This window comes from Lithobates pipiens, unplaced genomic scaffold, assembly GCF_037356315.1.
Source record: "Lithobates pipiens isolate NorthernLeopardFrog02 unplaced genomic scaffold, aLitPip1_a1.2 Scaffold_3, whole genome shotgun sequence".
NCBI lineage: Eukaryota > Metazoa > Chordata > Amphibia > Anura > Ranidae > Lithobates > Lithobates pipiens.
In genome coordinates, this window is record NW_027507790.1 from 119,932,843 (window position 1) to 120,221,200 (window position 288,358).

Genomic DNA, 288,358 nt, shown 5'->3' on the forward strand with positions numbered 1-288,358 from the left:
AGCGCATCTTTCCCATGTTTAGAACAGTACCACAGCAAAATTACATTTCTAAAGGAAAAAAAAATAATTTAAAACTGCTCGTAGCTGTAATGTATTTTCAGATCCTGGCAATATAGATAAAAATATTTGAAAAAAATGACCTGAGTTCTCCCCCCAGTCCATATCAGGCCCTTCAGGTCTAATATGGATATTAAGGGGAACCCTGTGGCAAAATAAAAAAAAATGGTGTGGGGATCCCCCCCAAAATCCATACCAGCAGGGGTCAAGTCCTGGGGAAAAAAGTGTGGGAACTCCCAACCAACATCCACAACCTCACCAAAAAAAAAATGATACGCTCATGTGCAGATATATTTCACAGAAAATACAGTGCAACATTTATTGTAAAGTGCCAGTTTACAAAAACAAGATAAGTTAACTTGTCAAACAAACAGAATAATCACCACAATGGGTGATGATCTTTCCCTTGCAGGGAATTTCTAACACAAATACACCCTGTTACATACATATACATATACAAATACATAAAAAAGTCCTGCAAGCCGCATCTTTGCAGCACTATAGGAGTGGTGTATTCACCACTCCTAAAGCGCCCCTTCCCATTGGAATCAATAGGGCAGCACCGCTAAAGTGCCAGTAAAGCGCCACTGCAGTGGCACTTTGCCGACGATTTTAACCCTTTTTACAGCTGCTAGCAGGGATTAAAAGTGTTCTGCTAACTCCCAAAAAGTGCTGAAAAAATTACGGTAAAGTGTAGCTAAAAATACCTCTGACACCAGGGCGCTGCAGGTGTGAAAGGGCTCTTAGTGTGTATAATAATTATCTAAAAATATTTTTAGATCAATAACATTTTATCAAAATATATAAAATTGCACCTATATGAGGCTGTGACCAACACACAAAATAAAACGCAAAAAGGATTTTTATTTTATGAAAAGCAAAACAAATACTCAAAAGTGATAAAATAAAATTAAAAACACAGTCCACTTTGCTGCAAAGATAGTCACTGGCTGCCTGCAGGAAGAGAAATGATATATCATTAATCAGTGTACTCTGTACAGCTCTGCACAGAACAGGAAAATGTATTGTTCCAAAAGGTTTCAAGGTAAAACTGTGGTATTCCTCAGTAATGAAGAGTAAAATAAAAGGTTGGAAACATGCAAAGAGAAGGAAGGGGAGATTGTCCCTGAATAGTGATGGACGAACTTCCGATGGGACGTTTCGCGAACGCGGACCGCGGACGCGGCCGATAGTTCGCAAACCGGAACGTTCGCAGCGGGCCCCATTGACTTCAATGGGAGGCGAACTTCGCAAACCTACAGGTCAAATTTGCAGCCAGCCACAAAATAATTAATAGCTGTGCAAACATAGTCCCACCACATGGCCAATGACATAACACACATATGAGGTGGATCTGGGATCGACAACTACAAGCATTCTTTTTTATATGGGAAATTGTTGTGACAATTCAGGACTGTGGAGCGCATGAAGGAAATGGAGGAGAGGGAAGGTCAGGGTAGGCAAAGAGGGTGCAGGAGATGATCACCAGCAGCGTGACATACAGCAATGACACCTGCACCGTGATAGAGTCATCTGACAACAGCACTGTGATAGAGAGCACTGACATCAGCAGCATGACATAAAGCACTAACACCAGCACCATGATATACAGCACTGACAGCAGCACCGTGATAGAGAGTACTGACATCAGCACCGTGATATACAGCACTGACACCTGCACCGTAAGCAGCCCCAGGAGGATGTCAGCATAGCACAGGGATGGTGGGAGCCCCTCATAATGAGCATAGCACAGGGATGGTGGGAGCCCCTCATAATGCGCATAGCACAGGGATGGTGGGAGCCCCTCATGATAAGCAGCCCCAGGAGGATGTCAGCATAGCACAGTGATGGTGGGAGCCCCTCATAATAAGCAGCCCCAGGAGGATGTCAGCATAGCACAGGGATGGTGGGAGCCCCTCATAATAAGCAGCCCCAGGAGGAAGTCAGCACAGCACAGGGATGGTGGGAGCCCCTCATAATAAGCAGCCCCAGGAGGAAGTCAGCATAGCACAGGGATGGTGGGAGCACCTCAAAATATGCACAGCAGAGGTACAGCCCCAGGAGGAAGTCAGCACAGCACAGGGATGGTGGGAGCCCCTCATAATATGCACAGCAGAGGTACAGCCCCAGGAGGATGTCAGAGGTCAGCAGTAGTGCACCTCAACCCTATGTATTGTGGACCTATACCAGTCCTTATAGAATAGCAGACTGTACCTCACTCAACCAGGCATGTACTGGCTATCGGGACTACCAGGAGTTTCCCGGTGGGCCGATGGCTCAGTGGGCCACTCTGATGTAAGGAGGTGCTGATGGGACACTCTGATGTTAGGGGGTGCTGATGGGACACTCTGATGTAAGGGGGTGCTGATGGGACACTCTGATGTAAGGGGGTGCTGATAGGACACTCTGATGTAAGGGGGTGCTGATGGGACACTCTGATGTAAGGGGGTGCTGATGGGACATTCTGATGTAAGGGGTGCTGACGGGACACTCTGTTGTAAGGGGGCTGGTGATGGTACACTCTGTTGTAAGGGGGCTGGTTATGGGGCACTCTGATGTAAGGGAGTGCTGATGGGACACTCAAACTGTAAGTGGGCCAGTCTGGATGAAGTCCAGGGCCAAATTTCTGTCCCAGTCCAGCCCTGCACTCAACCCTATGTACTGTAGTACCCTATACCTTACCAGTCCTTATAAGGACCTTTGTGGAACAAGTAGGTTGTGTGTGAGTGATTAGCAGACTTTACGTCAGTCCCTATACCGATGAAGGACTGCTGCAGTATAGGGCAGCGGTCAGCAGTAGTGCACCTCAACCCTATGTATTGTGGACCTATACCAGTCCTTATAGAATGGCAGACTGTACCTCACTCAACCCTATGTACTATAGCACCCTACACAAGGTTATTACCAGTCCTTATAAGCAGCTTTGTGGAACAAGTAGGTTGTGAATGATTAGCAGACTGCAGCAGAAGGGCAGCAGTCAAGTATAATATTCTTTCTATATTTAAGAAAGAATGATACCAGTCCTGAAAAGAACCTTTGTGGACCTAATATAGTAACAGCTACTGATTAAACTGACCCTCACTGCCTCACACACTGCTTCCTGCCTGTCCCTATATAAACTGACAAAACAGAGGCTACTGGAACAATAACTGGAATAGCACTTTTGTGGACCTGATAGTAACAGCTAATGACTAAACTGACTGTCCCTACAGCAGACACACCGTCCTGTCCCTTTCTCTAAACTGACAAAAGACACTCAGGCTGCTGCAACAATCAGTAGCACAGCAAACCTATATCCTGAACTGTGAACTACACCTAACACCTATACCAGTCCTGAAAAGAACTTTTGTGTACCAAATAGCTAGCGATTTGGGTCACTGCAATCTCTCCCTGCTCCACACAGCAACCTCTCCCTATAGTGACAGAAGAAAGAATGTAAAATGGCCGCCGGATCGGGTCTATTTATAAGTTAGGGGGAATGTCCAAGTGTCCATGTGCTGTAATGTCTCAATTGGCGGTCCTGTACCCCATGATGGATGTGTCATCATAGGTCAAAGTTCTTTTACACAGTAAACACGGAAGTCCGCCGGGCGAACGGCGCCAATAGTCCGCCGAACGGGCGGACCGTGAACAGCCGAAATTAGCCGCAAAACGACCGCCGGGCGAACCGTTCGGCCATCACTATCCCTGAATATGAGCTCCTGGAAATGAGAGCCATTCTCCCTGCAAAGTATAGTTTTCTAGAAGATGTTCTGTATGCTGAGCTGGGGTTAGGAAGAGAGAGAGAGAGAAAAGTCAGAGGGAGTCAGTGGAAGTGCACACTCACTTGGAAGGCTCCTGGGGGCTCTCTGGTTTATTCAGCAGTACAGTATCAGTGTGTCTGTCGGCTGCTTCTTTTTAATCTTCCCGCCCACCCCTCCTTCACAGACTGAACATGCGAGCAGGAAGGGAGGGGCGAGAGAAGCGATGTGTGTGAAGCTGCTCGGGACAGGCTGCATCCAGGCATGCTGGAGGTGGAGTTGGATGGAGGAATGGATCCCCTCCACCTAGGACAGCTACACTTCCTGAGCCATCACCTCACTGTCGCACACAGGGACAGACAGAGAACAAAGGACGGTGCGGCCATCGGAGGAGGGAGGGGGAGGAGAGGAGAAGGTGGTTGGGTTTTCCATGGACGGGAAATAATTCCTACATCTCTCACTTACTTCTCCCACCGGCTTTTCGCTTTTACCAGATCCTTCCCCCCTCCTCCCGCACTGGGGTTGTGGCAGCACCCTAGGTGGCAGTTTGGCCTAGGTGACTCCCGGTGCCTAGTCCACCCAGCGGTAGCGCTGGCCCTGGGAGGAGGACCGAGGGAGGGGAGGACGCCATCCTTCACTATGCGGCAATGCTGGGCATCGCCGCTTAGTAAGGGGTCAGCTCAGGTGGCTCTAGTCCTGCAAAGGGAACGGCATTCCTGTTGTGAAAAAAGTGCAGGGAGGGCATTCCCACATGTTCCCACAGGACTCGAGTCCTGCATAATAGACCCTTATCCGAGCATGCAATCTAACAGGTCTCCTCCTGAACAGTGCCAGGCCACATGCCCTCAACATGGGGAGGGTGCTTTGGGGCCCCCCAAAAAAACTTGTCCCCATGTTTATGGGGACAAGGACCTCATCCCTACAATCCTTGCCCAGTGGTTGTGGGGGTCTGTGGGCGGGGGGCTTATCGGAATCTAGAAGCCCCCTTTAATAAGGGGACCCCCAGATTCTGGCCATATCCCATGTGGGTATCAGGTACATTGTATACATTCAACAAAAAGCAGTAAAATGTGACAAAAGACAATAGCCAGTTTTTGACAATTCCTTTGTTGTACAATAGTTCTTCTTCCTCTGGCTTTACAATGGTGGTGGAACCCTCCTACACACAAATACTACATTTAGATATAGTTTTAGCACCTGGGAGATGAGACAGCTTCTCTACATGAAGCAGCATGATTGGGATTCAAACCCAGATGTTCAGGAATACTAAGCAGAAGTTCTAACCTCTAAGCCACAGAGCTTCCACATGTGAAAACCTCCTACACATAAATGCACTTAAATACTGCATTTCTTTGGACAGGTGATAGAATTATATTACTCTTTTATTATATATAGTTATTCTTCTTGATTTATTCTGTGATATTTGTTGGGTCTTTGTGGGTGAGCGTATAGTGATATTAGTAGTGAATAGTGATATTATCCTCAAATTTTTGGGAATTACATTTTGATTTCTAAAGTTGGTACACATATCACATTTTTTGGGCTCAAATTATGATTATTTGAAAGTAATAAAAAAGCACAAAAAAGTGACTAAATTTGCATCAGCAATGGTATTGTTTGTGTTTTGTAAAGACACCTGTGTGAGTTTGGTAAAGATTGTTGTGAGATGGAGAGTAATAAGTGAAAGTGACAGAGAAAAAAAAATATATATTTTTTTTTTTCAAAAATATTTTATTGTAATAAACAGGGTAGTATACATACAGGATCATGTATATTGCAAACATTGCAGATAAACCAACGGTACATTCTAGTGTACATCGATGCAACAGTGTCCATATTAAGAACATTTTGTGTTTAAACAGCGTAAGCTTGAACAAGTACAGGTACAGTAAGTAACATTATGTAAGAGAAACAAATAAAAAAAACATGTCGGTGGCCAGGGATCAGTATGAGTGGGGAACTGAGGCTGAGGAACACGATCAAGGCCTATCACTTGGGGTGGGTTATTATCATATCAGGGATGTAGAAAGCATATTGTCTTATATAAGAAACCTTACTGAGGAGAAGGGTAGGAGATAAGTAAACAGGCCAATTTCGTCATAAGGTTACTAGAAACTTCGAAAAACGTACAAACCTTATACTATGAGGGTCTAGGCAAGCTTACGAACATCCCTTTTAGGGCCTAATCTTACTGTATCTATTCAGCGCGTTGGTTATAATCACGAATAATGTCGTAACAGGTTGCTTTATGAAGTACCCTTGTGTCTAAGTCGGGTGTGAGGAGAGGGGGGAAGGGGAATAGAATTAGGTAAATAGTTGGAGTGAAATAAAGAAGGGAAGGGAGGGAGGGGTAGGGGGGCTGGGGGAGGGCGAGGGGAACAGGGAGGGGATCCAAATATGCTCCTTTAAATTTCGCTTGAATATTGCATCGAAACTCTCCTAAAACAACCAATAAAAAAAAAAAAAAAAAAAGAGAAAAAAAGTGTGATGTGTGGGCAAAGAAGGATCTAGACAAAAACATCATGAGCGATCCAATGTTGATCTTACAATAATAAGGTTTGCTGCAGTTGGTTTCAGTAAATTCATTCTGAACATAGGACTGTATAAGTAAATGGCAATGTATTTTCATCACCTTCAGGTTAAGGGGAACTGTCGGCAGCGGTCAGTCAGGGAGAAAAATATATTTTACCAAAACATCAAAACATTCAACATTCTAGATGTGAAAATAGATGCGAAAAAAAAAATAGAAGCAGCAACATTGTTGCAAGGAACAGTTATTTCAGAGAAAGATACATTTCATGTCAACAATAAAGTATTTATTTACTGTACCATTAGAATCAAATGGCTGAAACTTGCATTGGACTATAATAGCGCAGATTTTCATTCTCAAAAACGCACTTCAGCCAAGCGCTAATTTTTGTATTTACTATAGTGCCTGGTAAAAAAGACACTTTGAGCTAAAATGAGAGCTATTTGCAGGTCTGAGCATTCTCGGTTGTGTTGGCACCTAGTTGTACAAAAACGGGGAATTTATCTCTTCTCAGACTTTTAAAGATATTTGACTGTAGAAATCACCTTTTCACACAGTTTAAAAGCAGATTATCTTAAATAATATACTGCATATTTCAGTACCATTTAGGCAATTATGTCATGTTATAAAGAATATTTCCTTGTGCAATTCTCCAGCTTTTAGCAGAGTAAGGATTTGGGCGCTATTTCGTTTGAGGGAACTATAGTAAATTAGATTTTGGGAGTATTTTCTCACCAGCGCTATAGTGAATACCGTTTTAGCACTAATTCACGCTAATTGCCACAAATTATCGATAATTTGCGGCAATTATCGTGAATTAGTGCTGCGGCACTATAATAAATGACCCCCTATGCAGTCCACTAGAAAGAAGATACCACTACAGTGTATTGTCTAAATAAGCAGTCTTTTGTAACTGCCCTTTATATCAGATCTAGTATATTATTTAGAAAAATTTAAGCAATTGAGTCACCAGTCAGAGATGGCATTTTCAGGATTATGACTCAAGCTTTCTGTCACTGCTAAGGTTGATTATTACACAGTCCTAAATGTTTATAATGAGATATGCTTCTAATCTATGTGTCTACATGGACATATGGTATGATAGCTCTTTTCCTTATTTCTGCCAAAAGATAATGATTCATTTACATAGTCATTACAATTTAAAAATATTTTACCTTTAAAAAATTGTACATGTTATTTGGTTTTCCCAGCCTTAATAAATGAAGACAGAAATAAATTGCTGTATTTACTTTAAAAGATGCCATGTAAATTAGTATGCAGATGTTGCTAAAGTAGCCATCTGTTATAAGCATTCCATTTGTGAAAGAACTGTATGTGTGTTTAACAAATATCTATCTATCTATCTATCTATCTATCTATCTATCTATCTATCTATCTATCTATCTATCTATCTATCTATCTATCTATCTATCTGTCTATCTATAGAGGTTTCTTCCTTCTTAAATATAAATCCTCCATCCTTTTGTAAACTATGTGATATGGGCTTGGGTTTTTGGGTGGCTTAGGCTATACAGTAAGGCTATACAGTTTGTAATGTTAATATAGGGCTAGTGGCACTACCTGTGCCAGACTACTTATTCTATCTATGAAATGACCAAATTTTGTTTAACAATACTTATTGTAGACAATGGGGTCAGTTAGTATGCACACCACATTGTCAGCCGTGTGTGTACTTATTATTATGAGTAGGATAATAGCACGGAAAGGAGAGGGAAAGAAGGGTAAATAAAATTGGAAAAAGTAAAACTATACGTGTACATGATGTACCCACCTATAAATTAAAGCGGGGTTCCACCCTAAAGTGGAACCTCTGCTGATCAGATCCCTCCCCCCCTCCGGTGTCACAATTGGCACCTTTCAGGGGGGAGGGGGGTGGAGATACCTGTCAAAGACAGGTATTTACACCCACTTCCGGGCATAGACTCCCGTGGGAGTCTACGCCATTTCCTGTCCTGCCGCGCTGTCTGCTGGGACACACACGGGTCCCAGTGACAGCGCGGTGAATTCCTATTGCGCTGCGCGACTCGCGCATGCGCAGTAGGGAACCGGGAAGTGAAGCTGATTCGCTTCACTTCCTGATTCCCTCACCTAGAATGGTGGCGGCAGCAGCCGAGGGCCGAGCGATCGATCGGCCTCGGCTGCCGGCATCGCTGGAACCCGGGACAGGTGAGTGTACTGTAGTATTTATAGCTGCTGGCTTTTAATTTTTGTTTTTTTGGTGGAATCCCTCTTTAAGAAACCTGAATGTATTTCCTCATACACAGTTCTATTCTACTGTATATGCAAGGAGACTTCAGGACTTAATCTTAGTACTACTACTGTAACTTCCAGCAAATATATGAAAAATATGTACTATAAACTCATAAGGTGCACAAGTGCAAAAAAGTGCTATAAAGTGCAAAGCAGTGCAAAAAGGTTTGTACAGGTAAAACTATACAAGCAGCAATCCAAAACCTCATACATAAATAAAGTGTACAGTGCAAAAAACACAAAATATATAAAGATATGTTTAGACTGTGCAGATGGCCGCGATAAGTTATATGTACAGTGGTGTGAAAAAGTGTTTGCCCCCTTCCTCATTTCCTGTTCCTTTGCATGTTTGTCACACTTAAGTGTTTCGGAACATCAAACCAATTTAAACAATAGTCAAGGACAACACAAGTAAACACAAAATGCAATTTGTAAATGAAGGTGTTTATTATTAAAGGTGAAAAAAAATCCAAAACATCATGGCCCTGTGTGAAAAAGTGATTGCCCCCTAAACCTAATAACTGGTTGGGCCACCCTTAGCAGCAACAACTGCAACCAAGCGTTTGCGATAACGTGCAATGAGGCTTTTACAGCGTCCTGGAGGAATTTTGGCCCACTCATCTTTGCAGAATTGTCCTAATTCAGTTACATTAGAGGGTTTTCGAGCATGAACGGCCTTTTTAAGGTCATACCACAACATCTCAATAGGATTCAGGTCAGGACTTTGGCTAGGCCACTCCAAAGTCTTCATTTTGTTTTTCTTCAGCCATTCGGTGGTGGACTTGCTGGTGTGTTTAGGATCATTGTCCTGCTGCAGAACCCAAGTTCGTTTCAGCTTGAGTACACGAACAGATGGTCGGACATTCTCCTTCAGGATCTCTTGGTAGACAGCAGAATTCATAGTTCCTTTTATCACGGCAAGTCTTCCAGGTCCTGAAGCAGCAAAACAGCCCCAGACCATCACACTACCACCACCATATTTTACTGTTGGTATAATGTTCTTTTTATGAAATGCAGTGTTCCTTCTACGCCAGAAATACTTGGACACACACCTTCCAAAGAGTTCCACTTTTGTCTCATCGGTCCACAGAATGTTGTCCCAAAAGTCTTGGGGATCATCAAGATGTGTTGTGGAGAAATTGAGACGAGCTTTGATGTTCTTTTTGCTCAGCAGTGGTTTTCTCCTTGGAACTCTGCCATGCAGGCCATTTTTGCCCAGTCTTTTCCTGATGGTGGAGGCATGAACGCTGACCTTAACTGAGGCAAGTGAAGCCTGCAGTTCCTTGGACGTTGTTGTGGGGTCTTTTGTGACCTCTTGGATGAGTCGTCGCTGCGCTCTTGGTGTAATTTTGGGCGGCCGGCCACTCCTGGGAAGGTTCACCACTGTTCCATGTCTTCGCCATTTGTGGATAATGGCTCTCACTGTGGTTCGCTGGATTCCCAAAGCTTTGGAAATGGCTTTATAACCCTTTCCAGACTGATAGATCTCAATTACTTTCTTTCTCAATTGTTCCTGAATTTCTTTGGGTCTCGGCATGATGTGTAGCTTTTAAGGATCTTCTGGTGGACCTTACTGTGTCAAGCAGCTCCTATTTAAGTGATGCCTTGATTGTGAACAGGTGTGGCAATAATCAGGCCTGGGTGTGGCTATAGAAATTTAACTCAGGTGTGGACAACCACAGTTATAGTATGTTTTAACAAGGGGGGCAATCACTTTTTCACACAGGGCCATGATGGTTTGGATTTTTTTTCACCTTTAATAATAAACACCTTCATTTACAAATTGCATTTTGTGTTTACTTGTGTTGTCCTTGACTATTGTTTAAATTGGTTTGATGTTCCGAAACACTTAAGTGTGACAAACATGCAAAGGAACAGGAAATGAGGAAGGGGGCAAACACTTTTTCACACCACTGTATAATAAGCAGTCCACAGCCATCAAAGTTGTAGACGTTGTGGAAAATACAACACAAACAATATAAGTGTAATATTCCAAATACAAGTGCTCAGTGCAACTTATAAAGTTCAATTGATGTCTTATAAAGTTCCAAACGGCTCAAAAAATGACTTAAAAAAGGAAGAAGAAAAAAGTGACTTTCGTGATCACATGAATCCAGTGACTTCTGTGCTCGTGCCCCTTTGGGTCCCCACTCACCAGATTCCTATCCCCCTAGGGGGTTATGGGCATGTAGACTCTCCGCCTCTGTGCACCTTACATCGGGTACTTCCACCTCCCGGCTGTGTGAATACTACTCTGATGGTACTCCTTTTTCAGATGATGTTCAGCAGGCATGTCGTTCCTCAGGGGGGAGAAAGATCAATTCTCATAGTGAAGTATGTTTGTCACCACGGAGTATGTTTTAGTAGAAAAAACTTTGGCATACACTCCCAAAAAACTTTTTTTAGATAACTTGTTGTAAGATTATATATATAGTGATGGACGAACTTCCGACGGGACGTTTTGCGAACGCAGACCGCGAACGCGGCCGATAGTTCGCGAACCGGAACATTCGCGGCGGGCCCCATTGACTTCAATGGGAGGCGAACTTCGCAAACCTACAGGTCAAATTTGCAGCCACAAAATAATTAATAGCTGTGCAAACATAGTCCCACCACATGGCCAATGACATAACACATGTATGAGGTGAATCTGGGATCGACAACTACAAGCATTCTTTTTTTATATGGGAAATTGTTGTGACAATTCAGGACTGTGGAGCACATGAAGGCAATGGAGGAGAGGGAAGGTCAGGGTAGGCAAAGAGGGTGCAGGAGATGATCACCAGCATAGTGACATACAGCAATGACACCTGCACCGTGATAGAGTCATCTGACAACAGCACCGTGATAGAGAGCACTGACATCAGCAGCGTGACATAAAGCACTAACACCAGCACCGTGATATACAGCACTGACCGCAGCACCGTGATAGGGAGTACTGACATCAGCACCGTGATATACAGCACTGACACCTGCACCGTAAGCAGCCCCAGGAGGAAGTCAGCATAGCACAGGGATGGTGGGAGCCCCTCATAATGAGCATAGCACAGGGATGGTGGGAGCCCCTCATAATGAGCATAGCACAGGGATGGTGGGAGCCCCTCATAATGAGCATAGCACAGGGATGGTGGGAGTCCCTCATAATAAGCAGCCCCAGGAGGATGTCAGCATAGCACAGAGATGGTGGGAGCCCCTCATGATAAGCAGCCCCAGAAGGATGTCAGCATAGCACAGGGATGGTGGGAGCCCCTCATAATAAGCAGCCCCAGGAGGAAGTCAGCACAGCACAGGGATGGTGGGAGCCCTCATAATGAGCATAGCACAGGGATGGTGGGAGCACCTCAAAATATGCACAGCAGAGGTACAGCCCCAGGAGGAAGTCAGCACAGCACAGGGATGGTGGGAGCCCCTCATAATATGCACAGCAGAGGTACAGCCCCAGGAGGAAGTCAGCACAGCACAGGGATGGTGGGAGCCCCTCATAATAAGCAGCCCCAGTAGAAATATGACACCGCTCAACCTCTTCAAAGAGGAGGGTACGGGCATATAGTATGGTGTGCTTTTTTTAGATAAGGAAGTGAGCCAAATGAAGAAAGAAGGTCTCTGTGCTCGATTAAAAAAATTGTTTATAGACATATACATGGTCTACTGGTCACATGTGTTGAATTCCTCTGAGATCCATGCCTCATTCATTTTTAGAAATGTGAGGTAGTTAACACTGTCGTGAGCTAGGCGAGTACGCTTATCGGTCACGATCCCCCCTGATGCGCTGAACGTTCTTTTGGACAGGACACTGGATGAGGGGCAAGCCAACAGTTCGATTGCAAATTGGGCAAGCTCTGGCCAGATGTCAAGCCTGCCCACCCAGTAGTCCAGGGGTTCATCACTCCTCAGAGCATCCACATCGGCCGTTAACCCGATGCAGTCGGACACCTGGCGGTCTAGGCGTTCCCTGATGCTGGATCCGGATGACACCTGTCGATGGGTCGGCTGAAAGAATGACCTCATATCCGAAGTCACCAACACATCTTCAAACCGGCATCTTCTTGCAGGCGCTGTTGGATTGGTACCCGCAACTCCTTCTCTGGGAGTGGGAATTGCTCCTCTGCCAGCACACGCAAAGGCAGAATGCAGCATTTCTCGAAGCAAGGCCTGGAAGTGCTCCATTCTGCCAGCCCTCTGTGACGGCGGTAACATTTCCGCCATTTTGTGTTTGTACCGGGGGTCAAAGTACGTTGCCACCCAGTACTGATCCTTGACCCTTATGCTTTTTATACAGGGGTCCCTATTAAAACACTGGAGCATGAAGGCCCCCATTTGCACTAAAGTGGAAGCGGTGTGGTGGCCTGGCTCCTGCTCATCATCCAGGATAATGTCGTCCTCTTAATTCTCCTCTCCCCATCCACGCACAACAGGGATCCCAGAAAGGTTTAAAGCATGCTCTTCTTGCTCCTCCTCATCCGCCCCGGCACCATCCTCCTCTGACTCCTCTTCAGACTCCTGTTGTTGACTTGTCTGAGATAGAGTAGCCCCCCGGGAATTCATCCAGCATTGCGACTTCCTCATCTTCCCGCTCCTGCTCCTCCACAGCTTGATCAATGACACGACGCAATGCACGCTCCATAAAGAAGGCATAAGGTACCATGTCACTGATGGCACCACGGCTGCGACTGACCAGTTTCGTGATCTCCTCAAATGGGCGCAGAAGTCTGCATGCGCCACGCATGAGCAGCCACTGGCGCGGTGAAAAAAACCCCAGCTCCCCAGAACCTGTTCTGCCGCAGAGTTCATACAGGTAGACGTTAACTACACGTTTCTGCTGGAGCAGCCTATCAAGCATATAGAAGGTTGAGTTCCGTCACGTCGGGCAATCGCAAATAAGACGTCTGACCGGCAGATTGTGTCGCCGCTGAATGTCAGCAAGGCGAGCCATGGCCGTGTAAGATCTTCTGAAATGGGCCGAGATTTTCCTTGCCTGCCGCAAGATGTCCTGGACCCCAGGGTATTTGACAAGGAATCGCTACACGACCAAGTTTAAGACGTGTGCCATGCATGACACGTGCGTTATTTTGCCCTGTTTCAATGCGCTAAGCAGATTGGCACCATTGTCACACACCACTTTACCAACTGTCAAATTGAGCGGTGTTAGCCACTGATCTGCCTGTGAACGCAAAGCTGAAAGGAGTGCCGGGCCAGTGTGGCTCTTGGCTTCCAGGCACAACAGACGCAGCACGGCATGGCAACGTCTCACCTGGCATGTCGAATAGGTTCTGGGGAGCTTGGGCGGCGCAGCGGAAGAGACACTAGCAGCGGAAAAGGAGGAGTCAGCCGAGGAGGAGAGGGAGGAGGATGGAGTAGGAGGAGGAGGAGAAGAAGAGTCAGGCCTGCATGCAATCCGTGGCGGTAAAACCAAATCTACACGGGTGCCACGGGTTACATGCATGACGGCCGTCAGAAGGTTCACCCAGTGGGCAGTAAAACTGATATACCTTCCCTGCCCGTGTTTGCTAGACCACGTGTCTGTGGTCAGATGTATCTTGGCACCGACACTGTGTGCCAGAGATACATTCACTTGCCGCTGAACATGGCCATATAGCTCTGGGATGCCCTTCTCTGAGAAATACTTCCTTCCTGGGACCTTCCATTGTGGTGTTCCAATGGCCACAAATTTGCGAAAGGCCTCCGAGTCCACCAGTTTCTATGGCAGTAGTTGGCGGGCTATCAGTTCTGACAAACCAGCCGTCAACTGTTGGGCAAGAGGGTTATCCGTCGTCATCATTTTTTTACGCTCGAACATTAGGCCCACGGAAGCCTGCCTTTTTGCAGAAAAACGTGAGCTTGGCGTGATGGAAGGTGGTGTGGAGGACAATTGTGAGGAGAGAGGAGAAGGAGAAGTAGAAGACAAGGCTGGACGGTGAGAGCCTGGAGTGTGGCTTTGTGTGTTCCATTGCTCCCACTCGGCTCGGTGATGGCTGCTCATGTGCCTTCTTAAGGCAGTCGTCCCTAGGTGAGTGTTGGGCTTACCGCGACTAATGCGTTGACTGAAAAGATTGCAGATGGCAACGCTATTGTCAGCAGCGGACACGTTAAAAAAAGCCTACACTGCGGAGCCATGTGCCGGTGTCCTGGGAGCGCCAGATGTGACTTTACATGGTCGATGACTCACTCCTGATACATTTGCAGTCTGCTTTGTCCCTCCTGTGCAATGTAAGTTATTCCTGCTTCTCCTCCCTATCTGCTGGTCCATATCTCCCTCTGAACTCCCCTCCTCTTCCTCTCTTGTGGGCACCCACGTGACATCACTAGACACGTCATCGTCGACGTCACCTTCTCCACCGCTATAAGTAGAGATCTCGGAGTAGGCAGCAACACCGGGGACCAACCTCCTCCTTGGGCTGATCTGGGTACTGTCGTCAGACTGCTGAGTAGCGGTTGTTGCTACCTCCTCTTTCTGATCCAATGCCAAGAGTGGCTGCGCATCAGAAATGTCTTGATATGGATCGGAAAATAATTCCTGTGACTCAAGCGGAAGGTATGTGGCGGTGGTGGTGGTGGTGTTGTTGGTGGTAGTGTCTTTGGGGGTGCACATAGCAGAGAGTGAAGAAGAGGGTGCAGATCGAGAGGATGAGGAGGGTGCAGAAGAGTAAGGCTGAGTGAGCCACTCAACCAAGTCTGGTGCGTCCTTTAAAGTAATTGAACGCACCTTCTGCAACTTCCCACTTTGGCTCAAGCCTGTTGCTCCTGCCCTACTCCTACCACCCCTGCGGAAGGGCCTGCCGCTTCCTCTGCCTGTCATTTTTTAAATGACCCTGTGACAAAACTCTCAGTCCCTATACCGATGAAGGACTGCTGCAGTATAGGGCAGCGGTCAGCAGTAGTGCACCTCAACCCTATGTATTGTGGACCTATACCAGTCCTTATAGAATAGCAGACTGTACCTCACTCAACCCTATGTACTGTAGCACCCTATACCTTACCAGTCCTTATAAGGACCTTTGTGGAACAAGTAGGTTGTGTGTAAGTGATTAGCAGACTGTACGTCAGTCCCTATACCGATGAAGGACTGCTGCAGTATAGGGCAGCGGTCAGCAGTAGTGCACCTCAACCCTATGTATTGTGGACCTATACCAGTCCTTATAGAATAGCAGACTGTACCTCACTCAACCCTATGTACTGTAGTACCCTATACCTTACCAGTCCTTATAAGGACCTTTGTGGAACAAGTAGGTTGTGTGTGAGTGATTAGCAGACTGTACGTCAGCCCCTATACCAATGAAGGACTGCTGCAGTATAGGGCAGCGGTCAGCAGTAGTGCACCTCAACCCTATGTATTGTGGACCTATACCAGTCCTTATAGAATGGCAGACTGTACCTCACTCAACCCTATGTACTATAGCACCCTACACCAGGTTATTACCAGTTCTTATAAGGAGCTTTGTGGAACAAGTAGGTTGTGAATGATTAGCAGACTGCAGCAGAAGGGCAGCAGTCAAGTATAATATTCTTTCTATATTTGGAAGAAAGAATATTATACGTGTACAAGCCTATTACCATACCAGTCCTGAAAAGAACCTTTGTGGACCTAATAGTAACAGCTACTGATTAAACTGACTGTCCCTCACTGCCTCACACACAGCTTCCTGCCTGTCCCTATGTAAACTGGCAAAACAGAGGCTGCTGGAACAATAACTTGAATAGCACTTTTGTGGACCTAATAGTAACAGCTAATGATTAAACTGACTGTCCCTGCAGCACACAGCGTCCTGTCCCTTTCTCTACACTGACAAAAGACACTCAGGCTGCTGCAACAATCACTAGCACAGCAGTGCCTCAAACCTATATCCTGAACTACACCTAACACCTATACCAGTCCTGAAAAGAACTTTTGTGTACCAAATAGCTAGCGATTTGGGTCACTGCAATCTCTCCCTGCTCCACACAGCAACCTCTCCCTATAGTGACAGAAGAAAGAATGTAAAATGGCCGCCGGATCGGGTCTATTTATAAGTTAGGGGGAATGTCCAAGTGTCCATGTGCTGTAATGTCTCAATTGGCTGTCCTGTACCCCATGATGGATGTGTCGTCATAGGTCAAAGTTCTTTTACACAGTAAACACGGAAGTCCGCCGGGCGAGCGGCATCAATAGTCCGCCGAACGGGCGGACCGCGAACAGCCGAAATTCGCTGCAAAACGACCGCCGGGGGGGTTAGTCCTTAGGTTAAGACAATATTTTATTAAAAAGATAGCAATACAGCAGAAAAATTATAAATTAAAAAACTTAATGAAACACAAAAAATTACAAAAAATTACATATGCCCCACAGGCTACCTTACAGTAACAAACCTGCTGGGCAGACCGAAAAAGGACCACTATATATGGTCAAAGTGGAGTAGACCTCTCCTATAGGAGCCAGATGGTTAATACCACATTTTGACAGACAACTTTGAAACAGCTTTGAAAATAGTAGTCCTTATTTCTATAATTAAAAGACAAAAAATCAAAAGATAAAAGTAAAAATAAGAGTTCAGCTAGAAGAATTTCCTGCTGTAGCACTATATAAAATGTTCCCGGCTCTGTCAGAGAGATCACGGGTGAGCGGCGTGCGTTCCAGCTGCACTCCACAAACTCAACAGACCGGAAGTGACGTAGAGTGTGTGGCTCCGTTGTACACGTTTTGTCATAGACATTCTCAGCAACGGTGCCACACCACCACACACTATCGTCTATGAGGACAAACGAGCCCCCTCCTCCCAAGATTTCAGCCTATCATTTGGAGGGTATGTCCAACGTCACTCCTCTTAACCTCCCTGGCGGTGATCCTGAGTCTGGCTCGGGTTAGGATTTTACTATCATAAGCGGTAACCCCGAGCCAGACTCGGGGTCGCATTGCTGGATACAGGGAGAGGTTACTTACCTTGTCCCCTGGATCCAGCGATGTCCTCCGCACTGTGTGATCGAGCTGTCCTCCGTTCAATTCACATAGTGCCCGAGTGCCGCCGAGCTCCGTTCCCTGCGACGTTACCACGCACGGGAGCGGAGATCGGCGCCAAATTCCAAAAAGTTAAAATACACAAAACACACACAGTACTGTAATCTTACAGATTACAGTACTGTATAAAAAAAATACACACCCCTTTGTCCCTAGTGGTCTCTCCAGTGCCTGCATGCACTTTTATATTATAAATACTGTTTTTTCTGCCTGGAATTTGGAGATTGTCCATAGCAACCAAAAACTGTCCCTTTATGTCAAAAGTGATTTTAGACCAACTAGAAAACAGTGATAATAAATTAGAATCACTTGCAGAATTGAGTGACAGTGATTTGTGGGGAAATTCGCCATCAAACACTAAATCTAATGACAGCGACAATTCTGCAAATGAGCAAATTTCAGTGTTTTTGGATTTGATTACATTATTGAATAATTTGTATTATTATTTATTATATTATAAACTTTATCATATCCGGGATGTCTGCTAGACTCTGGTTTATACAGATTTAAGAGAGTTATTCCTAAGAATTACAGGACTACAATATAAAACGCCAAATTTCCAGGCAAAATAATTGTACCACTTTCAGCACCTAAAACCAGAATGAATCATACCGCCAGGGAGGTTAATAGGGTCCTGTGTGTTACAGGGAGGATACAGTAAGGCTATACAGTACCCAGTGACACCACAAATTGCAGGTAAGCTTTCAATACATCAATGTCAGCTCTTTACGGCATGTTCTATAGTCTACTTTCTGCAACCAAGTGTCATCTGCCAATACTATAAAAGACAATGTAGACTTTTTTCACGAAAAGCTAAGTTTGTGGGAAGAAACCCTGCCCTTAGATTAGTAGAGATATAAATTTGTATATCTACATCCTGTATATAAAAAGATGGTGCCCTTTGCAAGCTATTAAAAGATTACTGAGCATGTCTATATGGCAAGGTAAGAAACCTCATTGTTCTTATGCCACTATTGTAAAACACAAAATTGCAGGAGGTATGAGCTTCCCAGACATAAAAGATTACTACATGGCTGTAATACTGGATCAAATCAGACATTGGTTTACTCCTCTGTTCACAAACAATGGCAATTTATCGAACAGTCATTTGTACCTGAAGGCTATTTAAGCTCATAAAACTCACAAAAAAAAGAAAAAAAAAACAGATCACCGAACGATAGCGGCCAAAACACATCCCTAACAGAACACACCCAATCAATACATCCCCCTGTGGAGGTATTCAACTTCTTACTCCCTGATATGTCTCTTAAGCACTGGTTAAACATTAAAATCCTCCCACTAACACCTCGCTCACACCAGGGCGTTTTGCAGGCGCTACAGCGTTAGAAATAGCGCCTGCAATCCGCCCTAAAGAAGCTGCACCATTGTGTGTAGTGTGAAAGCCCCGAGGGCTTTCACACTACAACGGTGCGCTGGCAGGACGTCAGAAAAAAGTCCTGCCAGCAGCTTCTTTGGAGCGGTGAAGGAGCGGTGTGTTTACCGCTCCTCCACCGCTGCTCCCCATTGAAATCAATGGGGCAGCGCTGTAATACCGCCGGCAGAACGCCGCTATTGCGGCGTATTGCCGGCGGCTTTAACCCTTTGGCGGCCGCTAGCGGGGGTAAAAGCGCCCCGCTAGCGGCCGAAATGCACCGCAAATCTGGCGGTAAAACGCCGCTAAAAATAGCGGCATTTTACCGCCGACGCAATGGGCGGTGTGGTGTGAAAGGGGTCTAAAAGGACCAATACATAATGACCAACTCCTTCCATTCCAAACCCTTAAAACTAGATACCTAATACCATTACAAGGTGCATACACATATAAACATATAGGGGGTCATTTACTATGGTGCCACGGCGCTAATTAGCGCTAAAACTGTATTCACTATAGTGCTGGTGAGAAAATACTCCCAAAATCAAATTTACTATAGTTCCCTAAGACCAAATAGCGCCCAAACCCTTACTCTGCTAAAACCTGGAGAATTGCACATGGAAATAATGTTTAGAACATTATGTAATTGCCTAAATGGTACTGAAATATGTGGTATATTATTTAAAGATAATCTGCTTTTAAACTGTGTGAAAAAGTGATTTCTACACTGAAATATCTTTAAAAGCCTGAGAAGTGAAAAATTCCCCGTTTTGGACAACTAGGTGCCAACACAACTGAGTATGCTCAGACCTGCAAATAGCTCTCATTTTAGCTCCAGTGTTTTTTTACACGGCGCTATAGTAAATACCAGAATGAGAGATAATTAGAGAGCATTTTTTGGAAGTGAAAATCTGCTCTATTATAGTCCAATGCATGTTTTAATCATTGAATGGAACAATTGTAACTTTTAGAAAAGTTGTTGCTACTACATAAAATATTTTGTTTTTAAAGTGGTGTTGCACAGAAAAAAAAAATCATTAAAATTCCTAACAAAAAAAAAAATTGGAAAAATAATTTTTAACTCACCTCTAAATGCCGGTTGCTAGGGGGTCACTCGTAGTCTGCCTCCTTCAGTGCCTGGGCTGGTGACATCACTTACCCTCAACGCAGGAAGGGCTCAGCTCTGCCCCCTCCCTCCTGTCAGTCATCTGGGACACGTGACAGGTCCCAGATGACTGTGCGGCCAATCACAGCACACAGCAGCGCTCGCGTATGCGCAGTGGGTGCTTCACAGACGGGTGCCTACAGTTGCAATGCTGGCGCCGCTGAGCAGAGGGGGGGACAAGCGGGGCTTCTATCCCCTGCATCGCTGGACCCTGGAACAGGTAAGTGTCCGATTATTAAAAGTCAGCAGCTGCAGTATTTGTAGCTGCTGACTTTTAATTTTTTTTTTTTTTTTTATGGAAACTCCTCTGTAAGAATGCTAGAATGTGGAATGTTTTGATGTTTTGGTAAAATATTTTTTTCTCTGTCACTTTCACTTATTACTCTCCATCTCACAACAATCTTTACCCAAACTGACTCAGGTGTCTTTACAAACAATACCATTGCTGATGCAAATTTAAAATGAATCACAGTTTTTTTTTTTGCTTTTTATTATTTCTAAATAATCATAATTTGAGCCCAAAAAATGTGATATGCGTACCAACATCAGAAATCAAAATGAAATTCACAAAAATGTGAGGGTAATATTCTACTCTCACCCAAAAAAAAAACACCAAATATCACAGAATAAATCAAGAAGAATAACTCTTAGACCCCTTTCACACCACACCGCCCTTTGCGTTGGCGTTTTACCGCCGGATTTGCGGCGCATTTCGGCCGCTAGCGGGGCGCTTTTACCCCCCGCTAGCGGCCACGAAAGGGTTAAAACCGCCGGCAATACACCACAATAGCGGCGTTTTGCCGGCGGCATTACAGCGCTGCCCCATTGATATCAATGGGGAGCAGCGGTGGAGGAGCGGTAAACACACTGCTCCTTCACTGCTCCAAAGAAGCTGCTGGCAGGACTTTTTTCTGACGTCCTGCCAGCGCACCGCTGTAGTGTGAAAGCCCTCTGGGCTTTCACACTACACACAATGGTGCAGCTTCTTTAGGGCGGATTGCAGGCGCTATTTCTAACGCTATAGCGCCTGCAAAATGCCCTGGTGTGAAAGGGGTGTTAAGTAATGAAATTCCATCACCTGTATGTCCAAAGAAATTCAGTATTTATGTGTAGATGGACCTTGCTTTGTGCACTGGCGTGAAGCCATGTTGGAACAGGAATGGGCTATCCTCAAACTGTTCCCACAAAGTTGGGAGCATGAAATTTTACAAAAAGTCTCGGTATGCTGATGCCATAAGAGTTCCCTTCACTGGAACTAAGGGGCCAACTCCAACCCCTGAAAAACAACCCCGCATCATAATCCCCCCTCCACCAAATTATTTGGACCAGTGCACAAATCAAGGTCTATAAACACATGGATGAGTGATTTTGGGGTGGAGGAACTTGATTGGCTTGGACAGAGTCCTGACCTCAACACAACAGAACACCTTGGGGATAAATTAGAGTGGAAGAATGGTCAAACATTCCCATAGACACACTCCTAAACCTTGTGGACAGCCTTCCCAGAAGAGTTAAAGTTGTTATAGCTGCAAAGGGTGGGCCAACTCAATATTGAACCCTATGAACTAAGACTGGGATGCCATTAAAGTTCACGTGTGTTTAAAGGCAGACGTTCCAATACTTAGGCCAATATATTGTATATTGCTTGTGACACTGAGCATTGCTATGGACTTAGGGCTGGTTCACACCTCAGAGATGCAGAGCATATGTGTGAGGCTGCCTGCTGGCTAAATGGGTAGCAGTTCTGTCAAGCAGCACTGTGGTTTCTGGTTCAATTCCCCGACATACTAATGCTTGTGTTGAAGTTTATATGTTCTCCCTGTGTGGGTTTCTCACCTCAATCCAAAGACATGCTGGCATTTTATTTGTCTCCTGTCGAAATAGGCTCTAATGTAAGAAAGTTCGTTTTGGAGAGGAGCATGCATGGAGCTGTCTAAGCTAGACATGTCAGCTTAGAGCTCCATACCGACCGGGACCCGACAGCCTCTTTCACGGAGTCAAACCGGACTGAAAAGACACAGGATAGTATATAATCTATCCCCAGAGTAAGTGGGCATATTTTGGAACTATGTGCAGCGGGCGAAAAGCTAAAGTAAAGTCACAGGACTCGCTGGCTAAAAACACTGTTAGAATGGCGGCAGCATCCTCTTACAGCTCCTCACAGCCTGCCTCACAGCCTTCCTCACAGAAACACTATGGGTCTCCCTCCTCAGCACAGCTCAGTGAGCCTGATTTTACCTCAGGAATGACCCCTCTTATTCCACAAAACTCCACTATTGGCTCTGACCTACTGGCTCAATTTGAAAGGGTCTTACACAGGGCATTACAGAACACCTCAGATGCCATTACAGACAAATTGACATGTGAAATTCATGAAGTGAGCCGCACTTCATTCCTAGAACAAAGGGTGGATGAATTTGATATCCCTACCTCAGTTCACACAGAAGAATTGGAGTCTCTTAAAAAAGATTACACTAATCTCCAAACCTGCCTTGAAGACTTTGAGAACAGAGCTAGAAGATCTAACCTACGAATACGTGGTATCCCTGAGGAAATTGAAGATTTACAATCGACTGTAACAGCACTCTTCCAAGAACTTGTCCCATCAATACCGATCGAATGTCTAGAAATGGACAGAATACAAAGAGCCCTACCTTCACGCAAAGCAGATGGACCACCTAGAGATGTTATACTGAAAATGCATTATTTTCGTACCAAAGAGCAACTTATGGAGGCAGCAAAAAAACAAAGACACCTTTATTTTTCAAGGACACAGATATCAAATCTTCCAAGATCTGTCTCAAATTACACTTCTCAAGCGTAAGGAAATGAAACCACACCTGCAAGTTCTTCAATACCACCACACATCATATCGCCGGGGCTTTCCTTTTTCTCTTCGTTTTTCATACAAAGGTTCTCTATACACATGCAAATCAACTGAAGATCTTATCAATGTAATTAAAGAGCTCCGCCTGTCCACTTCAACTGCAACTACAGATGGATCCAAACGTCGACTGTCATCTTTACCTCCCCCACAGCTCCAAGATCTTCAGGACCCTCAAGCAACTCAGGCTCCACTCAGCCCCCATATTTACTTTGTCTCCTCCTGCTGAAGAAGATATTACAGACAGCTGAACTCTAAATGGGTGATACCTATTTATTCACTTCTTTTTTCTTACTATCGATACAGTACTCTCTCTCAACCATACCACATGTTATACCTTTGTAGTAATACAATGTAGTATTCAATGTTACCTGTTAAACCAATAGGATACTTCTCTAATACAAATTATTTTTTAATTGTTATATCTGTCATGATATTGCTAGGATAGGTTGCTTTCATTAGATCTACTCTCATGGATCTATCTTTAGTTGATCTCTAACCAGTTGCCTAAGGGATATACCCTGCAGCTGCATCCTAAACGTCCTAATGTTTTAAATCATATAGTTTGCATACATCCTTAGAGGTTAGCTGTTAAATAGGTCTATTAGCTGACCTCTTTAAATTTTCTCTTTCTCTTCTGAATAGTTTATTTACATAATTTGCAAGGTTTATTTAGCCGAATTGTGTTTGGAATTATTTTAAACTAAAATATCCTATAGATATCAACAATTTTTTTTTTCTTCTCAAGTTTAACTTACATCATTTGACTCATCAGTTCAATGATATCTAATACAATATCACACGGCTGTCATAGTCCCGGAAACAGTTCACTGCACCTCCTTTTTTTTTCCTCGAGTGCCCAATATTGATTGGACACTCTTTTGAACATTTATATCGGTTGGTGATTTACCACCACCCCTTAGATATTAGCTCCACTTCGGAGTGCCCTTTTTTCTTTTTTCTAAATGTATACATTTTTTCCCTCTTTTGTTGTGTCTCTTTAACACATTTTATACTAGTGTATATCAATACTGCACAACCCTTACTGAACTTCTCTTTCATATTTATGTTCCATATTTAGTAAATCTACATTGCCTAACACTTCTGCACCAGACAAATAACCATTTTCAATAATGTCTTCCCTGAATATATTAACGCTTAATGTACAAGGTCTCAACTCTCCTCCAAAGTGCACTAAAGCCTTTCTATTTTTCTCCAAACAATTGGCACATGTGGTGTGCCTACAAGAGACACATTTTATCCCACAGTCCACACCGAAATATTTCAGTCGTAAATACCCACAAGTTTATACAGCACCAGCCAATACTAAACAAAGGGGAGTTCTAATAGCATTCAACTGCACAACACCATTTATCCTCACCAAAGAGCTCAAAGACCCTGAAGGGAGATACCTAATTTTATCTGGATTGATATTAGATAATGAAGTTACTATAGTCTCCTATTACACTCCTAATAAAAATCTTCTACTATTCCTCTCTCACCTTTTTTCAGGGATTGGTTTGCATAAACAAGGTACTCTTATTATTGGAGGAGACTCAAATCAAACAATATACCCATTCCTTGACAAATCCCCAACCCCTCATACCACACCTAAACTTTCCTATCAGAGATTACTGAACCAACACTCACTACTTGATACCTGGCGAGAACATAATCCTGTAAGAAGACAGTATACACACTACTGTCATCCTCATAAACAATTTTCCCGTATAGATCATCTTTTTGTTCCAGTTAGCACCTCCGCATTCATTCTGAACTCCAATATTATACCTTGTACTTGGTCAGACCATAACCCAGTCATAACTCTCCTCATTGGTTCCGAAACCCAATCATAAAACATGGTGCATAAATGACAGGCTCTTAGCGAATTCTACATTTAGATTAAATTTGGAGGAAGCCATAAAAGACTATCTTACTCACAACAAGGCCTCTGATACGGATCCTTTAACTCGGTGGGAAGCTCTCAAACCTTATGTTAGAGGGGTCTGTATTAGTCAAGCATCTCATATACATAAGCAGAAACAACTTCATAAACGCCTAGAGGAAGCATTTTACAAAGCTTCTGAAACTTTTCAAGCTTCACCATCCCCACATAATAAACAAAAATAAACAAAAATTATGATAAATCACGCAATAAATCACGTTATGGACAGCGTGTGAGTTTCTAAGTTGAATATTTATTGAAACTATCAAAATGCATAAAACATGCCATTTGCACAACCACATAGTGGAAGAACATTGCAGTAAATGCACTTCCCTAAATGCATATGTCACATAAATATGTGCACCCGCACAGGACATCAAAGGTACACAATTTAAATGTCAACCCGATGCCACATAGTGGTCACAGACAATAAAATAAATAATTTAATATATATACACAACATAGCAGCATAATAAAAAAAGGTAATATATGTAGAACAAAATCGGGACTAAATGAGGCTATGTGGCATCGGGTTGACATTGAAATTATGTACCTTTGATGTCCTGTGCGGATGCAAATATTTATGTCATGTATGCATTTAGGGAAGAGCATTTACTATGTTCTTCCACTATGTGGTTGTGCAAATTGCATGTTTTATGCATTTTGATAGTTTCAATAAATATTCAACTTAGAAACTCACACGCTGTCCATGACCTCATTTAAAGTCCCGATTTTCCTGCTCTTTATACAATGAATTAGGGATGGAGACACATATCCCCTGTGCCTCACTCAAAGTCCCAAACACTTTTTTACTTTTTTCTACGATAGGGATGGAGGTCTGTGGACTTGGTTAGCGGTGTCCCCCTGCTGGCCAGGTGTGGGTTCCTGTGACCCGCATGATTAATATCATGCCTGGGTCCTGTCATGTTGGGACACAGTTTTCCGTGCCCAGAATGTGACTCAGCATTGCAGGATGCATATCGCCATTCAGGGGGCTATATGGGATTTTGTGGTTGCTGGGTCTGCTCTACTGTCCTATGTCCGGGAGCTGCGATGCACTCTGTGTGTCCCCCCAACTCCTCCCTGTCCCCTGCCCTAGTGGGTGGGTTTGGGGGGGTGTGCCTGATGGAGGGGATGGGCAGGTACCCACAGCGCATCTGCGCCACGTACCCGGCTCCACTTGTGACGTAATTTCTTGGCGTTGCGATGTACAGCATGAGTCATTCATCTAGCCAGCTGGCAGGGTATATGGTTTTTTTTTTCATGGGCAGTGCCTATCACCTAGGTTGGAGCCCCTCCCCGTTTGGTCCTGCTGTGCTCACGTGATGCTGGTGGTGTTTGGTGTGCACGTGAGCTGGGCGGGTATTTAGGGTTTCTTCCCTCACACAGTTGGCGTGCCGTACAACCGGGACACTAACTACTACGCTAGCCAGTCCTCTCCTTTTTCATCATTGGGGTTGGTAACTGTTTTTTTCTCCTCAACTTTTTTAAATTTTTCTCTTCAATATACCTTATGCTTAGATGTGACATGCTCCTGTTCTCCTTGTGTCATTCCACTGGCTGCCTAGTATATATATATCTTTTCATCTACCTAGCAACATATTGGGATACACTGATTATGTATCTTTTTACTTTAGATCCTCCTCGGCAACCAATTCTGACACAGTACCTTCTCTACCAGGCAATTTGGCAAATTGTGCTTTATGTGTGTGGGGGGGGCTCCTGTGGATGTCCCCCACCACGGCACGCCTCCATTACCTCAGCTCCCAGCATGGACTACCACTGCGGCCCTAGCTCCACAGGTCTCATGTTTCCATGTACTGGTTGTATGTAAGTATAGCGGGTGGGTTTACCTGCCCCTCCCCTTGTTCATATTTGGATATATGTAGATTAATACTATCCTATTATACTTTATAGATATCCCTCAGCATCTGCCCCTGATGAGTGGTTTACACGAAACGCATCGGACAATTATGATGCAGACATATGGTTATATCGCACCATTGAATTTGGAATAATTTCTTACAATCATGGTCCATCAATTCTTCGTTCTACATATATTACCTTTTGTTATTATGCTGTTATGTTGTGTATATATATATGCAAGTATTGTGTGTATTTATTTTATTGTCTGTGACCACTATGTGGCATCGGGTTGACATTTAAATTATGTACCTTTGATGTCCTGTGCGGGTGCACATATTTATGTGACGTATGCATTTAGGGAAGTGCATTTACTACAATGTTCTTCTACTATGTGGTTGTGCAAATGGCATGTTTTATGCATTTTGATAGTTTCAATAAATATTCAACTTAGAAACTCACACGCTGTCCATGACCTCATTTAAAGTCCCAATTTTCCTGCTCTTTATGCCATTAAATCACTTAAACTATGCAAACGCCCTGGTGTTGATGGTTTATCAGCCACTTACTACAAACGATTTACTTCACTATTGTCACCCTTCATGGTTAATGCCTTTAACCTTCTTCTTAATGATCACTATTTCCGTACGGAATCACTCACCGCCTCCATCTCCATGATCCCTAAGCCCAATACGGACGACACTTCTTGGACTAATTACAGACCAATATTTATCCTTAACATTGATATCAAAATTTTAGCCAAGATTCTCTCTTCCAGACTCAATCCTATAATTGGTTCTTTGATTTTTAAGGATCAAACTGGCTTTATTCCCTCAAGACAAGCAGGTGACAATATACGCCGAGCCACGATTCTAGCTCATATAGCACGTTCCCGTCGTATTCCTACATGTTTCCTTTCATTAGACATATGAATGGCATTTGAATCCCTATCATGGCCTTATCTACATTCTATTCTTAACCGCACTTCCTCAGATGGATCACTATCTTATACCATAATCCTAAAGCACATATTGCATACTCAGGATTTAAATCTGATTCTTTTAATATAGAAAGAGGAACTAAGCAAGGTTCCCCCCTTTCCCCTCTTCTTTTTGCTTTAGCAATAGAACCCCTAGCCCAACTTATCAGAACTAACCCAAACGTTAAAGGTCTAGAACTTGGCGGCTACCATCATAAATTATGCATGTTTGCAGACGATGTCCTAATATTTTTAACATCCCCTATAATATCAGCACCAACCCTTCTTGATATCCTCTCAAAATTTGAATGAATATCAGGCCTCTTAGTTAATCAACACAAATCAAAAGCCCTAAATATTTCACTACCTCCTGATCTTAACACCCAATTAATTAATTCCTTACCATTTGCATGGTCACCAATTTCTATATCCTACTTGGGAGTCAACTTTTCTTCTAACCCAATGGATGTATATGCTACAAACTACCCGCTAATGCTATCACAATTCTCTAAACTCCTCTCCAACTGGTCAAATTTACCTCTGTCATGGATGGGTAGGATTGCAGCGGAAAAAATGTTGATCCTTCCAAAAATGTTATATCTATTTAGGGTTCTTCATATTGCTATCCCATCACATTTCTTTCGTATCTTACAACCAGGGCCGTCTTTAATATTGATTGGACCCAGGGCAAAAATTTTCTCAGGGCCCCCCTCCCCCATGCAATTTTGCTCTTCACCTTCTCTGAGACATACAATAAATAGCAGTTAGACTTAAAATCAGTTTACTGTATCAGATCAGGCAGCGATTGTTTGCCAGAGGTTACAGCATATCATTACCGCTTACTGACTTGTTGCTAGAGGTTACAGCACACATTAAGGCTCACTGATTAGTTGCTAGAGGTTACAGCACACAATTTCGGCTTGTTGATTGGTTGCTAGAGATTACTGTACAGTAATACTGCTCACTGTTTGCTATAGGTTACAGCTACATCTTCTCCCCATTGCAGGGGGGCATGATATACATGTGAATGCCACCTTTATTTACATATCAATGCCAGTGGCCTGAGCTATTTACATATGATTTGTGCTTCTATTTACATATGAATGATGGTTATTTCCATGTAAACACAGAGTCTGCAGGTGAGTCATCTGTACACAACAATAGGGCAGAGCTGGGCAGCATTACTAGAAGCACTTCACACTGAGATATCAGGACATAGCATGGGACTAAAACTTCAAGGGACAAGGGAATTAAAACTGGAATAGTTGGCAAGTATGAGGCAGCTGCTTTGGGCCCCACAACAATGACAGGGCCCAGGGCAGCTTCCCCTTTTGCCTTGCCTTAAAGACGGCCCTGCTTACAACAGAAAAATTTACAATACATTTGGGGCAATTCCAAACCTCGATTTCCTAAACCTACCCTGTATTCCCTCAGAATCCGAGGGGGTCTGGGTGTACCAAATACTATTATACAGCACAACTGTCACAATTAACTAAATACCATGCTACATCTGAAATTCCACTATGGGTGGCATTGGAATCGGTTGACTGTGATCCTCTTTCTACAGAAAATCTTTTATGGCTTTCTCCATCACAACGTCGGAAGCTTACTAATCCAATTATCAAACACAGCCTTTCAATCTGTGATAGACTGAAAACTCGATTTGGCCTCCAATCTTCACACAATCCTCTCCTCTCGTTCTTACATAACCCATCATTCTACCCGGCCTGGTCTTCCCCAACATCTTTCCTAGCTTGGTCAAAAGCAGGATTAACGAGGGCATATCATTTCTATAAAACCCGGGTTATCACACCCTTTCCAACTCTCTGGGAAACATGTAATATCCCGCCCTCAGAAATGTTTAGGTACCTACAAATCAAAAATTTCCTGTCTACTAATACACCTTTAGACTCGACGTCTCCTAATATCACAATTTGAAAAAGCTTGCAACAATGATCCTCAAAGAAGAGGACTCATCTCAGATATATATACTCAACTACTCTCACACAACTCTTCATCCCCACTGACTTATACCAAAAAATGGGAAACAGCCCTTGAATTACAACCAGAACAAATAAACTGGTCCCAAATATGGCAGAATACCAAATCAGCATCACCTTATATTGTTGCTCTTGAAACAAATTACAAAGTTCTCACTTGATGGTACCTAGTCCCTGCCAGAATCTCCAAGTTTTCTCCACAATACCCGTCCCAATGCTTCTGAGGATGTTCAGCATTGGGAATACACATGCACATATGGTGGGAATGTAAAATAGTTCAATCCTTTTGGTTGGAGGTGTTTAAGATGCTTTCCACTATGTTTAATATACCTTTGCTTCCTGATCCAGCCACAGCACTCCTAAATGATAAACCAAATATTTTATCGCACCGCCAGTTTAAACTTATGCTCTTCATAACCACAGCAGCCAAACAGACCATAGCGAAAGCATGGAAATCTGACTCACTCTGTATTTTCTCATTTAAGAACAGAATAACTCAGTTCATGATCCACACAAAGACCGAAGCATTCTTACTTGACAATTTATCGAAGTATGAAGCCTTATGGAGACCATGGTTTGAGCATTTCCTACCTCCAGGATTCGATAATTCATTATTTCTTCTTTGAAGACATTATATGGACAACCTATAATGCTACTATAAACTATACCTATTACCTTTAATTAGTGGTTCTCTCTGGAAATTCCCCCATGTCCCACCTCCTTATCTCCTTACCCCAACACTGTGCAGTTACTATCCCCTTCACTTACTACTTGATTTTCTTGAAGTGTGAATAACTAAAAATAGTTGGAAATACTTATTTAATCTCCAGATGAAGCCATGCCATATTGCAGGAACTTGGCCCTGGAACTATCTTCTGATTCTCCCCCAACTATGTTACTTCCTTTTCTCTATTATACTTACTTTCCCGCACCTTACTTTTCCCCACACTTTTTAATAAACTTATTCCATCCTCATACCTCCTATACTTTATCTTTAATTTGTATAATTCTTGTTTTCTGTATTCACATTATATGATATAAACATTTAAGACATATTGTGTGTTACTTTTCATAACATAATCGCCTATGTGATGCATTACAATTGTCTGTTACCTTATATATACACGAATGTTATTATCTTTCTTTGTAAACCTGAACTATATTTAACTCAAAACAATAAAACATTTTAAAATAAAGTTAGTTTTGAACTTTAGAGTGGAAGCTCATTGCAGCCAGGGACTGATGTTAATGTTTGTTAGCACTAATCATGCCCAGGGACTTGGTCATTTAAATTTTTAGGGTTTACACTGCACAGGTACATATGCTTAGAAAACTGTTGCTCTATATATGTGCATACAAATGGACTTCGACCTTTGGCCTGTAGTTGGAGATTTGATGCACATAGCCAAGGACTAACACATTTGCAAATAGTATTATGTGTCCCTGCCCATCAGGTCCAATCACTTTAGACATACATGAAGAGACAGATTGAAAGATACTGGTGGGCGTGTACTTCTATTGGGCCTGTGTCAGTGTGCTAAAAATACAACCTCTCTTATATAAAGGGCTGCAGTAGGGGGGTTTGTTTGGCCTGAGAAGGCCAGTTTTTTTGCTGTGATTTGTGGGGGAGAAGGAATGATCTTGTGCCTATTTCCAAATGTCCAACTAAGGATATTTGCTGAAATTCTTGCACATTTTTTCAATCAAAAGTGGGTTTCTGTGGCCATGCTGTCAATGTTGTATGTGTATTGTTCCCGTCTGACCATGCAAACATCATTTGGAAGCATCTGCTGACCTTCTACTCTTTTTGATCTCATTGCTTAATCGTGTACACAGAAATGCAACTTCCAGCAGAACATGGTTACCAATGTATGTGTGTGGATTGTGGGCTGGTGGTGGGTGTTTTGAATAAGTGCCTTTTTTAATATTATGTTGGAATGCTTTGTAAGAATGACTGTTTAGTATGTTTCTATAATCTTGCAGACAAAAATGTGATGTGTTGCCCGTTATACACTGAAAGTCAAGCTTTTGTCCGTCGGATTTAGTCCGACGGATTGTGTCCGAAACTGTTGCATACACATGGTCGGGCCAAGTTGTCTGATTTAGCGGTTGCCAAGAACGCAGTGACGTAAGCCGTGTACGGCGGGACTAGAAAAAGGAAGTTCAGCACCACGTCCGGCACCCTTTGGGCTCCTTCTGCTGATCTCGTGTTTTAGTAGAAGTTTGGTGAGAGACGATTCACGCTTTTCAGATTAGTGATTCAGATCGCTACCGCTCTTCAGTTTGTGCTTGTCTTTGCGTATCTGATAATCAGTGCGTGCAGTCATTAAGTATTTGCTTCTCATTGTGGACTATATCTTGGTATAGTACGCTTTGAAAGGCATTTTTTATTGTCTGCTTGCTTCTGCTATTCAGGCCTTGCTGTTTATCGGTGCTTTCTGGTGTCCATTCTGACCAGCCGACCGTTTTCCAAACATGTTTCGTCTACGTACTCATCGTACAGTTTGTGCTGTGCAGGGGTTCTTACTTTGACTTTGACACAAGCCCAGTCCATGAACAGGTAGGGGAGGCGTTTGTGGACCAAGAATTGGTTGCGCCAGCATCACCAGTTCTCCCACATGCCTTTGCTCCGTGAGATCCGCGAGAATAATCCTGATCATTTCTGGATTTTTCTCAGGATGACGGACCCCGTTTTTCACTGTCTGCTGGCTTTGCTCACCCCTTATATCACCAGGCAGGATACCTGCATGCGGCAAGCCATCACTCCGGAGCAGAGGCTCATTGCCACGTTGCGCTACTTGGCGACAGGGAGAAGCCTTCAGGACCTCAAGTTCTCTACAGGCATCTCCCCCCAGGCTCTGGGTATCATTATTCCAGAGACCTGTTCTGCCATCATTCAGCTCCTGCAGAAGGACTATATTATGCAAATTTTTAGCCTTAAACATCACATTCTATGTATTTCATGATTGCTAATGTCTCTAATTCATATGCTCTGCCCCTTTGTCCTCATGCAGATTTGCCTCACTAACTTCCCCACCATGCTCTTCCGGGCCCCTAAAACTATAGTCTAGTCACTTAACAATGTCTTTTGGCAGCTCCATAGTATTGCTTTACCCTAAACACTCCCTAAAATCTCTACAAATGTGATGTGTGTGCTTCAATTCATGCAAAGTGACCTTTTTTTGTTTTTTTGGAGTTGTGCCAAACTCATTAGGAACCCCCCTCTCCCCAACTGTTAGCTCAACTGATAGCAATCTTCTATCTGATGACTTGACCCAACCCAATACACACTCTAAATACCTTTATCATGATCACATTAATGGACAAATTCACCAAAGCATGTAGTGTAAGGGCCTGCCTCAATACTTTCAAATGCTATTTTTATTTTTTAAACACATTAATTTTCTTGCTATGTAATAGCAGAATGTCAAAATGTCCTTCCATTTTGTTATTATGACACTTCTTACCTGTCCGGTGGGCTGCCAATAGTGTAACTAAGGAGGGGCTTCACAAAGTATTACACATTATTTAGGCATTCAGCTCTCAATCAAGTGGAGAGCGTTACCTGTCCTAAACATCCCCCCTCATTTTTTAGCAAGGGCCCATCAGTTGGGGGGGGAGGGGGATATGACTCTCATAAGGGGACCTTATACTTTAGGCTTTAAATACTAATTTCAAAAAATGTTATACTAATTTTGCCAAAAAATGTGGGTGTCTAATCTGCATGCAATGTTGATTTGTCAAATTACTAGTTTTTTTTCTTGTGTCACTACACAGTGTCCTTCAACGCCACAGGAATGGCAGACTGTGGCCTCCCACTTTGCCATTTTTATTATAGTTGTGCCTTTTTCACCAACAGTGCAAACCCAAGTTCAGAGCGAGATGAGGGGACAGTCTCTTCTTCAGATAATCTTATTATGTTGTGGGTCTGCTACACACACACCTTCTTTTTGTAATTAATATATGTAGTGAATTACTGACCAAAATCATGCTCACTTTCAGCACCATGGCAGGAAAATGGCATGATTGTCCAAATTTACACATCACTGTGGGCGTTTTTTACTAAAGGCACATCCACTATGCACTACAAGTGCACTGCAAAAGTACACCTGAAACTGCACTTGGAGTGCAAAGTGGAGTTGCCTTTATTAAATCGCACTCTTTCTCAGCACAAACTCAAATTTGACTACAAATACATTTTAAGCCCAATGAAAAAGGAAGCCACACATTGTTGAGAATTCAACTTTTTAATACAAGCACATTCATATGTGCGTTTATTAAAGGTTTTTACAACAAACCAAGAGATTTTGGGTATCCAAAACAGAGTTTAATCATATTTTTTTTTTACTTGTTTTTTTTGTGTAAACAGGCATGTATCAAACCGTAAAATACAGAACACAGGAACTTACAAAGTTCAACTTGGAAAAGTGAAGACAATATCAGACATGAGTATGTACAAACTGGGCTGATATTGCCTTCATCACATGGGGTGTGACCCCTGAAAAATCCAAATTTGGAAGATGCACACAGTGTGTCAACATGTGCAAACTCCCATCATGGGAGATCAATGTACATGCTTTGGGGCTGCAACCCCTTCATCTCAGACACTTTCCACAAAACATGTACATTGATCCCCCATGATGGGAGATAGCGCATGTTTACACACTCTTTTTAATTATGCAAAATACAAAATTTTTATGTTAAAAAGCAAAAATAAAACCCTATCTAGTTTTTTATTTTTCACACTCTCCCCAAAACATCAATGATGTTCTTCATTTTATTTTTAACATCATTGATGTTTTGTTGTACAATTTCCAAATCCCTATTGCACCCCATTATCTCCCCGATCAAGATCTGGGCACTTTCACTGGTAAAACGGGAATCTTCCTCCACATCACCTAGAAAACAAAGCAAACAAACACACCATGTAATCCAAATATGGTGATATACATTGATGTTCTCCGACACTCACCTGTTGTAGTGACAATTTGTCCAACCTCCACGATCTCTCCTTCCTCCTCCTCCTCCTGCTCCTCTGTTTCTTCTTTTGGAAGTTGCCCTTCTTTGGGAGGGGTGTGGTCCCTGGTGTCCTCATGGTCCCTGGTGTCCTCATATTTGCCGAGTCTTCTCTCCCCTATGAGAATGTAAACAAAGATTAATTAGCACACAGAGGGCAGAAATAGGAATCTGAAACATTGCTTGGAAGTGTTGTACAATTGTGTTTTTGGGCCGAGTTACAAGGTGAGAACATTATTGGAGACACTTTGTTAAGCTGGAATACTTCCCTGCAGAACGATGTTTTATACGAACGAACAAAACTATGACCTTGAAAGTGGCCATTTTAAAATGCACAACATGAAATCAAAGCACATGGAGCATGTATGCAAGCAAGAATAATCATATGAACACACGACAACTACTTACTTTTTTTAAGAACACGCTTGATCCTTAGGTACTGCTCGTGCTCCCTCAGTTTCAGGTCTGACCAGCATTTTCTCAGTTGATCCTTGGATCGGTGTACCCCAAAATTCTTCAGAAGACTCTTCACAACTTTATTCATGATCTTGGCCTTTCTGATATTTGGGTTTGGGTAAGGTCCATACTTCCTATCATAGTCGGTCCTGTTCAATATGTCGACCATCTCCAACATCTCTCCAAAAGATATATTTGAGGCCTTAAATCTTGTCTTCCTGGATCGGGACGTTTCAGGCTCCGGGCTTTCTTCACCCTCCTCCTCGTTAGTGGAACTATTAGTGCGCACCTGCGTTCTCTCCGCCATCTGCTCTCCCCACTGCGCGGGAAGCGAAGGGGCGGGGAATAGTCTGGAAAGAACGTCAGGGGCGGGCGGAGTTTCACGCATGCGCACTGAACGCAACACATGTGTATCGTCCGTACGATCTGGGAGGAGAGTGTGAGTCACGGACGCGGCGAACGTGGAAACGAAGGTAACATTTTTAACCTGATGCTTCACTAGACTAGACTGCTTGTATCTAGGCCGATGTTGGGACAAGATTAGGAGGGATTTTAATTGCATTATTAGTATTTGAGGGTTTATCTTGTGTTGTGTCTTGCAGACAAAATGGATCCATTCAACAATGCCAACTTTATGGGGCTATTCATAGAACTGTACATGGAGATGCCCTGCCTGTGGCAGTTCCACAACAAGTTTTATAATGACAGATCAAAGAGGAAGGCAGCACTGGAGAAACTGCTTGCTTTGTTGCAGATCAGGGTCCCCACGGCAGACATGACCTATCTGAACCGCAAAATTGGGGCCAGAAAGCTTACATATTTCAGGGAGAGAAAGAAGCACCTGGAGTCCTTGAGAGCAGGAGATCCAGATGCTGTTTATTACCCCAGGATGGTGCACTTTGACAGGCTGCATTTTCTGGTAGACCAAGGGGTACCCAGGCCACCACTCAGGCCACCACTCTCCAGGCTTCCTCCAAGGCATCCTTCACCCCCAGCTGCGGCTTCAGATGTCCAACCTGGGCCTTCCAGGCAGCAACATGTGGTGGGGCCCAGCTTGAGACAAGTATTGCATTGTTGAACATATTTCTTGTGTTACATTTAATGATGTTAACTAGATGCTCTTATTGATCAGTAAGTTGAGATTTCTCCAAGTGGTTTACATCTCAATAGACAGTAGTGACCATAAATGATTGGGACGGGAAAGAAAAATGCTGGTGTCAGAATGATAGTTTGTTCTATTTGGTAACATTCAATTAGCAAAAGCCAGGAGCACAAAATGGTGTGATTGATGATCAAAAAACTAAAACTATGTCCCCTTTTCATACACAGGATGACCTCAGTCGGGGGGAGGCTGTGGCAAGTGGCAGCCAGGAGGTCCACCAACGCCCTCCTTCTGCTGCCCCAGCTACAGGAGCCCAGCCACAGCCTGGAAGGATGCCTGGTGGGAAGTCCCAAAGGAAGACCAGAGAGTGATGGCCTGGGTTGAGTCTGGTGTGCCAGAAGATGCAGCCTCTTGAAAATCCACATCCTGGGGACAGAAATGGCATCTGAATTTCCTGCTCTCTAGGACTTCGGGACCAGACTTCTCTCCCTGAGATATCTACTCCTCAGGCCACCAATTTTGTTATATCTCATTTAGTCATGTCTGCCCTGGGGGCCAAAGGCTGCACCAAAGTTAAGAAGTTTCTCCAGTGCTGCGTTCCTAGTTTTATTTTCTAGCAAACAAAATACTTTTTTTTTTTCTTTGATGAAATACTTGTGTAATGTGTTTTCCTTCAAAAAGTACAGTTTATTTGTGAGCAGGCAGGTACATTTCCAAAATACAAAGTGAACTAAATAACAAGGGGTACCAACACTAAACAACCTCCTGTAGATTAAAAAAGAAAAAGAAAATATAAAAAATACAATAATGTTGTTGCAAGTTTACACACAAAAAAAATAAAAAAAATAATGAGAAATGAGCAAAGTGTCTTTAAAGGAGATTTTTAGGGAATTCCCCCCCCCCCCCAAAACATCCAAAAAATAAAAAACAAAATCAAACATTGTGTAGATGTGACGCAAACTAAAATTGTATTGCTGAAATGGTTAAAAAAGAGTAATGAAATCCGTTTGGGAGAAGTGTGTGTGACTATGAGCATCAAAAGAAGTTCGTTCTTGCAGCATTGTTAAAGAACAAGAGAATGCGCTTGATGAATGAATTTTTAACATTGCAGCATGACGAATGTGCTATATCGCTTACGAGCAGTAGTTTTACCTGAACGAGCGCTTCCGTGTCGGAATTTGAATGTGAGCATGCATGGCACTTGGTCCGATGAAAATGCTCTACACATGATCGGATTAGGTCCGACCGGCCCAGTTGGTCGGGAAATATTTCCAACATGTTGGAAAATTGGGTCGGACGGAGATTCGGACGGAATCAGTCCGATGCATACCACACACAGTCGGATTATCTGACGGCACGGTCCGATAAGACGCATTCCAACGGATTCTCCGACCGTGTGTACGTGGCATAAGGTTTTGTCAAATTTTATATTGTAAGCTCCTATGAGCAGGGTCCTTAAAATAGAATTGCTAAACGTAGCACCATATATCCTGTCCAAATTTTTTTGTAGCTAGTAAATGAATGCACTTTTTTTTTTTTTCTGCTGGTAAAAGAAAAGTACATTATTGAGCTTTTGTTGTGATGGTTTTTTTTTTTCTTCCTTTTAGTTTTTGGGTGGTGGTTTTGGGAAAGTGCAGTATCTTTTATATTTTATTTCTATATGTATTTATGCACCAAAAAACTGATATCTTCGCCCTGGTTCACATGCTACTTTGAAATTGCGCTACTTCACTTTAAATTTCGATTAATTTATTTAATTTTGAATGCGATTTCAAAGTAGCAAGGTCAGCACGATTTAAAGTTCTACTTGATAGACATCTGCGTGGCTTCATACACAGATGTCTATTGAAGTTGCACCTGAAATCCGCTTAAGTAGTGTAGGAACTACTTTAGCAAATCGGTGCAGCACCACAAAATTGGTGTCACACCGATTGAAACAGTGCCATTGCTGCCAATAGTCATGTGATTTGAGCACACCTGCATGTAAGTGATAAAGGTGGTATCTTTATATATAACAGCTGTGGAGAGTTGCAGGTAATGAATTCAGCTGGTGGCTAGGGAGTGTTGTGTCAGCTTTGGATCACATTGGTGTGATTGGACATATCAAATCGGTGGCAAATGCACCGTTTTAATTGGTGCGACTTTGCTGTGCAATTTGTATTTATCAGTGCAGAAACATGCACAGATGTCTCTGAAATTCCCCCTACAGTCGGGACTGGCATGCGGGAATGAAATTGTGAGTTCAGCTGAAAGATTTCCTCCCTCTTTCAATGTGATCCCAGGCTCAAACTGGGCCTTTTGTTTTTGTCATTCATGTGCTGCTATCCCAGGGACACCATTTCTTATCAAACGCCTTTAAATATCATAAGTAGAAATACAAATTAGCATATCTGCAAATAAACAAAAATAATAAAATTCTAATCGTGGTTGAGATCAAATATTCGTAGCTGTGATCAAAAGAGCGTGGTTTTGCCTTCTGACCCAGAAATAAGTCATTCTAATCACCCGGAATTTCCTGGTCAGGATTTCCATCTAGGTGGACATGGCGAGGTCCCTCTTTAGCAAAGAGGAGGTGCCGCTCATTTTCCGGGTAAGGGTAGGATATGTACTTGTGCTTAATCAATGTGGGGGTGGATGTGGTAGTTAGATTTGGTGCGGGTGGGGTTCATTGATTTGTTTGGCATCCCCACACATTTGCTTCTGGCCCATGTGCACACATCACTTCCTGCATTTGTTCTGCTGATGTAAATGCAAGTATAAATGAGAGCTCCTTTCTATTAAAATATATATGACTTGTTTCACAGTTGGGCAATTTTGGACCTCCGAGTTGCTTGACAAGTTGTACCCCATGATTCTCAATGATAACCATTCATATCTGTGCTACTTCAAGTTGCAACAACTTTAAAGTAGTCCCTGTACTACTTTGGTGTGACTTGAGGTACATAGGGCCCAATATTACATAGGCATTCCCGGAAGTTGGGGCCAAGTTGCAGTAGCAAAGTGGCAGCAAAATAATGTGACTTTCAGGTCGCAGCAGTGTGAATGAGATTAATGGATAATTGGGCACTATTGTCGCTTTTGCATCCTGCAAATGGGTAGAATTTGTCCCTGCACTATAAGGCCCCTTTCATACTTGTGCGATCTAAAAGACCAGCGATTTTGCATCACTTTTTGCCTCAAATTTAATGCGATTTGAAGCAATGCCGGTGTAATCCTGAGGTCTATGGATGCAGGAGTCACAGGAAAAGTCGCACAAGTGGGAAAGGGGCCTTAGGGCTGATTCACACTGCTGTGCTGTCCGACATCGGATATGATTTGCCCCGCACTGCAAATAACATGCAATGTCTGTGTGATGCAAACTCAGCCATACAGATTGTAAGGTTGATTTTGCATCACATTTTGGACCAAACTCGCACAGGACCTTTTTTTTGTTCCACAGCAGAATTGGATCGCAGGTGTTGTCTGAATTTGCAGTTCGATCTGAAAACTGATTTGGGGGTGTCATTAGCTTTCTACTGACACTCCTAGCAGTTCACATATGGCAGAACTGCCATGAGAGTTGTATGCGATGCGGGAACCCACACTGGATTCGCAAGGTTCCAGCATCGCTACAGTGTGAACTCGCCCTGACCCTAGGTTCACACCTAGGCATTTTTTATTGCGTTTTGCAGTTTGCAGAACCACTCTACAGTCCATTTAACCACTTGCCGACCGCCGCAAGAACTTTTATGTTAGCAGAATGGCACGGCTGCGCAAAGGGATGTACCTGCCGCGAGCTCCGTGACCGTGCCCACAGGACCTGCAGACTTGATGTCCACCGGTGTCCCGCGATCGTGTCACGGAGCTGCAGAACGGGGAGATGCCTTTGTAAACAAGGCATTTCCCTGTTCTGCCTTGTGACAGGACACTGATCTACTGCTCCCTGTTAGGGATGGGCTTTATGTCCGGGTCGAACATGAGTTTGACTCGAACATTGGCTGTTTGCCGAATAGAGAACAATTTGGGGTGTTCGCTGCAAATTCGAAAGCCGCGGAACACCCTTTAAAAACCTATTGGAGAAATCAAAAGTGCTAATTTTAAAGGTTAATAAGTTATTGTCATAAAAAGTGTTTTTGGGACCTGGGTCCTGCCCCAGGGGACATGTATCAATGAAAAAAAAGTTTTAAAAACTGCATTTTTTTCGGGAGCAGTGATTTTAATAATGCTTAAAGTAAAACAATAAAAGTGTAATATTTTTTAAAATATCATACCTGGGGGGTGTCTATAGTATGCCTGTAAAGTGGCGCGTGTTTGCTGTGTTTAGAACAGTCTGACAGCAAAATTACATTTTGTAAAGGAAAAAAAGTAATTTAAAACTACTCGCGGCTATAATGAATTGTCGGTCTGGCAAAACACATAAAAAATAATTGATAAAAACGGCATGGGATTCCCCCACAGGGGAACCCCGAACCAAAAAAAAATGCATGGATTATGGATTTTAAGGGGAACCCCTTGTCAAAAGTAAAAAAATAAATGGCATGGGGTCCCCCCAAAAATCCATACCAGACCCTTATCCGAGCATGCAACCTGGCAGGCCACAGAAAAAGAGGTAGGGATGAGAGAGCATCCCACCCCTCACCCTTACCAGGCTACATGCCCTCAACATTGGGAGGGGAGAAGGGCCTCATTCCCACAACCCTTGCCTGGTGGTTGTGGGGGTCTGCGGATGGGGGGCTTATCGGAATCTGGAAGCCCCCTTTAACAAAGGGACCCTCAAACACAAATCCCACCCATTATCAAAGAAAGGGTTTTGGGTACTATTCAGTATTTAAACATAACAAATTGTGTTAATCATTATGTTACATTATTTGATAGGGAGCAAAGAAAAACAGTGTTGTCAGTTCTACAAGTCATCCAATTATACAATGTTATGGTTCACTGTTTAAGGATTAAACAGGATTAGGAGGGAATGAAATAATAAGGATAGGGAAGAAGTAGATAGGATAGAGAGAGGGAATATGAAGAAAACACTCAATTAACTAAAGGGCACACACTTCATTATACGTTGCATATGGTAATCTGAGGGAGATACGATGGAAAAAATACAAAAATGGCTTTAAGGAGGAAAGTAAACTTTACTAATACAGGTGCTGCCATAGAACTGGGTTCTGCTATCTAGATACAGTAGCTATGGGTTAGGAGTGACATATTTGTTTGCCCCATGAAACCAGGTAGCCTCATAATAATAGATGGAGCATGTATTAAAGTATTTAAAGTAAAGTATTAAATCTAGCTGAGGAGGGGAGAACTGGAGGTAACTATTCCAAAAGTTCTTTGGTGTGGGCCTTTTTTGAGACGAGTGCATCAGATCGCACCACTGCTATTTGCAACATATGTCTCAAGCGTATCTCGCGTGGCCAAAACATCAGCTGCTTGGGCACCACATGCTTGACCAGACATATGTTGGCCTGCCATGCAGCTCGTTGGCAAGTGTATCTCAAAAACCCACACCAAAGAACAAAGCGGACCTCTCCTTGCTCCTCATCAGCTGGGATGTCCAACCCCACTATACCTTTAGTCCTCTCTGAAACCTGCACTGAGAGGAATGAAGGTGTAGAATTAGGTGTGTCACAGCCAAGTACTTGTGGGCACTCTGCTAGCAGTACACCAACGTCCGATTGTAGCAGGCAAATTTTCCTGCCCCAGCTGCTGGACCATCAAAAGAAGTTCACTCCCAGCCATTCACATGCCAAGCGGTTGAATGCTAGCTTGGCTAAATTGCTAGCACTTCAACTGCTACCTTTTCAGTTGGTAGACTCTGTCCCCTTCCATGAGTTTGTGCAATGTGCGGCTCCTCAGTGGCAGGTTCCCAAATGCCACTTTTTCTCACGGAAGGTGATTCCGGCTCTCTACCGGCATATGGAAGGCAATGTCCATGCCTCGCTGCATATTACCGCTGACTCATGGTCCAGCAGGCATGGACAAGGACGTTACCTATCTTTCACGGCCCATTGGGTCACTCTTCTGGCAGCTGGGAAGGATGCAGGACAAGGTGCAGTAGTGTTGGAGGTTGTTCCGCCACCACGCCTCCAAAATGCTACTACTGGTTGTGACACATCTCTCCTCCACCCCCTCCTCTTCTTCTTCCTCCATGGCCTCTTCCAGTGCTCCAGTGCTTTGTCCTCAGAATCAGCGGTGCTCCGTAGGGGTTCAAGGGGCTACGCAAGTATGCAGGCAAAAAGATGCCATGCCGTGCTTGCGCTGATTTGTTTGGGGGACATGAGCCACACTGGGGCAGATATTTTGTCACACCAGCTTAAGCCAGGAATGGTGGTTTGCAACAATGGCACCAACTTCCTCTCCACCCTCCAACAGGGACAACTGACCCATGTGCCCTGTGTGGCTCACGTCCTTAACCTGGTGGTGCAGCGGTTCTTGGGCAGGTACCCGGGCTTACAGGATGTCCTGAGGCAGGCCAGGAAAGTCTGTGTGCATTTCTGCGGGTCATATAATCCCAGTGCTCGGCTGGCTGAGCTCCAAAAGGAATAGAACCAGCCCAAGAACCCGCCTTATATGTGACATGCCCATCAGGTGGAACTCAATGTTGGCCATGCTGCAGCATCTGCACATGCAGCAGAGGGCCATTAATGAGTACCTGTATGACTACGGCACCAGGACAGGGTCAGGGGAGCTTGTTTTTTTTCACCACGCCAGTGGGGCATGATCAGGGATGCATGCACTGTCCTGTCACCATTTGAGGAGTCCACGAGGATGGTGAGCAGTGACAGTGCATGCATCAGTGACACTGTACCTCTTGTCCACCTGTTGGAGCATAAGCTGCGTGGAATAATGGACAGGGCACTTAAGGCAGAACAGAGGCAGGAAGAGGAGGACTTCCCTGCCTCTCAAGGCCCCCTTTATTGGGACAGTGTTCCTGCTCTCCCACCCATCACACAGGATGAGGAGGAGGAGGAGAAGGATTGTGTCAGCATGGAGGTGGAACTTGGCACTCAGCATCAGCAGCAGCAGCAGCAGCAGTCCTTTAGGGATGATTTACAGTCCCAAGAAACCCGTGGACTTGTACGTGGCTGGGAGGAGGTGGCTGCAGATAATGTTGTCCTTAGTGACCCAGAGGACTCCGGACCGAATGCCTCAGCTAACCTACGCTGCATGGCCTTCCTTATTCTGCAAAGCCTGCGGAAGGATCCGCATATTCTTTGGATTAAGGAGAGGGACCATTACTGGCTGGCCACTCTCCTTGAACCACGGTACAAGGGTAAGGTTGCGGACTTTATCTTGCCATCGCAGAGGGAGCAGAGGATGAGACATCTCCAGGAGGCCTTGCAGGAAGGTCTGTGCAACGTATTCCCAGAGACTGGGAGGTTACAAACTCCTGGTCCTGGACAACGTGTTGCGCAGGCTTCGGTCAGTCACAGAAGGAGTGGTGGAGAAGGTGGCCGTCTGACTGATGCATTCAGACAATTTTTTAGTCCGCAGCCCCAAGGTATGATCCGTTCCAGCACCCATCGCCAGCGTCTGATTTACATGGTGCAGGAATACCTAGGGGCAAGGTCAGACTTGGACACCTTTCCCACCGAAAATCCTCTGGGTTACTGGGTCTTGAGGATGGATCACTGGCCAGAGCTTGCACAGTATGCAATTGAGCTACTGGCCTGTCCTGCATCCAGTGTTCTTTTGGAATGCACCTTCAGTGCTGCTGGAGGCTTTGTAACCGATCACAGGGTGCTCCTGTCCACCAACTCGGTTGATCGTCTGACCTTCATAAAGATAAATCAGTCTTGGATCACCACCAGCTACCAAGCACCTGAAGCTGATGTAACCGAATATTTTTTTTTTAAATGTCGCATCCCTTCAAGACTGCCTATGCTGATGCTGAGTGACTGTCCTGTTATGTTAAAATATAGCTGAAAAACAGCAGCTAGTAAACTCCGCGCCACTTATTAAAATGTGAAAAAAAGAATAAACAAATAGTCAGTGAATCAAATAAACTAAGTGAAACACTAATAGCTGCTCCCTAGAAACAAGAGAAAAAAACTTGTCGTGCTGAAAATAAAGTAATAGTCGGGGCGCTAAAAAATTGTAAATATAAACATCAATTACAAATGTGAAAATTATTAATCATGGAACGCCTCAAGTAATAGACAACCTATCACCATGAATTGAAAAACAAATATTTGCAAAAAAATAAATAATATAGATAATATAATAAAAAATAAAGTCCCACTTAGATACTAGAATAACAAAAATATCCACAGTCCAAGACAGTGATTTATTCAGTGAAAAACTCTGTCTATATCCATATGCCAGAAGGCGGCTGAAATCTTCTACAAGGTTGTGACACGTCCCTTCACCAAAGTTTTGGACACAGAAAACACCCCAACTGTGAAGATAAAGTTATCTTCTTACCAGATGCTGTTGACTACTTTACTTAAAAAGATAGTCAAATAGGCTTATGCAGGTGAATTCCCTGCTCACATGGAATAAGGTGGACCTCTTATGGAAAAAACCTTCTCCTCATAGATTCAGACAGGTCATAAAAAAAGGAGAGCAAACAGAATCCATAGTGTGACACAGTTTAATACTAAAAATGTATTAAAAAACATAAGGCCAAATGGCTGCTTACATATGCCGGTGCCCGACCTGGCACTGGGGCTGCTTGCTTAAAACAATCGTTTCGTAATAGATGCGTAGTTCCTCGTTGTGTAAGGCGCGCGTTCCACCAATAAACAGTCGACAACCAAAAACGTCCTGAACTGTACGTGTACGAACGTGACTAGGTACCACCTCGACGTACGTTTCGTTTGACACCTCATCAGGAAGCGTACCTAGTCACAGAGTCAACGTTCTTTATGGTGTCAAACACTTAATTTACTACGCAGCCTCAGTCCCACTCAAGGCTTAATAGATAATCCATTGTTTGTAAAACATGACTGGCTTCCATACTAACAAATAAAACAAATAAAAAATAAACATAGTTCACCCTAGATCACAAGGAAAAAAACTATACAAATTTGTAAAAAAGAAAAAAGAAAAATAATAATAATCCTGTCAATTAATTCCTATTAAAAGAAAGGAGAGGGAATTACTTTCTTGTAATTTACAAGATTAACCTCTAGATGTCAGTCTATAGGTAAAAGTATCTAATACCACTCATTAAACAGAGAATGGTTTTTAAACCTGAATAATTAGTTACACTTTTTATAAGATATATTAGTGCTATTCCTAAAAAATATATGGCAATATTCATATCTATATATGTAAGGAAAAAACAAACAAAACCCCACATCATAAGATAAAAAATTCAAATTAAAAAAGGAAAAGAGAAACTCTATAGCAAAAAAGGATTTCAATCATTGGACAAAAAACAATTTAAATCAAGCTCTATGTTCATTCCTAAAGGCTGCATTGTCTTTAATTTATATATCCATTTTGTTTCATTCTTTGATATTTCCCTTTTCATGTGTGTTCCTCTCCAATGTTTTGAAATCTTGTCGATTCCATAAAATTTGCAAAGTGAAGGATCGCTATCATGATGGGATTTAAAGTGTCTTGACACACTATGATTGGGAAAACCTTTCTTAATATTTGTGAGATGTTCATTGATTCTAATTTTTAACTGTCTAGTAGTTCGGCCTACATACTGAATAGAACATGGGCATTCTAGCACATAAGTTACATGATCCGAGTTGCATGTGATTAATGGTTTAATTTTATACTCCATCTTAGTGACTTGGGATTGAAACTGAATAACCTTTTTTGATGAGCCAGGTCTTCTGGTTAGCTTGCAGGCTTTACATCTAGTACAATAATGAAAACCGGATCCATCCAGAAAGGTTGAAAGCTTTTTTGGGGGGTCTGGAACATTACGGGCTAATTGATTTCTCAAACCCGGTGCCCTTCTATAAATGAATTTAGGGTTCTGTGGAATTATAGATACCAGATCTTTATCTTGCTGTAAAATGGGCCAATACTTTTTAAAAATGGTTTCTACTTGTCTATACTGCCTATTGAACCCTGTCACAAATGCTGTAGCTCCTTGGTGCTCTGGTTTAGCTTTTGATACCAATAAAGTTTGTCTATCCATCTGGGACACGTGTGTTACAACTTTCTCTAGAGTTTTTTGGGAGTAGCCTTTTTCTAGGAACCTATTAGTTAGAACCTGGGCTTGTAGGTGGAAATCAGACTCATCCTCGCAGTTCCGTTTTAATCGCATATATTGTCCTTTCGGAACTGCTCATATCCACTGTGGGTGGTGACAACTATGTGTAGGCACATACCCATTTCTATCTGTAGCTTTAAAATAGGTTTTGGTGACAAACTTATTATGCTTTTTAGTAATAGTGAGGTCCAAATAGTTCACTTCCACCTTGCTGTATTCGGCTGTGAACTTCAAGCAGTATTGATTACCGTTCATTTTATTCAAAAATCCCTTAAAACTATCCAAAGTACCTTTCCAAAAAAGAATTACATCATCAATATATCTTTTATAGAAAATAAGGGATTTGTTCATGTTTTTATAGATGGTTTCTGATTCCCATCTATTCAGAACAATATTGGCTACACTGGGAGCATAACGTGCTCCCATGGCCACTCCTGCTATTTGATTATAATACTCATTATTGGCCCAGAAAAAATTATTAATCATAGCGAGATCAAGGCCTCTAATCAAATAATTTATCTGAACCTTCTTGAGTTTGGATTCTTTTGTTAGTGCCCACTTTATTGCTGTGAGTGCATCCTTATATTGGATATTAGTATACAGTGACTCAATATCCACCGTAATCATGATGGTGTCTTCTGATGCTACTAAATCCTGTAGAAGCACTAGCAGATCTCTGCTGTCTTTCAAATACGAAGGACTTTTGGTCACTAGTGGTTTAAAAAAGCCATCTAGATATTCTCCCAATCTTGCAAACAGGGACTCTATCCCGCCTACTATAGGTCGACCCGGTGGGCGCTCATTGTTTTTGTGTATTTTTGGCAAAATATTCATTACTGGAATTTTTGGAGCATGTGGTATAAGGTAATCAGCTTCCTTTTGATTTAAGATTTAAGATATCTTTATATAGGCCCTCTGTAAATTCCAGTAATGTATATTTTGCCAAAAATACACAAAAACAATGAGTCTATCACAGTCTATCTAGTCTATCACATAAAATCCCAATAAAATACATTTATGCTTTTGGTTGTAACATGATAAAATGTGGAAAATTTCCAGGGGAATTAATACTTTTTATAGGCACTGTACCATATCTATTGTAGATGAATAGGTTATTTAGTAAAAAACAGCAAGGCATTACAGCCAATTCTACATAGTGTGCTGCAAAAAGAGGGAATTTCATAAATAATATGATATAACATATATTTAATAGGGGACTATGTAACATCATTAATGTATACTATAATATTATGTGTATTAATAAAGTCAATTGGTAGATCTAAGTGTAGCACTAACGCCCGAAGGAGCTGTTGGTTTTATTGGGCTTACCGTTACCTGCTGGTCTGCTTCTCTGTCTAGGGATTCCCATGGTAGATGGCCCAAAGAAATGTGGAAACTGACACTGAATCTTCTTTTGGGTTATTTAGAGTTATTTAGAGTCTCGCAATGAAGGGTAGAGGGTTAGGAGTAAGTTCAGGTACTTTACACTGCAAAAATGGAAAGTCTCTTATAGGAAAATCCAGAGAATAGCAACCGTTTCACAACTGGATTTTACAACCCCCGGATAGACTTTCTCTCACTAGGCCTAGCAGCCGGTAGGGTGTTCGGTAAAGTCTCTGCCACAGACTTGTGATTTACACTTGAGCATAGGATGTTTGACAAAGTCTCTGCCACAGACTTGAGCGTAGGATATTTGACAAAGTCTCTGCCACAGACTTGTGCGGTACACTGAGGGACGTAGACAAATTTAAAAAGCTATCATACAATATCAGTATCTATCAGCCGATCCGGCGATACCGTATGAGTGTTGATCCAGGTTGCGGCCTTCAACTAAGCCTCCAGGCTCCTTCAGAGAAGCCAGCCTTGCGCACAGCCTTCTCCTGAAGAGTCCTCCCCGGGGGTTCTTCAGTTGCTGGGCCTCTCCCTTCAATGAGATTCCACTGGAACACCCTTGGATCAATAGGCCCCGAAATCCACTTGGGCCTGTCCCTGCAGTTGCGTTGCCTCGGGCCAGCCAGCCCCGAGACTCGAAATGCATGGTTCCGCACCCCAGGCCAGGAGGGCCATGAGGCTGGGTCAGGAGGACCACCAGAACCGAACAGACAGAAATTTATCTCCGGAAACCGGAATCCCAAAGCTCGTGATGTCAGTACCTTAAATACCACCTCCCAGAATGCACAGCAAGAGAACACTCCCACTGGGTGGGTTCCGAGAGAACAGTGGCATTCAATACACCCAGCTAAACTGCATTCTCACACTTTCCAGCGGTGACAGTGACACTTGCAGTCAAGGAGAACTCAGTGCAACCCAGCTGGACTGGTACTGAAACCAGAAATTTAGAAAATTAACCCCAGAACCCAACTGTGGTTTCAGGAAAATTAACTTTGAAAAAAAAAAACATAGCGCCTGCTAGTCAGGAGCCAGCACTACATAAGGACCCCATTATTTCCCACTACACCCCTACCTCCCAAGTATAAAATATTGATAAGGTGGTCCTAGAGGGATGTAATATTTTTTAATTTTGTTTATATGGCTACATAAATAGATACGTGTATAATAGATCTATGTATAATGGGGGGGGGGACAAAAGGCATTTTAAACTATATTACAATCCCCCCTAAGAGGAAAGTAAATCCCCCAATAAAAATGTATTATATCAATTTTTTATGGGTAAATCATAGGAAGGGAAGGATGCTCCAAGTTACATCTCCTGCTAACAAAGTAGTATCCCCCAAACATATTATACCAAATTACCATAAGTGACATAAAACAATCCCCAGTTAGCATTTGATGGTATACCTTTATACATGCAGTAAGATTTGTAGGTTAAGATGATTCCACCTAGATCAGTATTTCTTGAAAAATTACCACCATACATGATAGTTTGGAATGAGGGTAGTTGCCAGGGAGTGCTATTGCAATAACCATATATAAAGGGAATTTGGTGCCAAAATATTAGCGTTCAAAGGTTTCTGCGCATGCTCACATCATGCCGTCTTCTACTTCTATTATGGATGATGGGAAGGAATATTAATTAAACAACATATGCATTTTAACTTTTGTAAAATAAAATAGGTAAATCCATGAGTATTTTCCAAGTGAAAAAGGAAGGACATTTTCATCTTCTCAGAGGGACATAACTAGCAAGATTTTAGATTTTGTGTAGTTCATTTTAATCTTAGACAAAACATGAAAGAAGTAGAGTTCTGCCATGATTTTAGGAATGGTAATTTTAAGGTTTGAAAATGATCTACTACACAGTTTAAGAAGTTAAATGTATATTTAGTTTGTCTGAGTACCTTGAATTTTAACACTGGAAGTGCTGGAATTTTAAAAACGCCAATGTCAAAGGAAGTATGTAAGAACCTAAGGCGTCTAGAGTATCGGCCAGGAACATCCAGTCCATCTTGTCAAGGGCCTGCTCCGTCAAAATAAAGAAGGAGGCAAATCTGAGCATCACATGATCCAGTGAATGATAATAAATGCTCAAATAGATTTATCTCCAGTGTCAAAGCGCAAATATAAAATATGATAGTACTTTGATTAGGGTGGGCTAAGGCTAGGAGGAAAGGGTTTAGTCTTGGAGCAAGAGTTTTTGAGAATATTTTCATGCCTTGATTCAATAAAGAATTGGGTCCATAATTCTGGCAATTAACATGGTCCTTGACTTCCTTAGGAAGAAATATGATGTATGTGTAGCACTGACCCCCAAAGGAGCTGCTGATTTTATTTGGGCCTGCACTTTGCTAAGGAAACCCCTTAACTTGACTCAATCCCCTTGACACAGCTGTGGTGCAATACAAATGAGTAGTGAAATGGTGAGAGATGACCCCACAATATGCAATACAATATACCTGTATTATTACCGTGATACCCGATGGCTCCACCTGCTGAGAGAAAAACAGTACTCCACACAATTGAGGTACTTAACCATAAATGCACTTTACTATAAATTGTGATAGGCAGGTGGTTACAATAATTGTACTGTCACCCTAAAATGAAATGACAGAACAATGAATTCAACAAAACAATTATATAAAGATAAACTACAAGGGAGCTCCTCCTACTTTAAGAGCTAGTTGCAAGATCTTGTTAATAGTACACAGTCTTTAATCTTCGTTTCTTCTGCTAGCTATGACGGTCTTTATAATTTGTAATCCAAAAGGCAAAAAGGTTAGGCTGAACTTAAGAGTGGTCCTGCTACTATCTCTTTAAGCACTCCAGTGAGAGTTCCCTCTGATATAGTGCAATGCTCAAGATGCAACAAGGATTAGGCCTTGAGCCTGCCTAAAGTCAGTTTCTGTAAGCTTCTTCCGTGAGACTACAAATCCCAGCAAACACTGTATGTGATTCTATCTGAATGCAAGTGCGTAACAAGATGTGGGCTGCAGCCTGCTCACCAATTGGATCTGAAGTCCCGTTCAACAGCTCTGGTCCGGTGCACCGTAGCTTGCTGCAATTCCGGCTGGCTCCGTCACTCCATTCCGCTGGGTGAGCCGGGTCCTGTGACGCTCCGAGAAGTGTCTCTGGATCTCTCCCGATCCAGTCACCGTGTCTCTCATGTTGTTAGATGACTGTCAATGTCTGTCGCAGCAGCACTCCATAATGGCTGTAAGCCGCTCCTCCTGGAGGCCTCAGCACGGGTCCTCACAGGCTAGACCATGCGTCTGGAAAAGAGCTAAAATGGCCGCGCTAGGCCCTGGTGGATCAGGGTTGTTTGCTGTTTGGGGATGTGCAGCCATTAATTCACATATGTACAGAGCTGGCCCTGCCCAGTATGCCTTTTCTCCACCTTTTAACATTAATCAAGTTGTGTCCCTGGTATGGCTTTTGGAGGGTGATCCCAAATACTTTTGTGAACACTATTCAGTCTGCTCAAAACAAATGATAACAGAGTACATTGAGTCTGTTTCGGTCCTTGGTCAGACAGGCAGAATGTAAATTACCGTTTGTGCAACCAATACTTTTAGCATGGTCTGATATGCTACAATCAGCCCCAGCCAACCCACAACTAACCACCTCTGCCATCAGACACCTGCCAGCCCAAATCTCTTTTTCCCCATCACCCATGGCAGCTCAGTGCACCCTGCTTCCCACCAAATATCAATACCCAGTTTCTACTCCCTGCACCTACCCTGCCTTATTCCAATCCTCCTCTCCAATCTGCTTCATTCCCTACCTACAGTCCCGCAGTTACCTATAGGACTCCGGTAGCTAAACCTAAAAAGGGATGGAAGTTCTTTCCTACTGATTTGATCCTGCCAGTAACTCAATCTGCCTCCGCACCAGCTAATCCACTACAACCTGACGTCCCAGTGCCTGCTGCCCAGCCTGGCATCCCGGTGTCTGCTGCCCAGCCTGACGTCCTGGTGCCTGCTGCCCAGCCTGACGTGCCGGTCCCTGCTGCCCACCCTGGCGTCCCTGTGTCTACTGCCCAGCTTGATGTGCCTGCTGCCCAGCCTAATGTGCCCATGCCTGCTGCCCAGCTTGATGTGCCTGCTGCCCTGCTTGATGTGCCTGCTGCTCCACTTGATGTGCCTGTGCCTGCTGCCCAGCTTGATGCGCCTGCTGCCCAGCTTGATGAGCCTGCTGCCCAGCTTGATGACCCGGAGCCTGCTGCCCAGCTTGATGACCCGAAGCCTGCTGCCCAGCTTGATGACCCGGAGCCTGCTGCCCAGCTTGATGACCCGGAGCCTGTTGCCCAGCCCGATGACCCAGAGCCTGCTGCCCAGCTTTATGACCCAGAGCCGGCTGCTCAGCTTGATGAGCCAGAGCCTGCTGCCCCGCCCGATGACCCAGAGCCTGCTGCCCAGCCTGATGACCCGGAGCCTGCTGTCCAGCCCCATGACCCGGAGCCTGCTGCCCAGCCGGATGACCTGGAGCCTGCCGATCAGCCCAATGACCCGGAGCCTGCCAATCAGTCTGATGACCCAGAGCCTGCTGCCCAGCTTGATGACCCGGAGCCTGCTGCCCAGCCTGATGACCCTCTGTCTGCTGCCCAGCCTGATGTGTTCCTGTCTGCTGCCCAGCCTGATGATCCTCTGTCTGCTGCCCAGCCTGATGGTCCTCTGTCTGCTGCCCAGCCTGATGGTCCTCTGTCTGCTGCCCAGCCTGATGGTCCTCTGTCTGCTGCCCAGCCTGATGTGTTCCTGTCTGCTGCCCAGCCTGATGATCCTCTGTCTGCTGCCCAGCCTGATGGTCCTCTGTCTGCTGCCCAGCCTGATGTATTCCTGTCTGCTGCCCGGCCTGATGTGTTCCTGTCTGCTGCCCAGCCTGATGAGCTCCTGTCTGCTGCCCAGCCTGATGAGCCTCTGCCTGCTGCCCAGCCTGACATGCCACTGCCTGCTGCCCAGCCTGATGTGTTCCTGTCTGCTGCCCAGCCTGATGTGTTACTGTTTGCTGCCCAGCCTGATTAGCTCCTGTCTGCTGCCCAGCCTGATGAGCCTCTGCCTGCTGCCCAGCCTGACATGCCACTGCCTGCTGCCTAGCCTGATGTGCCACTGCCTGCTGCCCAGCCTGACGTGTAACTGCCTGCTGCCCAGCCTGACATGCCACTGTCTTCTGCCCATCTTGATGTACCCATGCTTGATGCCCAGCTCGATGACCCAGAGCCTGCTTCCCAGCTCCAGGACCCTATCTGTCTTGATGTGTCCGCTGTCTGTCTTGATGTGCCCGCTGCCCGGCTTGATGTACCTTCATCCATTGTCCGGCTTGATATCATGAACTTTTCTCAGCACCGGCTAGTTGGAGCGTCCGGCGACCACTCCTTTGAGAGGGGGTACTGTCAGGAAAGGTTCCACCCGCTGATAATACTGTCTGACATTTGGCATGCAGTACTGTGGTTCACCAGCAGGTGGTTCCTGGCAGTCTGGAACTGCCTGGGGAGCCTTCCCCTGTTAATAGTATTATATGATCCTTGGGCCGCAGTACTGGCGTCCACCAGCGGGTGGTTCCTGGCAGTGTGGGGCCGACATCATCTCCTGCAATTAGGCGTCATCTGTGTAATTGCAGGAGGCATGTATAAGTACCCGGCAGACACACTGATGCCAAGCCTTGGTATCTTCCTTGCGCCCTGACCCTGAGAAGCCCCGAACCTGAACCTTACCCTTAACCTGAACCTGAACCTGTTCCTGTCTATTTCCTGAACCCTGGACCCTAAGCCTTGTACCTGATCCGTCCCTCCTGTTACCCATCCATCCTCTCCTTGTCCTGTTTGTCTTCCTTCCCCAGCTGCTGACCCTCCGTTGTTGACCCTGGCCTGGCCCTGTTTTATGATTCTGGTATTCCCCTTTACTTATATATATTTATATACACGTATATACGTATATATTTGTCTGTTACTATTTGTGGGTTTCTGTTGGTGGTTGTTTGGTTGCACATTATAGTATATTGGAGGCGGTTGTATTTATTCACTTATCTTAATAAATTATATATTTTCACCTTATTTGCGTTTGTTCCTCTGTTGCTGTCCATAAAGCTCTGGTCACACAAGATACCTGACACTTGCCCAATAAATGTCATGTATACCAATAAAACGTATTTCCCTACGCTGGTATTTTTTCCCCCTTTTTGGCATACAGACCAGCTGACCAGGGCACATCTCAGGTCTATGTTATGTTGTGAGTCTTGTGGCATCTTTATATGGTTTTATGGCTCTCGGTTGGAGGGCTGCGACCATAAATTAGAGTATGGTGGCCTAAATTTATGGGAGGAATCTGAGGGGTATTCAAGCAGCCCACTCACCTGTGTTCCTTGTTGGTTCCAGTGCATGATACTCTCCCTCCCACGCCCTTTACAGGGCACTTCCTTCACATCCTTCTTCTACAATCAACCATTACTTATCTTAGGTATGCATCCTCTTGTGGCGTCTTTATATAGACTTCGACCATAAAGGAAAAAAAAAAAAAAAAAATATATATATATATATATATATATATATATATATATATATATATATATATATATTTATATATATATATATATATATAGCGAGAGAGAGAGAGAGAGCAGGATAATCTTTAAAAATATTGCAATATTTAAAAAGAATCATCAGCGGTTTAAAAGATAAACAAATACCAAACAGTAGTAAAAAAATAAAACAGTCAGAACAGTCAGATCATGTGCTAAACATATATATGTGGCCGAAAATCCATAAGGATTCACTAAGCCCAAAAACCTTCTGAACCCCTCAACTATATTCATTGCAGTCATTAGGGACAAATCAGTATCTCCCCAAAAAAGCAGAACATCGTCTGCACACAGTGCAATCCTTTCCTCCCCTGTCTTCCTTTGGAATCTCTGGATACCTGAGGACGATCTAATCACTATTTCCAATGGCTCCATCAAAAGAGCGAAAAGCAGGGGCAATAAAGGGAACCCCTGCCCTGTCCCCCTCTCAAGATGGATCCTTCCCGAGTATTTGTTGTTAATTCTAATGCCGCATTACAACCGGACTTTCCATCAGAAAAGGTCCAACGGAATAATTTCATCAGATATTCCGAACGTGTGTGGGCTTCATCTGACTTTTTTTTTCAAAAATTCTGACGGACCTAGAAATAAAACATGTTTTAAATCTTTCCGATGGAATCAATTCCTATCGGGAAAAACTTTAGTCTGTATGCTATTCCAATGGACCAAAAAAGACGCAAGGGCAGCTATTGGCTACTAGCTATTGAACTTCCTTTTTCTAGTCCCAACATACGTCATCACATTCTAAACGATTGGGCTTTGGTGTGAGAGTTTATTTTGACACTTGGGGCATTGTAAAGTGTTTTTATCCATCCAATAAAGGAAGATCCAAACCCGAATTCCTCCAAGACCCACCAGAGATAGCCCTACTCCAGGCTATCAAAAACCTTGACTGCATCAAGGGACAAGATAGCCCTTGAGCCCACATCCTCTGTCGGTGTCTGCAGGTTCACGTATACCCTTCTAATATTCGTGCTAGTGGATCTATTATGAATAAACCCATATTGATCGGATTGTATACGGTTTTGAATGCTTCTATTCAGCCTAGTTGCCAACACCTTTGCCAATATTTTAACATCGGAGCGTAAAAGGGATATCGGCCTATACGAAAATGTATCCAACAGGTCCTTCCACCCTTTATGCAGCACAATTATGGTAGCCTTCGTCATTGAGAAAGGCAATTGGAATTGGAAGGATATTGTTTAGTTGAGGTCAGTGGTGTAACTAGAACCCTCAGAGCCCCGATGCAAGAAACCATGGAGGGCCCCCCATGGAGGGCCTCCGCACACCTGATTGGTGGAGAGGCGATTCAGTGTTAGGAAAGTGAATATTAATTCACTTTTCTAACACACCTGGGTGAACTGTGAGCATCAAGCATGGCGCTCGCAGTTCACCTATTTTGAAGCCTATTAGAGCCTATGGCTCTAATCAGGTGCTTCAAAAACACCCCAGCCGCTGTAATTAAGGTGCCCCAAAAGGGACCAGACACCTAAATACGGGGGTGGCAGCGGTGGCCATGGATAGATTCATGCTATGCTATGCATGAATCAATCCATTGGTCATAGAGGGGGTGGCTGGAGAGAGAGGGTGGCACCCGTGTGCCCTTTTGGATGCACCACCACTGATAAACACATGCACATTCACATACATATATATGCATACATGCACACTCACATGCATGCACACACATACATATATGAACACACACATACATGCACGCACACACACATACACATGCATGCCCACCCACACACACATGCACACCCACACACACATGCATGCACACACACATGCACACCCACACACACACATGCATGAACACCCACACATACAGTATGCACACCCGCATGCATGCACACACACACATATGCACACCCACATGCATTCACACCCACACATATGCACACCCACATGAATGCACACACACAAATATGCACACCCACATGCATGCACACACATATGCACACCCACATGCATGCACACACACACACACATATGCACACCCACACGTATGCACACCCATATGCATGCACACACACACACACATCCATCTACACCCACACACACATGCACCCACACACATACATACATGCATACCCACACACACATGCATGCACACACACATAAACACAAATATAGGAGTAGATAGTCATAAAAAAATGGCAGTGCTTTACCTTGGCTCTTCCTGCCGGGTACTGCACTGTAGGGGGAGACAAAGAGCACAGCACTGTGCTTTCACTTTAGCCTAATGTGAGGAGCTCCCCGCACAGTGCCGATTTCAGTTCGGCTGATGATCAGGGAGCTCCTCTCAGCCTCCCCTCCTTTTGAAGAGTACAGGGCCCCCTCAAGGGCCCCCTGCAGCAAGGGGCCCAGTCACCATGGCAATCTCAGCAACCCCGATAATTCCGCCACTAGTTGAGGTGTATAATTTAGAAAAAGTATTAAAGGCAGTACATCTCTGCAATACATTCACATTTCTATGTTTTATTTACTTAGAGACCCTGCAAGTACAGAAAAACACCTGTACATCTGCCAGAAATTAAAATAAATTCTAAATCCTCTTGCGCGCACACAAGACACGCTGAATTTTTGTGGACTTATTGGTGTTATCCTTGGCAAGTTGTCTTTTGCTAAAACACTGATTCCTACCAATTGCCTCACCTCCACAACAAAAACAAATTACTCTGTATTCCATTATAAGAACTGGAAGGCATAAATAAACTCTCTCTGAGATAGCACTAAGAGGACAGCTCTGAATGTCTAAAGGGCTGTACACATGGACGAATATCACGTGGCATCAGCCAGTTTAATGGAAACTGGCTGACATTCAGCCCTTGTGTTCAGTAGCCAGTCTGACGAAAGCCGGCCATTCGGCCTGTCAGAGGCATGAGTGAAAAAAGTCTGAAGATCACCATCTGATCAGGGCTCTCAGGCATTGGATGACTGGTGTGTTCTGAGGGGTGGGGGGAGTCTCCCTGTCAGAACATTATAGCTCAGCGGGGAAGATTGCTGTACTAACATCGCATAGTTAGCACAGAGGCTCCTACCAAGCTCTTTTTTTTTTTTGCTTAGCCTACTGGGTTGAATAAAAGAGAACTAATAGTGTGTACCAGGGTTTACATGTCAACAGGTAATTGTTTGTAATTATTGAACATATATGATAAAATACCTTCAATGATACTATATTCAACAGATTAAAAAGAAGCAAATGAGAGATGATCACTGTTAAGGTTTACATACATTTTACGTTTCAAAGATGTAGTTTCAGCTTTAGTGCATTCTGTGAAAATATTGAAAGCCTTGTTCTGTAAAATGATGGGACTGTTGTCACGTCTTGCTCTAGACCCGTGCCAACACTGTAAATTGACAATCAGAATTGCCTGCAAAATGCAGCTGCTCTTGTTTGTCTATTAGTACATAAACTCTTTTCGACTAGCCATCACAATTATCAGCAGATGTAATGAAGATTAGTGCTATCTCACTCAAAATCCTTGTGAGTATAATAGATATAATATTTTTCTGATTACCTGGATCCACTTCAAGCCTCTGTCTATTTAGATAAGCAAATTCAGGAGAGCAATTTAAACTGTAGAAAGAAATTATTGCATAAACCGAATTATGAGCTCTGCTGAAATGCCTGAGGTTGTTATACTAACTTCTCATACCAACTATTAATAACGTATTGATTGTATTTAGTTATCAGTTCTTTTTCTTTCTTGATAAAGTAAATATATTCAAAACACTTGCACTCCTTCAATACACAAAATGGCCTACTATAATGGTATATTCATCCACAGATAAAGGAGGAGAAGATAGCAGTGCTCTACAAACAACCAACAATTATAGAGAACAGACACTCTGTATAAAAAAAAGTCTATAGAATATTCCTTCTACAATTTCCGTAAGCTAGAAACATAATTATAACAATTAAATTAATGGAGGGATTTAATAACTCACTGAAAAAAAAAGATCTTGTTATCAGAAAGTCTGATAAAGGTGGTGGGGTTGTACTACCTAATAAAGTGGATTACCTTATAGATATAAAAGAAATATTATCAGATAGATAACATATAAAATCTTAGATGGGAATCCCACAATCAATTTAAAAAAACAAATGAGGTGTCTATGAATAAAGGAAATAAAGAGTGCATCATAAATAATAATAAGAAAAAATGTTTACCTTCAGTTCACTGCATACCTATTATATACCACCTGCAAAGATGAATGAAGACCCAGTGAAATCTGTTTAAAAGAAAAAAAAACACACCCTTTGCAGCTATAACAGCTTGAACTCCTCTGGGAAGGCTGTCCACAAGGTTTAGTAGTGTGTCTATGGGAATGTTTGACCATTCTTCCAGAAGCACATTTGTGAGGTCAGGCACTGATGTTGGACAAGAAGGCCTGGCTTGCAGTCTCTGCTTTAATTCATGCCAGAGTTGTTCTATTGGGTTGAGGTCAGGACTCTGTGCAGGCCAGTCAAGTTCCTCCACCCCAAACTTGCACTCCACACTATATTGCCAAATGTATTGGGCCACCAATACGAAGCAAGAGCCATAAAGACATGGATGAGCGGGTTTGGTGTGGAGGAACTTGACTGGCTCGGTCCTGATCTCAACCTGATAGAACACCTTTGGGATGAATTAGAGTGGAGACTGAGAGCCAAGCCTTCTCATCCAACATCAGTGCTTGAGCTCACAAATGTGCTTCTGGAAGAATGGTCAAACATTCCCATAGACACATAGGTATGTATGTATGTATGTATGTGTGTATACAGTAAAAGTAAGTAAGCCCCTCACATTTTTGTAAATATTGTATTATATCTTTTCATGTGACAACACTGAAGAAATGTTTATAGCTTGTATAACAGCTTGTATAACAGTGTAAATTTGCTGTCCCCTCAAAATAACTCAACACACAGCCATTAATGTCTAAACAGCTGGCAACAAAAGTGAATACACCCTTAACCACTTTCAGACCGGACCATTTTGCTGGTAAATGACCAGAGGTCTTTTTACACTTTGGCACTGCGCTGCTTTAACTGGTAATTGCGCGGTCATGCAATGTTGTACCCAAACAAAATTTGCGTCCTTTTCTTCCCACAAATAGAGCTTTCTTTTGATGGTATTTGATTGCCTCTGCGATTTTTATTTTTTGCGATATAAACGTAAAAAGACCGCAAATTTTGAAAAAAAATGATATTTTCTACTTTTTGTTATTAGAAAAATCCAATAAACTCAATTTTAGTCATACATTTAGGCCAAAATGTATTCAGCCACATGTCTTTGGTAAAAAAAAAGTCAATAATTGTATATTTATTGGTTTGCGCAAAAGTTGTCACATCTACAAACTAAGGTACGTTTTCTGGAATTTACGCAGCTTTTAGTTTACGACTGCCTATCTCATTTCTTGAGGTGCTAAAATGGCAGGGCAGTACAAAACCCCCCCAAATGACCCCATTTTGGAAAGTAGACCCCCTAAGGAAATTGATAAGAGGCATGTTGAGCCCATTGAATATTTTATTTTTTTGCCTCAAGCGATTGAATAATGACAAAAAAAAAATTTTTTTTTTTTTTTACACAAAGTTGTCACTAAATGATATATTGCTCACACATGCTATGGGCGTATGTGAAATGACACCCCAAAATAAATTCTGCTGCTTCTCCTGAGTACGGGGATACCACATATGTGGGACTTTTTGGGAGCCTAGCCGCGTACGGGGCCCCGAAAACCAAGCACCGCCTTCAGGCTTTCTAAGGGCGTAAATTTTTGAGTTCACTTCTCACTACCTATTACAGTTTTGAAGGCCATAAAATGCCAAGATGGCACAAAACCCCCACAAATGACCCCATTTTAGAAAGTAGACACCCCAAGCTATTTGCTGAGAGGCATGTTGAGTTCATGGAATATTTTATATTTTGCCACAAGTTGCGGGAAAATTACAAACTTTTTTTTTTTTTTTTTTTTTTTCACAAAGTTGTCACTAAATGATATATTGCTCACACATGCCATGGGCATATGTGAAATGACACCCCAAAATAAATTCTGCTGCTTCTCCTGAGTACGGGGATACCACATATGTGGGACTTTTTGGGAGCCTAGCCGCGTACGGGGCCCCGAAAACCAAGCACCGCCTTCAGGCTTTCTAAGGGCGTAAATATTTGACTTCACTCCTCACTACCTATTACAGTTTTGAAGGCCATAAAATGCCAAGATGGCACAAAACCCCCACAAATGACCCCATTTTAGAAAGTAGACACCCCAAGCTATTTGCTGAGAGGCATGTTGAGTCCATGGAATATTTTATATTTTGCCACAAGTTGCGGGAAAATTACAAACTTTTTTTTTTTTTTTTTTTTTTTCACAAAGTTGTCACTAAATGATATATTGCTCACGCATGCCATGGGCATATGTGAAATGACACCCCAAAATAAATTCTGCTGCTTCTCCTGAGTACGGGGATACCACATATGTGGGACTTTTTGGGAGCCTAGCCGCGTACGGGGCCCCGAAAACCAAGCACCGCCTTCAGGCTTTCTAAGGGCGTTACAGTTTTGAAGGCCATAAAATGCCAAGATGGCACAAACCCCCCCCAAATGACCCCATTTTGGAAAGTAGACACCCCTAAATTTAGGGGTACACTAGTGAGACTAGGTAATAAATGGCGGGTGCCCTGAAACTATAAAAAAATAACTAACCAACCAGCGTCACCTGTAACAGTTATATGGTGATCACTGGTGAAAGGGTTAACTAGGGGGCAATCAGGGGGCTTTATGCGGTAGTATATGGGGGTCCCTGGCGCTATAAAAAGCTGCGGCGAACCTAAATACCTACTTGCCTAACTAGCGTCACCTGTGACACTAATACAGCGATCAGAAAAACGATCGCTTATTAGGCTGGGTTCACACTGGAGCGATGCGGGAACGCCACGAATGCGCGGCGGGTTCCCGCATCGCATGCCTCCCGGCGGCAGTTCACACTGCCCTATGCGAACTGCTGGGAGTGTCAGTGAAATGTTACTGACACCCCCAGATCAGTTCGCATATCGCAGTGCGATCTGCAAACTCGGATCGCATGGTGTGAACACCCATGCGATCCGATTCTGCTGCGGGCCAAAAAAAGGGTCCCGTGCGAATTTGCGGCGGGTGCGGCGGGTGTGGCGGGTGCGGCGAATGGCTGAACTCGAATCGCACAGAGATCGGATGTGATTTGCACTGCAGTGCGAATCACATCCGTTCTCAAACCGCTGCAATCTGAACCCAGCCTTAGTGACACTGGCGACGGGGGGTGATCACGGGGTTAAACCTTTATTGGGGGGGTTAGGGGGGTACCTTAGAACTAAAGGGGGCTAACCCTAACTGCCCTAACAGTTATTAGTCACAAATGACACCCGCCGGGTGATCAGGGGGTTAAACCTTTATTAGGTAATAAATGGCGGGTGCCCTGAAACTATAAAAAAATAACTAACCAACCAGCGTCACCTGTAACAGTTATATGGTGATCACTGGTGAAAGGGTTAACTAGGGGGCAATCAGGGGGCTTTATGCGGTAGTATATGGGGGTCCCTGGCGCTATAAAAAGCTGCGGCGAACCTAAATACCTACCTGCCTAACTAGCGTCACCTGGGACACTAATACGGCGATCAGAAAAATGATCGCTTATTAGGCTGGGTTCACACTGGAGCGATGCGGAAACGCCGCGAATCCGCGGCGGGTTCCCGCATCGCATGCCTCCCGGCGGCAGTTCACACTGCCCTATGCGAACTGCTGGGAGTGTCAGTGAAATGTTACTGACACCCCCAGATCAGTTCGCATATCGCAGTGCGATCTGCAAACTCGGATCGCATGGTGTGAACACCCATGCGATCCGATTCTGCTGCGGGCCAAAAAAAGGGTCCCGTGCGAATTTGCGGCGGGTGCGGCGGGTGTGGCGGGTGCGGCGGGTGCGGCGAATGGCTGAACTCGAATCGCACAGAGATCGGATGTGATTTGCACTGCAGTGCGGTGCGAATCACATTCGTTCTCATAAACCGCTGCAATGTGAACCCAGCCTTAGTGACACTGGCGACGGGGGGTGATCACGGGGTTAAACCTTTATTGGGGGGGTTAGGGGGGTACATTAGAACTAAAGGGGGCTAACTCTAACTGCCCTAACAGTTATTACAGTCACAAATGACACCAATGCAAAAAAAAAAAAAAAAAAAAAAAAAATGACATTGGTGTCACTGTGACTGGGGGGCAGGGGTAATTGGGGGGGTGATCGGGGGGTAAAGGGGGGGTGTGAGTGTGCCTGGCATGTTCTACTGTGTGTGGGATGTGTTGGTGCAACTCACTGATCCGCTCTCCTCCGTTTTCGGAACGAAAAATACCGACACGGAGGAGAGAATACATCACTTCCTCTCCTGTGTTTACATTACAGGAGAGGAAGTGATGTCACCGGGGATTTCTATTCGTCGGGAGCGATCGCGAGGGGGTGGCCATGAATGAATGGCCGTCCCCTCGTCCGGGATCGCTCCCGAACGAAAACCGACCGCCGCAGGCACCGGGCGGGGGCCCGATAGGGCCCCCGACCCGCGGGAGGCAAATCACGTACATGTACGTGCTTATGCCTGCCCGTGCCATTCTGCCGACGTACATCGGCGTTAGGCGGTCGGCAAGTGGTTAAGTGAAATGTCCAAATTGGGCCTAAAGTGTCAATATTTTGTGTGGCCACCATTATTTTCCAGCACTGCCTTAACCCTTAACCCTTTTGGGCATAGAGTTCAGTAGAGCTTCACAAGTTGCCACTGGAGTTCTCTATCACTCCTTCATGACAACATCACGAAGCTGGTGGATGTTAGAGACCTTGCACTCCTCCACCTTCTGTTTGAGGGTGCCCCACAGATGATCAATAGGGTTTAGGTCTGGAGACATGCTTGGCCAGTCCATCAAATTTACCCTCTGCTTCTTTAGCAAGGCAGTGGTCATCTTGGAGGTGTGTTTAGGGTCGTTATCATGTTGGAATACTGTCCTGTGGCCAGTCTCTGAAGGGAAGGGGATGTGGTTAATGCTCTCTTTCAGTATGTCACAGTTCATGTTCGATTTCATGGTTCCATCAATGAACTGTAGCTCCCAAGTGACGGCAGCACTCATGCAGCCCCAAACCATGACACTCCCACCACCTTGCTTGACTATAGGCAAGACACACTTGTCTTTGTACTCCTCACCTGGTTGTTGCCACACATGCTTGACACCATCTAAACCAAATAAGTTTATCTAGGTCTCAACAGACCACAGGAAATGGTTCCAGTAATCCATGTCCTTACTCTGCTTGTCTTCAGCAAACTGTTTGCGGTCTTTCTTGTGCATCATCTTTAAAAGAGACTTCCTTCTGGGATGATAGCCACGCAGACCAATTTGATACAGTGTGATGTGTATGGTCTGAGCACTGACAGGCTGACTATCCCCACCCTTTCAACATCTACAGCAATGCTGGCAGTGCTCATACATCTATTTTCCAAACCTCTGGATATAACACTGAGCACATGCATTCAACTTCTTTGGTCGACCATAGCGAGGCCTGTTCTGAGTGGAACCTGTCCTGTTAAACTGCTGTATGGATTTGGCCACCATGCTGCAGCTAAGTATCAGGGTCCTAGCAATCTTCTTTTAGCCTAGGTCAACTTTATGTAGATCAACAATTATTTTGTTCAGATCCTCAGAGAGTTCTTTGCCATGAGGTGCCATGTTGAACTTCCAGTGACCAGTATGAGAGAGTAAGAGCGATAACACCAAATCTAACATACCTTCTCCCCATTCATACCTGAGACCTTGTAACTCTAACGAGTCACATGACACCAGGGAGGAGAAATGGCTAATCAGAGTCAATTTGGACATTTTCACTTAGGAGTATACTCACATTTGTTGCTTTATTTTGAGGGGACAGAAAATTTACACTGTTATACACGATATACACTCACTACTTTACATTGTAGCAAAGTGTAATTTCTTCAGTGCTGTCACATAAAAATATATATAATAAAATATTTACAAAAATATGAGGGGTGTACTCACTATTGTGAGATACTGTGTGCGTGTACATATATATATATATATATATATATATATATATATATATATATATATATATATATATACATTTCTATAGCCCATTGTAGTTACTACTCCTTTGTACATTAAGAATACCAAGCATATTATCAACATAATTGATAGATTATACGCGACAGCTGATTTCACTTGTCTGAAGTCATATGGGAGCAAAACAACATTTTCTCCCAAGACATATCATTGCTAAAAGTTTGAAACAGATAAATAGATGTTATTATAATTATTTGGGCTGGAGACAAAACTGAGTTGGAATGAAATAATAGGCACATGATCAAATTTTCCTTTGATGTCAGCCATCAGTGTTAACCTCCTTGGTTTAAAGTGTAAAGTGATAGTAAAGTCTGTTTTTTTATGCTTTAAAAATAACAAACATGCCCGACTTGCCTACCCTGTGCAGCATGTCTTTAGAGTGTGAGAGGAAACCCACACAGGCACAGGAAAAACATGCACACTCCAGGCAGGTAGTGCTGTGGTTGGGATTCGAACCAGTGATCCTTGTTACAGCTAGGAGAGAGTGCTACCAACTACATCGCTGTGCTGCCCATTGTAATAGCTTGACAGATTATAAAGTACATTCAAAAACTTTAAAAGAGAGTATTTGAAAAAAGTTATAATGAAGACTCCATTGATGAAGAAATTGAAAATTTGGATAAGTTGAGAAGAGAAGACTAGTATGGATGAAAAGATGGATCCAAAGCCTTAATGTAATTTTGCTTCACTTCACAGAATAAAGATATTAGGGAAATGATTAACATTGAATGTGTAGAGCTGATTTCTACACATCTCAAAACTGTGAACAAAAATCTACCTTGAAAGAATAGGAAGATATTTTAATCCTAACATCAGCTCAATTACACTAATTTATAGGGAAATTTGGCACTGTCTCTACTTTCTGAAAAGTCCTCAATCCAAATCCCTTAGGCTCATATTGTATATGGATTGATAGAATAAGAAGTATTTGGTGCAGTTCAAATAAAAGGAGCGAAATCTCAAAGATGGAGGCAAGGTGCATTTATCAACCTGCCACTTTAGTATGTTTCTTGCTTAATAACATATACTATTTACACGTGTAGCGGCCATAACCCTTGTCCAAAGTGTCATCGCTACATACTATTCAGAGTGCTTCACTTTTTTCCTTATCCTATGGTATGATTGAGAAAGAATAATGTATAACTGGAGTGGTTTAAATAAAATAAGAGAGGTCTCAAAGTTGGAGACAAGGTTTAACAAATTTGCACTTAAATGTTATTTATTTAGCTTAATAAACATGCATGTTTTGCACTATTCAGAGTGCTTACCTTTGTCCTTATCCCATGGTGTGAATGGCTCGAAGCAACTATACCTCCAGATGGTGTGGAAATGTATCTTGCAGGGTCCTACTGTCCAATAAGCTGCATGGTGTGGTCTTATGTGGAGGTGGAGATAATTGTAATTACTGATAACTGCAGTAAGGTTGGAGGTATGCACACCTTACTTGAAGAAGCTACTCTGCTATAATCAGATTATGCTGCAATTAAATGTGCCTTGAATCACAATTTTTTTGTTGGACTTTTATATATATATATATATATATTTATGGTGTGGAGCCCTCTGACCGATACGGATAAGGATGACAAACAAGGTTAACATACACTCGCTTACTTGAAATGGACCTGAAAGTGTGCCCTGGTCTGACGTACGGTATACCAAAATAAGGGGGCATACCTTAGATAGAAAGTGGGTGATAAATGAAATGAATATGAATGGAGTGAAATGAGTACTCTCATGAGGAGTATGATGCTTGAGAAATGCCCTGAAAAAGGGGATGGGTGGGTGGGTATCGCGCACCGGAACCGACGAGGAAGATAGGCGAACGGGCTGGTTATATACTCCACCGGGCTCCTCCCATAATTTCAGGCCACCATACTGGCCTTTCTATTTATGGTGTGGAGCCCTCTGACCGATACGGATAAGGATGACAAACAAGGTTAACATACACTCGCTTACTTGAAATGGACCTGAAAGTGTGCCCTGGTCTGACGTACGGTATACCAAAATAAGGGGGCAAAAACATTCAGGTAGGGGTTGCATTTTATTGATCCAAGTTTGTTACTGGGTGAGCTCGACAAAGGCCTGGGTCATCTCCGCTTGCGGATTGGGTATGTAGCGGGCGAAACAGGTGGACCTCCATCTGCCCAACTTCTTGATAATGTGAGTAGGACAGAGGTGAAGGATACCCGGGAGTATCCTGACACGTTCCACCGGGCAGCGTTCAGAGGTTTAGTGAGAAATGGCAGAAGAGGACTAATTCCTGGTTGATCAGCCAAAAGGGTCAACAGGCGCGTGAGAATGGCGACCGGGTACCAGCGGTTGTTGGACTTATAGAAGTGTATGTCCGAACCCGAGCCAAGCTGCTGCGTCTTGGAGACTGCTAAGTGTAAGACGAAATGGTCTTCGTATCGGACCAGGTAGTGCTCGCACAGCATGCGTGCTGTGAGGCTACAACAAGTAAACTCGCTTGGCCGTAAGAAGCCGTAAAAGGCCAGGTGTATGGCTGCTTGTAAATGACACTAATGTGGAGACCGAAAAGGTGAAGTGGCCAGGATATCTGACATATTTCTAAACGTCCCCTGTGATAGGCAGTCGTTTTGGCGCCGGCCATCGGCTGGCGCTTCTGGATACCGCGCATAACAGCCCGAACGGCGTGGTAAGAAAATAGGAAGGGTACGGTAGGGTCCTGGAGGGACGTGAAATGTTGTACACCGGTCAGGTATAGCCGGATCGTATTAAAGGATAACGCCAACTGCGAGTGGCAGCAGGAAATGAAGGCTATGACTTGCTTGACACGGGACGTCTCTGTACCGTGATACGTGATGAAGTTGGTTAAAGGCCCTCCAGGCTGATTGATAGGCCTTGAGGGTATTGCGGGAAAGGGAGTGATCAAATGAGTTGGGTAGCCGCTAGGAGGTGAGGGGCTAATCCAGGGTCAGTTGAGACCAGTCCGGGATAGCTGCTGATGTTGGTCCGGCTCCGGGTACCTGAACGAAAACGAGACAAGGTTAAAAAGCGGGAGAGGGCGTCCGCTGCCTGATTGAATTTACCGGGGATAAAGGAAGAATGGATGTTGAACTGAAACAACAACAAGAGCTGGACCAGTCGACGTAGGAAGGACATAACCAACAGAGAGGACGCCTTGGCGCAGCCAGGAATTGCCAGTAACTGGGGAGGCCAGGGAGCTGCGAGCCAGAGGTGGCCAAAAAAACAGCCGCAAGCCCGTGGAGGCCGCTGCGTTGGTCATCACCTGGGGAGAAAGGGAAGACACGGAGGGAATGAACAGGAAGACGTCATTCCCAGACGATAGGAATTCCTCCCGCATAGCCAGGACTGCTATTGCCGCGGGAACCCGGCTGAGGACTTGCTCTGGATCCTGTGAGAGGGACAGTAAAACCAATAAGTGTGACACAAAGGCGCGACCCTGAGGGATGATGCGCATAGCGAACTCAACATGCCGTGTAGGGACTGTAGGTGTCTTTTGGACGACTAGACTGGAGAATATGCGAGGATATAATATGCCCCTAAAGATGGCAGTTGTGATGGCGAGCGTCTGCCGTTGGCTATGGGCTGATGCCTCTGGATGCCCCGAGGTGGGGATCTTGCTGTATGGGCCGTAACGACAGATGGCTCTCCGTGCACTGTAAGGATAAGAAATGTTGAACGCTGGCTAGAAATAGCCTGGGCGTGCTACAGGAAGAAGTCAGTTGCGTGTGACTACATGATCCTGGTGCGGGACGGAAGCTGAACTCAACTGTCCTAAGGAAGAGACGGATAGACAGACAACAGTGAATGGTTTGTAAGAAAGCCACGGGAGACGAGAGGCCAATTAAGTGCTGCTGAAAATGACGTGTAGCCAGTTTGTGTGCCACTGAGAACGTGCTTGCCAATGAATGATTGCAAGAAGTTATGCTAAGTCATGAGCCTTGGCGTGACTAAAGTTGTGTTTAAACATGTGCTTGCGACAATTGCCCGGGAGTTTGTCACTGGAGATGTATACGTAGTGACTGTGAGCCATTCGTGTTACCGCATGTGCACTGCGAAGACTACAGGAGTTGTGCTTGAATGCATGTTTGGATGCGTGCTTGCGATGATTGCAAGATGTTACCCAGGATGCGTGCTTGCCATGACTGCAAGATGTTATGCTAGGATGCGTGCCTGCAACTAATGCAAGGAGTTGTGCCAGGACTCGTGCCTGCAACGACTGCAAGGAATTATGGTAGGCTTCATGGGTAGCCAGGCCGGAAAAGACAGAAGTCCATCCGGTCCAACCAAATCAAAATAAATAAGGTATCACACAACCCGACACCCAATTCTACGCCCGCAGCTGATCCAGAGGAAGGCAAAAAACCCCCAACAGAGCATAGGCCAATTTGCTACAGCTGGGGAAAATTCCTTCCTGACCCCTCGAGAGGCAATCGGATTTTTCCCTGGATCAACTACACCTATAAATATAAGTACCCCGTAATACAACGTACATTTAGGAAGGTATCCAGGTCTTCCCTAAAGCAATCTATTGAGCAAGCCAGAAGTGCCTGCCAGCAATGATTGCAACAAGTTGTGCCTGGACACCTGCTTGCAACGATTGCAAGAGGTCTATGCTCAAATGCGTGCTTGCCATGATTGCAAGAGAACTATGCTCGAATGCGTGCTTGTAATGAGTGCAAGAGGTCTATGCTCGAATGCGTGCTTGCAATGATCGCCAGAGGTCTATGCTCGAATGCCTGCATGCAACGATTGCAAGAGGTCTATGCTTGAATGCATGCTTGTAATGAGTGTAAGAGGTCTAAGCTCGAATGCGTAATTGTAATGACCGCGAGAGGTCTATGCTCGAATGCGTGCTTGCAGCGATTGCAAGAGGTCTATGCCCGAATGCGTGCTTGTAATGAATGCAAAAAGGTTTATGCTCGAATGCGTGCTTGCAACGATTGCAAGAGGTCTATGCTCGAATGCGTGCTTGTAATGACCGCGAGAGGTCTATGCTCGAATGCGTGCTTGCAGCGATTGCAAGAGGTCTATGCTCGAATGCGTGCTTGTAATGAATGCAAAAGGTCTATGCTCGACTGCGTGCTTGCAACGATTGCAAGAGGTCTATGCTCGAATGCGTGCTTGTAATGACCGCGAGAGGTCTATGCTCGAATGCGTGCTTGCAGCGATTGCAAGAGGTCTATGCTCGAATGCGTGCTTGTAATGACCGCGAAAGGTCTATGCTCGAATGCGTACTTGCAGCGATTGCAAGAGGTCTATGCCCGAATGCGTGCTTGCAACGATTGCAAGAGGTCTATGCTCGAATGCGTGCTAGTAATAAGTGCAAGAGATCTATGCTCGAATGCGTGCTTGTAATGATTGCGAGAAGTCTATGTCTGGATGCGTGCTTGCAACGATTGCAAGAAGTCTACGCTTGGATGTGTGTTTGCAACGATTGCAAGAAGTCTGCGCTTGTATGTGGAGAAAACAGCGAGACACGCCTAAACGAAGCTGTGTTTCCCTTTTGAAGGCAATCTATAATGAAATGAGGCCGAGGAGCAAGGCCCCCCGACAGGCATCCAAACATTGAAGAATCAACTGGACCCAAGCCGGGAAGCGGTATGTGACAGTGAAATGAGAGAACCTGCCATGACAGAGATCCGGATCGCCATGCCACAACTTGCGACCGAGCACGAAACGGATTCTGGAGCATGTACTGAAATGAGGCCATTCCTGGGGCACGCCGAGACGAATTTGGTACACCGATGTGACTATTCGTACCGGAACGTGATAGGTGAAATGAAATGAAAAACCCATGACAAAGACAAGAATCAGGGGACGAGCCCTTGAACCAAACAGATGAATCCTGTCTTTGGAGCATGTACTGAAATGAGGCGTAGCAGCTGGGCACACCAGAACGAATCGGTGCATAAGGAATGCGACAGGATTCGAATTGGTGCGTAATAAGTGACAGAAATGATATGCCATGACAGAGACAAGATTCAACGACTGGACTGATGGTTACAACAAAGAATCCGTCTCTGGAGCATGTACTGAAATGAGGCGTAGCAGCTGGGCACACCGGGACGAATCGGAGCATAAATAAACGCAACAGGATTCGAATCGGAGCGTAATAAGTGACAGAAATGATATCCCATGACAGAGACAAGATTCAACGACTGGACTGATGGTAGCAATAAAGAACCCGTCTCTGCAGCATGTACTGAAATGAGGCGTAGCAGCTGGGCACACCAGAACGAATCGGTGCATAAAAAATGCGACAGGATTTGAATTGGAGTGTAATAAGTGACAGAAATGATGTCCCATGACAGAGACAGGATTCAACGACTGGACTGTAGGTTACAAAGAATCCATCTCTGGAGCATGTACCGAAATGAGGCGTAGCCGCTGGGCACACCAGGACGAATCGGTGCATAGAGGAATGCAACAGGATTCGAATTGGAGCGTAATAAGTGACAGAAATGGTATGCCATGACAGAGACGAGAATCAGGGACCGTGCGTGAACCTGCGAGTGATTCAGTCTCTGGAGCATGTACAGAAATGAGGCCGAACCCTGGGGCACTTCAAAGCGAATCGGTGCACCGGAGGTGCGACAAGATTCGCGCCGGAGCGCGACTAGTGACAGAAATGATTTGAAACGGTAGAAATGACTGGGAGTGAAATGATTTGACATGAGATAAAATAAGACACATAACATAACTGCATGAATGAAGAGACATATATTCGAACTGGAGCAGACAAAGCGAAACGTGTGGACTGCTTGCCTTGTCGTAACAAGCAGTCGGCTGTGAGTCGAATGATTCGACCGATACTAATAGAAATGCTCGGGCAGACGAATGGTTTCGAATGCCGTACCTGCGAATGAATCGCCTGACGTGGCGTAATCGAACGTGTCGAAAAGTGACATCGAAAATAGAAAATAGTGACATGCGTACGAGGGTCACAGTAAAACATTTGATTTAAAAGAAGCGAGCGGGTCGAGAGTACAGGGAATGTTGATGGTACATCGAAAAACATAATTGAAAAGGGGATGCCGAAGCCAAACCTGCGACAGCCGTCCCAACGTGAAACGACAAATTCGATGGGTACGACAACACTCCGACGGCGAAACCCACGGACGCTGATGTACGGGAAGACGAGTTGTCAAGACGGGAACGAATAACGCGGGAACTCACGAACAGGCTCACTGCATCTGGTCTGGATAGTCGGCCCTTGATGTCTGACGTATCAGATATCGCGCACCGGAACCGACGAGGAAGATAGGCGAACGGGCTGGTTATATACTCCACCGGGCTCCTCCCATAATTTCAGGCCACCATACTGGCCTTTCTATATATATATATATATATATATATATATATATATATATATATATATATATATATATATATATATATATATATATATATTATATACAATAGTTTCATGTCCAGCTTTTTTCATACAGAGTGTCTTTTCTATATTTTTGGTTTTTTATAGAGCACCACAATCTTTAATTTATACTTTTCTAGAGAAAGTATTACTTTTTTATAGATACCTTATTTTTTGTTCTTTATATCCTCTAAACTAAGTCAGTATATTTATCCTGCTGCAATGACATAGTAAAAAGTAAATTAAGTTTTTTTTTTTAAAATGACTCTTCCATTTAAATTAAAATGTATAATTGGCACAGCTTGCAGTTATGATGTACTCTTTTTTTTCTTTAATTTGGTAACTGTCAACATACTTAAATCACTTGCAATAGTCTGCCTTGGGGCCCGCTTTCAAATGTTTTTAATCTGAGCTTGTGTGTGCCAATGTGCCATGCAGAGCAAGTTAAAATTTTTCTTAAATTGTTCAAATAACCACATAAATTATATTTTACTTTTCCATATCTGCGAGAGGAAAGATATCATTTTATAGAGCTTAATTTTCACATATAAAAGAATCTAAAAGCAAACTCATTTAAAAAGTTTGCGCTGTGATTCTCCTCTGTAATTGTTGGGAGACAAACATTTTAGACTTATTTTTATATAAGATAGTTACATATGCACATCAAATAGATTCCAAATGCTACTCATGGTTACAGGTCATGTTGTGATAAACAGATCTAGCAGAACAAATACATTCCTCTATTACTTATTATAGCAATATGAAGTGTAAGGGCCTGGAGGAATATCTCACTGTTGCACATGTTATAAAGAATGTGGTTCTGAATTCAAATTGACTTGTGCTGAATATTTCTTGCTGCCCAATAAAAATATACAAATTGACTGAAATGTATTTGACTACACAACAAAAAAATTAGCACTATTCAGCTTTCGAAAACTCCACTCCACACATTACTATGTATATCTGATATGATAGCAAAGTGTATCTTTTTCAGTGAAAAAGCTGGAAATTCGTTCTATAAAATAAAGTAAAATTTTATGGAGTCCCAAAGCTAACCCCCTGAGGACCAGCTATTTAACTTAACTTAATTGTCAACTGAATCATAAGAGCAAGACATACAGAGGCAAGCAAAGCAACTTTTAAACAACATACATTTATCAGAGACTACCTTTACTAGAAATTCATTATTTTGCTCCGCTGGTTTCTGTGAACCCAGTCTACAAATATAAAACTCTGGAGGCTTGTATCTTTTCAAAGTACTCATATGCTCTTTCAAACATAACTGTATTCTCCTAGAAGTACAACTGGCACACACTAGAGAGCATGGATATTTGATCAGATAAATTGCTACTTTCACCATATTTCAGCTTGGCAAAAATATTAGTAAGAGAACCTATTTTTCTGATAAGGAGCATCATTCAAGTGACATGTCCTGCTATAGTATACAGTATGTTAGCCTTTAGAAATTCTGTTAATCAGTTGATAGTTTATAGACTACTGATCTTTCTACTGATTTGGCACTTTACTACAGTTGTTGATGTAGGTATTTTATGCAGGAAAGTCATAGCTCATTGTGTTCAAGACCAGACACTCACCTACCACTGAGAGCAAGAATATCCATGCAAACACATAACAGATCAATTCTCTAATTTATTGCCAGGACCCTTTTAAAAATATAGAGAGCAGGGATAAATGTACATTTTTCTTTTTAACTGTCAAGAAAGGCACAGAACTCTGCCTGTGGACAAATTATGGGTGTGTGCACACAAATGCACACAAATGCACACTTTGCACATGCTCATGCATGAGTTTGAGTGCATATTTGCACCAGGCAGGCTATTTAACCACTTAAGCCCTGGACAAATTTGCAGCCAAAGGACCAGGCCCCCTTTTACGATTCGGCACTGCGTCGCTTTAACTGACAATTGCGCGGTCATGCGACGTGGCTCCCAAACAAAACTGTTGTCCTTTTTTTCCCACAAATAGAGCTTTCCTTATTTTTTCTTCTTGGTGGTATTTGATCACCTCTGCAGTTTTTATTTTTTGCGCTATAAACAAAAATAGAGCAACAATTTTGAAAAAAATTCAATATTTTTTACTTTTTGCTTTAATAAATATCCCCAAAAAATATATAATTTTTTTTTTCCTCAGTTTAGGCTGATACGCATTCTTCTACATATTTTTGGTAAAAAAAAGTTATAGCGTTTACAAAATAGGGGATAGTTTTATAGCATTTTTATTAATATATTTTTTTTTACTAGTAATGGCAGCGATCAGCGATTTTTATTGTGACTGCAACATTATGGCGGACACATCCGACATTTTTGACACATTTTTGGGACCATTGTCATTTATACAGCAATCAGTGCTATTTAAATGCACTGATTCCTGTGTAAATGACACTGGCAGTGAAGGAGTTAACCACTAGGGGGCAGTGTAGGGATTATGTATGACGTTATGTGTTTTTTTATTGTAGGGGGCATGGCCTGGCATATGACATCACTGATCGTCCTTCCCTGTAAAAGGGAACAGACGATCGGTGACAGCCACACTAGGACGCACAGGGAGAGGTTTGTTTACACAGACCTCTCCTCGTTCTTCAACTCTGTGACCCGATTGCAGGACACCAGCGGCGTTTGGGTCCGCTGGTCCTGTGGCCATGGTCATGGAGCTCTGGACGGATCGGGAGCGCGTCACCGGCGGCTCGCTCCCGACCCACAGCTGGGCACTTAAAGAGCCACGTGCAGGTACGTGATTGTGCCCAGCCATGCCATTCTGCCGACATATATCAGCGTGAGGCGGCCCTTAAGTGGTTAAGCTGCACTAGTCCACCATGTCATTGTCTTTTGGTTTACGAAGATCAAAAGGTCAAAACATGGCAACAAACTCTCTGAGGATCTGAAAAAAGCGTTTTTAAATAATGATGTAAGAGCATTAACTTTTTTCATTAAAATTGTTACCTAAGAGAGTGCACATGCGTGGCGCCCTGTGATGGATGCCTGAACACAGGGCTCCGCTCCGCTCCAACACTTCCGTGCACCCTGCAGCAGAGCACCGATCCCCTCAGCCCTCAGACTGGGATCGGATGAGACTACCAACCTTGGGGCAATCATGAGCTAAAGACATTTTAATCATATCAGCCAAACGAGAGCCAATAAACCAAACTGATCATGTTATATAGTGAAATTTGGCTGCAGGTTTAGCAGTAGTCATTAAGATGACACCTTTAGTTGTGTTCACACGACCAATATTTTTTATTATTAACTTGTGGTTTAGTTTAGGCTAAACCCTTATGCAAGGGTTTCAATTAAACCTTTTCTTAGAATTCATATATAAAGCAAAAAATAAAGGGATTGCAGAAACACACCCACATTGGGACTCCATAATGGATGATGGTATTAATGATTGTATTAATGGTAGTTCAGCATAGGCATTAACCTTGTGATAGTCCAGTTACTTTATTTGAAAAAAAACACGTATGAATAATGAACTTGTGTAATCAAATAACCACGGCTTACAGTGCCTTGAAAAAGTATTCATGGAGGTGCATGCGCGGCACTGAGCAAGAGGGAAGCCTAGAGCTTTAGCTCCGTTCCACCCGGGACTCTATCAGCGCCATGAGGGCCTCAGCGCTCGCTTTCCACAACGACTTCAACACCCCTCAGGTCCCCTAAACGCGGTGCATGCCGGCGAAGAAAAGAAAATCCTGTAGCGCGAGCCACAACACGCTCACGCACTCATCTCCTCCGTTCACGGGAAAGCTGCGGCATGGCTCAAGATGGCGTCAATCGGAGCTGTATCACCCCTACTCTGGCACCTGCCTCACACGCATCGCCAGACCCCTCACCAGTGAAAACTCTGACTAGTGAGTACACTGCTCTCTCTGAGGCGGACTTGGATACAAGCCTTGAAGCCATGTATACTAAGCTGGCTGCTAAATTTCAAACGGAGTTACATAAGACATTGCATACTTTGTTTCAGGAGATTACTTCCTTGGGCTCCAGAATGGAGAGATTGGAAAGTAAACATGATGAACTGGCAGTAGCACACAATGATCTCAGCAGAGAGCATGAAGCCCTAGCATCTGCATTTACAGCAATACAAATGCAAGTCGAAGATCTCGACAACAGAAACAGGCACAATAATCTGCGCCGCCGCTGTATTCCTGAAACAGAACTCATCCCCACTGTTATCCATTTATTTAAATCTCTCCTCCCTGAATATGATTCTGCAGCCTTCAAATGTGACCGCATTCATAGGGCGCTTCATCCAAAACCAGTGGAGGATAAACCGCCAAGGGACGTGGTTTTGTGCAGGAAGGACTTCTTAATTAAAAAAGAGATCCTGAGGGCAGCCCTAAATAAGCTGCGGATCTCCCTGGACGACAACCTAATCCAGATTTATCTGGATATTTCCCCTGCAACCCTGGAGAGAAGAAAAGGCCTCAAGGAGATCACCACAACACTTCAATCGGTCCACATTAGCTACAGATGGGGTTTCCCATTTAAACTGCTGGTCCCCCACAACGGCAGCACTTACTCAGCGTCAAATATGCAAGAGGGCCAGGAGATCCTGGTGAAACTGGGCCTCCTTGAAGCAGCAGAAGCACGCAGACTTCCTCCCACACCTAGACTAGCCCCGATCTGGCAAACCCCACCATCAAGAAGAGATAGGAGAAGAATTCGCTACAAGATTGGCGAGCGCAATGAGGACCATCCTCGCTGACTCTCTGGCCCTTGGAAAACTATCTTTTGTCTTTTTTTGTTTCCCTCTCTGCATATGACCTTGCGGCCGGTGTGCGCCCCAATTTGGCATGTTTACCCTTTGCCTTTCAGCTTAGGGCTTTTGTCCCTTGGAGCCGCAGCACGCCTTCCCCACCCGGCAAGAAACTATACCGCAGTACTTTAAATTTACCTCTTTGAGGTACATAGTGAGGAGCTGGGTACGAGACCCAGTCGTCTCGTTATATGGTTTTTAGATTTTTTCAGGTAGACCGATTGTTTTGTTTTTTTTTCTTATTTACCTAACCCATTGGAAGGAAGAGACAAAAGGAAAAGTCATTGTGCCTGGTCTGATGTTTCTAGCTATTTTTTTTGTGTGTTTTTTTTTTGATACTTTTAAGCAGTTTTTTTGAATATGATCAGTTGGTTAACAGTCTACTAGTTTTGACCACTCAACATCATTTTTACATAAGTCTGCATCAGTATCTTTGTATTGTATTATGCTTTAGGATCATGACGGGTTCGTGCATAACTTTAGTTGAGAGAATGGACCCCTGGACAGCTTACATTGTGTTTATTCCTCCTCCAACATAATCTTCATTCAAGGCCCTCACAATGGGACCCTTCAGTTGATCTATTACTATATGAGTCCTTATGACGATCACCTGTTTGTCACATAATGTAAAGAGGTTTAACTCCCCAGGTAAAAGGCGTAAGGCATTTGAGTTTTATAAACAGATAAATGCCCAAATTCTTCTTATCCAGGAAACCCACTTTGCTCATGATTCACACCCCAATTATTTTCACAGAAACTCCCCCTGAGCATTCTATTCCCTCTATACTTCTAAGTGTAGGGGTGCCGCCATTCCCCTACATTCCTCCTTTCCAATGGAGGTGAAATAAGTTTGTAAAGATAGGGAAAGCAGGTACGTCCTTATCAAGGGAATCGTACATAATAGGGAACTGACTATTGTGAGTATTTATGCACTAAATGACGCCCCAGCCACCTTCTTTAGCACCTTTTTTGAAAAATTATCAACATATCACTGCCCACATATGATTGTGGGTGGTGATTTTAATATGGTAGCGAACGCCACACTTGACCGCTATTCGCATACTACTATTTCTAGAGCCTTTCCCAAATCCCTTATACATGGTCTAATAGATCATCAACTCCACGGAGGCGATTATTCACCCCTGTGTCTGGTCTGACCACCAAGCCACTTCCTTCACTACTACATTCATCAAACTGGCCCCCACCCCACACACTTGGAGACTAAATGAATCAATCTTGACAGATGTAGCAATAGCACCTAAAATAGCGGAAGCAATAGAAGACTACTTTTCAATAAACGCCCAACCCGATATATAGCCTTCTACACTTTGGGTAGCTCACAAAGCAGTCCTGAGGGGAAAACTGATTAGTGAATCTTCAATCCGCAACAAAATAAATAATAAAAAAATCCTTGACCGTACACAGGAAATTGATCGACTATATAAAGACACAACATCTTTACATTTAGAATCTACCAGGTTGGAAATAAATCGCAAACACCTTGAATTGGATTCTTTGTTAACTAACAAAGTAGAAAAAGCTCTTAGGTGGGCCAAAGCCAAACACTTACTTTATAACAACACTTCATCGACCCTTTTTGCAAGAAAATGTAATCACTCTTCCCGCCCACCTCAAGTCTATAAATTAAGCACCAAGGAAGGTCTAATAACTTCCCACCCAAAAGAAGTCCTTAGGATCTTTGAACAATTTTACTCTACCCTGTTGGCATCCGGCTTAAACGAAAACACCCCAGAAATCAAATCCTGGTTAGATACAATCTCCCTACCTACTTTATCCCCACCACAAATTGAATCACTTAATTCTCCTATCACCACTTCTGAAGTCCTTAATGTGATCAAATCCCTTAAACTAGGTTCAGCCCCAGGCCCAGATGGGTTCTCTGCAATTTATTATAAAAAAATCTCTACACCTCTGGCCCCAAGGCTCCCCTATCTCTTTAACTGGGTGATGCCAGTAGGGAGCTTCCCTGATGAGATGTTATTGGCAAACATGTCCTTAATCCCAAAACCCAACAAAAAACATATCCTCCCACAAAATTATAGACCCATCTCAGTCATTAATAATGACCTGAAAATATTTAGTAGAATCCTCGCAGACAGGTTAGCTAAGATAATCCCCTCCCTTATTTCCCCCTTTCAATCTGGCTTTATACCACATAGATTGATAAGGGACAATGTACGTTTGGCGGTGGACATTATCCAAGATGCAAATTTGAATTCCCGGAAACTCCTTTTACTTAGCCTGGGCATACAAAAGGCGTTTGATAGTGTTTCATGTACCTATCTTACGACCCTTCTACAACATTTGCGGTTTCAGGGCGAGTTCCTGCATTCCTTTCAAACCCTTTACCAAAAGCCCTATGACGAGAATTAAAATTCCAGGTTGCAGCTCAGAATTTTTTCGATTAGGCAGAGGGACTAGACAAGGGTGTCCCCTATCACCATTGATTTTTGCCTTAGCACTTGAACCCCTGGCTATAGCGATTTTAAACAACCTTGATATTTCCGGATATATTAAAGCCCCCTCATCCTACAAATTTTGTATGTATGCAGATGACGTATTGATGTTCATAACAAACCGTTACTCTCACTGCCCAACTTATTTGATCACCTATCAAAATTTGCCAAAGTCTCAGGATTATCTATTAATGTATCCAAATCCACTGCCATCCCTGTGGGTATCCCTCCTGCAGAACTTTCCCATCTTAAGCAATCCTATTCTTTTCATTGTTCTGACTCCCACCTTTCCTATTTAGGAATAGATCTCCCAGGGAATTTTAACAAATTATTTGAGGTAATTACCCTCCACTTATTACAAGGCTGAAGAAAACATTGAAACTTTGGTCAAACCTCCATATTTCCTTTAATGGGAGAATAGTAGCCCTTAAAATGATCATTCTTCCCCGTCTCCTATACATTTTCCGCTCCCTCCGAATTAAAATTTCAAAATCTTATCTGTGCGGCTTCCAGACCCATCTCAATAGGTTTATCTGGCGAGATAACCCTCCCAGATTTGCTAAGGAAGTCCTATATCGCTCCTCAAAGAGGGGAGCCCGGGGTCCCGCAGATTTGGCTCTACTACTTGGCCAGTAGATTTACGCAGCAAGCCCAATGAAACATTAGAAATTCCAAGGTTCCCTGGGTTAAATTTGAACAGAAATCTATAAACCCTCTGTACCTCCCAGGCATTATGTGGTCCTCCAATCAAGCTAACCAAATTCAAGCACAAAAAAAAAAAAATTGTAACTGAAGGGTTAAAACTCTGGAACCAATACGAAAATAAATACAGCCTTGTCTCACAACCCCCCATAGGTTCCTCCTATTTGGGAGACCACAGATTTCCTCTAGCTTATGATCACCCAGCCTCTTTCCAACTCTGGATTGACTGTGGACTCATTTCACTGGGGGACTTTCTGACGGGTTTGAAATTTACCACTTTTCAAGATTTACAATCCCGATACCCGATCCCAGATAATGAATACCTCCGCTATTTATCACTTTTTCCAGCAGCACTACCCTAGCCCCTACTCCGTCGCTTCCACATACTTTGAGGATGTTTGTCATACTACACCTCGTCAAAAAGGACTCATCTCAGGTGTATACAGCAGAGGAAAATCAGCAGAGGAAAAGGGTATGTTAAAATATAGATCCCAATGGGAACAAGAATTAGAAATAGATGGAAACGCAATAGCTTGGGAAAAGGGCTGGAGAAATTTGTGCAAATGTTCAAAGTCCTTAACAATTAGAGAGACGGCCATCAAACTAATCATTCGATGGTATTATACACCAGTACATTTAAAAAATGTTTTTCCTCAAGCTTACCAAAGATGTTTCAGGGGCTGCCCTTGCCCAGGATCTTTTTAGACATATGTTCTGGGAGTGTGAGGAAATTCAACCGATTTGGCAACAAATATTTAGTCTGATCAATAAATTCAATCTCAATTCAATTCAATCTGATCAAAAAAATTAAATCTCCTCCTGATACCCCTAAGCCTCTAGTGCGGCTAATTAATTCCATCTGCATAGCTATGCACTGGTCTATAGCACTAAATTGAAAATCACCGTTGATCCCACTTGCCCAGATTATGTCGCGTATAGACCAAATGATGCGTGAAGTGGAGGGAGGGACTTTGACTGGGCAATTCTAACACATGAATATGCTTTCTTCTAAACCATTCCATTGTAGCTCTGGCTGTATGTTTAAGGTTGTTGTCCTGCTGGAAAGTGAACCTCTGCCCCAGTCTCAAGTCTTTAGCAGAGTCTAACAGGTTTTCTTTTAAGATTGCCCTGTATTTGGCTTCAGCCATCTTCCCATCAACTCTGACCAACTTTCCTGTCCCTGCTAAAGAAAAGTATGTTTCAAGGTGGGGGTGGTGTGTTCAGGCTAATGTGCAGTGTTAGGTTTCTGTCACACTTTGCGTTTTGCTTTTAGGCTAAAAAGTTAAATATTGGGCTCATCTGACCAGAGCCCCTTCTTCCACATGTTTGCTGCAACCCCCGCATGGTTTCTTGCAAACTGCAAATGGAACTTCATATGGCTTTCTTTCTACAATGGCTTTCTTCTTGCCAGTCTTCCATAAGGCCAGATTTGTGGAGTGCACGACTAATAGTTGGCCTGTGGGCAAATTCTCCCACCTGAGTTATGGATCTCTGCAGCTCCTCAAGAGTTGCCATGAGCCACTTTACTGCTTCTCTGATTAATGCTCTCCTTGCCCGGCCTGTCAGTTTAGGTGGAGGGCCATGTCTTGGTAGGTTTGCAGTTGTGACATACTCTATTTTTGGATGATTGATTGAACAGTGTTTTATGAGATGTTCAAAGCTTGGGATATCTTGTTATGACCTATTCCTGCTTTAAAATTATCCACAACTTTATCCCTGACCTGTCTGGTGTGTTCCTTGGTCTTTATGATGCTGTTTGTTTACTAAGGTTCTCTAACAAACCTCTGAGGGCTTCACAGAACAGCTGTATTTATACTGAGCTTAAACTGAGCTTAAATTACCCACAGGTGGACTCTATTTACAAATTAGGTGAATTCTGAAGGTAATTGGTTACACTAAATTTTAGTCAGGAGTATCAGAGTAAAGGGGGCTGAATACAAATGCGCACTACACTTTTCACATATTAATTTGCAAAACAATTTGAAAACCATTTATCATTTTGCTTCCACTTCACAATTATGTGCCACTTTGTGTTGGTCTATCACATAAAATCCCAATAAAAGACATTTATGTTTTTGGTTGTAACATGACAAAACGTGGCAAATTTCAAGGCACTGTATAAGGCACTCTGGCTCCTGAATATCCAGTGGCAATGTGGAAAAGACTTGAACAGCTCAGTTCCCAGTTCTGGTGGAAAAGGGACAATGTGCACTGGTGTTCCTCAGCAAAGGATGGCTTGATGGAAGTTCTGGCTGACGCCGGCCCACCATAAGTGATGCGGTACAGTAACCCGAAGTGACGTGGCACACGCCCTGAAATTAGAGGAAAGCTGCCGCTGGAGGCTCCACATAGATGGATGCCAGAAGGATGTTCACAGGAGGGAGAAGTAGTTGCCATGACAATGTGTTTCAGGGCATGCCTCTTCATCAGGACGTGTGATAGGTGTTGGCAGTGAGGTTTAACCAGTTACTGCTGGAGGTATGTGCGTCTCTTGGTGGATGGGTTTAACGCTGAGAGGTTGCATATATGTACCGTAAACATATTTCTGTGCTGAGATCAGCACATTTACCATCGGGTACCAGAAATCTCATGATGCATACTTGTGATCAGGTGCTTTCCAATCATGTGACCACCGTGACTGGCAATAACAGCGGTCACATAAATTAAAATGGACACCTCGGCCTCCCAGCATTAAGAGAATCTTAAAGGGCCAGAAGGAAACAGTGGGAAAAGGTTAAATAGACTGGAGCCATAAATTCTTATGCCGCGTACACATGATTCCGCCAACAAAACTGTGGATTTTTGTTCGGTTGTTGGCTCAAACGTGTCTTGCATACACACGGTTGCACAAAGGTTATCCAACAATTCTGAACAGATAAAAGCTGATAAAAACGAAGTTCAATAGCCTGTGTGCCACCCTTTGGGCTCCTTCTGCTAATCTTGTGTTTATCTCGTGTTGGTAGAAGTTCGGTGAGAGACGATTCGTACTTTTCAGCCTTGTGTTTTTCAGTTCGTTTCTGCTTTTCAGTTTGTGCTTTTCAGTTCGTATCTGTTCTTCAGTGCCTGTTGTCAGTTCGTTCCTGTCTTTCAGTGTGTTCTATTTATAGTTTGCTTCTGATTTTCAGTGAATTCTTGACCGCACGTTTCTGATTTTCAGCTCATTCTTCTCAGGTCCTTTCTGATTTTCAATGCGTTCTATCAGTTCGTTCTGAGCAGCCGACAGTTTTCTAGCCATGTTACGGTTACATACTCGTCGTTCGTGCTGTTGTTGGGCTTGGTGTTGGAGTTTTTGCTTTGACCCAAGTCCAGTCCATGAAAAGGGGGGGGGGGGAGTTCTTGGATCAAGAATTTGTTACATATTAGTGAACAAATTCTCTCATATGCCTTTGTTGCGGGAGCTCCAGGAGAATAATCATGATGATTTCGGGAATTATCTCTGGATGACGGAGCCTTCTTTCACTGTCTGTTGGCTTTGCTGTCCACTATATAACCAAGCAGGCCACCTGCATGCAACAAGCTATCACTCCCAAGCAAAGGCTCGTTGCCACCTTGTGGTAGTTGGTGACAGGGAGAAGTCTGCAGGATATCAAGATCATGACTGTGATCTCCCCCCAGGCTCTGGGAATCATTATTCCAGAGACCTGTTCTGCCATCATTCAGGTCATGCAGAAGGACTATATTAAGGTACGTTTTATCCTTTAACATCACATTCTATGTATTTTATGTTTGCTAATGTATTGTATTTATTTTATCATTTCATAGTTACTATGATTGTAAAATGCTGTGAATGTCGTCTTTGTCCTCATGCATGCTGTAAGCTTTTAATGTACGCATTTTGTGGGTGCAACCCCTTCCTCAAAACTAAAGCAGGTGAGAGGAAGGGGTTGCACCCCTGAAACACATCCATTGATCCCCCGTGATGTGAGCTAGCATATGTTGACACACTGGGCCTTATTTCAGTGGTTTTGCTTTTTTTAAATAAGCCACAGTGTATCAATATGTGCTAGCTCCCACCATGGGGGATCAATGGATGTGTTTCGGGGGTAAAACCCCTTCTTCTCACCTACTTTAGTTTTGAGAAAGGGGTTGCACCCACAAAACGCATACATTGATATCCCATGATGGCAGATAGCACATTTTGACACACTGTGTGCATCTTAAAAATTTGGCTTTGCAATTACTTTCAAACTTTTAAAAAATGTACAACAATAATGACAAAAATGAAAATTTTTTGGGGGTTTAGATTTTGCATAAAACATCAATGATGTTGCTCAGTCTTTTTTAAACATCATTGATATTTTGCTTCAGCTTTTCTAAATCCCAATTGTACGCCAAGATCTCACTGATGAGGACTTGTGCACTTGCACTGCTGAAGTGAGTTTCCTATTCAACAACATCCACATCACCTAAAAATAAAAATAAACACACCATGTATTATAAATATGCAGGCATCCATCTATTACCTGAAGCTGTGGTCAAAGACACTGACCTGTTGTGGACAGAATTTCAACCACTTCCTGAACCTCAGGTTCTGCATCCATATCCTCAGGTTCTGCATCTACATCCTTAGGTTGTGTGCTGAAGTTCCCCTTCTTCAGGAAGTGTGGGGTTCCTGGTGTCCTCAGATGTCCTGCTTCTTTTCTCCCCTGTGTGAATACAAAAAATGTAAACTTAGCTGACAGATATTTTAGGCTAGAAATAGTAATATGAAACATTGCTTGGAAGTGTCGTAGGATTGTCTGTTTTGACAGATTTCCAAGCTGAAGACATGATTTTTTCCCTTTCCTAAGCTGCAATACTTACCTGTTTTGTGCAAGTTTCACACATGGAGAGACCCTTATTATCCACTGGAGCACCTGCGTGGTACACCATAAAAAGGTCATTATGGTGTCCCACACTAGTGCTCCTGCATCCAGATGTGTAAACAGCTGCTGAGTGTCCTCTCCTTACACTGAATCAAGTTGGCATTTCATTATAGTTTTAAACACATTTAGACAACAATGTAATACATTTATTTGAATCTAAATAGGCATGAACAAATGTAGTTAACCTGAATCTGCTAAAAACGTTGTATTAGTGGTCGAATGAACAATGTTTAATACAAACGATTACTGTGCTCACGGACCTCAAACTTGGCATTTTAAACTATACAGCACTTGTACCAGCACAAACGTAATAATAATAATAATAATAATAATAATAATAATAGGAACACATGACAAATACTTACTTTTTTTGCAGCAATTTCCGGCTCCTTCTATACTGATCCTGCTCCCTCAATTTCAGGTCTGACCAGCGTTTCCTCAATTGCTACAGGGATCTTCATACCCCAAAGGTCCTGTGCAGACTTCTCACAACTTTAGTCATGATCTTGGCCTTTTTCACATATGGATTTCTGTAGGGTCCATACTTCCCATCACAGTCTGCCCTCGTCAAGATGTCCACAATCTCCACCATCTCTTCAAAGGACATATTTGAGGCCTTATATCTCCTCATGGACCTGGAACTGCACTGCTCTGGGCTTTCCTCGTCATTGCTGATAACAGCACTCACCTGCTGTGTCTCCGTCATGTGCTCTCCCTCTGCCCCGAAAGATAAGAGGCAGGGAATACACTAGAAAGAAGGACAGGGGTGGAGTTTTACACATGTGTATATAAAACATAACACGCGGGCATCGTATGTTCGATCTGTGAGTGGGTGACTAAGGATTGTAAGTGCTGATCATGCAAATGAAGGTACAATTGTAAGTTAGGACATCAGTGGTTAGTGGCCTATACTGCTTATAGGCCTATATTGGGACAAAATTAGGAGAGTTTAGCCTGACATTTAGGGTTTGTCTTATGTGGTGTCTTGCAGCTAAACTGGGGGATAAATTCACAGACCTAGACTTCCTGCCCAAATTCCTAGACATGTACAGGGAGCTGCCATGTCTCTGGCAAGTCCAAAGCAGGGACTACTCGAACAAGCAAAAGAGGAAGGCAGCGCTGGATAAAATGTTGGAATTGGTGAAGCCTGTTTATCCCATCAACTATTTGAAGGCCAAAATTGGTAGCCTGAGGAGCACATATAATAGGGAGCTCAAGAAGGTTCAGGATTCCATGATTTCCGGAGTAGCAGCAGATGACGTATATTTACCCAGGCTGTGGTACTATGACAGACTGTGTTTTTTTTCAGACCAGACTGAACCCAGGCCATCACTATCTACACTTCCTTCAACACTTCCTTCCACATCAGCTGAGGCTCCTGAAGTCCAACCTGGGCCTTCCACCCAGGAAGATGTGGAGGAGCCCAGCTTGACCCATGTATAGCATTTTTGAAGATATTTCTTGTCAAAAATTTAATGATGTTAACTAGATGTTATTGATCACTAATTTCTGATTTAACAACATGGTTTACATATCAATAGACAGTAGTGGCCAAAAATGATTGGGACAAGAATGAAAAATGCTGGGATCAGAAGGATAGTCTTTTCTATTTGGTAACATTCAATTTGCAGCAGTTATGAGCTCAAAATTGTGTGTGATTGATGACCAAAAAACTAAAACTATTTACCATTTTCATACACAGGAAAGTCTCAGCCAGGAGGAGGCCGTGGCAAGCAGCCTAACAGAATCCCAGGTTCTTCCCCTCCACCCTCCAACCAAAAGGACCAGGGTGGTGAGGAAGCTGGAAGAGTCTTTTTTCACCAGGCTACTGTGGCACTTGACACGACCCCTGGTGGCCAGGAGGCATTTGGCTGTGTCACAGCAAGCAAGCTCCAACACATGGAGGAGGGCCAATGCACAATCTGTGAGGAAATAACTCTGCAGGCCCTTAATAAGGGGACCAGGGGTGAACTAACAACTCAAACCCAACGGTTCTAGTTGGACCATACTCCTCCACCACCTCCAGCAACACCATCAACACCACAGCCACCAAACACACCACGGCAACATGGAAGGAAGCATGGAAGGAAGTGTTGAAAGTGATGGCCTGTGTTTGGTGTGGTCTGGCAAAAAACGCAGGCTGTTGTAAGACCACAGCCTTGAGACATATGTGTCATTTGCTGCTGCTCCCGATCTCTCAGAGTCCTGGACTGTATTGTGCTCCCTATTAAATGTCTCCTCAGATTACCAATTTTGACAGTCATATAATTGATGTCTGCCCTGGGGTACAAAGGTTTCACCAATTCAAACTGTTTCTCCAGCATTGTCTTCCTCTTTATTTGGTTATGACCCCTGTTAAATTTCTAATTTTTTAGACAAATACTTGGCTATGTGTTTTACTTCAAAAAGGACAGTTTGTGAGTAGGCAGGTACATTTCAAAAATACAATGTCAAATTAACATGGGACGCCAACATAGTTGTATCTTTGATGTTCGAAAATACAAGACAATAATGGTGTTGTGGTAAATTGACACACAAAACAAAAAATAAATAATGGAGATCACTAGAAAAAAAAAGATTATTCTGGAGATCACGAGATAAAAAAACAACAAAAACAACAAAAACAAATATTATTCAGGAGATTACGAGAAATAACAAAAAATCCGTTTGTCAGAGCTCTGTGTATATCAGCAGCAAAGCAACTTCATTATTATAGCAATATAAAGAAGAAGCGAATGCTCTACATTGAGAGATTTTATAATTTGCCACGTGACGAATGTGACATCTCCATTACGAACGCTAGTTTTACAAGACCGAGAGCTTCTGGCTCATACTTGATTCCGAGCATGCGTGAACTTTTGTGCACAGACTTGTGTACACACGATCGTACTTTCCAACAACAAAGTTTTGTTGGCGGAAAATTTGAGAACCTGCCAGCAAAATTTTGTTGGCGGAAAGTCCGACAGCAAATGTTCGATGGAGCATATACACAGTGTGTGTGTATATTTCAGTATATAAATGTTGTTATGCACTTCACATATAAAAATATAAATAGTAATTGGTGATACAGGTGATAAAAATTTATTAAGACCAGAAATATTAATATCAAATGGATCAAATAATAGAGTGGATTTTTAATTAGTTATTCAAATTATTCAGGGGAATGGTCTCTAATTTATAACTCCAGAGGGTCTCATGTTTGCATAGTATTGTAAATCTCTCGTTATACGTCAGAGACCCTTTCGGTATACTTTCAATTGCCAAAACTGTCACTTCTGGTTACTGACCTGTATCACTTCATGTGGCTTGGTTGTTGTCGAACCTCACATTCAGCCATCCTGTGCTGGGGGACACCAGTGGACACTGTCCCACTTTCACCATGACCAGGAGCTGAACTGTTTTGATTCCCTTTCCACATTGCCATTGGATATTCAGAAGACAGACTACTATGTAAGCCTTGTCTATTTGATGACACAAGTTGATTGTTCATACATGTCTTTTAATAAAGTGACTTGGACTTAAATGCTTCTTGTCTGTCACAAGGTTAATACCTATGCTAAAACTACTATTAATACCATCATCCATTATGGAGTCCCAATGTGGTTGTGTGCTTCTGCAATCATTTTATTTTATCATTATCCTATCCAGTTCAGATTGTCCTGGAGCAGCCACCACTACGCTTGAATTTGATGTAACATCTATGGTTCATATAATAAGGCCTACCCAAACGCCTAATTTATATATATGATGCACGGTGTATGTTAAATCTTATACTACCCTGAATAAACAGGATGGAAAATAATTAAATATGCCAGATAATGAGCTGGTTGTGACTGCAGAATGGTTATCTCATCTATCAATATTTAATCCATACAAGAAAAAATATATAAATCATTCAAGTGATCAAACTCTGGTCTGAATCTGATTTTGAAACAAAAGCATTTCAAACACCTTTTTGAATTGATAAAATCAATGCAGACTTCTGGGGCAGCTGCCGTCTTAAGAATGCTTCTATTCGTTACAGTGTGGCTGCAGAGGTTGGTTTGAGTGTTAAACTATCCATTTATTTATTTTCATGAACACTGTGAAACCATTATTAAAAAGTCTGTATATTGTATAAAACTGGCAAATATCATGATTCTTGCTGTTTGTCTACCTTACAACTCTTATCCTTCTTACAAAAATGTAGCAATATAAATTTAAAAAACAATGGAGTCTCTTGCTTGGTGCCACTTTTTTCTTGAAAAATACTTTACTCTCTAATGTGGCAAATCCATTTGATTGAAACTATTTTAAAATGTTCCTGTGTCATCAATAAAACCTGCCAATAACTTACAGGGGGCATATTCCTATTCCCAGCAAATTTCAAAGACATGGATTTGTCATACTGTGACTCGTCCTAGATTCTTTTTTGAATGAATGTTATACAAGAAGGCATGAAAATGAACATCATAATAAGTATTTTGGAAACATTTCAATCTAACTTTATTTTCTGATCCAGAAGATGCAACTCACTTTGAATAACAATTACTCAGTCATGCTACACTGTGCCCAAATGAAATTTTTATCATTTTGTGCACACAAATAGAGCTTTCTTTTGGTGGTATTTATTCACCACTGCATTTAATATTTTTTGTGCTATAAGCGAAAAAAGTGAATATTTTGAAAAGAAAATGTTTTAATTCTTTTTGGAAAATAATTTTTTTTCATTCTTTTTGGAAAGAAGACAGTCCGAGGTATTTAGTAAGAAGCATAGTGAATTTTTTGAAGTTGCAATTTTTCCCCCACAATGCTTTGGAAAATTAAGAAATATATATATATTTTTTTTATTCAATAAATTGTCATATTTACAAGTTATTTCTCACACATGGTGCAGGCATAATTGCAATTACACCCCAAAATACATTCTGCTATTCATCCTGAATATGGAGATACCCCATGTGTGAGACTTTTCCACAGCCTGGCCACAACATCCATGTAGCACCATCAGGTGTTCTAAAGGCATAAATTACACATTTCATTTCCTGAGTTCCTATCACATTTTTGACACAATAGAATTACCCACAAAGTGACCCCATTTTGGAAAGAAAACGACCCAATATATATTCTATGAGGCATAATGAGTCTTTTGAACATGTAATTTCTTTCCACACGTTTTTGGAAAATGTGGAAAGAAAATGAAAACCTATTTTTATCTCACAAAGTTGTCAAGATCAAGATCTTTATAACACATAGCATGTACATAGCCAAAATGACACTCCAAAATACATTATGCTACTCGTCCTGAGTATGGCGATACCCCATGTATGAGACTTTTCCACTACCTGGCCACATACAGAGGCCCAACATGAAAGTAGCACCTTCAGGCTTCTAACACATAGCATGTACACACCAAGAATTACACCCCAAAATACATTCTGCTGAGCAAAGGGTAAAAAAAAGGCTCATCTGAGGTTTTAAGGCAGGAATACCGTTCCAGAGCAGTCAAAGAATTTGTCTAGATAGCCAAAGGAAATGTCTAGGAATTGTCCAGGCAGCAGACAGATATGGAAAAGTATGAACATGGTTCAGTACAGTCCAAGGTTTAGCAGGCAATTCAGGTAACAAGCATAGGCATGGCCAGTTCAGGTAACAGGCATAGGCATGGCCAGTTCAGGTGGCAGGCAAAGGCATGGCCAGTTCAGGTGGCAGGCAGAGGCATGACCAGTTCAGATGGCAGCAGGTGGCACTTTGTACATTGGGCCTTGGTCAGGTAAGACCTGAGGACAGGGGTAGAGGCTTCTTCCCACCCAAATCTCTACGAAGCCTCAGAGTCTCCAGACCCTAATCCGAGAAAATGAAAAACCCAGAGAAAAATGTTTTCGCCACTCAGGAAACCTTTTCTGGAGCCCCTCACATGTGAGACCCCTGTGTTGTACAGTGGCAGGACAAATGATCAGTTCAGGAGGCAGGCAAAAAACATGGTCATTTAACAGGCCGAGGTCAATTCACGTTAAAGGCAGAAACATGTTTGACAGAGGCATAGTCGTTAACAGTCCGGGTCATACACAGATATGGCAGAAAGTGGAAACTGTAAAAAAATCATCTTCACTTTACTAATAGTGTAGTGAAGTATGATAGCTTCAATAGCACGTTCCAGTACAGAGGCCTGGCTGGGAAGGACAGTCTGGACCAGCCTTTCTCAACCTTTTCAACACAGAGGAACTCTTGAAATAGTTCTCCGGTCTCGGGGAACCCCTGCTAAAAATTTGAAATCTACAACTCATGATACAATAGTGTGATGATCAGTTGGAAGAATGGTCCTTACACTTGTGGTCATTGGGAAGAATTGCCTGTTTACAGATAGCTAAAAAGATCAATGGTGTCAGTGGGAACTTATCTGAGAGGCAGAAATTGCCCAATGCTGAAGGAACCCACAGCAACCTTTGGAGGAACCCTAGGGTTCCATGGAACCCTGGTTGAGAATCACTGGTCTGGACAGTAGTATCGGGTGTCACGGCAAATTCCTCTACTTGAACACACACAACTTTTTTTGGGGGGTTTGCGACCTGTTTGGGTAGGAGGGAGGATTTCTGGAAAGTGCCTTTCATGGAGTCTGGCTACTGCATCAGAGCGAATTAGTTGAGGGGGTTGGCCATTGGGATAGACGAGGGCTGTGAGGACGTCTTCTTGGAATATTAGATAGGTCAGGGAACTTTGGGTGCACTTAGAAAAAATGAATGAATTGAACATGGCTAGTTGCATCAAATAAATGGTGACTTTCTTGTACCAAAACAGTGATCTCCTGGTGGCCAAGTAGGGCTGCATCATCTGGTCAATCATATCTACCTCCCCACATGTATAGATTATACTCTTGCATACATTTAGGCTTCTAGATGTGGCCTTTTCTTCTCTGCAGTTCCACCAAGGTGTCATTGTGTATTGTGGAAAGGATGTAGACATCTCTTTTTTATCTCTCCACTTCAGCGCTAGTACCTCTTCAGTCCTCATACTGGCCATTTTACCCTGCTTCAATTTCTTGGCGACCAATGCCTGTGAGAAGCCTTTGCAGTTGGTCTGTGCTGTCCCACAGGCCACAGTCTGCTTTAGGTACAGATGGCGGAAAAGTGGTAGACTTGTGTAGAAATTGTCTACATATAGGTGATAACCTTTCCCAAGCAATGGTTGGATCAACTGCCAGACAATTTTGCCACTTGTTCCCATGTAGGTAGGGTATCCAGGGGGGTTTAGCTGTCTGTCTTTTCCCTCATAAATTCTAAAGTCATATGTGTAACCCATGGCCCTGTCACACGCCTTATAAAAATTTTACCCCACGTCTGGCTCTTTTACTGGGGATGTATTGCTGTATTCCAAGTCTTCCAGTGATGTGTAACAGGGATTCATCTACATAAATATTTCTATCAGGGGTAAACATCTTCTTGAAGCTGACGCAAAAAAAATTGATTAGGGGCCGAATTTTGAATAATTTATCATAGCTAAGATGATTTTGATGGAGGTATTGGGCATTGTTATTGAAATGTAAAAATCTCATGATCATATTATAACGGGTTCTGGGCATCATTGATGAATAGACCGGCATGTGGTGGATAGGTTGGGTAGACCAGTAGGAATGGACTTAAATTTTTTTGTCAGCCCCATGTTGAGGGTTAGGCCAAGGAAAATGTTTAAATCTTCCACGGTGAGGGGTTTCCAAACAAAAGGACGGGCATATGAAGAACTTGGATTGTTGGCTATATGCTGGCTGTGGTATATATTACATTGCTCCACAATGTAGGTTAGGAGATCATTGGTAAAAAATAAGTGAAAATAATAAAATGGGGTTACATTTTCCCTCTGTATCTGAGGGCATGGCTGGGCTGTAAAAAGGGGAATTACAGGTTCTACTGATGTATCGGGCAGCCATGTTGGATACCGTAGAACATCTGGAAGGCTAGTATGGGCACTGCCTCGTTGATGGGATGCTCCGTTGCTAGCATCTGGCCTATCTTCTAGGAAGGTTGCAGAACTGCTGGTGGATGCCTGCCTATCCCGGAGTGCTGAGCTGCCGGTGGATGCCTGCATATCATCCTGGAGTGCTGCGCTGCTGGTGAATGTCTGCACCTGCTCATTTCTCTCACTTCTCCTTGTTAGGATTCTATCTTCCTCGGTTTCCATCTCAGAGCCACTGCTTTCCCCTGGCTCATAGTCGCTATCTGAGTCTGACATACTCAGAGAGTTCCGCGCTACTCTCGTACTCTGGAGTATCTGGAAAGCCTCCTCTGTGCTGTACGATCTTTTAGTCATGTTGACGGGAAGATGTGTCAGATGGCGGGCAGATGTGTCAGATGGCGGGCGGCAGATGTCAGGTGGCGGGCAGCAGATTTTTTAGATGGCGGGCAGCAAATTTGCCTGATGGCAGGCGTCAGATGTGCCTGATGACGGGTGTCAGATGTGCCTGATGGCAGGCGACAGATGTGCCAGATGTTGGGCAGCTGTGCCTGATGTTGCCGGGTGGCAAATGTGTCAGATGGCAGGGGCCAGATGTGCCTGATGGCAGGCGACAGATGTGCCAGATGTTGGGCAGCTGTGTCTGATGTTGCCGGGTGGCAAATGTGTCAGATGGCAGGGGCCAGATGTGCCTTATGATAGCGGACAGATGTGCCTTATGATGGCGGGCAGATGTGCCTTATGATGGTGGGCAGATGTGCCTGATGGTGGTGGGCAGATGTGCCTGATGGTGGCGGGTGGCTGAGCCTGATGGTGGTGGGCAGATGTGCCTGATGATGGCAGAAAGATGTGCCTGATGATGGCGGGCAGATGTGCCTGATGATGGCAGGTGGCTGATGTGTCAGATGGCGGGCGGCTGATGTGCCAGCTGTTGACGGGCTGATGTGTCGGCTGTTGACGGGCTGATGTGCCGGCTGTTGACGGGCTGATGTGCCCACTGTTGGCGGACAGATGTGCCAGGTGTTGGTGGACAGATGTGCCTGTTGTTGATGGGCAGATGTTCACTATTCAGTGTAAGACAGGTGTTTTCACTGTTTTGGGGGCACTGTGTTTTGGGGACACTGTGTTTTGGGGGACACTAGCTGGGTGATCAGTGGGTAAACAGTAGACAAACAGCTATAAACTCACTGATCTCCTGGCTGCAGCACAGATCTCTCTTCCTCTCCTCACTGAAAGGCTCTGTGTGAGGTGAGGAAGAGATGAGAGCAGTTGCAACTGCTCTCTATTGACATTACATAACGACTGTGATTGGACACAGTCGCTATGTGATCAGGAGGGCCAATCACATGGCCCTCCAGTCTCTGGGGGGCACAGGCAGATTGGGATTGCGCAGCTGCGTGGGAACGTGGTGGCGCGATCACCTGTCATCTACCACCCATCCCCCTTTGTTTACATTACGATGGCTGTGATTAGACACAGCCATCGTGCGAATCAGGAGGGCAAATTACATTGCCCACCTGCCGCGCCGAGATGCGGCGTGTGCGGGGGACACACGCGCATCGGGATCGCGCGGCTATGCGGAAGCGCGCCCATGTGATCCCGCTACTTCTGACAGGACATTTAGGAACGTCCAGTCAGAAGTAGAGAGCTCCCACCGGCTGTATATATGCAGTGTGGCCAGGTGGGAAGTGGTTAAGAAACAATGGGCAGATGAGGCAACTTTGGATTTTCATGGTACGGTAAAAAACTCACACAAAAAAATAAAAATAAAATATACATATACATTTTTTTTTTTTAATCAACAAAGAGGTTTTTATTGATGAGAACACAAGGCACTACAATGTATAATTGCACAGTTATACAATCAATGCACAACAGAATTTTGTATAGTCTAAACAATCTATAGGTATTTGAAGATGTATAACCATCTTGTTAATTCCCTATCATAGAAATGAATGCATGATACCCAGTATTTTCTTGGCACCCGTAACCAAAGGGGGTGCAACAAACAAAAAGAACAGTAAAAAAGAAAAAATACATAGAAAAAAGAAAAAAAAAGTGTAAAATAAAATAACTCTCTTCAGCCCCACCGGCAATTTGTGCAACAGTAATAATAACATTAAGTTACTGGTAGACCTCCTCTGATATGCCACCCGTTCTGCCACATGTCTCCCATGAATCCCTATACCAAAGCTGCTATCCCAGTAGCAATCTATCTAATGCCAGTTGTGGTGGTGCCACATCTGGCGAGTTCAGCCAGCTCTGCCATATACCGTTAACTTTTTTTTTTTTTTTCAAATATTTTTATTGAGTTTATACAATCAGACATTCAATCATGAAACAAAAAAATTAAGAAAAATTATATAATCATTGCAAAATGATCTTGATAAAAGAAAAAGTCCAATATATAGGTTATATTTAACCACTTGGGATCCGCGCTATTGCCAAATGACGGCATTAGCGCGGATCTACTTTTCCGGGACTACGTCTATTGACGTCGTCCCGGGTACGAGCGGCCTGCGCGCGCCCTGAGGGGCGCGCGCGGCGCGCTCTGTGATCGGCGAGTCCGTGAGACTCGCCTGATCACCGATCCGTGCAAGGGGTCGATCCCGACCCCTTATCACATGATCAGCTGTCAGCCAATGACAGCTGATCATGTGATAGAACGGATCCGGTAATCGGCTATTATTCCTCCTCGCGCTGACAGCACGAGGAGAGAAAAAAAAAGCCGATCACGGCCAGCAATACAGCTGACCACCTGCCCCCTGCCAGTGCCCACCTGCCCACCGCAGTGCCATCCTGAATAAAAGTAAGTGCCCCCCATCAGTGCCACCCAGCAGTGCCCATAGTGCCCACAGTGCCACCCACAGTGCCACCCACAGTGCCACCCACAGTGCCATCCAGCAGTGCCACCCACAGTGCCCACAATGTGCCTCAAAGGTGCTGCACCCCAGTGCCGCCCATCAGTGCCCAGCAGTGCCGCCCATCAGTGCCCAGCAGTGCCACCTATCAGAGCCACCTATCAGTGCCACCTATCAGTGCCCATCAGTCCCATCTATCAGTGGTACCTATCAGTGCCCATCCGTGCCACCCATCCGTGCCACTTATCCGTGCCACCCATCCATGCCATCTTATCTGTGCCCATCTTTGCCCATCAGTGCCGCCTTATCTGTGCCCATCGGTGCCGCCTTATCTGTGCCTATTAGTGCCGCCTTAACTATGCCTATCAGTGCCCACCAGTGCAGCCTATCAGTGCCCACCAATGCAGCCTATCAGTGCCCACCAATGCAGCCTATCAGTGCCCACCAATGCAGCCATCAGTGCCGCCTAATCAGCGCACTTCAATGAAGGAGAAAAATGACCCGTTTGCAAAATTTTATAACAAACTATTAAAACATGATTTTTTTTTTTGCATCTTTTTTTGTTTGTTTAGCAAAAAATAAAACTCCAAGCTGTAACTAAATACCACCAAAAGAAAGCTCTATTTGTGGGAAAAAAATGATAAAAATTTCATTTGGGTACAGTGTTGTATGCCCGCGCAATTGTCATTCAAAGTGCATCAGCGCTGAAAGCTGAAAATTGGTCTGGGACTGAGGGGGGTTTAAGTGCCCAGTAAGCAAGTGGTTAATGTCTAAGAACCGTATGCTATCACCATAATGTGACCATAAGAGTCACCATAAAGGGGGAAAATATTGGGATAGGGGGATAGGAAGGAAAGAGAGAAAAAAAAAAAAAAAAAAAAGGAAAGAAAATCCCCTAACTCTTATTGAAGAAAGATATAATCTGTAATTTCAAGAAAAACTACCATCAAAGTCATCTAGTCTGTCACTCATTAGTTAAATTACAAGCAAAAATTGTAAGCACAGGAGAAAAATATTTTTGCTACCTTTAGGTAAATATTAGATATTTTCTTGAGTGAATCAAGAATTTATAATATACATTTATATTAAGTTTGTAATAACGGAAGCCAGCTTCCTGAATGTCCCAGAATAATAAGGTCTAATGTCAATCTGAAGTGTATATAATGGTTACTTGATCAGATCTTTAAAAGTGTCAGTTGACGAGAAACATATCCAGCTTGACCATGTTTTAGTGTATTTGGAAGGAGTATCTTTGGATTGGTGAATGAGATTCTCCATTTCTGTGATTTTTTGGATTCGAGGAAACCAATCTTTTATGGTAGGTGGTTCAGGAGAGCGCCATTTACATGGTATGCACATGTTTGCTGCTGAAATTAAGTACATGGGCAAAGATCTCATATAATTGCTGGAATGCTTAGTGGAGTGATGTAGCATAAATTGAGCAGGTGTGTACTCCAGTTTGAATGTAGTGATACGATAGATAAATTTATGTACATCATTTCAGAAAGGTTGTATTTTGTGACAAGACCACCAAATATGAAGGAGAGAACCAGGTTCTGTACCACATCTCCAGCATAATGGGGAGACTGTTGGAAATATACGATTTAATTTTACTGGTGTATTATACCATCTCGATATAATTTTATAAGCATTTTCCTGTGCCGATACATTCAGAGAGCCCTTGTGTGCGATTTTATGAATCGTTTCCCAGTCTTTGCTTGTGATATTTTGGGATAAATCTCTACTCCATTGGGCAGCTCTACCATCTATCATGGACTCCAAGTCGGAGAAAAGTAACGTATATGAAAAAGAGATTAGATGTCTTTGTGGTTCTTTTTTAAGACACATCTTTTCGAAAGGTGTAAGAACTCTGGCCCAATCGGGACGTTTAGATGCTATATCTAGGAATTGTTTAACTTGTAAATATGTCTCCTGAGGAAAAAACTGAGGATGTATAGAAGCTTGTAATTTGGAATAGGTGATGATTTTATCTCCTTCAAAGAAAAGCATGGATCTGACCGTTGACTGTGGCCAGATATCGTTTAAAAATGTAGAACACATTCCAGGTAAAAATGCTGGATTCATTTTTAGTGGTATCATAAGCCCCGTATTTGATGAGAGACGGTATTTGGAACATGTTTGTTTGAAAGCGGTAAGTGACGGACCAATTAAAGGATGGAGTTTATATACTTTAGGAATATGCTTAACTGGTAACCATGGAGTTTGAGCAATTGGAATGGAATCTAAAGAATTTTCCAACTGGACCCATTCTTTATTAGGAGAGTGTATATTCCATTCAATGATTCTCGTCAACTGACATGCTTGTTGATATTTTTTAATATCAGGTAAACCTATACCTCCTTTTATTTTCGGACAAGTGAGTTTCATAAAGTTTATTCGTGGGCGTATAGACCCCCAAATAAATTTTGTGCATGCTGTGCGAAATGATGTGAAAAATGTGTTGGGGATTTGAATTGGAGCCGTTTGAAAGAGATATAGCAATCTAGGTAAAATATTCATTTTGACTATGGCCGCTCTACCAAACCAGGAAAATAAATTATTTGACCATTTTTTGAAGTCAGAAATTATGGAGTGAAGTATGGGTATATAATTTGCCATATATAAATCTGAGATTTTGGAGGTTAAGTTGATACCCAGATATGTAATAGAGTGTGTATTCCATTTAAACAGGATTTTTTTTTGGCAGTGTTTGCATTGTGTTGATGTAAGAGAAATATTCAGAGCAGTAGACTTTGCAAAGTTGATTTGGAGGTTGGATAGTTGTTGGAAATGTGTGAGTGATTTAAGGAGATTTGGTAGTGTTATACGAGGTGCAGAAAGGAATAAAAGGATGTCATCGGCGAAAGCCGCTAATTTGTATGAACGACCTTTTATATTTATTCCTTTAATGTCCGGGTTTTCCCTAATACATCTCAACATAGGTTCTAATGTAAGAATATAGATCAAGGGGGATAGAGGGCAACCTTGCCTCGTTCCATTTGAAATAGAGAAGGCGCTCGATAGGTGGCCATTTATCCTTACCGCTGCAGTGGGATTAGAATAAAGCATGTGTATAAAGTTAAGCATTCGCTGCGGGAGATCAATTGCTTATAAAGCTTGCGTCATATAATCCCAGGCCACTCTATCGAACGCCTTCTCCGCGTCCAATGATAAGAGGAATCCCCTCTCCTTAGAAGTGGATAAGGGTATTATCCCTGGCCTCCCTACCAGGTACAAAACCCACCTGATCTAGGTGTATTAGTTGGGGAATTAATGGGAGAAGCCTATTAGCTAGAATTTTTGCATACCACTTGAGATCTACATTCAATAGAGATATGGGTCTGTAGCTAGAAGTGAGCAGAGTATCTTTCCCAGGTTTCGGGATAACCGTTATATGGGCAGATGTTAAGTCTCTGGGAGGAGTGATGAGTGTGTCATAAGTATTAAAAGTTTTGAGAAAGATAGGTGTGAGAAGGTCACTAAATGCTCTATAATAACCAACATTCAATCCATCTGGACCTGGGCTTTTACCAGGTTTCATCATGGATAGTGCATATTTTGCTTCTTCCATATCTAGTGGTCTATCTAATTCTAGATTTTGGGTAGCTGTGATGGGAGTGGGTCCAAATTTTGAAAGAAAATCCGCAATCATTTGTGATCTCGGCGTAGCTTTCGAAGGCGAATTCGGGGTAGAAAGATTGTACAGTTGAGAATAGTAATTTTTGAACTGATCAGCTATTGCATTAGTATTAAGTAATTTACGACCTTGGGTATCTGAAAGGGCATGAACTGTCGTTTTGGCTTTTTTTGATTGTAAAGCCCTTGCCAGAGTTTTGCTAGCTTTATTACCAAATTCGTAGTATGTTTTTTGTGTCAATATAAATTTTCGCTTAGTTTGTTTATTTAATAAGGTAAGAAGTTGCTTTTTAGTCTCAATTAATGAATTCATTACTGTTAAAGCTTGCGAATGTTTATGGGCTTTCTCTAGTTGATGAATCCGGCTAGAAAACTCTTGGAAATGTTTTAATTTTTATTTTTTCCGTTTAGCCGCTGCTGCAATGAATATACCCCTTATGACACATTTATGTGCCTCCCATATTATAGGGGGTGAGGTATCTTCTACCTCATTTTCCTTGAAGTATTGTTGCAATCTAAGTTTTACATGTTTGATAGTATCGGTGTCAGTCAAAAGCGATTGATCAAGTCTCCAAATGGGAGAGTGCGGATGGATTTCAGGGAAGGATAATTCAATAATTATTGGATGGTGATCTGAAAGATACATGGGACCAATAGATGCTTTTTGAAGGAAAGTTAGATCATTCTGAGATAGGAAAAAGTAATCTATCCTGGAATATTTATCATGTGGTTTAGAATAAAACGTATAATCTTTACAATCAGGGTATAAGGATCTCCAGGTATCATGTAATAATAGGGATTGAATTTCATTTTTAATGCTTTTCAGAGCAGAATATGTGAGGGACGAAGTCCCATTTGAGGTATCCAAAAGGGGGTGTAGGGGAACATTAAAATCACCACCCAGAATTAGGGTTCCCTCTTGGAAAGAAGTGAGATCTTGAATGAGAGTCTTAAAGAAGGGTACTTGCTTATTATTTGGTGCATAAATATTTGCTATCGTAATTTTTCGCCCATTGCATGTTCCTTTCAGAAAAATAAATCTGCCATTTTCATCAATCAGTTTATCTATTATTTGTAGAGGACAATTTTTGGCCAATAAGATCGATACACCTTTGGTTTTAGATTCAGGTGTCGTGGAATGATAAACCTCTGGATAATTTAGGTTTTCAAGTTTAGGTATCGATCCTGTACGGAAGTGAGTTTCTTGTAATAGGATGATATTCGCTTTGTCATGTTTCATAGTGTAGAGCAATTGGCTCCTTTTTTCCGGTAAATTTAAACCTTTTGCATTTAAAGAAATTAATTTAAGGCAAGTGGGGGTAGACGTAGAATAGGTAGGTATCATTGCTGCTTCCTTTGTAATAGAGTGTAGCAGAGAAAAATCAGACACAGTTTAGAAAATTGTAGTTTTGAATGAGAAAAATTCTACTGAAGGTGATATGTTAATTATGACAATGAATGAGTATATAGACCTGAGTAGATCTTGTACTTGAGTGACAGAAATCTATTATTATACAACTATTGTTACAAGTTATATTGAGATTAGATTAGAGTGTAGGGGATTGTATGGAAAACTGGCTATAGGTGAGATCCCGCTCACCTATTTACAAGAGGGATAGCTATTTGCCGGGGAAAGGTAGTGGATATTCACAGTTGGAATTGAAATAATAAAGTATGTAAAACTAATCCACTTTGTGGGGTACGTGATTACCTTTCGAGATTAATGAATCAGGGGGTACCATCAAACCATGAGCCTCAAAATGGCAAATTATATTGTGTGTTGGGGGTATATAATCCGTATTAGGGGATATATATCTAAATTAATCATGAGAAGAGAGAGGTATAAGACCATAACCATTATATATCTGTCTACCATTATATAATAAAGACGCATATTGGTTAACCATGAAAAACTGATTGTCTATGACAATAGATAAAAGTGAATATCTAAGTAAGTTGTCAATAAATGAGAGTCTGAGAAGAAAAAACTAAAAGAAAAAAGAAAAGAAAAATACTATCAGCTAAAATAAGACTATGTAAATCATATAGATTAATTAGGAGTCTCTATAGGTTTAGAGTTTACCTATATATAAGAGAGCAAAAATACCCAAAAATAATATCTACTGTATTCATTTCCGATTGTATTCATCGGAGTATGTTCAAAGAAAATCTGTTCAATAACTAATAAAGAGTTAATTAGTTAAACAATGGTTAATACAACTATATATGTTATATATCATGCCTAACAATACACCTGAAAAAAATAAATAAAAATAATAAATAAATAAATATCAGGGCATCATAAACAAGTAAGGTAATATATTCTCAACTACTCAGGTGTGTGGTATAGCATTGGGGGTAAGGTCTTGAGAACAAAAGTATCTTATGGGGGACTTTGTTGCTAGAAACCTTCTACAGTTTGCTGAAGTATCTTGTCACCAGAAGGCCGTGTTTAATAAAATGTATATGTAATGTGTATTGTGAAAGTCAAAAATCTTCAATAATAAGTTCCCATATTCTGTTGAAGACCTGTAATCCATAGGATTTTTTCATCTGCAAAATCCTGTATTTGCACATTACAGTAAATCGGCTGTTCTAGCAGATACTCATAGTTGATTTTCCTAATGGCAATTTAGATAGGTTAGTCATTTTGAGAAGGATGTAAAAGCAAAAAAATACTTGGGGAATATGAAGAGTAGTTGAGGTTTGTGAAATATTATTCGGATATATATACTGGGATATCTAGATATAAGAGAAGATAACTTATATGGTTTTTCCTTTAAATCAGACAATACTATGGGTATTTAAATATATCAATTGAGTTCCGGGTAAATCTCTATTTGACATTTCAGAATATTAGGTAAAGATATAACAACGAAATCTGATGATCTATAGTAGTTATCCATTATAGTTTCACTGGCGATCTCTGCGTGCTCTCCGTGGCAGAGGGGCAGATGTTGGACTATAGGAATTATGTTGTTGAGTCGGATTTGTTCCCATTCGAACTATGGATGGTGATCTTTGGCGTCTAAAGTGCGTCGGTTGGGTCTCCATATGATCTTCCATATATGGCTGTCCCTGTATGTATTGTCTATTAAATTCAGCATACCAGTTAGGAACTTCAGTATATGGGATATCAAGGATTCTACAAAATGAATCTAAATCTTCTGGTACCCGTAGCAACGCAGTGTGTCCATGGTTAGTTGCTGAAAGTGCAAATGGAAACTTCCAGCGATAAGGTATATTCCTGGCTTGTAATATCCCTAATAAAGGGCGCAGGTCTCTTCTGTTCTTAAGTGTTAGGCCGCGTACACACGGGCGGACTGTTCGCCCAACTTTGTCCGCTGAACAGTGTTTGGGCGGACAGTCCGCTCGTGTGTGGGCTTTCAGCGGACAGTTTCAGCGGACAGTTTGACGAACAAGGTTTTTCGGAAATTCCGTAAAACTGTCCGCTGAAACCTTGTTTGAGCGAACAGTCCGCCCGTGTGTAGGCTTGTTCGACAAACTAAGTTCCGCGCATGCTCAGAAAGGCTTAACACGCCGAAAGTTATAATGCAGTGTATAGGACGTCGTATTTTTCGTCCCGTCGTACGTGCCGTTCACGTCATCGCGCACGGTTTCAGCAAACTGTTCGTTCGTCGTGTGTGGGCATGTCCGTCCATGCTAATTTTGAGCGGACTGTTTGCCGAAACTGTTTGACGGACAAAGTTGGGAGAACAGTCCCCGCGTGTGTACGCGGCCTAATTGCCGATAAATCTTGATATATTGAAATTGGCTTTTTCAAAATCTACTTTACCTTTAAGTCTGGCTTGCTTAAGAATGGACTCCTTTATTTGGTAATCATTGACATAGCAAATGATATCTCTGGGTAGTTCAGAATCCCTTCCTTTAGGTTTAAGTGCCCTATGAATTCTATCCATTATGATAAGTTCAGTTTCAGGCCTGTCTAGTAATTTGTTAAATAAAGAGGACACCGTAACAGTAAGCTGTGCATTTTCTACACTCTCTGGAATTCCTCTCACCCGAAGATTATGTCTTCTGCCACGGTTATCTAAATCTTCAACGTGTCTTTGAGTCTCCCTCAGCTGAGCAGTATGAGTATCAACCGTGCGGGATATCCGAACGACCGAATCGTGCTGTCTGTGGGATTGCTGTTCTATCTTCAGCACTCTGTTCGTAATTGCCTGTAATTCTTGTCTGAGATCCGTTATGGCCGCGGTAAGTGTATCCTTAATGTTCGTTGCAACCGCTCGGAGATCCTGTATAGTTGGTTGTTGTGTCGCTGACTGACTAGTTGCCATATTGACTTCAGTGGGCGCGAGAACGATGTCGTGAGGAGAATGTGAGGAGGCCGCGGTGGAAGCGGTCGTATTAGGCCTGAGAGACCTCGATAATTCCGGTAATTGTCGACTATTTTGACCTCTGCTACCCCTCGGTGATCTGGAACGTGATGCCGAAGTATTCCGGGAGGCAGTCCCCATAATCGAAGATACTTTGCGTTCGGTTAAAACCCCCTATAAGGTAAAATGAGGCGACGGTCTGACGGAGTGAAAGATTTAGGCGGCCATCTCCTCTCAAGGCAAGCCACGCCCCATATCGTTAACTTTTTGATGATTTCCTGTGATAATATGTATTTTTTTCCTGGATAAGGGTGGTATTAACCTGTTGGATTCATTGTGTTATTTTGAGTGCATTTGCTGATAGCCAAATACGGGCAATCAGCTTTCTGGCTATATATAGGAGCCTCATGAGGGCAATGCCCACCAAAGGGGTGTACAGTTCCTCATTAAGGCTCCCCAATAGGCATGTCAGTGGGTCTACTTCCAGCTGGAAAATGCTATTTATTTGGGCTAAAATGGAGCTCCAGTACCTCACTAATTTAGGGCATCTCCAGAGCATATGGATAAGATCTCCTCATTGGGCTTGACACTTCGGACAAATATGGGTGTCCCTCCAGCCCCATTTGTGCAACTGCACCGGTGTACAATACACACAATGTAATATGAACAGATGGGATAGTCTTTGTTCTGCAGATACTGACACCAGTGGCCCAACTTCCAAAATCTGCTCCCATTGTCCCCCATCAATAGGGCCAACATCTCTTTCCCACTTCTCCCTACATGGTAAAAGGTCAGGGGCTTGTATATGTGATAATAGGTGAGTATATATTCTAGAGATAGTCTCTTTCTCCTCAGGTTCAGAGAATATGGAATCCAGGAAGACGTAGTCATCTAGTTTCATATTAAAATGTTTACCTTGGCATCTCAGAGCATAATGTAACTGAACATATTGATAGTGGTGGCCTCTGAGTATGGGAAATTCCCTTAGCAATTGAGGGTATGGTTTCAGTGTGGAGCCATCCAGAATTTGATATAGGAATTTAATCCCCGCTCTCTCTCAGATTGGATGTTTGGGGACCTTAGCAAGATCCATGTAGAGGCGATTGCGCAAAATGTGGGTGTGATGCGTATAGCCTGTCACAGAACAGTTTTATGTATACTGAGATTAAATTACACACAGGTGGACTCTATTTACTAATTAGGTGACTTCTAAATGCAACTGGTTTCACTTGATTTTAGTTAGGGTTATCAGAGTAAAGGGGGCTGAATACAAATGCATGCCACACTTTTCAGATATTTATTTGTAAAACGTTTTGAAAACCATTTATCAATTTCCTCCCACTTCACAATTATGTGCCACTTTGTGTTGGTCTATCACATTGCACTGCACATACAGTGCAAAATAATATTATACCACACAGCACAGTTTATTGATATACCTGGAAAATGGAAAAGTGAACACATATAACAAAGCTAAAATTCTGCCTTTACTCAAGTGACAAAGTAAAAGAGAGTCCACAACTTCTGTGAAAGTGTTAGTCAAAGTTGAGATCATTCCAAATGATGAAAGTCCTCAATTGGAAAAACACTTACCAAAACGCCATGACCCCCGATTACAGAGTGCTCATCACAGGCATGTTTTTGTATTAATCATCCAGCGCAAAGCCTCCAAGGCACATCAGTGGTTAAATCTCCAACTCACATTTGCACCAACCATGTATTAATAAAGTAAAATACGTCCACCTTAATGTGAATCTACAAAAACACTTTATTAATTAATAATAAGTAAAATCACTCACTTTGGATATGCATTCCCAAGTGAATAATGAAAGTGAAAGCCAACCACAGTTCCAATCAGCATAACATGTGTGATGACATGTATGATGATGAACTGTGTCATGGCCCCTATGCATTTCATTGCAATGCAAAGGGGATTTCCTTGAGGATGTCAACTTCTGATGAAACATGTAGAGTGGGGCCAGTACACAATGGCATCATCACGGAGTAGCCTTACACTCCACTCTCGTTAGCCGCATAAACTGCAATTCACTTGAAAGTAGTATCACTGAAAAGTGTTGAAGACGGTGCTATTGTTACCACTGTGTAGAAGTAGTAGCACACTACACAATATTTTCTGCTGCCCCTCACACTAAACTCCCATACATTGACAACTGTGAGCTCAGGTGCAATACTTTGGACAATGACAGCCTTTGCATTGCATTATGGGATGTTTGGTGGAGCAATTCCTGACAAATGTCCCTGAGTTTAAATTTAATGTGAGCATCCAAACAGCTAAAGCTCGGACTTAACTCTCAGCTCATCCCTACTCATTAACCTTTTACTAACATCTGAATCCAAAGGCCACTTTCTGCTGCCTTAAATACAGTTGACCACCCAATTCTTAACTCCACTTCATTAGCTTTCAAGATTATGTTCTTTCCTTGTTCTCCTCCTACATATCTAAACACTTCTTCAGTGTCACCCACAACTCTACTTCCTCCACTTCTCTTCAAATTTCTGTAGGGCTCTCGAATGTTTATTGTCTAAAAAAATCGAATACTGGGCTCATAATATTTTCTTCCACCCTGTGCTCCTCGATAAATTTTTCACCAAGATCAATAGCAAAACTATTATTCCTTCTCTACACGCCAAGGTGACAGGTGTAATCCTGAACTCTGACCTCTCCTTTCATCCCCACATCCAGTTCCTTTAAAATCTTTACTTTTTTGCATTAACTACTGCAACTCATACCTCATAGACCTACCTCTAAACAGGTTATCCCCCTTTCAGTCTATCATGAGTGCTGCTTTCATCCTCTTACACCTTACCAACCACTCAATATGCACTGCCCCTCTCTACAATTCCCTCCTCGTCCCATGCTTGCCTCCAAGGCTTCTACAAATCCTTTCTCATCCTCTGATACTCCCTTCCCCAACCTGTATGGCTGTTTCCTTTTTTGTCTGCCTTTAGGTGATCCCTGAAAACTCATCTCTTACTGCAGATTATAACAACCAACAGCTGTATTTTAATTGTCCATACTAGGGATGAGCTTCGAGTTCGAGTCAAACTCATGTTTGACTCGAACATTGCCTGTTCGCCTGTTCAGCGAACAAGGAACAATTTGGGGTGTTCGTGGCAAATTCGAAAAGCCGCGGAACACCCTGTACAAGTCTATGGGAGAAATCTAAAGTGCTAATTTTAAAGGCTAATATGTAAGTTACTGTCCTACAAAGTGTTTGGGGACCTGGGTCCTGCCCCAGGGGACATGGATCAATGCAAAAAAAAGTTTTAAAAACAGCCGTTTTTTCGGGAGCAGTGATTTTAATAACAATTAAAGTGAAACAATAAAAGTGTAATATTCCTTTAAATTTCGTACCTGGGGGTGTCTATAGTATGCCTGTGAAGGGGCACATGTTTCCCGTGCTTAGAACTGTCCCTGCACAAAGTGTCATTTCTGCAGAAAAAAAAATCATTTAAAATCACTCGCGGCTATAATGAATTGTCGGCTCCCGTAATACAGAGCACACTCATTGAAAGTCATTGATAAAAAAAAAGCGTGGGGTTCCCCCAAATTCAATTACCAGGCCCTTCAGGTCTGATATGGATATTAAGTGGAACCCCGCATCAAATTTAAAAAAAAATTGACGTGGGGTTCCCCCTAAAAATCCATCCATCCAGACCCTTTATCCGAGCACGCAACCTGGCAGGCCGCAGGAAAAGAGGGGAGACAAGAGAGCGCCCCCCCTCCTGAACCGTACCAGGCCACATGCCCTCAACATTGGGAGGATGCTTTGGGGGTCTGTGACCCCTCAAAGCACCATGTCCCCATGTTGATGGGGACAAGGGCCTCATCCCCACAACCCTGGCTGGTGGTTGTGGGGGTCTGCGGGTGGGGGGCTTATCAGAATCTGGAAGCCCCCTTTAACAAGGGGACCCCCAGATCCCAGCCCCCCATGTTTGAAATGGTAAGGGGGTATTTCACAAAGAAAGTGTAAAAAATAGTTAAATAAGACAAACACACTTTTGAAGAATTCCTTTATTAAAAAAAAAAAAAAAAAAGATTCCAGCGGTGGTAATCCACTCTTGCTATCCAGCGACGGATGATCATCTCTCCGAGGGTCCAGCGATGGCTGATCTGATCCAGAGCAGCGCATCCATCTATCTTCTGTCTCCATGGAGGAGACACTGCGGGGATCCCGGAGGCCTGACTTTTTTTATATGCGGAGGGTGGGGCCACACGTCACCTGACCCTGCCCCCTCTGACGCGATTGGGGAAACCGAGCTTCCCCAATAACGTGTGGGTGACCCCGCCCCCTCTGATGTAACGGAAACCCGCGTTACATCAGAGGGGGATGGGGGTCACCCATACGTCATTGGGGAACCCCATGGCTTCCCTCACCAGCATCAGAGGGGGTGGGGTCAGGTGACGGGTGGCCCCAGCCTCCTAATATAAGAAACGTCAGCGCTGGGATCCCCGCAGTGTCTCCGCAGTGGAGACAGAAGACAGATGCATGTATGGACAGCGCTGGACTGAAAATCACCCGTCGCTGGACCAGATCAGCCATCGCTGGATCCTGGAGAGATGATCATCCGTCGCTGGATAGCAAGAGTGGATTACCACCGCTGGAATCTTTTTTTTTTTTTTTTAATAAAGGAATTTTTCAAAAGTATGTTTGTCTTATTTAACAATTTTTTACACTTTCTTTGTGAAATGGTAGGGGTACTTTTGTACCCCCTTACCATTTCATACAGGGGGGCAGGATCTGGGGGTCCCCTTGTTAAAGGGGGCTTCCAGATTCTGATAAGCCCCCTGCCCGCAGACCCCCACAACCACCGGCTAGGTTTGTGGGGATGAGGCCCTTGTCCCCATAAACATGGGGACATGGTGCTTTGAGGGGTCACAGACCCCCAAAGCATCCTCTCAATGTTGAGGGCATGTGGCCTGGTACGGTTCAGGAGGGGGGGCGCTTTCTCGCCCCCCCTCTTTTCCTGCGGCCTGCCAGGTTGCGTGCTCGGATAAAGGGTCTGGATGGATGGATTTTTAGGGGGAACCCCACGTCAATTTTTTTTTTAATTTGATGCGGGGTTCCCCTTAATATCCATACCAGACCTGAAGGGCCTGGTAATTGAATTTGGGGGAACCCCACGCTTTTTTTTTTATCAATGACTTTCAATGAGTGTTCTCTGTATTACGGGAGCCGACAATTCATTATAGCCACGGGTGATTTTAAATGAATTTTTTTTCTGCAGAAATTACACTTTGTGCAGGGACAGTTCTAAGCACGGGAAACATGCGCCCCTTCACAGGCATACTATAGACACCCCCCCAGGTATTAAATTTAAAGGAATATTACACTTTTATTGTTTCACTTTAATCATTATTAAAATCAGTGCTCCTGAAAAAAATTCAATTTTTAAAGCTTTTTTTTGCATTGATACGTGTCCCCTGGGGCAGAACCCAGGTCCCCAAACACTTTTTAGGACAGTAACTTGCATATTAGCCTTTAAAATTAGCACTTTAGATTTTGAACATTCGAGTCTCATAGACTTTATAGGGTTCTAAAGTTCACACGAAGTTTAGGTCTGTTCGCAGGTTCTGGTGCGAACCGAACCGGGGTGTTCGGCTCATTCTTAGTCCATACAATTCACTCTGTTACAGTTATTACCTTTGTTATTACTTTTTCTTCCTTTTAGATTGTAATCTGTCATAAACAGGCCCCTTCTAACTCTCTTAAATTGTATTGTAAGTGCACTGTCTCCTTTTATTTTGTAAAGTGCTGTGCAAAAAACGTAATATTAAGATATTAATTGATACATTCAGCAGTACAGTGGGATTAAGTTGTCTTTTTTTAAATTATAGAAATAAAACTCTACAAAAGTATCAACCCATCCCATCATATCCTAAATCAAAAATAAAACTTTAAAACATGAAACAAATGGTACCATAAAAAGATGAAAGAAAAACAGTCTTTTTGTGGGCATATTGTGAACTGACTTTAAAACTAAGCTTGAGTTAAGTGCTCAAAAGTTGCAAATAGATGTGAAAAAATTGATTATTATATGAGACTTTAGGAGATTTTAAATACAAATATCCAGATATCATGCATACATAATACACTAGAAAGATCAATAGCACATATTGTAATAGATGAAGCTATTGTTTAATTTGCCTAAAGACATTCTTAATGCTGGCATCTTTGTAACCTTATCAAATGAATCTGCTTTTCTGTTATTATTTTCAAAATTTTATAAAGTAAGCATGCTATATAAAGCAGAAATACAGGATTTTTTTCACAGTCAAGTTACATCTAATGATGATTACCTAAATCCGCATTGTTTCTGCTTACTGTAAAAAAAAAAATCTTAACCTCATTGATACTACAGACAGCTCTCTTCTTCCAGCATTGCAGTTGAGGTTTTTTTTTCAAATTTTAAGTTTATTAAACACCAAGTGAGGGAGAGATCCAGGGGCGTAACTATAGGGGGTGCAGCAGCCGCGACCGCAACTGGGCCCTGTGCTGCAGGGGGCCCATGCAGCCCCCTCTACATATGACCGGAAGCAGCATAGGCAGCTAGGGGTACCAGTGCACCATGCACACGGGTGGCTGGAGGTGGAGGGTGACTACCCAGCTCCTCAGAGTACCCCTCTCCTAATCCATGCATTGCCGCTCAGTCCGATGTCTGTTCTCCCCAGCCAGAGAAAAAAATAAAATAATAAAAAAAAACTACTGATGCCAGTGGTGGAACTACAGGGCTCACAAAGGTCATACCTGTGACCACGCCCTGGAGTTCCACCGCCGGACTTGGAGGGAAGGGCCCTGGCTGGGGTTCAGGGGGGCCCTTCATGGTTTCTTGCATCGGGGCCCTGAAGGTTCTAGTTACGCCACTGGAGAGATCCCAACAATACAATCAAACTGGATAAACAATACACTTATACAGACACTGTATTCATTCGAAAAGGTTACAAATACCATCAGTGGACCCAACATTGTCTGAAAAAGGTGCAACTATCTTACAAAAGGTAGTGCAGTGCGGTTCCTTAATATAATACAGAAACCACCCGTGTCTGCTAAAGACAGGATCTCACCACCACTTTTTCACCATTTTTTCCTTATGAGCGGAGCAGTTGAGGTTTTTGGCTCTCATACCATGACTTCATTCTGTACACAGTATTTGTGTGGAAATATTATGATCTGACTTCAGAACCAATGTTGCATTAAGTGCTCAAAAGATGCAAATAATATAAAAAAGAGATTGTCCTAGGATATTTTCATTTTAGTATTGATGAAAACATTAAAATTACTATACATTAATATCACACAAGAAAGGTCAATAGCAGATATGGTAATATATATGCTTTTTGTTGATTTGCTTAAAAAAGATGCTTGCATTCTTGTAACTTTATCACATTCATCTGCTATTCATATACTATGTATTATATTAATCCATGCTAAATAAATATAAATCTATAAGGAAACAAATAAGTGTCCTAGCTGCTGTATAGATATCCCTAGGAGATACATTGGTATGAATAGGTTAATATAATACAGCGCAAAAAACAAAACAAGAGAAACTGAGTACAAAATATAAACATGTGATAAATAAATCTGTGCTAACAATACCCAAAAAGTACATGGATATTAACCACTTAAGGACCGCTGTATTGCCAATGTACGTCATTACAATGGCACCGGCAGGCACAAGCACGTACATGTACGTGCCTGCCTTCCAGCGGGTGGGGGGTCTGATCGGACCCCCTCCCGCTGGATACGGCGGTCCGGTTTGCTTCAGGAGCGATCCGAGATGAGGGGATGGCCATTGGTTTCTGGCCATCCCCTCTCGATCGCTCCTGGCGAATGAGAAGCTTCCTCCCACTGTGTATTGTATACACAGGCAGGGAGGAAGTGATGTCATTCTCCTCGGGGTGGTCTTTTTGACCGGACTACGAGGAGAAGACAAAGTAAGTGTGCACCAACACTACACTGACATGTACGCACACACAGGCACAAAAACCCCCCCGGATCACCCCCCCGACCCCCCCCCCGATCCCCCCCCGATTGCCCCTAGTTAACCCTTTCACCCCCTTTTACCAGTGTCACTAAGTGATCATTTTTCTGATCGCTGCATTAGTGTCGCTAGGTAGCTAGTTTTTTTTTAGGTTCACCGCCAGGTTTTTATAGCGCTAGGTACCCCGATATACTACCCAATAATGGTTTTAACCCCCTGATTGCCCCTAGTTAACCCTTTCACCCCCTTTTGCCAGTGTCACTAAGCGATCGTTTTTCTGATCGGTGCATTAGTGTCACTAGTGCCGCTAGGTAGCTAGTTATTTTTTTAGGTTCACCGGCAGGTTTTTATAGCGCTAGGTACCCCGATATACTACCCAATAATGGTTTTAACCCCCTGATTGCCCCTAGTTAACCCTTTCACCCCCTTTTGCCAGTGTCACTAAGCGATAATTTTTCTGATCGCTGCATTAGTGTCACTAGTGCCGCTAGGTAGCTAGTTATTTTTTTAGGTTCACCGCCAGGTTTTTATAGCGCTAGGTACCCCGATATTCTACCCAATAATGGTTTTAACCCCCTGATTGCCCCTAGTTAACCCTTTCACCCCCTTTTGCCAGTGTCACTAAGCAATCGTTTTTCTGATCGCTGCATTAGTGTCACTAGTGTCGTTAGGTAGCTAGTTATTTTTTTAGGTTCACCGCCAGGTTTTTATAGCGTTAGGTACCCCCATATACTACCCAATAATGGTTTTAACCCCCTGATTGCCCCTAGTTAACCCTTTCACCAGCGATCACAGTATAAGTGTCACCGGTGACGCTGGTTAGCCAGTTAGTTATTTAGGTCCCCTGTCAGGTTTTTATATAGCGCCAGGGACCCCCATATACTACCTAATAAAAATTTGAACCCCCTGATTGCCCCTAGTTAACCCTTTCACCAGTGATCACCGTATAAGTGTTATGGGTGACTCTGGTTAGTTTGCTTTTTATAGCATCAGGGCACCCACCATTTATTACCATATAAAGGTTTAACCCCCTGATCACCCGGCGGGTGATATCAATTAGGTTTTAGGGTCAGGGTCTGCATCGCCCCAGGCAGCGCTAGGTTAGTGCCAGTACCGCTAACACCCACACACAAAGCATAAACCTTCCGTAGTGGTATAGAATCTGAACAGATCAATATCTGATCTGATCAGATCTATACTAGCATCCCCAGCAGTTTAGGGTTCCAAAAAAACGCATTGTTAGCGGGATCAGCCCAGATACCTGCTAGCACCTGCATTTTGCCCCTCTGCCCAGCCCACCCAAGTGCAATATCGATCGATCACTGTCACTTACAAAACACTAAACACATAACTGCAGCGATCGCAGAGTCAGGCCTGATCCCTGCCATTGCTAACAGTTTTTTTGGTAGCATTTTATATTTAAATCCGGAAGGCAGTGCTTGGTTTTCGGGGTCCCATACGTGGCTAGGCTCCCAAAAAGTCCCCCACATGTGGTATCCCCATACTCGGGAGAAGCAGCAGAATTTATTTTGGGGTGTAATTTGACTTATGCCCATAGCATGTGTAAGCAATATATCATTTAGTGACAACTTTGTGCAAAAAAAAAAAATTGTAAAATTCCTGCAACTTGTGGCAAAATATAAAATATTTTATGGACTCAACATGCTTCTCAGTAAATAGCTTGGGGTGTCTACTTTCCAAAATGGGGTCATTTGGAGGGGTTTTGTGTTATTTTGGCATTTTATGGCCTTCGAAACTGTGATAGGTAGTGAGGAGTGAAATCAAAAATTTGCACCCTTAGAAACCCTAAAGGCAGTGATTGGTTTTCGGGGTGCCGTACGCAGCTAGACTCCCAAAAAGTCCCACATATGTGGTATCCTCGTACTCAGGAGAAGCAGCAGAATATATTTTGGGGTGCAATTCCACATATAACTATGGCATGTGTGAGCAATATATCATTTAGTGACAACTTTTTGTAAACTTTTTTTTGTGTCATTATTCAATCACTTGGGACAAAAAAAATATTCAATGGGCTCAACATGCCTCTCCACAACTTCCTTGGGGTGTCTACTTTCCAAAATGGGGTCATTTGGGGGGGTTTTGTGTTATTTTGGCATTTTATGGCCTTCGAAACTGTGATAGGTAGTGAGGAGTGAAATCAAAAATTTGCACCCTTAGAAATCCTGAAGGCAGTGATTGGTTTTTGGGGTGCCGTACGCAGCTAGACTCCAAAAAAGTCCCACATATGTGGTATCCCCGTACTCAGGAGAAGCAGCAGAATATATTTTGGGGTGCAATTCCACATATAACTATGGCATGTGTGAGCAATATATCATTTAGTTATGTAGATACCATTAATTAAGTTGCTCAATAGATCAATGATAGAACAACAAGGATGGAGTAAATAGAATAAAAGAAGGAAGGGAATTCCACCTTAACCACTTGCAGACCGGACCATTTTGCTGGTCAAAGACCAGACCACTTTTTGCGATTCGGCACTGCGTCGCTTTAACTGACAATTGCGCGGTTGTGCGATGTGGCTCCCAAACAAAATTGACGTCCTTTTTTTCCCACAAATAGAGCTTTCTTTTGGTGGTATTTGATCACCTCTGTGATTTTTATTTTTTGCGCTATAAACAAAAATAGAGCGACAATTTTGAAAAAAACGCATTATTTTTTACTTTTTGTTATAATAAATATCCCCAAAAATATATAAAAAAATTTTTTTTCCCTCAGTTTAGGTCGATACATATTCTTCTACATATTTTTGGTAAAAAAAATCGCAATAAGCGATTATTGATTGGTTTGCGCAAAAGTTATAGCGTTTACAAAATAGGGATAGTTTTATAGCATTTTTATTAATAATTTTTTATTATTTTTTTTTTTACTAGTAATGGCGGCGATCAGCGATTTTTATTGTGACTGCGACATTGTGGGGGACCCATCGGACATTTTTGACACATTTTTGGGACCATTGTCATTTATACAGTAATCACTGCTATATAAATGCAGTGATTCCTGTGTAAATGACACTGGCAGTGAAAGGGTTAACCAGTGGGTGGCAGTGTAGGGGTTAAGTGTTCCTAGGGGTGTGTTACTAACTGTGGGGGGGTTGGGCTTTCATTTAGTGTACACTGATCTCTGCTCCAATCACATGGAGCAGAGATCAGCGTCCCTAGTTGCTAGGCAGAATGGAGAAATGTTGTTTATACAGCATTTCCTCCATTCGGCCGCTCCGTGAGACGATCGCGGGGATGCCCGCGGCGATCGAGTCCGCGGGTCCCGCGACCGGACTCACGGGGGTCCCGACCAGCGCGGGAGCGCGCCGAATATATTAATACAGGCATCGAATATTGGACGTACCTGTACGCCAATATGCCTGCCCGTGCCATTCTGTCGACGTACATCGTCGTGCGCTGGTCGGGAAGTGGTTAAAGTTTGTAACCATGCTAACCTGTCACATACACTGAGCAAAATTATAAACGTAACACTTTTGTGTTTGACTTTTTTCTATCTACACAAAGGGCCTATTTCTCACAAATTGTTCACAAATCTGTCTAATTCTGTGGTAGTGATCACTTCTCCTTTACCGAGATAATCCATCCACCTGTGTGGCATAGCAAGATGCTGATTAGACAGCATGATTCTTGCACAGGTGTGCCTTAGGCTGGTCACAAAAATGTTTTGACCTCAGGAATCCTCTGGATTATTTGGCAGCACATGCAAGCTCTGAACCCAATCTTCTACTTGAAGTTGAGGGTCATGGGATTCTGGTGAGTTTAGCTCATGTTTGAACATAATTGTGAATGAAGATTTACTTTTGGGAGGAAATTATAACAGTGCAATGAATGAAACGTGCATTCTTATTACTTTGCAATATGTATTTTTTTTTACGCCCAGCTTTTCTTTTAAGCTGTGCATGCTGTGAATATTGTTCACTGCAGACTTCTGCCTGTACAAAATGTGAAATGTGTGTTTCCTCTGCTATTATAATCTCATATAAGTCTGCAATACAAAGTAGCCAAACAAACTAAAAGGGTGAACTGCACCATACAATGCAATGTCACTGCAGCTTGACCCACAACCTGCACAATCTATGTTCACCTCGCTGAAAAAGGAAAAAGTGTCAAGGACCTAAGGGTATCCGCAGCTACCTTAACTGATACAATACTCTACACTCTACGCTACATGTAGTTGTTCTGTGCATATAAGCAGGCCATGCATTGGTTGAATTTCGAATGAATGTTCTTTTCAAAATCAGAAAGTTTTTTTCTGTGATCCGATGATGTCACCATTGATTTTCGAAATTCGGCCGACCAAGCCTTCAATTTCACCTCATGTTGCTACAGAAAAGAATTTTGGTGTCAGGGAATCTTCTTTTCTTGCACATGCACATTTTTTTCTTATTACATTTCTCGCACGATTCTCCCATCATTGATTAGAAAATCGTTTGTTTTTCAAACAATTTCCAACATGTCGGATTCCTCAAATTTGATTGGCACACAAAAATCGGTCGTTGCTGCAGCCCAATAATGGAGCAAAATTCGTACGAAAATTCTTAAATATTATTTTCAAAAGAAAATTCTTTTGAAATTTGAACCGTGTATGGCCGGCATTAAGGGATGTAGGCCCAACAGATTTCATCATTAGTGCACTGCAGATGCACATCTGACAGTTAATTATGAAACTACTCCCATTAGACCCACTCAGTACAGAGGTACAGACAAACACCCATGGATTACTTCAGAATAACAAAAGTTAGGCATCTGCAACAAAGGTTGTTATAATCCTTGCAATGTATATTGATCACCCAGAGGGGAATGTTTTTTTTTTTCTCAACAAAAGTAGAGTTACGCTTTAATTGAAAGAAATTAATCCTCAGATCGTGATGACTTGGTATTTTCATTTTGAAATGTTTGTTTATTTACAATTCCCTTTTTAAGTCTTATCACAGTCTTACGAGTTACTGATAAGAACAAGATTAATTTGCATTACACTTTTCGAAATCCTCATAATATAAAGTTGCTGTTAAGTTTTTTTGAAGTTAATCAGACTATAATAAATATATATGAATACATATGTATGTATATGTATATATATATATATATATATATATATATATATATATATATATATGTCTCTTCTTTTTACTTCATCTACTAAACAGTGCAGAATGACAGATACTTTAATAGTGTAACATTTATTGCTGTCATGTAAATGTTGTGAAAGCAATCAAATGGAAACTCGAGATGCCTTTTACAGTGTAATATGATGTATTCAAGATCTATAAAATAGCAAAGGGAAACTACATTGAAATATCAAAGTCACAATGTTAATGAACTTATCTAAGTGTTTCCTTGTTTGCTGCTGCTTTCAAATTAATCATAAACCAATCCATAAATCAGGGTCCTTTTTCCTGTTAACAATCTAGGCTATTAAAGGACCTGTTAAGGCATTTGTCTAGAATGAATATGATTTTTATTGTGTGTATTATATGGTGTGGAATAAATGAGCAATGCCTCTTTTTTTATGTATAGCAGGCATTTCAATCTAAGCGTATTTTGTGGCGTTGGGTGTTTGATCCCCCAGAAGAAACAAAGTGTTAACCTTGCTGATGTGTCTGTATTTAAAACTAGATACTGGTTAGTTGAATGTTCAGAAGATAGATATTCATTGGTTATAGAAGCAATCAGGGATGAGCTTTATGTTTGAGTCAAACTCATGTTTCGCCGAACAGTGAACAATTTTGGATGTTCATCACAAATTTGAAAGCCGCAGAACCCCCTTTAGCCCTTGTACACACGGTCGGACATTCCGACCACAAAATCCATTGCTAAATTCCAAAAGATTTAGTCCGGAAGTGGTGTTGCATACACATTTCTGGTCGACAAGAATGCGGTGACGTAAACCACATACGGCTGAACTAGAAAAGGGAAGTTCAGCATCATGTGCGGCACCCTTTGGGCTCCTTCTGCTGATCTTATGTTTAACGCATGCTAGTAGAAGTTTGGTAAGAGACGATTCACGCTTTTCAGATTTGTGCTTCAAATAGTTACTGCTCTTCAGTTTGTGCTTGTCGGTGCGTATCTGATTATCAGTGCGTGTAGTCAGTTCACATTTGTTGGTCATTGCGGACTGTATCTTGGTATATAGTACGCTTTGATTTACAGTGCTTATTGTCTGCTCGTTTCTGGTTTTCAGTTCGTTCTTTCAGGCCTTGCTGTTTATCGGTGCTTTCTGTTGTCCATTCTGACCAGCTGACCGTTTTAAGCCATATTTCATGTACGTACTCGTTGTAGAGTTTGTGCTGTGCAGGGGCTTGGTGTTGGGCTTTTAGCTTTGACACAAGCCCAGTCCATGAACAGGGCGAGGAGGAGTTCGTGGACCAAGAATTGGTTGCTCCAGCGTGACCAGTTCTCGCACATGCCTTTGCTTCGTGAGATCCGGGAGAATAATCCTGATGATTTCAGGAATTATCTCCAGATGACGGACCCAGTTTTTCACCATCTGCTGGCTTTGCTGTCCCCTTATATCAGCAGGCAGGATACCTGCATGCGGCAAGCCATCACTCCGGAGCAGAGGCTCATCGCCACGTTGCGGTACTTGGTGACAGGGAGAAGTCTTCAGGACCTCAAGTTCTCGACAGGCATCTCCCCCCAGGCTCTGGGAATCATTATTCCAGAGACCTGTTCTGCCATCATACAGGTCCTGCAGAAGGACTATATTACGGTAAGTTTTCTCCTTTAACATCACATTCTATGTATTTAATGTTTGCTAATGTATTGGATTTCTTTCCTCATTCCCTAATTACCATGATTGCAATATGTTGTAATTGATCTGCTGACTTTGCCAACCCCAATACACACTATACCTACCCTTTTTCTGGTCAGATTTATGGATGAATTCACCAAAGCATGTAGTGCAACGGCCTGCCTCAATACTTTCAAATGCTACAATTTAAAGTTTTGTTTTTTTCTCCTATTATTATCTTGATAGGTAATAGCAGAATGTCAAAATGTGCTTCAATTTGTTCCTTCTATTTTTGTATTATGACACTTCTTACCTGTCCGGTGGGCTGCCAATAGTGTAAGCAAGGAGGGGCTTGCAAAAGTATCACACATTATTTAGGCATTCAGCTCTCAATGAAGTGAAGAGGGTTACCTGCCCAAAACATCCCCCCCTAATTTTTTGCAATGGGCAATCAGATGGGAGTGAGGATTCTGATAAGGGGACCTTATACTTTTGGCTTTAAATACTAATTTCCCAAAATGTTATACTGATCTTGGCCAAAAATGTTTGTGTCTAATCTGCTTGCAATGTTGACGTGCAAAATGACAATTTTTTTTTTTTGTTTGACTTCACAGTTTCCTTCAACGCCACAGGAATGGCAGACTGTGGCATCCCACCTTGCCAGCCGTTGGGACTTTCCCAATCGTGGAGGTGCAATTGATGGGAAACACATCCGTATCATCCCACCCCCAACTCGTGGTCCTACTATTATAATTACAAGGAGTATAATAGTATCGGGATGTTGGCGGTGGTGTCAGCGACATATGACTTCCTGTATGTGGACGTGGGGAAAAATGGCTGTATGTCGGAGGGTGGAGTGTTCACGCAGACGGAGTTCTACTGGCATCTCCATAGTGGCAGTCTGGGCTTGCCACCTCCAGAGGAGAATGTCGAAGGACTCCCCTTTGTTTTCGTTGCAGATGAGGCGTTTGCTCTGGCAAACCATCTGATGCGGCCTTTCCCGATGAGGACCCTCACCCCGGATCAGAGGATCTTTAATTTGTGGCTGGCCAGAGCCAGAAGAGTAGTGGAGAACACTGTTGGGTTAATGGCCAGCCGGTTTCCGCCTATTTTTGACTCCAATTCAATCCACATGGCGGAATATAAACTAAATAATATTGTGCTTTTGTGCTGCGTTCTGCAAAATTTTTGGAAAAAACACCCAGCAAACTATGTGGCCTCAGTTGGGCCTGATACAGACTTGCTGGAAGATGTCAATCTGACGGCCCTTGAAGCTGGTCGTCCTGGCTTGCCCCCCCTCCCCAAAGCGCCTGCAAGGTCAGATCAACATATGTGGAGTACTTTGTGGGTAGGGGGCCATTGATATGCCAGACAATGTCTGAGAGGCATTTTTTTTAATACATTTTTCTTTGAAACTCCAATAATCTTTGTTTTCATTTACTGCTTGGCTTTGTTTTAGGTGTCTCCTAGGTTTTATTTGTGTTTTTTTGGGGCCTTTTTCTACAACAGTGCAAATCCAATTTCAGAGCGAGATGAGGTGGCAGTCTCTTCTTCAGATAATCTTATTATGTTGTGGGTCTGCTACACACACACACACACCTTGTTTTTGTTGTTAATGTATGTAGTGCATTACTGACAAAAATATTGCTCATTTTCAGCATCGTGGCAGAAATATGTGAGATCATGAAAATAGCGTGATTGGGGAAATTTAAACATCACTGTGGGTGTTATTTACTAAAGGCAAATCCACTATGCACTACAACTGCACTGCAAACGTGCACCTGAAACTGCACTTGGAGTGCAAAGTGGATTTGCTTTTAGTAAATACCACCCATTGCCACAGAAAACAACAACTTTACTACAAATCCTGCTTTTGCGCATTGAAAAAGGAAGCCACACATTGTTGATAATTTAACTTTTTACTCAAAGCACATTCACCTGTGCGTTTAGAAAAGGGTTTTACAACAAACCAACATATTTGGTGTATATAAAACATTATTTTGGGTAACATTTATAGAACTTGCCGTTTTTGTGTAAACAGGCATGTATCAAAGCATAACATACAGAACGCAGGACTTACAAAGTTCAACTTTGAAAAATGAAGACAATATCAGAGTATGTACCAACTGTGCTGATATTACCTTCATCAGATGGGGTGTCACCCCTGGAAAAGCCAAATTTGGAAGATGCACACAAATTGAGAATCAAAGGGGCCAGTTTCATCCTGTTCCCATGCCTAATGTCAACATGTGCTATCTCTCATCATGGGGTATCAATGTACGTGTTTTGGGGGAGCAACCCCTTCATCTCAGCCACTTTAGTAGCAAAGAAGGGGCTGCACCCACAAAATGCGTACATTGATCCCCCATGATGTTGACACACTGTGTGCATCTTCCAAATTTGGCTTTTGTAAAAATATAAAAGTGTTTTTGAAAAATTAAAATGGATGCTAGCTAGTTTTGGGTGTTTCAGACTCTCCCTAAAACATCAATGATGTTCTTAAATTTTTGCTGAACATCATTGATGTTTTTCTGGATATTCTTTAACCAGTTCCCGACCAGCGCACGCCGATGTATGTCGACAGAATGGCACGGGCAGGCATATTGGCGTACAGGTACGCCCAATCTTCAATGCTGCCATCGGGAGCGTGCCGCCGGCGGCGCGCTCCCGCGATGGTCGGGACCCCTGTGAGTCCGGTCGCGGAACCCGCGGACTCGATCGCCGCGGGCATACCCGCGATCGTCTCACGGGACGGCTGAATGGAGGAAATGCCGTGTAAATAGCATTTCTCCATTCTGCCTAGCAACTAGTGATGCTGATCTCTGCTCCATGTGATTGGAGCAGAGATCAGTGTTCACTAAATGAAAGCCCAACCCCCCCACAGTTAGTAACACACCCCTAGGAACACTTAACCCCTACACTGCCACCCACTGGTTAACCCCTTCACCGCCAGTGTCATTTACACAGGAATCACTGCATTTATATAGCAGTGATTACTGTATAAATGACAATGGTCCCAAAAATGTGTCAAAAATGTCCGATGGGTCCCCCACAATGTCGCAGTCACAATAAAACTCGCTGATCGCCACCATTACTAGTAAAAAAAATAATAATAAAAAATTATTAATAAAAATGCTATAAAACTATCCCTATTTTGTAAATGCTATAACTTTTGCGCAAACCAATCAATAATCGCTTATTGCGATTTTTTTTACCAAAAATATGTAGAAGAATATGTATCGACCTAAACTGAGGGAAAAAAAAAATTTTATATATATTTTTGGGGGATATTTATTATAACAAAAAGTAAAAAATAATGCGTTTTTTTCAAAATTGTCACTCTATTTTTGTTTATAGCGCAAAAAATAAAAACCGCAGGGGTGATCAAATACCACCAAAAGAAAGCTCTATTTGTGGGAAAAAAAGGACGTCAATTTTGTTTGGGAGTCACGTCGCACGACCGTGCAATTGTCAGTTAAAGCGACGCAGTGCCGAATCGCAAAAAGTGGTCTGGTCTTTGACCAGGAAAATGGTCCGGTCTGTAAGTGGTTAAATCGCGATTGCACCCCATTATCTCCCCAGTGAGGATCTGTGCACTTTCACTGGTAAAATGTGATTCTTCTTCCACATCCACATTACCTAAAAAGAAACCAAAAAAAACACACCATGTATTATAAATATGCAGGCATACATTGATTAGCTTACCTGAAGCTGTGGTCTCCGGCACTCATCTGTTGTGGTGACAATTTCGCCAATTATGTCAATCTCTCCTTCCTCCTCCTCCTCTGCTTCTGGTGTATATATATATATATATATAACATTGTGACTTTGATATTTCAATGTAGTTTCCCTTTGCTATTTTATAGATCTTGAATACATCATATTACACTGTAAAAGGCATCTCGAGTTTCCATTTGATTGCTTTCACAACATTTACATGACAGCAATAAATGTTACACTATTAAAGTATCTGTCATTCTGCACTGTTTAGTAGATGAAGTAAAAAGAAGAGACATATAATTTATTAGGAGTTTTTATTGAAAAACTATATATATATATATCTGAGGGAGCGCAAGAAGGTGCTGAAGTCCATGCAAACTGGAGCAGCGACAGATGGAGTTTATGTCCCCAAGTTGTGGTACTATGAGATTATGCATTTTCTGTCAGACCACGCTGATGTCAGGGAATCCCTCTCTACTCTTCCTTCCATGCTTCCTTATACGCTTCATTCCACCCTGCTGAGTCTTCCGACGCCCAACCTGGGCCTTCCAGACAGGAAGAACTGGAGGAGCCCAGCTTGAGCCAGGTATAGTATTGTTCTACATATTTTTGGAGTAAAAATGAATGATGTTAACTTGATTTTTGTTCCCTAATTGCTGATTTTAGAAAGTGTTTCACATGTCAATAGACAGTAGTGGCCAAAACATTTGGGCCAAGAATGAAAAATACTGGGCTCAGAATGATAGTCTTTTCTATTTGTTAACAATTTGCAACAGTCAGGAGCTGAAAATTGTGTGTGTTTGATGAACCAAAAACTAAAACTATGTCCCTTTTTCATACACAGGAAGACCTCAGCCAGGGGGAGGGTGTGGAATGCAGCAGCCAGGAGGTGGCTGTGGAGCGTGGCAGCCAGGAGGAGGCAGGGGTAAGTGACAGCCAAGAGGTGGGCAGGCCTAGGAGCCTGACTCAATCACAGGTCCCTCCCCTCCGCCTTCCACCCAAGGGGGCCAGCAAGGGGGAGAATGTGGAGGGGTCGGCTCTGAAGCTAATTGGCAAGGCTTCAGCGGCCCTCAAAGCCACCCCCACATATCAAGAGGCCTTTGTCACCTTGGCTGCCTGCAAACTCCAGCAAATGGAGGAGGGGCAACACCTCTTGTGTGAGGAGCTCATTATCCACACACTCAACAAGGGGTTGTTGGGCCAAATCACACAAACAACACACTTGTGTGATTTGGACCATGCTCCTCCTCCTCCTTCTGCCACACCTCCAGCACCACAGCCACAGCCTGGAAGGAAGCGTGGAAGGAAGACCAGAGAGTGATGGCCTGAGTTCAGTCTGGTCTGACAGAAGATGAATGCTCTTGTAGGACCACAGCCTGGGGACATGGATGTCATCTGCTGCTGTTCCGTATTTTTTGGACTTCAGGACCAGACTGTTCTCCCTCAGATATGTACTCCTCTGCCCACCAATTTTTGCATTTAAATAGTTGATGTGTGCCCTGGGGGCCAAAGGCTTCGCTAATCTCTCCAGTTTCTCCAGCGCTGCCTCCCTCTTTATTTGTTTCTGACACCTAAATAAAGTTTTTTTTGGGTTCAAGAAATACTTGCCTATGTGTTTTACATCAAAAGGGACAGTTTATTTGTGAGTAGGCAGGTACATTTCAAAAATACAAAGTCAAATTAATAACAAGGGGAACCAACACCAAACAACCTCCTAGAGATTAAAAAAAGAAAACAATAAAATAAAAAGATAATAATGGTGTTGTGGTAAATTGACACACAAAACACACCAAAAAAATTCCTGAAGATGAGCAAACTGTCAAAAAAGGAGATCTTGATTAAAAAAATCAACCACAAAATTTAAAACAAAAAAAAATGATTGGGGAGATGTGACGTATTAAAATATTGTATTCATGAAATGAGGAAAAAGAATAAAGAAATACATTTTGGAGAAGTGTATGTGAATATGAGCAGCAAAACAACTTCATTCTTGTAGCATTATAAAGAAAAAGAGAATGCGCTACATTAAAGAATTTTTAACATTGCAGCGTGACGAATGTGCTATATCGATTATGAATGGTAGTTTTACCTGACCGAGCGCTTCCATCTCAGAATTTATTCTGAGCATGCGTGGCACCTTGTCCGTCAGACTAGGCTACACATGATCGGAACTGACGCGCATCGGATCATGTTGTCGGAAAATTTTATAGCCAGCTCTCAAACTTGGTCGATCGGATATTCCGACTGAAACAGTCCTATGGAGCCCACACACGGTCGGATTATCTGACAACATGGTCTGATCGGATATTTTCCATCTGAATATCCGACCGTGTGTACAAGGGCTTAAAAGTCTATGGGAGACATCAGAAGTGCTATTTTTAAAGGCTTATATGCATGGTATTGTCATAAAAAGTGTTTGGGGACCTGGGTCCTGCCCCAGGGGACATGTATCAATGCAAAAAACGTTTTAAAAACAGCTGTTTTTTCGGGAGCAGTAATTTTAATAATGCATAAAGTGAAACAATAAAAGTGTAATATTCCTTTAAATTTTGTACCTGGTGGGTGTCTATAGTATGCCTGTAAAGGGGCGCATGTTTCCGTGTTTATAACAGTCTGACAGCAAAATGACATTTCTAGAGGAAAAAAGTCATTTAAAACTACTCGCGGCTACAATGAATTGTCGGTCCGCAATACACATTAAAGGTCATTGATAAAAACGGCATGGGGTTTTCCCCACAGGGGAACCCCAAACCAAAATTTTAAAAAAATGGCGTGGGGATCCCCCTCAAAATCCATACCAGACCCTTCAGGTCTGGTATGGATTTTAAAGGGAACCCCACACCAGTTTAAAAAAAAAAAAATGATGTGGGGTCTCCCCAAAAACCCATGCCAGACCCTTATCCGAACACGCAACCTGGCAGGCCACAGGAAAAGAGGGGGGGCGAGAGAGCACCTCCCCTCCTGAACCGTACCAGGTCACATGCTCTCAACATTGGGAGGGTGCTTTGAGGTAGCCCCTTAAAGCACATTGTCTCCATGTTGATGGGGAGAAGGGCCTCATCCCCACAACCCTTGCCCGGTGGTTGTGGGGGTCTGCGGGCAGGGGGCTTATCGGAATCTGGAAGCCCCCTTTAACAAGGGGACCCCCAGATTCCGGCCCCCCTTAAATGTACCCCTACCATTTCACAAAAAAAGTGACAAAAAGGTTAAAAAGTCAAGAGGCGGGTTTTGACAAGTCCTTTATTAAATTCTTCTTCTTTCATCTTCTTTCTTCTGGTCTTCCTTCCGTGTTCTTCGTGTTCCTCCAACTTCTTCTTCTCCATCTTCTTCTTCATCTTCTTCTTCCTCCGCTCTTCTCGTCCCGCATCTTGCTCTGGCTTCTTCTCCGCACTGTTCACACGATCCAAATCTGTGGGAGTCTTCAGACGTGTGACATTTTGATTCTTCTGACACTAATTAAATTATGGAGGATGGGGCCACCCGGTGACCCCGCCCTCCTCTGATGCACGGGGACTTCCCTATGGCTTTCCCCGTGATGTCAGAGGGGGCGGTGTCACCCGTTATTTAAGAAGTGTCAGAAGAATCGAAGCACCACACGGCTTAAGACTCCCACAGAGGCGGATCATGCAGATGGCGCGGAAAAGAAACCGGAGCAAGATTCGGGACGAGAAGAGCAGAGGAAGAAGAAGATGAAGAAGAAGATGAAGAAACAGATGGAGAAGAAGAAGTTAGAGGAACAAGAAGATGAAAGGAAGACCAGAAGAAAGAAGATGAAAGAAGAAGAATTGAATAAAGGACTTGTCGAAAACGGTCTCTTGTCTTTTTTAACCTTTTTGTAACTTCTTTGTGAAATGGTAGGGGTACATTTGTACCCCATTACAAATTCACACGGGGCGGGATCTGGGGGTCCCCTTGTTAAAGGGGGCTTCCAGATTCCGATAACCCCCCGCCCGCAGACCCCATAACCACTGGACAAGGGTTGTGGGGATGAGGCCCTTTTCCTCATCAACATGGGGAGAAGTTGCTTTGAGGGGCTACCACAAAGCACCCTCCCAATGTTGAGGGCATGGGGCCTGATATGGTTCAGGAGGGGGGGCGCTCTCTTGTCCCCCCTCTTTTCCTGTGGACTGCCAGGTTGCGTGCTTGGATAAGGGTCTGGTATGGATTTTTGGGGAGACCCCATGCCATTTAAAAAAATTAAATTGGTGCACGGTTCCCCTTAAAATCCATACCAGACCTGAAGGGTCTGGTAAGGAGTTTGAGGGGGACCACCACGGCATTTTTTCAAAAATGTTGGTGCGGGGTTCTACCTGATTTCCATTCCAGACCTGAAGGGCCTGTTATGGAATTTAGGGGGACCCCATGCATTTTTTTACATTTTGTTTCAGGGCTCCTCTGTGGGGAAATCCCCATGCTGTTTTTATGCTGTTTTTTTTTTTTTTTAAACTGGTGTGGGGTTCCCCTTAAAATCCATACCAGACCTGAAGGGTCTGGTATGGATTTTGAGGGGGATCCCCACGCCATTTTTTTTTAAATTTTGGTTTGGGGTTCCCCTGTGGGGAAAACCCCATGTCGTTTTTATCAATGACCTTTAATGTGTATTGCGGACCGACAATTTATTGTAGCCGCGAGTAGTTTTAAATGACTTTGTTTCCTTTAGAAATGTAATTTTGCTGTCAGACTGTTCTAAACACGGGAAACATGTGCCCCTTTACAGGCATACTATAGACACCCCCCCCCCCCCCCCCCGGTACAAAATGTAAGGGAATATTAGCATTATTAAAATCACTGCTCCCGAAAAAACTTCAATTTTTAAAACTTATTTTTGCATTGATGCATGTACCCTGGGGCAGGACCCAGGTCTCCAAACACTTTTTATGACAATACCATGCACATAAGCCTTTAAAATGAGCACTTTTGATTATTCATGTTCGTGTCCCATAGACTTTTACGGTGTTTGCGTGTTCGAACAAATTTGTTGCCTGTTCGCATGTTCTGGTGCGAACTGAACGGGTCATCCCTAGAGGCAACCTAAAGGACATCATCAATGCAATTCTGGTAGCGTGTTAAATTCACCATTCATTCTTGTCAGGGGACAAAACAATCCACCATATCCAATCACTGCAGAAATCTCTAGACCACCACATAAGGCATTGAGTGTGACCACATTTTGTACAGTGAAAAGCTTCATTTGCAGGTTTTTTAATCCCCTCTTGGACCTTGTGCAACCTGACAAATACACATTATTACACATTTTATTGACCCCTCTACTTTTTATATGGTTTCGCAACTTCTATTACATCCAGTCGAATCTCTCCCAAGGCATCTATTCTTTTTCTCTACTCTACCCTCAGCTGTTTTGGAGAACCTCCACATGTAGTGTTTTGTGGGCTACATGTGGCCCTCTCTCTTCTTTTTGTGGCCACAGTGGTTTAAATATAAAGAAAAATTATTGAACCCCAAATGTTTTCCAGTTGATAAATTACACTTCTTTATTTTTGCAGCAAAATACTTTAAAAAAAATATTGGCCACCTTTTCTGGGAATAAATATCATAAGTTAAATTTTTTCTATAATGTTAATTTCTAATGTTTTTAGAATTCAATGGGTGCAGCCCTCATCAGGCATATCGGTGACGTGCCTGATGCACAGTGTTGCATATTTTATGAGTTGATCGATTTAAATAAATCAGTAAATTGAGGTAATTGAGGTGAACAAAATTATCTCAGATGAGTTTTGTAGGCCTAAACAAAATACACATATGAACTAATTGAGTACATAAAAGTTCAAAAATAAACCTATTATAATGCTCAAAGGCTCAAAGTGTGACCCCCCTATAATAACCAGATAACCAAATACATTTTAAAGATATTCACCATCTCTATTTGTCCTGATGACTATTGACTTCGGGAAAGAAACTGATGGGAAATCAAGAATCATGAAGACACTTATTGCAGTGACAACTGTCTAAGCCCCTGTACACACGGTCGGATATTTCCACAACCAAATCCGTCGGATTTTGTCCATCAGATTTAGTCTGATGGATTGTGTCCGAAACTGTTGCATATACACGGTCGGATTAAAAGTTGTCGAAAAATCCGATCTTTCAGAACGTGATGACGTAATTTCGTTACGATGGGACTAGATTCAGGCTAGTAGCCAATAGCTTTGATGTAGGAATTTGATCTGAGCATGCGTGGCACTTGGTCCGATCAAAATTCTCTACACATAATTGGATTGCGTCCGACCGGCCCAGTTGGTCGGGAAATATTTCCAACATGTTGGAAAATTGGGTCCGACGGAGATTCGGACAGAATCAGTCCGATGCATACCACACACAGTCGGATTATCTGACGACACGGTCCGATAAGACGCATTCCGACGGATTCTCCGACCGTGTGTACGCGGCATAAAGAGATTTTCCCTCACATTTAAAGATTTACTGTCACTTCCTGTTGAATTTACAGAAAACCCCCTCAGTGGGACACAAACAGCAAAAATGAAAAGTCTAACCTTTCCGTACTCTATCCAAACTTAAGGATAGAAATGTATTGGTTTCAGCCCAGGTTCACACTGGTCAAATCGCATGTCAAATCGGCAGCAATTGCCGTTAATGGCACCGGCCTAATCTGCGCGACACTGCATCTACGACGCTGCACCGATTTCAAAAAGTAGTTTCTGTACTACTTTTTGCGATTTTGGGCTGCGATTTACATTGACATCTGTACAGGAACCTGCACAGATGTCTCTGAAATTGTGGCTGAAATCGGGACTGACATGTGGGAGTGAAATCATGCAAGTTCAGCTGAACTCACACAGCTTCATTCCCACAGCTCAGTGTGAACCTGGGCTTAGACATACTTTAAGGGGTCAATGCTATAATAAATTGCTTCACTAACCCCCCTGGCGGTATTGCCGAGTCTGGCTCGGGGTGAAATTCCAGTACCATTAGCGGTAACCCCGAGCCAGACTCTGGGCTGCATCGCAGGATATAGGGAAAGTTACTTACCTTGTCTCCTGGATCCTGCGATGTCTCCCCGCTGTGTGTGCTAGCTGTCTCCTCACTCAATTCACACAGTGCCGAGTTCCGCCGGGCTCCGTTCCCTGCGAGTGTTGTGAAGCACGGGGACGGAGAACGGAGAACCAAATTCAAAAAAGTAAAAACACAGTACATATACAGTACACTGTAATCTTACAGATTACAGTACTGTATAAAAAAATTGCACATCCCATTTGTCCCTAGTGGTCTGTCCAGTACCCTGCATGCACTTCTATATTATAAATACAGTTTTTTTGGCTGTAATTTGGAGATTGTCCATAGCAAATACACCAAATAGTGTCCATTTATGTCAAAAGTGGTTTTAGACCAGCTAGAAAACAGTGATGATAAATTAGAATCACTTTCAGAATTGATCGATAAGGATTTGTGGGGAAATTCGTCATCAAACACTAAATCTAATGACAGCGACAATTCTTCAACTGAGCAAATGTCAGTGTTTTTGATTTGATTACATTATTGAATATTTTTTATTATTATTACATTATTATTTGTTATAATTACTTATAGTTATTTATTATATTATAATTTATGATTCATTTTTCAAACATTATTATGCCTGGGATGTCTACTAGACTCTGGTTTCAACAGATTTAAGTGAGTTATTTCTAAGAATTACAGGCCTACGATATAAAATGCCAAATTTCCATGCAAAATAATTGTACCACTTTCAGCACCAAAAATCAGAAATAATCATACCGCCAGGGAGGTTAACATCTTAGTATTCATGCAAAAGATATGAATATTAACCATAATGTTTTCAGTTACTATTTGTTGCCTTTGACAGTGTGAATGTAACATTCCCTACCATTCTTTCCTAAGATAAAATAAGCCTTAAGAACATTTGACCAGAAAAGTTATGAATATTTGCCCAATAGAGAAAAACTCTGCACAATAGATTAAACAGCATTGGACCAAAGGAGGAAATAATTAGGGAGATCTCTGTCTCCAAATGTCTCCAAATGTATGGAGATGTGTAGAGATTCTTGTGCATACCACTGAGAATGTAATGGATTAGCTACTACAAAGCCTGTATTCACATAATGTTGCAGATATGGATCTTCATTGTTTACCTTAGGTGATATGTTGCTCATCTGCAAAGCGGCTCAGTCTGGTAAATTTGGCAAATAACAGAGTTCCATTTCTGCATCATTGTATCAATTCTATATAGTGGTTCTCCTGCAGTAGCTGATTCCTTACACTTTTGGTGGTAAGTACAGGAATCTCCATACACTTTGTACACAGTGCAGAGGTCTCCCTTATAGTATTTCCAATTGTAGTTGATTTTTTTATGCCCTGTAAACACAAGCGGAATGTCCAACAGAAAAAGTCTGACGGGAGCTTTTCATCATATATTCACATCGTATGTATGACCCATTGGACTTTTTACGTCAAATTCTGATGGACCTAGAAATAGAACATGTTATAAATATTTCAGACGGAACCAATTCCTATCGGGAAAACCGCTTGTCTGTATGCTGTTCTGACGGACCAAAAACTATGCATGCTCTGAAGCAAGTACGAAAGGTTAGCTATTGGCTACTGGCTATTGAACTTCCTTTTTCTTTTTTTTTTGTTGTATGTCACCGCGTTCTTGAGCATCAGACTTTGGTGTGATCGTGTGTACACAAGACAGTTTCAGCGGAATTCTGTTGGAACTCCATCGAAAAAACCTTCAGAGTTTATTCCGACGAAAAAACAGGTTGTGTGTACAGGGCATAAGGCTATATTAGTGGTGGCGTACCTTGGCACCCCAGATGTTTTAGAACTACATTTCCCATGATGCTCAACTACACTGAAGAGTGCATGAGCATCATAGGAAATGTAGTTCCAAAACATCTGGGGTGCCAAGGTTCGCCATCACTGAGCTTTAATCTCTCGTGGTCAGATGTTCATTACCTATGCTGGTTGAATGTTTTTAAGGCCCCTTTTTTTAGGGTCAAATGTTATGAATTTTTTTCTTTCTTCCTGTAAAAATCAACAAATATAAAACTGACATTCCACACATATTACAAACATTATGGAATTATCTGTGACTTTTGCTTGAATGATGAGTCATACCCAAAGTTTTTATTATTTTTTTTATCCTCACTCAGTAACTAGTGTTGAAATATTTATTTCAGTTATCTAATCATGAAAAAAAGCACATTCCTGCTCATCTTAAATACCCTGTCATCTGCAAATAAAATAAGTAAATAAGGTTTTATTTTTAACATGATGTGCTAGTTACAATAGACACTCACACATTTGATGATCATCTACTTTGAAAATAACAAATGTATTCATCAGTTTAGGCCAATATGTATTCTTCTAAATATTTCCGGTAAAAGAAAAAAATCGCAGTAAGCATATATTGATTGGTTTGTGCAAAAGTTATAACACCCACAATAAAGGGATAGATTTATGTTTTTTTTTTTTTAATGATTTTACTGGTAATGATGGTGATCTGCAACACTTTTTGGGGACCAGTGAAATTATTACAGTAAACAGTGCTTAAAAAATGCACTGATCAATGTATAAATTACACTGGCTGGGAAGGGGTTAATACTAGGGGGCGATCAAGGGGCTAACTGTGTTCCCAGGGTGTGTTCTAACTGTGTGAGGGATGGGCTCACTGGGGCAACACAGAGATCACTGTTCTTGATTACTAGGAACAGCAGATCTCCATGTTGCCCCCTGTCAGAATGGGGATCCGCTTTGTTTGATCCCTGTTCTGCCTCTCTGTGGAGTGATTGCAGGTGGCCAGCAGACATCGAGTCCGCCAGACCCGCGTGCCCCCACAGTATCTATTGCATGAAGCGACGTACAGGTATTGTGCAATAGAGCCAACCTCCTGCAGTATGTGTAGTGTGGCTGGTCAGCAAGTAGCTAACTGGCATCTGTTAGAGGGACATCGATCCCACACAGTGCAAATCAGTGCCGCTTTTCAGTGCCCTCCAGTGCTCTGCAGTGCTGCTAATCAGTGCTGCCAGTGTGGCGGCCTTGTGTAGTGTTCCGGCATCTGCAGGAGTTAGTGGATGTTGTGTGTGTGCCTTCACCGCACAATACATCTGTATCTACCCTTCATTGCTGTTCTGAGTGTTCTCTAATTGAGCCGCCTGCCATCTGCAGGAGTTAGTGGGCGACTGGGTGTTGTCTGTGTGCCTGCACCGCAGAATACACCTGTATCTACCCTTTGTTGCAGTTCTCTAATTGAGCCACCTGCCATCTGCAGGAGTTAGTGGGTGACTGGGTGTTGTCTGTGTGCCTGCACCGCAGAATACACCTGTATCTACCCTTCATTGTTGTTCTCTAATTGAGCCATCTGCCATCTGCAGGAGTTAGTTTGTGTTGTGTGCCTCCAGCGCAGTATACACCTGTAGCTACCTATATTGCTCTTCTCTAATTGAGCCATCTGCAGGAGTTAGTTGGTGTTATGTGCCTCCAGCACAGCACAATATACACCTATATCTACCCTTTATTGCTGGTGTTCTATAATAAAGGCATCTGCAGGAGTTAGTGGGTGTTGTGTGCCTCCAGCACAGCACAGTATACACCTATATCTACCCTTTATTGCTGGTGTTCTATAATAAAGGCATCTGCAGGAGTTAGTGGGTGTTGTGTGCCTCCAGCACAATATACACTGCTCAATTGCTGGTTTTCCCATCTCCCTGCAGGCCATTGCCATGTCTGGAAGGCCAACAAGGAGAGGCAGACAGGCACAAGCCAATAAAAGAGGGCAAGCAGGCTCTGTGTCTAGAGACAACAGTGCTGGCCATGGATGCGGTGCATTGTCATCAGTACGTGGCCTTATTTTCGGCAGCTGGAGGCGTTGAGCCGCATCATGCCGAAGACTTGGTAGAGTGGATGACCAAGCCCTCTTCTTCCTCCTCATCCTCTCTCACCCAGGCTCAGAGTACTAGCAAAGCAGCTGCCAACACATCCTGTTCCCTCGGCTCAATGTCATCATCAGTCACTCCTTCCCTAGACCCACCATGTCCTCCTGAGGAGTCCCCCAAACTGTTTGAGCACAGTGTTGGGTACATGTTCCAGGAGGATTCCCAGCGTTTTCAAGGCTCTGATGATGATACCCAACTAGAGGAAGGCAGTAATGTGAGCGCAGAGAGAGGGGATGCTCAAGAAGGACAGCAATCTATCAGTCATATTCCACAAGAGAGGAGGAGGAGGAGGAGGAGGCCCATCTCCAACGAGGCAGGATGCCCTCCGGGGGCCAGCTTAGGGGCAGCACACCGTCTGAATCACACCGCAGAGCTCTTGGTGTGGGCCTTTTTTGATACGAGTGCATCAGATCGCACCACTGCTATTTGCAACATTTGTCTCAAGCATATCTCGCGTGGCCAAAACATCAGCTGCTTGGGCACCACATACTTGACCAGACATATGTTGACCTGCCATGCAGCTTGTTGGCAAGCTTACCTCAAAGACCCACACCAAAGAACAAAGCAGACCTCTCCTTGCTCCTCATCAGCTGGGATCTCCAACCCCACTAGACCTTCAGTCCTCTCTGAAACCTGTGCTGAGAGGAATGAAGGTGTAGAATTAGGTGTGTCACAGCCAAGTGCTTGCGGGCACTCTGCTAGCAGTACACCCACGTCCGATTGTAGCAGGCAAATTTCCCTGCCCCAGCTGCTGGACTGTAGAAAGAAGTTCACTCCAAGCCATCCACAAGCCCAGCGGTTGAATGCTAGCTTGGCTAAATTACTAGCACTTCAACTGCCACCTTTTCAGTTGGTAGACTTGGCCCCCTTCCATGAGTTTGTGCAATGTGCGGTTCCTCAGTGGCAGGTCCCCAAACGCCACTTTTTCTCAAGGAAGGTGATTTCAGCTCTCTACCGGCATGTGGAAGGCAATGTCCTTGCCTCGCTGGACAGGGCGGTCAGTGGTAAGGTGCATATTACTGCTGACTCATGGTCCAGCAGGCATGGACAGGGACGTTAACTGTCTTTCACGGCTAGGGATGAGCCGAACACCCCCCGGTTCGGTTCGCACCAGAACTTTCGAACGGACCCCAAATTCGAACTAATGTTAGAACCCCATTGAAGTCTATGGGACTCGAACGTTCGAAATGAAAAGTGCTAATTTTAACGGCTAATATGCAAGATACTGTCCTAAAAAGGGTTTGGGGACCTGGCTCCTGCCCCAGGGGACATGGGTCAATGCCTAAAATGTTTTTTAAAATGGCCGTTTTGGCGGGAGCACTGATTTTAATGACGATTAAAATGAAAAAAAAGTGAAATATTCCTTTAAATATGGTGCCTGGGGGGTGTCTGTAGTATGCCTGTGAAGTGCCACGTCTTTCCCGTGTTTAGAACAGTCCCTGCACAAAATGACATTAAACGGAAATAACACCATTTAAAACTGCTTGCGGTTTTAATGTTATATCTGGTTCCTGCAATATGGTTAAAAATCATTGAGAAAAATGGCATGGGTAGCCCTCCCTGCCCATTACCAGCCTATTTGGGTCTTGTACGCATATTAAGGGGAACCCTGTACGCATATTAAAAAAAGGAAATGCGTGTGGCCCCCAGGCCCTATATACTCAGAACAGCAGTATACAGGCGGTGCAAACAAGACAGGGACTGTGTAGGTTTGTTGTGTTAAGTTGAATCTGTTTGTAATTTTCAACTGGTACATTCCAGCTCCAGTCAAAAAAACTATTTTTAAGCTTTTTGGAAAACATAGGGAAGGGTTATCACCCCTGTATAATTTGTTTTGTCGTCCATCTTTTTTCATCTCACTTGCTGTTGTCTCCTTCCGTTTGCAAGTAGGAGATGTTTGTAAGTTGGATGTTTGAAAGTAGGGGCCTGCCCTATATGCTCTGCAGAAATGGCGGAACAAGGTGTTGGTTTTGCCACAACATTGTAAGCCCTCAAAGTGACTCTTGGTGGGCGCTGGAGCGCCCTGCTGTGAACGATTATATCAAGAATTGTAATTACATGCCATTGTTGAACAGTGGTAGAAAAATTGACCTTTGGTGGTTGTGGTGCTGGTGCCACAACACTATAAGTCCTCACCGTTACTCTGGGTGGGCACAGGAAGGGGCCCTCCTGTGAAATATTATATCAAGAATTGTAATTACATGTCCCTGTTAAACAGGGGCAGAAAAATTTGGCCTTAGGCACTGCTGCTGGTGCCACCACACTGCAACCTCTTCCATATACTCTAGTTTTATTGCAGGAATTAGCCCTGCTGCAAAGCATTGCATCAAAAATTGTACTTAAACGCCCCTGTTAAACAGGGGCAGAAAAAATGGGCCTTAGGCACTGGTGCTGGTGCCACCACACTGCAACCTATGCCATATACTCTAGTTTTAATGCAGGAATTAGCCCTGCTGCAAAGCATTGCATCAAAAATTGTAATTAAACGCCCCTGTTAAACAGGGGCAGAAAAATTGGGCCTTAGGCACTGGTGCTGGTGCCACCACACTGCAACCTCTCCCATATACTCTTGTTTGATTGCAGGAACTAGCCCTGCTGCAAAGCATTGCATCAAAAATTGTAATTAAACGCCCCTGTTAAACAGGGGCAGAAAAATTGGGCTGATGGCATCAACCAGAACCAGAAATGTTCTTCCAACATATCAGCGGAGGAGGAAGAGGATAGACAATCAACATAACAGGACAGTCACTCAGCATCAGCATAGGCAGTCTTGAAGGGATGTGGTATTTAAAAAAAAATTATTCGGTTACATCAGCTTCAGGTGCTTGGTAGCTGTGGGTGATCCAAGACTGATTCATCTTGATGAAGGTCAGTCGATCAACTGATTCGGTGGGCAGGCGCACCCTGTGATCGGTAACAAAGCCACCAGCAGCACTGAAGGTGCGTTCCGAAAGAACGCTGGATGCAGGACAGGCCAGTAGCTCAATTGCATACTGTGCAAGCTCTGGCCAGTGATCCATCCTCAAGACCCAGTAAGCCAGAGGATTTTCGGTGGGAAAGGTGTCCAAGTCTGACCTTGCCCCTAGGTATTCCTGCACCATGTAAATCAGACGCTGGCGATGGTTGCTGGAACCGATCATACCTTGGGGCTGCGAACTAAAAAATTGTCTGAAAGCATCAGTCAGACGGCCACCTTCTCCACCGCTCCTTCTGACCGATGCCTCAGCAACACGTTGTCCAGGACCAGGAGTTTGTAACCTCCCAGTCTCTGGGAACGCGTTGCACAGACCTTTCTGCAAGGCCTCCCGGAGATGTCTCATCCTCTGCTCCCTCTGCGATGGCAAGATAAGGTCGGCAACCTTACCCTTGTACCGTGGATCAAGGAGAGTGGCCAGCCAGTAATGGTCCCTCTCCTTGATCCGAAGAATACGAGGATCCTTCCGCAGGCTTTGCAGGATCAGGGAGGCCATGCAGCGTAGGTTAGCTGAGGCATTCGGTCCGGAGTCCTCTGGGTCACTAAGGACAACATGATCCGCAGCTACCTCCTCCCAGCCACGTACAAGTCCACGTGTTTCTTGGGACTGTAAATCATCCCTACAAGACTGCTGCTGCTGCTGCTGATGCTGATGCTGAGTGTCAGCCTCCACCTCCATGCTGATACAATCATCCTCCTCCTCCTCTTCCTCCTCCTCATCCTCTTCCTGTGTGATGGGTGGCACAGCAGGAACACTGTCTGGATAAAGGGGGCCTTGAGAGGCAAGGAAGTCCTCCTCTTCCTGCCTCTGTTCTGCCTCAAGTGCCCTGTCCATTATTCCACGCAGCGTATGCTCCAAGAGGTGGACAAGAGGTACAGTGTCACTGATGCATGCACTGTCACTGCTCACCATCCTTGTGGCCTCCTCAAACGGTGACAGGACAGTGCATGCATCCCTGATCATGCCCCACTGGCGTGGTGAGAAAAAACCGAGCTCCCCTGACCCTGTCCTGGTGCCGTAGTCGCACAGGCACTCATTGATGGCCCTCTGCTGCGTGTGCAGCCGCTGCAGCATGGCCAATGTTGAGTTCCATCTGGTGGGCATGTCACATATAAGGCGGTTCTTGGGCAGGTTCAACTCCTTTTGGAGCTCAGCCAGCCGAGCACAGGCATTAAATGATCGGCGGAAATGCACACAGACTTTCCTGGCCTGCTTCAGGACATCCTGTAAGCCGGGGTACCTGCCCAAGAACCGCTGCACCACCAGGTTAAGGACGTGAGCTACACAGGGCACATGGGTCAGTTGTCCCTGTCGGAGGGCGGAGAGGAGGTTGGTGCCATTGTCGCAAACCACCATTCCTGGCTTAAGCTGGCGTGGCGTCAACCACCTCTCGGCCTGCCCCTGCAGAGCTGACAAAACATCCGCCCCAGTGTGGCTCCTGTCCCCCAAACAAACCAGCGCAAGCACGGCATGGCATCGTTTTGCCTGTGTACTTGCGTAGCCCCTGGAACGCCTACGGAGCACCGCTGGTTCTGAGGACAGAGCACTGGAAGAGGCCATGGAGGAAGAAGAAGAGGAGGGGGTGGAGGAGAGAGGTGTGTCACAACCAATAGTAGCATTTTGGAGGCGTGGTGGCGGAACAACCTCCAACACTACTGCACCTTGTCCTGCATCCTTCCCAGCTGCCAGAAGAGTGACCCAATGGACCGTGAAAGACAGGTAACGTCCCTGTCCATGCCTGCTGGACCATGAGTCAGCGGTAATATGCACCTTACCGCTGACCGCCCTGTCCAGCGAGGCAAGGACATTGCCTTCCACATGCTGGTAGAGAGCCGGAATCGCCTTCTGTGAGAAAAAGTGGCGTTTGGGGACCTGCCACTGAGGAACCGCACATTGTACAAACTCACGGAAGGGGGCCGAGTCTACCAACTGAAAAGGCAGCAGTTGAAGTGCTAGCAATTTAGCCAAGCTAGCATTCAACCGCTGGGCATGTGGATGGCTGGGAGTGAACTTCTTCCGCCGGTCCAGCAGCTGGGGCAGGGACATTTGCCTGCTATAATCAGACGTGGGTGTACCGCTAGCAGAGTTCCCGGAAGCACTTGGCTGTGACACACCTAATTCTACACCTTCATTCCTCTCAGAGCAGGTTTCAGAGAGGACTGAAGGTCTAGTGGGGTTGGAGATGCCAGCTGATGAGGAGCAAGGAGAGGTCCGCTTTGTTCTTTGGTGTGGGTCTTTGAGGTACGCTTGCCAACGAGCTGCATGGCAGGTCAACATATGTCTGGTCAAGCATGTGGTGCCCAAGCGGCTGAAGTTTTGGCCACGTGAGATACGCTTGAGACATATGTTGCAAATAGCAGCGGTGCGATCTGATGCACTCGTCTCAAAAAAGGCCCACACCAAAGAACTTTTAGAATAACGCGCAGAGGCAGCGCTCTGCACAGGCGGAGCTCTGCGGTGTGATTCAGTCGGTGTGCTGCCCCTAAGCTGGCCCCCGGAGGGCATCCTGCCTCGTTGGACATGTGCCTCCTCCTCCTCCTCCTCCTCCCTCCTTCCAGGCACCCACGTGGAGTCAGTGCCCTCATAATCCCCTCCCTCTTCATCGCTGTAGCAAACCTGGCAGTATGCTGCAGCTTGTGGAACATGACTGCCAGATTGCTGTCCTTCTTGAGCATCCCCTCTCTCTGCGCTCACGCTACTGCCTTCCTCTAGCTGAGTGTCATCATCAGAGCCCACAAAACACTGGGCATCCTCCTGGAGCATGTACCCAACACTGTGCTCAAAGAGTTCAGGAGACTCCTCAGGAGGACGTGGTGGGTCTAGGGAAGGAGTCACTGATGATGACATTGAGAGGAGGGAAGACGATGCGTTGGCAGCTGCTTTGCTACTACCCTGAGACTGGGTGAGAGAGGATGAGGAGGATGAAGAGGGCTTGGTCATCCACTCTACCAAGTCGTTGGCATGTTGCGGTTCAACATGTCCAGCTGCTGAAAAGAAGGACAAGCATGTCCCATGGCCACGTGCTGATGACAATGCACCGCGTCCACGACCAGCACTGTTGTCTCTAGACACAGAGCCTGCTTGCCCTCTTTTATCGGCTCGCGCCTGTCTACCTCTCCTTGCTGGCCTTCCAGACATGGTAATGGCCTGAAGGGAGTTGGGTAAAACAGCAGTTGGGTAGTGTATATTGTGCTGGAGGCACACAACACCCACTAACTCCTGCAGATGCCTTTATTATTGAACACCAGAGATAAAGGGGTATATACAGATGTATACTGTGCTGTGCTGGAGGCACACACAACTTCCAATAACTCCTGCAGATGGCAAGTGGGCTCAAATAGAGAACAGCTATGTAGGTGGATATAGCGGTATGTACTGGGTACAGAGCACGCAGACAGCACACACTATCTCCTAACACTACTGACTGCAAGCTCTATTATTAAAGATAGATCACTAGCTATATAGGTGAGGTGAATATAGCGGTGTATACTGCGGTCAGGGCAAGCAGATAATAACCAGAGAACACCAGAGATAAAGGGGTATATACAGATGTATACTGTGCTGTGCTGGAGGCACACACAACTTCCAATAACTCCTGCAGATGGCAAGTGGGCTCAAATAGAGAACAGCTATGTAGGTGGATATAGCGGTATGTACTGGGTACAGAGCACGCAGACAGCACGCACTATCTCCTAACACTACTGACTGCAAGCTCTATTATAAAAGATAGATCACTAGCTATATAGGTGAGGTGAATATAGCGGTGTATACTGCGGTCAGGGCACACAGACAATAACCACTACACAACAGCAAGATAGAAAATCGGCCGAAAACGATCGGCGTGTACTGTGTTGAAGGTACACAGAACACCCACTGCTTCAGACGCCAACACACTACACGAGGCCTCCGCGATGGCGGCCTTATATAGTGTGGGGCGTGCACTACACAGCCTGAGCTATGATTGGCCACAGGCATCCTGCCTGTGGCCAATCATGGCTCTCTTTGCTGCTGGCGCTGCGATTGGCCAAGTATGCGGGGTCACAGTGCATGCTTGGCCAATCATGAGCCAGGAATGCACTGCGCCATCACAGTGCATTGTGGGCCGTGAGCGCCACACGATTTTGACGCGAACGGACCAAAATGTTCGGATTTCGCCGAACGGACGAACAGCCAATGTTCGAGTCGAACGTACGTTCGACTCGAACACGAAGCTCACCCCTATTCACGGCCCATTGGGTCACTCTTCTGGCAACTGGGAAGGATGCAGGACAAGGTGCAGTAGTGTTGGAGGTTGTTCCGCCAGCACGCCTCCAAAATGCTACTACTGATTAGGACACACCTCTCTCCTCTACCCCCTCCTCTTCTTCTTCCTCCATGGCCTCTTCCAGTGCTCTGTACTCAGAACCAGCGGTGCTCCGTAGGCATTCAAGGGGGCTACGCAAGTACGCAGGCAAAACTATGCCATGCCGTGCTTGCGCTGGTTTGTTTGGGGAGCCACACTGGGGCAGATATTTTGTCAGCTCTGCAGGGGCAGGCTGAGAGGTGGTAGACGCCACGCCAGATTAAGCCAGGATTGGTGGTTTGCGACAATGGCACCAACCCTCCGACAGGGACAACTGACCCATGTGCTCTGTGTGGCTCACGTCCTTAACTTGGTGGTGCAGCGGTTCTTGGGCAGGTACAGGGGCTTACAGGATGTCCTGAAGCCGGCCAGGAAAGTCTGTGTGTATTTCCGCAGATCATTTAATGCCTGTGCTCAGCTGGCTGAGCTCCAAAAGGAGTTGAACCTGCCCAAGAACCACCTTATATGTGACATGCCCACCAGGTGGAACTCAACGTTGGCCATGCTGCAGCGGCTGCACACACAGCAGAGGGCCATCAATGAGTACCTGTGCGACTACGGCACCAGGACAGGGTCAGGGGAGCTTGGTTTTTTCTCACCACACCAGTGGGGCATGATCAGGGATGCACGCACTGTCCTGTCAGCGTTTGAGGAGGCCACAAGGATGGTGAGCAGTGACAGTGCATGCATCAGTGACACTGTACCTCTTGTCCACCTGTTGGAGTATACGCTGCGTGGAATAATGGACAGGGCACTTGAGACAGAACAGAGGCAGGAAGAGGAGGACTTCCTTGCCTCTCAAGGCCCCCTTTATCCAGACAGTGTTCCTGCTGGCCCACCCATCACACAGGAAGAGGACGAGGAGGAGGAGGAGGAGGCTTGTGTCAGCATGGAGGTGGAGCCTGGCACTCAGCATCAGCAGCAGCAGTCTTGTAGGGATGATTTACAGTCTCAAGAAACACTCGGACTTGTACGTGGCTGGGAGGAAGTAGCTGCGGATCATGTTGTCCTTAGTAACCCAGAGGACTCCAGACCGAATGCCTCAGCTAACCTACGCTGCAGGGCCTAATTGATCCTGCAAAGCCTGCGGAAGGATCCTCATATACTTTGGATCAAGGAGAGGGACCATTACTGGCTGGCCATTCTCCTTGATCCACGGTACAAGGGTAAGGTTGTGGACCTTATCTTGCCATCGCAGAAGGAGCAGAGGATGAGACATCTCCGGGAGGCCTTGCAGAAAGGTCTGTGCAAAGCGTTCCCAGAGACTGGGAGGTTACAAACTCCTGGTCCTGGACAACGTGTTTCTGAGGCATCGGTCAGATGGAGCGGTGGAGAAAGTGGCCGTCTGACCGATGCGTTCAGACAATTTTTTAGTCCGCAGCCCCAAGGTATGATCAACCATTGCCAGCAACCATCGCCAACTTTATTTAAAATTAAAAACCCGGAAGTGACGCCTACACCCGAGTGGTCCGCTCGTAGTCTGTTTAATTGTGTGACTCACCTTTGCTGCTTTGTGAGTAGTTTTAATTTTTAAATAAAATCGCCAATTTTCAAGTTTACTACACTATGGCTCGCTTTATATCTATTCTTTGAGCACCTGCTGACCTCATCTATGGATTAGTTACATGGGCGGTGGTGAAGCTATAGAAGTTTGAAGTCCCCTTCCTGATTTCTAGTGTTTTCCTTAAAGGGCTACATATATGCTGTATACCTTACAGCAGTGAGGTAATTGCCTGGTGTGCCTAGCAAACACGCGGATATCACTGAAGTGGAGAAAGAGTTTTGCACTGTGAATGCACCATGTCACTTTATTATTGCATTTGATATTTTCACTGCAATATCCACCATGGGATTATTTTGTTTTTTTTGGATTAATTTTGTTTGCTATATGCACCTTAGTACTTTAATTTGTTTGATCACTGGCTCTAGATCACACCAGGAGTGATATTTTGTTGTTTGTATATCAATTGTTTTTTAGTGATTTATTTATATTTATATCATATTTATTTGATTTTAGATATATGCACTTGAGCACCTTATTCTGGGATTAGTCCCCCCTGTGTTTGGTTACACCAATTGCAACAAGGTTATATTTTTTTGCGGATATTTCTTGTTTCCCCATTGTTTAATTTTATTTTTGGGAGCGCAGCACTAATTTTATTACCTATTTAATTTATATGAGAGTGAAACTCATAAAAGTGTTCACAGCATCCAGCTAGTTAGATTAATTATTATTCCATTTCTATATACAGCGCAGGAGCCCTTACATATACCTTGTCCACCGACTCGATTGATCAACTGACCTTCATAAAGATGAATCAGTCTTGGATCACCACCAGCTACCAAGCACCTGAAGCTGATGTAACCAAATAATTCTTTTTGAAATATCACATCCCTTCAAGCCTATGCTGATGCTGAGTGACTGTCCTGTTATGTTGACTGTCTATCCTCTTCCTCCTCCGCTGATATCTTGGAAGAAGATTTTTGGTTCTGGGTGATGCCACCAGCCCAATTTTTTTAGCCCCTGTTTAACAGGGGCGTGTAATTACAATTTTTGATGCAATGCTTTGCAGCAGGGCTCATTCCTGCACTACAAATAGAGAATATGGGAGAGGTTGCAGTGTCGTGGCACCAGCACCAGTGCCTAAGGCCCAATTTTTCAGCCCCTGTTTAACAGGGGAGTGTAATTACAATTTTTGATGCAATGCTTTGCAGCAAGGCTCATTCCTGCACTACAAATAGAGTATATGGGAAAGGTTGCAGTGTATAGGCCCAATTTTTGCCCCTGTTTAACAGGGGCATGAAATACAATTTTTGATGCAATGCTTTACAGCAGGGCTCATTCCTGCACTCCAACTAGAGTATCTGGGAGAGGTTGCAGTGTTGTGGCACCAGCAAGCAGTGCCTAAGGCCCAATTTTTCATCCCCTGTTTAACAGGGGCATGTAATTACAATTTTTGATATAATATTTCACAGCAGGGCCCGTTCCTGCGCCCACCAAGAGTAACTGTGAGGACTTACAGTGTTGTGGCACCAGCACCACTACCACCACTACCACCACCACAACCACCAAAGGCCCAATTTTTCTACCACTGTTCAACAATGGCATGTAATTACAATTCTTGATATAATTGTTCACAGCAGGGCTCTCCAGCGCCTACCAAGAGTCACTTTCATGGCTTACAGTGTTGTGGCAACACCAACACCTTAGGCACAAATTTCTGCAGAGCATATAGGGCAGGCCCCTACTTTCAAACATCCAACTTACAAACGTCTCCTACTTGCAAATGGAAGGAGACAACAGGAAGTGAGATGAAAAAGACGGACGGCAAAACAAATTATACAGGGGTGATAACCCTTCCCTATGATTTCCAAAAAGCTTAAAAATTGTTTTTTTTTAATGGAGCTACACTTTAAAAATGTACCAGTTCAAAATTACAAACAGATTATACTTAACTCAACAAACCTACACAGTCCCTGTCTTGTTTGCACCGCCTGTATACTCCTGTTTTGAGTATATAGGGCCTTGGGGCCCCACACCTTTTCTTTTTTTAATATGGGTATGGGGTTCCCCTTAATAAACCGTACAAGACCCAAAGGGGCTGGTAATGGGCAGGGGGGGCTACCTATGCCATTTTTCTCAATGATTTTCATCCATGTTGCCGGAACCAGATATTACATTAAAACCGCAAGCAGTTTTAAATGACTTTTTTTTCATTAAATGTCATTTTGTGCAGGGATTGTTCTAAACACGGGAAACATGTGGCACTTCACAGGCATGCTATAGACACCCCCCAGGCACGATATTTAAAGGAATATTTCACTTTTTTCACTTTAATCATTTTTAAAAACATTTTAGGCATTGACCCATGTCCCCTGGGGCAGGAGCCAGGTCCCCAAACCCTTTTTAGGACAATATCTTGCATATTAGCCATTAAAATTAGCACTTTTTATTTTGAACATTTGAGTCCCGTAGACTTCAATGAGGTTCTAAAGTTTGCACAAATTTTCGGTCCGTTCGAAAGTTCTGGTGCGAACCGAACCGGGGGGGGGTGTTCGGCTCATCCCTAAGTACTGCTAAACAGTGCCCACCAGTGCCACCTATCAGTGCCCATCAATGCTGCTAATCAGTGCCCATCAGTGCCTTACATCAATGTCCCCTATCAGTGCGGCCTACCAGTGCCTATCAGTGCCCCCTATAACTGCCGCCTATCAGTGCCATCTCTCTTTGCTGCCTATCAGTGCCCATCAGTGCCACAAATCAGTTCCTATCAGTGCCACCCATCAGTGCAGAATCATCAGTGCCTCCTGATTATTGCCCACTAGTGCCGCCTCATCAGTGCCCATGGGTGCCACCAATCAGTGCCATCTCATCAGTGCAGCTTAGCAGTGCCCATCAGTGCTGTCTTATCAGTGCCCATCATTGTAGGAGAAAAATTACCTGTTTGTAATATTTTATAGCAAAATACGGAAAAAAAATGTTTTTGTTTGTTTACTAAAAAAATAAAAACACCAGTGGTGATTAAATACTCCCAAAAGAAAGCTCTATTTGTGTGAAAAAAATTATAAAAATGTCCACGCAATAGTCATTCAAAGTGTGATAACGCAGAAAGCTGAAAATTGGCCAGGGCAGGAAGGGGGGTATAAGTGCCCAGTAAGCAAGTGGTTAATCAGTGCATTGGATGTTTCAACCATGGCTACACGGGATAAGTGAAATTCTGTTAGTTGCCTCACTTTTATTTAAAATTGCATAAACAAATTGCTTAAAGATACACTTTTTTGAAAACTGATGATCGATAATTAACCTCAGCTGTCTCACTTTTGCAGGTACATACAGTATATAATAACTGAATTACTTTAAGGTTCAAATTCCCTTTTTCTGTACTGATTCTGTTATCTTGCCCAACCATGTGTATGTAAAACACAGAAATAATATTTAAGTACTTTGCAAAGTTATGTTTATATTTGCACAGATTTAATTTGTTGCAGACATCTGAAAACTAATGCATATTTATTATCAGATGTTATACAAAATAAAATGTACAGAAATTTATCTAAAAATCACAGAGTAGTTGTCAGTCTGTTATTCTAACATCTGTGGGGACCATAATGTTTAAATATATAATGCAATTAGTGTCCTGTAGCTTTTTACCAATTCACTGCACAATTAATTTCAATTATGTATTTAACCACTTCAGCCCCGGAAGATTTGGCTGCTCAATGACCAGGCCATTTTATGTAATACGGCACTGTGGCGCTTTAACTGTACCCAAACAAATTTGATGTCCTTTTTTTCCCACAAATAGAGCTTTCTTTTTGTGGTATTTGATTATCTCTGTGGTTTTTATTTTTTGCTGTATAAACAAAAAAAGAGTGACAATTTTGAAAAACACAATATTTTGTACTTTTTGCTATAATAAATAGCACATTTTTTCCTCAGTTAAAGCCGATATGTATCCTTCTACATATTTTTGGTAATAAAAATTGCAATAAGCGTATATTGATTGGTTTGCGCAAAGGTTATAGCGTCTACAAAATAGGGGATAGATTTATGGGATTTTTATTATTATTTTTTTTTTTACTAGTAATGGTGGCGATCTGCAATTTTTGTCGGGACTGCGATATTACGGTAGACAAATTGGACACTTTTGACACATTTTTTGGACCATTGACAATTATACAGCGATCAGTGCTATAAGAATGCACTGATTACTGTATAAATGTCACTGGCAGGGAAGGGGTTAACACCAGGGGGGCAATCAAGGGGTTAACTGTGTTCCCTATGTTTTTTCTAACTGTAGGGGGGATGTAACTGTCTAGGAGGAGAGAGAGATCGGTGTTCATACTTAGTATGAACACACTGTCTCTACTCCCCTGAAAGAACCGGGATTTTTGTTTTTACACACACAGATCCCGTTTCTCGCTCTGTTACAAGCGATGCCCGGTGGTCATCGCGCCTGCCAGGCACTTGCATCGGCTCAGGTCCCTTTAATGTGCAATTAGCAGCATGGTGCTTTTGCTCTTTAACCGCTTCCTGACCGGCGCATGATGATGTATGTTGGCAGAATGGCACGGGCAGGCAAATTGGCGTACAGGTACGTCCATTTGAAATTGCCGCCGTGTCATCACTGGGCAGTCGGGACCCCCGTGAGTCTGGTCAAGGGTTCCATGCACTCGATCACCGTGGGGATACCCACGATTGTCTCATGGGGAAGCTGAACGGGGAGATGCGGAAGTAAACAGCATCTCCCCATTCTGCCTAGCAACAAGTGACACTGATCTCTGCTCCCTGTGATTGGAGCAGAGATCAATGTTCACCAACAAACAGCCACGCCCCCCACAGTTAATAACACGCCCCTAGGACGCACTTAACCCCTACACTGCCACCCCTGGTTAATCCCTTCACTGCCAGTGTCATTTACACAGGAATCAGTGCATTTGTATAGCACTGATTGTTGTATAAATGACAATGGTCCCAAAAATGTGTCAAAAATGTCCGATGTGTCCGCCATAATGTTGAAGTCACAATAAAATTGCTGATCGCTGCCATTACTAGTAAAAAAAAAAAATATTAATAAAAATGCCATAAAACTATCCCCTATTTTGTAAATGCTATAAATTTTGCATAAACTAATCAATACTCGCTTGTTGCTTTTTTTTTTACCAAAAATATGTAGAAGAATACGTAAACTGAGAAAAAAAATCTTTATTTTATATATTTTTAGACACCAGTCTATACAATTCCTCCCTGGTGGTTAGACACATGTTATTTTTGGTCAGCGTTATCTTGATCCTGGTGGGTACTAATCCCCCCCCCCATTTGTCACTACATATTTACTTTTTTTACCTGTTTTGACATTGCACTACTGGGGTACTCCCATGCACTTGTGTCACTGCCTCGCCAAGCTGCAGTTTATACTATATAACACATATACTTAGTTTCACATGTGGACTCTCATTCAATGCAGCTCTGCAGGTCACCTTTACCATTCCCAATTGTACCATGTGGTTGCTCTTGGCCATTTAATCATTATTCTTTTCTCACCAATTTTTTATTTTTTCATCCTTTTTCATTTTTTGCTAATTTATTAGTGCACGTCATCACCCATATACACTCTTTTTTCTAGCCACCATCCTGGCAGGCCATGTTGGATGGTTCTGTTTGCCCATTTTCCATCTGTTTTGTTTTGCGTTGCTGGCCCATTTTGGATCCTTTACCCACAGTTTCAAGGTCAGATGTCTCTGGTGGCTACTGGTGGGACTTTGGCATGTGGCATCCTGCATCTCTGTGAGTATGAATCCCTTATGCCCCATACACACGATCAGAAATTGCATCAGTAAAAACTTGGTTTTGATGGTTTTTCATCAAGAACGCAGTGATGTACAACACTATGACGAGTCGAGAAAATAAAGTTCAATGCTTTCAAGCATGCATCGAATTGTTTCCGAGCATGCGTGATTTTTTGCGTGTGTCTGAATTGCATACAGATGAATACATTTTCGGATAAGAATTTTTTCTGACCGAAAAATAGAGAACCTGCTCCCAATCTTTTGCTGGCTGGAATTCTGCCAGCAAAAGTCAGATGGAGTATATATACACAGTTGGAATTTCTGACCAAAAGCTCACATCCAACTTTTGCTGGCAGAATTTCTGATCGTGTGTATGGGGCAGGGCCGTCTTTAATATTGATTGGACCCTGGGCAAAATTTTTCTTAGTGCCTCCCTCCCCCATGCAATTTCACTCTCCACCTTCTCTGAGACATACAATAAATAGCAGCTAGACATAAAATCAGTTTACTGTATCATATCAGGCAGCGATTGTGGTTGGTTTCCAGAGGTTACAGCATATCATTACTGCTTACTGACTGGTTGCTAGAGGTTACAGTACTCCTTAAGGCTCACTGATTAGTTGCTAGAGGGTACAGCACATTTCTGCTTGTTGATTGGCTGCTAGAGATTGCTGTACAGTAATACTGCTCACTGGTTGCTATAGGTTACAGCACAACTTGTCCTCACTGCAGGGGGGCATGATATACCTATGAATGCTGCCTTTATTTACATATCAATGCAGTTGGCCTCAGCTATTTACATATGCATGTCACTGCTATTTACATATGAATGCCAGTATTTACATGTAAACACAGGGTCTGCAGGTGAGTCATCTGTACACAACAATAGGGCAGAGCTGGGCAGCATTAGTAGCAGCACAGGACCAAAACTCAAGGAACAAGGGAATGTAAACTGGGATAGTTGGCAAGTATGAGGCAGCTGCTTTGGGCACCACAACGATGACAGGGCCCAGGGCAGCTGTCCCTTTTGCCCTGCCGTAAAGACGGCCCTGGTATGGGGCATTAGTCTGATTCTCACATTTCAATCTACCTGATACATTTTCATGTTCATTACTATGTTATGTCTTTTAACCATTTTACTTTATAGATTATGTCTATGCATCAACCCCTGAATAGTGAGACTGAACTCACAAAACGCATTGGGTCACCATAGATGTGTATGACACACTTACCACGGACTATTTGATTACTGTTTGTAACCATGTAATGCGTCTGTATATTTGGGCCAACTGTTTGGCATTATGACACCTTTTTTCCAGTGTTATTACTGGCATATATTTAACAAACCTGTACTATCCTTTTTTACTGACTGTGTGGCGCTTCAAGTCCCAATGGGCAAAACTCTGCATTTGTATGTACAATGGGGATGGAGGCACATCGCAGGGTACTACCAACCATATTTTGTTTTTTTTTAACATACAGTTTAATCAAGACTCAAACAATAAAAAAGTAAAAAATGTGAATAAAACAAGATCTCAAAATAATAAAAATATACAGGACTATATAACTGCATATTCCTGAGAGGGGACCAACAAAAGAGCTACAAATGATAATTCTAATAGAAAGGCTGGAGAAGACAGAAGAAAATAAACTCAGTGTAACTGTAAATCTAAATCCCATTTCAAGTTTAACTCTTGAGGGGCCCTTTTGTTTAGTCTAAAGATCCATCATTCCTCTCTTCCTAAAAGCCTTCTAGCCCTATCTCCAGACCCCTTGGCAAGTGTGACAGCCTATCTATGGCAGATATCTAAAGGAAGAGAGATCACCACAATGACAATTCCTAAAATGGCAAGATACGTTTGAAATCTGTTTAACATTTAAATTATTTGTGTTGCAGTTGTGCTCTCCAATCTTCTTAGTTCTTAAGTTCTTAGACTTCATGTAGTGCAACCAACCTACTTCAGTTAACACAAGATACATGTAATCAAATAGATTACAAAACTAGTGCAACAATTGACTGACTTATAATGAATTTCCCACCAGATTATGAAGAGAGAAAAGATTTACTTGGCATAATGAGATGGCAATATCTGCATGTCTTATTATTACAAGGATAGCTACTTGAATATGATAGCCAGGTGGACTGGCATTTTCTTGAAGATGAGAAAAAAAGACTCAGAGATAAATGAGGCGCTAGAGTGGGTGCTTGGCAACTAGAAAAATGTCAGCCTGTTTTTAACACTGTATGTAAATCTTTGTCAGTATAAAGTATAGGTAAAAAATTTTTTTATTACTTTAGTGATCTGATGATTTTCTTTTAAATATGTAGTGACAAAGGTAACAGGTGTGTTATCACTGGACTGATTCTTAGGTCTGAGAGTATCAGCCAACAGACCCTCATTGTCCCTGAACCTGGCTCTTGATAAACTTTGTTGTATAATAGAACTGCTATAGCCTCAGTGGAGCAGTTTCGTCTAGCACAAATACATTTACAGTAAGGGATGGCATTGATGGTGTGGGATGGGTGGCAACTGGTGGCATAAAGGGTGATATTGCCTGAACATGTCTTTCCGAATGCAGTTGTGGAGACCAAACCAGTACTAGGGACACCCAAAAGGGTAATATACAGAAAATCAATACCTAAATTGCTAGACTGAACTGAAAACTGTAAATTAATATTGATGTATTCCACAAAGTCACTCAGAGGAGACGTGTTTCCATCCCACACCATCATCAGGCCTATAAAATGACCATACCAATTAATGTAGGCAGTAAAATGGTTATCAGCTGAAAATAAAAACAGGATTCACAGAAGTAAGCAGATGATCCCAGGCGTGTGTAGATAATGCAGGATACCCCAGGGCAAGGATCAGCTGATATTTACCAGAGTTACTGTAGATAGATTTTTGTACATTGCGACCCCAGGTCTAGATCCCCAGGTTCACCCTACTCAGACTCAGAGACAAGAAGGTAGCAGGAAGAACATTTTAAGTAGAAAGGTACACTGTGGTAACAGTCCAGGGGGTGGAGCTGGTTCCAGACACAGTAAGGAAGCACTCACCGTTTGGACAGCCCCTGGCTCTTTTACTTCACTAGGAAATGACTTTCTATTCTCTGTAGTTTGAGATCTGCACTGTGCTGTGCCCAGATCCATGCACTCATTACTGCATACCTGTGAAAATCAGAGCTGTGGCAAGTATGTACACCTGCCCTGTTACCACTGCCAAAAGCAGGCTGCTTGGGAGCAATGGATAAACAAATGGCTCTTCAAGCAGTATGGACCAATGCACCCATGTGAATGAGACCAACTGGTTGTTTTACTCTACTTAGACATATGCAATGCTCTAGGTTTGTCACTATTGGGCCAAAAATATCAGTGGAAACAGGCTTTTGCTGCTGAATTGTTGTGTAAGCTAAATGCCTTGTACACACGGTTGGACATTCCGACGACAAAATCCGTCTGATTTTTTCTCATTATCCTATTGAGCATTATCACTCTTACCTGGAACACAGCAACCTATCATGAAACAGAAAAAAGTCCATATGCTGTGCTTGTCTCTGGAGAAGTCTTGAAGGCGGGCATGGGAGGAGGTAACAAGGGCGCTAGAGAGCAGGAAGGCCCGGTAGGAGCGGAGGGGATGAATTGAGTGATATCTACAGATGAGGTTGGTGATGTAGAGGGGGCGATGTTGTGAATAGCCTTGTATGTTATGGTTGTCATTTTGAATTTTACACGGTGGGGTGGAGGGAGCCAGTGAAGGGATTATCAGAGAGGGGCAGCAGTTGCGGATCGGTTAGTGAGGTGTATTAGTCTAGCAGCAGAATTGATAATAGACTGAAGAGGGATAGTATGCTTAAGGGTAGGCCATTAAGGAGAGAGTTGCAGTAGTCAAGGAAGGAAATAATCAAGGAGTGAATAAGTTGCTTTGTGGTGTCACTAGTCAGGAAGGGTCGAATCCTGGAGATATTGCGGAGGGTAAGGCGGCAGGATTTAGCCAGTGATTGGATATGGGGGCTGAAGGAGAGGTCAGAGTCAAGGATTACACCCAGGACCCTGGTATGTGTGGAGGGACCAATTATATAATATATAATTATATTATGATATTAATGGTGAAGTCACGGGGGGGGGGGGGGGATGTGAAGGAGGAAATATAACAAGCTCAGTTTTAGAAAGAATGAGTTTGAGGAAGTGGTATGACATCCATATCAATATGTCATTCAGTAAGTTGGAGATCAGTGAGGAGATCGAGGGGGTGAGTTTAGGAGTGGAGAAATAGATCTGGGTGTCGTCTGCATAGAGGTGGTATTGCAGGGGTGCCCAACCTTTTGAAGAGCGAGGGCCACTTAAGCGAATTGGTAACTGGTCGCGGGTCCCAATGAGTGGACCGGGAGGATGACAGGTCCGTGTCCACTGACACAGCCCACTCTACTCTGGGCCCTCTGATCCAATCCGATTCGCCCAGATGGAAGGGGCAGATCCCTTTCTATTTTTTTTAGGTAGGCGAGTGTAAACAGACACAAGTCGGTGTGTACCAATCACACTGATGCGATGCGATTTGTCCAAACCGCGGGTGCAATGCAGTGAACCTGTGGATTTTCTGCAGGTTATCTGCACTTTGCCGTAAACTTCTATTATATCCTGTAGGTTTGGCGCACTTTCTGAAGGCGCAACAAACCCGCAGGTAATAACAGAAGTCTATGGCTCAATGCAGGTAACCCGCAGCTTCACTGCACCTGTGGATCAGTTTGAAAGCAGCCCAGTAACCACTGAAAAACAGATATATCCATATATACTGTGAACTTAGTAGTAAACTTACCTTTAATAACCGTCTTCCATTCTTGTATCGCTGGCTGTTGCTGTCCTAGGTTGAGTGCATTTGGTATCACTCCGCCTGTGACAGGTGCAGGCACTATACAGAAAGCATTGGTTTATGTGGCTCTGCTCCGCAGCCTCTTGCTTGCACTACCAGCGGCTTCTTTCACAAAACTGCTGCTCTGGGATGGCGGGTCAGAAACCCATGATCTGGGCTTGCCAACCTGCCATCTTAGAGAAGGAGGTTGAGGGCCACATTAGAGGGCCCGCGGCCCACATGTGGCCCCAAGGCCACTGGTTGGGCACCCCTGTGGTTTTGGAAGACATGGGAGGTTATCAGCTAACCTAGGCAAGAGGTATAGAGTGAGAATAGGGGAGGCCCAGGACAGATCCTTGGGGTACCCCAACAGAAAGAGGAAGGGGAGTGGAGGAGATGGAGTTGTAAGTGGTACTGAAAGTGCGCTGAGATAGGTAGGAGAAGAACCAGGATAAAGCAGAACACAAAGATGCGATCATTCGGGCTATGTAAGGGAACAACTGAATAAGACCTCATTTGGAGGTGTGGCCTTTTACCCCTGATGGGTACTCACTGTGACCAGATTCACAGAGAAACTTATTAGCAAATAACCTGCCTTAGACCTTAAAATGTAAGTAAACCCTTCCAAACAACTTTGACCTACAGGTAAGCCTAGATTAAGGCTTACCTGTAGGTCCAAGTAATATCTCCTAAACCTATATGGTTTAGGAGATATTTGCCCGAAAATGGGCACCGCTGTCTACGGCGCATGCGCCGTAGACAGCGGCGCGCAGGCGCACTAAATGCGGCAAGTCCAAGAATGGATTTGCCAAATTTGTCTACTCCCGTGCGCATGCGCGGGAGTGACGTCATCGCGGCTCCGGCGAATGGCAGCGTCGGAGCTCCGAGACGCGACTCCCGTGCGCATGCGCGGGAGTGACGTCATCGCGGCTTCTCCGCTGTCATTCGTCGGAGCTGCGAGAGACGCCACAACCAAGATGGATGCGGCGGACTACAGGTGACAGCGGCGACTTCGCTGGCTCCTGTGTCAGGTAAGTGACACATAATGAGCTACTATGCGATGCATAGTAGTCCATTATGCTTTACCTTTGCAGGGAAAAAAAGAGGAAGTAAACCCATCAGGGTTTACTTCCTCTTTAACGAGGGTCTCAGGGGATAGGATGCATAGTAAGCTATAACGTGCTACAATAGTAACTCTGAAAGTAATATGAACAACAATAACTAGCTTAGTGCTTCTTCTCTGGTGATCTTAGTTCATGCATAGAGACATTGGATGCCAGAGTCGACCACTTCACATTTTGATTCCTACCACTAGACAGCTTAACATTCTGGAATAATTGTCAGTAAGTGCAAGCATAGCATTAGTCATACATGTGAGGAGGCCTTTGTGGATAACCTCCAGATTTCCCAATGTTTATGAAATGTTAGAGCCCTATTTTCTTTATAGGCTAGCAGCTTTTCCATTGTATATTGTGCATTCACCCTAGATATCTCTTTAGCAATGTTTTGGGGCTCATTGGAGTGCCAATTCTTTGCCAGGGTAATGCAAACTGCAAATAGGATGTGTATGATAACTTTTCATACTAGAGGGGGAAATCTGCAATACCAATGCTAAGGAGGGCGAAAGCTAGGGTCAGTGTGTGTGTGTACTACCTGTAATTTCCAGTATAAGGGATGAGACCTCTAACCAAAATGATCATATTACAGTACAACCCCAAAGTATGTGTAAAAGGCTGCCAGTAGAACAGCAGTCTTGTCAGCATAGTGGGGAGATATCCTGGTTCATTTTATGTAAGCGTAATGTTGTGAGGTACCATCTACGAAGTATTTTTTGTGCATTTTCCCACTGATCAACATACGCCGATGATTTACTGTTGTACTTTATGGCAGTGGGCCATTGATGTATGGAGAATCCTGTTTGCAATTCTGTTTCCCATTTTATCATATTCAGTAACTTATTTTTTATATTCAAGGGGGTGGAGAATTTGTAAAATAGGGATATCCCCTTGTGTTTATTTGGATTTTTTCGTTTCAAATATTTTATTGAAAAAGTCAAGTAAGACACATAGAAATAAGCAGAACAGTTTACATTAGTATCTGTGACGGATTATAGTTAAATGAGCTGCTACTAAAATTCGCAAATGCAGATAGTCCAAAGAGTGCTAAAGCACGTTCGCGTGCCCTTCGCGCAAGAAAGCTAACAAACAAAAAGCGTCCAGGAAGAAGATCAAGGGAAAATATAAAAAAAAAGGAAGTTAACAGTTACCATAAGAGAAAAAACATGTAACGAACAGTGCTGTAGTGGCAGCTATTATTACAGATGATATCGTAGCATAAAGTTCCGCTAGGTGAATATTGTCTATGTAGTAGGGAGAGAGAAAGAGAAGAGAGAAGAGGACAGGATGAGAGGAAAGAATAAGAACAGGAAAAGAGGTTCAAGGTGGAGAAGGAAGCAAAGAAAAAAGAAGAAAGAGATATGGTCGGGAGGTCTGAGGGAGCCCCAACTCTCAGGATACTAAAATACAAGGGCTAAGGGGCCAAGAGACGTGAATCAAAATCTTTTGGTAGAAAATGGTCAACCCATGGCTGCCATATTTTGTTAAATAATGGGATCTTATCTAGCACAACTGCTTCTATTTTAGCGTGTATCATCGCCTGTGTGATTCTATGTTTAGTTTCAGTTATATTCAGGGATGGTGTCCTCCAGGCTCTCGCAATCGTTTGTTTAGCTGCAGTTATCACTTGAAGGAAAAGTCGATTTTGGGCTTTATTGAGATCTTGGGGCAAACAGTTCAACAATGCTGAAGCTGGGTCTGGGATCACAGGGAATTGTAACAATGTAGTTAGCAGGTGGAAGACCGAGGACCAGAAATTTATCACGACGGGACATGTCCACCAAATGTGGAGGTGGGTGCCCCGTTCTTTACAGCCCCTAAAGCAATCAGGCGAATAGCCAGGTACAAATTTGGAGATTCTAGAGGGGACCAGATACCACCGCATCAGAACCTTGTAATTTGCTTCAGATGCCACAACATTTTACGATGAATTTTTAGTGTTAGTCCATATATCGGTCCATGACTCTAAGTCAAGGTTGAGTGATAAATCCTTGGCCCATGCGGTGGCATAAGGTGGGAGGTCTTCAGCTGTATCGGAAAGGCAAGAATATAGACAGGAGATAATGCCTGGGGCATGGGGGTCAGAGGAGCATATGGATTCAAATGAGGACATGGAGTTAAGATTAGGGTGAGGGGTAATATGCGCTCGGAAAAAGTGAATTATCTGTAGGTAGCGAAAACACTCTTCGGGGGGCAGATGGGCCCGAGCCTGTAGGTCAGAAAATGTTACAAAGGTCCTTCTCGAGGAAAAGTCACAAACTCTTGTAAGATTTGCTCGGGACCAAGCTGTAAAAGTAAGCGGTTCTGCAAAAGCCGGATAAAAATTCGGGTGACCTATAAATGAAAGCAGAGGAAAATGTGGAGACAGCAATTTGAAGGGAGTACATACCTTATGCCAAATTTTAAGGGAATGACTCGTCACGGGGTTTGTAAGTGATCTACAGGTCTGTGGGGGAAGCCAAAGTAAATTGGAAACAGAGATGGGATGTGCCTCCACTGCTTCCAAACTGACCCACAGAGGGATTTCGGACACGGTGTGATATAAGGTCAATTGTGATATCTGAGCTGCATAATAATAATTCCTAAAATGTGGAATACCCAGGCCCCCACGGAGTTTATGTCGGAAAAGAACAGCCTTAGAAACCCTGGGTCTGATGTCACCCCATATATATTTGAAGGCTCGACTTTGAATGGCCTTGTGGAAGTATAATGGAACCATAACCGGGAGTACTCTATATAAATACAACAACTTGGGTAGTAGGGACATTTTAACAGCCGCAATGCGACCAAGCCAGGATACACATAGGGGTTGCCAGGAGTTAAGGAGGGAAGATAATTTACGAAGCATGGGTAAATAATTTATTTTGTATAAATCTGCTGGATTACTGGTTAATTTCACTCCTAGATAGGGAATATAGTAGGTGGACCATTGAAATGCGTAATTTGTGCGTAAAACTTGAAGCGTCTCAACAGGAAGGGATACCGCTAAAGCCTTAGACTTAGCCTGGTTCACTTCGAGGCCTGAGATTTGTGCAAACAAGTCAAGGAGTTTAAACAAATTAGGTAAAGTAGTATGGGGTGAAGTTATAAATAATAGGGCGTCATCCGCAAAGAGACATAATTTATGGGTTGTGGAGGCTATTTCTAATCCCCTGATATCGGGGTTAGATCTAATCAAAGCTGCCAGGGGCTCAATGGCAAGGGCAAAAAGCAGGGGCGACAAAGGGCACCCCTGCCGAGTGCCACGTTGGATCGGAAATCTGTTAGAGTTAAAGCCGGAGTATCGAACGAATGCTTGGGGATTGGCATATAGGGTCTCAATCCAGCGAAGGAAGTGAGGGCCAAAGCCCCATTTAGATAAAATGTACATAAGATAGGGCCAGGAGACGGTGTCGAACGCTTTTCGAATGTCGAGAGACAGAAGATGCATAGGGACACCCCGAGCTCTCGCTAAATATTGTAATAGAATAACCCGGCGCACGTTATCACTGGCTTGACGTTTGGGAATGAATCCTACCTGGTCTCTATGAATCAGCCCACCAATATATGGGTTCAGGCGCGTGGATAAGATTTTTGCTAGAAGTTTAACATCTAGATTCAAGAGTGATATCGGTCTGTAGTTGGACCATACAGAGTGGTCAGCATCAGGTTTGGGTATCATAGAGACCGAGGCAGTAAGCGTCTCGTTACCAAATAGTCCCCCTTTCAGCAAGGCATTAAAGGAGTTTGCCAGGAGAGGGGCCAGGACTTCCATAAATTTTTTATAATATAACCCTGTGAATCCATCAGGACCAGGTTGTTTGTTAGGTTTAAGTAGTTTTATGGCTTGAAGTACCTCGGAAGGCGAAATTTCTTCCTCAAAGGCATTGCGAATGGGGGTAGAGAGGGTAGGAATCGGTAAATTACCAAATAAAGCCTCGGCTTTATCTAGAGGAAAGGGGGCAGGAGATTTGTATAATTTAGCGAGGCGTTTGGAGAATTCGTTTACTATTCTGGCCGGGTTGCTAGAATGGGTCCCATTGTGGAGTTTAAGCCTAATTGGTTTATGAGTACGCTCTGGCTGTCTGAGGCGAAGGGCTAAAAATGTGTCAGGCTTGTTAGATTTTGTGTAAATAGAGTGATAGGCCCTGCGCAAGGATTTGTCAGCTGCTTCAGAAAAGAGCAAGTCTAACTCGAGACGGATGTTGTCTAAGCCAGACCTGTTCGCCTCCGAAGGTGTAGCCTGAAACAGCAGGAACTGGCGTTGATATTCAGATTCTAGGCGCTGTATACGTTCAAGTCTATCTTTTTTGAGGAAAGAGGCGGTAGAAATGCATTTACCTCATATAACAGGCTTATGCGCTTCCCATAAAAGAACAGGGGAGGTGCCTGGTACGGCATTGTGCACGAGATAATCACGTAGAGCTACTTCGATATCAAGCCGAAAAGATTCGTTCGTGAGATATTTATCGTTCATACGCCATACCCTTTCGTTAGATTGCGGTATGAGCGAAGATATAGTGGTAATCACTGCACAATGGTCGGACCAGGTGATAGGGTGGATAAGGGATTGAAGCAAGACAGGGGAGGATGCTACAGGGATTAATATGTGATCTATCCTGGAAAATGAATTATGAGGATAAGAGTAGAAAGAATAATTTTTCTTTGTGGGATTACATTCCCTCCACGTATCTAATAAGAAGTATTGTTGGAGTAAAGATCGGAACTTAACCGATAAGGAAAGGTGGTCTGGTGCATAGGGAGATTTATCCATAGACGGGTGTATAACTAGGTTGGAGTCTCCACACATAATCAGGGTACCTTTAAGGTGGGTTTTAATTACCTGAAAAAGGTGAGAAAAGAAGGGGATGGGATTAGAGTTGGGGGCATAGTAGGAAACTAAGGTTACTTCAGATTCTTGAAGAGAGCCCGACAGGATGATGTATCGCCCCTCAGGGTCTTGGATAACTGAGGCAAAAGTAAACGGGAGGGAACGATGGAGAGCCAGGAGGACCCCTCGTTGCTTTGTAGCCGCGGAGGCCGTATACACCAAAGGGTAACTGCTACTGAAGAATTTAGGGGTACTACGCGTGGAAAAGTGCGTTTCTTGTAGTGCTACTATGCCCGCTTTTAAAGATACGAAAGAGCGGAATGCCTTGACCCGTTTATTAGGGGAATTAAGACCTTTTGCATTAAGTGACAATATATTCAGGGGGGCCATGGGTCACAACATAGATGGATCCTATAGCGAAACCCGGGGTCCCCCCAGGCCAACCGACAAGAAGTAGTAAGAAAGACAAGAAAAGAGAGAGAATTAGGAGCAAAAAGAGTGTAGGAGGAAAAAGATAGGAAAACATCAGAACAAGTATGTAAGGCGAGTAATAAGTAAGCTGGTGCGAGTCGGAAAAATCCGGATCGCCCGACTCTTACGTGCGCGGTCCCGAGGGCAGACGTATCCGCCATGGGGAGGGTGCACTAGGTGAGGGGGAAGCAGTGGCTGTCCCTCGCAACATACCGGGACAGAAGAAAGTATTATTGGTAGTAACGTAAAACTGGCCAAGACGGCTTAAAACCATTCAAATAAAGGCATAAAGCATACATGTACAATGAATTACAAAGAACATAGTGTAACAAAGGAATATAGATAACAATATTAATATCAAATCCTGTGTGCAGGGGGGAGATGAGGGATGGGGGGGGGGGGAAGGAAAAAAAGAAAGGGGGGATGAGGGGGGGGTTAAGGAAGGGGGAGGGGGGAGAGAAGGGGGGGAAGGGAAGGAAGGGAAGGGGATAATTCACTTATAAGGGTAACATTGAAAAAGGGGCATTAGGCATAGCAAGTGCATTCTCCTTAGCTAGCGAAAGCTCGTTTATTTGGATTTTTATTTAACAGATAGTTCCAGAGTATTTGAGGGAGTTCAATGGGACCTCTTATATTAGCTGTAGTGAAGTGGCTTATTTGGAGCATTTTATATCTATCCAACATCTTTTGTTCTGACATGTCTGACAAGGAGAAGTGCACTCCCTGCTGTGTCCATGAGTGAACCGACAGCCCAGGAATGAGGTGTTCATATGTTGCTAATGGAATCTTTAGTTTGCCGGTCTGTGTGTCAGTGAAGTGTTGTCTAGTCAAAGAGGACCAAGCCGTGACAGCAGCTTGTACTGTTGGATAAAGTGGGGTTTGGATATTGTGGTGTAGGCAAGGCTAGTGTTAATCCTGGGCAATTGTGTCCCCGAGTTACCTCTCTCTCTTTTCTAGACCACCTGTTATCTGTTTGGCAGGAAAACCAGTATCGCATTTGGTCTAGTTTGCTGATCTGATTGAGTTCTTCTTCTATTTTGGTTAGTAGTGGGGGGAAATTGCACGAGTAGATACCAGAGGAAGAGGAGAGCCAATGCACCCCAAGTATGTGATTGTGGGAGTCTGGGAGAGTCCAAATTACAAGGAAATATAGTCTTGAGTCTGGATTTTCTGTCTATGGGTAAGTTACGGGCTAGTGCAAAACATTTACTAGCATTAACTTTAAAGTATTCAACAAAATAATATCATCCGCAAAAAGTCCTATTTTATGTCTCTCAGAGTGTATTGGTCCACCAGCAGGTGTCTCCTGGCAGTTTGTAACTGTCAGGGGAGGCTTTCCCTGCTGGTGTTATGTCATCATTTGGCCACAGTACTGGCATCCACCAATGGATGGATCCTGGCAGTATGGAGCAGACAACACTTCCTGCGCTCAGGTGTTACATGAGGACAATTACTGCAGTATCATAAATACCCGGCAAGCCCTCACATGCTTGCCTTGGTATCTCTCTCCCTGTGCCCTGACCTTGTTGCCTGTATTCTGACCTTGAGCCTGCATCCGATCTGACCCGACCTGATCTCTTTCGACCCAACCCGATCTCTCCCAATCCCATCCTGGACCTGTCCCTCCTGTCTCCTGTTTGTCTTGGATCCCTGATCTGCAGCCCATCTATCCGTCCTCTCCCTGTCCTGTTGGTTTCCCATCCTTACCCATCTGTTGACCCCCCTGTGTATGACCTCAGCCTGGCTTTTGTTACAATTCCGGTATTTACCATTTATTTGTATATACCATTGTTGTTTGTGGGTTTGACAGAATACCTTGAATAGTGTCTGTGGATCTAATGTATTCCGCTAATGGCTCGATAATGAGTGAAAAAATAATTGGGGAAAGAGGGCATCCCTGACGAGTACCGTTTGACAGTGGAAAGGGGTCAGAAGGTAAGCTGGAGGTGTATACTTGGGTAATGAGGTTTGAGTAAAGGGACAAAATTGCAGAGTGGATCAAGCCAGATAGTCCAAACTTTTGCAGAATGTGCGATAGGTATCCTCAGTGGACCCTATCAAAGGACTTTTCTGCATCCAGGGCCAGAAACGTGCTGGGTTTCTGGGAAACTTCTGCAAATTTTAGGAGGTTCAGCATTCTGCTGGTTCCATCTGGTGCCTGTCTGCCCTTTACAAAGCCCACTTGGTCTAGGCCTATGAGGTATGGGGTAATTTCCATTAATTGATTAGCTAATATTTTGGCGAATGTCTTTAAATCAAAATTTAATAGGGAGATGGGCCTGAAGTTTTGGGGGTGAGAAGGGTCTTTGCCTGGTTTTGGGAGTGTAACTATCACTGCTTGTAGTTTTTCTTTCGGGAAGGAGCCTTTGGAAGCTGCAGTATTAAAGATTTCTACTAGTTTGGGGGAGAGAATAGATGAGAATGACTTATAGTATTCAGCGGAGAACCCGTCCACCCCAAGTGACTGATGCATGGGGAGGGAATTTATAACGGTCTCAACCCCTAAAATGGTGAATGGGGCATTCAATTTGTGTAGTGTCCTGGAATCTATTGATGGAAGCCTGATTCCTTCCAAAAAGTTATTGATCTCTGTTTCTGTCAGTTGGTGAGTGAGTGGATCTTTGTTAAGGTTGTAAAGGGGCTCGTAGTAATCCCTGAAGGCATTAGCTATGTCTTTAGGGTTGAAGATTGGGGTGTTGGTTCGGTGGTGTCTAATATGCGTGAGGTTGGAGCGTGCTTGCCTTTTTTTGAGTTGAGAAGCTAATAGTTTGCCTGCTCTGTTGCTTTGTGAGTAGAAGGACAGTTTCATCCTTTTAAAGTAAGTATCGTAGTCTGCTCTGAGTTTCTGCCGCAGTTATTCTCGGCAGAAAGTCAGACGATACAGTATTTGGGTGGAGGCCATAGCGGGGTTTTTGTTTTGGGCTTCTAAATCTGCAATAGATTTGTGAAGTTTCGATACACGCTGTGTTTTCTTTTTTATTTCCCTAGTTGCTGTTTGGATGAGGGTACGAACGCCTTATGCGCACACCATGTTGTCATAGGGGAGTACTCTCCATTGTCATTGAATTGGAAATATCCTTTAAGCTTCCCTGCTACCGCATCCCTAATTTTGGGGTGTGATAGTAGGAAGGTGTTGTTGCGTCACAATGGTTTGTGAGACGTTTTTTGCTTGTATTCACAACATCGATAGTCACCGGTGCATGGTCCGACCATGTGATGTTGTGAATATCAGCTTTTTTTATTGTCTGTAAGGTATACAAGTTTGTCAGGAAAAAAATAAATTCTGGAATAACTGCTGTGCACTGAGGAGTAAAACATGTAGTCCCTCTCGGTGGTCCTTAGGCAGCACCAGGAATCAAAGAGTCTTTCGTCATGGCACAAGGGGCCTCTCTCTGGGTCACAGAGTAGTCAAGCTCCCCATTCAAGACTGTATTGAAATCCCCACTGATGATCAGATGACCCTTTTGCATTTTCTTAGCTAGTTGGATAACTTTATGTATGTAGCACTACCCCCGAAGGAGCTGCTGGTTAGATTTGGGCTTACCGTTACCTTCTGTTCTCCTCATTTCACGTCTAGGGGTGTCCCGTGGTAAATGGCCCAGTAACTCGAGAGACTGACAACAGATCCACTTGAATGGATTTTATTTGCAAAACGTAGACAATGAACAGTCTCTTAAATTGGGATCAGAGGGTTGGAAAGAAAGTTCAGGTACTCTTAGTGTCAGAGTCAAAATGTTGAAGAACTTGCTTACTTTGACTGCATCCAGAGAATAGCCATTCGCAACTGGATGTTCACTCAAGTTGGACAGTCCCTCTCTCACAAGGCCTAGCAGCCAACAAGGTGCTTACTCAGGAACAAGTCTCTGCCACAGACGTTGTTGTAGAACACGTAGGGAAACTAAACTTGAAGAATACTCTTAGGATACCTGGATCTCTCAGCCAACTTGGTGATATCCATGAGACCGGATTCTCTTGGGTACTTCAGCCCTTCCAGGCTCTTACTAAGAATCCAACCTGTACGTGGTCTTATTCTGAAGAGTCCTCTGCTGGAATGCTGAAAGTCACTGGGTCTCTCCCAAACCGGAGACGGCACCCAACCACCTCAGAATCCTCCTTTAGTTTCCTTGCCTCTGGCTAGCCAGCCCCGAGACATCAAAATTGGGTGGATCCGCACCCCAGGCCATAGCCTTCCTGGGGGCTGGTCAGGAGGACCAGGACCATGAAGTCAGTACATCATTCTGGACTGGAACCCCGAACCACATGACGTCCGCATCTTAAATACCCTCTCCCAGAAAGCACAACGAGAGCGCCACTCCCACTGGGCGGGCTCCGAGAGAGAATAATGTCGCTACACGTATAAATTTCAACGGTTTAACATTTGGAGCATATAGGTTCACCAGTGTGTAGGTAGTCCGATCCAGCTCCACTACCAAGACGATGAAGCATCCTTGTGGTTCAATATGATCCTGTAAAAGAGAAAATGTTAGAGTGTCCCGGACAGCGATCAAGACTCCCTTTTTTTAGAAGTGTCAGCTGTGAACATGTGCAGGCATTTCACATAGGAACATTTTGGGGGTTTGATGCTTGGAAAATGAGTCTCCTGTGCACATAAAACAGTGCACCACAGATCCAGCGCAGTTTTCCACAGTGCTCTACGCTTGTAGGGACTGTTCAGGCCTCTCACATTGTAAGACATTAGCTTAAGGTTCATTTAGATGGTAGGTAGTGCTTTGTTGCCATCTAGTGGTAGAAAAGGGTAGCAGAAGGTTTACGATCCCCTCATGGGACATTCGTGTTATCAGAGAGAAGATGATTGGAAAGGCTTACAGAAAACCAATGGGAAAAAAAAGAAAAAGAAAAAGTGGGTTGATCAGTAATTTGAAACAGGAAAACAGTTTCCCGTAAAAAGGTTATGTAAATGAAGATGGGGAAACTAACAGTTCTGAAATCAGCCAAACAGCGGGTGATAGACATTCCTTCACAGAGGGATGTTGTAAGGCTTGAAGGCACCAAGGGTACTGGGGTAATTAACAGAGTAAAACATTAGTAGGCGGGCCTACGGGGCTGTTGTTGAGGGCAAATTATTTATTTTGACGGTTTTGACGATAGTTGTTATGTCTCTCAGAAAATGTTTCTGGCTCCGCTGGGTCTCCATTCACAGGAAGCACCACTTTTTGAGGAGTTCCATACCTTTGTCCAAGGAAGTGATCGCGTGCAATTTGTTATGCATGTCTACTAGCAATTTAGCTAGTGGTTGTGGATTGCCTGCAGAGGGTAACTCACCCGCAGATGGCAGTTGATTGTTGGCTTCTTTAATTGCATAGGAGGATGTGCTGCTCCTGGCGCCGGCGCCACCTTGGATTGCGTGGCCTGTCACCGGGGGTAAAAGTCAGTGAGTGTGCACGGCCCCTCTCTCTCCTTTCGTTTTGCCATGCTGGTGATAGTGTGCCCCTCGTTCTCCCCTTTCAGTAGAGATCAAAATCTTCGCTGAAGATGGGCTGTGAGCCGCGCTGTATGTCCCGCTGTGGCAGAGCTCCTCTCTCACCCCACCATCAGCTCCGGCCGCCAGCTCAGCCCCTATATAATTTATTAATAAATATCTTCTCATTTATCTGTATTATATACAGATAAACTACAGTTTATCTGTATTATAACAATTTTAGAATTATAAAAATATGAATTTATTTAAAACAAAAACAAAAAATCAATGTCTCTAAGCAAAATCACTGTTATATGGATACATAGCTTTCTGTCCAAGGTTTCTTGGAAAACATGGAGACTGGATATATGGAAGACCTGTCACTTTAAGAAAAGGGTTACTGCAAGGTTGGTTTTGAAGATTTGATGAATAGTGCCATGGTAATTTATTTAAGCAGACTTTAGGGATCATTTAACCTTTTCAATCATTAAATGACTCAGAGGTTCTGATCTATATCAGTATTCAAGGATTTTGATTTTCTTTTTTTCTCTTCACAGCTTAGTGAAGCTCAAAATACTTCATTAATCTTTGCTACTGTATTTCAACAGTTTCAAGATGTACAGAATTTGCAGCTCAGCTGTTTTTCATTTACATTAGCAAGCGGAAAAAAATAAAAAAATCTTTCCCTTTCTGTTGTTTATATTTAGTCATAAAGGTTTACAGGTGTAAATATAGTACATACATAGGAGGTAACTATTAGGTTTAAGCCTTGTACTAAATTAAAATGAATTAGATTTAGTTTTATTTCTTCATTACATGTTACAGAAGGATCTATTTGCTGATATCTAATGGAAATAGTTACAGTAAAGGTTCTCCTTGTACAAAGAGAAATTAGCGCCTACTTGGGTCTCTTCAGAAGAAGGTATAGGATCTTACTACATCATCCTGATGCACACAGTATGATCTCTATGATATCGATTTCTAAGTAATTAGTAATAGTATTTAAAGATTTGAAAAAAAAATTAAATAGGAACATGCTGGAAACATTTGTAGGATAGCACATAAAAACAACAAATGTAAATTATCCAACTAAATCTAACATTATAGCTTCTGTTATCCACTTTTAATCCCTTAACCACTTCAGCCCTGGAAGTATTTACTCCATTAATGACCAGGTAATTTTTTGCAATACGGCATTGAGTTACAATGACAATTGGGTGGTCATGCAATGCGGTACCCAAACAAAATTGATGTTTTTTTTTCCCACAAATAGAGCGTTCTTTTGGTGGTATTTGATCACCTCTGCAGTTTTTATATTTTGTGTTAGAGCATAAATAAAAAATAAAAAAATATTTCTTACTTTCTGCTATAAAACATATCCAATACAAATATGTAAAAAATCCAATTTCTTCAGCAATTTAGGTCAATTTGGATTCTGCTACATATTTTTGGTAAAAAGAATATCCAACTGAGTTATTAACAGAGTTTAAATTTGTATTATAAAATTTAAGTCTTACATAGCCCAGAAGTAATCTGTAGTCAGAAGTGACTGTGATAATATAAAAAATAAAAAAACAAAAACAATCTAAAACTAATACTGATAAACTGATACTTTGCAAGCCAATACCTAAACATTGCTAAGTAACACACACCTCTAAGGACAAATGTACTGACACAGACTTGTATTTCAGATAGGGAAAGGGGGTGTGTGTGTGTGTGATCAGGTCTGCACAAGGGTATATTGAACTGCATAATTAAATTTAGACATAATGTGCAACTGTTGTAACAGTAAAGTGGAAGTAAGACTAGAAAAATGGTTGTTAGTGTTAAGTCTACCTGACAACATACATATTTCGGTGCCTTCAAGTGGGCTTTAATGAGTGCTGTCATTAGACTATATATGGTTTCACACAAAAATTTAAATACATAAAAATGTGGCTTAGTTTATCCAGCTGAAGAATTAAGCTTTGATTACAAAGGTATGTTTTAGGCTACTTTCACACTGGGGTGGGTGGGGGGTTGTTAGCGGTAAAGCGCCGCTAGTTTTACCGCTGTTATAGCGGCTCTTTCCAGTCACTTGCAGGGAGCTTTTAACCTCCTCTAGTGGCCAAATAAAGGGTTAAAAGCGCTCACAAAGCGCCACTGGTGGGGAGGTGGGGAGGAGGCAGACAATCGCAGCTTCCTCTTTTGGGTGGAACTCTGCTTTAAAGAGGAACTACAATGTGTCTGAGCACCACAAACCAAAACCATCATTTGCCTACTCCTGAAAACCAGGAAGTAACTGAATAAATGTAAAAAAAAAAAAGTAAATATGATATACTTTCATATTTATTTATTAATGCTAGCAGCATAAGAATTAAAAATAGGCAATGTTGATTGACAGAGTGAAGTTCCGCTTAAAATACCACATATGATACCATAGAACTAAACTGGTAATAAACAGTAAACACTGGCAAATGTGATAATTGCGTAAGCTCTCCAGCTTTCCTAACCCCCATCCATCTATTGTCCACTAAAAGCAAAGACCTTCTATAGTCACATGCATTTTATATAGACAGCAAGAGAAGATTCCCCCCTATTTTAAAAATCAATGACATTTGCTTGCCTGTGCTGGGACTCAGTCCTGATAAAAGGCATCCCTCTATAAACATACATATTTTGTGTATCACACCAGATAACCACCCTGTTCACAGTCCCACTCCCTGCCATCCAGGACCTGCAATGTTTAGAAAAGCATGACATGAAGCATGAGTTATCATTGAATGCCAGCTGGAACCAGAAAGCAGTCAACCAAGGATTGCTGGAACTCTGTTCTCACTGATTATTTATTTACACACAATCCCTGCAGTACCTGCTTCTTCACAGTCTGGTCTCTTTGCTTGTGCCACAAGGCCACGAGAGAACACACACTGCCTAATTGCCATCCCTGCTGTAAAAGGGCAGATAATGGGAAGAGAGTGGGCTTTAGGGAGGAGAAGCTGTGTGGTCTTCTGACTGTGTGCGGTGAGAGATTGACATTGCTCTTACTACTGGTTATCAAATATACTGTATATGAGGCCAGAAATTGGTGCTGGGGCTTCAGTATTTGTTCCAATTAGTTGACTATCTGGCTAAATTCTGGAAAGTTCCTAAATGTGCCAACTAGTGAGTAAATCTGGTTATAGTAGGAAATTTGAAATGGTAACATGATAATTCATATACAACTCTTAAAAGACTGCATACAAAATAAAAGCTTAACCACTTCAGCCCCGGACCAATTGTCAGCCTAAGGACCAGAGGTCTTTTTACAATTTTGTACTGCACTGCTTTAACTGGTAATTGCGCGGTCATGGAATGTTGTACCCAAACGAAACTTGCGTCCTTTTCTTCCCACAAATAGAGCTTTCTTTTGATGGTATTTGATTGCCTCTGAGATTTTTATTTTTTGCGATATAAATGGAAAAAGACCGAAAATTTCGAGAAAAAAATATATTTTCTACTTTTTGTTATAAGAAAAATTGAATAAACTCAATTTTAGTTATACATTTAGGGCAAAATTTATTCAGCCACATGTCTTTAGTAAAAAAAATGTCAATAAGCGTATATTTATTGGTTTGCGCAAAAGTTATAGCGTCTACAAACTAGAGTACATTTCCTGGAATTTACACAGCTTTTCATTTATGACTGCCTATCTCATTTCATGAGGTGCTAAAATGGCAGGGCAGTACAACCCCCCCCCCCCAAATGACCCCATTTTGGAAAGTAGACACCCCAAGGAAATTGCTGAGGGGTATGTTGAGCCCATTGAATATTTTTTTGTCCCAAAAGTTTACAAAAAGTTGTCACTAAATGATATATTGCTCACACATGCCATAGTTATATGTGGAATTGCACCCCAAAATATATTCTGCTGCTTCTCCTGAGTACGGGGATACCACATATGTGGGACTTTTTGGGAGTCTAGCCGCGTACGGCTCCCCGAAAACCAATCACTGCCTTTAGGATTTCTAAGGGTGCACATTTTTGATTTCACTCCTCACTACCTATCACACCTTCGAAGGCCATAAAATGCCAAAGTAACACAACCCCCCCCCCAAATGACCCCATTTTGGAAAGTAGACACCCCAAGGAAATCGCTGAGAGGCATGTTGAGCCCATTGAATATTTTTTTTTTTGTCCCAAGTGATTGAATAATGACACACAAAAAAAAAAGTTTACAAAAAGTTGTCACTAAATGATATATTGCTCACACATGCCATAGTTATATGTGGAATTGCACCCCAAAATATATGCTGCTGCTTCTCCTGAGTACAAGGATACCACATATGTGGGACTTTTTGGGAGTCTAGCCGCGTACTGCACCCTAAAAACCAAGCACTGCCTTCCGGATTTAAATATAAAACGCTACCAAAAAAAACTGTTAGCGATCGCAGGGATCAGGCCTGACTCTGCAGTTATGTGTTTAGTGTTTTGTAAGTGACAGTGATCGATCGATACTGCACTTGGGTGGGCTGGGCGGAGGGGCAAAAAGCAGGTGCTAGAAGGTATCTGGGCTGATCCCGCTAACAATGCATTTTTTTGGAACCCTAAACTGCTGGGGACGCTAGTATAGATCTGATCAGTCAGATATTGATCTGTTCAGATTCTATACCACTACAGGAGGTGTATGCTTTGCGCGTGGGTGTTAGCGGTACTGGCACTAACCTAGCGCTGCCTGGGGCGACGCAGACCCTGACCCTAAAACTTAATTGATATCACCCGCCGGGTGATCAGGGAGTTAAACTTTTATTGGGTAATAAATGGTGGGTGCCCTTATGCTATAAAAAGCAAACGAACTAACCAGAGTCACCCGTAACACTTACTAATACGGTGGTCACTGGTGAAAGGGTTAACTAGGGGCAATTAGGGGGTTCAAATTTTATTAGGTAGCATATGGGGGTCCCTGGCGCTATATAAAAACCTGACGGGGAACCTAAATAACTAACTGGCTAACCAGCGTCACCAGTGACACTTATACAGTGATCGCTGGTGAAAGGGTTAACTAGGGGCAATCAGGGGGTTAAAACCATTATTGGGTAGTATATCGGGGTACCTAGCGCTATAAAAACCTGGCGGTGAACCAAAAAAAATAACTAGCTACCTAATGGCACCAGTGACACTAATGCAGCGATCAGAAAAACGATCGCTTAGTGACACTGACAAAAGGGGGTGAAAGGGTTAACTAGGGGCAATCAGGGGGTTAAAACCATTATTGGGTAGTATATCGGGGTACCTAGCGCTATAAAAACCTGGTGGTGAACCTAAAAAAATAACTAGCTACCTAGCGACACTAGTGACACTAATGCAGCGATCAGAAAAATTATCGCTTAGTGACACTGGCAAAAGGGGGTGAAAGGGTTAACTAGGGGCAATAAGGGGGTTAAAACCATTATTGGGTAGTATATCGGGGGTACCTAGCGCTATAAAAACCTGGCGGTGAACCTAAAAAAATAACTAGCTACTTAGCGGCACCAGTGACACTAATGCAGCGATCAGAAAAGTGATCGCTTAGTGACACTGGCAAAAGGGGGAGAAAGTTAACTAGGGGCAATCAGGGGGTTAAAACCATTATTGGGTAGTATATCGAGGTACCTAGCGCTATAAAAACCTGGCGTTGAACCCAAAAAATAACTAGCTACTTAGCGGCACCAGTGACACTAATGCAGCGATCAGAAAAACGATCGCTTAGTGACACTGGCAAAAGGGGGTGAAAGGGTTAACTCTAGGGGCAATCAGGGGGTTAAACCTTTATTGGGGGGGTAGGGGGCTACCCTGGACCTAACACTAACTGCCCTGACAGTTTTTACTGTCACAACTGACACTAAATGCAGTGATCAGTAAATAAATGATCACTGCAATCAGTGACACTGTGACTGGGAGGGGGGGGGTGGGTGGTGATTGGGGGGCGATCGGGGGGGTGATCATTCGCCAGGAGCGATTGAGAGGGGATGGCCAGTAACCAATGGCCATCCCCTCATCCCGGATCACTCCTGCAGCGAAACGGACCGCCGCATCCAGCGGGAGGGGGTCCGATCGGACCCCCCACCCGCTGGAAGGCGAGCACGTACATGTACGTGCTTGTGCCTGTCGGTGCCATTGCACCGACGTACATTGCCATGCGGCGGTCCTTAAGTGGTTAAAGGCTCTAACTGCAATGTTATCATGATAAGTTAATGAAGCTAGGGATTTTTTTTTTTCAAAGTAGAGGTGCTTTAAAACACTAGTTTTAGAAGCATGGGCCTATGGAACAATTAGGACCAAAGGCTCCTTTCCATTTATATATTGTCTACTTATGTTTCAAAGGAGAAAAAGATACCACCGCTCCAGGTCGAACCACCAGGATGATCGCACCACTTCCAGACGGAGAGCCCCAGGTGCTGGCTAATGCATGCACAGATGAGAGAGAATGAAAAAACTCTGAACAGCCGCACTCCGAAAAAGGATCTATTTTCTTGTGCCTTTTATTGTAAAACAAAGATCACATAAAATGATCCACAGCAAACGTGATAGATACAGAACAAAATACTGGCGCGTTTTACATTGAAATCAGTGCTTAGTGCATAGTGATCTTTATTTTACAATAAAAGGCACAAGAAAATAGATCCTTTTCAGAGTTTTTTCATTCTCTCTTACTTATGTTTCAAAACCGTGAGAATGCCTGTAAATAAGTCTTTACAATGCAAACCTGAACTTGCACACGTTATTTTTTATTATTTGTCAGGAAATAAGTACCCTTATGCCTTGTACACACGGTTGGACTTTCTGGCAGAAAAGGTCAGACGGAATCATTTCATCGGATATTCCAATCGTGTGTAGGCTTCATTTCACTTTTTTTTTCAAAAATTCGGATGGACCTAGAAATAGAATATGGCGGAATCAATTCCTATTGGGAAAACCATTCATCTGTATGCTATTCCAACAGACCAAAAATGAAGCAAGGGAAGCTATTGGCTACTGGCTATTTAACTTCCTTTTGAAAAAAGAAAAAAGAAACAAAAAAAAGCTTCCTTATTCTAGTCCCGTCGTACGCGGTGTACGTCACCGTGTTCTAAATGATCGAACTTTGGTGTGATCTTGTGTACACAAGTCCCTTTCAGCGGAACTCCATATTGCCAGAACTCCGTCAGAATAAACTCGGTCGTGTGTACGCGGCATTAGATTGTAAACATGAATAATAGGAAACGGACTACTTGATAGACCTAACAAGGAGAATATCATTACATTATGAAGTAGATTTTTGATGTGCAACAGAAAGATGTTTCCATTTATTCTGTGAGAGTAAGTGGAGATTCATACTGTTCTTTCTTTCTTTTATTTCTAAAGCAGTTTATTGTATTTGTGTTGTCTATCATTGTATTTTGCAATGTGCCTATGTGCTTCACAATATTGTGTATCCCTTATGTTTAGATGACATTCATTGTCTTTATGAGAGTAATATGGTATAGCGTATAGTATATGAAATCCTTATTCTTGGGTGAAATGATTGATATCATTAGCCACAGAAGTAAAGTGATTGCTAATGTAAAATGACAGATTTATTTCCTATGAGCTAAGTATGTTCTGGCTAAAAGCTTGTCGATATTTCATTGTCTGATGAAGTACACAGTTGACACAAATCTTTTGTTAAAGTGTTTATTGCACACACAATACTGTTTGGAATGCATGATTTAGAATAAATTGTACTATAATGTAAATACTTATTTATGTCTATAGATCTATCTATCTATCTATCTATCTATCTATCTATCTATCTACAGGCATTTTTTAAGTGTAACTCCAGCCCAAAAAATGTTTTTATGTTTTGGATAGCATAGGGAAGGGTTAGCTTGCCATGATGTGGGATTGCTGACAGGTCAGCAGGACAGTACGTGGCAGCATATGCTGAGAAGCAAGATTTCCGCCTCGCCGGTTTCTGGGACTAGCAAGACATCACACTGCCTCTGTTCTTTAGTATGAGTCATATTTAAGTCAGATGTTTGTAACTCAGGAACTGCCTCTATCTATCTATCTATCCTTGCTTTCCTAGCAAGTTGCGGCCTTTCATCATTTCAGAACAATGTTAGTTTCAGAAACAAGAGTGTAAATATTGTGTTTTATTTGTGGTTTTAGAGTATATATATTTTTTTAGCTGGGAAATATTTTGGAATAAGCAATATGTTAAAATAGTTTGTTATTGTAGGAACATATGTGCATTGAGGTATCAGAATAGTAACACACAGAGGCTGAGGGTGCAGTGACTATATACTCTGTAGAAATTTGGGCCACTGTAATCCCCCAGTTGCTCTTGGTGGGCACTGGAACGCCCTGCTGTGAACTATTATATCAAGAATTGTAATTACATGCCATTGTTGAACAGTGGTAGAAAAAATGGGCCTTTGGTGGTGGGGGTGGTGCTGGTGTCACAATGCTGTAATTCCTCACAGTTACACTTGGTGGGCGCTGGAACGGGCCCTGCTGTGAAATATTATATCCAGAATTGTAATTACATGCACTTGTTGAACAGGGTCAGAAAAATTGGTCCTTTGGTGGTGGTGGTGGTGTTGCCACAACACTGTAAGCCCTCATAGTTACTCTTGGTGGGTGCACGAACGGGTCCTGCTGTGAAATAATAGATCAAGAATTATAACTACATGTCCCTGTTGAACAGGGGCAGAAAAATTGGGCCTTAGGCACTGATGCCACAAAACTGCAACCCCTCACAGATACTCTAGTTGGAGCGCAGGAATGAGCCCTGCTGTAAAGTATTGCATCAAAAATTTTAATTTCATGCCCCTGTTAAACAGGGGCAGACAAATTGGGCCTTAGGCACTATTGCTGGTGCCAAAACACTGCAACCCCTTACAGATACTGTATTTGAGCGCAGCAACGAACCCTCCTGCAAAATATTGCATCAAAAATTGTAATTACCCGCCCCTGTTAAACGGGCTGAAAATGTTTGCCTTAGCCACTGGTGGCGGCGCTCAGAACAAAAAATGTTCTTATAAGATATCAGCATGATCATTGAGGAGGAAGAGGATAGTCACTCATTATAACAGGATAGTGACTCAGCATCAGCATAGGCAGTCTTGAAGGGATCCGACATTTCTAAAAAAAATATTTGGTTACATCAGCATCAGGTGCTTGGTAGCTGGTGGTGATCCAAGACCTTGGTATTTCTGCACCATGTAAATCAGACGCTGTCAATGGTTGCTGGAACCGATCATACCTTGGGGCTGCGGGCTAAAAAATTGTCTGAATGCATCGGTCAGACGGCCACCTTCTCGACTGCTCCTTCTGTGACTGACCGAAGCCTCAGCAACACATTGTCCAGGACCAGAAATTTGTAACCTCCCTGTCTCTGGAAACACATTGCACAAACCTTTCTGCAAGGCCTCCCGAAGATGTTTCATCCTCTGCTCCCTCTGCGACTACAAGATAAGGTCCGCAACCTTACCCTTGTAACGTGGATCAAGGAGGGTTGCCAGCCAGTAATGATCCCTCTCCTTGATACCACGAATATGAGGATCCCTCCACAGGCTTTGCAGGATCAGGGAGGCCATGCAGCGTAGGTTTGCTGAGGCATTCGGTCCTCTGGGTCACTAAGGACGACATGATCCACCTCCTCCCAGCCACGTACAAGTCCATAGGTTTCTTGAGACTGTAAATGATCCCTTGAAGACTGCTGCTCATGCTGATAAGTTAAGGATGTGAGCCAAACAGGGAACATGGGTGAAGTGTCCCTGTCGGAAGGTGGAGAGGAGGTTTGTGCCATTGTCACAAACCACCATTCCTGGCTTAAGCTGGCATGGCATTAACCACCTCTGAGCCTGCCCCTGCAGAGCTGACAGAATCTCTGCCCCAGTGTGGCTCCTGTCCCCCAAGCACACCAGCTCAAGTACAACATGGCATTTTTTGCCTGCGTACTTACATAGCCCCTTGAATGCCTACGGAGCACCACTGGTTCCAAGGACAAAGCACAGGTAGAGGCCATGGATGAAGAAGAAGAGGAGGGGGTGGAGGAGAGTGGTGTGTCAGAATTACCAGTAGTAGCATTTTGGATGCATTTTGGATGCGTGGTGGCAGAACAACCTCCAACATTACTGCACCTTGTCCTGCATCCTTCCCAGCTGCCAGCAGAGTCACCCAATGCACCGAGAAAGATAGATAATGTCACTGTCCATGCCTGCTGGACCATGAGTCAGCAGTAATAAGCACCTTACCGCAGAACGCCATGTCCAGCAAGGCCAAGATATTGCCTTCCACATGCTGGTAGAGAGCCAGAATCACCTTACGTGAGAAAAAGTGGCATTTGGGAACCTGCCACTGAGGAACTGCACATTGCACAAACTCACAGAAGGGGGCAGAGTCTACTAACTGAAAAGGCAGCAGTTGAAGTGCTAGAAATTTAGCCAAGCTAGCATTCAACATGCTGGACATGTGGATGGCTGGGAGTGAACTTCTTTCGGCGGTGCAGCAGCTGGGGCAGGGACATTTGCCTGGTACAATCTGATGTCGGTGTACTGATAGCAGATTGCCCACAAGCACTTGGCTGTGACACACCTAATTCTACACCTTCATGCCTCTCAGTGCAGGTTTGAAAGAGGACTGAAGGTATAGTGGGGCTGGAGATCCCAGCTGATGAGGAGCAAGGAGAGGTCCGCGTTTGTTCTTTGGTGTGGGTCTTTTAGGTACGCTTGCCAACGAACTGCATGGCAGGTCAACATATGTCTGGTCAAGCATGTGTTGCCCAAGTGGGTGATGTTTTGGCCACGCGGGATACGCTTGATATATATGTTGCAAATAGCAGCGGTGCGATCTGATGCACTCATCTCAAAAAAGGCTCACACCAAAGAACTTTTGGAATAACGCAGACAGCAGCGCCATGCACATGCGGAGCTCTGTGGTGTGGTGCAGTCGGTGTGCTGCACTTAAGCTCATTGGAGATATATCTCCTCCTCCTCCTCTCTCCTATCAGGCACCCACGTGGAGTCAGTGACCTCATCATCCCCTCCCTCCTTATCATTGGAGCAAACCTGGCAGTATGCTGCAGCTGGTGGAACATGACTGCCAGATTGCTTTCCGTCTTGGGCACCCCTCTCTCTGGGCTCAAGTTACTGCCTTCCTCTAGCTGAGTACCATCAGAGCCTTCAAAACTCTGGTCATCCTCCTAGAGGATGTGCCCAACACTGTGGTCAAACAGTTCGGGGGACTCCTCAGGAGGACATGGTAAGGCTAGGGAAGGAGTGACTGATGCCATTGAGATGAGGGAAGAGGCCACGTTGGCAGCTGCTTTGCCAGACAAAGTACCCTAAGCTGGGTGAGAGAGGATGAAGAGGATGAGGACAGCTTGGTCATCCACTCTACCAAGTCTTTGGCATGTTGCGGCTCAACACGGCCAGCTGCCGAAAAAAAAGGACAAGCGTGTCCCATGGCCACGCACTGATGAGAATGCACCGTGTCCATGACCAACACTGTTGCCTCTAGACACAGAGCCTGCTTGCCCTCTTTTATTGGCTTGTGATTGTCTGCCTCTCCTTGTTGGCCTTCAAGACACACTAATGGCCTGCAGTGAGATGTAGCTGCACAAAGCTGGGATGTATATATAAATACTGTTTATACTGCAGCTAACAGAATCAACTGCCTGTAGCATTATTAGTATGAGAACACCAGCAATTGTCTTCAGGTAGCTTTAGGTGCACACTGTGCAGAGGACACAGTACACTAACTGTAAATACTGAAGCTTCCTGCCTATGGTATTAATAGGATCAGAAGAACACCAGCAATGGTCTTGAAGGCAGCTATAGTTGCACACTGTGCAGAGGACATGGTACACTAACTGTAAATACTGTAGCTGCCTGCCTGTGGTATTAATAGGATCAGAAGAACATCAGCAGTTGTCTTGAAGATAGCTTTAGGTGCACACTGTGCAAAGGACACAATACACTAACTGTAAATACTGCAAGTACTAAAATCACCTGCCTGCCTGTCAGTATATTAGGAAGAGAATAACAGGAACGGATCTAGCTAAACTGAATAAAGTATATATATATATATATATATATATATATATATATATATATATATATATATATATATATATATATATATACACACATACAACACCTAGGATGCATATATATCCTCCATACACTGTAACTGCAGCTAACTGACTCGCCTGCCTATCCTTCTATCTAACTTAAATCAAATGACAATGTCCCTCTGTCTATCTCTCTCTTCCACCACAACACACTATGCAGGTGAATACATTTTAGGAAAGGGGGAAAAAAGGGAAATGCAGGTTTACCCACTAGTAAGAGGTCACTTTATGAGACCAAAAATGGAATCATTCTTCCTTAATTAAGGTGCTGGCGCTGTAACCAAATAGCATATAGAAAAAAGGAGAAAGGCACAGGCCGACAGACTCGGGCTGCAAAAGAAGGTACTTTGGGCACCAAGAAATAGTTCAGGGTATGATCAATTCATTCAAATATTATATTTTATTTTAAATGTATTTAATTTTCATTATTAACCATAAATATTTAATTAAGTTAATAAAAAAATAAAGAGCAATTCATAAAGAATATCCATATAAATAGACAATTATTTTACCATAAAAGACAAACTACCCACAGGACATACATAAATAACATACACAACAAACACAAAGATGACGCTGGTCCGGACCGGTTGCTGTTGACTGCTGTAACCGATTATTTTATATTATAAAAATAGACATAGAAAAATGCTCAATTTGTCTTTATACGTTTAACCAGCAGTCTACAGCAAGCTAAGGGGAGAGGTGGATTAATTAAGTTACAAATGTTGCAATCAGCCTGGATTGGTTACTATATGTTCTAACTAGAATATCATTTAGATTTATAACAAAGTGTCCACATTCATTTACTGTATGTAAATATACAGTAAAGTGCGAGTTCATTCAGTGGCATTAATTTGCCCAGGTTCCTTTCAGATATGTTTTTCCGTTTAAACCTTGCTACTTTGTTTTAGTAAGTTTTTCCATGCAGTGTCAGTCCCCACTAGCAAGCTATAGCTGAAGCAGTACATGAGGGGTTTATTGCTGCCAGTCTGTCCTTAGCGAATCAGGAGGCTATTGGTATCAATTGAATCTATGGATATCGCATTCTGCTATATTCAGATAATTTGAATGCAGGCAGCTCAAGTTTACTATCCATACGTTACCACAGCCCTCTGGGATGTTATTAACAAGCTCTCTGTTGAAATAGAGAAATCCAGCCATTCGGAACTCCCTCAGCGGGCGTATCATCAGCGCTATAATCCAAAGCAAGCAAAGTCCACTGGGCACACTCCACATAAGCCGACAAAGGCTCCGGTCGCTTGTTTAGGTGTAAATTACTCTCTTGCTGCTTTGTAGCTTGTTTGCGGGAAAGAAAACTCTGCCATCCAGGCTGTATCCACAGTCTCCACCATTGAAAGGCTCGTCCAGCGTCACGGTGTGACGTCAACGCATTTAGCTGGCTATTAGCGTAGCTTCTTCTCGGACGATCATTAGCACACAGTCAAACGTCCTTTTATTCCGAATTAACCAGGTTTGATAATCAAAGCTGATTTATCCATAGTTACTTCATCCTGTATTTAAGAGTGGCTAGTCTATCGGGAGGGTTTCTCCAATGAAGCTTTCTCCTGTCCATTTCTTTACCATATTCTTAAATTGGACATTCTAAGTACTAGGTGTGTAGGGCAATGGAAAAAAACAAAAAAACACATTCGACAATACAACTCTACCATCACAAATACCGTTATCTGTATACCAACAGGACCCACCACCACAAACCATAGACACAACAAGACACACATAAACACTCTAGGGAAAAGAAAAGACGGGGGGTATTTTTATTTTTATATCCGTCCTAATTACTTCACATCATGACTATATCTGATTTTCCTAAGGGATTTAAAATCATATATCTACAGTGACTTAAGACAAAGGCACTTCAAAGTAAGGGGCAAATTCAGTGCAGGGAATGCCGCACTTCACGTATTACCAAATATAGATAACATAGTGAGTTGCAACTAAGACAGTAACGTTCCCCGTTATGCCTCTAAGAAAACCTGCAAATTTAACTCAGTATTCAGGCCCACAGGAGCAAGGGATCTTAGATGGTATACCCACCATTTTCCTTTTGTAGTAGGATATGGTCAAAGTTACCCCTCCTGCTAAGCAATTTTAAAGCGTAAATGCCTTTGACTGTCATGCCTTTTGAATGAATGAATGAATGAAATACTTGTATAGCGCACAATGCGAACTGAATCGCCTCTAGGCGCTGTGGCGAGCTTTGATCATCTGCTAAAAGAGGAAGGTCTTGAGTTTTTTCCTAAAAGCCAGGTGATTTTCTTCCAGGCGGATGTTGATTGGTAGAGCATTCCATAGCCGAGGCCCATGGACAGCGAATCTCCGGTCCCCCTTGGATTTATACCGGGCTTTGGGCACGAGGAGGAGGTTTTTGTTGGCTGATCGAAGACTGCGGTTTGTTGTGTAATGATTTATTTTCTCCATTAGGTATTGCGGAGCTTCTCTATGCACGCATTTGTGGGTGAGGCAAAGGGTCTTGAACGTGATCCGATTTTTTACGGTTAGCCAATGTAAGCTCCTCAGCGAAGGAGAGATGGATTCCCAGGGTTTTTTTCCTGTTATCAGCCTTGTCCCCGTGTTTTGGATCAGTTGTAATCACGCAAGTTGATATTGTGGTAATCCTATGTACAGCGAATTTGTGTAGTCCAGTCGTGAATTAATGATTGTTCCAACTACCACTGCTTTGTCATTCTTTGGGATAAAAGGGATGAGTCTGCGAAGCATGTGTAGCAGATGGTAAGATCCACTGACTACAGATCCTATTTGCGCATCCATTGACATTTGTGCATCTAAAATAACCCCGAGACTCTTTGGGGAGATAATCTGCCCAAAGACGGTTGGTGGAGACCAGGAGGTTTTGGTTGCGGGCTTATGATTTGGGTGTAAGATAAGAAGCTCTGTCTTTGATTCATTCAGCTGGAGGGAGTTAGTGGTCATCCAGTCCTCTATTGATTTGAGGCAGTTTTCAAGTTGTTGTTGGTGATCTTTTTTTCCATTGATCCGGAAATAAAGTTGCGTGTCGTCAGCGTAAGAGTGGAAGCAGAGATCTGAGCATCTGATGATTTGAAGGAGTGGGAGAATGTAAAGGTTGAAGAGAACGGGTGACAAAGAAGAGCCTTGAGGGACTTCGCAGGTGACTGCCCGAGTTTCGGAGAGCAATTTTCCTAGTTTCACTGTCTGTGACCGATTTCCTAGGAAGGACGCGAACCATTGGAGATCTATGTCTTGGACTCCGGCTACTTCTGTGAGGCAGACGAGTAGAGTATTGTGATCTACTGTATCAAACGCTGCACTTAGGTCTAGCAGTACGAGGAGACACGGCTCTCCGTCATCTGCTGCTTCAAGGGCGTCATCCCAAATCTTGAGGAGAGCCATTCCTGATCCATGACCCGGGCGGAAGCCTGATTGCAGCGGGTCCAGGAGTTTGTGAGTATCCAGGTGAAGTTGTAGCTGATGTACTACAGCTTTCTCCATGATCTTAGAAATGGTGTTGAGGCTTGTAATTGGCCTACGGTTGTTTGGATCTTGAGGGTCCAGGTTTGGTTTCTTGAGTAGAGGTTTGACGATGCCTTGTTTGAGGATGCTGGGAACAATCCCTTTGTGGAATGATCTGTTTATGAGGTGGGTTATGGTTGGAGCCACGATGTCGGAGCATTCTTTCAGTAGTTTTGTGGGGATGATGTCAATAGGTGAGGTAAGGTCACGCAGTTTATTAATGATGTTTTTTGTGGTGTCTACGGTAATTGGGGATAGTGAAAATTTTGGTGGTTGCGGTATGTTGGTGCAGACATCCTCTTTATGTATTTGCTGGCTGAGGTTGGATGTTTTCTTCTGACAAATTGTTTCCCTGATGGTTTTGACTTTATTGATGAAAAAATCCGAGAGTTTGTCACAGTAATCCTGGGATTCACTTTCTGGGGGTTCTAGGCACACCGGATTCATTGATTGATTAACCAGCTTAAACAGTTCCCTTGGTTGGTTTGCGGCCGTTGAGATTGTATATGAGAAGTGGTCCCTTTTGGCTTTGAAGATTGCTTTCCGATAATTCTCTGTGAGACCTTTGTAGTTAAAGTGGTTTTCCTCTGTGGTATTTCTTCTCCATGTTCTTTCTGCTCTTCTGCATTCTTGCTTTAGTACGGCGAGGGAGCTATTAAACCATCCAGAGTTTTTCTTCCTGATGAGAGCCCTGCGTTTTGGTGCTACCGAGTCTGCTGATTGCAGCAATGCCTTGTTCAGGGAGTTGAGTGTTTCTTCCGTAGAGTGGTTTAAGGTTATTGTAGTTATTTTGTTGGACAGAATGGATTTGAAGGATTCGGAGTACAGTTTTTTATGCGATCTGGTCCAGTGCGTTGTTGTTACAGGATTCCGTTTTTCGTTGGTGATGTTGGTAGCTATTTTGAATTTGAAGGCGTGGTGATCCATCCATGGCAATGTTATGTTGTCGAGTATGTTGACGTCAATGTTCTGTTTGAAAATGAGGTCCAGGGTGTGTCGTGACCCATGCGTGGGGATCTTTATCAGTTGCTGGAGACCCAGTTCTTCTAGTTGATTGATGCAGGCAGTCGCAATGGGGTCTTTGGGCTCGTTTGCCCAAAGGTTGAAATCTCAGAGTGCCAGGAAATTTTTGAATTTTAGGGTGTGCATTGCAAAGGATTCCGTGAGGGGTGAAAGAATATTGGACTTTGGTCCCAGTGGTCTGTAGCACAGTAGAATATGAGTGGTGTCATGGGGTGTTGGTTGAATATGTAGCGTCAGGGTTTCCATAAAAGGCACTGGGTTCTGAGATGATGGTTTAGTGAGATCCAGGTGGCCTTTAAAGATCACTGCTAGGCCTCCTCCTTTTTTCCCTATCCGGTGTTCGGTTAGGATCCTGTAGTTTTCCGGCACCAATTCAGTGAGGATGGTGTTGCAGTCAGAGGTTAACCAGCTTTCAGTGATGAAGAGGCAGTCTACATTGTTCTCGATGATGAAGTTGTGTACTTCCAGTCTATGTTTGACTGCAGACCTGGCGTTAATCAAGGTGCAATCTAATTGTAGTGGTCGAATAGATGTCTTCCTGTGGTTGGGAGCTGCTTGTCGTCTGGTTTTTAATAGTTGTTCTCTAAGTATTTTTTGTATGGAAGATGGCAATGTGGTGTTGATGTTCCTTAGTCTGTGCAGAACTTCAGCTGAGTATTTGAAGTAGCACATGGTTTGTGGATGCTGTTGATGGTACTATGGGCCTAAGATGATGATCCTGATCAGGGTATTGATCCTGAGGAGGGGCTAGGTATCAGACTTGCCGACGTGCTTGAGGCTATTAGCACGCAAGTTGATCAGGGGATGCCTATATGGATCCGGAAGAAGTTGTTGTATTCGGTTGCTGGCTGTTCCGGCTACCTTTACTTGAGGCGAAGGTCTCCACTCAGAAAAGAAGTCTGGCTGTGATCTGGAGTAGTTGTCCTAGGATAGCGTGAAAAATGGAATGGAGGCCAGAGGTAGGGGTATGCTAACCTACGGTTGTTCCTGATTGTTCCAGAGGAAGGCGAAAAAAAACCTGGCAGTAGCAGCCAAACGCACCAGTGGAGCAAAAATTCCTTCCTGACCCCCGTAGGTGGTCGGACGGAGTCCCTGGAACAATAACTAGGGGGGGGGGGTGGAGGTGTGAGCTTACCTGGCTGCGGTGGTCCCCGTTAAACACTCTGGTTCCAGTGAATCTGGCTTGCTGTCAGCCTGACGTTTCTGGAGAGCTGTCTGGTTTCCCCTTGCAGTGGGATCTTTAAAATGGAGGGGAGGATGGAGGTAGGATAGAGGTTAGAGACTCCTGTCTTAACTCCTGTTTTCAACTCCTGGTTATTAACTCTCCACTTGTGTTCACAAAATCCACATGCAAGCCACCATCATGGAGCAAGCTCCTAGAGGAGTTTGTATAACTACCTTTATACACCTGTGAACAATTAACACCTCCCCTAAATTAGCAGGAAGAAAGAGAAAAAAAAAATGCTGTTAAAAAGTATCAGAAAAAAAGGTCTTTTAAAAACTGCTAGCAAATGTATCAAATAAAGGAGGGGAAAAATAAATAAAAACACCCCCAAAACAACACTTGCAAGCAGTAGCAGTCAATAGCACAACTCCTGGTTATTAACTCTCCACTTTAGTTCAAAAATCCACTTGTGTTCACAAAATCCACATGCAAGCCACCATCATGGAGCAAGCTCCTAGAGGAGTTTGTATAACTACCTTTATACACCTGTGAACAATTAACCCCTCCCCTAAATTAGCAGGAAGAAAGAGAAAAAAAATGCTGTTAAAAAGTATCAGAAAAAAAGGTCTTTTAAAAACTGCTAGCAAATGTATCAAATAAAGGAGGGGAAAAATAAATAAAAACACCCCCAAAACAATACTTGCAAGCAGTAGCAGTCAATAGCACAACTGGTTATTAACTCTCCACTTTAGTTCAAAAATCCACTTGTGTTCACAAAATCCACATGCAAGCCACCATCATTTGGATTGTGATCATGGCATGATGCAAAATGTTTGGCTAGTGGTTTCTCTGGTGGTTTACTCTTATCTTTAATGTCACGTATATGTTCACCTTTCCTTATTCCTAGTGATCTCTTTGTTTTGCCTACATATATTTTGGGGCAAGGGCAGGTGAATAAATAAATCACCCGTGTGGTTGCACAATTAATCAGGTCGCGTATTTCAAAGGACTCCTTACTAAAGGCATCTGTAAATACTGATGTTCGATGCACATAAGGGCAAATTTGACACTTTGTGCAAGAGAACATGCCTTTGGACCGTGGGTATTCAGATAACCAATTTGAATCTGGTTCCTTGATGAATTCTGAACTAATAAAAATGTCGCCTAGTTTTCTAGTATGTCTTGCCACCAAGCTAGGAGATTGGCCAACTATTTTTGCCAAGCCTGGCGAATTAGTCAGAATGCCCCAGTGTTTATCCAGGATTGATCTAACCCTATCCCACTGTGACCCATAATTTGTTATAATTCTCACTGGCTCAACAGTATTTTGTAAGGCTGTCTCTGTTGTTGATGGACCAATCAAAAGGCTCTCCCGTTTCCTCAGTGCTGCCCTCTTCTTGGCTTTTTTGATTTGCCTATGGGAGTACCCACGTTCACGGAATCTTATGTAAAGTTCCTTGCTTTCATGTCTGTAGTCGTCAGCACTTGTACAATTCTGTTTGACACGTAAAAATTGGCCCACTGGTATCCCATTTTTGAGCTAGTGTGGATGGGGACTAGTCGCATGCAAGAGAGTATTTGCTGCTGTGTCCTTTCGGAATGTACAAGTGCTGAGTCGACCATTTTTGAGGGATATGTGGAGGTCTAAAAACGTCAGACTCTCCTGATCGAAGGTGTATGTCAGCCATATATTACGCTGATTTAAATCCAGCTCACTCATAAATTGATGTAGCTGTTCCAAATCATCAATACATCATCAATGTACCGCAACCACACCTGGGTGTGGTCGCGGTACAGTGACGATGAATAGACATCCTCCTCTTCCCATAGGTTCAGATGGAGGCAAGCGTAAGCCGGAGCCCATGCCGCCCCCATCGATGTACCTCTAATTTGATGGTAGTATGTAGTCAGGAACTTAAAAAAGTTATTAGTCAAGGCGAATTCAAGCAGTTCTGTCAAGAACTCATTTTGTGGTCCTAAGTCTGGATAGGTATTTTCTAAAGATCTTAATACTGCTCGTATTCCCACTTCGTGGGGTATCGAGGTATATAACGATTCTACGTCTATACCAACCAGCCACAATTCATCTGGCTGGCTATAGACCTCAAGAGACATAATTTTAGCCAAAACATGTCTAGTGTCTTGAACGAAGGATCGCAATTTCTTAACAGAATCCTGCAGCAATGAGTCCAAATACCGACCCACCCTTTTCAGGGGTCTCCCACAGGCTGACACTATGGGCCTGCTGGGAGGATTTTTTAAGTCCTTGTGGACTTTCGGAATAATATAAAAGGTCGGCACATTGAACTCACTTACTTGCAGTTGTCGGAACTCACGATCTGACAACAATCCCTCGTCCCTGGCAAGCGTCAATTTACGATTTACTTCTTCTACCAATTTACGGAAGGGATTAGTGTCTAGTTTTTGATATGTCATACTATCGCCAAACAGGTGTTTAGCCTCTCTTTCATATTGTTTTTGATTCAGAAGGACAACATTACCCCCTTTGTCACTCTTTTTTATTAGAATATTCTTTCTCCCCTTCAAGTCTTTAAGAGCCTGTCTTTCACCCACTGTGAGGTTATCGAGGGATCAGAGGGACCAGTCTATTTTTTCTAAGTCAGCTTGCACCATGTCCAAAAAAAATGTTAACCACTTATTCTTGGACAATGGTGGCATTTTTGAGACCGAATTTTTAAATTTGCTGGTCTTTTTATAGGGACTGGTTGCTCACTTAATCCCTTGTTTTCCTCAAGTAGGGAATTTAATGTCTCTAGTGCTTTTTGATCCTCTGTATTTAATAAAAGAGTCTTACTCGTATCTGGGTCTAATGTATACAGAGAATGAAAAAATACTTTGCGTAGGAATAAGGTGACATCCTTATATACTGTAAATTCATCCATATTTGACACAGGTGAAAAAGGCATCCTTTTTGTAATAAACTAATGTGGTCAGAAGACAATTCAATATCCGTCAAGTTGGTTATCTTTTTATCCTCTGTATCTAATTTAGTTTGTATTAGCATCTGATCTGTCAAATTTGACTCCTCGTGTATGTGCGCTCCTGAGGTGTTTTTGATTTTTGGGACCTGCCTTTATTTTTGGAGGTGACGTTTGTCCGCTTGTTGACTTCCCCTCCTCTACGTCTAAAAAAATGACTGACTTTCTTGTGTCTTCATCTGACTCACTGTGGGATTTGGTTATATTTTATCTAGAATGTTGGCGGTGACCTTGTCGCTGTGACCTACTGCGCCCTCGTGGTACTGTTAAGTAAAATACCTTATCTTTGTCAAAATCTGCTAAGTCACGTCTAAATTTTGCTTGTTTTGTAATCTTTAAATTCAGCTGGAATTTTTCAATCTCTTTTTTTAAAGTCTCATTTTGTTTAATAAATTCTTCTGTTTCTTAAAATTTTTCAAGATTACTTGCACTTTCTGTTATAGACGATTGTATAGATGTTAGCTGGTTAAACATATAAAGACAAATTGAGCATTTTTCTATGTCTATTTTTATAGTATAAAATAATCGGTTACAGCAGTCCACAGCAACCGGTCCGGACCAGCGTCATCTTTGTGTTTGTTGTGTATGTTATTTATGTATGTCCTGTGGGTAGTTTGTCTTTTATGGTAAAGGAATTGTCTATTTATATGGATATTCTTTATGAATTGCTCTTGGTTTTTTATTAACTTAATTACATTTTTATTGTTAACCACTTGCTTACTGGGCACTTAAACCCCCCTCAGTCCCAGACCAATTTTCAGCTTTCAGCGCTGATGCACTTTGAATGACAATTGCGCGGGCATACAACACTGTACCCAAATGAAATTTTTATCATTTTTTTCCCACAAATAGAGCTTTCTTTTGGTGGTATTTAGTTACAGCTCGGAGTTTTATTTTTTGCTAAACAAACAAAAAAAGATGCAAAAAAAAAAATCATGTTTTAATAGTTTGTTATAAAATTTTGCAAACGGGTCATTTTTCTCCTTCATTGAAGTGCGCTGATTAGGCGGCACTGATAGGCTGCATTGGTGGGCACTGATGGGCTGCATTGGTGGGCACTGATAGGCTGCATTGGTGGGCATTGATAGGCTGCACTGGTGGGCACTGATAGGCATAGTTAAGGCGGCACTAATAGGCACAGATAAGGCGGCACCGATGGGCACAGATAAGGCGGCACTGATGGGCAAAGATGGGCACAGATAAGATGGCACGGATGGGTGGCACGGATAAGTGGCACGGATAAGTGGCACAGATGGGTGGCACGGATGGGCACTGATAGGTACCACTGATAGATGGGACTGATGGGCACTGATAGGTGGCACTGATAGGTGGCTCTGATAGGTGGCACTGCTGGGCACTGATGGGCGGCACTGCTGGGCACTGATGGGCGGCACTGCTGGGCACTGATGGGCGGCACTGGGGTGCAGCACCTTTGAGGCAGATTGTGGGCACTGTGGGTGGCACTGTGGGTGGCACTGCTGGGTGGCACTGTGGGTGGCACTGTGGGCACTATGGGCACTGCTGGGTGGCACTGACGGGGGGCACTTACTTTTATTCAGGATGGCACTGCAGGGGGCAGGTGGGCACTGGCAGGGGGCAGGTGGTCACTTGTATTGCTGGCCGTGATCGGGACTTATGTCCCGATCACGGCCGCCGGTGATCGGCTTTTTTTTTTCTCCTCGCGCTGGCAGCGCGAGGAGGAATACTAGCCGATTACCGGCTCCGTTATATCACATGATCAGCTGTCATTGGCTGACAGCTGATCACGTGATAAGGGGTCGGGATCGACCCCTTGCACGGATCGGTGATCAGGCGAGTCTCATGGACTCGCCGATCACAGAGCGCGCCGCGCGCGCCCCTCAGGGGGCGCGCAGGCCGCTCGTACACGGGACTACGTCTATTGACGTCGTCCCGGAAAAGGAGATCCGCGCTGTAGCCGTCATTTGGCTATAGCGCAGATCTCAAGTGGTTAATAATGAAATTTAAATACATTTAAAATAAAATATAATATTTGAATGAATTGATCATACCCTGAACTATTTCTTGGTGCCCAAAGTACCTTCTTTTGCAGCCCGAGTCTGTCGGCCTGCGCCTTTCTCCTTTTTTCTATACACTATGCAGGAGGCCTTATTATAGTGTGGGGGGGTGTACTAAACCCCCTGAGCCATTAATTGGCCAAAGCCACCCTCTCTGCACAGACGACACTGTGATTGGCCAAGCATGTGGGTCATAGTGCATGCTTGGCCAATCATCAGCCATCAATGCACTGTGATGCTGCAGTGAATTATGGGCCGTGACGCGCCACTTGAATTTGGCAAGAACAGCCCATAATGTTCTCAATTAGACGAACAACCGAACATGGGTTCGACTCGAACTCGAAGCTCATCCCTAATCGGCATCTTCCTCCAATTGAACACATCGGTAAACAGAATGAGTAGGGTGTTTTTTTAATTGTTATCACAATTCTGTCAGTGTTGGTACTCACAGACAGAAGCTAGCGGCTGATATTGTCACTCTGTTTCTTGGTGCCGACAGTGGTACTTCATATTGTAAGTATTTGGAGTATGTCTTGTTTTACTTAATAAACAACAGTTTTAGGCTATGGAGGCTTTTTTCTCTCTTCCCTCTTTATTGATGGTATCAGTGCAGGGCTGGCCCAAGACATTGTGCTGCCTGGCTCCAAGAAAAAATCATGCCTTCCAAAAGGCCCCTCACATTCATTATTTTATGTCATGATAATTATATACTCATTAGTACCCACCAGTGCAGCCTATCAGTGTTCATCAGTGCCACCTCATCAGTACCTATCAGTGCCACTTTATCAGTGCCCACCAGTGCAGCCTATCTGTGCCCATCGGTTTCCATCAGAAAAATTGAGAAACCCCCTAGAAGTGGGACTTTATAGGTACTACCATATTCACATATGTAGGAAAATATATATAAAAAATTAATTATACAAAAACAATACATAGTTACAATATCACAGAAACATACATAATCAAGGATGCATAACAATACACAAAAAATCATGGATATGTGTAATGGAGTAACCCAAACCCAACGACGTTTCAGAGATGAGTCGTATTCTCCTTAATCAGGGTTTCTTTCAGGTAATACCATATCTAAAAGATTTAGACGAGGAAATCAGCCAAAAAAAAATCACAACTAAGATTGTTGTAATGCCATTTGATAGTACAATACGTATACTTACATCCTAATCACTAGGTACATTCTAGCATCCAAAACAATTTTAAAATAAATGCAGAAGAGACATCCTGACGCAGGGGCCAATCCGAATCCCGTCCAACCAGATATTCATTAAAGAGTATATAGATGGTAAACAAGAAAAAGGAAAATTGGAAAAGGCAAGGGATTAATATTGCATTCCCCCACTTAATCACCTATCCTATCAGCCACACTGCAGTCCAAAATATCGGACCAACAGGGGGCCTACATGTGCACTGGGGCCCAGAAGAGGCTAGAGAATTTGCCATGGAATACAAACAGAGGGACATCACTAATAAAATTAATTTCATGCTATATACAGAGGGATGCATATCATATTGTAAAATGCAGTCTCACCTTAGTCAAACAGTGATGTCGATTACAGGCCATAATAGACAGGAGAGGGACGCATCAAGGGCCCCGGGGTCCCATGAAGTTGCACCCACTGGCAGGTAAAAAACAAGAGAAAAGGAATAAGTATATATATATATATATATATATATATATATATATATATATATATATATATATATATATATATGTTAAAGATGGGAAAGATGCAGCAAATAATATAGCCGGATGTATATGCATGCAGCATAACATATCCATAATGAGTGAGAGATCCATCCATCCCAAGGGACATTGGTGTTCACACAACAAACAAAAAGGAATACCTGCACAGACTGGGTTCAAGTCATGGCCCTACCAAGTATGCCAAAATCAGCATCCGTCTCCAAGCCCTGTCTCACCTGTACTCAAGCAGAGCTTAAATAGTGAGCTAAGCATCACTGGTCGGTCACAAACGCCAACCAGCTGTGCATCCAGCTGACGCAGAGCAGTCCTCCAAGAGCAGGCCCCCAGAGATGACGCTGCGCCCCACCTCCACACTGCGCAAGCGCCGCACGTACAGCGCGCATGTGCACGCAGTGAATCAGCAACTGCCAATCCGCTCCAGCGCTGCAAGCGTGCTGACGTCATCACGACAGCACAGCGGAGGGGCAGGACGCAGGGCCATCTCACCGGCGCGGAGAGTCACGACCCAAATAGCCATGAAAGCCAGTGGGGCGAAAAAACACCAGATGTAAAAGGTGAAAGATCCCACCCTCACTGTGTAACCTGAACGGGGACTGTCTCCCCGCGCCGGGCACACATGAAAGGGACAGGAGAAAAGATATAACAAGATAAATAGCTGTAAATAAAGCTAGATTTAAATCCAAGCAATATACATATAGTAATAAAGAGGAACCCCGCGTTCCTTTATTAGAATAAAGAGGAACCCCGCGTCAGCGTCTCCACTGCCTTTTTAAGTGACGTGTTGGAGTACCCCCTCATGAGAAGCCTATGTTTCAATTTATCTGCCTCTGTTTTAAAAGTAGCATTGTCCGTACAATTACATCTTACCCTTAAATACTGACTGCATGGTATAGACCTGATCAGGATCTCAGGGTGAAAACTAGAAGCATGCAGGATATTATTTCCTGCAGTTTCTTTACAATAGAGGCTGCTACTAAGGGTACCATCCTCATTCCTGGATACCTGAACATCGAGAAATGAGATGGTATGGGTATTTGATGACATGGTAAAGGCAAGATTGAATTTATTACAGTTCATTCTTGCTAGGCATTGACTCAATAGTTCTAATGGGCAGTCCCAAATGGTGAAAATGTCATTAATGTACCTAAACCACACCAAGAAGTGGTCTGTGTACATTGATAAGTCCTCGCCATTTAGGAACATGTGTTCCCACTCCCCCAGGTACAGGTTGGCATACGATGGGGCACAACATGTCCCCATCACAACCCCCTGCACCTGGAGGTAGTGGGAGCCATTAAAAGTAAAGACGTTGTGATGTAGTATGTAATCTAGAAGGGACAGGATAAATTCGTTGTACCCCCAGTCCACGTCATTACATTGATAGATGGTATGTTTCACAGCTGCCACCCCCTTGTCATGGGGAATGATGCTGTAGAGCGCCTCCACTTCGATAGTCAAAAGGTGGACACCCCTGGAAATCACCAGATTCTCAATAATCTTGAGAAAATGGATTGTATCCTTCACGTATGATTGTAACCCAGTGACAAATGGTTTGAGGTGCTCGTCAATGAGCCTACTGGCATTTTCACTGATGGAACCCTTGCCAGAGATTATCGGTCTGCCCGTAGGATTATGTGTATCCTTGTGGACCTTGGGAAGGGAGTAAAAGGTCGGTACTTTAGGAAAGTTTGTTCGAATGTATTTCCATGTCGTCTGATTAATAACATTGTTAGAGTAAGCCTGATCAACAAGTTGATAGTACTCAAGATTGTATTTTTGAACTATGTCATAGGTTATCCTTCTGTACCAATTCCTATTTCTCAAAATCTTAGAACACATAGCCACATATTGGGTACTGTCCATAAGGACAATATCGCCCCCCTTTTCCACCGGTTTAATTACTATTGATGTGTTTTGATGTGTTACTATCGATGTCACAATGGAAAAATAGGTTCAATAACAAAAAAGAACACTATGCGGTGATTTCTCATTCCTCATCCAGTTTATCTTCCGTTTCATCACAGGTTTCTACTAAGAATAAGAAGACTCCTCGCAATCATCGGGGTTGCATCTGGAATACCTTTGGTGTCAGGTAGGGCCCCGGTGGCTGGGACGGGTGTTTTTGCACCTCCATCCCACCCCCAAGGGGGCAATACTATATCCTGTCCCATTACCAGATCTAAAACAATACAAGGCACAGAAAAATTTGATCCTCCCCCTTTTGTGGAGGCACTTTTAACCAGTGCCAGAATAACCCATCTTATTTAGATGGAGATTCTGGACGACCTATTGTTTGATCCCCTGCGCCTGATCACCTAACCACGATGAATATAATTAATCTCTCAACCTCCACACTTTCCCTGGAAGAGTCTCAGATACTCCAAAAGGGTTTAGGGTTTTGTCCAAATGCAAATGTCGACAAGTTTGAACTTGTCAAAGATCTCCAACTGTTTGCACGGAAACTCATGTTAAAAAAATATGCATCAGAAACCTGGAGGAAATAATGATCTTACGCCCAGTGAGATCAGAGCGATTGATCAATTAGTCTCCCTTTTGGAGGAAAATAACACCACAGATCTTATTGACTGTATTGACTTACCTCATGTCCTCTCCTTGTCCCTGGAAGCCACACCAGATAAAACCAAGGATAACCCTTCAGGATCCAGATTAAAGAAAAAATCCTCGCTGTTTCCATCTCTGAGTTCCAATCCCAATATTGCAACCTTTTTGAGATTGGTCACTGGGGAGATTGACAAGCTATATGTAGGTTCTCCCATATCAACCAATTTCAGTGCTTCTGAGAGGAGGGCTCTGAGATCCCTTAGTGAAAACACATCGATAGTAATTAAACCGGCAGACAAGGGGGGCAATATTGTCCTTATGGACAGTACCCAATATGTGGCTATGTGTTCTAAAATTTTGAGAAATAGGAATTGGTACAGCAGGATAACTTCTGACATAGTACTCAAGATTGTATTTTTGAACTATCAACTTGTTGATCAGGCTTACTCTAACAATGTTTTTAATCAGATGACATGGAATTACATTCAAACAAACTTTCCTAAAGTACCGACCTTCTACTCCCTTCCCAAGGTCCACAAGGTTATACATAATCCTACAGGCAGACCGATAATCTCTGACAAGGGTTCCATCAGTGAAAATGCCAGTAGGCTCATTGACGAGCACCTCAAACCATTTGTCACCGGGTTACAATCATACGTGCAGTATACAATCCATTTTCTCAAGATTATTGAGAATCTGGTGATTCCCAGGGGTGCCCACCTTGTGACTATCAACATGGAGGCTCTCTACAGCGCCATTCCCCATGACAAGGGAGTGGTAGCTGTAAAGCACCCTGAGATCCTGATCAGGTCTATACCATACAGTCAGTATTTAAGGGTAAGGCCGCGTACACACGCGCGGACTGTTCGCCCAACTTTGTCCGTCCAACAGTTTCGGCAAACAGTCCGCTCAAACTTAGCATGGACGGACATGGCCACACACGACGGACGAACAGTTTGCTGAAACCGTGCGCGATGACGTTTCGGCACGCACGACGGATCGAAAATTTCGACGTCCAATACACTGCAATGCAACCTTCCGACGTGGAAATCCTTTCTGAGCATGCGCGAGACTTAGTTGGCCGAACAAGCCTACAGACGAGCGAACAGTCCGCTGAAACCTTGTTTCAGCGGACAGTTTTTCGGAATTTCCGTAAGACCTTGTTCGTCCAACTGTCCGCTGAAACTGTCCGCTGAAGCCCCACACACGAGCGGACTGTCCGCCCAAACACTGTTCAGCGGACAAGGTTGGGCGAACAGTCCGCCCGTGTGTACGCGGCCTAAGATGTAATTGTACGGACAATGCTACTTTTAAAACAGAGGCAGATAAATTGAAACATAAGCTTCTCATGAGGGGGTACTCCAACACGTCACTTAAAAAGGCATTCCGACGGGCCACAACTCAAACTAGACAGGACATTTTGTATTCCCAACGACTTCCTAGTCAGGATAATCCCCTCAGAATCATAACAAAATATTGTAATCAATATGTTGATATCCGTAAGATTGTCTCAAAATACTGGCACACTCTTAAAATGGATCCTCAACTTGGTCGTCTAATCCCAGATGTACCTCTCTTCACCTTCAGGAGGGCAACATCTGTTGCCTCCAGACTAGTTAAGAGTGAATATAGGGAAAAGGAAGCTAGTGAACATTGTAAATATAAGGGCACCTTCATGTGTGGTGCATGTGGGTATTGTCGATACATGAACATCAGTAAAAATCCCATTTTACCCAGTGGTCAAACTTTTAAAGCTTGCCATTTTGCGAATTGCCAGACATTTGGGGTGGTGTATCTCCTTCAATGTGACTGTGGCTGTTTTTATATTGGGAAAACCAAGCTCCTTTTTTGGAAGAGAGCCTATCGCCACATTCGTAGTATGCAGGTCTGTAATCCTGACCTGCCTTTGGGGAGACACACCACCCTAGTCCATCAGGGCATTTTGCCTTCGGTTACATTTTTGATCCTGGACCGTATCCACCCCAGTCCGGGGGGGGGGGGACTGAAATAAGAGTCTCCTCCAGCTCGAACTGAGGTGGATACATACATTGAAGGCTACTTGCCCCCCTGGCCTCAATGAGGCCATTTGCTTTAGACCATTTTTGGAGGGGTTCAACTCGGGAAGAATGGAGAAATAACTGGGGTCTGTCTGCATGAATATGTCTGTTTCTATCTGATCCAGTGTAACATGAACAATCTTTATCGTTTGCTCTTGGATTTTCTTTCATCCATATTTAGTTTCCTGATCTCCTATTTCATACCCACATTACTGGGCAATTATTCACTTTACTTTATTTTATTCTATTTTGGACTGTCTTTTTGGTCTGCCGTTTCTTTGCACAATGAGGTAGAGACACTGACACGGGGTTCCTCTTTATTCCGTCCTCCATAGACTATGTATATTGTTGGATTTAACTCTAGCTTTATTTACAGCTATTTATCTTGTTATATCTTTTCTCCTGTCCCTTTCATGTACGCCCAGCGCGGGGAGACAGTCCCCGTTCGGGTTACACAGTGAGGGTGGGATCTTTCACCTTTTACATCTGGTGTTTTTTCGCCCCACTGGCTTTCATGGCTATTTGGGCCGTGACTCTCCGCGCCGGTGAGATGGCCCAGCGTCCTGCCCCTCCGCTGTGCTGTTGTGGTCACGTCGGCACACTTGCGGCGCTGGAGCAGATTGGCAGTTGCCAGTTCACTGGGTGCGAATGCGCGCTGTACGTGCGGCACTTGCGCAGTGTGGAGGTGGGGCACAGTGTCATCTCAGGGGGCCCACTCTTGGAGGACTGCTCTGGGTCAGCTGGATGCACAGCTGGTTGGTGTTTGTGACCAACCAGCTGTGCTTAGCTCACTATTTAAGCTGTGCTTGAGTACAGGTGAGACAGGGCTTGGAGACGGACGCAGATTTTGGCATACTTGGTAGGGCCATGACTTGAACCCAGTCTGTGCAGGTATTCCTTTCTGTCTGTTGTGTGAACATCAATGTCCCTTGGGATGGATGGATCTCTCATTCATTATGGATATGTTATGCTGCATGCATATACAACCGGCTATATTATTTGCTGCATCTTTCCCATTTGGGGATTTAACACACACACACACACACACACACACACACACACACACACACACACACACACACACACATACTTATTACTTTTCTTTTGTTTTTTACCTGCCAATGGGTGCAACTTCATGGGACCCCGGGGCCCTTAATGCGTCCCTCTCCTGTTTATTAGTGGCCTGTAAGCGACATCACTGACTAAGTTTTTAACCTGTGTATTGCATTTATGCCACAGCAAGACTTTACCCTCTACAAATCTGCCCTTCTCAAATACAAATCCTGCCTCCACACTGCTAAACAAACCTATTACAACACTCTCATCAAAACCCTCTCATCCAAACCTTGTGAACTCTTTTCTACCCTTAATTCCTTACTTCACCCCCCACTGCCCCCACCCACCAACTTGCTTACAGCTCAACAGATTGCCAACCATTTCAATAGAAAAATTGACACAATTTGCAAGGAGATATCCAACACAACAGGTCCAACACCACACTCAATACTCTCCTCTTTTTGCCCAGCTACCACAGATGAAGCTACTAAACTCCTCTCCACGGCCCACCTCATTACCTGCTCCATGGACACTGTCCCCTCACAATTACTGCTACCACCTTCCCACTCTAGTCTTAACTCCCTAACCCACATCTTAAACCTCTCCCTCTCCTCCGGGAACCTTTTCTTCCCTGCTCAAACATACATTGGTTACCCCCATACTCAAAAAACCCTCACTAGACCCCACCTGTTTGAACAACTTAAGACCCATGTCCCTGCTCCCGTTTGCCTCCAAGCTCATCGAATGCCTTGTCCATTGCCAAATGAGTTGCTACCTCATGGATACAACCTTCTCGACCCCCTACAGTCTGGCTTCCGCCCACAACATTCAACTGAAACTGCCCTACTAAAACTCACCAATGACCTACTAACTGCTAAAATCAACGGCCACTATGCCATACTCATACTTTTAGACATCTCTGCTGCCTTTGACACAGTTGACCACCTGCTCCTCCTCAGCAAATTATGCTCCCTTGGCCTCTGCGATTCTGCTTTATCCTGGTTTTCCTCCTACATATCTCAGCTCATTTTCAGTGTCACTTACAACTCCATCTCCTCCACTCCCCTTCCTCTTTCTGTTGGAGTACCCCAAGGTTCTGTCCTTGGGCCCCTCCTATTTTCACTCTATACCTCTTCCCTGGGCCAGTTGATAAGCTCCCATGGTTTCCAATACCCCCTCTATGCCGACGACACCCAGATCTATCTCTCTGCTCCTCAACTTACCCCCTCAATCTCCTCACAGATCTCCAACTTACTGAATGACATATCAGTATGGATGTCACACCACTTCCTCAAACTCAATCTTTCTAAAACTGAGCTTGTTATATTTCCTCCTTCACGACCCCCCCCCCCCCCGGTGACTTCACTGTTAATATCAACAACACAACCATTGGTCCCTCCACACATGCCAGGGTCCTGGGTGTAATCCTTGACTCTGACCTCTCCTTCAGCCCCCATATCCAATGACTGGCCACATCCTGCCACCTTCACCTCCGCAACATCTCCAGAAATCGACCCTTCCTGACTAATGACACCACAAAGCAACTCATTCACTCCTTAATTATTTCCAGCCTTAACTACTGCAACTCTCTCCTTAATGGCCTACCCTTAAGCAGGCTATCCCCCCTCTGTCTATTATGAATGTTCGTGCTAGACTAATACACCTTACTCATCGTTCCGTGACTGCTGCCCCTCTCTGCCAATCCCTTCACTGGCTTCCCCTACCCCACTGTGTAAAATTCAAAATGCTAACTATAACATACAAAGACATCGACAACATCGCCCCCATCTACATCAACAACCTCATCTGCAGATATCGCCCAAATCGTCCCCTCCGCTCCTCCCAGGACCTCCTGCTTTCTAGCTCCCTTGTTACCTCCTCTCATGCTCGCCTTCAAGACTTCTCCAGAGCCCCTCCCATCCTCTGGAACTCCCTGATCCAGTCTGTCCGACCAGCCCCTACCCTGTCCACCTTTAGGAGTTCCCTGAAAACTCATTTATTCAGGGAAGCCTATCCCACACCCACCTAACTGTCCCTGAGCCACCCCCATCAAATCATTCTCTCAAGCTATTACTTTTTGTACCACCACCCCCTCCCTTTAGAATGTAACCTCTACGAGCAGGGCCCTCCTGTACCGTTTGTATTGTACTGTAATTGTGTTGTCCCCCCCTATACATTGTAAAGTGCTGCGTAAACTGTTGGCGCTATATAAATCATGAATAATAATAATAATAATAATAATCTCTCCAGAGTTACTCAGCTGTTTATGATATCCTGCTCATCAGTCCTGCATACTTAAGCCGTCCAGCCCAAAGGATCTCTGCCTTCGCCTTAGTCAATATCACAGAGACGCTCTCCTGCATTACTGTTAAAAGACTTGCTTGGCTGACATCCCTTCTGGCTCCAGATCCTGCTTGCTTTTTTACTACGCTCATCTCTGGCTCCCTGATGTTTGGCTTGTCTGACTATCCATTCTGGTTCCAGGACTCTGGCTATGTTTTGACTATGTTTTTTCTATTTACTTTTATTATTAAACAAGTGTGATTTAACTGTACTTCTGTCTCGGTCTGGTTTCATGGTTTCTGACAGTTGGTCTACCTAAGGGACAGGAGCCACACTGGTGCAGAGATTCTGTCAGCTCTGCAGGGGCAGGCTCAGAGGTGGTTGACACCATGCCAGCTTCAGCCAGGAATGGTTGTATGCGACAATGGCATCAATCTTCTCTCCACCCTCTGACAGGGGTACTTGACCCATGTTCCATGTTTGCCACATGTCCTGAATTTGGTGGTGCCATGGTTCTTGAGCAGGTACCCAGGCTTACAGGATCTCCTGAGGCAGGCCAGAAAAGTCTGTGGTAATTTCCGCTGGTCATACAATGCCAGTGCTTAGCTGGCTGATATTCAAAGGGAATGCAACCTCCCAACCAAACTTCTCATTTGTGACATGCCCACAGATGGAACGCAAGATTGGCAATGCTGCAGTGGCTGCAAACACAGCAGAGGGCCATCAATGAGTACCTGTGCGAGTATGGCACCAGGACAGGATTGGCTGCTTTTTGCCATGCCAGTGGCTACTGATCAAGGATGCATGCACTCACTTGTCACCAATTGAGGAGGCCACAAGGATGGTGAGCAGCAACAATGCATGCATCAGTGACACTGTCTTTCTAGTCTTCCTGGTAGAGCACACGCTTCATGGAATCATGGACAGGGCACTTGAGGCAGAACAGCTGGAGGAAGAGGATGACTTCCTTTCCTTTCAAGGCCCCCTTTATCCAGATGGCATTCTTTTGGGCCTGCCAAACACACAGGAAGAAGAGGAAGAGGATTGTGTCAGCATGGATGAAGAGGATAACACTCACCAGCAGTCTTCAAGTGATGGTTTTCAGTCCCCAGAAACCCAAGGAATTGTACTTGGCTGGGAAGAGGTAGTTATGGATAATGTGATCCTTAGTGATCCAGAGGACTCAGAATCAAATGCCTCTGCAAACCTATGGTGCATGGCCTGCCTGATTGTGCAAAGCCTTTAAAAGGGCCCAAAGATTTGTAGTATCAAGGGGAGGGATCATTACTGGCTGGTAATCCTTCTTGATTACCGTTACAAGGGTAAGGTTGCAGAACTCATCCTGCCTTCACAGAGGGAGCAGAGGGTGAAACATCTTCAGGAGGCCTTGAAGAAATGTTTGTGCAATGCATTTACAGGCCCTGGGAGGTTGCCATTGCCTGGTGCTGGACAACATGTTGCTGTGGCTTCGTTCAGTCAGAGGAAGAGCGATGGAGAAGGGGGGTGTCTGACCTATGCCTTTAAACAATTTTTCAGTCCTCAGCGTCAGATCGGTTCAAACAACCATCACCAGCATCTGCATTATATGGTGCAGGAATATCTAGGGGCAAAAAGTTCACTTGGTGAACTTCCCACTGGATTACCGAGTCTTGAGGATGGACCACTGGCCAGAACTTATTCAATATGCAATTGAGCTACTGGCCTGTCCTTCATCCAGCATGCTTTCTGAGAGCATATTCAGTGCTGCTGGAGGGCTTGTAATGGATCAAAGAGTATGCCTGTCCACAGACTACGTTGATAGTCTCACATTCATAAAATGAATCAGTCTTGGATCAGCAGCTATCAAGCAGCTGATGCTGATGTAACTGATTGAATTTGCTATGGATGTGGGATCCCTTGAAGACTGCCTATGCTGACTAACCTGTTCTGTCTCAATCTTGGTGATGCCAGCTTCCAACAATATTTTTGGTTCAGGGCACCACCACCATCAGCCAAGGCCCAATTTTTCTGCCCCTGTTTAGCAGGGGCATGCAATTACAATTTTTGATCTAATATTTCACAGCAGGGCCCATTCCTGCTTCCAACAAGAGTATCTCTGAGAGGTTACAGTGTTGTGGCACCACCACCCAAGGCCCAATGTTTCTGCCCCTGTTTAACAGGGGCATATAATTACAATTTTTTATCTAATATTTCACAGCAGGGCCCATTCCTGCTCCCAACAAGAATATCTGTGAAGGCCCAATTTTTATGACCCTATTTAACAGGGGCATGTAATTACAATTATTGATATAGTATTTCAAAGCAGGGCCAGTTCCTGCATCCAATACGAGTAACTGTGAGGGCTTACAGTGTTCTGGCATCACCAAAACCAAAGGCCCAATTTTTCTGTCCCTGTTTAACAGGGGCGTTTAATTACAATTCTTGATATATTTCACAGCAGGCCCATTCCTGGACCCAACAAGAGTAACTGTGAGGGCTTACAGTGTTCTGGTACCACCAATACCTAAGGCTCAATTTTCTGAAGAGTATATAGGGCAGGGCGTATAGTATATATACTGCTGTTCAGAGTATATAGTGCCTGGGGACACCCATGCCATTTTTAAAATAATCTGGTGCAGGTTCCCCTTAATATCCATACCAGACCTGAAGGGCCTGGTATGGATTTTGGGGGGACACCCACGCCATTTCTTACTTTTTGTATTTTTACCTATATTGCCGGGATCCGACAATACATCCGAAAACAGTTCTAAATTACATTTTTTCCTTTAGAATTTTTTTTACTGCTGTGGCACTGTTTTAAGAATGGGAAAGATGCACTACTTTGCAGGCATACTAAGTACACCCCCAAGGCATGATATTTAAAGGAATATTTCATTTTTATTGGTTCACTTTAAGAATTATTAAAGTCACTGAAAAAACTGCCATTTTTAAAACTTTTTTTGCATTGATACATGTCCCCTGGGTCAGGACCTGGGTCCCCAAACACTTTTTATGGCAATAACTTGCATATAAGCCTTTAAAATGAGAACTTTTGATTTTTCACATTTGCATCCCATAGACTTTAACAGTGGTCGTGTGTTCGCACACATTTTTTGCTTGTTCACATGTTCTGCTGTGAACTGATCCGGGGTGGGGGTGTTTGGCTCATCCTTATTAAAGAATAATGTTCTGCAAAAAAAATAAAAATGACGTTGTAAATAACGGGATTATTCTGATTGAGGAAAATTATATTTAGATTGGAGATATTCAAAGGAGGGAAATTTCATATTACACACTATGGATCTTAGAGTGGTCCGGTTGTTGTTTAACCATAGTGTAAATGGTCTGTTGTCTTTGTATGCCTGTGTAAATCTAGCGTCCCCCATAAATGAGGCCAGTGGTGGGACTTCTGAAGATAGTTTAAGGGTATCTTGATGTCAAAGCCATAGTTGGAAAGAATGATCAACTATTGTATTTTGATTGAGGATCTTACAGTATGAGTTTATAGCAGACCATAGAAGACCTTGTAGGTATAGGGGGGAAAATTGAGATAGACTCAAAGGAGATCAATGGGATGTTATTGATAGGGGGCGAACGATTGTGCCAGCTGTGTAAATCTGGCTGCAAGGAAGTATAGCCATATGTTTGGAAGGCCAAGTCCACCTTTAGATTGTGATCTATGCATGAGGGAATAGCTAAATCTAGGTTTTTTATCAGACCAAATAAATTTATTGATTTCTCTTTGTAGCGCTTCTAATCTGATTTTGGAGATATTGATAAGGAGAGCTGGAAAATAGTAAATTGTACCAACCAAGAAAGGATATATGGTACGAAGACAATAGTTTCAGTAGTGAGCTTATATAAGTGAAGAGTGGGGGTAATTCATTTTGTATAGTGAGTTATAAGAGGAAGTGATATGGATGCCTAGATATCTGAATGAATGGGAACACCATATGAATGAGAATTTCTCATTCAATAAGGATGCCATAACGGGGAAGAAGTTAATGGGTAGAGCTCCGTTCCCTGCAAGCTTTCAAAAAGTAAAAACACACAATACATACAGTACACTGTAATCTTACAGATCATATAACTGTATCAAATTATTTCACATCCCTTTTGTCCCTAGTGGTTTGTCCAGTGCCCTGCATGCAGTTTTATATTATATTATAAATACTATTCCTTCATGCCTTGAAACTGGAGATTGTCCATAGCAACCAAAAAGCGTACCTTTACATCAAAAGCGGTTTTAGACCAGCTAGAAAACAGCGATAATAAATTAGAATCACTTACGTAATAGTGATTCCTGGGGAAATCCTTCATCAAACACTGAAAGTAATGACAGGGACAATTCTGCAACTGAGCAGTGTTTTTGATTTGATTACATTATTGACACATTTTTATTATTATTATATTATTATTTGTTATAATTATTTATAGGTATTTATTATATTATAATTTATGATTTTGTGTTTCAAACTTTATCATATCCAGGATGTCTACTAGACTCTTGTTTGGACAGATTTAAGTGTGTTATTCCTAAGAATAACAGGCCTACAATATAAAATGACAAATTTCCATGCAAAACATTGTACCTCGTTGAGCATCAAAAATCTGACATAATCATACCACTAGGGAGGTTAATACCCACACCAGAGAGCTTATGAAAACTGTTAAGTTTGGCCAAAAGGTTGGGTGAAGAGATGAGTAGATCTGATAAAAATAACAGTGCATTATCTGCATATAAGCTCAATTTGAATTCTCTAGGGCCTTTGGTGTATCCTTTAATTTTAATACTGTTTATTATCATGTGTGCAAGGACTCAATCGCCAAATGCGAATAGCAAAGGGGATAGTAGTCAGCCCTGTCTAGTGCCTCTGCTCAGAGTTATTGCATGGAAGTTTAATTCTTGTTTGGAGGGAATGGTAAAGGGCGTTAAAGCCATGTATGAATTTATCTGAAATACCAAATTTGGGGAGTAAATAATTGAGGTAAGACCAGTTTACGCTGCCAGAATCCTTGTGGATGTCGAGGTTAAGCAGACAAACTGAACGAGAATGAAGTTTGGCATCTTGAATGATATTTAAGACCAACCTAATATTGTCTATTTGTCTTCCTGGGATGAAACCAGTTTGGTCTGTATGAATTAAGGTCATGACAACCTCCACCAGTCTATCTGCCAGCATTCTACCAAAGATTTTTAAATCATTATTAAAAACTGAAATGGGCCAACAAGTTTGTGGGAGGGTATGGTCTTGGTAGAAGTGATAGATTAGCTAAAAGCATACCATCAGGGAAGTGGTTACCTTGTAAGATATGGTTGAATAATTTGGTTAGTTTTGGTACTAAAAAGGATGCACATTTTTTTTAATAGTGGAGGTAGTGAAACCATCAGGGCCTGGGGCAGTGGATGTTTTGAGAGAATTGATAATGTTAGTTATTTTGAGATAGAGTAGGAAACTATCCAGCCAATTAAGTGACGATATTTGAGGATGGGTATGTGGTCCTGAGAGGAGGTTTTTATAAAAAGTTGAAAATATGTCTAGAACCTTGTGAGGGTGAGTGACCTAATTACTTCTCTGATCAAGTAATTTATAAACATGAGGTGGTTTATATTCTTGGTTTAGTTTCCTTCGCAAACATTGCGGAAGTGGAGCGGCTATGTAGCAAGAATGTAGCTTTGGAAAACCTAAGGGATTTTTAATTGTCAGCCGATAAAATGGTGTCTAATGCTTGGTGCTTAATTTGGATTTGTTGAGTAAGATCTTGGGGGGGGGGGGGGTTATTGATTTAGTTTGTTGTATAGGTTATCAAGGTCTCTTGTAACGCATTTAATATCTATAAGTCTAGCTTTGTTTTGGCTGCTGCTATGTTAATTAAGTGTCCTCTCAATACGGCTTTGTGGGCCAATCAGAGATAGGTGGGAAGTATATCATCTGTTTTATTGTGGGAGAAGTATTCTTCAATATTTGTAGATATCTGTTGAAGAGTGGAGTTGTCTGTTAATAGTGAGTCATTCAAGGGCTAACTAAATGGGGTAGGGGCTAAACCTATGTGAGAGGTGACAAAGGAGGCAATATGGTGATCTGTCCATGGGCATGAGTGAATGTGTGCTTTGGAGGAGTTGGCTAGTAATATAGGAGTGCTAAATATGTAGTCCAAGTGAGCATAACAGTCATGAGGATGAAAGTAATGGGTATATACCTTCACCTCAGAATTATGAGCTCTACACTGATTTAGAAAAAGCTTTTGACGAAGAGGCCACTATGTTTCTGTCAAGAGCTGGGTGTGCAGCCAAGTTTAAATCACCACCCAATATTATGTGTCTGGAGTTGTAGTGGTCTAGAGTTTCAAAAAATTGTGTAAAAAAAAAGAGAATTGTGAATCGTTCGGGGCATATACTGAGGCGATTGTCAGTGAGAGACCGTTGAAAGTACCTTTTAAAATTATTAAGTGGCTGTCAGCATCCTTATATATATTTTGTATGTTGAAAATGAGTTGCGACTAAAAATAGCTACACCACGGGATTTGTTAGAAAAGGTAGTATAGTGGAACTGGCTGTAAGTTTTGTTGAAATATTGTGGGTGATTTGAAGATGAAAAATGGGTTTCTTGTCAAAGGATTATGTCCACTCCCAACCGTAATGGCAGAAGGCTTTTATACATTTATACGGAGAATTAAACCCTTGAACATTATGTGAAAATATTCTAAGACCCATGAATAAAAGGGAAAATACAATCATTACTTAAATGATCAATGTAGTATAAAATGGACTTATGCTGCGTATACACGTAGCCAACTATCCGGCAGACTTAGTCTGGCGAACTTCCCGCCGGACTGTCCGCCGGACTTTCCGAACGAGCTACTTGCCCACACACGGCACTTTTTAAGCGGACAAATACGGCGTATTACAGACAGCTTCACCATGACAGTAAACAAATATGCATTGTAGCAAAATATATTGTAAAAGTAAGCAACATTGTACCAATAAATTGTAGTACTTTAGAGTTATAACATTCCATATAGGTAGAAAGGAACGTGATGGTGACTTTGGTTTTCCAATGAGTAATTTGTATATAATACATGCCGTAAGGGCAAAATAAAAAAAAATGAAAAATTGACAACATGTGACTTGACTACGTATAATGAACCAGAGAACATAAACCCACCATCTGAGCCTGGTGCACGATCCCCATATTTGAAGGGGGGTACCAGGCTCCAAGAGCAAGTAGGGGGACAAACCAGCGACGGCGGATGTGCCAAGCTAAATATAATTATTATATAATTATATAATATTATAATATAATTATTAAGGAATAAGTGTGCATGTTTATATAGAAAATCTAAATTCACCACAAAGAACTAAGGTGTGTTAGACTTATTTAGAGATTAATAACCAAGCATAAATTGAACAATATTGGAACCTCCAAAAAAAGAACCTGTAAAAAAAAAAGTAAGTATATTAAGAGGTCCCAACATGGATGCACAGAGAACAAAGTCAATGTAATGGAGAACTACTGAGCAAAATTTTTTAAAAAGTCCCTATAAAGGATATATTAGAGGTGCTCAATGTGAGCTACCAAAATGTTAGTGAAGTTATTTATAGTATGTATAGGGCACAAGTCTCCATAGATTGACTGCAGAATGACCCAGATATTTCAATCTAGAATCAGATGCCATGTTCAGAGCTGAATACCAAATCAAAGTGACCCTATTTAACGTTCACCTGATATTCTTATTGTGTGTATCAAACTTAACAGCTTGTGGGCGACTCCACACTACCTCATTGGCATAGGTGCTGATTCAATCCTGCTGCTTTTCAAGCCTCATTTTCCTGGGGCTTAACCCCTTTAGGACCAGAGTCCTTGTAGCCAGGGTTTGGAGGTTCTTCCTACCCAAAACTCTTTAAACCTAAAAAATGTCAGGTCCCTAATACAGACTCATCAAACAAATACAGTGGTGTGAAAAAGTGTTTGCCCCCTTCCTCATTTCCTGTTCCTTTGCATGTTTGTCACACTTAAGTGTTTTGAAACATAAAACCAATTTAAACAATAGTCAAGGACAACACAAGTAAACACAAAATGCAATTTGTAAATGAAGGTGTTTATTATTAAAGGTGAAAAAAAATCCAAACCATCATGGCCCTGTGTGAAAAAGTGATTGCCCCCTAAACCTAATAACTGGTTGGGCCACCCTTAGCAGCAACAACTGCAACCAAGCGTTTGCGATAACGTGCAATGAGGCTTTTACAGCGTCCTCGAGGAATTTTGGCCCACTCATCTTTGCAGAATTGTCCTAATTCAGTTACATTAGAGGGTTTTCGAGCATGAACGGCCTTTTTAAGGTCATACCACAACATCTCAATAGGATTCAGGTCAGGACTTTGGCTAGGCCACTCCAAAGTCTTCATTTTGTTTTTCTTCAGCCATTCGGTGGTGGACTTGCTGGTGTGTTTAGGATCATTGTCCTGCTGCAGAACCCAAGTTCGTTTCAGCTTGAGTACACGAACAGATGGTCGGACATTCTCCTTCAGGATCTCTTGGTAGACAGCAGAATTCATAGTTCCTTTTATCACGGCAAGTCTTCCAGGTCCTGAGGCAGCAAAACAGCCCCAGACCATCACACTACCACCACCATATTTTACTGTTGGTATAATGTTCTTTTTATGAAATGCAGTGTTCCTTCTATGCCAGATATACTTGGACACACACCTTCCAAAGAGTTCCACTTTTGTCTCATCGGTCCACAGAATGTTGTCCCAAAAGTCTTGGGGATCATCAAGATGTGTTGTGGAGAAATTGAGACGAGCTTTGATGTTCTTTTTGCTCAGCAGTGGTTTTCTCCTTGGAACTCTGCCATGCAGGCCATTTTTGCCCAGTCTTTTCCTGATGGTGGAGGCATGAACGCTGACCTTAACTGAGGCAAGTGAGGCTTGCAGTTCCTTGGACGTTGTTGTGGGGTCTTTTGTGACCTCTTGGATGAGTCGTCGCTGCGCTCTTGGGGTAATTTTGGGCGACCGGCCACTCCTGGGAAGGTTCACCACTGTTCCATGTCTTCGCTATTTGTGGATAATGGCTCTCACTGTGGTTCGCTGGATTCCCAAAGCTTTGGAAATGGCTTTATAACCCTTTCCAGACTGATAGATCTCAATTACTTTCTTTCTCAATTGTTCCTGAATTTCTTTGGGTCTCGGCATGATGTGTAGCTTTTAAGGATCTTCTGGTGGACCTTACTGTGTCAAGCAGCTCCTATTTAAGTGATGCCTTGATTGTGAACAGGTGTGGCAATAATCAGGCCTGGGTGTGGCTAGAGAAATTGAACTCAGGTGTGGACAACCACAGTTTTAGTATGTTTTAACAAGGGGGGCAATCACTTTTTCACACAGGACCATGATGGTTTGGATTTTTTTTCACCTTTAATAATAAACACCTTCAGTTACAAATTGCATTTTGTGTTTACTTGTGTTGTCCTTGACTATTGTTTAAATTGGTTTGATGTTCCGAAACACTTAAGTGTGACAAACATGCAAAGGAACAGGAAATGAGGAAGGGGGCAAACACTTTTTCACACCACTGTAGTACTGGAATTCAGTCCTCCCTCTAGTTGAGCTCCTCTGGAACAACTCACTCTGCATGGGTGAGAACCCCTGAGTACTCAGTGATGTTTCCAAAACTGCCCCCCTTAAAGGGACCACAATTCAAATAGTGTAAAATGTACCTGCCATCCAGGACACATTCCTGGTGTGCCATACAGAGTGTTTATATTCACTTTAACATATTTGTGGAACTTTATTGAAAGCAGGTCAGGCAACACAGAATCAATATTACAGTTCTGAATGGAAACAACAATATATTTTAATACCAGTACAAGCTAATTTTAGCATAATTTTATTATGACATCTGATTTATAATTTCAAATGTTTTGAAAGGGAAATTAAAGAACCATAACTTTAGTAATGTTGCACTGGACATTGGTTATTTCTTGATGATAATTCTGGTTCTGCAATTTACTGTGTTTTTCAACTCTTGAACAAACAGAAAGAAGCTTTCCTATAGAGAAGTTATTATCACCATTTGAAGTTTCAGCTAATGGCACACAGCACTCAATCCTTTCAGATGCTCATGTACTGGCAGTAGATGCAGAGCAATAACTCATGGCAGAAAGCTAGAAGAAATAACTTCTCTGTGGTGAATTATTTTTCAGAAGAGCTATTTCTGTTCACATTTATAATTTGGTATAGCAAAAGATTTTATCCTGGTGTGACAAAAAGGCATTAAATGTGACAGCCTGCCCCTTGGGTTTTAATGTATAATGTTTTAGAAATCATACGTTGCTTTGGTTTGTTTATTTTAACATATTTTCTTTATCAATATTATTATTATGTAATAAAACCTTTCATAGGCTCCCAAATAGATTTAAAAATATCTTAACCCAATTAAATGTGGAACTACACCATGCAGAGTTGTATATAGAGAATTTAGTTTACACTCGTTGACCTTTCATATGCTTGTAGCACTGACTTCCTAAAGAGCTGCTGAGAAGTTTAAGTCCTCCTGCTGCCATTAGTGATGACCCCCAACCTCTTGTACTGGGACACGAGAATCACCGACACACCAGTAGTAATGTAAATAGATTTAGTAGGGCCCAAACAAGGCCTAGAATGAAAGATCTGTTTTGTCAGAATCAGAAATGAAGAATTAACTAATTACCAGTTGATGAATAGCTGTACATACAGCCAAGTGCATGCCATTAATTTCACCTTTCCCTAAACAAGAGCAAAATGGAAAATAAGCCCATGAACACCATATAGAACAGCTTAAAAACATAACAGGAGATATGGTTTGAAAACCCTAATTTGGCCTGTGAATCCCAGAGACCACTGGTCATTTGAAATAATAAGTCTGCTGGTGCTGGGGCCCTTTAACTCTTTATTGAACACTCATTCTCAAATAGGAATATTTGTAATAAACAGAAATAAATAAATAGAGCGATCCCCTTTACATATTTCTGTTGGTGGCAGCAAACTCCAAAGGCAGTAGCAAATAAACTGCACATATACTCCATTCTGGTGAAGTGTAGATATCCTTTGGTTAGCAGACCATCTCCCAATGACCACTTTGGTTGGCTGGATGGAAGTGGATTGAAGGCAGGCTATGGTACATTTGACATGAAGATGGTGGATGAGGAATGTAGGTTACACTGTTCACTATAGAACTCTACAATGCTGCTGCCCCTGGGACAAGGTCAGGTGAAAAGGAGCCTGTAATTCATCGTTTCTCTCAAACCTGAACCTTCCATTGACTTGTGGGTCTTTGTCACCTCTTTTCATCTGCAGCCTTCTTTGCTTGACCTTTGGCAGCTCCCTCTTTCTGCACAGTACCCTGTACCACGGTACTCTCTCTGCAATTACCCTGTAATCTAGCAATCTACAAGTTTCTCTACATTGCCAGACTCTGCTAGTCTTCTGGCTCTTGGTATATGTTCCCAGGGTTTTCTCTTCTGTCTTTTCTCCCTGCAGCTTTAGGGTCTGTGGGCAAGGTTAATTCCCATTGGACATTTAGTGTATTTCTACTCCCAGTTGTTAAGAGCAAGCATTCTGGCCGGCAAATTCCTTCTTTTTCTCCTTGTCTCTTCATTCTTTCAGTCTCTGCCATGGATAAATAAATGTATTGTGACTGAGGACTGAGACACATGAATATGCAAGTATAGTGCCTCGGGGTAGGGATGAGCTCTTGCTGGACTTTTACCTTGTTTGATATGAATTAAACATCATGTAGAGTAGCGATTTTTCTATTACTATCTTCCTCTGTCAATAGTTGTTGAGGAAACACATCCCATTCTTTTGCTGACCCAAAATCCCCCACCATATAAGCAAAGGGGCAAGTATAGCACTCACATCACTGACCAGATATGCCCACATTTTTGGACAATGACTTTGGCCAAATATGACTTTTGGCATATTTGGTCACTCAAATCACTGGGTATTCTCTGCTGCTTTGCTTACAGGTATCATCTTGTGAGTGCAGCAAGTCTGCAAGTTTTTTTTGGGTACAATAACCAGTGCCATTTACCATGACTGACATGAATCTCTGGCGAAGAGACGCTTAAGAGGGGATATGATTTCAATTTATAAATACTGTACTGGTGACCCCACAATAGGGATAAACTTTTTTAGTGGAAGGGACTTTAGCAAGACACGTGTCCACTCATTAAAATTATAAGAAAAGAGGTTTAACCTTAAACTATGTGGAGGGTTTTTTACTGTAAGATTGGTAAGGATGTGGAATACCCTTCCACAGGTGGTGGTCTCAGCGAGGAGCGAGGAGCATTGATAGTTTCAAAAAACTATTAGATAAGCACCTGAACAACCACAACATACAGGGATATACACTGTAATACTGACATATAATCACACACATAGGTTGGACTTGATGAATTTGTGTCTTTTTTCAACCTCACCTACTATGACATATGGACTCTTACCTTGGACTATTTACATCAATTAATCCATATGTCATTTTTTAATGAGTTTAATGTTATAAATTAGCAACATCATCCCCTCACCATTTCCCCCAATTCCTAACCATGCCATGTATTTAATTATTGTGTATGGTTAAAAGGTTGACTTGCCTATATTAGTACCCCTGCTTACAACTGGGAGTGTCTTAGCGTGACAAACATTGTTGTTTTAATTAAGTTCCAATGCTGTTGTCATGAGTGACCCAGATGAGTCTGCTTCTTAAGCCTCAGGAAATTTGAGGCACATAGGCAACCTTATGCTTCAAAGCCTACGAAAGCACCCAAGAATACGTGGCATAAAGCAGAAGGATGATTACTGGTTGGCAACCCCCCTTGACCACCGTTGTAAGGGGAAGGTCTCAAAACTTATCCCGTCCCCACAGAGAGTGCAGAAGATAAAATCTGTTAAAAAGGATTTTATTGAACGTTCTTCCTGACTCCAGTAGGTTACAGTGTCATAGAAAACATAGTTCTGAGTCTTCCGTTCAAGAGAGGAGCAGCTGTCAGTAGTGATGGCCGAACGGTTCGCCCGGCGGTCGTTTCGCGGCGAATTTCCGACATTCGCGGTCCGCACGTTCGAACGCCTTTTTCCGTCGTTCGCCGCGGCGGACTTACGTGTTTAATGTATACAAGAACTTTAACCTTTGGTGACACGTTTATCATGTGATACAGGACAGCCAATTGAGACATGACAGCACATGGACACTTGTACATTCCCCCTAACCTATAAATACACCCGATCCGGTGGCCATTTTACATTCTTTCTTCTGTTACGATAGGGACAGGTTCCTGTGTGGAGTAGGGAGAGATAAACCACTAGCTATTTGGTACACAAAAGTTCTTTTCAGGACTGGTATAGGTGTTAGGTGTTGATAGGTTTGCTGTGCTGCTGATTCTTGCAGCAGCCTGAGTGTCTTTTGTTAGTTTAGAGAAAGGGAAAGGACGGTGTATGCTACAGGGACAGCCAGATTAGTCTTTCATCATCATCATCATCATCATCATTAGCTGTTACTATCAAGGTCCACAAAAGAGCTGTTCCAGTAACCACTAATCGTTCTCTTTTTTTGCCAATTTGTATAGGGACAGGAAGGAAGCAGTGTTGTCAGGCAGTGAGGGTAATTTTAAAGACTTGCTGTTATTATTAGTTCCACAAAGGTTCTTTTCAGGACTGGTATCAGTGGTACAGTAATAGGCTTGTACATGTATAATATTCTTTCTTCCAAATATAGAAAGGATATTATACTTGACTGCTGCCCTTCTGCTGCAGTCTGCTAAACATTCACAACTCACTTGTTCCACAAAAGTTCTTATAAGGACTGGTAACTTGGTATAGGGTGCTACGGTACATAGGCTTGAGTGCGGTACAGTCTGCTGTTCTGTAAGGACCGCTATCGGTCCACAATAGATAGGGTTGACGTGCACCACTGCTGACCGCTGCCCTATACTGCAGCAGTCCTTCAGCGGTATAGGGACTGACGTACAGTCTGCTAATCACTAACACACAACCTGCTTGTTCCACAAAAGTTCTTATAAGGACTGGTAACTTGGTATAGGGTGCTACGGTACATAGGCTTGAGTGCGGTACAGTCTGCTGTTCTGTAAGGACCGCTATCGGTCCACAATAGATAGGGTTGACGTGCACCACTGCTGACCGCTGCCCTATACTGCAGCAGTCCTTCAGCGGTATAGGGACTGACGTACAGTCTGCTAAACACTAATACACAACCTGCTTGGTCCACAAAAGTTCTTATAAGGACTGGTAACTTGGTATAGGGTGCTACGGTACATAGGCTTGAGTGCGGTACAGTCTGCTGTTCTGTAAGGACCGCTATCGGTCCACAATAGATAGGGTTGACGTGCACCACTGCTGACCGCTGCCCTATACTGCAGCAGTCCTTCAGCGGTATAGGGACTGACGTACAGTCTGCTAAACACTAATACACAACCTGCTTGGTCCACAAAAGTTCTTATAAGGACTGGTAACTTGGTATAGGGTGCTACGGTACATAGGCTTGAGTGCGGTACAGTCTGCTGTTCTGTAAGGACCGCTATCGGTCCACAATAGATAGGGTTGACGTGCACCACTGCTGACCGCTCACCTATACTGCAGCAGTCCTTCAGCGGTATAGGGACTGACGTACAGTCTGCTAATCACTAACACACAACCTGCTTGTTCCACAAAAGTTCTTATAAGGACTGGTAACTTGGTATAGGGTGCTACGGTACATAGGCTTGAGTGCGGTACAGTCTGCTGTTCTGTAAGGACCGCTATCGGTCCACAATAGATAGGGTTGACGTGCACCACTGCTGACCGCTGCCCTATACTGCAGCAGTCCTTCAGCGGTATAGGGACTGACGTACAGTCTGCTAATCACTAACACACAACCTGCTTGTTCCACAAAAGTTCTTATAAGGACTGGTAACTTGGTATAGGGTGCTACGGTACATAGGCTTGAGTGCGGTACAGTCTGCTGTTCTGTAAGGACCGCTATCGGTCCACAATAGATAGGGTTGACGTGCACCACTGCTGACCGCTGCCCTATACTGCAGCAGTCCTTCAGCGGTATAGGGACTGACGTACAGTCTGCTAAACACTAATACACAACCTGCTTGGTCCACAAAAGTTCTTATAAGGACTGGTAACTTGGTATAGGGTGCTACGGTACATAGGCTTGAGTGCGGTACAGTCTGCTGTTCTGTAAGGACCGCTATCGGTCCACAATAGATAGGGTTGACGTGCACCACTGCTGACCGCTCACCTATACTGCAGCAGTCCTTCAGCGGTATAGGGACTGACGTACAGTCTGCTAATCACTAACACACAACCTGCTTGTTCCACAAAAGTTCTTATAAGGACTGGTAACTTGGTATAGGGTGCTACGGTACATAGGCTTGAGTGCGGTACAGTCTGCTGTTCTGTAAGGACCGCTATCGGTCCACAATAGATAGGGTTGACGTGCACCACTGCTGACCGCTGCCCTATACTGCAGCAGTCCTTCAGCGGTATAGGGACTGACGTACAGTCTGCTAAACACTAATACACAACCTGCTTGGTCCACAAAAGTTCTTATAAGGACTGGTAACTTGGTATAGGGTGCTACGGTACATAGGCTTGAGTGCGGTACAGTCTGCTGTTCTGTAAGGACCGCTATCGGTCCACAATAGATAGGGTTGACGTGCACCACTGCTGACTGCTGCCCTATACTGCAGCAGTCCTTCAGCGGTATAGGGACTGACGTACAGTCTGCTAAACACTAATACACAACCTGCTTGGTCCACAAAAGTTCTTATAAGGACTGGTAACTTGGTATAGGGTGCTACGGTACATAGGCTTGAGTGCGGTACAGTCTGCTGTTCTGTAAGGACCGCTATAGGTCCACAATAGATAGGGTTGACGTGCACCACTGCTGACCGCTCACCTATACTGCAGCAGTCCTTCAGCGGTATAGGGACTAAGAGTTTTGTCACAGGGTCATTTAAAAAATGACATGCAGAGGAAGAGGCAGGCCCTTCCGCAGGGGTGGTAGGGGTAGGGCAGGAGCAACAGGCTTGAGCCAAAGTGGGAAGTTGCAGAAGGTGCGTTCAATTACTTTAAAGGATGCACCAGACTTGGTTGAGTGGCTCGCTCAGCCTTACTCTTCTGCACCCTCCTCATCCTCTCGATCTGCACCCTCTTCTTCACTCTCTGCTATGTGCACCCCCAAAGACACTACCACCAACAACACGACCACCACCACCACCACCACATACCTTCCGCTTGAGTCACTGGAATTATTTTCCGATCCATATCAAGAGGACATTTCTGATGCGCAGCCACTCTTGGTATTGGATCAGGAAGAGGAGGTAGCAACAAGCGCTACTCAGCAGTCTGACGCCAGTACCCAGATCAGCCCAAGGAGGAGGTTGGTCCCCGGTGTTGCTGCCTACTCCGAGATCTCTACTTATAGCGGTGGGGAAGGTGACGTTGATGATGACGTGTCTAGTGATGTCACGTGGGTGCCCACAAGAGAGGAAGAGGAGGGGAGTTCAGAGGGAGATATGGACCAGCAGATAGGGAGGAGAAGCAGCAATGACTTACATTGCACAGCAGGGACAAAGCAGACTGCAAATGTATCAGGAGCGAGTCATCGACCATGTACGGTCACATCTGGCGCTCCCAGGACACCGGCACATGGCTCCGCAGTGTGGGCTTTTTTTAACGTGTCCGCTGCTGACAATAGCGTTGCCATCTGCAATCTTTGCAGTCAACGCGTTAGTCGCGGTAAGCCCAATACTCACCTAGGGACGACCGCCTTAAGAAGGCACATGAGCAGCCATCACCGAGCCCAGTGGGAGCAACGGAACACACAAAGCCACACTGCAGGCTCTCACCGTCCAGCCTCGTCTTCTACTTCTCCTTCTCCTCTCTCCTCACAATTGTCCTCCACTCCACCTTCCATCACGCCAAGCTCACATTTTTCTGCAAAAAGGCAGGCTTCCGTGGGCCTAATGTTTGAGCGTAAAAAAATGATGATGCCGGATAACCCTCTTGCCCAACGGTTGGCGGCTGGCTTGTCAGAACTCATAGCCCGCCAACTACTGCCATATAAACTGGTGGACTCGGAGGCCTTTCGCAAATTTGTGGCCATTGGAACACCACAATGGAAGGTCCCAGGAAGGAAGTATTTCTCAGAGAAGGGCATCCCAGAGCTATATGGCCATGTTCAGCGGCAAGTGAATGTATCTCTGGCACACAGTGTCGGTGCCAAGATACATCTGACCACAGACACGTGGTCTAGCAAACACGGGCAGGGAAGGTATATCAGTTTTACTGCCCACTGGGTGAACCTTCTGACGGCCGTCAAGCATGTAACCCGTGGCACCCGTGTAGATTTGGTTTTACCGCCACGGATTGCATGCAGGCCTGACTCTTCTTCTCCTCCTCCTACTCCATCCTCCTTCCTCTCCTCCTCAGCTGCCTCCTCCTTTTCCGCTGCTAGCGTCTCTTCCACTGCACCGCCCAAGCTCCCCAGAACCTATTCCACATGCCAGGTGAGACGTTGCCATGCCGTGCTGCGTCTGTTGTGCCTGGAAGCAAAGAGCCACACTGGCCCGGCACTCCTTTCAGCTTTGCGTTCACAGGCAGATGAGTGGCTAACACCGCTCAATTTGACAGTTGGTAAAGTGGTGTGTGACAACGGTGCCAATCTGCTTAGCGCATTGAAACAGGGCAAAATCACGCACGTGCCGTGCATGGCACACGTCTTAAACTTGGTCGTGCAGCGATTCCTTGTCAAATACCCTGGGGTCCAGGACATCTTGCGGCAGGCAAGGAAAATCTCGGCCCATTTCAGAAGATCTTACACGGCCATGGCTCGCCTTGCTGACATTCAGCGGCGACACCATCTGCCGGTCAGACGTCTTATTTGCGATTGCCCGACGCGATGGAACTCAACCTTCTATATGCTTGATAGGCTGCTCCAGCAGAAACGTGCAGTTAACGTCTACCTGTATGAACTCTGCGAAAGAAACGGTTCTGGGGAGCTGGGTTTTTTTTCACCGCGCCAGTGGCTGCTCATGCGCGACACATGCAGACTTCTGCGGCCATTTGAGGAGATCACCAAACTGGTCAGTCGCAGCCATGGCGCCATCAGTGACATGGTACCTTATGCCTTCTTTCTGGAGCGTGCATTGCGTCGTGTCATTGATCAGGCTGTGGAGGAGCAGGAGCGGGAAGATGAGGAAGTCGCAATGCTGGATGAATTCCCAGGGGGGGCTACTCTATCTGAGACAAGTCAACAACAGGAGTCTGATGAGGAGTCAGAGGAGGATGGTGCCGGGGCGGATGAGCAGGAGCAAGAAGAGCATGCTTTAAACCTTTCTGGGATCCCTGTTGTGCGAGGATGGGGAGAGGAGAATGAAGAGGACGACATTATCCTGGATGATGAGCAGGAGCCAGGCCACCACACCGCTTCCACTTTAGTGCAAATGGGGGCCTTCATGCTCCAGTGTTTTAATAGGGACCCCCGTATAAAAAGCATGAGGGTCAAGGACCAGTACTGGGTGGCAACGTACTTAGACCCCCGGTACAAACACAAAATGGCGGAAATGTTACCGCCGTCGCAGAGGGCTGTCAGAATGCAGCACTTCCAGGCCTTGCTTCGAGAAATGCTGCATTCTGCTTTTGCGTGCGCTGGCAGAGGAGCAATTCCCACTCCCAGAGAAGGATTTGCGGGTACCAATCCAACAGCGCCTGCAAGAAGAGGCCGGTTTGAAGATGTGTTGGTGACTTCGGATATGAGGTCATTCTTTCAGCCGACCCATCGACAGGTGTCATCCGGATCCAGCATCAGGGAACGCCTAGACCGTCAGGTGTCCGACTACATTGGGTTAACGGCCGATGTGGACGCTCTGAGGAGTGATGAACCCCTAGACTACTGGGTGGGCAGGCTTGACCTCTGGCCAGAGCTTGCCCAATTTGCAATCGAACTGTTGGCTTGCCCCTCATCCAGTGTCCTGTCCGAAAGGACGTTCAGCGCAGCAGGGGGGATTGTGACCGATAAGCGTACTCGCCTAGCTCACCACAGTGTTAACTACCTCACATTTCTAAAAATGAATGAGGCATGGATCTCGGAGGAATTCAACACATGTGACCAGTAGACCATGTATATGTCTATAAACTATTTTTTTAATCAAGCACACAGACCTTCTTAATTCATTTGGCTCACTTCCTTGACCCAAAAAAGCACACCGTACTATATGCCCCTACCCTCCTCTTTGAAGAGGTTGAGCGGTGTCATATTTCTACTGGGGCTGCTTATGATATCCCTGTGCTGTGCTGACTTCCTCCTGGGGGTTCTTATTATGAAGGGATCACACTATCCCTGTGCTGTGCTGACTTCCTCCTGGGGGTTCTTATTATGAGGGGATCACACCATCCCTGTGCTGTGCTGACTTCCTCCTGGGGCTGCTTACGGTGCTGCTGTCAGTGCTGTATGTCACGGTGCTGCTGTCAGCGCTGTATGTCACGGTGCTGCTGTCAGCGCTGTATGTCACGGTGCTGCTGTCAGCGCTGTATGTCACGGTGCTGCTGTCAGCGCTGTATGTCACGGTGCTGCTGTCAGCGCTGTATGTCACGGTGCTGCTGTCAGCGCTGTATGTCACGGTGCTGCTGTCAGCGCTGTATGTCACGGTGCTGCTGTCAGCGCTGTATGTCACGGTGCTGCTGTCAGCGCTGTATGTCACGGTGCTGCTGTCAGCGCTGTATGTCACGGTGCTGCTGTCAGTGCTCTGTATTACGGTGCTGCTGTCAGATGCCTCTATCACGGTGCATGTGTCATTCCGGTATGTCACGCTGCTGGTGATCATCTCCTGCACCCTCTTCTTTGCCTACCCTGGTCCCTGACCTTCCCTCTCCTCCATTGCCTTCATTAGCTCCATAGTCCTGAATTGTTAGAACAATTTCCCAAATAAAATAAAAATGCTTGTAGTTATCGATCCCAAATTCACCTCATACATGTATTATGTCATTGTCCAGATGGTGGGACTACGTTTTACCCCCTAATAATTACCACGTGGCCGCAAATTCGACATGAAGGTTTGCAAAGTTCGCCTCCCATTGAAGTCAATGGGGCCCGCGGCGAACGTTCGGTTTCGCGAACGTTTGGGTCCGTTCGCATTTCGCGTTCGCGAAACGTCCCGTCGGAAGTTCGTCCATCACTAGCTGTCAGCTTCCACATCCCATCGGCAGCATCTAAATCACATGGTGGATGATTACCTCAAAAACAGAGATGGAGAACTTTCCAGCTGACAATCCACTGACTTACTGGGTCATGAGAATAGACCACTGGCCAGATCTTGTAGATTGTAAAATCTAACGCGCAGGGCCCTCTAATCCCTCCTGTATTGATTTGTATTGTAAGTGTACTGTCTGCGCTCATGTTGTAAAGTTCTGTGAAAACTGTTGGCGCTATATAAATCCTGTATTATAATAATAATAACAATAACCTGCCCAGTATGCTATTGAGTTGTTGGGCTACCTTGCATTCAGTGTGATTTCAAAACAGGCATTCAGTGCTGCAGGAGGTTTAGTTACTGATCATAGAGCGCGTCTGTCCACAGACTCCAAGGACCGTTTGAATTTTATAAAAATGAATCAGTCCTGGATTACCAGCTATGAAGCCCCTTATGCCAATGCCACTGATTACATCTTTTTGAGATGTGGAATCTCTGCAGGACTTTGAGGCTGCCTAGCTTTGAGGGTTTTCATTTCATCTGAGAGAATGTTTTTGGTATAAGTTTCATTGGCACAATTAACACTCAAAGACCAATTTTAAGCACCTGTTTGACAGGTGCATATCATTGGAATTTTTTTTGCCTTCATCAAGACCACCTCTATAGGATTTCGGTGGGAAGGCGCCCATGACACCCAAAGAGTAATTTTTCTGCACCTGTTTGAAAGGTGCATATAATTGCAATTTTTTACAGGAAGGCCAATTGTTGCTTTCATCAACATTACTTCTATAGGGTTAAGGTGGGAAGGCGACAATGACACCCAAAGACCAATTTCTCTAAAAAAATCTCTAATCTTGTTCCCAGTGCCCTACATTGTGGTCTCATCATACACACTGGCTCCCCAGCTTTTGCTGAGCAAAATAAAGGCAGCTTGCAGGGAAAATTTCATTTAGTTCGGCTTTATAATACAATTATTGCTACAGCAGATTTTAGACATGGTACAGATCTGCCACTTTACAGGTAGACTAAGGGTACCCCCAGGTACTATATTGGAAGGAATTTTTCATTTTTATACTTTCACTTTAAAAATCAAAAAATCACTGCTCATTTAAATATGATGTTTCTCATACTTTTTTTTTTATTAATACATGTCCCCCAGGTCAGGACCCAGACCCTGTAACCATTGTATGCCTAATTACTTGCATATAAAACTTCAAAATGGGCACTTTTGATTTTTGACATTTGGGTCCCATTGACTTTAATGGGGTTCCTTATTCGGGTCTGAACTTTCGCAGTGTATTTCTGGTGGGAATCAAACAGGGGACCGTTCAGCCCATCCCTAGTGTCTAATCGAGAAAGGTGTAAGTAGAGGGAGGAAAGAGATTTATCCACTCTCGGACCTTAAGAAACTTTCAATATCATGAGACTCAAGACAGAGTAAGAGGCCAAGGGTGTTGGGCATGCAGTGCATGATGTATCTGGAGGAATCTAAAGAAAATCCAGTTGGGCAGCTCATATCTAGATTTCTTTTTTTTTTAAAGTATTTACAAACATATACACACAGACATACACAAAAAAATAAATAAAAAAAAACACGCACACACCAGTGACAAATCCATAGCGTTATATACCTCAAGCTGACAAAGGAGAAGATTGTTTCTACCCACATCTTTTATCATTACAACAATTTATTTTATTTTTTTTCCTGCCCTCTGGTATAACCCTCTACCCCATTTTCCTTTGAATACTGCGTTTACTGTCCCTCTCAATAGAAAAAAAACACTACTAACCATTCAATACAGGCCCCCTTAGTACTAACAAGAGTGGAGCTAACCGTGGATCCGATATCCATCGTTTCCATATTTTAATCCAGTTATTGGATTCCCCCCTATTGCAATCAATTTGTTGTTCTTTCAAAATGTTTTCATTTACCTGAAGACGCCAGTCCTCAAGTAAAGGTACACACGGGGATATCCACTTTAGAGCAATTAACTTACGTGCAATAAACAATAGTTTAGTAACTAATATCATCACTTCCCTGGGAAAGAAGCCATCCTCATCAAAATATCCCAGTAGACATGCCATAGGGGTCTTGTCAATATGTGTATTACATGTAGCATTGATTGTATTAACCACCTTTTGCCAATGTCTAGCAAATTTTGGACAATTACACATCTTGTGTATTAAATCAGCTGGAGACTTTTTTTTATAAATTCTTTATTTTTTCATCTTTTCTTTCCATAGATTTCACATTACATTTCGTTTTACATCTACAACTTCTTTAACAGCTATAACAGTCTTATAATATTTCAATCCATACCTCAATTCCACGTCATCCTCCCCCCTCCCTCACCCTTCCCTCCCAGAAAAATAAATAAATAAATATACAAACAAAAAAAAAAAAAAAAAAAAAAAGTTTGAATTTTCACTATAATCCCCCCCCTCACTCCCCCCCCCCCCCCACCACCACCCGCCTGCTCTATCATATTTCGAAATGTTTCACATCATACTTTCTCTATAATTTAGATATGGAGCCCAGATCTTCTGATATTTCTCGTCTTGATCTCTCATTGTCATTGTTAAATTTTCCATTTGTTGGATTTCTGCAATTCTCTGAAACCACTGTGCTCTAGCTGGAGGGTTGCTTTTTTTCCACAGAACCGGGATACATGCCCTTGCTGCTATCAATAAATGTCTCAGCAAAGAATTTTTGAATCTTTCTATTGCCATTGGGATGTCCAGCAGCAGAAAAGTTGCCGGTTTATCTCCCAGGTCAATTCCTGTAATCCTTACAATAGTATCGGCTACCATCTCCCAGAACACTCTAATTTTTGGACATTCCCAAAATATATGTAATAATGTTCCTTCTGCTCCATGACATCTCCAACATGTCTCTGATATCTGGGGGTAAATTTGATGTAACACTTTTGGTGTTCTATACCACCTAGTAAGGATCTTGTATCCCCCTTCTTGATATCTGCTTGCCATCGAGGCCTTTTGATTAAACAACAGCATCTTATCCTTTTGTTCTGGGGAAAACGTAGTCCCTAAATCTCTTTCCCAAGCCTGTAAAAAGGGCAAATCTTGAAGGGATCTTAATTGGTATAGTTTGAATTATGTATAACAGTCTGGGCATCACATTCATCTTAATAATATTGGTTCTCCCGAACCATGTAAAAATCTCTTTGTCCCATTTTTGAAGATCACTTTTGATCTGTCTTACCAGTGGGATATAGTTAAGTTCGAACAGTTCATTTAGATTTTTTGACATTTTTGTTCCTAAGTAACTTATATATGAATTCGTCCATCTAAAATCAAATTGCGTGGACACTGCTTGCAACTGAGGCGAATCCATCTCTACTCCCATTGCCTCCGATTTTCCATAGTTTATTCTAAAGTTGGATATTTTCCCATATTCTCGTAGCTCCATTAGTAAAGATGGGAGAGATGTAATTGGGGACGTTACAAAAAAGATCAAATCATCTGCATAAGCTGCCAACTTCTGATCTTCATTTTTTATTTTTACCCCCCTGATATCCACATTGGCACGTATTTTCCTTAAAAAAGGTTCTATTGTCAAAATGAATATCAGGGGTGAGAGGGGACATCCCTGGCGTGTTCCATTTAAAATGGAGAATGGCTCTGATAATCTGTCATTCACTTTCACCCTAGCACTTGGTTTTGAATATAAGTTTAGGATCCATCTCAGCATCCCCTCCCCCAGGCCTATATGTTGTAGTACTGCTTTTAAGAATATCCAATCCACCCGATCAAACGCTTTTTCTGCATCCGCAGATACTATCACCATTGACTTATGCAATTTTTGTACCAGGTAAATTGTGTTCACCACTCGTTGCGTATTTTCTCTTCCTTCTCTCCCTGGGACGAATCCCACTTGATCTGGGTGTATTAGTTCCGGTATCAAATTTATCAATCTCATGGCTAGTATTTTTGTGAACAATTTAAGGTCCACATTCAACAACGAAATAGGTCGGTAGCTGGGACACTGAGAGGGATCCTTTCCTTCTTTCGGTATTACTGTTATATGCGCCAGTAACGTTTCTGTTGGAATTTGCTTCCCTTCCCGTATTGAATTATAAGCTTCCACGAATCTCGGAGCCAATTTCTCCGCGAACATTCTATAATATGACAAAGTAAATCCATCTGGACCTGGTGATTTACCTAATTTCAATATTTTTAATGCTTTTGCAACTTCCTCTAGAGTGATTGGTACATCTATTTCTCTGGCCATTTCCTCTGTTATTTTTGGCATTTCTGTCCTTTCAATATATTCTCTAGCGATCTCTCCTTTTTTTAACTCCTCTGCCAACGTAGACTTCTTTTCCAACTGATATAGCTTCTCATAGTATTCTTTGAATACCTGAGCAATTTTCTCCGATGTATTAACCATTTCATCTCTCTGTGTCTTAATTTGTGTAATTGAATTCCTAGTTGTGCTTTCTCTGAGGGCGTTTGCCAACAGTCTCCCTGGTTTATTCCCAAATTCATAGAATCTCCGTTTCCCTCGAGTTAGCTTTGCTTTCGCTTTATCTATTAATTGGAGATTTAATTTTTCACGCAGACCCTCTAATTTCTGTTCTACTAATTGTGCTTGTGATTTTTTATGTACTGTTTCTAGTTCCCTAATCTCTTTAAGCAAGTTATCAATCGTTTCATTCATTCTGCGTTTTCTATGTGCTCCCATGGATATAAATATTCCTCTCATGACACATTTATGTGCTTCCCATATACAAAAAGGTGTTGTTTCTCCTACTTTATTTGTTGCAAAAAAACATCCAGTTCTTGTTCTAATTTTACCTTATATTCACTATCCTTTAGTAATGTTTCATTTAACTTCCATTGCCATTCCCTTGGTTCAGCTTCCCCTAATTCAATCACACAACTCGTCGGGGCGTGGTCTGATAGTGTAAATAGGCCAATTGAGGCTTCCACTAGGGATGTAATCACATTCTGGGAGATTAAAATATAGTCAATTCTAGAGTAAGATTTATATTTTGCCGAGAAAAAAGTATAATCTCTGCTCTGTGTGTGAACAGCCCTCCAGCTGTCGATCAGCTGCAGTTCTTGCATCATTCTCTTTACTTTCCTTAATTTGACATAAGATAGATGAGACGAGCCTTTTGATGTGTCTTTTATTGGATCCAAAGCCATATTTAGGTCGCCTCCTAACACTAGTATTCCCTCTTTATGTTGTTGAATAATCTGTAAATAGATTTCTAGAGAGGTTACTTGGTTTTCATTTGGCAGATATATATTTACCAATGTCACTTTTTGGCAGCCCAATGTACCTTTTACTATCAGGAGGCGACCTTCCTCATCCATGTATACCCCTTGTTCCTTCCATGGTGTCTGTCTTGCTATTAAAATAGATACCCCACAGGATTTCGAGTTCTGTGAGGTGCTATGATATACCCAGGGGAAATAGTGACCTTTACTCCAAGGGATCCTATCCTTTTTAAAATGAGTTTCCTGTAAGAAAACTATTTGAGATTTAAATCTTTTCAACTCCATTATTAATCGTGTACGTTTCTCTGGGGTGTTTAGTCCCTTAACATTGTATGATGTGAAACTTATTTTAGTCATTTTTATTGTCAGTTCGGGGGGGGGGGGGGAGGGAAAAAGAGAGGAGACGAAAAATAAATAAATATATAAAAATAAAACCCAATCCACGCCCCAAAACAACCCCTTCTTTCAGATAAATGAGAGACAGATACTATATCCGGAGCTGTCCCCCAAGAAAAAAAAAAAAAAAAAAAAAAAAACCCAACGCCTCCGACTTTTCCTCCACCTGGAGGAGAGGCGTTTAATATGGGGGTGTTAGTGAGCAAAAGAGGAGCAAGTGAACCGCGCCCACAACCAGCGTTCTCCACACTAACAATAATTATTTTTCTACCACATTCATCTTTTTCTTACTAACATAGACATGATGTTTATCATTATCTTTACTTAATCCTTTACTTTTCACATATTATCTCTATTCTTCCCCTTTATTTCTTTTCCCTTTCTCTTTCTCTTTCCCATCTTCTCTCCCTTCTCTCCCTCCTCCCCCTCATCATTTCTACTGCTACCCCTCTCTTCTTTTCCTTAAGTAAATTACTCTCCCCTCAACCCCCCCCCCCCCCGCTATCAACAGGAAAGGGAGGGCAGGAGGGGAAGATGTGCGGGGGACACAAAAAAACAAAAAACAAAACACAATCTCCCCCTCCCCTCCCCTTCCCCCTCCAAAACCGAGTAAACCTTCACCCCCCCTCTCTATTCACTCTACTTCCCCATCCCACCTCTCCCCCCTAAGGGAGTCCTATTAAATCAATCCACATTTTGTGTCATTTGTGTCATATCCATGCAATCAAAAAAAAAAAAAAATATATATATATATATAAACCATAAGGATACTTATAATTTCCTTTCCCATCCCCTCCCCCTACCACATCCCCTATCTTAAATCCAAAACCGTGTATATCAGAGTGCACACATTATCTCACACTTCCATTTTACCATCCCACCCTCCTCCCAATCCCTTTAACCTACCATACCCACTTCTCCATTTGTAAGAAGTCCTATTAGATCACTCTACTAAAAAAAAAAAAAAAAAAACAGGAGAAAAAAAAAAATAAATAAAAAAAAAAAAACACAATCTCCCCCTCCCCTCCCCCATCCCCTCCCCTTCACCCTCCAAAACCGAATAAACCTTCACCCCCCTCTCTATTCACTCTACTTCCCCATCCTACTTCTCCCCTCCAAGGGAGTCCTATTAAATCAATCCACATTTTGTGTCATTTGTGTCATATCCGTGCAATCACAAAAAAAAAAAAAAAAAAAATATATACATATATATATATATATACACATACATATATGTATACATACATATATATATACATACATAAACCACAAAAATACTTATAGTTTCCTTTCCCATCCCCTCCCCCTACCACATCCCTTAACATAAATCCAAAACCGTGTATATCAAAGTGCACACATTATCTCACGCTTCCATTTTACCATCCCACCCTCCTCCCAGTCCCTTTAACCTACCATACCCACTTCTCCATTTGTAAAAAATCCTATTAGATCACTCTACTTTTTGTAGACTTTTGACATCTAGGACACTCCGGAGAATCACGTCCGCCCCACTTAAATAATTTAACTGGTGTTCTGTATACCCTATATATTATAAATAGTTGTGTCAGGCATTGAGCCGGTGATAATGATACTAGGGGTACCCTTCTCAAGATAATTTGCCAATTTTCATCTGAGATGTCCCCTATGTCTCTCTTCCAGCCTGTTATACCCGGGCTAACATCGTTATCCAGATATAGTCTCATAGTTTGACCATATAAAGAAGAGATCAAGCCCTTTTTTTCCATCCCCCCTTGCTAATGATGTTATAAGTGGGGTAGGTTTTATCACTATCGTTTCCCTTCTAAACTGAGTTTGAATTGCATTCTGTAATTGTAAATATTTATAGAAGTGACTAGAAGGCAATTGAAAGGATTCTTGCAAGTCTTGAAAGGAGCGCAGAACATTATATGTAAACATCTGTTCTATATATTGAAGCCCCTTAGAGTGCCAGCTTTCAAATCCCTCCAATTTATATAATTTTTTGTATTGCTTATTCCCCCAAAGCGGGGAGTATTTAGAAACTCCTTCAAATTTCGTTATACTCCTCATTTCCTTCCAGATTCTATTCATGAGTGTCATTGTTAGACCCCTACAGGTGTTACCCAGGGCTCCGGATTCTAACTGAGCCACAAGATTATATCGAAAACTATTATTTAGCAATAAAACCTGTATAGGGTCTTCCCAATTCCTTTCTCCCCAGCTTGTAAAATGCTGAAGCTGGGAGGCTATGAAATAGAGTCTTGGCTGTGGTACCGCTAATCCACCCCAATCCCTTGCCCTCTGAAGAATTGATAACTTAATTCTCTGGGTTTTTTATTTCCATAATAGTCTATGAAATATTGATTCAGTTTTTTTGAAATATTTTAAAGTTATCCATATTGGTGAATTATGGAGTATATATAACAATTGAGGGGTCCAGATCATTTTTATGAAATTTGCACGGCCTACCACCAATAATGGCAATTTGGTCCACACCATGCTCTTAAGTTGGAATTTGTTAAGAATAGGGGACAATTTATCCATTAAATAATTTTCTATTCTAGAATTTATCATTATTCCCAAGTATTTAAATGATGACACTATTTTAACTTGGGGGTCCTCTCTTAACCTGGGCAGACTAGGATTGTCTAAGGGAAGTAGTACGGATTTATCCCAATTAATAATGTATCCACAAAACGATCCAAATTTTTTTATTAGTGACATTAAGGAGTTTAAAGAACCTCTTGTATCCCCAAGAAACAGTAATGCATCATCAGCATACAAGGAGATTTTTTCAATAGTCGTTCCTCTAATTAAAGCCGTAAATAGATTACGCCTGTCGAACGGCCTCGACCAGTGGTTCAAGGGCCAATGTGAATAGTAAAGGAGACAGGGGACACCCCTATCTTGTTCCTCTGTATAGTGGTAAAAATTCTGAAACCGTGCCATTTATTTGCATACATGCCCTCAGAGTGGCATACAGCATCCTGATCCACCTTATAAACTTGTCCCCCAGGCCAAACAAACCCAACACCTCTCACAGAAATGTCCACTTGTCGAAAGCTTTTGCAGCATCGAGTGACACAATCGCTCTCGTCCCAGTGTTATCAGTTGGTATTTGCATATTCAAATAAATCCTCCTTATATTAATAGCTGTAGACCTTGTTGGGATAAAGCCACATTGGTCACGATGAATCAATCCCTGCATATGTCTACTTAGTCTTTTAGCCAGGACCCTAGCTAGAATCTTAGCATCCGAGTTCAACAATGATATCGGGCGGTAAGATTCCCGGAGCCAAAGGGTCCTTTCCAGGCTTTGGTAATGCAAAAATACAAGCATCCCTCATAGATTCTGGAAGCCTGAATGGTTCCAAAGCCTGGTTAAGGACCTTCAATAATTCTGGAAGCAAAACCTCACCATATTGTTTATATACTTCTGAAGGTAACCCGTCAATACCCGGGGCTTTATCATTTGGACTTTCTTCCACTGCCTTAATCAACTCCTCCAATGTCAGAGGAGCTCCCAGTTCTTGTTTATCATTTTCAGAAAGAGAGGGGAGTTTTAAAGGTTCTAAAAATTATCTAAGTCTTGTCTTGGAACAGTTAACTTTGTTTTGATATAAATTACTATAAAAATTAACAAAGGATTGCATTATTTCCTTCTGGTCATAAGTAATATCTCCCTCCACTGTACGAATAGCGGAAATAATTTTACTATCTTCTTGGGATTTTGCTATTACTGATAGCATTCTACCTGATTTTTCTCCTTCTTCAAAACTGCGACATCTAGACAAAAAGTCAGACCGCGCAGCCTTTTTCATAGAAGTCTGTTTATATAGTAATTGTGCATCCTTCCACACCCTACGATTAGAGGTAGTAGCACTCTGAATATACTGAACTTCTTTCTGCTGCACCTCTACTGCTAACAGCGATTCCCGTTCTCTACTTGCTTTTTTGTAGATGCTTATGGCCTTAACCAATAATCCTCTCAAAAATGCCTTCATGTTGTCCCACCCTACTTGAGCTGATGCTGAGTTATTATTAATTTGAAAAAATTCGACTAAGGCCAGACTCATTGCATCCCCCTGATGAGGAACTTTAAACCAGAAAGCAGGAACTCTCCAATTAGATGTAATTTTAGGCTTTATTTTATCTAGTGTTACTACTAATGGTGAATGAGCTGATAAATCTCTTGTTAACTAATGAACATCAGAAACCCAAACAATAGCTGAGTCTGTCCCCAAGAACATATCTAACCTTGATAGGGTCCTGATAAGTACCAGAGCAACAAGAATATTCTTTAGAAGATGGATTCCTAAGCCGCCATATGTCATACAGTCCAAGCTCCTGAATACAATTGTAGAATGTAGTATTCACATTAGGGCCTGCTGGATATCTATCCATGCTGGGATTGCATACATTATTGAAGTCCCCCATAATGAACATGGGGGTCCCTGGATTATCAGCCAATATCAACCCTATCTGTCCCATTACTTCACTGTTATATGGAGGAGGGATATAAATAGACCCCAAAATACATTGAGTAGAAAATAGTGTACATACCAGCAAGACAAACCTGCCCTGTGAGTCTATCCTTGCTTGCCTGCAGGAAAACTGAACCTTTGAGGAAATTTAATATACTTGTTCCTCTTGCGTAAGCTGAATATACTGAATGGTATTGAGTGGTGTACTTTTTATTCTGTAATAAGCTAACAGTATCTTTAGTTAAGTGTGTTTCCTGCAAGCAAACAATCAAAGGGTCATGCTGGACCAGTTTATTAAACATAGCACGCTTTTTAATAGGGTTCTTCTCTAATATTCCATGAACATATTCTGATCTTATTAGCAATTATTAATTATATATACACATGACCTAGTGCCCATATTGTGACCACATCATCCCCAAAATACGGTAAATCATGCAACAGTAAGTCATTATACCATCTTCCTCCATTTGAAGAGTTACAGACCTGACCTGCCCAACATTCAGTTGATATCTTAAGCATGTCATACTGTAACAGACACAAACAAAATAGTACAACAACATCAAGCAGTAACATATAGATTGTCGCCCATACACACACAACACACAAAAAAAAATATAAATAAATAATAAACCCCCCCCCCAAAAAAAAAAAAAAACAAACAAACAAACATTGTGTCCCGCAGGAAGGTGTATAAAGGGGAGAAGGAAAAAATCCATCCAAGCTTCAGCCCTGATGAGGAGGAGTTCTTGTACTATTGCTAGTACAAAAACAAAAGCAGGGGCTCCCGCCTATATAAAAAAAATATAAAGGGGGAGGGATAGGAGAAAAAAATTAAAATTAAAAAAAAATTAAGGAGGGGACAAGGAAGGGACAAGGAGGGGAAGGGGGCAGGGATGGGGACAAGGAAGAGAAAGAAAGAGTAAAGGGTAGAAAACAGAAAAAAAAACATTTTTCTCCCCTCCCTGTCCCCTCCCCCCCCTCCCCTTATAGTACAGAGAAAAGCTCTTTTCCTAATCCCAATCACATTTCATCACCTTCTATCTTTTTAACACATTTTTAATTTTTCATCATATTTTTAATCACTATCCTTTCAATTTATTCATAAAAAGTTCAGTTTCCTTGCACATGATCAGTGCTGCCAACAAGTGATGAAATATATTGCTCATTTTTGTCCAGCCAAGATGCCGCTGCCTTAGAATTATCCAAAAAAAAAAAGTTTCTCCTCTAGCTATAATCCTTAATTTGGCAGGATAAAGCATGGCATATTGAACTTGGATATCACAAAGTCGCCTTTTAACATCTTTAAATTGAGCTCTTTGCTTTTGAACCTCAGCAGAATAGTCCGGAAAAAAGGAAATTCTAGATCCATTGACTTCAATGGTGCCCTTAATATGAGCCAGTGATAATATTTTGTCTCTGTCTCTGTAATGGAGCATTTTTAGGATAAACTGCCTTGGATATTTACCCGGAGGTGGGGGTCTAGCAGGAATATGATGTGCTCTCTCCACAGCAAAGAAAGGGGTAAAGTTTTGTTTGCCGAACACTTCCAACAACCACTGCTCTATAAATCCAGTTGGCTTCCCTCCTTCTAGGCCATCAGGTATACCAAGGATTTGCACATTATTCCTTCTGAGTCTGTTCTCAAGGTCATCCATGAGATTTGCATTGCAACCCGACTGCACACCAATTTCCTTAAAGTCTCTCTGCATTAGGCTCATCTCCTCCTCCAAAGTAGCCACCCGCCCCTCCACTGCAGATGTTCGCTCACGTACTTTCTGCATATCCTGGCGCATAATAGACACATCTTCCCTGAGATGGTTAAACTGAGTAGATAGTGAAGTCAAGGTACAGTTACAATTTTGTACTGCCAGGAACACATCCTTAATTGCTGGTTCTCTCCCCAAATCAGCTTGGGCAGGCAGAGCAACAACACCTGAAACATTGCCCTCTTCTTTCTCTACTCTTTCCATCCATCCAGCAGCCCCACTCTGCACTATTTGTATTGCTCCTTACATTATCTCACAAGAGTCAGCCTTCCCCTTTTCATTTCTCTCCGTCCTCATCACCTCCTCCATCTCCACTTCATCTCTCACTTTGCCTTTTATTGCATCAGAAATATTATAGGAGTTAGACATAACAGGCATATTAGGCATTCTATTTGCATCCGATTCTCACTCCAAGCAAACCCTTCCAGCCTTGCAGGTGCATCTTTTCCTCTGTCCTTTTTCCCTGCCTAGAGCGAGGGCTGAGCAGCACTTTCTTGTATACTTTTCTCTCCTGCTGTTCCACTGGTTCCAGCCTCCTTGAGACGCTTCCCCATTGCTCTTGTAACCGGATAAGACCGCAGGATGCAAGGTGCACACTGGGAAATGTAGTCAGTAGATTAGCTTAGCAAAAGCCAAACACAGCAAACCACAGACAGACTGTCCCTCTAACAACATGGCCGGTAAGGAGTCAGGGTTATCAGCATGGTTATCAGCAGCTCAGCAACTTATCAGTAAAAACTGGAGAGACACATAAATCTCCAGTAACCAGCTTGTGGAGCAGTGGAAAGCCAGGTGTATTCCTCCCCTATGCCTCACTAATAGCCAGCTGATCGTTGGCAGGAGCACAGTGCTACATCATCCTCCTCTCACATGCTCAGCCTAGCCACTCCCCAAGGGAACAGATTTCAGAGCATCAAAGTTAAATAGACATCCACGGAGCAGGATATCTCTCAACATTTTAATTTCAAACTTGGCCCAGACTACGGGATCAGGAATAGAGTTATGTGAGAGTAGTGTTTCCACATAAAGGGGTGTATGATGACAAAAAATCCACCCAGTCAACCCTTGCACTCACCTGTCCTCACATCTGAAGAGTAGTCTTCATAGAAAGGGTATAATTGGATTGGTGTGGGGGGTCAAAGTTCCAAATGATGCCGTTCAGAATAAGATGCAAGCAATACTGCTTCTAGAGTGATTGCAGGGTTCACAGGCATTTGGGAGACCACCAGAAAACTGTCACCAAAACTGTGACCCAGTAGTAATTGTGAAAGTATGGTAGAACAAGGCCACCCAAAGTCAATAGTAGCTGAAAGATAGTCTTAGCTATTTTAGGTGTACCATTTGCTCAGATGAATGCAGTAACAATTTGATTAAGTCAACTGAAAAAAAGGCTTTCGATATGGAGACTAGAATATGTCTGAATAGATACAAAAATGTTGGAAGTATAGAAATATTTATGCAATTAACTCAGTCCACTTGAGAATTGGTTCTAGGATTTATCAGAATCCTATGTTTTCTTCCATACAATCACCATTATTCCCCATTTTGTGGAACTCTGGTTTTCCTCCAGGTATAGAACCGGGTGCATTTAGTAGTCTTACGAAGAAGAGTATTACCTCTATAAGAGGTATGTCTGGTTCCGCTCCACTTCCTCAGCGATTTTGGGGCAATCCAGTAGAGGGTTTCTCAACCAGGTTGATATATACTTTGAGATGCTGCCCCAAGCATTTCCCACAGACAGAAGCAAAGTATATTTTGTGATATCTTTTCCCTGAGTTTGTGGCCTCCTTTAAAAGGGTATTTGACGTTCCTGCACTCTCCACTTCTGCTGCCAAATGCCTCATGTCCATCAGAGTACGAGAACCATTGCTGACTATGCCTTTGAATTCCGTACTCTGGCAGCAGAGGTTGCTTGGAACAATGAGGCCCTCATGGTTACATAGTTACATAGTAGATGAGGTTGAAAAAAGACCATCAAGTCCAACCCATGTGTGTGATTATATGTCAGTATTACATTGTATATCCCAGTATGTTGTGGTCATTCAGATGCTTATCTAATAGTTTCTTGAAACTATCAATGTCCCCCTACTGAGACCACTGCCTGCGGAAGGGAATTCCACATCCTTGCCACTCTTACAGTAAAGAACCCTCTATGTAGTTTAAGGTTAAACCTCTTTTCTTCTCATTTTAATGAGTGGCCACGAGTCTTGTTAAAGTCCCTTCTGCAAAAATTTTTATCCCTATTGTGGGGTCATCAGTATGGTATTTGTATATTGAAATCATATCCTCTCTCAAGCGTCTCTTCTACAAAGAGAATAAGTTCAGTGCTCGCAACCTTTTCTCATAACTAATATACTCCAGACCCTTTATTAGCTTTGTTGCACTCCTTTGTACTCACTCCATTTCCAGTACATCCTTCCTGAGGACTGGTGCCCAGAACTGGACAGCATACTCTAGGTGTGGCCGGACCAGAGTCTTGTAGAGCGGGAGAATTATTGTTTTATGTCTGGAGTTGATCCCCTTTTTAATGCATGCCAATATTCTGTTTGCTTTGTTAGCAGCATGCCATTGCTGAGCCTATCATCTACTAGGACCCCTGGGTCCTTTTCCATCCTAGATTCCACCAGAGGGTCTCCCCCCAGTGTATAGATTGCATTCATATTTTTGCCACCCAAATGCATCATTTTACATTTTTCTACATTGAACCTCATTAGCCATGTAGCTGCCCACCCAATTAATTTGTTCAAATCTTTTTGCAAGGTTTCCACATCCTGTGGAGAAGTTATTGCCCTGCTTTAACTTAGTATCCTCTGCAAATACAGAGATTGAACTGTTTACCCCATCCTCCATGTCGTTTATGAACAAATTAAATAGGATTGGTCCCAGCACAGAAACCAGAGGGACCCACTGCTCTCCCCTGACCATTCTGAGTACTCCCCATTTATCACCACCCTCTGAACTCGCCCTTGTAGCCAGTTTTCAATCCATGTAGTCACCCTATGGTCCATACCTTATTTTGTACAGTAAATGTTTATGGGGAACGGTGTCAAATGCTTTTGCAAAATGCAGATACACCACGTCTACGGGCCTTCCTTTATCTAGATGGCAACTCTCCTCCTCATAGAAGGTTAATAGATTGGTTTGGCAAGAACGATTCTTCATGAATCCACGCTGATAACTGCTAATGATACCATTCTCATTACTAAAATCTTGTATATAGTCCCTTATCATCCCCTCCAAAAGTTAACATAGAAGTGATGTTAGGCTAACTGGTCTGTAATTCCCAGGGATGTATTTTGGGCCCTTTTTAAATATTGGTGCTACATTGGCTTTTCTTCAATCAGCTCGTACCATTCCAGTCAGTAGACTGTCAGTAAAAATTAGGTACAATGGTCTGGCAATTACTTTACTGAGTTCCCTAAGTACCCTAGGGTGCAAGCCATCTGGTCCCGGTGATTTATTAATGTTAAGTTTCCCAAGTCTTATTTTAATTCTGTCCTTTATTAACCATGTAGGAGCTTCCTGTGATGTGTCATGAGTATAAACCCTGCAGTTTTGGTTACTGAAGCCCCCTGATTTCCTCGTGAAGACTGAGGAGAAGAATAAATTCAATACCTTCCCCATCTCCCCATCCTTTGTACCCAGATGTCCTTCCTCATTCTTTATGGGGCCAATATTGTCTGTCCTCCCTTGTTTACTGTTTACATACTTAAAGAATTTCTTGGGATTTTTTTTTTGCTCTCCTCCGCTATGTGTCTTTCCTGTTCTATCTTAGCTTTCTTTATTGCATCCTTACATTTCTTGTTGCATTCTTTATAAAGTCTGAATGCTGATGATGATCCCTCAACCTTGTTTTTTTAAGGCCTTTTCCTTTGCTTTTATATGCATTTTTACATTGGAATTAAGCTATCCAGGACTTTTGTTCTCTCTTTTTGACCGATTGTCGCAATGGCCACCGGCCATGAGCGATCCTGACCAGCAGACACAGAACAGGGATGAGTGTGTGTGTAAACACACACTTCCCTGTTCTGTTCTGACAAGAGTGGCAGATCGCATTTTCCTATTAGCTAGGAACCAGGATCCATCACTTCCTCTAGTCCCCTCCCCCTTCAGTTAGAATCACCTCCCAGGGAACACAGTTAACCCTTTCACCGCCCCTAGTGTTAACGACTTCACTGCCAGTGAGATTTTTACAGTATTTAATACATTTTTAATCGCACTGATCGCTGTATTAATGCCAATGGTTCCAATAATGTGCCAAAATTGTCTGATGTGTCCGCCATAATGTTGCAGTCACAATAAAACAGTAAAAAAAAATAATAATAAAAATGCTATAAATCTATCCCCTATTTTGTAGACGCTATAACTTTTGAGCAAACCAATCAATATATGCTTATTTAGATTTTATTTTTACCAAAAATATGTGTATTTGCTCCGATGCTTTATGCGATACCTGGACTGTCAGGGGGAGTTACAAGCATCTATCCCCCTGTATAGATTTCAATAAAGTATCTGACAGCCACTTCTCCTCCTCTCCCCTCCATGGCTTCCAGCTGCTTCATTGAAATCTAAACAAGTGGATCGATGCTTGTAACTTCCCGCACAGCCGCACCGATCACCCCCTGACTGTCCCTCTATACTCCTCCAGTCCCCCTCTGTGTCCTCTTCCAAGCTCTTCAGGTCCTCTGTTCCGGTTCTCCACTCCTCTGTGTCCTCTGTCTCCTGTCCATTCATCTCCAGTGCAGCTGAGGCTGCTGAGAAAGGGACAGGGGAATCTCTGTCCCCAGTCCCTTTCTGTGTCTCAAAAGGGAGATGTCGGGATCTGATATCCCACCAAAGCCCCCCACAGGGCTGACAAAAAATAAAAATAAAGAATTGTAATAAATAAATATGTGAAAGGTTAAGTTGTAACAATAATTTAAAAATAAAATAAAAAACACACTGACACTGTCCACTCTCCCCTCGCTATACCCCAACCCCCACCCCAAAAAAAAGCATTGTAAAAAAAAATGTAGAAAAATTGTAAAAAATAAAATTGTAAAAAAATAAAAATAAAAAACTGCTGACACAGTCCACGCGTCATCAGTGCTGCATATTAATGCCACTGTCAGGTGACATTAAAAAAAAGTATCGGAAATCAGTATCGGCGAGAACTTGAAAAAAAATATCAGTGCTTGTACTAAGTCTTAAAAATGTGGTATTGGTGCAACCTTAATATACATCATTGTTATGTATTGTAAGACTCAATATGGCAATTAAATATACTTTTTAATTATCACACCCCCACAAATCAATAGCCTCATTTAAAGTCCCACCTTCCTTTTTCTCATACCTGGACCCTATAGAAGAACTGCTGGCCCAAGACCATTTGTCCAAACCTCTATCTGCCCTATACTTAGACTTACTGGGTGTTGATTCTCCAAAGATGGAACGCCTTTGGGAGAGAAGGAAGGCTGACATACCTTGACTTGACAGGGAGGACTGAGAGGATTGTCTGGGGGAAGTGCTCAGGTGTTTATTTCCTCTAAGGATAGGTTAATTCAAGTAACATTTCTACACAGGCCAAACTATACTCCCCAGAGGCTGCATAATATCTACCCTGAGAGGTCCGCGGACTGCACTCACTGTGGGAGGAATGTTGGAACCTACATGCATATGTTCTGGAGTTGTCCTGGAGTAGCTCACTTCTGAATGTAGGTGGTTGAGCTCATAAATCTCCACCACAGGATATACTATACGCCCAGAGGGAAAGTGCTCAGGTGTTTATTTCCTCTAGGGATAGGTTAATTCAAGTAAAATCTCTACACATGATATACTATATGCCCCAGATGCTGTGTAATATCTACCCTGAGAGGTCCGCGGACTGCACTCACTGTGGGGGGAATGTTGGAACCTACGTGCATATGTTCTGGAGTTGTCCTGGAGTAGCTCACTTCTGGATATAGGTGGTTGAGCTCATAAATCATCGCCTCCAGTTGACCCTCCCAGAGACTTCCGAGCTGCTGTTCCTAGGTATTCACGATGACGACCAAAGGCCTAGATACACTAAACTGCTTTTTGTTATACTATGCTAGATGAGAGATCATACTAAAGGGGAATTCCTGATCCCCTCCCTCCATAGTTTCTTGGGAAAAAAATCAATTAACTCTGCTCTTCCTATGCACAAACTGATGTATGTTAACAAAAATTGCCCCAAGAAATATGAAAGAGTTTGGCAACCCTGGACTGAGTAGATGGGGGAGCTCCCCTGGGATTTCTTTTCTAGACAGGATGGGTGCCACGATCTCACACATTAATCCCAACCTGTGTTTACTATGGGGTGTTTGGTTATGCGAGATGCTGAAACACATTATTGATATGCTGACTATGCCTCTCATTTGATGCAAGAAGATTTTCATGTAACTTCGTTTATTTCCATTCTGTTCTTGACAAGTTGTACCATGCCTATGTTTCAATGAAGGAACATTCTGTTCATGTAAAAAAAAAAAAAAAACGAGAGTTCTGGGGAGTGAGGTCCCTCCCGCCTTTGTTTTTATTAATGCATGTAAGCAATCCACCTTCTCTTGTCCTCGTAACCCCCACCCACCCCCTCTTTTTTTTTGCTTCTTTTTTTTCCCCCTTTCTAAATAAAAATAATAAGAGAGCTGAATGGTCCACTTGAGTAAATCCTGGTACAATATCGGTAATTACTTGCTAAAATATAAAAACAAGAATGAACTTTATCGATGTTGAAATATCAAGTTTTTGTGGTATTTAGTCATGGAGTTTTGAGTTATTTTGTAATGTATCAATATCATAAGAGATTTTAAACATATTTTGTGGAACATTGATGTTGTAATGGTCTCTTAGCTCTTTTGTATAAATAAAGAGTTAAAAAAATGATGTGATCTGTTTGAATATGTGTTGGTGTGTGTATGTGGATGTGTTTTCAGGGTGGGTGGCCTGGCTAGTAAGAAAGGGAACAGCAAAGGCTACTGCAGAGAAACTTCTGGCAAAAATCTTTGTAGGTATGGATTACCTGAAACCCTAAACAGTGATCAAGGTTCACACTTCACAGGGCAAGTGATGAAGAATACAGTATACTGAAAGATTTAGGGGTGCAACAGCACTTACATGCCCCATATCTCCCCCAGGCTAATCGGAAAGTTGAAAGATATAATGCCACCCTGAAAAACAAACTGCCTAAAACGTGACCAGACATGACTAAAATGGACAGAAGACACAAACCTAGAAAGCCATTAAATGTATCACCCTTTGAAATACTTTTCGGACAAGCACCTAACACTGGACAGTACTCATGAGCCAACTTTCCCTGGCTCATGGAACTTTGAGCATGTGATACAAATGCATAGTGTGCTAACCGACCTGTAATCCCAGGTGTTCTCATCATTACCAGATCATTACCAGATCCTGACCTTATACATCAACAACATTTACTGATTGTGGGAGACTGGGTAGTGGTCAAACATTATGTTCCCAAGCCCCTGCAGCCATGGTGGGAAGGCCCACTCCAAGCTCCACTGACAATTGCAACAGCTGTCAAGGTTGAAGGTAAACCTACCTGGATACACCTATCCCACTGCAAAAGAGTTCCATCTCCTGTTTGTGGGGGATCCACCTCAGCTGTCAGCAGTGGGGGTATCGCCTAACGTTTCAACAAGCCTAAAGTCTTTCAACATTGTGTGTTTGAGTGTCAGGAGCCTCACTCTTGCCTAACCCCTGAATTGTCCTACCTTTGTTTTATCCAGTTCTGCCTCTAATCTAAGGGACAATCTCAGGTGAAAAATTGATCTCTGTGCACTTGTTTTCTGGGTCCCTTCTTCTGGATGAGAATCCTGGGATGGACTGAGACAAGTCAAGCTGCCTGGATTGACAACACTTTAATCCAACTGCACAAAGCTACAGTTAAAAACTTAAAATTGGCAGATTTTTGGGTGTATAACCACATTCCTACCACTGGGGGCTCTCTCTGACTGGACTTCCTTTCAATATTACTAAACAGGTGGACTTTTCCCCTAGAGATGCCTCGCTCAATAAAAAAAAAAAAAAACATCTTACACTCTACTGACCTTGCCTTATCTAACACTGCCCTAACACTGGGTGTAGAAGCATTAATGAATGTCCAAAATTGTGCTGTGATGAATCAAATTATAATTATAGATTAGGGCAAGTACCTGTTAGGGAACTGCATTTATTTGGGTTTCAGAGAAATACATCAGCTCAGCCACGGTGTTTAATTATATCAATGGTACCCATCAGGAAACTGTCACATATTCTGCAAATAAAATCAATATTTTTGAAACAGAGGCTAGGAAGTATTCATGGTTCTCCAATATAACCTTTAGATTTTTCAACCTCTACTTGTAGAACCAATCTTTAGTCCTTCCTGAAAACATATATCTCCTCTGTGGGAAAAGAGCATATAAATGGTCCCCTTTTTTTTACTCTTCTGGTAATTCTACCCTTGGCTATGTTGTGTCTGCTATCCACATAAAAGAAAAATTGAGTCCCCCCGTACCCTATTCTAACCTACAGTTTAAAAGATATATTTTCTAAAACGATGAAGTGGCTTGGGCCTGGACTCCCTCCTCAACACGGTGGGTGTAATCTATATGATGGAAAAATGTAATCTATATTCTAGGATAATAGATCAAATGATAAAGGAGACCACTAGCGCTTTTACAGAATTAGTAGCAGAAGTAGCTCAAATGCACAAATAGTGTTGCAGAACCGTCTAACAGATGATTTCTCCTTAGCTGCGCAAGGAGGATTATGTAAGTTAATTGGTACTGAATTTTGTACCTTAATTTTAAACAATGAGGATCTTGTAAAAGGACATTTAAATAAATTGAAGGAGCTACAGCAACAGGATAGAGACATGAGCAAAGATGGAAAATTTATCTTTTCCTGGATGGGTTCAGTTGGCTCACGGTTAAGTAATTTTATTTAGCAAAATCCTGAAGCCAATTGTTGCAATTATTGTATTGATTTTTATCTTTTTTTCCTTCTCAAAGTCTTCATGTTTTGTATAACCAAATGCATTGTCTCCTAAATGTATTATTTGGATTATGGAGTAAATATATTTCCTCTCTGTCATTTGCTCTTCTGTTTTAGCAACACTTTGATTAGGTAGGAAGGTGTGTCTTTCCATAGAAGGAGATTGCCAGAACCTCACCTTTGCAAATTGTGGGACCAGGGAAAGCTTCTGTTCAAGATAGCTGCGACCCACAATTGGCAAACTCAGTAAAGGTATGAAAAGTGTTGGTGTGTGAATGAAAATTAGGTGTTTTCTGACACAGACAAAGGGGGGAAAGGTCAAGGAAGTAGGCCTTAGTTATCCAATAGATACACAACTATACTATAACTGTGACTTAAAGGAGATGTATAGCCAAAGCCATCCTTCCACAGCCCAGCGCTCCAGTGAGCGAGGAGGGGGCAGAGCAGAGAGCTGTGACTGACAGTCTGCAGCTCTCTGCTCATTGAGCTCTGAAAATTGAGCGATCTGCGATGTTTGATCCATTGGTTCTCAGTGCAGAGTCGCCGGGGAGGACAGATGCAGCATTGGACCGATGCTACACATCCACCGGAGTAAGTATGATTCTGGAAAAAAAAATCCTTTACTTCTCTTTTAATACATTATGGATAAGGCCTATGGCATGGACTTCTGGAGACCTTAGTCTCTGGGAACTTATTAAATGGCATGGCAACAGGATAGTGTGAATGTTTTAGGACCATAACCATATGGCCAGGTGCTATTGTGTGACTTGTTTTTTGTTTATCTGTAGTGCAAATTCCCACATTTGGAAATCTGTTTTCATTAGTTCTGCTGTTAAAGGAATTTTCATGTGTGTAAATACTGTTGACCATTTATATGCTTGTTCCTGAAGCCAAGGAGACAGCACTCTTTCTTAAAATTAAAGGTGTTCCACACGTGGGTCAGAATTTTCTGTTCTAACATAAGACATGGGTCTTTGGATGAATTTCACAACAGCCCATACCAATGCATTTAAAGACGCGTGTGTTCATCATTTAGATAAGTATAGTTAGCATCAAACTGATGGGAATCAGCTCAGTTACAGGTACTAAGACTGTATCTGCACCTGTATCTATGAATACTGTCAAATTCAATAATGCTAATAGTAATTGTTCAGATCACATGGTAGATAAATGAATCTGATTATACTGCATACACAGAGTTGATTTGCTATGGGGAAAATGTCCCTGCAAATTGAACATTCTATACTCCTTTAGTAAACCAACGCCATATATGAACTGCCTATTTGTCTTTAATAAATCAATCCCATGAAGTAAACTGGCCCCTGTGGTCATCTTTTATACAAACATCTATCATTTCGAAGACGCTATATATACTACCATCCAAGGCTTACCTCAGGCTCCACTCCAGTGTGCCCATGTGTCAGTTTGGTTTGTTGTATGCTGGAAAATCAGTCAAAAAGGAATATAATTACCACACCCCAGGCTGTAAAAAACTTTTTTTTTAGCACAACCCACCTCTGTCACATTTCACAGTAAAAAGTTTTTCCTTTTTTTTAATGAGTGTCTCTTTTTGTAAAAGCTCTTTTACATTGAAAACATATCAGAGCATGAGCCCTGTGCTATTTAATAAATAAACATTTGCTGGTGGTTTTTGATGGTCCATGAGAAAATTTTGGTGGTCCCTAGAGGTTCTGCTGCAAATCAGCATTATGGCTGATGTATACCACCTAATGTTGTTTCCAGTGTTGATTATTTTACAATATTGCAATATTGTCAGCACACATTGATACGAGATACCTCCTATGTAGAACACAGAGGGAGGTGCTGGGGGTAGTGCAGAGAATGGGAGGTGAAGAAGGAGGGGAACTTCCAATGACAGCGCTGACCACAGACTGTAGAAAGGAGCACAGAGCTCCAGCAAATGGCTTGATAAGGAGTTGGGTTCCAATGATGAGTCTGTGTAAGGCAGCAGTGTGATACAGAATGTGGGGGAGAAGGGGCAGAGAGCCAAAGTATTGTTTATATAAGGCAGTAGTGTGATCCTGGGGGAGGGGGGCAGAGAGTCTTGAGCATTGGCGAACAACTGGTCTAAAACACAATGATTCCGGGAGGAGGGGGGGGAGCTGCTGGGGGAGATGGCTGTTCCGTAGAGTGAACCCATTACTGCTGCTGCTGCTGCTGCTTAAGTCTGGTGTATATGGCTGGATGATAAGGACATAACCCTAATATGCCACGATGAGAGAAAGAGATACTCAAACACTATCATACCTGTGGACCAGCAGCGGCTGTCTGTGCCTTCTTTGGGGGGGTCGTGCGGACTCTGGAGGAGTGAGCCGAGAGGACCAGAGCCTGCTTGTGGAGCAATGCCAGCGTGTAGAGCGCCGCGGAACGCCGCGGAACGAGGCGTAGCTGAGCTGAGCAGAGCCGAGCCGAGTTGAGCCGAAGAGGTGGAGGAGGTCCAGCGAGGGCATCGGTGTGCGGGCGGAAGCCGGCAGCCGATGCCGATAGCTGTCTGACTGTCCACGCGGCGGGGCGGTCCCGGAGGAACCAGCGGGGACCAGGAGGGACCCCAGGGGGAGCAGTGGAGGTGCCCATGGTGGAGGGCAGAGAGCAGAGACCTCAGATCCTCAGAGGAGCCCCAGATGAAATGATTAAAGCTCCAGAGAGATCCAAGGACACAGCAGGGACACGGCAAGACACAGTAAAAAAAAATGTTTTTTCCTTCTACCTTTTCTTTTTGTTTGGCTTCAAAGATAAATGAACTGTATGTATATCAGACAATAATAGAAAAAAAAAGAAGAGAAAAGACCCTGGGAAAGTTTAAAAAAAAAAGAAGGAAAAGGGAAGAGTGCATTTAAACATAAAAGTGTTTAAAATCATAGATGGTTGTTTGCTGTTGGGTCTAATGATTTAGTTATGGGAGTTCAATCAACTGATTAAACCAATTAAACCAAAAAAAAAAGAGTTTAATATACAGAGTATACAAAATAAAAAGGACTTAAATAATTTAGGTATGACCCATAACGGACTGGTTAACCAGATATACATACAAGAGGATTATATCTAAAGCACTATTGAGATATGCTGGATGGTATACTGGATGGTCGATAATTTATTTAAGGCTACTGCTGATAAACACTGCAGAGAAAAGGAAGGAAAGGAGAGGGAAAAAAAAACGGTGTCTAGAAAAAGGCTGAAATCCCTACAGAAAAACCCCATAGAAATACTAAAGGATAAGATATGGCACCAAAAAGGGGTAGCAAAACACCACAAAGTCAAAAAAATAAAAAGGACAAAAAAGAAGGAATTAAAGGCACCACAGGGGCCCAAGCCACTCAAAACACTGATATTAAGGAGTTTTTTCAGCAAATGCATTCACAGAAAGAGATACAGGGTCAATCACAATCGCCTCAGCAAACATCACATATAGGACATACGCTACAAATATCACAGGAAGTATTAGAAATGACAGAAACAGAAACATCAGCGTCTTTGGGGACACTAGGAGAGGAAACAACAAGTCACCCCAGGAACAGCTCACCGATAGAGATAACGGGATTATTAACAGAACAAAGGGAAGGAGATAATGAAAGTTGGGACATAAGGACATATATTTGCGGGGGCGTGGCCTGGACGGGAACCTAGATGGCTGCTTGACTTTAGAGCTCCTGCAATCTGGGGACCGTGTTTTGCCTTTTGGGGAGCTTAAAACGCCGGACTACCATGCAGCGATCCACCAGGAGCTCATCAGCCTCCCGCGCATCCACCGACAGCGGGACTCAATTTAGCCGCAACATCCCGGAGCTGTTCCGGACCCAACGCCAGCTAGCACACACTGCCTCCCACGTGGCCTCACAGGCCCAAGCCCCGGCCTCACCTGGGGAGACGCCACACGCGTCGGGAGCGGACATGTCCTCCAGCTTGCGGACCCAACCGCCCAGCCTTCTGGATCTGGAGAAATTTGCCACTGATATCAAGAGCACAGTGACGGCCGCCATCGCCGACCTCCGCTCTGACATCCAGGCTGTAGCCCACCGCATCACTGATGTGGAAGAAACGACGCAGGTTCATGCTGCAGCTATTCGCCAGATCCAGAGAACATATGATACACAGCTCTCTCATCTTCTAGATCTCCACAGGCACGTGGAAGATCTTGATAATCGCGGGCGCAGGCATAACATTAGGGTTCGCGGAGTGCCTGAAAACACTGACCCTGGCCTGCTTCAACAAACTGTGAGTAATATTTTTAATGATCTGATTGAGCGCCCAGCTGACTCCCCAATAGAGATGGAGAGAATTCACCGAGCATTACGCCCTCAGCCTCGTGACAATGAGCCACCCAGGGATGTCATTTGCTGTATTGTGAATTTTGCCCTGAAAGAGGAAATCCTTAGAAAGGCCAGGGAAAAGGGTCGAATAATTCACAATGGCACAGACATTAAACTGTTCCAAGATTTATCTCAAATAACTCTGCAGAACAGAAGGGCACTACGCCCCCTGCTGGAAGTCTTACGTTCTCGGAACATACAATACCGATGGAAATTCCCTTTTGGGTTATCTGCGACGGTTAGGGGGCGCTCGGCCTTGCTCCGTACACCGGAGGACCTGCAAGCCTTTTGCGACCAACTCGACCTCCCTCGCATTGGACTGGTATTCCTTCTATTACCCGACGGAACCATGGCTACCAGTTTCCTTGAATCCCTCGCCGAAAGCCCAGCGACAAAGATCCAGAAGACATCGGGCCGCTCCATCTTCTCCAAGCAACCGCACAGCACGCAGAGACCTATACCAGCAGAACCCCGGCTCTCCATCGAATAGGAGAGACCACATGGAGGCTTGAGAGCGACACCTCCACTCTGCTTCCGTCTGAGGGTAATTCATCCGATGTGTCTGCCCCGGGATGCCAATCATTATAACTGCTTCCCCCCATCCCCTCCTTCCCCCTTCCCCCCCCCCCCCTTTTTAAATTTCTTCCCTTTTATTTTTCCTATTGCCTTCTTGCCCGGACCTGACGCTAATGACCACACCTACCTGGAAGAGTCTGCCAGCCGTCGACACTCCTCCTTCTCTACTCACTGTTGGAACTCCCTGAGGACTGCTGGGGTCATTGGCAGTCGCCCCCCTGCAGAGATACTACGACATGCTCACCGGTAAGACAACTGCACTGGGGAGGTAAGCGATAACAAACTATGCACTCCGGAAGCTTTGAACCTTGCACTCCTTCAGCCCGCGGTCCCCCCCCCCCTTTTTTTTTATTTTTTTTATGCCTGTGTGGGGGTCTCCTGCCAGTCCACGCTTGGAATGTGACAGGGACAGCCGGACGCTGGCTAAACCGCATGGACTCATTATACACCGCTCCAGAGTACAGGGAAGAGGCCGCTGGTGTCCCATCTGTGCTGTGAAGGGGGAAGCCCCCATGCCTGACCAATATAATGCTGGCCCATTTTTTTTTTTTTACTTTTATCTTTTGGGTGGGGGACGTGAGTTTATATGAACCCTTGGACAAACATATTTCCTTGTATACTGCCTGTTGTTTCTTGTATAAATTTGAGTTGACCCCAACCTACTCTCTCACGCACACGCTTTCCAAGGCCCCCACCTTGTCTGGATTAGGAGGGAGGCTTACACCCCACGCATTCCTACTTCCTGATTTGCTGTGGTACAGGACAGAAGATGCTCTTGTGTCCTAGACTCCCAGTGTCTAACATGTATAATGATCACATTGAAGGGGAGCTTGTGTGGCGTAGAGTACCTTACATACTATACTAGGTTTAGGCACATCCACTGTAACTACTGTTGCCAGGTGACTTACTTTTGGCAGGCAGGGGAGGCTTAATGTCCTCTGAGAATTGTTAATCATCCTTCCTACTCACCTAAAACTATTTTGACCTGCTCTAACGCACGGTCCTCTCCCTTGACTTGACTAGCTCTTTGGAGTCTTGGATACACCAAGTTCAGTCCCCCCTGCTCAGTTCAATAAGGTTGACGGTGACTAGGGAGGTACACTCCAGCCTTACCGATAAATCGATGACCTTCATTGCTGGGATCGGACGTCCCACATCTATTGCAAGGCACATAATTCTATAGACTTGAGTCCTCCCCATTTTATTTTATTTTATTCTATTTTGTTTTACATTATTGTATTTTATTTACTTTTCTTTTTATTTATTTATTTTTATTTTTATCTTTTCTCTCTTTGACCCCCCTTTTTTTTTTCTCTCCCCCTCTCCTCTACCCCCCTTACCCCCCCCCCCATGCCATCCACTCCCCCCTCCCCCCTTTTTTCTTCTTCTCTTTTTGGCACTGTCCATCCTGGGGCAGACTCCAAACAGACTCCAATTGGGTTTAATATGGAACCTGCAGACAGAGGTTTACCCTTAGACTAATACAGTTACCGGAAGCTTACAGCCTTTGAGACACTCTTCATGTTTAAAGGTTATAATTGAAGACGTTGGTTATATATCGTATGTTTGTTTTTTATCCTTTCTGTTATTTGTTCGCTTGTTCTGGCTCAAAGATATACCTATGACCTACAGTTGCTCCTCTTTGTTTGTTTGATTGATACTCCTTCCTTCCTCATGCTCTTCCTCTGACACGGTCCCTAGAGAGCAGAGCCATTCGTGGTTCTTCCGTCCGTACTTCTGTCCCCACCCGGCGGACCCATCTGGGCCTTCGCTGTCGCACCAGCTCCCCCTTTTACAGGTGGAATAGTATCTCTATCCCCACCTCTGGTACATCCCTAGACCCCGTACCCTTCTTCCCTTAACCCTTCCTACACATTCTTTTTTTTTTCTTTCTCTCCCCCTTTTCCTGCTCCCCACTCCTCCCCTTTTTTTTTTCTTCTTCTCTCTCTCTCTCTCTCTTCTCCTCTTTCACATCCCGTCCCTGTCCCTCCCGCAAGCCGTTGACCTCCTTTATCTGGTCTCTCCCCCCTTATCCCTTGTTTGTAACTGAGGAGGGGCCACCTCCCCCCCCACTGATTCCCCGTCCCGGCTGACCGAGTCCCACATCCATCGATCTACTCCGCCACTCGAGGTTCTCTCCTGCTTAACTGCTCCATAATAACCATGAGAAAAAAGGTTGCGCCTGCTCCGCTCCTGTCGTTGAAGTGTGTGTCCCTGAACGTGAAGGGCCTTAACCTCCCTGAAAAGAGATCTCAAATATTAACCTCCCTGACCAAACACAAAGCCCACTTCATTTTCCTCCAGGAAACTCACTTCCGCTCTGACGCGGTGCCTAAATTATCTAATCATATCTACCGTACTGTAGTTCACGCCACTAACCCAGAAGCTAAAACAAAGGGAGTCTCCATCTTAATCTCCAAGCATGCCAACTTTCACCAAACTGATTCCCTTGTTGATCCAGAAGGCAGGTTTGTTTTCCTTAAAGGCACATATGCCTCAAAACCTATAACACTCGTCAACATATACTGCCCTAATGAACGCCAGGTCCCCTTTTTTAGAAAAATTTGTGGCCTTCTCTCCTCTTTTCAATCAGGCCTGGTTTTACTGGGAGGCGACTTCAATGTTCCCCTGAATCCGGTCTTAGACTCCTCTTCGGGGACCTCCTCCTTACCATACCAAGCCCTTAGGCAAATTAAACTGCAATTACAAAACTTAACGCTTCATGACGCCTGGCGCACTATGTTCCCCTCCGAGAGAGATTATACTTTCCACTCAGCACCTCACGCCAAATATTCAAGAATAGACTATTTCTTTCTTTCTCAACCGGACTTGCCTCTCCTTCATCAAACAACTATAGAACCTATGTTCCTTTCCAACCACCACCCCATCACAATCACCCTTATGTACCCCGAGTCCTGCACCAGAACTAAAACCTGGAGATTTAACCCCTCTCTAATTAATGACCCAGTGACCTTAGACTATTTGAAAACACGCTTGTGCCTATATTTCGAGGTGAATAATACCCCTGATATTTCCGCTGTCTCCCTGTGGGAAGCACACAAATGCGTAATTCGCGGCGAGCTTATCGCATTAGCAGGGAAAGCGAAGAGGATTCACCAAGAAACCGTATCCTCCCTGATCAGGAAAATTAAGCATCTAAAAACATCCCACAAACAGTCGCACGCACAGTCCACACTGCAAGATTTGTTACATACCCGTTCCCTCCTCTTGGAGGAATTAGGTAAACAAACTAGGAGACGCTATATACTCAGTCAGAGAGTCTTCTATGAACATGGGAACAAAAGCGGGCGCCTTTTGGCCCGCACTATCCAAGCTTCCAAGTCCTCATCTATAGTTCATCACTTGCGAAACTCCCACGGAACGCTTTTGTCCAGGAACGATGATATAGCTAAAGAATTTATATAACTTGCACCAGAATCGCCCTGACTTGACTCCATCGGCCACCCGCACTGCCTGCATTAAAGAATTTCTCTCACAATACTCTCCGAACCCCATATCCCCCCAACAAGCCCAGGACATGGAGATCCCCCTTACTCTAGAAGAACTGGAGCTAGCAATCGCACAGATGAAAACTGGTAAGAGTCCAGGCCCAGATGGCTTCACTCTCCAGTATTATAAGTCGTTCCTCGACTCCCTTGCCCCTAAACTTCTTTCCACTTTCAATTCACTCGCTGACTCCCAGGTATTGCCTAAAGAAATGCTCATGGCACATGTAGCTGTAATTCCAAAGGAGGGCAAGGACCCTACCCAGGTTTCCAACTACAGGCCTATCTCCCTTTTAAATGTGGACATTAAAATCTACGCTAAAATCCTGGCCAACCGATTGCTCCATTTGATTCCTGAACTTATCTCCCTAGACCAGGTGGGGTTTGTCCCTGGCAGGGAAGCCAGGGACAACACCATTTGCACCCTGAACCTCCACCACTGGCTCACATCCTCCAGGTCACGTGGCTTTTTCCTCTCCCTTGACGCCGAGAAGGCGTTCGATAGAGTGGCCTGGGACTATTTGCGAAAAGTGCTAGGGGCAATAGGTCTGGCACCCCGCATGCTTTCACACATACTGACCTTATACTCAAACCCCTCAGCCAAAGTGCGGGTAAATGGCCATCTATCGGACGCCTTCTCCATCAGTAATGGCACTCGTCAGGGCTGTCCTCTGCCCCCCTTAATTTACATTTTAACTCTGGAGCCCCTTCTCAACAGAATAAGAGCCAACCCTGACATTGGGGGTCTGACGGTGGGGGGGGCGAGAATTCAAGGTTGCCGCCTTTGCAGACGACATCCTGCTGTCCTTGAAATCGCCTCGCATCTCACTGCCCAATTTACTGAAAGATCTTGAGCTGTTTGGTAGTTTGGCCAACCTCAAGATCAATTATTCGAAATCCCAGGCTCTGAATGTATCTCTTTCCACTCAGGAGGTGCTTCATTGCCAAGAGGCTTTCCCTTTCCGATGGGAGAAGGAGGCAATCACGTACTTGGGAATCAGAATCACCTCCCGCCTGTCAGACTTCTACATGTCTAATTTTCACACAGCCCTCTCCAGGATTCAAACTCAATTCAAGGAGTGGATGGGCTTGAACGTGTCCTGGTTTGGTTGTTCTGCTCTGATCAAAATGATCATTCTTCCGAGACTACTTTACCTTATGCACACCATCCCCATTCACCTCACCCCAAATTTTTTCTCTACCTATCGCAAAGCTTGCTCTGCTTTTATCTGGAAAAACTCCCCAACTCACATAAAGTACTCTCGTCTCACACTTCTGAAAAAAGAGGGAGGCATAGGCCTACCAGACCTATACAAATATTACCTGGCGTGTCACCTCTCTAGGATAGTGGACTGGAACGTGCACACCACCAGAAAGACCTGGGTGTCACTGGAAAAATCTCTTGTACCAGGCCCTTTACACTTAATGCCATGGTTGGATCGCAAACACTGGCCAGAGGCGACCGTCATGCATCCTCTAATCTACCCCTCCCTTCTGGCATTTCGTGGAGCGATGGGGTCCAGATTGGCTACTTCAGTGCCGGGCCCCTTAACTTCACTAAGAGAGAACCCGGATTTTCCCCCGGGGGACTCGCGCACCTTCTTGCTCCATGAGTGACCACACGAAGATGTTCTGGCCATCCACTTCTTTTCAAATGGAACCCCTCTCACCTTTGAGAACCTGGTAAGTATCTCTAAATCAGCGTCTTTCTCCTTCTGGTCATACAGGCAAATTCGCAATTTTCTCTCGACCCGTCCACACCAGTCCGGTTGGTCCAGACAGCTCACGCCCTTCGAGTCTCTGTGTCACCAAAAAACAGTGCAAAGGCACCTAATATCTACGCTATATCCCCTTCTCTCATCCTCGTCGTCCCTCCCCCCAGCTCCCTCACAGTTGGCGTGGGACAGAGATTTTCAATCGCCCCTCACCGCGGAAATGTGGGAAACCATCTATGAATATGCCCACAAATGCTCCCTTAATGTAGCCACCCAGTAAAATAGTTACAAAATTGCCACGAGATGGTACAGGACCCCCTCGAGGCTCCATAAATTTTCTCCCTCCATCCCTAACACCTGCTGGAGGTGCGGCAGACAAGAAGGAACTATGCTTCATGTTTGGTGGACCTGCGAGCGCCTCCAACCCTTTTGGAAAGAGGATAGCGAAATTATCTCACATGTCACCACATACACCTTGGACTACACCCCCGCACAATTTCTCCTGCATCACACGTCTCTGTCAAAGAAAAAGTACTACAAGTCGTTGGCTATGCATATGGTGAATGCTGCCAGATTATGCATCCCGATTCACTGGCGTTCCACCCACACTCCAACGATCGGTGAATGGTTTAGGAGAATATCCAAAATAAAAGAAATGGAGGAAATGATCCACATTTCACAGGAGAGAACACACAAATTCTTAACTATCTGGTCGTGCTGGATCCACTTCACAACCTCTGAACGCTTTTGTCAATATGCATCGTGAGGGTTCATGAATTTTGCTCTCATCTGTGGGCTCTTACCAGCTGGGGGGGTTGGGGTGGGGAGGGGCCCCCCCAAGGGGTGTCCGCGGCGGCCCCCGCTTGGCTTTCTCCCTCACTGGCCCCTTCCCTCTTCTTTGTTCCCCCCCCTTTTTTTTTTCTTATCCTCTATTTGGACCTTTCTATCCTTCCCTCTCCCTTCCCACCCAAACCCACTGCCCCTCCTCCTTCTGAGTTCACTTTTTAATTGAAGGCTGATCATCCCTTCTGCACCGTACTAAAGCCCTGCCTACATGACTTCACGGATACCCAACTTTCAACATCTCTACTGCTTCCGAACATACTAACTACCTCCCCTCCCCGGCTGGATTTTCAGCCGAGGGGGGGAGGAGGGGGGAGGGGAGGAGGGACAATGAACCTTCACCCCGCTTCGACCACAATGCTGATCTGGTTGTATTGTAGGATATTGTATTGTTTCACTCTATTCACGCTATGTCCTGTGTGATTTCTGTCTTTACTTGTATTCTTTGCCGGTTAACTACCATACGGTGTAATTTGAAGCAAATTGTTACTATTTACCTTTATGCTAAATAAAAACCTTTTTGTGGAAAAAAAAAAAGGACATATATTCGCTCCCTCCCTACTAGGGTGGACATGGATCAATATATACACAGATTCAATAGGCAGACTGGATGTAAGAATGACAAATATGGAGCAAGAGATGTTTCAACTAAAAGAGAGATTACAGGAACAAGAAAAATAATTATTACAAGCTAGAACTGCTTTAGATGAACATGAAAATAGAAGCAGAAAAAACAATATAAGAATCAGAGGTTTGCATGAAAATGTGAACTCAAGGGACTTGATTTCGGTTTTACAGGGGATCTTCCAAGGGTTGGACGAGGATTTGTCCATAGATAATCTGTTGATCGATCGGGTGCATAGAATAGCTGGAGTAAGAAGGGTAAAATCTGGTGAAACTAGAGACGTTATTTGTAAATTGCATTATGCACGAACAAAGGATAAAATAATGATTGCAATAAGACATAAAGAGAATATAGAATATGATGGGAAACAACTGACATTTTTTTAGGATTTATCTCAATATACTTTTATACAAAAGAAGAGCGTTAAAACCGCTGCTGGAGCAACTTTTGTCCATAGATAAAGGAACTTACAGTATAGATGGAAATTTCCATTTCAATTACAAGTTCATTATGAAGGTTTGACAGTAGTCTACAGGAATTTAGAAGATTTACCGGAATTTGTAAAGACTCTTGGTCTCTCACTAGTAGATTTACCAGAATGGCCAAAACCTTACAGAAAATGAGTAAAAGGCGTATAGGGATTTGAGGAACTGGACGGGGGGAGGGGGGGAGGGGGAGATTAAGGAAGGGGGGCTAGTCTGTGATTTATGGTTAATTATTATTATTTTTTTTGCTTCACTTTAAATAAGGGGTTAAAGGGGGGCGTGGCGTGGCGCATGGAGGAGACGGCTGCCTGAGACCTCGGCTCCCGCTCCACCATACCGAACGGCGCACAGCACGGCTGCCTACATCCTCGCTTTCTTCCCTCATGAGCAGGAGAGGGACCGGAGACACCCCCCGACCCTCGGGGGATCTCAGATCCAAGGAAATCGGCAGCTATTTCCCCGCGAAGGGATCCGCAGGCCGGACCACGCCGGCCTCCAAGATGGTGGCGACCCGCTCGGCGGCAGCACAGGCGGCCCTCACCGCCTCCCAGGTACCTTCACCGCTCCCGGAGCCCTCTCCTCCCTCTCCGCAATCCCCTGGTTCGGGCACCCGGAGCCCCCGCTACCCTGCATGTCCTGGAAGCCCTCCGCCCCAGCCACACTCTTAGCCAGTGACTTGGGACATGGAAAGCTATCTCAAGGCCCTCCCCACTAAAGGGGACATTGAGGCCTATATCAGCAGACTTGAGCGCTCCTATAAACGTGAGATCACAGACCTACGCCATGATATAGGACAGCGCTTTGATGATATTGAAGCGACGGTGGAGGAATCTGTGACCAGGATTATTGAACATGACCACATCCTTCAGGAACACACTAATCAGATCCAACAACTGTTTTACGGTCTCGATGACCAGGAGAACAGAAGTCGACGCAATAATATTCGCATCCGCGGGGTGCCTGAATCAGTTGAAAACAAAGATCTTGCCAAAGCAGCCATCTTGATGTTTAACCAGTTATTGAACAAGCCTAAGGAAGAGCACCTGGAAATCGACAGGATTCACAGATCCCTGGGCCCCCGCAATCCCAACCCTGCTTATCCTAGGGACGTTATCTGTCGCATTCATTTCTTTCATAAAAAAGTCTGACATTATGCAGGCCGCCCGGAATCAGGACTCCATCCTTTTTGACGGATCCCCCGTCATGCTTCTGACGGACCTCTCCAGGCAGACCCTTCTCATGCGGAAAGCTCTGAAGCCGCTCACGGACGCACTTCACTCCAAGCAAATCAAATACCGCTGGGGCTTCCCTTTCCACCTGTTTGCATCCCATGAGGGTAAATCGGCCACGTTCCGCACCCTGGGTGATCTTCCTAACTTCCTCGGAGTGTTTGAGCTGCCACAGATTCGGATCCCGGATTGGCCCTTGGAGGCGGCTACTCCCGGGTTCCCTAAAGCGCCTCGCTGGGAGAAGCAATCAAGGAAGAAGAGATCTAGATCCCGCACCTCTAAGTCCCCGCCTGGCTGATTTTTCTTTTTTTTATACTTTTGTATTTTTTCCTTGCAACCTGCTGGCTTCCAGGCTTGACTCTCTGTTATGCATTGTTCCTTTTTCCCCCTCTAGGTGGTTTTTGACTTGGTCATCCGGCTTTGATGATGACTTTCAGCCTGGGAAGCTCTCCGTTTTTCTACAAGATTGTCCGCTGACACTTCTTATTTTTGTCACTCTGTTTTTGTTCTGACCCTTACCTGGGCCTTTTTGGACATCATTTATATTATAGTTGGTCGCAGGCCCTGGATAGTGGCTTGGACTGTATTTTTGCTACTATGCTACTGCCTTTACACTGTTGTATTACTGTTTTATTGCTCCGCACGTGCTGTGCTGTGCGCTTTAGTTAAGCACTTTATCTTTTTTATTATCTGTTTTGTTATGTTGGGGCGGAGCCCCTGAGTTTTGCCCTTCCACGTTCCCCACGTTAGGGTGTGCAGAGTCTTTACTGCCTCTGTTTTTTGTTATTTTCTAGGAAACCTGCGTAATGTTCACCTCCCTTCTCCCCCCTGAACACTAGTGGGTGGGGTTTGACTGCTCCCTACCTGTCCTCCCTGAGGGCACCGTATCCTGACCCACCTACTTGGGTTCTTTTGAGCCCTCCCTGAGCTATTCAGCTTGACGCCCTCTCCCCTCCTGACCCTACGATCCACTTGCTGACCTTCTGTTTCCTCAGCTGGAGACTACCTCCTCTAGCTCCCATGACAGGAACCCAAACGTTCCCCCCACGGCCCCCCCGCTTGGTGTGTCCTCCCTAGGTATTAAGATCTCTTCCCTTAACTGTAGGGGGTTTAATACTCCGGAGAAACGTAGACAGCTCCTGCATCACTTTCACAAAGCCAAAACGCACATCTTACTATTGCAGGAAACCCATTTCAGGACAGACAAGCTCCCTACTATCTCCGACAGGCGATACCCATGTTGGTTTCATAGCACCAACCCGGACGCCAAGACACGGGGGACCTCTGTGGCCTTCCATGCCTCTTTTAACCCGACCATTCTCGACCAAGAAATAGACCCCAACGGTAGATATGTATTTTTGAAGTTGCAGATTCAACAGACGGTTTTAACCATTGTTAATGTTTATTTCCCAAACCAGAACCAGCACCGATTCCTCTCCTCCGTGGCATCCCGCCTGCGTGCTTTTGGCACTCATAACTTGATCCTGGGTGGTGATCTAAACGTACCATTAGTGCCGAGACTGGACTCATCCACTGGTAAGTCAAACGTACCTCCTTCCTCACTGACTGGTATGCGTTCCATTTTGAAAGACCTCTCCTTAGTGGACCCCTGGCGGGTACTTTACCCCTCTGCGCGTGACTATACCTACTACTCCCCCGCACACAACTCCTACAGCCGACTCGACTACATACTGATCTCCCAAGCTTTGCTGGACTGTGATCCTACATGTGAGATCGGACTGAGAATTTGGTCTGATTACGCCCCGGTGCATTTGTCGCTGGGGAGTCCCCCGCACAACTGCGCCCACAAATCCTGGCGACTTAACGATAACCTCCTGCGTGACTCTGTCTGCAGCGCAGCGATTACTGCGGCAATCACAGAGTTTAACCTGGTCCATGCTGACGACGACACCTCTAGCCTGACCAAATGGGAGACGCTTAAATGTGTCCTCCGAGGCATTCTAATTCAAAATGGCTCCAGATTGAAAAAAGCCCGTACTGCTGAAATTTCCAGGCTATTTGCATTGATCTCTACCCTTGAGGATTCCCACAAGCGTTTTCCCGATCCTGGGATACTAGCAGAACTTTCTAACGCACGTAGGGATCTCCAACGGATTTTTACTGAACGCTCTGTGATTGCCTGCGCTAAGGGCAGACATATTCACTACGCTCACGCGAACAAATGTGGGAGACATCTTGCTCGCGCAATTCACCCCCAACAACGCAGACAGCATATTTCCCACCTCGTGTCCTCTACTCAGGTTAAACGCACTAAAAACTCGGAGATTGTTTCTGATTTCCGAGATTTTTACTCTTCCTTGTATAACCTTCCAGTAGCTCAGGCACCCTCCCCCTCCTCGCATTTAGAACTCTTACAATATGTACAGGACACCTCTTTACCGCAACTACCCCCAGAAGCTGTGTCAGATCTGGAACGCCCGTTGACCACCTCAGACTTTTTGACTGCCATTAAGGGGCTTAAGCAAGGCAAGAGCCCGGGTCCCGATGGCTACACACCTTTATTTTTCAAACAATATGCCCACCAATTGGCCCTATTGATGGCGCGGGCATTTGAGGAGGTTGGCGACGAACATCCGTTCTCTGCCGAACTCTTGCAAGCTCAAATACACTCTGCAGTAATTACCGCCCCATCTCCTTATTAAATGTTGATCTGAAACTGTATGCCAAAATTCTTGCCACGCGCCTAGCTCCCCTCCTTCCCTCCCTGATTAATGGGGACCAAGTGGGGTTTGTCCCTGGCCGTGATGCCAGAGACAACACCACGAAAACGCTACATTTGATCTCCTATGCCAAGGCACACAATATCCCCACCTGCCTCTTGGCCTGCGATGCCGAGAAGGCATTCGACAGGGTGAGCTGGCAGTTCCTTCGAGCATCCCTGCAACAAATAGGCTTAGGCCCCAATTTACTTTCCAAGATTATGGCTCTCTACTCTCGCCCAACTGCTCGGGTCTCAGCTAACGGGGACTCGTCCACACCATTCCGAATTAGCAATGGTACTAGGCAGGGCTGCCCCCTGTCGCCCTTGCTGTTCGCAATCACAGTGGAGCACCTAGCACAAGCTATACGCAACAATGCCTCTATTTACGGTATTCCTACCCCCTCGGCTCCCCGCAAGCTGTCACTCTATGCTGATGACTTACTTTTGTATGTCATGAACCCTCACACTAGCTTACCACATATTCTCGCGGAATTGGACCGCTTCGGTAGTTATAGTAATTTTAAACTTAACATAGCAAAAACTGAAGCCCTGAACATTTTTCTGCCGGAGCGGGACCTGGCGACCCTGAAAAGGGACTATCCGTTCCGGTGGCAATCACGCTCTATTAAATATCTAGGGACTGCAATCCCGAGAGATCTGCAAGACATTTATTCCTTGAACTATAGCCCCATGCTGACCAGCATTAAACGTTCCCTTGACTCCTGGTATAATTTGAAGCTCACTTGGTGGGGGAGGATGAACGTCATTAAAATGGACATACTGCCCAAGGTTCTGTATCTGTTCCAAACCCTCCCCATACTCCTCCCTCGGGCGTTATTCCTCTCCCTCCGATCTGAGATAATCAAATTTGTATGGCTACGCCACCCACCGCGACTGAAACATGAGGTCCTCTGTGCCCCTAAGCTCCGCGGGGGGACTGGCCTGCCTGACTTTCAACTGTATCACACAGCATCCCTATTATCCAGACTGCTGGAGTGGTTCCCTAGACCCCTAACTAAACTCTCGGTGACTATCGAACAGGATATGACCTTAGGGCCCTTCTATGGGGACATCATGCTATGTTCCGCTCGCTTAGAGGGGTCTCCCCTCTGACGATCGCAGTTCTGACCATATGGTATACCTTCTCCAGTACAATAGGCCTGTCCACGGATCCTGGCCCTCTTTCCTCCCTTTTTGACAACCCACTTCTTCCCACTCTCCTTTCGGCTACCCACGTTGGGGCATACCGCAGGGAGGATTGGCCCACTGCTACTCAATTTGTCCACCCTTCCACGGGTCGATTAAGAGACCTAGCAACCTCGTCACTTTTGCCAGGCGTGGATTGGCTCTCTGAGCGATCCGTCAACCAATTTTGTAATTCACTCTTCCTATCCGGTAATATTCATAGACCGCTCACCCTATTTGAGGAACTTTGCACTCTTCCCCACACACCGAAGCACACGCTATCTCTTCTTTACAAAGAAATCCAATCTCTTACTTACACCTCACTTCCTACTTATACAGACAAGTGGTCCGCTGACGTTGAGACCGAAATTACCCCATCGCAGTGGCATACCTCCTTTATTCTTACCCACCAATCCTCTAGGTCAGGGTTCACTCAAGAAAAGAATTACCAATTACTGTCACGATGGTACAGAGTTCCAGTCTCGGTACGCAGGATGTTCCCCGGTTCAACGGATGTGTGCTGGCGGTGCCATGGTGCGACAGATACATTCCTTCATGTTTGGTGGGATTTCTCTATGGTTCGCCCTTTCTGGGATAAGGTCTTTAAAAACTTATAATGCTATGTATCAAGTTACCATGTCCCCCTCGCCCTTGGTTGCTTTACTGTCCATTATACCGGGCTCCATTAAAAAGCACAAAGCTTGCCTACTTAGATTCCTCCTCTCTGCTGCCCGCCATAACATCACCCTTTATTGGAAGACAGACCGGGTCCCGTCGGTGGTTAGATGGGTTGAAATTCTTAACGATATGATGGTCATGGAGGAGCTGCAGGCGAAGGTGGACGACAGATATGACAAGTTCACTGTTTTATGGTCTATCTGGCGCCATCACTCTGCCTCATCGGGCTTCCTTAGGGGTCTCCGATAGGACAATGTCCCGCCCTGTGTTTCCAATGTTTACCTGGGACACCTCCCTGGGGGTTGCACGGCTTGCAAGCCTGTGTTCTCATTTCCCTTAGTGCGCCCTCTTGGTGCTGGTCCCCGTTTGTCTTCCCTCTCCCCCCATGTGACGACCTGTGTTGTGCATTAGGCCATCGCCCCGGGTCTGCCCTGGAGGCTGTAGTATTAACCAATGTGATTTCTGCTTTAGGGTTCCTGTCTCCCTCTCTACCTCTCCCTTGCCATCCCTTGTCCCTTCCCCCTCCTTCTCCCACCCCCACCCCTCTCCCCCTCCTACTGACTCCTTTCCTTATTTCCGCTTCAACTGGTATTAATCAGTCTTGTTATTCTCGCAGTTTTTTTTTTATATGCTTTTACATCTGTACCCCACTGTTTGTGTATTTTCGAAACGTACTGCCATTTTGTACTCCTTATTTGCACTGATTTTGTGTTAATAAAAAATATGTTCAACCTTAAATAAGGGGTTCAAAAGGGATATAGGTTTTAATATGTTGAATATTTGTAAACATTTTTTTTTTTTTTTTAAGGGGTTAAAAGGATATGCAGGTTTCAATATGCTGAATTAAGGTTAAGAATTTTTCACAATTAGGGGCAAATTGGGGGAATAGGTTTTTGATATATTGAAGTACTGTTAATTTAAAGATGAGAGAAAAGAGAAAGGGGAAGGGAAAACTTTTTTCTTTTTCTTTTTTTTTTCTTTTGCTTCACTATAAATAAAGGGTTAAAAGGGTGTATAGGTTTTAATATGTTGAATTATTGTAAACATTTTTTTTTCCTTTATAACTAGGTGTAATAGTGGTGAGTAGGGTTTTTTTTTTTTTATTATCCACTATAAATAAGGGTAAAAATGGGTGAGCAGGTTTTTAATATGTTAACTATCATCAATTTATTTATGTATTTATTTATCTATTTGGTGTTTTTTTTTTTCTCACAATTAGGAAAAAAGGGATGAGGAGGTTTTTGATATGCTGAAGTATTGCAATTTTTTTTTCTCTCTTCCTCTCACAGTTAATTGATTTAATAAAGGGAGGTGGGTAATGAGGTTGATATAAAACACGATTAATAAAAGTAATAATATGTATATATATATATATGCATATATGGGTATGCACAGGAAAAAAAAAAAAGGATTTAAATGAAAGTTTTTTATTTTTTTTTCTCTCTCACAGGTAAAAGATTAAATAAAGGGAGGCTGGTATGATCTAAAGAGTAATTGAAGACGATATAAAACACGATTATTAAAAGTAATATATATATACACGGGTGTACACACACAGATATAGAACTTAAAAAAAAAAATCTTTTTTTTTTCTTTTTTTTTTTTCTCCCCCCCTCTTCTTTCTCTCCCCCTCGCCCCATCCTTGCGCCATCCACTCCCAGAATATAACTGGGGGGGCCAAGGGCAAGAGGTGAGAGAGAGGAGAGGCCTAGGAATATAAAATAAGGGATAAGTTGATTAGCAATAGAAGCTATAAGTACGGAACTAGATGTGAATAGATAGGTAGCATAAGTGGCATGGGAAAAACTGACGGACAGCTAATCTAAACCAGTGGTTCCGATATTTCCCCTCCTAATAGGGACCTTACTTATTAAGTAATTTAGACTTATTGAAGTCATTAGTTATAGGTAGTGATGGCCGAACGGTTCGCCCGGCGGTCGTTTCGCGGCGAATTTCCGACTTTCGCCGTCCGCGGGTTCGAACGCCTTTTTCCGTCGTTCGCCCCGGCGGACTTACGTGTTTAATGTATACAAGAACTTTAACCTTTCGTGACACGTTTATCATGTGTTACAGGACAACCAATTGAGACATGACAGCTCATGGACACTTGGACATTCCCCCTAACCTATAAATACACCCGATCCGGTGGCCATTTTACATTCTTTCTTCTGTCACTGTAGGGAAAGGATCCTGTGTGGAGTAGGGACAGAGAAAACGCTAGCTATTTGGTACACAAAAGTTCTTTTCAGGACTGGTATAGGTGTTAGGTCAGCAGCCTGAGTTTCTTTTGTCAGTTTAGATAAAGGGACAGAGCGCTGTATGCTGCTATTTTAGGGACAGCTCAGCCAGATTAGTCTTTCTTCATCATCATCATCATCATCATCATTAGCTGTTACTATCAGGTCCACAAAAGAGCTGTTCCAGCTAATCGTTCCAGCCTACTCTTTTTTGCCAATTTGTATAGGGACAGGCAGGAAGCAGTGTGTCAGGCAGTGAGGATAATTTTAAAGACTTGCTGTTACTATTAGTTCCACAAAGGTTCTTTTCAGGACTGGTATCAGTGGTACGGTAATAGGCTTGTACACGTATAATATTCTTTCTTCCAAATATAGAAAGAATATTATACTTGACTGCTGCCCTTCTGCTGCAGTCTGCTAATCATTCACAACTCACTTGTTCCACAAAGCTCTTTATCAGGACTGGTAACTTGGTCTGTCTAGGGTGCTACGGTACATAGGCTTGGGTGCGGTACAGTCTGCTGTTCTGTAAGGACCGCTATCGGTCCACAATACATAGGGTTGCCGTGCACTACTGCTGACCGCTGCCCTATACTGCAGCAGTCCTTCATTGGTATAGGGACTGACGTACAGTCTGCTAATCACTAACACACAACCTGCTTGGTCCACAAAAGTTCTTATAAGGACTGGTAACTTGGTATAGGGTGCTACGGTACATAGGCCTGAGTGCGTTACAGTCTGCTGTTCTGTAAGGACCGCTATCGGTCCACAATACATAGGGTTGCCGTGCACTACTGCTGACCGCTGCCCTATACTGCAGCAGTCCTTCAGCGGTATAGGGACTGACGCACAGTCTGCTAAACACTAACACACAACCTGCTTGGTCCACAAAAGTTTTTATAAGGACTGGTAACTTGGTATAGGGTGCTACGGTACATAGGCCTGAGTGCAGTACAGTCTGCTGTTCTGTAAGGACCGCTATCGGTCCACAATACATAGGGTTGCCGTGCACTACTGCTGACCGCTGCCCTATACTGCAGCAGTCCTTCATTGGTATAGGGACTGACGTACAGTCTGCTAATCACTAACACACAACCTGCTTGGTCCACAAAAGTTCTTATAAGGACTGGTAACTTGGTATAGGGTGCTACGGTACATAGGCCTGAGTGCGTTACAGTCTGCTGTTCTGTAAGGACCGCTATCGGTCCACAATACATAGGGTTGACGTGCACCACTGCTGACCGCTGCCCTATACTGCAGCAGTCCTTCAGCGGTATAGGGACTGACGTACAGTCTGCTAAACACTAATACACAACCTGCTTGGTCCACAAAAGTTCTTATAAGGACTGGTAACTTGGTATAGGGTGCTACGGTACATAGGCTTGAGTGCGGTACAGTCTGCTGTTCTGTAAGGACCGCTATCGGTCCACAATAGATAGGGTTGACGTGCACCACTGCTGACCGCTGCCCTATACTGCAGCAGTCCTTCAGCGGTATAGGGACTGACGCACAGTCTGCTAAACACTAACACACAACCTGCTTGGTCCACAAAAGTTTTTATAAGGACTGGTAACTTGGTATAGGGTGCTACGGTACATAGGCCTGAGTGCGTTACAGTCTGCTGTTCTGTAAGGACCGCTATCGGTCCACAATACATAGGGTTGCCGTGCACTACTGCTGACCGCTGCCCTATACTGCAGCAGTCCTTCATTGGTATAGGGACTGACGTACAGTCTGCTAATCACTAACACACAACCTGCTTGGTCCACAAAAGTTCTTATAAGGACTGGTAACTTGGTATAGGGTGCTACGGTACATAGGCCTGAGTGCGTTACAGTCTGCTGTTCTGTAAGGACCGCTATCGGTCCACAATACATAGGGTTGCCGTGCACTACTGCTGACCGCTGCCCTATACTGCAGCAGTCCTTCAGCGGTATAGGGACTGACGCACAGTCTGCTAAACACTAACACACAACCTGCTTGGTCCACAAAAGTTCTTATAAGGACTGGTAACTTGGTATAGGGTGCTACGGTACATAGGCCTGAGTGCAGTACAGTCTGCTGTTCTGTAAGGACCGCTATCGGTCCACAATACATAGGGTTGCCGTGCACTACTGCTGACCGCTGCCCTATACTGCAGCAGTCCTTCATTGGTATAGGGACTGACGTACAGTCTGCTAATCACTAACACACAACCTGCTTGTTCCACAAAAGTTCTTATAAGGACTGGTAACTTGGTATAGGGTGCTACGGTACATAGGCTTGAGTGCGGTACAGTCTGCTGTTCTGTAAGGACCGCTATCGGTCCACAATAGATAGGGTTGACGTGCACCACTGCTGACCGCTGCCCTATACTGCAGCAGTCCTTCAGCGGTATAGGGACTGACGTACAGTCTGCTAAACACTAATACACAACCTGCTTGGTCCACAAAAGTTCTTATAAGGACTGGTAACTTGGTATAGGGTGCTACGGTACATAGGCTTGAGTGCGGTACAGTCTGCTGTTCTGTAAGGACCGCTATCGGTCCACAATAGATAGGGTTGACGTGCACCACTGCTGACCGCTGCCCTATACTGCAGCAGTCCTTCAGCGGTATAGGGACTGACGTACAGTCTGCTAAACACTAATACACAACCTGCTTGGTCCACAAAAGTTCTTATAAGGACTGGTAACTTGGTATAGGGTGCTACGGTACATAGGCTTGAGTGCGGTACAGTCTGCTGTTCTGTAAGGACCGCTATAGGTCCACAATAGATAGGGTTGACGTGCACCACTGCTGACCGCTCACCTATACTGCAGCAGTCCTTCAGCGGTATAGGGACTAAGAGTTTTGTCACAGGGTCATTTAAAAAATGACATGCAGAGGAAGAGGCAGGCCCTTCCGCAGGGGTGGTAGGGGTAGGGCAGGAGCAACAGGCTTGAGCCAAAGTGGGAAGTTGCAGAAGGTGCGTTCAATTACTTTAAAGGATGCACCAGACTTGGTTGAGTGGCTCGCTCAGCCTTACTCTTCTGCACCCTCCTCATCCTCTCGATCTGCACCCTCTTCTTCACTCTCTGCTATGTGCACCCCCAAAGACACTACCACCAACAACACGACCACCACCACCACCACCACATACCTTCCGCTTGAGTCACTGGAATTATTTTCCGATCCATATCAAGAGGACATTTCTGATGCGCAGCCACTCTTGGTATTGGATCAGGAAGAGGAGGTAGCAACAAGCGCTACTCAGCAGTCTGACGCCAGTACCCAGATCAGCCCAAGGAGGAGGTTGGTCCCCGGTGTTGCTGCCTACTCTACTTATAGCGGTGGGGAAGGTGACGTTGATGATGACGTGTCTAGTGATGTCACGTGGGTGCCCACAAGAGAGGAAGAGGAGGGGAGTTCAGAGGGAGATATGGACCAGCAGATAGGGAGGAGAAGCAGCAATGACTTACATTGCACAGCAGGGACAAAGCAGACTGCAAATGTATCAGGAGCGAGTCATCGACCATGTACGGTCACATCTGGCGCTCCCAGGACACCGGCACATGGCTCCGCAGTGTGGGCTTTTTTTAACGTGTCCGCTGCTGACAATAGCGTTGCCATCTGCAATCTTTGCAGTCAACGCGTTAGTCGCGGTAAGCCCAATACTCACCTAGGGACGACCGCCTTAAGAAGGCACATGAGCAGCCATCACCGAGCCCAGTGGGAGCAACGGAACACACAAAGCCACACTGCAGGCTCTCACCGTCCAGCCTCGTCTTCTACTTCTCCTTCTCCTCTCTCCTCACAATTGTCCTCCACTCCACCTTCCATCACGCCAAGCTCACATTTTTCTGCAAAAAGGCAGGCTTCCGTGGGCCTAATGTTTGAGCGTAAAAAAATGATGACGCCGGATAACCCTCTTGCCCAACGGTTGGCGGCTGGCTTGTCAGAACTCATAGCCCGCCAACTACTGCCATATAAACTGGTGGACTCGGAGGCCTTTCGCAAATTTGTGGCCATTGGAACACCACAATGGAAGGTCCCAGGAAGGAAGTATTTCTCAGAGAAGGGCATCCCAGAGCTATATGGCCATGTTCAGCGGCAAGTGAATGTATCTCTGGCACACAGTGTCGGTGCCAAGATACATCTGACCACAGACACGTGGTCTAGCAAACACGGGCAGGGAAGGTATATCAGTTTTACTGCCCACTGGGTGAACCTTCTGACGGCCGTCAAGCATGTAACCCGTGGCACCCGTGTAGATTTGGTTTTACCGCCACGGATTGCATGCAGGCCTGACTCTTCTTCTCCTCCTCCTACTCCATCCTCCTCCCTCTCCTCCTCAGCTGCCTCCTCCTTTTCCGCTGCTAGCGTCTCTTCCACTGCACCGCCCAAGCTCCCCAGAACCTATTCCACATGCCAGGTGAGACGTTGCCATGCCGTGCTGCGTCTGTTGTGCCTGGAAGCAAAGAGCCACACTGGCCCGGCACTCCTTTCAGCTTTGCGTTCACAGGCAGATGAGTGGCTAACACCGCTCAATTTGACAGTTGGTAAAGTGGTGTGTGACAACGGTGCCAATCTGCTTAGCGCATTGAAACAGGGCAAAATCACGCACGTGCCGTGCATGGCACACGTCTTAAACTTGGTCGTGCAGCGATTCCTTGTCAAATACCCTGGGGTCCAGGACATCTTGCGGCAGGCAAGGAAAATCTCGGCCCATTTCAGAAGATCTTACACGGCCATGGCTCGCCTTGCTGACATTCAGCGGCGACACCATCTGCCGGTCAGACGTCTTATTTGCGATTGCCCGACGCGATGGAACTCAACCTTCTATATGCTTGATAGGCTGCTCCAGCAGAAACGTGCAGTTAACGTCTACCTGTATGAACTCTGCGAAAGAAACGGTTCTGGGGAGCTGGGTTTTTTTTCACCGCGCCAGTGGCTGCTCATGCGCGACACATGCAGACTTCTGCGGCCATTTGAGGAGATCACCAAACTGGTCAGTCGCAGCCATGGCGCCATCAGTGACATGGTACCTTATGCCTTCTTTCTGGAGCGTGCATTGCGTCGTGTCATTGATCAGGCTGTGGAGGAGCAGGAGCGGGAAGATGAGGAAGTCGCAATGCTGGATGAATTCCCAGGGGGGGCTACTCTATCTGAGACAAGTCAACAACAGGAGTCTGATGAGGAGTCAGAGGAGGATGGTGCCGGGGCGGATGAGCAGGAGCAAGAAGAGCATGCTTTAAACCTTTCTGGGATCCCTGTTGTGCGAGGATGGGGAGAGGAGAATGAAGAGGACGACATTATCCTGGATGATGAGCAGGAGCCAGGCCACCACACCGCTTCCACTTTAGTGCAAATGGGGGCCTTCATGCTCCAGTGTTTTAATAGGGACCCCCGTATAAAAAGCATGAGGGTCAAGGACCAGTACTGGGTGGCAACGTACTTAGACCCCCGGTACAAACACAAAATGGCGGAAATGTTACCGCCGTCGCAGAGGGCTGTCAGAATGCAGCACTTCCAGGCCTTGCTTCGAGAAATGCTGCATTCTGCTTTTGCGTGCGCTGGCAGAGGAGCAATTCCCACTCCCAGAGAAGGATTTGCGGGTACCAATCCAACAGCGCCTGCAAGAAGAGGCCGGTTTGAAGATGTGTTGGTGACTTCGGATATGAGGTCATTCTTTCAGCCGACCCATCGACAGGTGTCATCCGGATCCAGCATCAGGGAACGCCTAGACCGTCAGGTGTCCGACTACATTGGGTTAACGGCCGATGTGGACGCTCTGAGGAGTGATGAACCCCTAGACTACTGGGTGGGCAGGCTTGACCTCTGGCCAGAGCTTGCCCAATTTGCAATCGAACTGTTGGCTTGCCCCTCATCCAGTGTCCTGTCCGAAAGGACGTTCAGCGCAGCAGGGGGGATTGTGACCGATAAGCGTACTCGCCTAGCTCACCACAGTGTTAACTACCTCACATTTCTAAAAATGAATGAGGCATGGATCTCGGAGGAATTCAACACATGTGATCAGTAGACCATGTATATGTCTATAAACAATTTTTGGAATCAAGCACACAGACCTTCTTAATTCATTTGGCTCACTTCCCTGACCCAAAAAAGCACACCGTACTATATGCCCCTACCCTCCTCTTTGAAGAGGTTGAGCGGTGTCATATTTCTACTGGGGCTGCTTATTATGAGGGGTTCCCACCATCCCTGTGCTGTGCTGACTTCCTCCTGGGTGTTCTTATTATGAGGGGCTCCCACCATCCCTGTGCTGTGCTGACTTCCTCCTGGGGGTTCTTATTATGAGGGGATCACACCATCCCTGTGCTGTGCTGACTTCCTCCTGGGGCTGCTTACGGTGCTGCTGTCAGCGCTGTATGTCACGGAGCTGCTGTCAGCGCTGTATGTCACGGAGCTGCTGTCAGCGCTGTATGTCACGGAGCTGCTGTCAGCGCTGTATGTCACGGAGCTGCTGTCAGCGCTGTATGTCACGGAGCTGCTGTCAGCGCTGTATGTCACGGAGCTGCTGTCAGCGCTGTATGTCACGGAGCTGCTGTCAGCGCTGTATGTCACGGAGCTGCTGTCAGCGCTGTATGTCACGGAGCTGCTGTCAGCGCTGTATGTCACGGAGCTGCTGTCAGCGCTGTATGTCACGGTGCTGCTGTCAGCGCTGTATGTCACGGAGCTGCTGTCAGCGCTGTATGTCACGGAGCTGCTGTCAGTGCTGTATGTCACGGAGCTGCTGTCAGCGCTGTATGTCACGGAGCTGCTGTCAGCGCTGTATGTCACGGAGCTGCTGTCAGCGCTGTATGTCACGGTGCTGCTGTCAGCGCTGTATGTCACGGAGCTGCTGTCAGCGCTGTATGTCACGGAGCTGCTGTCAGCGCTGTATGTCACGGAGCTGCTGTCAGCGCTGTATGTCACGGAGCTGCTGTCAGCGCTGTATGTCACGGAGCTGCTGTCAGCGCTGTATGTCACGGTGCTGATGTCAGCGCTGTATGTCACGGAGCTGCTGTCAGCGCTGTATGTCACGGAGCTGCTGTCAGCGCTGTATGTCACGGAGCTGCTGTCAGCGCTGTATGTCACGGAGCTGCTGTCAGCGCTGTATGTCACGGAGCTGCTGTCAGCGCTGTATGTCACGGAGCTGCTGTCAGCGCTGTATGTCACGGTGCTGCTGTCAGCGCTGTATGTCACGGAGCTGCTGTCAGCGCTGTATGTCACGGAGCTGCTGTCAGTGCTGTATGTCACGGAGCTGCTGTCAGCGCTGTATGTCACGGAGCTGCTGTCAGCGCTGTATGTCACGGAGCTGCTGTCAGCGCTGTATGTCACGGAGCTGCTGTCAGCGCTGTATGTCACGGAGCTGCTGTCAGCGCTGTATGTCACGGAGCTGCTGTCAGCGCTGTATGTCACGGAGCTGCTGTCAGCGCTGTATGTCACGGAGCTGCTGTCAGCGCTGTATGTCACGGTGCTGCTGTCAGCGCTGTATGTCACGGAGCTGCTGTCAGCGCTGTATGTCACGGAGCTGCTGTCAGTGCTGTATGTCACGGAGCTGCTGTCAGCGCTGTATGTCACGGAGCTGCTGTCAGCGCTGTATGTCACGGAGCTGCTGTCAGCGCTGTATGTCACGGTGCTGCTGTCAGCGCTGTATGTCACGGAGCTGCTGTCAGCGCTGTATGTCACGGAGCTGCTGTCAGCGCTGTATGTCACGGAGCTGCTGTCAGCGCTGTATGTCACGGAGCTGCTGTCAGCGCTGTATGTCACGGAGCTGCTGTCAGCGCTGTATGTCACGGTGCTGCTGTCAGCGCTGTATGTCACGGAGCTGCTGTCAGCGCTGTATGTCACGGAGCTGCTGTCAGTGCTGTATGTCACGGAGCTGCTGTCAGCGCTGTATGTCACGGAGCTGCTGTCAGCGCTGTATGTCACGGAGCTGCTGTCAGCGCTGTATGTCACGGTGCTGCTGTCAGCGCTGTATGTCACGGAGCTGCTGTCAGCGCTGTATGTCACGGAGCTGCTGTCAGCGCTGTATGTCACGGAGCTGCTGTCAGCGCTGTATGTCACGGAGCTGCTGTCAGCGCTGTATGTCACGGAGCTGCTGTCAGCGCTGTATGTCACGGTGCTGATGTCAGTGCTCTGTATTACGGTGCTGCTGTCAGTGCTCTGTATCTCCTGCACCCTCTTGTTTGCCTACCCTGGTCCCTGACCTTCCCTCTCCTCCATTGCCTTCATTAGCTCCATAGTCCTGAATTGTCAGAACAATTTCCCAAATAAAAAAAAAATGCTTGTAGTTATCGATCCCAAATTCACCTCATACATGTATTATGCTATTGTCCAGGTGGTGGGACTACGTGCTACCCCCTAATAATTACCCCGTGGCCGCAAATTCGACCTAAAGGTTTGCGAAATTCGCCTCCCATTGAAGTCAATGGAGCCCGCGGCGAACGGTCGTTTTCGCGAACGTTTGTGTCCGTTCGCGTTTCGCGTTCGCGAAACGTCCCGTCGGAAGTTCGTCCATCACTAGTTATAGGGTAGTGAATGAGAAGGAGTGATTGGGGTGGGGAGCGAATGGAGTAGAGATTTAGGGGGTGGGGAGGAAATTAGGGATAAAGGGTGTTAGGTTTAAGTGCGGGGGATAAATATATATATATATATTTTTTTTTCTTTTTGATACTAGATAGGATCCCCTCGGGGAATAGTACATCTCCTCCTTGAAGTATAAAATGGAAGGGTTAAAAATTTGTTCTTTCAATGCAAGAGGCCTTAACTCTCCCTCAAAAAGAAATCAAATTCTAAACTTCTTCCATAAACAAAAGGTAAAAATAGTCCTACTACAGGAAACGCATTTTCGTTCTGATCACATTCCGAAATTAACTAATAAGAACTATGTTAATTGGATTCATGATACAATCCCTTACTCCAAATCAAGAGGGGTATCAATTGCATTTCACAGAGATATGTTACATCAAATAGTTCAGAAATATAAGGGGAAAGATGGTAGGTCTGTAGTGGTAAAGGTCAAATTATTTGAGATTATGGTTACAATTATTAATCTTTACTTACCAAACTATGAACAAATTAAGACAGGGATAAAAATCCTGAGGGACGCATTGGACAGTGCAGAAGGAACAATAATAATTGGGGGAGACCTGAATTTTATAATGGATACGAAAAGGGACACCACTAATACCAACTCTCAAAGAAAAAATAAACAACTAAAAGAATTTAAAGAACTATTAGATAAATACCAACTGATTGACATATGGAGGGTACAACATCAAAAGGAAAAGAACTACACATACTACTCAAATATTCATGACTCTTATCATAGTATAGACTATTTTTTTTAAAAATCAAACTGGGCTATTGATGAATCCAACAACAAGCATAGGAGGATTTTTGTGGTCCGATCATGCACCGATATATCTAGAATTAGAAATAACGGAATATAAAAAAACAAGAGGAAGATGGAGTCTGAATGATAATCTGCTTAAAGAAAAAAAATGTGTGGAGGATATTCAACAAGCGATAAAGGAATTTCAGCTAATTCATGATAAAGATGATACCTCACTCCCCATGCAGTGGGAAACTTTAAAATGTGTGCTAAGGGGACTGTTCATCAAACACAGGTGTAGGTTAAAAAGGGAAAAAGAACAAAGGAAAACTCAATTGTTGCTGGAAATCGGGAGATTGGAAAGCAAACACAAACAGAATATGAAGTCAGAGGATAATATACTCTTAAAAGATAAAAGAATTGAGTTGCAAACCGTGCTTGATGAAGAGTCTCTGCGTACAAGGGACAGGAATAGAACACAATGGTACCAACACGGAAATAAAATGGGAAAATTATTAGCAAAAACACTGAGGGAACAACAGCCCACAACAACTATAGTAAAGATTTTAAAAACAAACAGGGAAATAACATACGACCAAACTAAAATTATAAAAACATTCCAAAACTATTATGATAAATTATATAATATAGAAATTCAACAGGAAAATAAAAAAGAGGAAAGGGCGGAAAAGATTGGAAAATACGTTAACGAAACAGCTTTGCCTAGATTCCCTAGAGAAGTAATTGAGGAAATGGAAGAAGAAATTTCAGGGGAGGAGATACAACAGGCAATAGCTGAAATGGCCCTGAGAAAGAGCCCAGGACCAGACGGCTACACAACAAGGTTTTATAAACAATTTCAAGATTTAATTATACCTTTACTTAAAAAAACATATAATTCCATAACTAAAACGCAAACTTTTGTACCACAGAGTACGGAAGCACATATTATACTTATCCCAAAACCAGAAAAAGACCATACATTAAGTAAAAACTTTCGTCCTATCTCATTAACAAACATTGATAATAGATTATATTCAAAAATTATCTCTACTAGATTAACTTCAAGAATGCCAGAATATATAAAGCTAGATCAAACAGGGTTTATAAAGGGGCGAGAAACCAGGGATAACATAATAAAGACATGCACTCTGATGGAGCATGCTCAGAGGGCCGCCATCCCAGCCTGTTTACTAACTATAGATGCTGAGAAAGCTTTCGATAGGGTAGGATGGCGGTTCTTAGAGGAGGCATTATTACAGATAGGACTGGGTCCTAGAATGTTAGGCAGGATTATGGCATTATATGCCAATTCAGGGGCCAAAGTAAGAATAAATGGGATGTTTTCAGAGTATATAAAAGTGTCAAACGGGACCCGTCAAGGGTGCCCCCTATCCCAGTTATTATACATAATAGTAATGGAACATCTAATCAATGCAATAAGGAAAAATAAAGATATACAAGGGATCAAAATTAAGGATAAAGAATATAAGCTGGCAGTATATGCAGATGATTTATTGCTATATATAACAAACCCTATTATAACAATCCCTAATATAATAAAAGAACTGGATAGATTTGGGGAATTAAGCAATTTTAGGGTAAATTACGATAAATCAGAAATGATGAATATTACTCTAAAAGAAGAAATGCAACTACTTTTACAAAAAGATTTCCCGTTTAAATGGCAGAAAGAGGCGATCAAATACCTGGGTATTATGATCCCGAGGGATTTGAAACAGATACAGGAATTAAATCATAATGAGGTTATACGTAAAGTAATAAAACAATTGCAAAAATACGAAAAAATAACATATTAATGGTTAGGAAGAATAAATATAATAAAAATGGAACTATTACCAAAAATGTTATATGTCTTCCAAATACTACCCATCGTTCCACTTAAGAGGATAATGATAGATCTAAAGAAGGCCATAAGTAGTTTTATATGGGCAAAAAAAACTCCCGAATAAAAAGGGAAACATTAACTAGAACAAAAGAAAATGGAGGTTTAGCATTACCTGATTTTTTAAAATATATGCAGGCGGCATCATTGGTTAGAATTATAAACTGGCAACATGATGGTAAAAATAAACAATGGGTAGTTTTGGAAGAAGATATTGCGGGGACACAGCTAAAATTTTTGCCGTGGATAAAACCTGAATTAAGGGAAAAAAAAGGGAACTGCCAATCTTTGTAAGAGCTACTTTAAAAATATGGGATGCAGTGTTGAAAAAAGGCAAGCTATCCTCCAGGACTGGACCCTTGTCTCCATTGATGTCCAATACAGAATTTAAGCCAGCATTGGAAAGCGTTAGCTATTTGAAATGGAACAAGATGGAGAATATAAGATTGGTCCAGATACTGGTGGATGGAAATATGCCTAGTCTAACTGATCTTGAATTAGAAGTAAAAAAACACTGGTTACAATATCATCAATTAGAAACATTTGTTGAAACAAACAAAAACTTAATAAATAGACCATTAACTAAATTCGAGCAGATAATATTAAAAGAGCAGAATCATAAGAAAAAATTATCTAAAGTATATGTATCGTTGTTACCCACAGGAGATATTAGAGATTTAATAGGAATAAGAAAGTGGGAAGAATAACTAGGAGAAATAATTACAGAAGAAGAATGGAATTTTTTTTTAGGAATAATACATAAAACCTCAACGGCGGTAAAACATCAAGAACGAAATTATAAAGTGACAATGAGGTGGTATTGGAGTCCAGTGGCATTAAAAAAAAATAATAAAGGAAATACAGAGAAATGTTGGAGATGTGGGATCGAAAAAGGGACAATGGAACATATCTGGTTCAGCTGTAAGAAAATAAAAAACGTTTGGTTAAATGTTTTTGAGATATACCAAAAAGTGACTGGAAAAAAACTGGCTCCAGATGTGAAGGTAGCATTATTCTCTCTTACATCAGATACAGTGGATAGTATGAAAAATGGGATAATACAACATATGACAACAGCAGCTAGAACAATAATAGCACGTAAATGGAAAGAAACAGTGAGTCCAACAGTGTGGGAATGGGTATGTGAACTGAACGAAATATGTTACATGGAAAAACAAATAAGAGAAGAAGGATATATAAATAATCAGTTACCAATTGTATGGAAGCAGTGGGAAGAGTTTAGGTTCTCAAATGGATTGAGGGAATATTTATAATGTAAAAAGGGATGGAGAGGCAAGAGGAGAGAGAAGGGTAAGGTGGATTGTTTTTTTTGTTTTTTTTTTATGTGTGTTTGGGGGTATGTTGATGATAATAATGGTGGTATTTATTGAATGGGGTTTATGTATAATGTTGTAAATGAACTAGAATGTATTATGTTTGATTTTTTTTCTAAAATAATAATAAAAGAAGATTTGAAAAAAAAAAAACACAATGATTCCTTTTCTTTTCTGATTGATCTATCATTTGGACTTTTGGGTAGCCGGTGGGTCATACACATACCACTTATCAGTGTATAAGTTGCTGAGCGCCACCCTTTTGACCTTAGAGTTACAAATAGTAAATTTTGATCCTACATTCAATTTTTCAATTATACAAAAAAGCTAATACCTTTGTCTCATTGTAATTGGTCTAAATTCACTGTTATGACTGTGAAATCACCCTTATGTACATTTTTCCAAAACTTTAAATTCTGTGCATATTTTATTTAATTGTTCATTATGGCATGCATATTTAAGATTTGGTCATTTCTAAGAAGTTTGAAATTGGTTTTGTAATGAATGCGTATTTGAGTATGTTTGATTAAAGTCCTGGTGTGAGAAGTAATATTATTTCAGTACTTTAAGAGATAGATTTACTTAGCAATAAAATAGATGAAAGAAAGCAGTCAGAAAGGTGTAGTGTTAAGTGAGAGTTTTTTTATTCAGCTGACTTCAAGAGCAATTACCGCAAGTAACATAGAAGAGAAGGCTTTGAAGGTCAATTAACCTCAGGTGACTGCAGAAAAAAAAAACATCTATTTTAAGTAGTGACAGGTAACTTATTTAAGTACACGTCAGAGACTACCTAGAAAGAACAAAGCTAATCTATAATGTACAGCTACATCTATATTTAGACTGGAAAAAAAAAAAAAAGTTGTGTCTTTGTGGATAAAATAGAATCATCCTCATGACATGTTTTTACTAACACAAATTTAGATCTGATGCAATTTAAAGTGTATGCAACAATGGAAATGCATTTATGTTTTTAGGTACACACATGCATTTTACATGTTATATAATTTATTTCTAAAGACAATGTGCCTAATTGTAACTAACAGCTCAGAAACACATTGATGAGAACTTAAAATCAATGTATGAGAATTCTCCTTGTGTTTCAACTGCAGTTTTATATGCACAAAAGCACAGATGTTTAAATGAGCCCTTGACAATGAATTTGTACGGCTAATATAGATTGCTAATAACGTTTCTTCTTTTTAGTTACCTCTCATCAGCTGCTGTATTCTCTGAGGTTGTATGCTGGCCAATGTGGATAACTTCCTAAGGTGGTAAAAAGATATTCAATAGGTATCTCAATAATACCTTGGTTTTCTGAAGGCCATCTCTCTCCAGAATTTCCTATGACAGGTACAGTTCTGAGAGATATCATTTGAGAAAGAAGGAACCATGAAAAAGCTCTATAAACACTGCCTTCTACACTTCTGACATTGTCACTCATTAGTTATTTTAGCACTCCAATGTTAATTAGATATTCATTTTATTATACTTTGGTTATTATTAAAAAAATATTTTTGATAATCTAGTTTATTGTTCAGGCTACTATCTATCTTACCTGCAATGTCAGACACACTACCAGATAGCATTCCTGAATTTCTGAAGGATGGTGGAGAATAGATGTAATATGTGCATTGCATTTTTTTTAACAGTTTATCTTCAAATCAGCACACCAGCAAATAATATAACCACAAAGTAAATGAACAAATGAATATTTATAGTGTTGGGACTAGGCCATTTAAATCACCACTGATGTTGCATTGGATTTATACTGAAAAATCTCACCAAAAAACGTAAACACTGCTATCTGCTTTGCTTACGTCTGTTTAATAATACTGGTATGTCTTGCTGAAACATCTCCACCGAAATACCGAAATACTGCTATATGCTTTGCTCATGTCTGTTTAAAAATACTGGTATGTTTTTTTTTCTTAATTTTTGCTTAACCGTCTGTAGACCTGTCCACATTACAATGCTTTATTATCTCCCTTGTCTTACCCAACATTATGGCTCGTTAACTTTAGTGCGCTCTTGCTAGTCTGTTTCTGAAGTGAGAATTTTGCCCTGTTAACCAGAAAACCTTTATTACCTGCTGATCTGATAATTGGAATGCACCCACCCCCCATCCCTATCAGTATAAATCTACACATCTTTTGGAGGGAGGCATTTGCAGGGGGCACATTTGCAGCTGGGGCATTTGCAGGGGGCACATTTGCAGCTCTTTCTCAAAGTGGGGATATTTCTATAAGTGGGAGGACTTCTGACTCTGCACTTCAATGAATGCACAAAGCGAATGAACACAAGAAAATACTTTGAAAAACACCACACAGACATCAGTTGACCTTGTTTAACCCTGTAGCTCTTTCTCTTTGTAACATGCACTGTCTACCATTCCTTTTGACAGCTCTGTCCTCTATCCTTAAACTATCTCCCCTTCATCCATCTTCTCCACCCCACGGTATATACATATCACTCTCATTTCTGTACTCTCCTTATCACTACACCCATCGCCTGCTAATTTTAAATCCACACACACAAAAAGTCTCCGGGACACTGGGACATATCCCTTCATATTAATCCCACTCTCATATTACCTCCCTCACCCTTCTGTTTGTCCTGACCTCTGGAGATATATCACCAAACCCTGGGCCTCCATCATTTAATAGTACGCAACGCACCCTCTGGCAGGCTGCAATCAACACAATTTAGTTCCCATTTCTCTTCTTCCCAAGAAGAACTAGACTCCATTTCTCTTGTGCCCTTTGGAATTCCTGCTCTGTCTGTAACAAACACACCTCTCTCCATGACCTCTTTATCGCTAACTCATTTAATCTGCTCGCCATTACCAAAACCTGGCGTCATGAATCCAACACTGTGTCTTCTGCTGCCCTATCCCATGGTTGTCTTCCTGGACTCACTCCCCCAGATCCAGTGGATGTAAGGGAGGAGTTGTTGGAATTCTTCTAGCCCCACATAGAACCTTTCAGGTACTTCACCCACCTCACTCTCTGTCACTCTCCTCTTTTGAAGCACGCTGCATTTGTCTTTTCTCTCCAGTTTCTTTAAGGATAGCTTTGATCTACAGGCCCCCTGGACCAGTATCAACCTTTGTTGATGACTTCTCTGCCTGGCTACCCTACTTTCTTCCTTCTGAAATCCCCACAATCATTCTAGGTAACTTCAACATCCCTATTAATACTCCTGCCACTTTCAAACTTCTCAGCCTAACCCCCTCCTTTGACCTGAAGCAATGGATACACGCTCCTACTCATTCTGAAGGCAATACCCTTGAACTAGTTTTCTCCCACCTATGCACGCCATGCAACCTCTACAAATATCCATTCCCTCTCTCTGATCACTATCTTATTATGTTTTACTCTCTCCCTCTCCTCCACCTCTTCTCCCTCCAACTGCCTAAAAGTTAACTGCAGAAACCTATGCCATCTCAACCCTTCTGTTCTCTAGTCTGCTACCGATGACCTTTATGACAAAATCTCACCCCTATCCTGCACTGACTCCACTTCTGCACCACTTCTATCTAATATGCTTCAATTCTAGCCTCACTGGACTCACTGCCCCCCCCCCCCCCTCACTACACATAGAATCAGGCCCCAATCCCTTCCCCCTTGGTAAACAGATGATACTAGAAGTCTGAAAAAACATAGTCATGCTCGTGAGCGCCTGTGGCGTAAGACTAAGACTCAAAAAGATTCCATCCAGTATAATTCTGCCCTCCAAAAATATAATTCCAGCCTCCTCACTGCCAAACATATCTATTATATCATTCTCATTAGCAACTTATCATCTTGTCCTCGTCAACTTTTCTCTACATTCAACTCTCTACTTTATCCTCCACTGCCTCCACACACCAACTCGCTCACTGCCCAGGAGATCGCCAATCACTTAAAACAGAAGATTGATACTTATTTGGTTCAGATTATGTCAAGCGTGTGTGATGGCAAACAGGTGAGGAGTAAAAAGACAAGTGTCTCTTGCCTACAGTCAAGCATGGTGGTGGTAGTGCAATGGTCTAGGGGTGCATGAGTGCTTCCGGCGTTGGGGAGCTACAGTTCATTGAGGGAACCATGAATGCCAACATGTACTGTGACATACCGAAACAGAGCCTTATCCCCTCCCTTCAGAGACTGGGCTGCAGGGCAGTATTCCAAACATGATGACGACCCCAAACACACATTTTATTGGTATTTGAAGATAAACAATAAGCTTGGAATGAACATAACTGTTACATGGTATAACATTGTTATAACCCCACACATTAGCAGGTGTCCTTGTTGTGTTTCTTAAATTTTTTTTTAAGGGTGGATTTGAGAAATGGCATCTGACGTTGATTAGGGGCATACAAAGTTACTATGGTGTATTGGGCATTTTCTATGGTGCAGTTTAGAATGATGAATCTCCCATCTGGATCAAGGGTGCATTTTTGTAGCTATTAGCACTCCCCATTGCTTTATTGAGTAGCAATATTTGTACATGTGTGGAAAGGATTTGTGTTGGCAGAAGGGTGCAGCTTCTTGAGTCAAGTGCATTTCTTGAAAGATGGTATATCACTGTTATGTGTCAGTGCAGTTTTCCATAAGGATGCTCTTTGGGCTGGGTGATTCAGGCTTTTCACATTAATAGATATGATGTTAATGGTCATAGTGGAGTTTAGATTGTTGGTGTAATTGATGATATAGACTCACGTTTAGATGATCAGGTGGTTACACTTAGGTGGTTTCACAGACGATGATGCATGGTGCTTTGTTCTTGGTAGACCTGGAAGCAAAAAAGTTTTGTGACGAGTTTCTACAGTAATGCACTCTGATAATGGGAAAAAGAGACTAGGATTAACCCTTGTACTCTGGGACAAGAACAGGAATACAACAGGTAGAGTAACAGGTATACAACAAAAAAAAAGCAAAAATAAAAAGACGAATGAGAACTCAAAACTCATAACTCAGAGCTCTGTAGCCCAGACCCATTCCCTTCATTTTATGCCGAGAAAGGAGGGTATCCCCCTATAAGCACTGACACTTTCACTCTCTTTCAAACAGGGCTTGCTAGCAGTCTGTACAAAACTGACTGCAGGCATTTGTAGACTCTTCTACTCCTTTACCTGCTTCCCTAACCATTTCTGAAGGCTTGTCCTGGCTTCTGTACTTGTGTGTATATCTCTACACTAATACTCCAAGCAACCATCCCAGCACAGCAGTGGCACCCCTGCCTCTCTGACTATCCGGTATGACTAACTTACATGACCCATTCATTTAGCCTTTTTAGCATGGTGTTAGAGAAAATTGAGTACTGTCCGTGATACTTTTTTTATTTGCACTAACATACAATTTTTCAGGACAAGCTTTCGGGTATGTCCCCTTCTTCAAGGTCCAAGCAGTACTGATTTACAAATTTTTAAGCAGAATGTAAAAAATAAATAGATATAGGTTTCCTTACTCATTATACTAAAGTTTTACAACCCCCTCTGTGACTAGCAACCCCCCCTCCATTCCATAGCTCTCCCTCTGTCTTATCTCACTAACTCTTCTCTTATCTTTATTGCCATTGATTTGTATGTGGTTTTTTTGTTGTTTTTTTCTTTTTTTTTCTCTTCTTTCCCTCAGAGGTATTTTTTCTTTTTTTTCTTTTTTTTTCTTTTTTGTTTTGTTTTGTTTTTACATTCTGCTTAAAAATGTGTAAATCAGTACTGCTTTGACCTTGAAGAAGGGGACATACCCGAAAGCTTGTCCTGAAAAATTGTATGTTAGTGCAAATAAAAAAAAGTATCACGGACAGTACTCAATTTTCTCTGTCACAATTGCACTAATACGGCTACAATCACATTAAGTATGATGGAAGATACTGCATATAGCCGCTTAAAGAAGCAGTTAACCAACCTGATCACAAAGGAAACACAGGTCAACAGTGACATCTTCTTTCTCTCAAGATGCAAAAAGAGGAATCTCATACCACAGGGTCTCCGGATTAAAAATCCTTGTGCAAATACACTGAACTCTCCTTATGCGGAAGGACTCTGCAGACGTACCAGCGAAAGGTTAAGGAACAACCTCATTCATAAACTGTATGGTAAAAGGGAAACAATCCGGAAACAAAAGCAGTTGATGTTTGAAACCTCAGCACCATTGGACCCTACAAGCATCAACCAAATTAAGAATGAAATTGAAACCTTACAAAGACAACTGCAAAAACTTGCCATGAACAGGAAGGCAAAAAAACTCCAAAAGCTACACCAAGAGCAGACCTTTTGGATACAACCTAAACAACAAAAAACAAACACAACTTCTACAACTCCTGCCATCAGCAACTTGAAACCCGATCCAGAATCCCATGGTATCCCTTGTATAAATGCTGACTTGACAGAAAATATGGCTATAACAGAGGAACTCGGAATCATAAATTTGTCAAATCATAAACTTTCTATACCAGAAACAACAGTCCTCTCCAAAGACCTCACATTCTGCCCAACCACCAAATTGGATAATTTACAGGTATGGTCAGATATGGAGGAATTCTTTAGGAGACTAAAGCCCCGTACACACGAGAGGACTTATGTCCGACAGACTTCCGAAGGAGTTCCGTCGGAGTTCTGCCGGAGTTCCGACGGAGTTCTGACGGACTTTTCGGCGGAGCGGACTTGGCCACACACAATCACACTAAACTCCGACGGATTCGAACGTGATGACGTACGACTGGATTCGAATACGGAAGTTCATAGCCAGTAGCCAATAGCTGCCCTAGCGTCGGTTTTAGTCCGTCGGAATAGCATACACACGAGCGGAGTTTTCGAAGGGACCCGGGTCCGGCGGAGTTCCGTCGGGAAAATTTGAAGCATGTTCCATATTCTAAAGTCCTTCGGACTTTGGCGAGTCAAAAGTCCGTTGCAGCCCACACACGATCGAATAGTCTGACGGACTCAGTCCGTCGGACTTTGGACGTTGAAAAGTCCGCTCATGTGTACGCGGCATAAGGCTCAAATAATTTTTTCACAGTAATGAAAGGAATCCTAAGACAATAGGAAGTGACAAAAAGAAAAAGAACAGCAATTTTACACCCCCACAAGGACGCAACCCCAAACTGGATACCTATATTGACAGCTTCAGGCTACGAGTTACATCCCTGCTATCCACCCAGCAAAAGAAAATATTATACAACCTTTCACCACTGGAGCGAAGAGCTGTACATGATCTGCGCAATAATCAGGCTATAACCATCAAACCAGCAGATAAAGGGGGAGCAGTCGTTGTGATGGATACAGACAAATATATACAAGAGGGCCAGAGGCAGTTGGCAAATACTACTTACTACAAAAAACTGGATTATGATCCGACCCAGGATTTTACTAAGCAATTAAAAGATCTCATTGCGACAATACCAAGCCACCTACATTCAGAACTCATCAATGCAATTCCGGATAATCCAGAAATTGGAGACTTCTACATGCTGCCCAAGATTCACAAGCCAGGAAACCCAGGCAGATCCATTATAACAGGTATGAATACACTTACCGAACATATCTCAGGCCTTGTAGAAAACATGTTAAAACCTTTAGTCATGAACACTGCGAGTTTCCTACAAGACACCACTGATTTTCTGAACAAGCTTAACAATATACAACAATTACCATCAAATACACTTCTAGTCACCATGGATGTAGAATCTCTGTACAGTAACATCCCTCACAAGGATGGGTTGTCGGCATGTCACAGATTCTTATCATCCTCACCAAACCAGAAATACACTGCTGAGGATGTGACACAGCCTATCGAATTCATTCTTACACACAACTACTTCACTTTCAATAATGACATCTATCTCCAGTGTATGGGTACTGCTATGGGTAGCAAAATGGCACCCCAATATGCAAACTTATTTATGGCTGACCTGGGGGACAAATTTCTGAACAGCATACAACAAAAGCCATACAGATATTATCGCTATATTGATGATATATTCATGATATGGACTGAAGGTGAAGAAAATCTAAACCAATTCTTCTCATTGATCAACACTTTTCACCCATCTATTAAACTAAAAATTGATTATTCAAACACACATGTCAACTTCCTAGACACTACAGTATACATCAGGGATCACAAGCTTCACACTTCGATATACAGAAAACCGACTGACCGATGCAGCTATCTTCACAGTTCCAGTTTTCACCCGCAACACACTAAACAGGCTATCATACACAGCCAGGCCATCAGATACCACCGAATTTGTTCAGACCCAGAAGACAGAGATAAACATCTCAGAACACTGGCAGACTCCTTCCACAAGAAAGGTTACAAAGAGAAAACCATCAACAACAGCATAAACACAGCCTTGAAAACCCAAAGAGAAAATCTCCTCCAATACACAGAGAAAAAAAAAAATAACCGAGTACCTCTAGTCACCACATACAACCCAACACTAGAAGGGATCAAAAAGATAATCAAAGATTTACAACCCATTATAACAGAGGATGACACTCTGAAAGGAATATTCCAACAACCCCCATTATTGGCTTTCAGACAACCACCCAACCTCAGACACAAACTAATCAGCAGAAAACTTCACTCTGATTATGATGACACAAATAATGGAAGCAAACCCTGCAATAAAAAGCTCTGCAAACTATGCAACCAGATCAATCTATCCAAAAGTGTCACACACACAAACGGGACCTTCAATATCATGGGATCTTACAACTGTACCTCCAGCAATGTTGTGTACCTCATCCAATGCAAAAGGTGCAGCAAAGGATCTTATGTTGGTGAAACAGGACAGAAGTTGCAAACGAGGATGAATTTACACAGACATACCATCAAGGAACATAAAGAAGACAGTTTATGTACACCTGTGGGACATCACTTCTCACAACTGGACCACACTATAGAAGACCTCAATGTTTTAGTTCTTAAAGGGAATTTCAGAACTATCCAGGAAAGGAAAACCTTTGAACTAAGAATGATAATTCTTTTTGACACAAAAAATAATGGCCTGAATTTAGATATAGGTTTCCTTACTCATTATACTAAAGTTTTACAACCCCCTCTGTGACTAGCAACCCCCCCTCCATTCCATAGCTCTCCCTCTGTCTTATCTCACTAACTCTTCTCTTATCTTTATTGCCATTGATTTGTATGTGTTTTTTTTGTTTGTTTTTTTGTAAATCAGTACTGCTTGGACCTTGAAGAAGGGGACATACCCGAAAGCTTGTCCTGAAAAATTGTATGTTAGTGCAAATAAAAAAAGTATCACGGACAGTACTCAATTTTCTCTGTCACAATTGCACTAATACGGCTACAATCACATTAAGTAGCATGGTGTTGTAACTGGAGTTTTTTTTTTTTCGGTGGCTGTCTCCATGTATCCTTTTGGTCCCATGCAAAGCTTGGAACACTAATCTGTCCCCCTTTGCTCTTTTAGCAACTACTGCTCGTTTCCTGGACCGGGACTATATTGATTGGGGTTTTGCCGCCTTTGTAGGAGAACTTTCCCGTGGGCTTCCATTGGTCACCCCCTGCCCGGCATGCCAGAGCTGGCATCGCGCAGAATGCGCATTATCTCCCCTTCTCTTGTTTTTTAAGTGGATGCAGAAATATCTTAAGCTCTCAATCAATACCTTTTGGTCAGTGTAAATTTTTCATATAACATAAATATACATGATGTTTTATGCTGCCATTATATTTTATGTTTACAACTGTCTTTTTAATTTATAGACGTACCTTCCGTCATGGTCACAATCACATGCCCCTGAAGAAGAGCATCTATTCTAAACTCGAACTTTGTGTGAACTTTAGAACCCTATTAAAGTCTATGGGACTCAAACGTTCAAAATCAAAAGTGCTAATTTTAAAGGCTAATATGCAAGTTATTGTCATAAAAAGTGTTTGGGGACCCGGGTCCTGCCCCAGGGGACATATATCAATGCAAAAAAAGTTTTAAAAACTGCATTTTTTTTGGGAGCAGTGATATTAATAATGCTTAAAGTGAAACAATAAAAGTGTAATATTCCTTTAAATTTCGTACCTGGGGGGTGTTTATAGTACACCTGTAAAGGGGCTCATGTTTCTCGTGCTTAGAACTGTCCCTGCACAAAGTGTCATTTCTGCAGGAAAAAAAGTCATTTAAAATCACTCGCGGCTATAATGAATTGTCAGCTCTCCGTAATACAGATAACAGTCATTGAAAGTCATTGATAAAAAAAATAAAAAATTCAATCCCCAATTCAATTACCAGGCCCTTCAGGTCTGGTATGGATATTAAGGGGACCCCCACGTCAAATTAAAGAAAAAAATGACGTGGGGTTCCTGTTAAATATCCTTACCAGACCCTTCAGGTCTGGTATGGATTTTAAGGGGAACTCCAAGGCAATTTTTTTTTTTTTAAATGGCCTGGAGTTCCCCCTAAAAATCCATACCAGACGCTTTATCCGAGCACGCAACCTGGCAGGAAAAGAGGGGGGTGAGAGAGACGCCCCCCCTTCTGAACCATACCAGGCCACATGCCCTCAACATTGGGAGGATGCTTTGGGGTTCCCCCCAAAGCACCTTGTCCCCATGTTGATGAGGACAAGGGCCTCATCCCCACAACCCTGGCCAGTGGTTGTGGGGGTCTGCGGGCGGGGGGCTTATAAGAATCTGGAAGCCCCCTTTAACAAGGGGACACCCAGATCCTGCCCCCCCCCCTGTTTGAAACGGTAAGGGGGTACAAAAATACCCCTACCTTTTCACAAAGAAAGTGTAAAAATAGTTTAAAAAGACACACACAGCATTGCAAAAGTCCGTTATTAAAAATAAAAAAATAAAAAAAAGATTCAAGCTGTGGTAATTCACTCTTGCTATCCAGCGACAGATGATCATATCTCCGGGGTCCAGCGATGGCTGATCTGATCCAGGGACAGATGATCTCTCCCTCCAGTGCAGCACATCCATCCTCTGTCTCCACCGGAGGAGACACTGCGGGGATACGGCAGCCTGACACCGCCCCCTCTGATGCAAGGGGAAAGTTTGGATTCCCCAATGATGTGCGGGTGCCCCCCCCCTCTGATGTAATGCAGGTTTCCGTTACTCAATTATAAGGTGCTGGGGATGATCTAGCTTTAGCAAGGAGTTGCTCTTTAGTTGGGAAGAAGTGAATCTTCATTAGAATGTCCCTGGGGATTGATGCATCCAGGTGTCTAGGTTTAGGTATGCGGTGGATACGGTCAATAGTGTGTTCAATCAGTGACACTTCAGGGAGCAATTTGGAGATTGTGTCATTGGTGTATTTATGCAGATCTGATGGGGGGGGTGGATTCGGGTACCCCCCTGATTTTGACATTGTTTCATCTTGTTCGGTCCTCGAGGTCTGCAAGCTTCACTTTTATCCAATAATTATCATCAGATTGGTCTTTGTAGGTATCTATTAGATCATTTACTGTAGTGGTGCATTCATCCATCCTATGCTCAATGTACTGCAACCTTTCTCCCATCCCTTGCATCTCAGATGTGAATTGGTGTATAAGAGAAGAGGTGTTTACCATGAGGGATGACTAAGGAAAGAAGTATATCTTTCATAGTTGTATCATGGACAGGCTGCCCTGAGGAGGGGAAGTCCGCAATGGATGATTGTAGATTTAGGCCTATGTGATCTGGGTGCTCACTTGTACTCACTGTGCCTGAGGCCTGTAGTGAAGGCCTGTAGGGAAGAATCCATCCTCATCCTCGCTTTGACTGGGCTGCTATGGATCCGGCTGTTAGGAGGTGATCCTCGGGTTGGTATAGGTTGTAGTGTGGTGTCCCAGTCTCCTGCATCGTTGTCAGGTAGATCAGTGTAGGATGATGAGGCCTGTGAGGCTGCGCCACTGGCACCATCTTGATGCTTCCCCTTGCCTGGTGGTGCAGTGTGAAGATGTCTATGAGCTTTTGTGGCCATCGTTTGTCCTTTTGCTTGCAAGATGACATTGGAGCTTTTCCCTGGATTTCCATTGGAGCTAACAGCTTAAGCGGCCATCACGATCACGCGCAAGCCTTGCCCCCCGGTTACTCAACCTTTTAAAGAGTGTGGGCCACTTAAGTGATTTGGTAGGAACTCTCAGGTCACTATGAAATAAAAGGGTTCTGTTTTAAATGGTTTTTAATTTTTTATTTTGAATAGCATATATTTTAAACAAAAAAAGGATCATAGTTTTGCATGAGACCAATCCCCATTGGATGTTCACCCACTGTTTAATCACAATCACAAAAATCTATTTTTTTATTAACTAGATCACCATTAATCCTACTCTGACACTCAGGTGTGACCAGCCGAAAACAGCTCTGAACCAGTGGTGCAGCCTTCACTATATCAAGGTCTTTTCAATCATCCCTTTAATTGTCAAAACAAGAACTGTGGACGAACTAAACATAAAAACAACATGCCAGGAAAACGCATGCCCTAGAAGTGCAATAAACTTCCATATTAAGCAAGGTTAAAATTACACATTTTGCACTCAATGACTCCAAGCTCACCACACAACTGTGAGAATCCATCTTCAGAACCTCTGTATGGATGCTACTAGATGTAATCCACTCAGCTAAAGATCCTCTCCCCATGTCTGTGTGTTACTGTACGTGTGAATTAATAAAATTGTTGCACTTACCATGAAATAAGACATTTGAGTTATATACTGATGCTTACAGGAGGTTGGACACTGACAAGCATAAATAAAAAAACTAAAGGCTAGTCCCCATCCCAAAGCAACTGAGGGGTGGGCAATAGCCACTGATGGAACTAATGTAGAATAATGTGTGATTTACAACAACCATAAAGACCGATACCAAATCTAAACCAAAAGAGGTAAAGTTCTCTACAAGACAGGGGAATGGCTAATGACCCAAGGGAGATCACAGAGGACTGACCTGATATACAGTATATACAAGGACAAGTATCACCACCAAAGGAGAGACTACTTTGAAGGGCACTGATTCCACATCAGCAGAAGCTATAAGCCAAAACAATCACTAAAAAGGTGGAGCAAACAATTACCTAAACAGTGAGAACATGCCAACAACAAAGATTGTTCAACAAAGGAAACAACTGGTCTGAAGAATAGGTCAACAAGAGAAGACCAGCCAGAATAAGTAATCTAAGGACCTAAAAGGCTTGGAGAAATCCATTCACTCTCATTTGGGATTTTCAAATTAGATAACTATTTAGAAAAATACCCCACAAGGACGTGTAGACACCAGTACATTGCTACATCAGTTGGACTGTAGGTAACATGTAGTGATCCTTTTATCATTTTACTAACAAGATAAATGCTATATTTCACTGAAATTTTCTAGTACAGGTCACAGGACTTATGTATTTTTTATTTCAAAATCAAAAGGTCAGCATAACATGTTGAGGTTGAAAAAAATCCTTTTTAATATGGTACAAAGTAGGATCTGAACTCCTACACTCCAATTCAGCAACCCAATCTGTATTGCATTTGCAATGCTCCAAAATGCATTTTAGCCTATCAAGAAGACTACCAGCCCACTTTCTTAAGTGTAGATTTGCTTTTTAGATGATATACATTTCAAAAAGAAAATCGCATCTAAAAAAAGGCTATGCCTCAGAATGTTATGTCCATTTTTTTAAATGTAAAATCTAAAATTAAAAGCAGTACTGTTGCAATTTGCAAAGGTAATTACAGTTAAAGCGTAACTACACTTTTGTTGAAAAAAAAAACATTCCCCTCTGGGTGATCTATGTACATTGCAAGGGTTATAACAACTTTGTTGTCGATTCCTACCTTTTTTTATTCTTAAGTAATCCATGTGTGTTTGTCTGTGCCTCTGTAACGAGTGGGTCTTATAGGAGTGGTTTCATAATTAACTGTCAGGTGTGCAACTGCAGGGCACTAATGAGGAAATCTGCTGGGCCTGCTGTCAGGGCTAGGCTCAGTCCTTCCTTCTCTGAACTGGCTGCTCAGCTGTCTGCTAATTACCAGCTCCTATCTCTTTACTGTGACTCACCTGTTAATGATATCCTGCTTGTCAGTCCTGCCTACTTAAGCTGTCCAGCCCAAATGATTTCTGCCTTCGCCTTGGTCAACATCGCAGATACTATCTCCTGTGTTCCTGTTAAAGACTTGCATGGCTGACATTCCTTCTGGCTCCAGATCCTGCTTGCTCTTCCACTATGCTGATCCCTGTCTCCCTGACTTTCTGGCTTGTCTGACTATACGTTTGTTCTACTTACTTTTATTATTAAACAAGTGTGATTTAACTGTACTTCTGTCTCAGTCTGATTGATGGTTTCTGACACCTGCATCCCTATAGACGTGCTCCTATTGAAAGTATCTCTCCAAAAATTACATTTGTTGCATGGGATGCCTGAAATTTGACTTGTATCTTAGGCAGACTTATGGGAAAATTGATGAACCAATTACACAAGCAGGAAATTATGTTTCTGAGGAGTGGTCAGTACACACTCTGTGTACAGAACAACTCCATGTAGCTATATTGCAAAGCATTCTCAAAAAATTACAGTGGCTACAGATTGAAAAGGAAAGGTATTTTTTAACCACTTTCAGACCGCACCATTTTGCTGGCTTAAGACAAGACCACTTTTTGCGATTCGGCACTGCGTCGCTTTAACTGCGACATGGCTCCCAAACAAAATTGGTGTCCTTTTTTTCCCACAAATAGAGATTTCTTTTGGTGGTATTTGATCACCCCTGCGGTTTTTATTTTTTGCGCTATAAACAAAAATAGAATGACAATTTAGAAAAAAATTCATAATTTTTTACTTTTTGTTATAATAAATATCTCCCAAAAATATATATATAAACAAGTTTTTTCCCTCAGTTTAGGCCGCAAAGGTTATAGCGTTTACAAAATAGGGGAGAGTTTTATGGCATTTTTATTAATAATTTTTTTTTACTAGTAATGGCGGCAATCAGCGATTTTTATTGTGACTGCGACATTATGGCGGACACATCGGACATTTTTGACACATGGAGTGCAGTGTCACTTGTTGCTAGGCTAGGTTTACAACGGCATCTCCCCGTTCAGCCTCCCCGTTAGACGATCGCGGGTATCCCCACGGCGATTGAGTCCGTGGGATCCGCAACCGGACTCACAGGGGTCCCGACCGGCACAAGAGTGCACTGGCGGCGCTGCGCGCGCGATGGCAGGGCGGCATATAGAAATGGACATACCTGTACACCAATATGCCTGCCTGTGCCATTCTGCCGACGTACATCGGCGTGTGCCAGTCGGGAAGTGGTTAATAACATTCAATTACAATATGATTAGTGTCGCAATTATATGTGCTATATTATTTTTTTCTTTATTTGCTATTTTTTCCCCACAAAAGTGGAGTTACCCTTTAAATGTTTTGTATCTGTATTCTGGTAACACCAAAATTCAAACGATTCAGCTATGTTTTCCCCCAATATATAAGTAATTTGATTTGCCAACCCAGACACCATTCAAGACCATCTCAGAGATTCTTATACAAACTAATTAGTTCATTCATTTGTAAAGTTATCCCAGATTTGAATACTCATTCATCTTTTGAGTCATAATAGTAGATATATGACAATATAAAATTAAAATATTTTTTAAATAATATTATAGCTCTCGTCTATTATATAATAAAACAAAAGATATATTCAATAATAATGTAAAAGGCACATGACGTACAAAACCGAACATGCTCACAAATGAGACATAATAATGTAGCCAGAGTAAAACGATAAAAATTACAACACTAATTTATCAGTTCTTTATACAAACATAAATGCCTCCATCGTACATTATCTTAAACATCTTCAGGGTATTATTCCAGAAGGAATGCATTATGAAGCATACCTTTTCATTTCAGCCTTCATAAAACAGACTAAAGGACTTGCTGAAGTACAGGTTAGCCAACAAGAAACAAGGGGGTGCTTGTAGTTTAACAAGTTAAATGTTGGCAGCTTTCCATACTGACATTCACTGTAGTAATTTCAAGTTATGTTTAACAGCCTATTCAGAAAAGCAGATTAAATCTTTAGTTATACTTTCCATAAGCAATGCATTTCTTTTTTTTCTCAATAAAACATTTCATTCTTATGTTTGTCAAGACCAAGTAACACACAGATGTGCATAACATACTGCGTGCAGGGATCAGGAGTGCATAATACACAGAAGGCACAAGTAAGGAGTAAGTAACACACAGAGTGCAAGTGCCAGGAGTAAGTATTGCACACTATGTAGGGGTCAGTAGTAAGTATAGAACAAAGAACAAAGGTCAGAAGTAACACATGCACAGAGTGCAAGAGTCAGGAGTAAGTAATACAAAGAGAGCAGAGGTCATAAGTGAATAATGCAAAGAGTCAGAATACACTGATCAGTGGCTGCAGCCACTGATTGACAAAGGTTTTTCAACATACCTGTTCGGCAGATGTCAGTCTAATAATCAAACAGGGATGGCCACACATGGATCAAAGCTTTATATGCACACAGGGATAAAAACCTCTACAGACATTTTGGGGAAATAGGTTCCATAGGGATTAACTAGTGTTGGCTGATTTCCAGACCTTCATGGGGTCCAAATGAAAGAGTTGATTCCCTTTCTTTAAATTAGATCTAGTTTTAGCTGAAGTAGAAAGCTACAATGTTTGTACACCAACAGAATGCATAGGAACATTATATGTGTTAGTCCTTTTTTGTAGAAGGGTTGCCAGCCATCCCTTAAAGTGCAGAAATTTTAACCTGTTTCCTTTTTTTAGCATTCTGTGAAAAAAAGCCTGGTTCTCAGGTTGGCTGGCACAATCACAGGCAGCTTTCTTTGATGTGATGTAGTGTAGCTCAAAGCAGCGGGCGCCTTCTCTGCCTCCTACTAGTTATTATTATTATTATTATTATTGTTGTACAGGATGTATACAGTGCCAAAAGTTTGCACAGCACTTTACAAAATTAAGACAGATGGTACAGTTACATTACAATTAAATACAAAAGGATTTAGAGGACCCTGCTAGCTAGAGCGTACAATCTAAGAGGGAGGGTCAAGTGATATGAAAGGTATTAACTGATGGGGGTTGAGCTGATAAAAAAGGTAAAGAGAGAGTTTATTAGTTAGAAGTAGGATAGGCTTCTTGAAAGAGATGGGTTTTTAGGATTGCCTAAAGGTGGATTGAGTAAGAGATAATCTGATAGATTGTGACAAGGAGTTTTAGAGGATGGGAGAGGCACGGTTGAAGTCTAGGAGCAGGGCCAGATAAACGTAGGGGCAATTGGAGCTGCAGCTCCAGGCCCCTACCTTAATATAGGCCCAGCAGGGACGGACTGAGCATTTGGATACTGCACTGCATGGGACGCTCCTTGTACCTCCTGCAGCAAGGGGAATCTGAAAGTCGGGGGTGATCGGTGCGGCGGGCAATCACAAGCACCATCACCACTCCCTCAATGACTCTTCATGAAGCAGCTGAAAGCCACTCCACCTCCTCTAGAGGGAGATCAGTGCTTGTAATTGCGCCCCCCGTACTGATCACCCAAGACTGTCCATTAGATTCCCCCTGCTCTGGGCCCCCCTGTGTATGCAGTATTGACACCTTTCACTGCTCCATTCTCCCAAAAAACTATTGCGAAGAAAATTTTAAAAATATTTAAAAAAAACTCCAACAAATAATAATAAATGAAGAAAATAATTCAAAAATGTAATAAATAATTCAAAAAAATTAAGGGTTCATTCACATGGGTTCTCTTGCACATACAGTGTGAAATTTTCATTTTATTTATTTCCATAAAAAGGCCCATCAAAATCCTCAGCACCAGGCCCATGATACTCTTAATCTGGCCCTGTCTAGGAGATGAGCATGGGAGGAGATGACAAGGTAGCTAGAAAACAGAAGG